This window comes from Strix aluco, chromosome Z (genome assembly GCF_031877795.1).
Source record: "Strix aluco isolate bStrAlu1 chromosome Z, bStrAlu1.hap1, whole genome shotgun sequence".
Lineage (NCBI taxonomy): Eukaryota > Metazoa > Chordata > Aves > Strigiformes > Strigidae > Strix > Strix aluco.
This window is the reverse complement of record NC_133971.1, coordinates 30,047,139-30,326,493: the sequence shown is the minus strand read 5'-3', so window position 1 is coordinate 30,326,493 and position 279,355 is coordinate 30,047,139. Positions and strand designations below refer to the sequence as shown.

At 39.8% G+C, this 279,355-nt stretch overlaps 1 protein-coding gene across 1 annotated transcript; it reads left to right on the top strand.

Moving 5' to 3' along the window:
* Nucleotides 1–98,939: 98,939 nt before the first annotated feature.
* GLIS3 (GLIS family zinc finger 3) lies at nt 98,940–278,991 on the top strand. Its single transcript, XM_074812527.1, has 13 exons — nt 98,940–99,180; nt 102,894–103,113; nt 105,142–105,623; nt 142,597–142,804; nt 148,464–149,592; nt 229,935–230,096; nt 231,559–231,666; nt 250,235–250,376; nt 256,523–256,553; nt 258,614–258,760; nt 267,752–267,933; nt 276,757–276,939; nt 278,137–278,991. Exons 3-13 carry the CDS (start codon nt 105,239–105,241, stop codon nt 278,271–278,273), a joined length of 2,814 nt encoding a protein of 937 aa, XP_074668628.1. The 5' UTR covers nt 98,940–99,180; nt 102,894–103,113; nt 105,142–105,238; the 3' UTR covers nt 278,274–278,991.
* The last annotated feature ends 364 nt before the right edge of the window (nt 278,992–279,355 follow it).

Genomic DNA, 279,355 nt, shown 5'->3' with positions numbered 1-279,355 from the left:
GGTTTTGTGCCAAGAGACATACGAGCCGGCCCGCGCGGTGCCTGACGAGGGGAGGCTGTCCCGCGTCGTGGCTGGTGTATCCCCACCGCCTGCCAGGGACCTCCCTGCTCGGCAAGGGGGTGTGGGAGCCCCGCACCACCAGGCAGAAGAGTTGGTCCCCGATGTTGGTGGCTGCTGGAAAGCCGGCGGTGGTTGCACTGGCGATAATCTCTGGTTAAATATGAAGGGGAAATATTCTGCCCAGGAGTACAGCTGGTGGGAAATTGGGGGTAGAGAGTACAGAAATGACTTGTAGGATTTTCCACCGGGGTTTGATCCTGCTAAGTTTAAATACCAAAATTGTGAAGAAGCAACTCCTTGACAATGGTCTCCTCCCCACCCATAAGCATGATTAAGGTGCATATAATATTGGTACCCAGTTCCCTGTGGGATTATAGCAGGGTTTTCAATATTTGTTTATAAACTTCTTGATAATGATTTTCAAACTTAGAGATCAATTGCTAAATGTAAGCAAAAAATAAAAAGACTGCTATTACCTTGCTGAATGACATGAAGGAAAGTGCAGAATGAAAGTTTAATTTGTCTTATTTAATCACACCTGACCCAATCTGTTTCAAAACATATGCTAGTGAGGTTTGCATGATTTCTGTCTGTGACGACTGCGTAATAAAGGCCTGGGGTAGATCAGCAAAAATTGAAACCTTGTCACATTTCCTCTTCACATGTTCTGGGTGACAGCTTGGGGAAAGAGAAAGCTAGGTATCTTGCTGCGGCAGGGAAGAGCACTGAAATCCACCTGGATGAGAAGCAAGAGCAGATGATCTGTCCCAAGTGTTAAAACCTGGAGCCAGCTGCATACATTTATACAGAGACTAAAAAAGTGGCCTTATTTTTCAAATGTGTTGAACAACTGCAGTAATTTGTCTGCATCTGTCACCATCAGGAAAATTTAATTAAAAAAGTGAAAGGAAGCCTAGTGGAAGAAAGAAAGCAGATGAGTAAGTATCATATTAGTTTAATTAAATCACAAAAGGTTCTAGACCACTTAAAAGGAAAGCTGGCATACTACCATGTTACAAAGCCACTGAAAAAGTGAACCAAAAGTATCTAATGCAAAGAAACAGTAAGAAACACCATCACTATGTCCAGACTTCTGTACAGAAATATGGCAAAGTATGAGTGACATTGAAAAGGTATAGGGAAAAAAAGGCACATGACATTTCAGTGTCGGCAGGATCAGGCTTACCCTGTGCAGAAGACCTCTGGCCTTGGTTCTCACTGCCACAGAGTGTAATTTTTTATTTTTTATTTCCTTCCACATATACTGGGTATCTCAGATGTTGCTTTCAGTAAGTAAAAGGTCTGATCTGTCTCTGGAGGTGAGGAGGTGGTACCTCTCTGGACAGGAGCAACAAAATCAATTTCAAGACAGCTTTACAGTTCAGGGTTTCCTTTAATTTTCTATTCACTTTCCAATGTATCCCTTCTTACAACTTAGTCTGCTTTCCTTTTGAGCTGTTTTTGTGAGCTAGAGGAAATAACTGCAACACAATTGTTCCTGAAAACTAGCTAAAATTAAGTTAGAGTTTCCATGGAGTCTCCATGGTTTGTGTGTTTCTCTTAATGCTTTAAGTATGGGTTTTTTTCACATTAAGGATTTTATAACACCTTTTTGGGAGAGCTAGAATTGTCTGCAGCACTCTTGGCACAAAAAAATGCCCTCCTACTGGTATAAAGCAATGGGATTGTAGATGATATATGCCCTCCTGGAGTTTGCAATATCTTAAAGGAATTGCACAACTTTAGAAAAAACATAATACAATTACACTATATAACTTGTGAAGGCTAGAGACACACCTTATTTCCATGTTCTGCAACAGTGGAACAATATATATTGAATTGAATTGAAGACCTCTATGTACTTTTTGTTTCCTGTCAAAGTACAATGTTTCTGTTCTTGTCTTCTAGTGTTTTGTCCCTAAAAATTTTTAAGAGAAAAAGCATGCCAAAATTCTAGGCTCTTTTCTTATAATTTGTCTTTTTTTTTTTTTTTTTTTTTTTACTTCATCAAATGTAATTCCATGGACATGACCTTGAAAAAAAGAAGTTGATAACTTATGGCATCCATAGAAACTTAAAGAGGCATTTTAAAAAATACCTTAGGCCTTTATTTCACCTTAGGCAGGTGAAATAGAGATGTTTTAAACATCCTGATGAGCAAGCTGGTTTTAATTTGATCTTCCTATTATAGAATGACAGACATTGGCTTTGATCCTGGATGTAGAGTCAAGCTGGCAGTTTCTGTATGGGGAGCTATAAAAAAAAAAACCTGTAATAAAAGTGTCCCAATAAAATGGAAAATAATTAAAGGCAGCCCGAGCCCATGGATCATTCTTGAAATGTTGAAGTTATTTTAAAAATGAACTCAGCTATGGCAAAAGATTGAAAGAACTAATATTGTGGGAGACTAGCTGCCTGTACAGCTCCGAAGCATAGCTGCTGAACAAACAAAAATCTAAATTCTATTTAAACCATTTTTAGCTTTGTGTGATTTCAACACATCCTGGAATATCTATGAAATGAATAGGATGTGTGTGTGAAAAAATGATAATACACTTCATGTGTACAGATGATGGGAATACATTCTTTAGCTACATTGCTCACTGTTACAAGGTTCTCAGAGCAGATGATGAGTAAAATTATATGCATGACAATATGGTTTTATTTTTTGTGTTTAGAATTTTTTTTAATTTTAATGAAACATACAGAGGAATCAGTCTTGAAAATCTGAACATTTACCTGGGGAAAAGTGACATGCATTCACATGTGTGATTTTTTTCTTGAAGGCTAAGCTAATCCGGGTTACTTTGTGGAACACCTAGGATCATACATAAATACATAAGTAACTACTATATTGACAAATTATTAATGCATGGTGACCTGATATATATGTAGGCCTGTGTCTCAACATTCATTTCCAATTTGTAGAACTGTCTTAACAACATTTAAAGTTAATTACTTAGAAACATAGCAAGTAATTTTTACAGGCTAGGAATATTTTCAACTTTTTGAGTTATTTGAATGTTTCAGTGGTGGGAGAGGCAGAGAGGTCCTACAGGAACATATACAGTACAATGTAGTGCACAGTGTAGCAAGCGGAAGCTTGCATCTTTATACTTCTTAAAAAAGTATCCTCAGAAACTGTAGTTAAGGGAGGAAAAGCAATTGAGTTTTACTTATTCAGTCCTTCAACTTTTTCTACCTAGGTCAGCCTATTATTATCTTTTGTATAAGCTTTGGTGACAGTTGGTTTGATCCACAGAAAACCAATGAAGTGCCTTTTCTTCATAGTTTATTGTGACCATAGATAAGAAACTGCATCACAGGGAATTGCTGAAATTGTGCATTTTTCTAAATGCTTTGATAAAAGAACAGTATTTAACAAAGATTTCAAGAAGCAGATGCTAATAATCTACCTAGAATGCAGGTACAACAATTGGAGTTTGATTTTTTTATTTGAGGCCAGTCCACCAGATGGGAAGTTTGCGACTGTTTTTTAATACCATAAAGCCAGAGAGCACATACAGAATTTCAAAACACAGAGTAATCATTTCCCATCTAATATATCTCATCTCAATGAGAAAATAATCCAATAAAAAGGATAGTGTTTCTAAGTACTGTGAATATTTCCAGTTGTCATCTTTTGTCACCGGACCATGCTGCTGCAATGGCTTCTTTTATTATTAAAGTAACTGAAATTCTTTTGTCTCTGGCCTACAGTAAGTTGGAGAGTAAAATCTTCATGGAGTTAACTAAGCATGAGTCATCAAGCACAATGCTTTTGTCTCTGAATTCCAAAATTAGGCTATCAGCAAAGTCACTTTGCTTTGGTTCATTCTAGCTCTCTAGCTAAATATAAAGGCTGAAATTGAGATGGAAATATGAGACGGAAATACAAGATGGAAATATGAGACGGAAATGAATAGTGTGATTCTGGATTGTTGTGGTTTAACCCCAGCCAGCAATTAAGCACCACGCAGCCTCTTGCTCACTTCTCCCCTCTCCCAGTGGGATAGGGAGAAGAGTCAGGAAAAAAAGTAAAACTCATGGGTTGAGATAAGAACAGTTTAATAACTAAAATAGAATAAAATATAATAACAACAACAATAATAAATGATAGTAATAGTAATTTAAAAGAATATAATAAAAAGAGAGAGAAATAAAACCCAAGAAAAGACAAGTGATACACAATGCAATTGCTCACCACCCGCTGACCGATGCCGCAGCAGTGATTCCCCCCCAGCCAACTCCCCCCAGTTTATGTACTGAGCATGACGTCCTATGGTATGGAATATCCCTCTGGCTATTTCGGGTCACCTGTCCTGGCCACGCTGCCTCCCAGCTTCTTGTGCACCTGCTCGCTGGCAGAGCATGGGAAACTGAAAAATCCTTAAATTAGGATTTGCAATTTAGCAACACCTAAAACATCAGTGTGTTACCAACATTATTCTCACACTGAATCCGAGACACAGCACTGTACCAGCTACAGGGAAGAAAATTAACTCCATCCCAGCCGAAACCAGGACATAAATGCAGTTCAGGGAAGAGCCAGATGAGGCTCAATGAAAATCACAAAGTTGTATCTTACATGTGTAAGAACACATCACTATAACTAAGCACCCAAAATTGCAGGATTTTTCCTTGTAGCCTGGAACCTGTGCTTCCTGACATCTGACCTCAAAGTTTAACTGCCATATACACTATGTAATATAGCTGGATAAGCAAAGAAAAAAAAAATATATTCTGGTGCTGAGCCAACCTGTAAAATAAATAAATAAGGTGTCTTTGACAGATGCTCTGCCTGTACCCATGGGCAGAGCTGATTAAGTGTTGGTTTTTGTTTTTTGGGGTGGTACTGGTTTCATGGCAGTAACGTCTTTGTACATGGAGATCATGTTTAATCCAATGTAAGTTAGATTTAAGCTACCGTATCCCTTAGTGGTGTATTTAACTAATCCAACACACTCTTTTAATTTTAAAGACATATATATTTCTATTCCAGTAGCTGGTTCTGAATACACAGAAGAATCCTTGTTATCTACTTATAACTTCCAGTAACATGCCAGTAGCTGCTTTATCTTCTGTTTGCATAAATTTTTCTACTGTCTTACCAAAGACACTCTAAACCTTGTCAAATTAGTCATTATTCTCTGTATTTTCCTCAACTTAGATTTTTCAGAATTGTTAAGTTATTGGTCAAAATACATTCCTTGTAAGTAAAACGGTCTGGATTTAGCCTAAAATCTACAAGGAGAGGAGGGCTTTATTTTTTATTTTTTATTTTTTTTTCTTCTTTCTAATTAAATGAAATCCTGTGCCAGATCAATGGGATTTTTTAACTTTGTTGGAGCCAATGCGATCACAGCTGGGAGGAAGATGGCAGTTGAAGATGGGATTTTTATTTGCTGGTTTATAGCCCTCTAATGCTGAATATCTTTTTTCTACCCAAACCTAGTTTGTTCCATCTCAACTAAACATTAGTGTTTTATTAGCCATTTTTCACTGTGAGATCAGAAGAACTTGCATGGTCCAACTAACATAAGAGAGTAATCATGAAAACATATTAGATTTCCTTGATAATGGTGCACCTGTTATACTTTTAAAACCTTGCATCTGGAACACTATGTTCTAGATCACTTCTATTTTATTTCTAAGTTTTGTTCCTGGTGCCAGTAAGAATGCTGTGGATATTGTCACAGATTTTGATGAAAGCTGGAACAGACTGTGCTTATGTGATAAATAAAGAAATTCCTATTAGTGACAAACACTTTGAATTTTTCCTTTCTTAAGTAGTGTAAACATTTCATACAATGCTTGGATGTTTTCCTGGCTGCAGACCTTTCATATTGTAAGAAGGCAGGCAAGCAGAGTGGGAAGGTGACATAAAAATGTGTTTCACAAACTGAGATTTAAATGGTAGCTATATATTTACAGAGGGTTGAAGGAAAGACATGCTCTGAAAGTCATGAGATACAGCAGCTGTGTAAATTCAGGTGCATATTGTGGCAATGGTTTTAAAAATGGTTCTTCCTTCTTCTTAATTATTCAGCCAATGAGGTGTCCATGAAACATGACTGCAAAGAGTTTTCCTTCCTAATTATACAAAATGTCAAGGGTGAGTATGAACAACGCATGTTTCTCACAGGACCATCCTTTAAGCCTTGTGTGAGAAGGAATTCTGGTAGTAATAAGAAATGAATTCATTTTGCATGATGATTAAAAATGTATGAGTTTCTGCAAAGCATTTAAAATTGCCTGGCAGATAATATCAGCATGACAGGGATGAGGTTTGTGTGGAAGGATGATCTCTTTATGGGTGAACTTGTATTCAGTAACCAATTTTTAAATGTTCAGAGAACTTCATAGAGGTCCTGTCCTCAACTGATGGATAGGTCTAGATGTGAGTAAGTTAGAATCAGATAAAGAAGATAAATACATCTTTGGTCTGGAGTGGAGGCTGACCTTTTAATTTCTGCAATAGCTTGCCACTTAATGTGTGCTGCTTAAGGTAAATGACTAACAGGAATTTGAAGTAGACCCGATACATATTTCCAAGATTTTTGGGCTGTGGATCAGTAATTATTGTTTGTAGATGTGACTTGCTATTGGCTGATGCAAAGAAAGAAAGGTATTTAATATTGCTGTTTTGGACACCAATACCTACAAGGCACCTGCACCTCAGAGCAAGAGTTACTTCATGGTAGCCACTCACATCTGACCTCAGGGGCCATATGAGAAGGGTGGATGCTCCCTGTACTGGCAATCAGCAATTATAATCTTGAAAAAATGAGCAGTAAAAGTATGTTAAACAAATACCATTTTATTAGTAGATTAAAAAATTATTCCATAAATGAAGATGATGATATTGCCTTGCCATGTTGAAGTAACGTTGTTTTATCTCCATAGTGTGCAAAGTGCATATGCATTAGTGTATTGTGACGGTTAACAAAGGGCAAAATACAGGATAATATTCTACTGCTCCTCCAGCAGTTCTGCAGAATGACTCATTCTGTGATATATCATATATGTAGTTACTCTAATATGTATGTAATTATAAAATTATTGATTCTTGAAGACAGTTGCTCTTTACCAATCTTCACAAATGACATAAACGGAATTGGAGGGCTCTGTTCACCCACACGCCATTTGGACACTTATTTTAATGAAGACATAATGAAGCAGAACACTTTCTTGATAGAAGATAATGATAGCAAATGACAAAATTATTTTAAAGCTCAAGCTCTTGGTAACACATTGAAATGGATAAATGGGTGAACACTAATTTGGAGAACATTGAGCAAGCTCAAGGAAATAGGTTAACTTACATACCCAAAGATCTGGAGGGTGAAGTGGAGAAAGGCATTCAGAATTATTGGCTGTGCAACTCTCAAAAATGAGTTACAGGCACATGATCTGACCTTTTGGCTTATTTCAAAAACCTGAAAGTGCTCGGTGCCCTTGACATCCTTTCTAACTGAAGCTAAACAATCATTGCATTGCCAATTTGTCACCAGGAGCTTTATTACAAAACTTGGAGTATTAGCAGGCTGTGTCTAATCCTCAGCTTTTTTAGTTGCCTGCTAAGATTCTAGCCCAAAAGAGTGTGAAGAAAAAGTTGAAAAATATAATATTAACACACTGTAAATACTCTGAAAGCAAGCAGAACTCATCTTTTATAATTTTTTTAAATCTCATGATGTTTAAGCCAGCCTCACCATTTTCTAGGGAATGACTCATGATTTTTTATTACTTTTTTAACACTTTTTTTTTTTTTGGTTGGCAGTCCTGTTCTGTACACATCTGGGGAATTGTAGTTATTCCTGACAGTCTTATTTTGTATACTGTAAAGTCTTTGTGTTAGAGACATCACTTCAGTCTGTATTTGAGTATTGCTTTTTCTAGTAGAGTCCTGCTCCACAACTGGGTCTTAGGGCACATTCAGAACCTATATAATAATAAAAATAATAATAACAATCTCTAAATAATAATCAGGGGAAGGCCATTACCAGTGGCCTCTATGAGCCAAATACTTTACCTATTGTCCTGTTCTATTCAGTATTATCAGCATAAGAAAATGGAGGGGAGGATAGGAAACCCTAATTCCTGAAATGATTTTGTAGATATTATTTGTCTTTGAAAGGGATGATAACATTTTCTGGCAGGCAGTACAGAGGAAAATATGCAACTTGCATTGCTGTTGGGATAGACAAGTACTGAGTAATGGCAGAGGTCAGGAAATCAGAACATGAAGGTGGATTTGGAGAGAAAAATGGAAAGCATCAGGAAAAAAAGATGCTGAATTAATCCAGGAGTTTTGTGATTCTAGCTTGTACTAGCAAAATCATGTTGCAATTCAATGCGCATATTTACTTTTGTCATCTGGGAGAATATATACCTGTAATGGCCCAATTGCCACTGATAGAAAATTAGGAGATTTGGGAAAAATTGTGTAATTAAGTTCTGACAATTAACTTCTGCAGCATACTCAGTACTATGCTTGACGCTGGGGTTACTAGGGATCTTCGAAATTTAGGATAAGCATAGGTGGAGTATAAGATGTTGCGCTGGAACTGTGCCATTGAGTCATACTTGTTTATACTTTTCAGAAAGACTGAGAAGCAAAGTATGTCTAGAAGAATTAATAAAACTGTGCAAAAGTTTAAAGTGTTAGCTGGCAGTTAGGGTCACATAGGAATTAGAAAGAGTCTATCTAATAGGGCCTCATGAATGGAAAACAAAGAGGCTGTTCTTTTATTGCTGGGGCAAATATATAGAGGGGATCTGAAGCAGATTTCTCCTTTGACATTTCCTCATTAAAAATATTTTCATGACCCTCTCTTATCTGATGACTGATATTCACAAGTATTACACTTTCATTCCATACCATGGGGCTCCAGGGTATGACTGTGGTGGGGAAGCACACATTGGCAGAAAGAAGGGAGGTGAACAAGAAACAGCAGCAGAACATCTTTTCTGTCTTAAGACCTCTACTCTCCTCTAAAGACTTCTGAAACATAAGAGGGTCCTTTTCATCCACTCTCCCATAACTATGAAGGATTGCTGATGGAAGATAAACCTGACCCTTACAGCTTTCATTCTGTGTATTATTTCTCTATGCTGTGAAACTTCTGAGAAAGACAGAATTTCTGCAAGAGCTGAGGGACGGAAGCTGCCAAAGGATGTATTGCCTCAGGAGGAAGAGGGTGACCAGAAGTGTTAACATGTCTCCACAAACTTAGATGAAGGGATGTCTGACAAATTACAGCCCTCCCTGAATTGCAATTAAATGAACAACAACAGCTGGAGCTGTAAGGAAATAGCTGACACTTGAAAATTTCCCATGGTTTGTGAACAATATAATTTTGAGACTTGAAGTTTAGCTATTGGGCTTTGGTTCAGCTGCAAGCCAAATTCTCATAGTTGTAGGAAAGCCTTAAAAGGCCAAGCGTCTGTCTGAGTGCATTAGCTGCAGAAAAAGACTTCTAGGAACAAGGAGGAGAAATGAATGCAGTGCAGTGTAGAGGAGCCAGGTGAATGCTCAGTCAGTGTGGTAAGTAAATCTTACACACAGCTGTTAGTATACAAGAGACTATATTTTAGTGCAAATTATGCAAGCAGTTTGTGCAGTGGTATGGTCATGGTTTCAGTATATCATGTGAACGATATTGTTGATAGTAGTTCACAGGACACATGGGACCTACTGTCATTCTAGGTGTCTTCTTTTCTACCTTGTAACTATTTCAGTCCTGTTTATGCCTTCTAGTGCTTCAGTTCTTAGGCCTGTGAAATGAGGATGATGATGCTTCCTTCTCACCAGAGGTCCATCTAACACTGGTAAGGGAACAGTGCTGTACAGGACAGAGGGATTTCTAGTTTATTAGTCACAGTAACCAAAAGAGAAGTTTTGAGGTTTTGCCTTAGGGCTTTAGTCTAACTGGTAATTAGCTCCTAAGAAATCCTTTAGCTAGACATCAGTAAACTATAAGGTAGGAAATAGAAAGAAAAACCTAAGAAATTATGTTTGTATTTTTTTAAGTGTTAAAATATGATTTTTTTAACACCATGTTGTCATGGAGATGCTACTGGGCTTGAAGCACCTGACTTCCAGTCAGACAGAAACTTGTAGTCAACAGCAGCAAGTAGGACTTCAACCTGTGCTTTTAGCAAGCTTTATAATTAAGTTCATACATGGAAGTTTAAGCATATTTTCACAATTCTGACAGAAATGTCTCTTGAGAACAAACAAACCTTTCTGAAAATAGCCTTTAGAGAGGCAAAATGCTTCTGAGAAGCAGCAGTGGAAACCCTTTGTCATCCAAGAGAACATAGAGTCCCTCTGTGCATCAGGACTTAACTGCAGTACAGGAAATTTGCATGCTAAGGTTTTCAGCTGCCTGAAATACAAAAGTACTTCAACAAGTGAGCAGCTTATTTTGTCCTGTGCTAGCAAAAGGACTGTGTGAAAGTGACCCCACACTGCTGCTCAGTGTCAGTGTGGCTAGTTCAGAAGCCCTCAGAAGGTAGCCCCTTCCCATGGCAGCAGCAGAAAGTATTCAAGAAGCTTTTTGCAGATTTTTCTTTATGTGTATATAAATTCGTATATATATATACGTATGTATGTGTGTATGCTGCAGTGAAGATTGAATTCTGCTCCCCTCTCGCTGCCCCAGCCCAGTTTGTGAGGAGACCTCTGTGTCAGCACATCCCCTTACTTTTGTCCTCTTTTCACGTGCTAAAGAACAGAGGAGGATCTGGGACCAAGTGTGTAGCAAAACATTAACTTTCAGGGTAATAGATTCAATTGTAGGTTTGTTTCAGAATTTTTCCAGAGGTGTCTCCAGCTCTCCAGATTCTCTGGATCTGGTGACCATGTAAAGCTATGATCATGGCAGTAGTCTCTCATATTCTCATGAAATCAACCAGCAGGAATGAGTAAAACATGTTCTTTGTCAAAGCAGGAGTCACATCACAGGAATCATGTTGTTGTATAGTCCTCACAAGGTCAGCTGATGTTGGGTAACTCTTTTTCATCTAATGTGTCTGTGGGGTATTCCAGTTGCATCAGTCTAAAGAAATCCTGATTAACCATAAATGCTGTTATTTTTTGATTGAGATCACCCGTTTTCTTGAAAATAAAAGTACATTCTGCATTGCAAATGAAAATTTAATGTCAGGGATAGAGCCTATTGTAGCACTGAATTGCCTAGTCAAATTTTGTGAATATGAAGGTCAACAGTAGGATCTTGGAATAGAGCTTATTACCAGCTCTACTGGGACACCATCCCAAGGACAAGCCAATGAATCATGTGTATAAGTTTGTTTGGAAGAGGCTGTATATTGAAAATAACCATCTAATAGTTTCTTACTTTGTGGTGAATGAATATATGGATCATTTGTGGCTGATAATCCTTTTGACTGTCTTGTTACGTCACCTTTGCAGGAAGGATAAGGAGGAAATTCTGATACGTATGGGGAGATGTTTGTTCAGTAAAATGAATTTCAGTGGTGGGTTGGTCACTTAGTTTTAGTGGCACTAAAGTGATCACAAGTTGCAAGAAACAGCAAAGAATTCAACCTGGACAGAACAAGGCAGAAAACCTCAGAACATGGGATTTCTGAGTGTATGCGCTGAGAGAAAAATTTAATATGCTGGACTAAAAGAATCAGTTAACTTCTGAAAATCTGTATTCCAATATTGTTAGTGAAATTATCCTAACCGAGCAATTTGCAAGAACTCTTCTCTTAATGAAATGTCTACTGAATGGAGTAAACAGTCATAATTTTTTTGTTTTTTTCTCAATTTGAAAAATAAAACATTAAATACCCAGTAGAGGCCATTTTTTGGCAAGAAGGTTTACAATTCATTGCTTAAAGTGTTTTTCCAATTACTATTATATGTCACTTTAGCTGTGAGTGTGATGCTGGAAGTTTGTTATTGAAGTTTTTCTGAATTCTGGAAGAGAAGGACCTGAACATAAAACAGAGGGAGTTGAGCCAAACCAATGCATTCCTATGAATCAAACAACTAGAGGGGCAACTGAGACTTGGGAGTGCACAGTCTGTTTGTATCACCCAAGACACAGAAAGATTAGTCCATGGCAGCTTGATCAATTATACTGAAGCCCTTTTTTCCCCATCTCTGCTACAAGACAGACTGTGTTATTCCTTCAGTACATGTAGAAAGTGAAATAAACATTTTTGTGTGGGAGTAAGTCAACAAAGAAAGATAGGCAAGAGGATCTTCTCTGGTGGGACATGATAAACTCTGTCTGGAGCCAGAGAGAAATTGCAAGTTCCTACAAATGCTTGCCATAACTTATAGCTGTAAATGGGGAAGATAATCTAGGCATGGTGTCATTACAAGTGAAGTCATGTTGGAATACATGGTCCTAATATTCTTGGGGAAATCACACTTGGATCGGGAGGGGAATCATCATGGCATAGACTTAACAGTGCTAGAAGACTTGTTGTGAAGAGATCTTTTCTAGACCTGCTCATTATAACCCTGCAGAAATTCCACTGTAAACTAATTAGAAAAACCACAGTCTTCCATCACTTCCATAAAAGGGCCCCGACAAATGACATGGCATTTACATGTAAAGCACGACTTTTCTCTTCTTTGAAGTTTGATATTTTCTGCTAATGGAATGAGGAAATGCTTTGAAAGGCCCAGTGTAGTGAATCTGAAATCTAAAAATGTGCCACAGTCACTATTTTTCTTGTGAAGCTCTTCTGTGTGATCAAATACAAAATTTTTGTTTGAATATGCCTTCTGGGTAATAGCAATAGTGCTGGCATTATGAAAAGTCCTTAGCTGGGTTGTCTGCATACTACCTTATCAGTAAATGTTTTATGAGTTTTGCAGGTCTGCTGTGGACTGACAAATCGTTTTCTAAGTTGTGGCCATGTACAGCTATCAGTATGGTGCCTGTAAGTTGGCAGCCCTTCTGTTTTTCTATTCTGTGGGTTCAGCTGGCCTTTTGCCACTGCATATGTCAAGATCTCAATGCCTTTTTCACATTTGACCCTTTCATGCATCTAATAAACTGCAGCAAAGCAATGTGGTCCCTAATGAGGTGTCAGTAAAAGCTGATGGGGAATTTGCTGAGGAAGAGAAAACTAAAGAAATACAAAGTTTAAATAAGAAGATCAGAAGACCGAAAAATTTTTCCCTCAGCTCCCTCACTGTGGCGAGCTGGTATTACATTTTCCTTTGTTGTTTTCTAGGTGAGAGGACAGACTCACTTAAATATATGTGCTTTTAATAAAATCAATTACTTGGCATTGTTATAATTTATTATTACAAGATGTATATTAATATATACTCATATATATTTTCTTCTGTTTTATTTCTTCTGTTTTTTTTTTTTTTTTTTTCTAGTGTATTTTCTTAGATATTATTTGTGTGTACTTAGGGACCAATCCTATTAATCTGATTTCCTGTTTTATCACAGATCTAATCTCACTGCGGTCAGTGGAATTACTGGAATTGTACTAGAGAAATTTCTGCGTATGTATATTAGGCCCAATTTTTTTTATATGGTTCAAATTTAAACCTGCACAACAAAATACTGCAATACCAACAAGAAAAGCTCTTAAATAGTTGTTTTTCCTGTGCTAATTAATTTCTTATTATTTACATAACATTATTTTGTTTGTATAACTTATTTTGCTGAAATTGTAGTAGCATAACCATAATAATAACTAATAAAATAATTCCAATGCTTTTATTGCAAGAATAAGATTTGTATTATTGTTTTTCTTAGGAGCTGTCATGTTAAAATAAGATGACTGCTTCCAATTGCTTACATTAATTTATATAATTTAATAGATTACTTATTGCTGACTGGGGCTCTAAAAATTCATTTTCATGGAATTTTAAGTAGTTGGAAAATAGAAAGTCAACTGAAAATAGTTCAAAATTGCTTAGGTTTTGTGTTCTCAGCAGTAGATAGATTGGCTTGTTTTTTGTTGTGTTATGCTTGCCTTTGACTTGCTCATCCTCAACACTTTGAAACCTAGGCCTCAATATCTCCAACTGGATGCTCCACATCACTTCTTGCTTTGAAAATGCTAGTCTGATTGTTGTGTCTTGACTTCTTTCTGAGAGCAGTAAGGATGGTCTTTAATGCTCTATTTTCCTCATTTTATCCCACCATGCATATCTATTGTGCTTTCATTTGTTGCTTTTATTTGCATGTGTGGTAGGTTTTCAGCATGCTTTGCTTTGTGCACTTGGATCTGCAGGCTAAACATGATGGATTTGTCTGTCTCACTCTCTTTTCGTGCTCAGTGAAAGTGTCCTTGTACCATCAAGCACTTGTTTCACCTCGCTGCATCACAACAGAGCTTACACAAGCAATCACAATAATAATGCTGTTCTAACAAATAATTCAGAGGTGTTCTACTTTAAAAAAGTAAGAAAGATATATTCTTCTGAATGTCTTTGAGACAAGGCAGTTCTACTCTTAATATTGCCATGGACCCTTTGAAGTCTCTGACTTCCACAAGCTGAATTGTGCTCTACTGTTGCTATTATTCTGATCTCTTTATGTGCCTGATTGAGAGATATATGTTTCGAAGGCCTAGAATGCCTTCAGTACCTACAGTGTAAAATGCTTTATTCAGGGAAGCTCAAGAAGGATCTCTGCTGTTCCTCTGTATTACAAACCGTGTCTAAATTTCTTTAAGGTGATATTGGGCAGCTTGCATTTGGCAATGTAGGAACTTTACAGAGAAATTGAATTAAGCAAGAGTTTATTTTCACAGAATGATGTTTTCTTGCCTCTTTTTATTCATTTTTGATCCATGTTTTTTTTTTTGGAAAGACAGAGAATCTGTTTGTGAATTATCTGTGGTTTCAGTTACAAAATACTTGAAAATAGTATCTGATTTTGGTAGAAGACCTGGTATCCGCTGTACATGCTCTAGACCTGAAAGAGGACAACAAATGAGAGGGGATACTGTTGTGACCAGTGAGTCAGTCATGCTACTGTTGTTAGATATATGAACTGTCAGCCTTCTTACAAGACCTTGGCAATCAGGCTCACATTAACTGCAAAGTCATTCCTGTATCTGTAATCTGTATATATTTCAGTTGTGCTCATTGCACAGTCTCCTATATACCATTGATAAGAAACATATATCCATATTTTCCATATATGGGAATCTTGCCAGATTTCAGAAATAGATCTCTTTGTAGAAATACACAACACACACTTAAGAAAAATATGAGGCTCTTTATCTCATCCAGGTTTTCCTTCCTACGTTGCTCCACACAGTGACAAAACATCAGGTTCAGTCTGTCATTTTGGTTACTTGGTTATTTTCCAAGTAAGTGTAAGTTATCCTATGCTGCCTTAAACTACATTTTTCCCTGAAGCTCTGTTCAGAGAGTGGTTCTGAAGGTGTGCTTAGAGAGTGATCCATTTGCTCAGAGTAAGGTGGAGGTTGTAAGCAAGTAGGCAGTCATTGCTCTTCAAATTTCCATTGAATTCTAGGCAATTTCCCTGAAAAGAAGGCTGATTTTGTGTGTGCGTGCAAGCAGCATAAGTAAACACAGCCTTGCAAAAGCAGTAAAAAGGATTTTTGTTGTTGTTGGTCAGCCTACTCATCAACTCCCTCCCATGGCTTAGCCTAAAACACTCCACGTCTATATTTTTATATCACTATGCTTCTTTGTTGACATCCAAGTAGACAAGAAAAAAGGTATTACAAGTTCCTGAATATATTTTCACTAACTGGTATATTTCTTAGGAAAAATATCAAAGACTTGCTATTCACTGCTTAGAGAAATCAACAGATCCTCTAAAAACAAGTGTGAAAGAGCTGTAATGAAAGGTAGGTTATTATTAACAGAGTTGTCTTTATTCAGTACGTATTCTATTTTTTCTTGGTCGTTGAATACAGAACCACATTCACAGATGTTAAAGCAACTGAACTATGTTATTTGGTAGAGACGGTGTTATGATCTGGACTGAAAGTCCAGGTTGTAAAGGTTTCATGATCACCTTGGGGTAAATTAAAGTGAAATGACACCAAACAGCTGGTTAAAATGTTTTACCTGTGGTAGAAACAACTTAAACTCGGAAAAGGATAGTAAGCAATGTGACCTCTTATTGATAATCTATAAGAAAAAAAAAAAAAAGAAAGGAAGTAAAATAAAATGAATGGAGAGAAAGAGAGTCAAAGAATCTGAATCACCACCCCAGGTCCCAGTGTTGTCTCATGTCTGGTAATCCTGGGTGATGGATGCACACCCAGCAACATTTTCTCTTGCCTTTTAAGTTCGTCTTATTGGCTGATTTACATACTAGCCGAGGAGAGGTGGGTTTTCCATGAACTCATTAGCATGAGAGATGAGGAAGGGTGGGTTCTGCTCATATGTTGAGGAGGGACGGGTTGCTTGAACCCTGTCATCCACTTGACGAAACCACTTTGGTGGTCATGATTTCTCCCTGCTACCTTTACTTTTCCCCCAGTTACCACTGCTTTTCACTGACTTCATGCTTCTTGGGCAATCATCCAGCCTTTGGCTCCTCCTGGGGCAGATGTTGCCCTCTTCTCAATCATTTAGCTTTTCTTCAAGGATATAGTAGCTAGCAAGGCCTGCATCTTTTATACAAAGTATCAAACTTACACAATAAAGCCAATCATTAGGGGTCCTTCTTAGACGATTTAAATGCAGTATATCTAATTCTAGCTTGAATAGTGTCACTATAGCCTAGACATTAACCTGAACATATTGTTTTACTCAGTCTACATCTCTCACCTTTGAGGCAATACAACTGCAAGGGAGCAGAGCCATGCACCCTTCGATACACTCCGTGCTTCCCTAGGCAGCTACTTCATTCCTTAGACTAGCCACAAAGGCCACAACTTGTCCTTGAGGCTTTCTGCATGGATGAATGTTTGAGGTATTAACTCCTTCTGTTCCTCACTGATGGTGGGAAGGGAAAGAGAAGGAAATTATCATTAAAGAATATTTGACAGTTTTCTTCATGCTTTCTAATAATATAAATGAACTGTAATCTATGTCACTTTCTGACTACATCACATTCTTGTGGAGAAAAGGAACTGTTTGCTTGACAAGGATATTAGCAGTGCTCTAAATTGCTTTGCTTATCTTGGAAACAAGTAATGATTATTCTTTTTTACCTATTACAGAATCACAGAATCATTTTGGTTGGAAAAGAGCTTTAAGATCATTGAGTCCAACTGTTAACATAACACTGCCAAGTCTACCACTGAACCATATCCCTAAGTGCCACATCTGCACATCTTCTAAATACTGCCAGGAATGGTGACTCAACCCCTTCCCTGGGCAGCCTGTTCCAATGTTTGACAACCCTTTTGATGAAGAAATTTTTCCTAATATCCAATCTAAACCTCTCCTGGTGCAACTTGAGGCCATTTTCTCTCTTGTCCTATCTCTTGTTACTTGAGGAAAAGAGACTGACACCCACTTTGCTACAACATCCTTTCAGGTTGTTGTAGAGAGTGATAAGGTCTCCCTGAGCCTCCTTTTCTTTAGACTAAACAACCCCAGTTCCCTCAGCTGCTTCTTATAAGACCTGTACTCCAGACCCTTCACCAGCTTCGTTGCCCTTCTTTGGACATGCTCCAGCACCTCAATGTCTGCCTTGCAGTGAGGGGCCCAAAACTGAACACAGTAATCGAGGTGCGGCCTCACCAGTGGCGAGTATAGTGAGATGATCACTTCCCTAGTCCTGCTGGCCACGCTATTGCTGATACAAGCCAGGATGCCATCAGCCTTCTTGGCCACCTGGGCACACTGCTGACACATATTCAGCCGGCTGTTGACCAGCACCCCCAGGTCCTTTTCCACCAGGCAGCTTTCCAGCCACTCTTGCCCAAGCCTGTAGCTTTGCATGGGGTTGTTGTGACCCAAGTGCAGGACCCGACACTCAGCCTTGTTGAACCTCATACAATTAGCCTTGGCCCATTGATCCAGTCTGTCCAGGTCCCTCTGTAGAGCCTTCCTACCCTCAAGCACATCAACACTTCCACCCAACTTGGTGTCATCTGCAAATTTACTGAGGTGCACTTGATCCCCTCATCCAGATCATTGATAAAGGTGTTAAACAGAACTGGCCCCAGTACTGATCTCTGGGGAACACCACCTGCGACAGACTGCTAGCTGGATCTAACTCTGTTCACCACCAGTCTTTGAGCCCAGCCACCCAGCCAGTTTTTTTATCCAACAAAGAGTGATAGAGAAGTGTAACTTCATAATGGAAAAGAATGAAGGATTTTAAAATAAAGACACATGTAGAACACATTAAAACAGTTATTAAATAATACCAGAACATATTGTTAGGCAGATGCAACAGAAGACACCAAAACATATAAACTCTTGATTAACTGTGAACAAATTACAATCTAATCTTTTTATGAATGCTGTGATCCAGTAAGGAATTGACTTCACAAAGATGTGTCCATTTTTGTTCTATGGAAACAAAGCTGTAATTATAGACAGTGTTTAGCATATAATTAAGATGCAGACAGAAATCCATGAATCCAAGTCCTCTTTAAACATCTTGTTATCGTGGAGTGGATTCACAAACAAGATGCAGTGCAACAAGGTTATCCAGGGATGAATTCAGGCTCTGAGTAGATAAGGCAAGGGAATGATAATTAACTGAAAGACCACTGTGTCACAAAGGATATGGATTTGAAGGGTGGACCTGGGATAAAGGATCTGCTTTTATTGCTATTGAAGTGTGTGTGGGGGCTAATGAAGGAAGTGTGTGTATGTGTGTATGTACACTTATCACTAACAAGAAAAATCATACTTTCTACAGGGCTGAGGTGCTCAACGCCTACTTTGCCTCAGTCTTTAGCAGTGGAACTGGCTGTTCCCTGGACACCCAGCCTCATGAGCTGGGATATGGGGAGGGGAAGCAGATTGAGGTCAGCACAGTTGAAGAGGAGGTGGTCAGAGACCTGCTACACCACTTGGATGCACACAAGTCTGTGGGACCGGATGGGTAACACCCAAGTGTGCTGAAAGAGTTGGCAGATGTGCTCGCCAAGCCGCTTTCCATGATTTCCCTGACATCATGGCTAACTGGGGAGGTCCCATCGGACTGGAGGGTAGCAAATGTGACACCCACCTACAAGAGAGGCAGAAAGGAGGATCCAGGAAACTATAGACCTGTCAGTCTGACCTCGGTGCCAGGGAAGGTCATGGAGCAGGTCATCTCAAGTGCCATTAAAAGTCATATAATGGACAACCAGGGGATCAGGCCTAGTCAGCATGTGTTTATGAAAGGCAGGTCCTGCCTGACAAACCTGATCTCCTTCTATGACAAGATGACCCAACTATTGGACAAGGGAAAAGTTGTTGATATTATCTACATGTATTTTCGAAAAGCATTCGACACAGTTCCCCATAGGATTCTCATAGAAAAACTGGCTGCCCATGGCCTGGATGAGCGAACGGGCTGCTGGGTCAAGCACTGGCTGGATGGATGGTCCCAGAGAGTGGTGGTCAATGGAGATAAATCCAGCTGGCGGCCGGTCACAAGTGGTGTTCCTCAGGGCTTGGTGTTGGGACCATTTCTGTTCAACATCTTTATTGATGATCTTGATAAGGACATAGAGTGTATCATCAGTAAGTTCGCAGATGACACCAAGTTAAGCAGGAGTGTGGCTCTGCATGAAGATAGGGAGGCTCTACAGAGAGACTTGGATAGATTGGATCGGTGGGCCAATGTTAACGGGATGAGCTTCAACAAGGCCAAGTGCCAGGTCCTGCACTTGGGCCGCAACAACCCCATGCATCGCTACAGGCTTGGGGAGGTGTGGCTGGAGAGCTGTCTGGAAGAGAAGGATCTGGGGGTTCTAATTGACAAGCAGCTGAACATGAGCCAGCCAAGGTGGCCAAGAGGGCCAACGGCATCCTGGCTTGTATTAGAAATAGTGTGACCAGCAGAAGTAGGGAGGTGATAGTCCCCCTGTACTCTGCACTGGTGAGGCCACACCTGGAGTATTGTGTCCAGTTTTGGGCACCTCAATACGAGAGAGATATCGAGGTGCTGGAGCAAATGCAGAGGAGGGCAACGAAGCTGGTGAAGGGCCTGGAGAACAGATCCTATGAGGAGAGATTGAGGGAGCTGGGACCGTTCTGTTTCAGGAGGAGAAGGCTGAGGGGAGACCTCACCACTCTCTACAGCTACCTGAAAGGACATTGTAGAGAGGTTGGTGCTGGTCTCTTCTCACAGGTGATTAGTGACAGAACAAGGGGGAACAAGGCTTTAAACTCCAACAGGGGAGGTTCAGACTGGACATGAGGAAAAAATTTTTCACAGAAAGAGTGGTTAGACAGTGGAATAGGCTGCCCAGGGAGGTGGTGGAGTCACCATCCCTGGATGTGTTTAAGGGTTGTTTAGATGAGATGTTGGGGGATATGGTGTAGGGAAGAACTTTGTAGAGTAGGGCTGATGGTTGGACTCGATGATCCCAAGGGTCTTTTCCAACCTGAATGATTCTGTGATTCAATTACTACAGTAAAGCAGTTTATGTATATGTATCTTCAAATGTAGTAAAAATGTACGTACAAAATTGTCAATTACAGCTATGTAATCAAATCCAACAAAAGTTTTATTAAAGTTTCATAATCAACCTTCAAAAGCCAGTAGCTTCCAGGGTTAGTTTTCACTGGACTTTGATTCTTTTCTACACACATTTTTACATACTTTTCAGTTACAATGCCACATCATATTTTCTCACACAGGATCAGAGCACTGATTTTACAGAAATAAACAAACCTGAGAAGGCACAGATAATAATCTGGTGCTATCTCTGCACAGTATTTCCAGTCAAACATTCAAATCTTCATTAAAAGCACTGTCCTGCTCCAAACCAAGAGCCACCTTTTGCTTTTTTTGAATTTGCATTTATGATTCATAAAAAGTAGAAAAAGTGTAATGGAAGCAGTAGTAAGTGTTAGTAAGTGTTAAGAAAGGTTTTAATTTTATCAGCTATATTTATTTCCTGTTCTTTTTGTTGGCCATCTTCTATCTGTTGTGAAAGAGAGTGTTACCTGTCTCTCAGATTGGAAGAGGAACCTGTTAAGACTGCCTGGAGTGGGGAAGGTTACTCTCCTTACTGGAACACCAGTTTAATCATTGCACCTACAGCTTGGTTAAGCTCTTCAGCAGCAGATGTGAGAAGCTCTTGCCTCACCACTGTGTGCCATCAGGATTGGGAAACAGACTAACAGTTGTTTTGTGATCTGCCCTCTCTTCTGATGCCCTTCTACCCACAACATATTAAGTTTCTACCCAGTTTAGTGAGACTTTAAAGTCGCTCATGGACATGTTGCCAGCGTTTTTTAACTTCAGCAATGCAACATATTCTCTAGTCCTGTTCTTAGAAATAACAGAACATTTCTGACATTTTTTTTCACTAAAATTAAGAGAAATTATCAGTCCTTGACAGATAGCTTTATACAGTTTCAGCCTGGGTGATTAAATTTAAATAAAACTAGAAAAGCTTAAAGTCAGGTCATCAGAATGGGAAAAGGCATGCTAATCTAGCAAGTGTACCAGTCCCCAGCATATAGTTTTGGCCACTATTATTTCTCTTAATGTCTTTACAGCATTTTAAAAATGTATTTTATGGAACAAGCTTGTGGCATAAATAAACTTATTAGTTTCATTGTAAAGTGCTTTAAGTGCAAGGAGTAGCAGGTGAGAGCTGTGGTGTTGAAAAGAGCTGATGATTTGAGAGAAAATAATACTGGGCCAAAGCTGCATAGAGAGACTGGAGACAGATGTGTTGAACATTGTCTGAAGGTTAGAGGATACACATCCATTTTTTCATCCAGCACTTTCGGTGGCCTCTGCTCAGTTCTCTACACCAATTACTCTTAATCTAGTAAGAAAACACTGTACCAGAGAGTGGTGTGCATGGCTGACTTTGGCTGATGCTGACATAAATTAATACTGCTTTTGCAACTATAGGAGCATTTATTTGAGGTAAACTTTTCTCATATTTATAGCCACTGATCAAAATTCCACGGATGGGAAAACAGGAGAAAAGGTCAGTACTTGGTAAACTTCAGTCTATTTGTTTCTAAGCCACAGGTAGGTGTGTAGTGTGGCAACAAAGGAGAGTCTACAGTACCCTTTCTGCATCCTTCAGCTGCCTTTGTGTGGATCCCATAAGGTCAAGGCAGAACTGTGGTTCACTTACTTGTAGGAGAATAGTGGATACTGTTTCAAGGATGTTTGGCTGTTACCTGCCATCTGTAATGGCTTAGAGTGGGAGGGCCGATTTATTCTGCAAGGAGGAGATATCACCTTGCAACATGTTGCTTTCTCTGAAGGCTGTAATTTAATTTATTTGACGAGGGAGGTATTAGTGCCCTAGCTGGATTTCCTGATCCCCTTAACCCAGCCAAATTATAATTTATGGACTGGGAAAGGTTTTCAGTCTTTTTTTGTAAATATGATGACTCCAGGAAAATGTTGAAGAGGAAACAGCACAAAGGGAAAACAATGCACAGCCAAGTCAGATTACTGGTGAAAAACAGACCTGAGCACATACTCTTTGTCTGCCACCTCCTGCACTGCATCTTGTGCCTTCTATTACTATATCAGCTGAATGAGGACTACTGAGTGAGGCTTTGCATTTTAAATGTCTCTGTGCTTCAGTAGAAGGAAAAAAGAAGCAAATGGTAGCAGTGCTCAGTTCAGTAGTGACAAATACATTCTCCTGCCTGTTGGTAGCTCAGGTGTTCTGGGAACAAGTTGAATGCATAGACCGAAAGCCAGTATTTTCATCATGGATACCACAAGTCTTGGAAAGGAAGTTTTCTGCTTATGGCTCCTCTCTTCCATGGATATTTTTATCTACATCTTTACTGCTTCTTTAATGTATCATGCAGTAAGTAATTTTATCTGGCTTGCCAGGAAAACCTGTTCAGAAATCCTATGCAGATTCTTCTGATGTTTCCATTAAATAAAATACCATCATGGTGAATATAAGACCAGCAAGAGCTCTTTAAAATCTATTAATTATTTTAAGGTGGTTATCTATAAGAAAATAAACCATTTCACAAATATTTAGCCCTTTATTTAAATGTAAATTATTTCAGAAGTTACAAAATTCAGATCAAAATTAAAAAAAAAAAATCTAGATAGTAATAAACTTACCCTTCCCCAATGCAGAAAAGCATGAAAAAGTGTTTGCCTAATAAGTTTAAGCTCCTGAGATGTGTATGTGTATCAGCAGCAGCAAATACATGCTTAGATCATGATGCAAACATCATCATGCTCTTATTTGTTGTGGGGCCAGACTTAGACCTCTCCAATTATACCCAGTTTGAGGGGAGAAAATATTTGCTGTTAACATAGCTGACCAAATGATTCAGTGCTCAAGGTCTTTTAGTGTTGCTTGAATGTAGGGAAGAGGAAGCAAGGAGGAAAGGTGTTTATTTTCTCCTTGTTCCAGGATCACATTGCTGGCTCTTTGTTTTGAATGTATGAAGGACTGACAAAGTGTGTCGTAACCAGCCTGTAAATTTCTCCACAGATATAAAGGTCCCAGATCCAAAATTTTTGGATCTGGAAAAATATTGTCATATATCTGGCAGTTAACAGACAAGATAGAACTGTGAATTATTCTTTAGACTGCAGGTGATCATAAAGCATGGCATTGATTTTTACATCCAGATTTAGCTCTGTCCCATTGACGCCTATTATTGTTTCAGTTTGTGTTATTGATGTCACAAGACTTTTTTGTAGAAAGGTGTTGCTCATTAAGAAAGACAGAATTATCCCAGCTTCTAAATCTACTTTTCTGAACAGTATCATACCACATAGAATCATTTAACTCCAGCACACTCAGACGCGCAAACAAAATACAATGTGAGGTGCTATTCTGATAGTTCAATCCCATCAAAGATGGCAGATCTTTGAAAACCTGGGTTTTTTAAAATTTTCTGCTTTTTAAGGCACAGAACAACTTAAAACAAGCATGAAAATTTTCAAGTCCCTGTTTCATTTCTTTAAAGATTGCTCTGTTGATTTTGTCTAAAGTCAATGTCTAACAGGCCTCTGTAAGTGAAAAGACCTGATTGTAGAAAAGACCTGATTAAGTAGAAAAGACCTGATTGAAATAGAGCTCTCAAGGTGTTTTCCTTCACAATGCTTTTATTATCATTACAGTTTCTACAAAGTGAGAAAAGCGTTAATTTTGCCCCCCAAAATACCAACCAAGGAATTCTAAATTTTAAAAGAGTAAGAAGATATTTTGTCTCAAGTCAATCTGATGTTAACCTGACTGTCCCTGTTTTGATGCATTGTCTGAAGTGAACTGGAGTTCAGAGTTCTGACACTTCTCATCCCACGTATGTGCCATGCTCTCTGGCTGGCCTGTGTCTCCTGCAGCACAGCTTGGTCTGCCACTTGCTCACAGGCTGAAGCAATGCCTCCCTGGCTTGGTGACTGCTGTGTGCTGCAGGACAGAAGCTGGAGTTCAAGCAGACATAGCTGTCTATGGAGATGAGCTTAAGTACCAGGAGTATCTGGGACGCAACAGATCCACTGTAAAACATAAATGACCTGAAGTTTCTGAATCACACTTGCAGTGTTTTGCTATGTGAAGAACTATCTACTTCAAACTTTCATTTTACTTCTTGACAGAAGCTAATTTTGGTATTTTTAAAGATGCAGAATTTTAACTTGATGCTCAGCTCTGTCCAGAATAAACATTTGTTTCATGGCATCAACCCTGTTACTGAAATACAGTAAAAGTTCAAAGGCACATATTTCCCCACAATCACATAATCCCAGTGTCCTGAGGGCTGTGAGCATACATCTGAAACCAGAATCTCTGGCTCCTATTCACTGAGTAATAGTAAATATTGAGATGACACCTTGTGTTGATCAGGTTGTTTATGTGGCACATTCCAAATTCCCTGTACACTCAAAACCTAAAAGTCCGTTCATTTACTACAGGGTGCTGAAAACAGAATGCAACTTAGAACAGATTGGCCTAGTTATTGTCAGGACACTAGAGCACAAAAAATGAAACTCCAGTGGGAAGAGTTGAGTGGTTTCAATAAGTTCACAGAATAAGATAAATCAGGGATAGAAGGGACCTTAAGAAATCATTTAGTCCATTTCCCTTTTCTAGTTATGGCTGTCATCATTATTGGCATGTCTATCTAAGCTGTAATAAAAGATCTCCAGTGATGCCAAGTGTGCAGTCATATGTAAATATCATAAATATTATATTTAGCTATCAGTTTATTTAATGAAAGCTGTAACAGCATTAGAAGATAAATCTGGTGTGGCCAATTATTCTGCCTTCAGAGCACATTCTGACCTTGAAATCAGCCAAGAGAGGACCTCCTAATGGGACAGAGATCATCTGTGGTTAGAGGGATTTAGCAGAATTCATGCTAATCTCCATGCTGCTTTTGGAGGGGTATGGGAGGAACAGTTACTACTTTCCACTGAAATTTTGTGCTTGATTGCTTCTGTCAAAATTTGCATACACCTCTGGCTTGATTCAGAGTGTTTTGTTATTAGCTGAACACAGAGATTACTTGCACTCTTAGGAGCTGTGCTGTATGTAGCTGATGTAGCTGAGAATCTGGGCTGCTGGTCTTCTGATTTCTTTCGTATGGAGAATGAGTAAATTTTTGTTTCAGCCATTAAATGCAAGAAAATTAAAAATTTCCATCACATAGCAAAATTCCCATTGATGTCTCTGAAGCAAACATGCACATCTTATGTGTATAACTAATGATTTCACAGTTAGATTTTCCTGCTGAACTTTTAGGGTACTGGTTAGCTATGGCTGTGTCTCAAAAGGTACAAATTATTTTTATCTTTTACCCTATATAAAAAGTTGATGCTTGCACATGTTAGTTTCTTCTTTGCTCAGAAGCTGTCCTCTCATCAAGATTTTGTATGTATTTAGAAAAATAGATGGTTCATTCCCAGGTAGTGTGGCAGTCCATCCATATTCATTAGGGCTGATGTTTGCCTTCTTATTCTTGTAAATTCACTATTACAGTGATCACGTCCCTGGTTCCAGTTTAGTGATTAGTCTTGCTGTGTGTCCTTCCATTCCTCAGGTAGAAACGAATCCTCCTCTGTATCCACCTGTCACTGGTTTTGTTAAGACACAGGAATTACCATTCTGGGTCAGAGCTAAGGTCCATTTAGGCTTCTATCCTGTCTCTAGTAATGGACAGTACCAGAAGCATCATGGGACTGGACAAGTGTTATTTTCCTCCCATTTGTGTGAACTCTCTCCTGCCCTGAAGCATGCAGTTGCTTTACCTTCTAGACTCTGCTTTCTACTCTCTTGTTTTTATCTTGTCTTTTCTTTTTTTTAATCCTAATTTGGCTTAGTCCACAATAATAATTCTGACAATAAACTGGTGTTGTGGTTTGACCCCAGAGGTCAACTGAGCACCACACAGCCATTCACTCACCCTTTCCCTCCCTAGTAAAAGGCTCGGGAATTAAGATAAGGACAGGGAGGGGTGGCTCACCCATTACAGTTATGGACTAAAGACAAACTCCTTAGGGGAAGAAAAAAACCACACCACTTTAATTCAAATACTAACAAAATCAACAGTTAACAGACAGAGTGGGACAGTGAGAAGCATTACCACATCTTAAAAACACCTTTCCCCCACCCCTCACTTCTTCCTGGGCTCAGCTTTGCTCCTGTTTTCTCTACCTCCTCTCCCCCAGTGGTATAGGGGGGCAGGGAAAAGGAGTTGTGATCAGTTCCATTGTCTCTACCACTCCTTCCTCCTCTGTGGGAGGATGCCTCACACTATTCCCCTGCTTCAGCATGGAGTCCCTCTCATGGGAGACAGTCCTCCACAAATTTCTCCAACACGAGTCCATCCCACGGGCTGCAGCTCTTTTCGAGCTGCTCTGGCGTGGGTCCCTCCCGTGTGTTGTAGTCCTCCCAGTGCTGAACTACAACAGTGGAGGCTTCCCACAGAGTACTGTCCTTCTTCGGGTGCAGCTCCTGCTCCTGCTTGGAGTCCTCCATGGGCTGCAGGTGGGCATCTGCTCCACTGTGGACCTCCATGGGCTGCAGGTGGAGAGCCTTTTCTCTCACCACAGACAGGGGGGTCTCTGCTCTGGTGAACCTTCCCTGCACCCTCCCTTCTTCCACCGACCTCAGTGTTTGCATAGGTGTGTTCCTCACAACTCCTTCTCACAACTCCAACTCCTCCTCCTCCCAGATTTCCCTTCTTAAATATGTTATCACGTCACTAATTGGCTCATCCTTGGCCAGAGGTGAGTCCAACTCAGAGCCAGGGGATCTTTGAGAAGCTTCTCACAGGGGGCTACTGCTGTAACCCCCTCCTCCACTACCAAAACCCCCACCACATAAACCCAGCACAGCTTGTTTCTCAGTAGCAAAATCTGAGAGTAGGCGAGTTTTGCTATGTTACATGTTGGTCTTTGAAAATAAATACAGTAATTGAAGTTCTGCTAGTAGTGGTCTGCCAGTGATGTTAATAAGAAGATGAAAAGACAGATGGAAGAAGAGATGCTGAGGAAGTCTAAATAAGAATGTAATTTTCTGTCTGGCAGACCTGTTATTTTAAAAATGCACCTTAAAAAGCCTATATATGCCATGTCTGTAGTCACAGGGACTTTCTAGAGGTACCAGAGCAGGACAAGGCTTTATTTTGTCATACTGTGTGGCCCTAATGCAAAGGGAGAAAGAGGGGAAAAGAATGGGAGTTAGAACATCTTTTCTCTGTTTTCTCCTTGTTATGTTGCAGTTCATTCTTTCTACTGACTGCTCAGCAGATGCCATTTAGATGGTGAGCACTTCATTTTGCTCAAAAACAAATGCAAGCTTTTCCTTATTTATTCCATGTCAGTTCTCATGAATGATACCAGGCAGACGGGTTTGAAAGCTGAAGCTCTCTACTTACAACAGAAAAGTCCAACACACACACACATCAACCAATGTGAGCAACCCTGTGCTGCTTGGCATGTTGGGCCAAAAGGGAGCTGAGTTTTCATTGTATTAATTTGCTTTTTTCTGTGCCATAACTGTTAGCAGGATACATATTGTGGCTTTTGAAGCTCAGTGCCCACCATTCAGTAAGAATGGGCTGGAGGCTACTAAGCAGGTATCTGATGACAACTGGACTAGTTTTTGACCAAAATTGAGGTAGAAGAGCTCATCTGTTTAATTTATTTAAAAGAGCTTCTGTGGAGCTTATCACCAGAACATTTTTTGTTAGTCTGTTTTCTGGGGAATGAGGCTTATTTGACCCTGCATTCTTGTCTGTGAATGTGTTCGCATGTGTCTATATGTCTGTTTCCCTCTCTTTTTGGAATGATTTTTGTACCTTGAGGGTCCCAGATACATGCCAGACAGTCTCAGGATACCACATTTCTGCAAGAATCACGATACTGTGTGTCAGTGTGAGACAGACATCATCAGAGCCCTGCTGAGGAAACAATGTAAGACACAGATCTATAAGAAATGAGACTTCATTAGTTACTCAGATCATTGAACTTCTTGGTTTTGGATATGACAATTGAATCTTCTTCTTTCCTTTGATTTACTCTATGAAGAGGAGTGACCTTGGTATGTGACATCACCTTAGTGGTTTACTTTTGCCCTTTAAGAAGGTGAAGTTCTCCACCCTTAAAGAACTTCATATAATCCTGGAGTGGGGTTCATTTTTTTCCTCCAAGCACTGTTTCAAATATGACAGTCTTGCCTTAAGCATTTTCCTTGTCTTCAGCACTGTTTATTCTTTTTGTGAAGTAACAATTATTTTGGCTGAAATGATCAACTCAAACAGTTCAGATATTCAAATCCCTTTTTCAGTATAAACATGTAGAACCCTAATTTGTGGCAATTTGCATCTTTAAAAATTCTTTCAGTGAAGTAAACAGAGTTCTTTGGGTGGCTTGCAAAACTGTTGGTCTGTAGAGTTTTGCTTCATGCTATGTTGACTCTGCCCTACCTTGCAAAGCATTTTGTTTCATATATTTTGCTTTCATGTAAGGAGCATTCATTATAAATCATGTCATTATCATTTAAATAAGATTAAGTCACCAACATTTCTAAGATAGATTTCAGACATGGAAAAAAATCTACTTGCAGTTAAGGTCACTTAGAAATCTTTCTTTCTAACAAGCTTATGGACAGGATTTTTCCTGTTGTGTGTATATGAGTGGGAATGTCAGTGCTTTTTTTAGAGTGTTGTCAGTCAAATGTCATCACCTATATTTTAATTTTTTTTTCCCAAAAAGGTGTGTCTACCTTTTGTGCTTGGAAGCACTGGCTGCTGCTCAGAGGGAATGCGACCACACATCACTGGCCCACACAGCTGCCACTGCTAGAAGAGAAAGATGACAACCACTTTCTACTTATGATATGGAGTAGTATGGCAAAATTGATGCCTGAATTTGTGCCTTGGAGCTAGGCTACACCTTCAGAGTGAGTATTCTGATGGGGTTTGTATGAATGCAGATCCTAATATGTATCATGCCCCTCCCTCACGGCCCAGAGCCACAGCAAACTTTTTTGGTTTTTGTCCTTTTTGTCCAGGCAGTGCTGGCACACCAGGCTCGTCAGTGGCATTGACCCTTAGGGTCCCATTTCAGGAAGATGTCTGCACAACACCCTTCTGCAAAGTGGTGAAATGCAGGGCAGAGAGGCAGGAGACAATATTACAAGATTCATGCAAGCTATTTAGGTACAGATTTTCCCAAGTACAGACTGGATAACTAGGCCCTTATGTATGCAGAACATAATTCATTTGATGCAACATCAGAAGAATTGTGAAGAGAAGGGAAGAAAACCTGTTTTATTCTTAATCAGAGAGATGATGACAGCATAACATCCCAATGCAATGATGGCGGAGGAATGGTTTGCTATTGAGTGTTTGCACTGAGTATATGCAAACTGGTCTGCATGACTCTAGGTGATGAAGTTACAAGGCAAGGTGATAAGACTGTATAAGGGAATGAAACACAAATAATGTGTCATGTAGAAGATGAATACTGTAAGTGAGAAAATATTGGGAAAGAAAGTAATGCCAGATAGTGGGAATCAAGATAGCAATCATTTTCTAGATTTAGTATCCAACAAGGTGAGTAAGCACTGGATTTCAGATTTGTTGTCAGTAGTCTAAACATTATTTTAATTCATTTATGTTTTTTTCTAACAGTGATTACATACATGCTGTGAATTAAAACCAGAATATTAAGAACATGTAAACATTGGCTGTATATGATGAGCTTGTCTCTTTTTCATAGTGGACAGTTCATAATAGAACAGTGTTACGATGTAAGAAAGTCACAAGCCATAATTTTTAAAGTGGTGATTAGATTTTTACTGAATATTTGGTGTAGGAGCTGAAAACATTTTTCACTGATCAGAGCAATTATGCTGCTTAATAGGGGCCTGCTGCCACAGTGACCATTATGCTCTAATGTCACTCCTGGTAGCTGGTCAGCTAATCTGTACTCTCAGCCTCATATTCAAACAGGCTCTTTTTGTATCTGATTTGCACTAAGAGTGGAGGATGTTATGTGTGCCTTTGGGGAAGGACAGATGTCCCAACACATTGTCCTTTAACAAGACAGAATTTGTTTTCACAATACAGGGCTGGCAAAGATCTTTTTTATGTGTTCATCCCTTCTGCTTTACCAGGAACTCCTGCATGCAACTGACAGTCTTGCTGAGGAACTCCTCAAAACAGGTGCTGAGAAACAGCTCATGTTACCCTTTCTGAGCAACCTGTCAGGGCAAAAGCATTCTGAATTTTCAGAAGTTAAGACTTCTCAGCATCCAGGAAGGCAAATTTACTACCTCAATTTATTAATATGGGACATGTTCCCATATTAATCTTATTTGTGTATGTATGCCTGACCACCACATTCAGTGATTGAAGAGTGAAGAGTGGATTGAGAGCAGTCCTGTGGAGAAGGACTTGGGATAGTAGTGGATGGAAAACTGACTATGAGACAGCAACGTGTGCCCGCAGCCCAGAAAGCCAACCATATCCTGTGCTGCATCAAGAGAATTGTGGCCAGCAGGTCGAGGGAGGTGATTGTCCCCCTCTGCTCCACTCTCATGAGACCCACCTGGAGTACTGTGTTCAGCTCTGGGGCCACCAACATAAGGAGGATGTGGACCTGCTCGAGTGAGTTCAGAGGAGGCCATGAAGATGATCAGGTGGCTGTAGCATCTCCCCTATGAGGACAGGCTGAGACAATTGGGGTTGTTCAGCCTGGAGAAGAGAAGGCTCCAGGGAGACTTTATAGCAGACTTCCAGTACTTAAAGGGGGCCTACAAGAAAGATGGAGAGGGACTTTTTACAAGGTCATGTAAGGATAGGACAAGGTATAATGGTTTTAAACTGAAAGAGAGTAGATTTAGATTAGATATAAGGAAGAAATTCTTTCCTGTGAGGGTGGTGAGACCCTGGAACAGGTTGCCCAGAGAATTTGTGGCTGCCCCCTCCCTGGCAGTGTTCAAGGCCAGGTTGGATGGGGCTTTGAGCAACCTGGTCTAGAGGAAGGTGTCCCTGTCCATGGCAGGGGGGTTGGAACTAGATGATCTTTAAGGTCCCTTCCAACCCAAACCATTCTGTGATTCTATGAACTGATAAACCCTGGTTTTTTTCAAGGACTATGGATAGAGGCAGTTTTGGAAGAGAGTGGGTTATCCTATTAGTTGGTGAAGGATTTAGAAAACAAGTCCTGTAAGGAGTGGCTGAAGGAACTGGGGAACTGGGAAAAAAGGAGACTCAGGGAGACCTTACTGCTCTCTACAACTACCTGAAAAGAGGCTGTAGTGAGGTCGGTCTCTTTTCCCCAGGTAAGTGATAGGATGAGAGAGGAAATGGCCTTAAGTTGCACCAGGGAAGGTTTAGATTGGATATTAGGAAAAATTTCTTCACCAAAGGGGTTGTCAAGCACTGGAATAGGCTGCCAAGGGAAGGGGTTGAGTCACCATCACCGGCAGTATTTAAAAGATGTGTAGATGAGGCACTTAGGAACATGGTTTAGTGGTAGACTTGGCAGTGTTAGGTTAACAGTTGGACTCAATGATCTTAAAGGTCTTTTCCAATTCTATGATTCTATAATTTTTTCAATCTGTCTGTCTGCTTCCTCCCTTTCCCCTATCGGTGAAATTGTACCAAAAATTTTAGTGAGCACCAGCCCATTCCGCTGATTCATCCTGTGCTGCTGGATGAGGGAAATAGCATCAGCAAACTGAAATCAGCCCCTTGGCTCTTTTCACAAGAGATACTGTGAGGAGGAATACAGCTCATTAGCAAGTTGACTGGGAAGATTGCTCTTAATACCTTTTGGTCAGCTACTTTTTTCTCTCATCAGTGTCTCACCAGTAACATGGCAGCAGAACTGTCCCACAGTCATGCGGGGCTCAGCAGATGGCCACACCACAGTCATGTAGACAGTGTGCTATTCCTGTGTGAGCAGAGACCATGGCAGCTCAATGTTCTGCATCAATAGGAATACAGAGACAAATTAATGTCTAGTCAGACATGGATGTTATTGTACTTTCGCTGATTGAACCGAATGATGCTGTCCTCAATTACTATCACTTCTTTCCTTTGTCTGTGAGCTTTGTGCGATGCTGCAGTTGAAATAAAACACTTCTTCCCATCAGAGTAAACAAGATCTCCAACATGTCTTTTTGCCAAATAAACATAAAAATCTCTTTTGTGTCACAATTCCTATGAAAACCCCCAAAGCCAGAGCTGCAGACAAGAAAGGCTGATTTATAATGTGCAATATTCAATAAGTGATTGGCTCTTCTTAGCTGGCTGTTTAAGTTATGGTAACATGCTGAATGAGAAGATGATAAATCTATAACTTCAGTCATGGTAGGACTGTGAAACTAACTCAAAGTGCAATGTCACCCTCCTCACAGTGATAAGCATCCAGGTCTCTCTATTCTTGACAGAGGATAGGTTCTCAGTCAGCATTTACTCTATACCCTCTTGGTTTTAGCTACATGTTTTGAGGAAACACCCAAGCCTCCAAACTAGTACTGTGAGTCTCTGGCAGCTAGCCCATCATCCCTTTGTGATAGTTCACTTTGAACCTGTTCTGAAGATTCTCAAGATAGGCATCTGTGGTTTAGGAACTGCTGATCCTGGCTTTGGGCAGGAGGGGGAACTGTGTGACCTTTGGAGCAATCTGTCAGCCCTGTGGCCTGTCACACCTTCAGACTAGATGCACTGCACTTGGAAGGTATAAGGATGTGAGGAATCCTGCCTATCTCTTCCTGGTTTCCTCTGCAGCAGAAAATCAAGCAGTATTATTAACTGAAGGCAAACTCCACTCGTTGTGTATAGCTTTGTCATCACCTCCTACTGTCACAAGATGCATTGGAAAGTAGCCTTCCATTATAGTTTGGCAGTGCAAAGAACAAATTAGATGGTACTGCAATTCTCTGGAGTTGGCTGTGAATTGAGAAGGTTCATATGAAGCCAACATTTGCAATACAAAGTTAGTTTTGGCTAATCCACCCCTCCTGCACTGGTATGCAAACCAGATCTGAAAATAGGAAGAGGCATGATTGCTGAAGTGAACTGGAAGGGCTTTCTCATGCATGACTGTCAATTCTGACAACAGAAAGCAGCATGGGGGATGATTATTCTTCCAAACTTTTGTACTAAAGCTATGCATGGGTCTGGAGCCTTAGCAACTTTTTAACACTAGGATGGTTTGTGTGCTGTCCAACATGAAAGAAGGCAATTAAATGGTGAGTCCACAAAATTCAGCCAAAACTAAAATTTTTCTTCATGGGGAGCCACAAAGCCAATGGTATACTGCAATTTTAAACATTAACTGTTAATATGATACAGTGACAACTCTCAGAATATCTACAAACCTAATGGAAAAATAAGAGAGAGGTGACACTGTCAAGATTTGCTTATTTGTTGAAGTTGTTCATTGTGGATCATTGCACACAGTGCACAGAAAAATGAACAACATATTTGGAATGCTGGGCCACTTCCACACCCGCATTCTTGGAGGAGTGTGTGGGGTTTGAAAGAAGGCTGTGGCCAGCGGGGAAAGGCTAGGTATTTTTGTGCTTTCAATCACAGTGAAGGTGTGGTGCTTTTTTTTACTGCAGACACTCACAGAGAAGGGAATCAGGCCATACAGGTAACTATAATGAGGGCATTTCCTGACTTCTGAGTACTTGAGATTTACATTTCAAAACCCTTTTGATGTAGGGTTTTGGTTTGTTTTCTGTATGGTGTCATTCTGTTCAGTGGCTGAACTGGTCCATAATGTCACATCGGTACTACAAAAAGGCATGTTGGAACCATCTTTAGAAAGGAAACAGAAGAGAATAGCAACACACTGCACTGTGTCACTACTAACACTGCTTTTAGCTACTCATATCAATACCTTTGAAGTTCCATCTTTATCACTGATTGTAATGCAAAACTGTCTGGAACATGAGAGTTAACTCTAATTCTTTATCTTTGTGCTGATTAGCACAAAAGCAGGGCAATAGTAAAGCCTTAAGTCATGCATTCTGCACCCCAGAACTGTTTATCCACAATAGACATGCTTCATGTTTTAACATATAAGATTCCAGATTACAATACTGCCATATTTTCTCATGTATTATTAAAAAATTCCAGAAGATTTAACTCTGCCTGTGACCAGTGTATGATAGGAAAGACAGAATGGGTGAGAAGTCTGGCTCAATGAGAAGTTACTTGTCACCGTGGGAGGCTGCATACAAGCACCCTGGCATCAGCTAAGCACCTGATCGCAAACTTTTAATCACTGTTTTCCAGAAATGGGTGCCAATGCTACCAGACTGAATTTAGTTATTTCCTGGTTTTTGAAGGTTTGACTCAACGAACTAACATACTCTCTTTTTTTTTTTTTTTTTTTTTTTTTTTTTGTAGCTCTGTGTGTAATGTCACTCCAGGACAAAACAGGGTGCCCGAAGGCTGGGAAAAGCCAGTTCTTGTTTAGACAGAGTTGCTTCTTTGAAAAGGTTCCTTATACAACTCGTCTTTATTTAAGAAGAATTTCATAAATGCTTGATTCACATAAGAAAAATGTGCTTTCTCTTATGCTTATAATAAAATGCTGTACTGTCTCTTAATGATATACAAAGACTAGTATGCTATCTCCATTTAATTTCCTTGAGGAATCCCTGTATTATAATCTTCACCCAACCCAAAATAAGTGGGGTGTTATTTCTGAAATGAAAGGAATGGGATGAAAGAGGAGGAAGAGATGGCCTAGAAACTCAGCTGTGGACTGTAAGGGGTGTATGAAATGCCTATTTCTGGTGGGTCTGTCTTCATTGCAGAGCTTACTGTCTCCCAGCGGCATGCTCCCACCTTTCCTGCCCAGCTGATGGAATGCAGAAGGAAAAGCTCTGGTATAAGACACTGAGAGGTACTGCTACTGCTTGGGACCCTCAGAGTCTGTGGAGACTATTTGCTCCTTGCCTAAGGCTCACCCCTACTATTTTGTCTTTTCAGTGTGACTGCAAAGCTACTTGCCTAGTCCCAAAGTTTGTGATAAAGCTGCAACTCAAAATGCACCAAACCTGTGTTGTGATGCCTCTGAAGGTAATGGAGCCCTTCTTACTCACAGCAATGAAGTTTAGGGTGACCCTTATGAATATGAACACCTTCCATGGTGCACACAATAAATAAAAGGATAAAAACAAGTGAAGAGTGATCTTCATAAAGAAATTAATATTTTAAGCTCTCTCCACAGACAGCAGGTTTTGAAGCCAGTATTACTACGCACATAGTAAATTGCAGTGGCTGATTGGGTGTTGCCCAGATGGTAGTGCTGTTCCCTGCCTCAATACACAGCTAAAGCTGGAATGTGAAAACAGCCTCATTAGGAAAAACTGTTCACTGACTAGGAAATGTTTGCTGCAGGGGTAACTGAGATATTTTCCAAGCACTTGCTTGCACACGTAACCAAAAATAAGAGCAGGAAAAGATTGATCCAGTCTTGTTACTGGATCACCAGGCCAGTGGTCTCAGGTCATGGCCCTAGAAGGGACTACCATGCGGTGCAGCCTACATTTCTGTTCACACAGATGTACACAGCACTGCATTGCTGAACAAGGAAGGTGACAAAGTTATTCAATGGTTTTGTTTGTTCATTTTCCTTCCATCTGCTTTTGACAATATGGGTCTCTCTTCCTGTTTCTCCTGTACTGAATAACCTGACATACTCTGAAAGTAGATCACAACAGGAGCACCAGAAACAAAAAATGTTTGTAATGTAAATGTATAAAATGGATTTTTGGCCTTTTTGTATCATGTTGTCCTGGTTTAACCAGGATAGGGTTAAGTTTCCCCAGCAGTGGGGGGGGAAGCTCTAGCCCGGTTATTCAGATACCATGTGGACGATGTCACATCCTGGTGCGTCACATTTTCCTGGCGCAGGAACGGGGTGCACTTGTGGTTTTGGTACATCTGCTCCTCTCACTGCTGTATTTGGTAGCTATTTTGCTCTGTTCATTGCTATCACTATTACTGTTATTGTTATTGTTGTTGTTTGTTGTGTTGCTATTGTATTGTTGTATTAAACCTTTCCTTATTTCAGTCTTGGGGCTTTGTATTTCACTGCCTTTGTGGGGGAGGGGTAGCAGCCGCGTGGTCTCAGACCCCGGCAGGGGCTAAACCACCACACATGTTGTTTCACATCTTTTAATGCTCAGAAATCTAACGTTACATTTGGGATGACAGGATGACTGAACCATTTTGGTTTGCTGCAAATTTGCCGCAAATTTCTGGGTGTGGTATGAACTGAGCCATTTGAGGAAGGGACTTACCTCTGCAAATAACTAGTTTTAAAATCACAGAATCACAGAATCATTCAGGTTGGAAAAGACCCTTGGGATCATCGAGTCCAACCATCAGCCCTACTCTACAAAGTTCTTCCCTACACCATATCCCCCAACATCTCATCTAAACAACCCTTAAACACATCCAGGGATGGTGACTCCACCACCTCCCTGGGCAGCCTATTCCACTGTCTAACCACTCTTTCTGTGAAAAATTTTTTCCTCATGTCCAGTCTGAACCTCCCCTGTTGGAGTTTAAAGCCTTGTTCCCCCTTGTTCTGTCACTAATCACCTGTGAGAAGAGACCAGCACCAACCTCTCTACAATGTCCTTTCAGGTAGCTCTAGAGAGTGATGAGGTCTCCCCTCAGCCTTCTCTTCCTCAAACTGAACAGTCCCAGCTCCCTCAATCTCTCCTCATAGGATCTGTTCTCCAGGTCCTTCACCAGCTTCGTTGCCCTCCTCTGCATTCGCTCCAGCACCTCGATATCTCTCTCGTATTGAGGTGGCCAGAACTGGACACAATACTCCAGGTGTGGCCTCACCAGGGCAGAGTACAGGGGGACTATCACCTCCCTACTTCTGCTGGTCACACTATTTCTAATACAAGCCAGGATGCCGTTGGCTTTCTTGGCCACCTGGGCACACTGCCGGCTCATGTTCAGCTGTTTGTCAATTAGAACCCACAGATCTTTCTCTTCCAGACAGCTCTCCAGCCACACCTCCCCAAGCCTGTAGGGATGCATGGGGTTGTTGCGGCCCAAGTGCAGGACCTGGCCCACCGATCCAACATCCTCATGCAGATCGACATTCCTGCTTAACTTGGTGTCATCTGCAAACTTACTGATGATACACTCTATGTCCTTATCAAGATAATCAGTAAAGATGTTAAACAGAAATGGTCCCAACACCGAGCCCTGAGGAACACCACTTGTGACCGGCTGCCAGCTGGATTTATCTCCATTGACCACCACTCTCTGGGACCGTCCATCCCATGCTGTTGTGATTCGCAGAAACAGACTCTACAACTCAGAGAGAATTATAAAGCAGGCGTGTTTACTCTGGCGCCGGGGTGCAAGGGGATTTCTCCACAAAGCTTGCACACCAACAGCACATTTTACCAAAAACTTATAGAGTGTGGATGTACATATTCATTGGATTACATAATACAATTATACATATGCATATGTAAGGCTGGGTTAGTTCAAAAGGCTGGTGTCAGCAGTTTATGTTATCTTTTCACCTGCGCATTGCCTCCTGATGGTCGTTTTTGGGGGTTTTTGGAGGAAGGCTCATAGTCTTTCTCACCTTGTGCTTTTCCTTGGAGCATGCGCAGATTCTCTTAGCCAATTTCTTGAACAACAAGAGTGGTTCCAGTTGGTTTACCACCTCTATCTTATCTAAAAGCACCAGTATATTAGTTTCTACCACCCATAAATGGCTATCTATCCGCTACAAAGACTAACTTGTTAGAACACATCTGATTTTCAAGGGCATGTCTCTATTTTTGCCAAACATAGTAGTTCTTGGTAAGTTTCCACAGAACAGTCAGGGCAAGCAGGATTACTAAGCAATATTCAGAAATCATTATAAGTTGCTATAAGTAAATAAGTTGCAAAGCAGCTGATCATTTCCTTGTATCAGTTGCCACAGACATTGGCAGGCAGTATGAGCAGAACAATTGCTTTTCTTACATGCAATTCTAAACATGGTGTAACCACCACAAACAGTTACCAAAGCAAACAGGTCTGGTGCAGGCACATTCCACAGCAGAGCAGGGGATCGTGGCATACAGGGGTGCTTCCTGAGCTGAGGAAACCCCAAGGGAGCACAGAGACCGGCCAGGAGCCAGCAGCTCTCATGAGAGACAGGATCTGCACCGTCTACCCCCGCGGTGTCCAATGCCTCCACCCAGAGAGAGCTGCTGATGGGAGAGGCTGCAGCACAGACCTCAGGCTGCAGGAATGGCCCAGATCTTTCTCCTGGGTCAGGGACAGGCAGCAGACCTGACTCCAAAAGGTGTGCCCAGGTGGAGGAGCTCCTGCAGCAGGTAGTTGAGCTGCAGGAGGTGGCGAGAAGGCTGAGTAACATCAGGGAGGCTGAGAAGGAGTTAAGGTAGCTGATTCCAAGTGCAGTCTGCAGTGGACCCACAGCCCACAGCCAAAGAGCCAAAAAACTCCCCCACCAGTACACACGGAAGGAAGCAGGGCGAATAATGCAGAAGAATAGAAGCTTGCAACAGCAAGGACCTGCAGGAGGAAGAGAATTCCCCCAAAGTCTGAGGTGCCCTTGCAGAACCACTTCACCATTCTGCAGACTCAAGAGGAAAGACCTGTCATATCAGGAGAGACACTGGAGCTGAGTAAGGCAGCCTGACCTGCTCCCCATATACCAACCAGCACAACTAGGAAAAGTTGAAGAGTGACAGTGGTAGGCAACACTCTTCTGAGAGGTACAGAGGCACCCACCTGCAGACCTGACACACTCTCTAGAGAGGTGTGCTACTTACTGGGGGCTTGAATCAGCCTCACACAGACAACTATTATCCATTGTTGTTGTTTCACGTGGGCACCACTGATACAGCTAGGAGAAGTCTGAGGAGTATCAAGGAGGATTACAGAGCCCTGGGAGTGGTGGTAAGGGACTCTGGAGTACAGGTAGTTTTTTCATCAGTCCTCTTGATCAAAGGGAAGGGGTCTGAATGGGCCAGTTAAATCTGGCAAATCAACAATTGCTTATGGGACTGGTGCTACAGCCAAGGATTCGGCTACTTAGACCATGGGACTCGCTTTGAGAAACCTCGTCTAATGGGGGCTGATGGGGTCCATCTTCCAGATGTAAGGGAAAGAATGTTGTTTTCGCATAATAACCCTGATGGGAAGGGCAGGAACGATTCACCAAAGCAATCAACAAGAGCAATTCACAACCATTGAAATCCCTGGTCTAGGGCTAGAAGGCAAGTGGTCTTTTTGTCAACTGTGATGACCCAGTATTTGGAACTGGCTTTAGATGGATGCAGATACCGAAAGACTTGGGGAACCTGAATTTCGAACTTTTCCATCTTAGTACGCTTGTGTGATGAGCTCATGCATATTAACTTCTCCGCCCTGGAGAAAGCCAAGGTTCATTTCCATGAACATGCGACGTATGAACACATACATGAAGGGGCGTATCGGTAGGTGGTTCGGGAAGTCTGTACACCCTGTAGTACTCAGCCAATGAGGAATCAGGGGAGGGAACTCGTGGTTGGGAGAAAGGGATATAAGCCATTGCATGATGGCTGTTAGGCACGTCCACTTGATGGGGGCGCCCGGTCTTGCAAGAACGTAATAAAGACTGCTTCACACCGCATCCTGTCTGAGCTGTTGATAATTGGCAACTGATCATTTCTCACACAGATAAGGGAGGACCATCTTTGGTCATATGCTTGCCAAGCTGGGCTTGAGGGCTTTAAAGTTGCTGGGGAAGGGGAACCTCAATCCATCCCACTGCTACCAGCTTGATCCCAGTGCCAGCAATAGATGCCCAGAGCCTGGAGACAGATCACAGATCAGCAGGAAAGCACCTGAAGAGCAGCACAAAGGAGCTCTAGACAGTAAGTCAGTTTAAGAGGGGGCCCAACTTAAATGCCTCTATGCAGATGCATGTACCATGGGGAATAAACAAGAGGAACTAGAGACGTATACATGCCTGTAGGGCTAAGATCTTATTGGCATCATGGGGACATGGTGTGATGGCTCCTATGTCTGGAGTGCTGGAATGGAAGGATACAGGCTCCTTAGGAAGGACAGGCAGGGGAGACAAGGAGGTTTGTAGCCCTCTATGTCGATGACCAGCAGGAGTGTTAGGAGCTCTGCCTGGGATGAGGATGAGGAGCCAACCAAGAGCTTATTGGTTAGGATTAAAAGGAAGGCAGGGACAGGAGATGTTATAATGGGGGTCTGCTACAGGCCACCCAACCAGGAGGACCAAGTGGATGAGGCCCTCTATAGACAGATAGGAGCAGCCTCACATTCACAAGCCCTGGTGATCATGGAGTTCTTCAACCACCCCAATATCTGTTGGATAGACAGCATAGCAGGTCATAAGCAATCCAGGAGTTTCCTAGAATGTGTTGATGATAACTTCCTTCTCCAAGTCATAGAGGATTCAGTGTGGAGAGGTGCTATGCTTGGACCTTGTTTTCACCAACAAAGAGGGGCTGGTGGGGAATGTGAAGCTTAAGGACAGCCTTGGCTTCAGTGGCCATGAAGTAGTGGAGTTCAAGATCCTTAGAGGAGGGTGCACAGCAAGATCTGCCCTTCAGGAGAGCAGACTTTGGCCTCTTCAGGGATCTGCTTGGCAAAGTAGCATGGGATAAAGTCCTGGAGGGAAGAGGGACCCAAGAAAGGTGGTTAATATTCAAGGATCACCTGCCCCAAGCTCAGGAGCGATGCATCCCGACAAAAAGGAAGTCAGGCAAGAACACCAGGAGGCCTGCATGGATGAACAGGGAGCTCCTCAACAAGCTCAAACATAAAAAGGAAGCCTACAGAGGGTGGAAGCAAGGACAGGTAGCCTGGGAGGAGTACAGAGAAACTATCCGAGCAGCCAGAGATCAGGTCAGGAAGGCCAAAGCCCTGATAGAATTAAATCTGGCCAGGGATGTCAAGGGCAACAAGAAAAGCTTCTGTAGGTACGTCGGTGATAAAAGGCAGACTAGGGAACATATGGGCCCTCTCTGGAAGGAAACGGGAGACCTGGTTATTACCTGGGCTATGAGGAAGGCTGAAGTACTCAACGACTTTTTTGCTTCAGTCTTCACTGGCAAGGGTTCCAGCCACACCGTCCAAGATGCAGAAGGCAAAGGCGGGGACTGGGAGAATGAAGAACCGCCCACTGTAAAAGATCAGGTTTGAGCCCATGTAAGGAAGCTGAAGGTGCACAAGTCCATGGGACCTGATGAGATGCATCCACGAGAACTGAAGGAACAGGTGGATGAAGTGGCTAAGCCACTATCCATCATATTTGTGAAGTCGTGGCAGTCCAGTGAAGTTCCCTCTGACTGGAAAAGGGGAAAAACATAACCCCCATTTTTAAAAAGTGAAAAAAAGGAAGATCCAGGAAACTACAAGCCAGTCAGTCTCATCTCTGTGCCTGGCAAGATCATGGAGCAGATCCTCCTGGAAACTGTGCTAAGGCACATGGAAAATAAGGAGGTGATTTGTGACAGCCAACATGGCTTCACTAAGGGCAAATCATGCCTGACAAATTGGGTGGCCTTCTACGACAAGGTGACAGCATTGATGGATAAGGGAAGAGCAACTGATGTCACCTACATGGACTCGTGAAAAACATTTGATAGTGTCCTGCACAAAATCCTTGTCTCTAAGTTGGAGAGACATGGATTTGATGAGTAGAATGCTTGGTGGATAATGATCAGCTGGATGGTTGCACTCAAAGACTTGCAGTCAATGGCTTGATGTCTGAGTGGAATCGAGTGGCGTTCCTTGGGGGTTGGTATTGGAACTGGTGCTGTTTAACATCGTTGTCGGAAACATGCAGAGTGGCGCTGAGTGCACCCGCAGGAAGTTTGCTGACAACACCAAGCTGTGTGGTGTGGGCGACACGCTGGAGGGAAGGGATAGCATCCAAAGGGACCTTGACAGGCTTGAGAGGCGGGCATGTGCAAATCTCGTGAAGTTCAACAAAGTCAACTGCAAGGTTCTGCACATGGGTCAAGGCAATCCCAAGCACGAATATAGGCTGGGCGATGAGTGGATTGAAAACAGCCCTGTGGAGAAGGACTTGAGGTTATTAGTAGATGGAAAACTGACTATGAGCCAGCAATGTGCGCTCACAGCCCAGAAAGCCAACCATATCCTGGGCTGCATCAAGAGAAGTGTGGCCAGCAGGTCGAGGGAGGTGATTCTCCCCCTCTACTCTGCTCTCATCAGACCCCCCCTGCAGTACTGTGTCCAGCTCTGGGGCCCCCAACATAAGAAGGACATGGACCTGCTCAAGCAGGCCCAGAGGAGAGCCACAAAGATGATCAGGTGGCTGTAGCATCTCCCCTGTGAGGACAGGCTGAGACAATTGGGGTTGTTCAGCCTGGAGAAGACTCCAGAGAGACCTTATAACAGACTTCCACTACCTGAAGGGGGCCTACAAGAAAGATGGAGAGGGACTTTTTACAAGGGCATGCGGTAGGACATGGGGTAATGATTTTAAACTGGAAGAGAGTAGATTTAGATTAGGTATTAGGAAGAAATTCTTTCCTGTGAGGGTGGTGAGGCACTGGAACAGGTTGCCCAGAGAAGTTGTGGCTGCCCCCTCCCTGGCAGTGTTCAAGGCCAGGTTGGATGGGGCTTTGAGCAACCTGGTCTAGAGGAAGGTTCCCTGCTCATGGCAGGGGGGTTGGAACTAGATGATCTTTAAGGTTCCTTCCAATCCAAACCAGTCTGTGATTCTATGAACTGACAAAGAAACGTCATGGTTTTTTTCAAGGACTATGGATAGAGGCAGTTTCGGAAGAGAGTGGACTATCCTATTAGTTAGAGAATTTGTGTTCCCTGTCACAGGTATTTATTAGAGACCACAGCTTTGAAGCAGAATTGGATATTGATAGCAGGTGGGGGGGGGATTGCTGCAGGTGATTTTTACCCTCTCATAGAAGGACATATGCACTGTCAATTAAAATAGCCCTATGCAGAAGTCACACAGACTCAAACCCCGTGATTCCTCCCAACTTGGGAAATTGACTGGGAGAGGGGAAGAAGGGACCTTTATACTTGTGCTGCCATGGTGTCATAATAGGAGTTGAAGGAAGAAAGTGTTTTGCACTCACAGAGTACTTTTCACTCACCGTATTTGTGCTTCATGGTAGTCCTGGTGTCATGACTACCCCCATTTCATTTGTGAAGCCTCCAGCAGACAGTGCCATGTTCAAGAATGCTTCCTGCAGCCAGCCACTGGCCCTGGTTTTATGGCCGCTGCAAGCTGGGGGAGACCTTGTCTCTTCTGCCCTCACACATCTTTTCTCCAAAAAACAAAGGAAGGAACTACAACAGCAGGGGTGTCATGGCTGTTGGATGTCCTTTGGCACTGCTGCAAAAAACAGTCTGGCACCATTAGTCTGCCTCCCTACTTGTACTTCTTTCACAACACAGGAGGTTCCCTCTAAACATAAGGAAACACTTTTACTGTGAGAATGACTGAGCCCTTTCACTCTATGATTCTAAGCTTACAGCTGTCCTCTGGCAGACAGTTGAGCAGATGCTTTTCTTCCAAGCATTTCTGACAGAGACTTACACAGAAAATGTTACTTGCACGATGCCATTCCATTTTCCTGTCAACAGAGGATACTGGAATTGGAAGTGTGGGGCAGCAGCACATTAATCTTACGCACCCTAACCTTTGAATTAGCTTGACGACAATGTAATTGTGCACCCGAACTTGCCTTTTGCCACACTACAGTCAAAGGCAAATGAGGAGAGCAATTTGGAAGGACAGCAGAGGTGCCAAAACTTTCTTCACAAACCTGCACCCACGGTGTCAGCTCTGGGGCCGGGTGGGATCTGTGTGTAGCAAGCATTTCAGAAGGTCTGAGAACCCCAGAAGTGGGAGATTGGAAGGACCTCACAGGCACTCCAGTACATCTACCTCATGCTGAAGCTCACACCCTGTGCCTCCACTGATAGTGGGTGAATACTCATGGAGACCATGTAGGCTCTTCATGAAGAGGTTTGTGAAGGATTGTCTTTTTGGAATAGCCACAGCATTTTCTTTTCAAATATTCTATCACTTTATCAGGATCCTGCAGTTTTTCAGGAGTGAAATTCAAAATCACTGGGGGTGAGAAGTTCTCTAGATACCTACCCATATTCTCCCACATGCCATGCCACCCATGACTATCCAGCCTTGGGGCAGATCTCTGGGTGGTATACTTAAAAATTTTTTGTGTAACCTTAAGCAAGACCTGAGACACATTCAGGATACATAGCAATAAAAGCATGCTGGCTTGAACATTCCAAGGATATTAAAAATTCTCAAAAGCTGTTGTAGTAAGCCTGAAGGAGAAAGTATCCCACCCTGCCTTCCCCATAGATTGGGTGTAATTACAAATAAATTCTGAGAGAAGGTGCCTGAGGTACAGGAATGACAACAATGGTGCATACAAATACCAGCTTAACCTCATGACCAGTGATGTAATCATATCATAAGTCAACATTACCCAGTATAGTAAAATGATAGTCTGGATCCCTCTCCCAGGGGTGATAAACATCACCCCAGGTAATACATAGTGCATATAAGAATTTACATAACACCGCCATGTGAACAGATGAACCAACATCGTGACCAGTGACTATTTGAATAATATAAGAAATGCATATAACAAATCTGTTTAACATGCTCTGGTCAGATATTTTGCCATTATCTCAACCGTTCATGCTCCATGTTGGGCTCCAGAAAGGACTGTCATGGTTTAGGCACAGCTGGCAACAAAGCACCACGAGACTGCTCACTCAGTCCTCTCCCAGCTCCATGGTGGGATGAAAATCAGAAGGAAAAGGTAAAACCTTGTGATTTGGGATAAGGATAGTTTAATCAAACAACACAAGGAGAGAACAAAATTGTAACAACAACAATACTAATAAAAGAATATATAAAGCAAGTGTTGCACAATACAATTGCTCATCAGCCGGCACCCCACCTCAGCCCCTTTTTGAGCCTTGATCTCCCCCCATCATGCCCAGCCATCTCCTCCAGCTATATACTGAGCATAACCTCAGCATGGTGTCAAATACTTTAGGTCACCTGTCCTGGCGCCCCCCCACCATCTTCCTGTGAAAATTAACTGTATCCTAGACAAACCCAGGACAGCAGTCCTGAAGGAGAAGCCCCTTCCAGGGGGGTCCATGAGGATGGCAGTCAGAAAGCTCAGCACAACTCAGCCCCTTTCTGAGGGCAACTGCTCTTTTACAGGTAGCCAAGCCCTGTGTAAGACCTCAGGTGTCAGGCACCAGAGCAGTGCCCTGGCCTTCAGCAATACCACTGGCCTGAGGGGAGACACCTCAGAACTTAGCCCCAACCTTGTAAGAGGCAAGAGGAGCAGCACTGAGGATTTCTGCTACTCTACCTGCACAAAAGTATCCAGAAGAGGTGGAGCACACATGAACCCAAACACCCTGCAGACCCATGCAGAGCTGCTGGATGATCTCTGCAGGTCAGTGGCAGCCCCTGAAGGGAGAAGAGAGCAGCTGACTGCAAGAGGTCCTGAGCTCGGAGGACCTGGTGGCTGCAGGTGACTTGTAAGGCTGCCTTGTAATGCAGCACCACGCCCTTGGAGGTGCCCCAGGAAAAGGAGGGGATCCCCGCACCCACTGAAAACGTCTCTGCCCCAGCCACACAAAGAGAAGGTGTGTGGCACTGGGAGACAGCAAGCCCCCATGGGAAGGGCCGCAGACCCTAGCCAAGCCCCCACTGTGTGGACAACAGAAGACGACCTGGCCACTCGTTTTTGTTCCCTAGGGAAGCTCCATGGACTGGGAGAGGGCAGAAATGCTGTCAGAGTCTTGGTCAGGGCTCCAGTGAGGGTCCCAAAAGCAGGTTTGGAGTGATCCCAAGGCAGCTGCTCTGCCACAGTTGTGCTCTGGGGCCCTGTGGTTTCATCCCACCTCCCTATGCTCTGGAGGGCAGAGTCTGCAGCACAGCCTGCTTTCGGGAACACCAAGCATGAGCCCAGAGTGATGAGACCTGCCCGCTAGGACCCGAGGTCTCTCCATACCTGTGCTTTTCAGAGCCCGGACAGACACCTGCATGGTTGCAGACATTGCCTCTCTCATTTGCTGAGCTTCCTGGGAAAGACGCAGAGGAACAGGGGAAACAACCATGTCAGTCCTGGCCAGGAGAAGGGGCTTTACAGCGGAGCAGCTCAACCAGCAGCCCCTGACAAGGGTTGGGTGTATGGGCTGAGCCAGAAAAGCCCACCAACGGGCCCAGGAAGGGCCTTGTGTGGGGTCCTGCTCGTCCCAGCCCTCTTTCCCAAAGTGCAGGATCACCTTCTTCATAGCGTCCACCTCTGCAGCCAGGTGCGCCACCTCATCCCTCAGCTGTGGCATCACTGAGGCTTGTTCCTGCCACGCAGTGAGCGCCTTCCTGCAGATACCGGGAAAGCAGATCTTGTCAGAGAGCTGCCCAGCCCCCCCCCCCAGTCTCCAAGCTCAGGAGAAGCAGTGGCAGATATGCTCTAGTCCCTTTTTCTTTCCCCGGTTTGCAAATGTTTCCCGTCCCCTCCAGGTTTAACAAAAGGCCCGGGCAGGAGGGAGAGGCACGAGCCCTGGGCACTGTGCAAGTGAATGCAAATAGCATGGGCTTATCTGCTGCCACCCTACCAAATGTGCTGCAGGTCAGGAGACAGGAGAGGGCTCTTACCGCAGGGACATCAGCTCAATTGCAGACTGTTTCAGCAGCACCTGAAATGGAAATGCTCTCTGTTTGAGTCCCAGAGCTGCCGGGGATTTCCAGAGTCGATGGCTCTAGGAAGGCACAGAAGAAGCTGCTGGTGATTCTCTGGGTCACTGCCTGGAAATGAAGGACTGGGCGTTTACCCACCCACCGCCAGCAGTGCTCCTCTGTGGGACTTCCTTGCCCACAACAGCAGTCACTGACCTGTGCCTCATCCTTTCTCCCCAGCATTCACATTATCCACCCCTTATTCTACACCATCTACGTCATGCCCAGATCCTACACTTTCCAATTATTTACAACCACTTTTTTTGTGTCCTTGAGATATATATATATATATACACACATATACATATATATGCACATGGATATCATTGTCTTAGTCTATGGGCCCTCCCTCTAATGTGTCCATTGAGTTTATTTAATCCATGACTTTGGGGCTCCACCTGTTGTAACAGTCTTTCAGGGCAGGAGAGATGGTCTGTGATGTTGGATTGGTGCATGCTGCAGCTGTATTTGCTGCGGCCTGTACTCCCAGTCTGTGGGTTGGAGATGTTGATCTTGAGGAAGTTGCTGGGCACAAGTTGCTGAAGCCAGTTCAAGTTCCATCACTGCAGCACTTGGCTTGGTTTCATCAAAGTCCATTCTTCATTGATTTGGGTGATTATTACTGTAATATCACTGCTACAGCACACAGTAACTGTGGTCGTGATGTCGTACAGTGGCAGGGCTATTTTGCAATTAACATCATACAATTTAATTTTCTGACTATTCTCACCCAAAATCAGATCCCTTTGAGGTACACATAGATATTCCATGTCCTCCCACATCACCTACCACGTGCACCCCGGTCCTTTAGCCAAAACAATCCCCTGAATGGTTTGCCTTTGGCCAAAACAGGACTGACCCAGACTGTCTTCCCTAAAGTATTCTTCATGGGCACTATGTGGACTTTATCCCCTTCTACAGGACATGGAAGTTTTGATTGAGCAGGGTCAGCTCAATTAGTAGATCCTCTACTGTTAACTAACTAGGTGGCTTTTGCTAAACGTGTATCCCAACGTTTGAAGGTCTCACCCCACCATTGCTCAGTGTAGTTTTTAGCAGTCCACTGTATTGTTCAGTTTTCCCAGAGGCCATTGTATGATAGGGGATATGATATAAACCACTCAACGTCATGCTCTTTGGCCCAGGCATCTATGAGGTTGTTTTGGAAATGAGTCCTGTTGTCTGACTCAATTCTTTTTGGTCACCATAAAACTTGTCTCTCAAGGCCCAGAATAGTGTTCTGGGTGGTGGCATTGGGCACAGGATATGTGTCCAGCCATCTGGTGGTTACTTCCACCATTGTAAGCACATGGCACTTGCCTTGGCAGGTTTGTGGGAATGTGATATAGTCAATCTGCCAGGCTTCCCTGTACTTATGTTTCAGTCATCGTCCTCCATACCAAAGAGGCTTTAGCTGCTTGGCTTGCTTGATTGCAGCACATGTTTTGCATTCATAGATAACCTGTGCAATAGTGTCCATGGTCAAGTCCACTGTTCAATGCCAAGCCCATTTCTATGTTGCATCTTTTCCTTGATTGCCTGAGGTCTCATGGGCCCACTGAGCTATAAATGAATAACCCTTATATTTCCAGTCCAAATGTACCTGAGGCACATCAATCTCAGCAGCCTGATCCACCTGCTGGTGGTTTTTATGTTCTTCAGTGGCCCTACTCTTAGGTATGTGGACATCTACGTGATGTACTTTTACAACTGGCTTCTCTAATCAGGCAGCAATATCTTGCCACAATGCAGCAGCCCAGATGGGTTTGCTTCTGCACTGCCAGCTGCTCTGCTTCCATTGCTGCAACCACCCTCACAGAGAATTTGCCTCCATCTCTCATGAAGACTATAAAGATGTAGTGAAGCTATGCAGGGAGAACATTAGGAGAGCCAAAGCGCAGCTAGAGCTTGTCCTGGCTACAGCTGTTAAGAATAATAAAAAATGTTTCTATAAATTCATTAACAGTAAAAGGAGGATTAGGGAAAATCTCCCTCCTTTATTGGATGCAGAGGGAAACATGGTAACTAAGGATGAGGAAAAGGCTGAGGTGCTCAACGCCTACTTTGCCTCAGTCTTTAGCAGTGGAACTGGCTGTTCCCTGGACACCCAGCCTCATGAGCTGGGATATGGGGAGGGGAAGCAGATTGAGATCAGCACAGTTGAAGAGGAGGTGGTCAGAGACCTGCTACACCTCTTGGGTGCACACAAGTCTGTGGGACTGGATGGGTTACACCCAAGGGTGCTGAAAGAGTTGGCAGATGTGCTCACCAAGCTGCTTTCCATGATTTCCCTGAAATCATGGCTAACTGGGGAGGTCCCATTGGACTGGAGGGTAGCAAATGTGACACCCACCTACAAGAGAGGCAGAAAGGAGGATCCAGGAAACTATAGACCTGTCAGTCTGACCTCGGTACCAGGGAAGGTCATGGAGCAGGTCATCTCAAGTGCCATTAAAAGTCATATAATGGACAACCAGGGGATCAGGCCTAGTCAGCATGTGTTTATGAAAGGCAGGTCCTGCCTGACAAACCTGATCTCCTTCTATGACAAGATGACCCAACTATTGGACAAGGGAAAAGTTGTTGATATTATCTACATGTATTTTCGAAAAGCATTCGACACAGTTCCCCATAGGATTCTCATAGAAAAACTGGCTGCCCATGGCCTGGATGAGCGAACGGGCTGCTGGGTCAAGCACTGGCTGGATGGATGGTCCCAGAGAGTGGTGGTCAATGGAGATAAATCCAGCTGGCGGCCGGTCACAAGTGGTGTTCCTCAGGGCTCGGTGTTGGGACCATTTCTGTTCAACATCTTTACTGATTATCTTGATAAGGACATAGAGTGTATCATCAGTAAGTTCGCAGATGACACCAAGTTAAGCAGGAGTGTGGCTCTGCATGAAGATAGGGAGGCTCTACAGAGAGACTTGGATAGATTGGATCGGTGGGCCAACGTTAACAGGATGAGCCTCAACAAGGCCAAGTGCTGGGTCCTGCACTTGGGCCGCAACAACCCCCTGCATCGCTACAGGCTTGGGGAGGTGTGGCTGGAGAGCTGCCTGGAAGAGAAGGATCTGGGGGTTCTAATTGACAGACAGCTGAACATGAGTCGGCAGTGTGCCCAGGTGGCCAAGAAAGCCAACGGCATCCTGGCTTGTATTAGAAATAGTGTGACCAGCAGAAGTAGGGAGGTGATAGTCCCCCTGTACTCTGCCCTGGTGAGGCCACACCTGGAGTATTGTGTCCAGTTCTGGCCACCTCAATACGAGAGAGATATCGAGGTGCTGGAGCGAATGCAGAGGAGGGCAACGAAGCTGGTGAAGGACCTGGAGAACAGATCCTATGAGGAGAGATTGAGGGAGCTGGGACTGTTCAGTTTGAGGAAGAGAAGGCTGAGGGGAGACCTCATCACTCTCTAGAGCTACCTGAAAGGACATTGTAGAGAGGTTGGTGCTGGTCTCTTCTCACAGGTGATTAGTGACAGAACAAGGGGGAACAAGGCTTTAAACTCCAACAGGGGAGGTTCAGACTGGACATTAGGAAAAAATTTTTCACAGAAAGAGTGGTTAGACAGTGGAATAGGCTGCCCAGGGAGGTGGTGGAGTCACCATCCCTGGATGTGTTTAAGGGTCGTTTAGATGAGATGTTGGGGGATATGGTGTAGGGAAGAACTTTGTAGAGTAGGGCTGATGGTTGGACTCGATGATCCCAAGGGTCTTTTCCAACCTGAATGATTCTATGATTCTATGATCCATGAGTCAGTATAGAGAGAACACTGGGCATTTCTCTTGTTCATCAATATCTAAAGCTAGCTGGATGCCTTTCACTTCTGCAAACTGGCTCAATTCACCTCATTCAGCAGTTTCTGCGACTTGTTGTATAGGACTCCATACAGCAGCCTCCCGTCTCCAATGCCTTCCCACAATGCGTCAGGACCCCTCAGTGAACAGGGCATGTTGCTTCTCATTTTCTGGTAGCTCATTATACAGTGGGGCCTCTTCAGCACGCGTCACGTCCTCCTCTGGTGATATTCCAAAATCTTTACCTTCTGGTCAATCTGTGATTACTTCCAGAATTCCTGGGTGACTGATGTTTCCTATGAGCCTACTGTGTGATAGGTGTGACCTATTTACTCCCCGTGGCATCAGTTGCATGATGTGCAGAGGGGACACTCCCTTTGAACATCCAGCCCAACACTGACCATCGGGGTGCCAAGAGGAGCTGTGCTTTTGTACCAGCTACTTCTGAAGCAGCTCAAACTCCTTCATATGCTGCCAATATCTCCTTTTCAGTTGGAGTATAGGGGGCCTTGAATCCTCTGTATCCCTGACTCTAAACCCCCAGGGGTCAGCCTCGGGTCTCCCCTGGTGCTCTCTGCCAGAGACTCCAGGTAGGGCCATTCTCCCCAGCTGTGGTGTAGACCACATTTTTTACATCTTGTCCTGCCCAGACCAGCCCAGGGGCTACTGCTTGAACATTGTTCAAAGGCTTGTTGTTGCTCAGGGCCCCATTTGAAAATGTTTTTCTTCTGAGCCACTTGATAGAGAGGGCTTACAATCAGACTTTAATTCTGGATTTTATAGTGGTTTGAGCCCAGAGGGAAACTGAGCACCATGCAGCCGTTCACTCAACCCTTTGACCTCAGGAATGGGAAGGAGAAATTAAAGCAAAAGGCTTGGGAATTGAGATGAGACAGGGAGGGGGTGTTCATCCATTACTGTTATGGTCAAAAGACAGACTCGTTAGGGGAAGAAAAAGAACATCACTTTAACTGAATCACTAACAACACCACCACTGAACAGACAGAGTAGGATGGTGAGAAGTGTTGACATCTTAAAAAAAAAATCTCTTCTCCCACCCCTACCTTCTTGCAGGGCTCAGTTTTTCTCTCAATATCTCTACCTCCTCCCCAGGGCAGCGAATGGTGGGGCTACAGTCAGTCTGCTGCCTCTTCCTCCCTGGGAGCAGGGGGGAACTCTGCGCATTGTTCCCCTGCTCTGGCATGGTGTCCCTCACATGGGAGATAGTCCTCCATGAACTTTCTCCAACGTGAGTCCTTCCCACAGGATGCATTCTTCCTGAAATGCTCCAGCGTCGGTCCTTCCCTGCATGTTGCAGTCCTTCCAGCACGGAACTACAACATTAGGTGCTTCTTCTTCCCATTCAGTCCAGGCCTTCTTCGGGCACAGCCACCTGCTCCGGTGTGGGGTCCTCCACAGGCTTCAGGTGGATCTCTGCTTCATTGTGGACCTCCATGGGGGGGCTGGGGGCAGCCGCCCTGCCCTCACACCATGGGATACAGGGGAGATCACTGCACTGGTGCACCTCCCCCACTTCGTCCTCCTTCCTTCCACTGATGTCGGTGTTTCCATAGGTGTCCTTCTCGTAACTCATCCTAACAAGTCCCAACCTCCCTCTCAGATTTCCCTTCTTAAATACGTTACTGCAAAGGTGCAGCCACCATTGCTAATTGACTCAGCCTTGGTCAGAGGAGGGTCTGACTTGGAGCCATGGGAGCTTTGAGAAGCTTCTCACAGGGGGCCACTGCTGTAGACCCCTCCCCCACTACCAAAAACCCTGCCACACAAACCCAGCATGTGGGATTGCACCAAATCCCTCTTGCTGGCCTCTTGGAAGGCTGTAGTCCTCAGGTTTGTTCTAACATATTTGTGTCCCTCCACCTTTTTGTGTCACCCCACCCCAGACATGTAAGGTTAAAGACATGATGGTTAAAGTGTGGAAGAAGAAAAGAGTTTGGAATAGATGTATAACAGCAATATTTGCTTTCCTGGCATTCTAATTTTGTTTTGCCTACTGAAGGTGCTGGTGGAATAAGAACCCTCTCCTTCAAATCATTTGATGGATCAGTGCTGGGAACAGGATCCTGTTTATATTCATCTGAGATTCATTTACCCTATTTTCCCTATTTTTTTATGAGAGAAAAGATAAATGGAGATATCTGCCACTAAAATGACTGTGATGATGACTCTTCATATCCAACAACTCTGTAGTTGAAAAAAATGTGTACAGTTTTGATCTAAGAGCTGTTATTTAAACTTAATGCATTTATTTCATAGAATTTGCTCCCATTTGAGGGCAATATAAGAGGAAGAAGGGAATTGTAAAGAGATTGACTACTACTCCACAACCTTATATCTTCATTGTGTCTTCCTCATTTTAATAACATAATGCAGATGTAAAACACTGGCAGATTAGAGGGATGATATTTTAAACTCTGCTGACGTAAACTACTTAAAATGCAAGATGTCAAGCAGTATCTCCAAACATAGCATAGATCACTTTAAAAAAAAAAAGCTACAAAAAAAGGAATTCTTTCCTACTCTGAAATAACTTTGAAAATCCTCCTAACTGATCTTAGAATCTTGCACATAGCCAATGCTAAGAAGTGAATTCACTGACAAAGTGCACAATGTTTAGAATATTGGCTACTCAAAGAAGTGTTCCATCAATATTTCATCTTGAAGCCCTATTTTAAAAAGTGATGAAAGGTTAAAAGAAGAAGAAACTGGTTTAGATGTAAGTAACAACCGTAAACTAAATCCTTGTTTAAACCAAGCAAAGAAAATACGTGTGGAAAGCAGAAATATCAGGTGTTACAAATGATGTCACTGGCTTACATGAATCTTATGAAACAGTGAAGTAGTTTGGAGGGTTGCTTAGAACATATTGCGTAATGTTTCACCACTCTTCAACCTGCTTGCTGTAAGCAAATCTGTGTAATTCCTAAACTGTGTTTCTCTCAGAAAAGACTTTAAACAAACCCCCCAAAAGCCCCAAGCCTGAACATGACGGACATAACAGACTAACTCAAGGTAAAAAGAAACAACTTCAACTCAAGATTGAATAACTTCTTCACTCAAATTTGAAGAACCCGATAGAAAAGAAGCTGGTACTGCATATTCTCTTACATCAGAGAAGGAAGTCATGAACTTCACAGCAATCATGTTATGTCATTTTGTCCATGAATTTAGGGGCATATAATAATGTGATATGTCAGTCCAATAACAACATTACATCTTTTGTCTGGATATAACACCAGCAGGCTGGCAGTAGCGTTGTTGATACAGTGACCATGCACATCCCAAACCCCTTTGACTTTCAACTAGTAAATTAATGGTGCTCAGCAAATGAGCTCACAAAAACATCCTTGTTGGCATTCTCCCATCAAAGTAGTAGTGCTGAGCAAGTATACTCACAGTTTTGCTAGTTGAGATCTGACCGGTCATCTAAAAATGCTGAGTCAATGAATTTACAAGGCCCCATGATGTGGCCTTGTTTTAGCTACCTGCAGTGCTAAGAAGTGAACTGCTACGGATATCAAGATATAGAAAAGCAGAACAACAGATTTGATGAGACCATGCACTCTTCTCTTCCATGACACAGATGAGGCAAGTTAGATAAATCCATCAATTTTAAATCCTGTAAATCAGTAGTGGTGACTGGTGAGCTCTTAGAACTATTAAAACCAATATTCAGTGATTCCTGGCACTGACTTGGAAAATTTGAATGTCTTCTTCCTCTGCAAGAAGGAGTAAAATTTCTCATTCTGTCGTTTATACAAGATCAACCTTTGAGTAGTTGGATTTCACAGTCCTCCGCCATGTTTCTTCTTCTTTCCGGAAGATCAGAGATATCACTGCATAACCTACTCTTTCAACAAATAGTGGCTGGAGGCTTTCTTTTAGTCAAAGATGATAAGAAATAGCACTGTATCTGCCAGTCCTTATTACTTCTTTGAGACTTGTTGTACAGTGTGTAGATGGGATTTTATTTTTTCACAAGTATATGTTAATGTTGCATCCAGTTATTGAATTACTTGTTACCTTGGCCTCATATTTCACTTATTTCCTTCCAGTATTCTTTCCTCTGTGCTTTGTCTCACTGCAGATGATAATGCATTAACATTTTAACTTCTGAGGTCAGAAGCTAGGAGAAAGACTGGTCACAGAATGAGACTCATGTACCTCCTTTCTGATAAGTGTATGCTATTGAGAAGATGTTTACCTTATCAAATCTCCATTTGGCAGCTCCACCATATGAATATGAATGTTGGAACAAGTCTCTGAATTTGCACATTTAGCTTCATCCTAAACAAGCAACAGAGAACTTTGAATAGTGCTATTTAAACCATTAGTAAATCCTGTTGGTGGAATAAATTCAGAAATCAGTATAATGCAAATGAAAAGGAAAACACGTCTCTTGGGTCAATGCTATATATTTATCTAACAGTTTTATCTGCAGAAAAGGGAGAATATTTTTTCCTATGTGTATTCATCCAAGAAGTAATGTGTATTCATCCAAGAAGTATACAGTTTGTTTTAAGAAGATGAGTTTGTAAAAAGACTCCCCTTTAGGTAAGAAAAAAAGGCAGAGAAAGAGATTCATGACTGCTTAAGCCAATGCCAAGAATTGATTTAGGTAATATATTATGGAGATTGGATCTGAGAATCCTTCAAGTTTTGCATTCTTCTCTGTGTCTGCCACAGATGACAGCAAAAGCTCTCTTTATGCTGTCGCTTTACATTCTCCAAAATGACATTATTACTACTTGATAATGAAGCTGGAAGCACTGGTGAGAGGCTTGTACTTTGTGGTATCATATGTACAACAACAAGATGAAGCAGATGGAAAAGTAAAGCTAAAACAGTTTGACTGTAACAGAAGACATACTACTCTGTTGTACATCCACTTTACAGTACCTAGATATTTTGTCATTACTGCCTAGTTAAACAGTACAGAGCTGAATACTTATGCTTAGAAGTTACAAGTGGGCTATCATGTTGCCCATACTTTCACTCCACTATTCATCCAAATGCAATTAGTTCCAGTATTGCTAATATTCATAGTATATTATAACCCTTTGTGACAATTGCAGTCAGTAAAACTGATGTCTGAATAGGTCCTTAGTAGATGACAAGGGAGGAGACAGATCTAATGTCAGATCCTATAGAAAGAATGATGTTGCGATAATTAGGACATAAGGGAAGGAAGGGCGAGAGGATTAGACTTCCACCAAGCTGCTATAGGGAAGAAGCAAACAGCCTGACTGCACTCTGTGCAATTTAGCTGTAACTGAGGCATCTGGAAAAGAGATTTTAAAAAATATTCCAAATCAGGTCATCAAAAAGACAGAACAGACAACTGTCAAAGGAAAGAAGAAAAGAGGCACCTCTGCAACTCTTCCTGTACATGACACTTGTATGCCCTGCCTTGCTGGTTTGCAAAGACCGAGACTGCCCATTTGAGAGGCAGTATTTGGTTTCTGATGCCTTGCTATAAAGATGCAGGACTTGAGACCTAGTGGGCCATGCTGAGCACCTCAGCACTACAACAGAATTTCCACTGCCTTGCAACACTGTGCTTTCCAAATAAATTTGAGTGATACTGAATGTGGTATTTACCAGCAAACTTCTCAGGAGAACAGCATGTAGTTTGTTTTGGATGAATACTGTGAATGGTTCAATGGTTACCTTAATGGGATGTCCCAAAATGCACCACTGAAAAATGTTTCACACCTCATCCCTAAAAAGTGCTCTAGGAATACACTTTGCCCTTTCAAAATCAATTCTAGAAAAAAAATTATTTTGCTTCACTTCACAGCATTGCAGGGTAAATTTTCAAAGACACAAAATACAGTTAAGAGAACATTTCTACTGAAAGTTGGAGGCAGATGGGAATATGTTTCCTCTCGGCTTACAAAGACCTCTCATAAGCCTGAATCTGTTGAACTTCCATTTCTAGTGTTATTCTATTTCTTCTAGTGTTACTCAGAGCAACAGTAGCATTGACACAATGTGCTGTGAGCAGGAGACATAAATAAAACCCATCACATTTATAATCATTTTGGCCTAATAAACAGCAAACTGATAGGTGAGATTTTAGAAAAATTATACATTGGTATACCACCAATGACTTGTATGTATTATAAAAATTCTTGCTTTAACAGGCCCAAATTTTACAACAGTGATGATTTTGACAGGATATGTATTTTGTAAATCAGCTTTGCAAATACAGTTCCTGAATAATAAGCCTATGAAGTTTTTTTATAATTTCTTATATTTGACACTGGTGACATCTTGTGGTAAGTTAACTCATGATAATTACACCTGCTGCTTTTGCCGTCCTCGTCCTGCAGAGACATGCATATTCCTGTGTGATGGAGTTCTGTGACTGATAAAAGTCTAGTGTGTAACTTTACACTGGTGAGATAATATATATTTTAACAAAATTAAACTAGAGTAAAATTGGTTTAGGTCACTGGCAAGACAAAGACCCAGCTAAGTGTCTAGGTATGCTTTTTTTGCTACATATATCAAGTTTCAGCTCTTTCTATTGTCTCTGAATCCTCATGGACAATTTCTGACATCTGTATTGGCAAGCACCCTACAGTCTTCAGAATCCTTTTTTTTTTTTTTTTTTCTTTTTTTAAAAAATTCCAGAATAAACAACAAGGAAATGCCTCTATTTAGTGGAAAATAATCAAACTGGAACCTCAGATTTGTCTCTTCCAGAGTGGGGTTTATTCAGCCTCCAGGCTGGATTGTCTAGATACAGTATAAAAGCTGTGTAAGGGAAAAGTACTAGTAATGTGAAAACTGCTAAGATCTTACACTTATTTTCCTAGACAGAAAACTGGTCAGCATTCTAGTATAAACATATTAACACACTAACATAGGCCATGTGATTGCTGGTAGTCTTGTGTAGATCTCTATGTTTTGGTTAGAAGATAACTAAAAGATTATTTTCTTTTGGTTATCAGCTGAACACTGATGACATCAAATCAGCATCACCTTCATTCAGCAAGTCAATAGGAACTGCTTTTAGTTGGAAGGCAGCTGAGTCAGTCAGTAGTCTGGCAGTTTGTGGCATTTCAGATGCTTGTAGGTACCTGAAGTTGTTACTGATGTTCTGCTAGAATTCCTGTTTTTCAGATTCTTAGGAAATGCTACCAAAATAACTTCAAGGGACAGATTAGCTAATGCAGGGGACGACTAACTGAGTTTTGCATCTTTATGTCCTCAGTCGAGGCAAAACTTTTCATCTTCCTGGCTGCTAGTTAATTATTAAGTAGACAACAGTTACTGGGAAAAAATATGTTTTCTCTGCTTATTATGCTGCTAAATTTCCTTTGGCTTGTTGTAGGTCTGTGTAAGCTAAGTGTCAAAACAAATCGCATACTCTAGTCGCAGAAAGGAGGAAAAAAAATCAACTATAGTTGTAAGTAGTGTGTACCAGAAAGTTCTTGATTCATACTTGGAGAGCTAAACACTTGTTACTGAAGAGGACTGGTTAATAAAATTATGGGATGGATGGAGAAGTATTTATGTAACTGCCAGACCAAGGGAACTGCAAATGTCAGTCCTAAGCCTCCTCTCTTGTGTGTCATCTGGCTACAAGAAAATTACTTGGATATTTTTGTCCTCCCTAAATTTACAGTGCGAGTCCCATGTTAAACCAGAACTATCAGCATTAGTTCAGTACAAAGAAATCAGCTGATGGAGCCTGTAAAAAATGGACAGTTTTGTTTGCCCTTTTAAACTAAAATATATTATCCTGATCACTAACAAGGAAGGAGTGTCACTATAAGGTAAGTGAGTAACTAGGCCAGATTGTCACGTGAAATATCTTTGTGGCTGCTTAGCATGGTTGCAGTGGCATAGGTAGCTTTATCTGGCCCTTGCAGGAAATGTGGTTGGGGTTTTTTGTTGTTGTTCTAGCCAATTTTCCCTGGCAGTCTATATGTTTTGTTTAAAGAGAGAGGTATGTGGTAGGGCTAGGAATGGAAACGGACACTAAGGTACAGCTCCCAGGAATGCTGGCCAAGGAAACCTGACTCTGTGAATTGCTTAATACAAAGGCAAACAATGTGTTTTTGAGAAGTGTTAAGAGTCCCACAGGTGCATTATGCTTAGCAATACATGAACTGTAATGCCTGCAACATCAGTGTAGTCTTGGATTTCAGTTAGGTGCTGAAATTTTAATGAGGAGCACTCTGGAGATTCCCTTACCAAGTCACAGCCCAAGCACCCAGGGCAGAACCAATGCAAGTGATCAGTGTTGGTGGGAATAGCAGTCTGTGCTGGTACCAGTAGCATCATAACGTTAAAGAAAGCATCAGTGCATCTAAGGCTGAAATAGTCTAGCCTTGCTAGTAAGAGAACATATAATATACAGAAACAGTATGATGAGAAAGCACCTCACCTTACACTGGGAACACCAGAAGGATTAAAATACACATTTGCACAAAGGCTGTTGCATGACCAGAAGGGAAAAAATGTTAGAAAAGTCAGGGATTCCATCTTAGAGTTTGTATGCAGAATACTAAATATCCGAATTGCCCATGTTTTCAACAATCTGATCTAGGTCTGATAGCAGAAGTAAATTACAAAATAAGCCCTCAGAGATGCTTATCTGAAATACTAGCCCTGTTGAAAACAATGGCAATATCATCTGATAAACGTTGCTCAGTGGTCTAATACTGCTCCCTCATACAGCACTTTAAATTGGTTAAAAAGCTTTACTCTGGTTACTACTGGTACTTCACCACTCTAGAGACATTTTCAGCAGGAGTGTTAAGCAATTTATCAACATGTGAGGCCTAAGTTTGAAAAAGAAATGGAAGTTATTTGTCATTTCTGTTATCAACATATATAACTGATTGACCCTATGAATCACACAGAATCACAGAATGACTGAGGTTGGATGGGTCCTCCTGAGGTCATCTGCTTGAAACTCCTGCTCATGCAGGGCCATCTAGAGCTAGTTGCCCCAGACTATCTGGATGGCTTTTGCATATCATCAATGTGGGAGACTCCACAACCTCTCTGGGCAACCTGTGCCAGGCCTTGGTCATCCTCATGGTGAGAAAGTGTTTCCTGATGTTCAGAGGGCACCTCCTGTGTTTCTGTCTGCACCCATTGCCTCTGGTCCTGTCCCTGAGCACCTCTGAGAAGACCCTGGCTTTTTGTTGCACCTTCCCTTTGGGTGTTTATATACATTGATGAGGTCCTCCTCCCTAGGCTGAGCTGTCCCAGCTCTCTCAGACTTTCCTCATAGGAGGAGTGCTCCAGTCCCTTCAGTGTTTTACTGGCCCTCGGCTGGGCTCTCTCCAGTATGGCCATGTCTCTCTTGTACTGGGGAGCTCAGAACTGAACACAGCACTCCAGGTGTGGCCTCACCAGTGCTGAGGAGAGGGCAAGGATCACCTCCCTCAACCTGTGGCAGCACTCCTTCTGTTGCAGTGCAGGGTACCATTCGCTGCCTTTGCCGCAAGGGCACATGGCTGGCTTGTGTTCAACTTGGTGTGGAACATAAACACCAGCATGTACTGATGCATGAGGGTTGTTCCCCTCTCAGGTGCAGGACTTTGTCCTTCACTCCTTGATGAACTTCACGAGGCTTCTGTCAGCCCATTCTTCCCGCCTGTTGAGGTCCCTCTGGAGGGCAGCACAACATCTGGTGCATCAGTTCTGTGTCATCAGCAAACCTGCTGAGGGCACACTCTGCCCCATCATCCACATCATTAATGAAGATGCTAAACAGGACTGGACCCACTACTGACTCCTTGGGTACACCTGTCACGTCCCGCTCAGATGAGGGAGACAAGTGACTCAGATTCGCAAATCCCCAATGGAGCGGACAAGTCTCTAAGTCCAAGCATTTATTAACTAACCACAATGTACTAATTGAACACATGATAATTGGCTAAGTATATAGCAAGTTGTGGCAAGCAATATAATATGCCTTGCATTTCTTAATGGGAAAGGGAAAAGAGGGAGATAGAAGAAATGGGGAAATACAGATCACCGGTCTGCGTTTCTGTGCTGATCCCGCCAGCGAGGGTTCTAGGAGGCAGCCGTCTTTTTCGCTGGCATCTATCTTCTTCACTTCACTGCACCCTCCAGGTCCCCCCCTCTCTTCCCCCTCTCCTTGATTTATATACACTTGTCTTGAGTCCATCCCCTAGGTCAACCCACATGCATATGTATCCCATGTACGGGGAGGGGTAGGGTGTTTCATGGGATGATGTAATTAGCACGATCATGTTAGCCCTCATTAGCATATTGAGGGGTGTTAACTTTAATATGCATTTCGTGGATAATGAAGTGAAGGTCATTCACCGGACAGATGGCCCTTGAAATTTGTCCCAGTGCACCAGAGCAGAGCCGTCCTGTCTCCAGAGGGCTCCCTCCTCCAGCTGCATCTTGTGTTATTCGGGCAGCCTTATCAGCTTCGACCTCCACAGAATGCACCCTGTGACTCATAGTTTTGTCTTGGAGTGTTTGAGGCATTTCTTCGATCAGCCTCAACTTTTGCTTTCTCAGGCTGTTTTTCTTAGTTTCTTGCAGGCCTGTTTCCTCGTCTCTCACAACACCACTAGTTACTGGCCTCCAACTAGATTTTTGTCCACTAGTAACCACCCTCTGATACCAGCTATTCAGTCAGTTTTCAGTCCACCCATCCACACTATAAAACAACTGTTTCGCTATGAGGATCTTACGGCGGACAGTGTTAAATGCCTTTTCTAAAGTCGAGGTAGACAATATCCACTACTCCCCCCTCACTTCCCAGGCCAGTCATTACACTGTAGAACTTTATCAAGCTGGTCAAGCATGAATTCCCTTTTGTGAAGCCATACTCCTGATGACATTCTTGTCATTCATGTGCCTGGAAAAGATTTCCAGGATTAGTTGCTCCTTCACTTTTCCAGGGATCAAGGTTAGGCTGACCAGCCTTTAGTTCCCTGGGTCTTTCTTTTTGCCGTTCTTGAAGATAGGTGTAACATTTGCTTTTCTCCAGTCCCAGTCCCTACGATCTATCAAAGATTATGGAGAATGACCTGGTGAAGGTCATATGAGGAGCGGCTGAGGGAACTGAGGTTGTTTAGTTTGGAGAAGAGGAGGCTGAGGGGAGAACTCATCGCCCTCTACAACTCCCTGAAAGGAGGTTGCAGAGAGCTGGGGATGAGTCTCTTTAACCAAGTAACAAGCGATAAGACAAGAGGTAATGGCCTCAAGTTGTGCCAGGGAAGGTTTAGGCTAGATATTAGGAAGCATTTCTTTCCAGAAGGGGTTGTTAGGCATTGGAATGGGCTGCCCAGGGCAGTAGTGGAGTCCCCATCCCTGGAGGTGTTTAAGAGTAGGGTCGACATAGCAATTAGGGATATGATGTAGTTGGAAACTGTCAGTGCTAGGTTAACGGTTGGACCAGATGATCTTCAAGGTCCTTTCCGACCTAGATGATTCTGTGATTCTGTGATTCTGTGACCTCACAATGACATGTGCCAGCTACCTCAGCACTCATGGGTGCATCCCATCAGGGCTCATGTACTTATGTATGTCCAGGTTGCTCCACATTTTTCCCTTGGTCTCTGGGATTCCTAAAGGATGGTCTTGCTATCAAAGACTGAAGAAAAGAAAGCATTCAGTACCTCAGCCTATTCCATGCCCTGTGTAACCAGGTCCCTTATCTGATTCAGCAATGAGCGCACATTTTCCTTAGTCTTCCTTTTGTCACATATATACTTATAGAAGCCCTTCTTGTTCTCTTTCACATCCCCAACCAGATTCAACTTCATTGGGTTTTAACTTTCCTAACTTCTTCCCTGCATGCTCAGAGAACGTCTCTATATTCTTCCTAGGCTATCTGTCCTTGCTTCCACTCTATGTATGCTTCCTTTTTGTGTTTGAGTTTGGTCAGCAGCTCCTTCTTCATCCACGGAGGCCTCCTGGTATTTTTGCCTCACTTCCTATTCATTGGGATGGACACCCCTGAGCTTGGAGGAGGTGATACTCAAATATTAACCAGCTTTCTTGGACACCTCCTCCCTCTGGGACCTTATCCCATGGGACTCTTCCGAGAAGATATTTGAAGAGGCCAAAGTCTGCTCTCCTGAAATCTAGGTTGTGAGCTTGTTTTTCACTCTCGTCCCTCCCCTCAGGATCCTGAACTCCACCACCTCATGGTCACTGCAGCCAAAGTGCCTGTGATCCTCAAATCCTCAACAAGCTGTCAGTAGGTATGAGGTTCAGCAGAGCACCTCTACTTGTTGGCTTCTCTGTCACTTGGAGGAGGAATTTGTCATCAATGCACTCAAGGAACCTCCAGGATTGCTTATGTACTGCTGTGTTGTCCCTCCAGAAGATATTGGGGTGGTGGAAGTCTCCCATGAGAACCAGGGCCCACTCTTATCTGTTTGTAGAGGGCTTCGTCACTTGTACTTACTAGTCAGGTGCGTAGCAGACACCCACTATAACATCACCTTTACCTTTACTCTCTTTAATCCTTACCCATAAGCTCTCAGTTGGCTTCTCATCTATTCCCAGGCAGAGCTCCTTGGACTCCAGTTGATGTCTCATGTAAAGGGCAACTCCCCCTCCTCCTCGTTCCTTCCCATCCTTCCTAAAGAGCCTATATCCCTTCATTGCAATACTCCAGTCATGGGAGCTATCTCACCATGTCTCCGCGATCCCAACAAGATCATAGCCCTGCAACTGCACACAGATGTCTAACTCATTGTGTTTATTCCCTACACTGCATGCATTATCATGCCTTTGGAGAGGCACTTGTCAGATCCAGGCGGCAACACCGGACTAGCTTCTGCCAGTGGTGACACCTTACCGGACCCAAGCAGGATCAGATACACAAACACAAAATATGCAAAGATGATCAAAAGTCTTTTATTACCTCAGTGTCTCAGCAGGGGTTCCCCAACAATTACCTGAGCGAGTTAAACAGCAAGCGGACAGGTCAAAGGTACCACGGAGCGATGGCCCATGGCAAGGAACAATAGGTGTGAGCTTATGAAGCTTTTATGTAAAAATGTCCATGCACAATGAATCTAAGTGATGTGATGACAAATGGATAGCCTTGCAGGTGGACACGAACAGGAAAAGTATTTGTTCAACGGAACAAATGCTGGCTATGCAGAAGGGGGACATGTTGGCTCATCCTCGTGCTAACCATATCCAGGTGTTCACATGGGTTGCTGGATGTTCTGGTAGGTCAATTGCTGATGTCGGAGATCTAAGGATGACAAGCAAGCAAAACAGATGCCGTGGGGACAACCTGTTAGTGGTACCATAAAAAGGAATAGTACCTCCTTCCATCAGGAAGCACTAATGCAGTTGCTCCTGCCCCATCCACTAACATTGTTCTTGGCTGTTGTTTCAGTTGTGATGTTAGTATTCAACACTGGCCAGGAAGTGCACTGAAGGGGCTTGCAAAATGGTCAGGGTACCAGCAGTTCACACAACACAACAATGCCTCGAGCAAATGGAGTCTCTGATGCAAATTGGACAGGAGCTAATGTAAAAACCTGAAATGATAGATCTTGAGAGGCAGTTATTAGTAATGGAAGTATCTGAATAGGTTGTATAGGGGTAAAAAACCATTCATGTTGATTTGGACACTCAAGTCTCAAGTGCAAGTTTACTGTTTTGTGGTCTTGAATTTCTAACACTGTTGGAAGAAAAAATTCCACTTCTCCTGTATCTAATAGCTCAGGAGCTATCCCCCCTTCTAATACAGAAAGTCGGGTTGAGGCTATTACAGAAGTCTTAAACTGAATTCTCTCTTATGGCATGATCGGACCAACACGGCGATTGTTTAAAAAGGAAGACAGATTGAGTCAAGACATTATTCCAACCTTTTCATGTTTGAGTAGGAGTTAATTTGCGTATCTCTTTCAGTAAAATCATTCATTTATTCAATTAATTCATTTGCTTGGGGATGGTAAGGAATGTGTAGGGTCAATTAGATTCCAAGATCTTTGGCCCATTCCTGAACAGAGTGCCCTGCAAAGTGACTACCCTGGTCACTCTGGATTTCTTTTGGTATTCCGTAGGTATATATCATCTTCTTTAATGTTTGGATAATAGAGGACTGGTTTGCATGAATGGTAGGCCGTGCATAACAGAATTCCTGTATAAGTGTCCACAGTGGTTAGTATGTATTGTTGTGCTTGAGAGGAGGGTAACGGTCCAATATAATCTACTTGCTAGGTGTCAAAATGTTGTTCCCCTCTCCTAATGTGACCTTGTGTGCCTGGGAAGGGCACTTTGGTAATTTTCATGCAGATAGAACAACTTGCTCTAGCTGTCCTACCAGTGTAAAACTAGTGCAAAATGACCTCTTGATACATCCCACTCTTGGGAAGTAACAGGGCCTCTGTGACCTGATTTTTTGTGGGCTGTTTGAGCTTGCTTTAACTCAGTAGGGGTGGCCACTTGGTCCACAGCATTATTATATTGTGAATCAAGTGTATCTTGCTTCTAGTGTGCATCAACATGTCTTCAGAGCAACTATCTGTTGTTGGACACAGATGGCTTCCCACAGTGGTCCTCCCCATAATTCCCTATCACGAATTTTCTGTTTTGCTTTGGCCCATGTAGGTAGCCATGCCCATGAACCTTTATAAATCACCCACCTGTCTGTATACAGATACTGTGTGTCTCCCTCCTTTAGAGCAATCTCAGCTGCCTTCAGCTCTGTCCATTAACTGGAGTAGCCTGTACCTGATGCAAAATCAGTTGTTTCTGTAGTAGGATTATTTGCCACTGTGTGCCAAACCCACTCTTCTCTCTCTCCTGTCTGAGAATATACAGCACTTCCATCAGAAAACCACACCTGTGCTCGCTCATCAACTGGCAAGTTTTCAAATGAAGGGGCTTCCTGTACAGGAGAAATATTGATGGGGGGAGTGGGCAATGGCATGTCCTCAGGTTCAGATAAGGCAGGCATGTGTGTAAGTTGTGTTTCACCTAACAGGGATACTCAGTTTCTTTTTCCCTCCTTTTAAATGAGCTTGGAGGTAATGTTTCCACTGCCACTGGGTGACAGATTGTGATATATCTGCATGGGCCTGGACTGTATTATTATTTACCCATGTTTGTATTGGGATACGTGTATGTACCGTGACTGGATCATGCCCAGTAATTTGTTCTGCGTCCTGAAGAGCTCATACCACTTCCAAAATCTGTTTCTCCAATGGAGTATAATGACTCGCTGCTGCCTGCAGGGATTGTGACCAAAACCCTATAGGTTCCCACTGAGCTTGTTCACACTGTTGCCACAATCCCCACGATATGGTGTCTCTAAACTCGTAGCCTCCAATTCAAAAGGTTGTCCTTCACAAGGAGCAAAAAGCTCAGAATGTTGAATTACAGCTTCTTCACATAGGTCAAAGGCTTGTTGGTGTTCCTTGGTCCAAGACCACTGACTACTACTTATCTTAGTCAGCTGTTGTAAAGGCCACATCAGATATGCTAAATGAGGTATAAAGGTTCTCCAAAAACCCAACAGTACATGGAATGCTTGTAACTGTTTGACAGTGGTAGGTACTGTATATTGTTGAATTGTGCTACTCAACTCTTCAGGGATAGCTTTTGTTTGCCCTTCTCCAAACTATCTCCAAAAATGGAACACTAGTGTCAGGTCCCTGAATTTTCTTTAGAGAGCATTTACTAAAATTTCTAGTTGTTTAGTCACATCCACCTTTGAGGGGCCCATAATTAAAATATCATCAATGTAATGATGTATAGTTCAGTTTTTTATTGGAGCAGGCAAGTCAGCTGCTACCAGCTGATGACAAATAGTGGGACTCTGTTTGTAGCCTTGTGGTAAAACTTGGAATGTATATTGCTTACCATTCCAAGTGAAAGCAAATGGGTCTTATGAAGCTGCAGAAATAGCTATTGAAAAGAAGGCATTTGCTAAGTCAATCGCTGCTTTCTATTCTTGCAATCCCCACTCCCTCCAGCAATGTTATCATGTCAAGTACTACTGCCATGAGAAATGGGGCTTCTTCATTCAATTCCCTGTAACCTACTGTCATTCCCCACGAACAATCTGTTTTTTTCACAGGCCATATGGGACTGTTAAAGGCAGACAAAGCAGGGTGGTTTATTTAGGCTTCCAAAAGGGCATCTATCATTTCTTGGATTTCAATCTCTCCTCCTGGTATTCTATATTATTTTACTTGTATGACAACCACAGGTACAGGTACTTCAACAGAGTCCCACTTTGGGTATCCTCTAACCAGTGTAATTGATTGTGCTTGTGGCAAGGAGAGGTTCCATCCAAATGAAAACAATCCTTGCATTGTTTGTATGTCTTGACCCAGCAATACATCAATTCCTAAAATGTGTTCATGGACTGGTACTAATAACACAGGGGTAGAGAATGGAGGATTTTTTCCAATAGCTAGGGTGACTATAGTCCTTGTTGCTGGAGTGATAGACCCACCCAGACTACAGATATGGGTAGTAGCTTTGTATGGATTCACCGCCCTGTGTAAGACAGTCAACTCAGTCCCAGTATCCACCAAAGCTAAAACTGATATCTGTCTGCCCAAGAGCCACCAAATACATATGGGCATTGGTCCCCCAGGTGGTAGGTTGCAACAGACGCTTGGACTTTGGGGGACCTGCTTTCCTTTCATTGCCTTTTTCCAGGTAACTTTCACAGAGTACTAGGAGCAGGGAGAGCTGAGGGTTTAACATGACTTTTTTGAATAGCAGGTAGTCTCTGCCATGTCTGAAAAAGCTCTGAGGTTGTTAAGCCATTTATCTCATCTTTTGACACTCCTGCCTGCAATACATCTGCTCACATTTGTCTCCTGATGGATTTGCCAGCAATTTTCAATGTTCCACCTGACTTTGTCTTTATCCTTCTGCACCACTCTAACCTGTTTCTCTGATCCCCTGCTCACTGTTATTAGGTCCCTCATTTGGTTTACCAAAACACCCACAGTTCCACATCAGGCATCACAGTTTCCAACAGAAGTGTCTTTAATCCATCTGGGGTCCCTTTAAGCAATTGTGTTTTCATCTGTCGAGTTATCACCACCCTATCAGGACCAGCACCATCTGTTAATCCAATAGCTACTTCCCATTGCCGTAATGTGCTTATCCCTTCTTCTGTGGTTCGCCAATTTCCTACCACAGCTGCTAGCTCACTGGGTGTAGGATATGCACCTACAACAGCAGCACATAGCCATGGATATGGACAGGATTATCAGCACCACCACACGGAGATGCTGTTCTAGCTAAATTATATTGCATTTGAGCATTGGTGGACAAAAGATTCATTAAATTTAGCTCATCCCTCAATAAGGACAACAACCCTTCCTCATTATCCCAAGCTCTAACCACCCAAGCTAACACTCACCAGGTTGCTGTTGGAACATGGTTAGAAACTCACATATTTCTTTCAGGATATGTGTCCTATGCTGCACAATCACATTACCACCTACTTGCTCTTCTTCCCACATTTGTACCAACGGTATAGCTTGCACAAGAGATAGTCCTGGTTCCATTTCATATTCAGTCTCACAGTCTGAATCAGAAGAGGTACTCCAAATATTACCATCCCACTCTTCAGGATTCCAAGAGGGACACGACACAACCACCCAAACTTGTGCAACAGTTGCCAGAGGCTTACCATACTGCCCCCAACGTTTATTTGCTGTTCTCAACACTAGTTGCTCAATTTTATGGGTTAAATCCTGACTCTTCTCTTCTTGGGTGGTAATACCCTCTTGTGTTATAGTTTTTACAGCCCATAAATCCCCATTTTCATGTTCTAGCTCTTACAGCTGTTGCCGTAAAGCTAATACATCATCATCTAATGACTTTATTCCAGTTTAGCAGAGCCCAACCTAACCTCCCTGTCAACTTCCATGATATTTCTGAAGTGTCACAAAAAGGCAGGCTCTGTAAAGGCTGCTGATTCACAGCCCCCAGGATTACTTCTTCCCCTCCTTGCTAACTCTGTCCAACCTTCCAGACTGGCCAATTTAGCAAGCAACGCAGCTACTGACGCCCACCTCTCCATCTGGGGCCATACTGACATACTGCGAGAACAAACAGCTCCATCTGAGCTCTTGTTTTCCGCTTTCACCTTTTTCAACCACAGCATTGCTGTTTGTGTATCCTGTTTGAGTATCTGACTATGCGACTTGTCAGATCCAGGCGGCAACACCGGACTAGCTTCTGCCAGTGGTGACACCTTACTGGACCCAAGCAGGATCGGATACACAAACACAATACATGCAAAGATGATCAAAAGTCTTTTATTACCTCAGTGTCTCAGCAGGGGTTCCCCAACAATTATCTGAGCGAGTTAAACAGCAAGCGGACAGGTCAAAGGTACCACAGAGCGATGGCCCATGGCAAGGAACAATAGGCGTGAGCTTGTGAAGCTTTTATGTAAAAATGTCCATGCACAATGAATCTTAAGTGATGTGATGACAAATGGATAGCCTTGCAGGTGGACACGTACAGGGCAAGTGCATGACGGAGAAACCCGGCCAAGGACAACATAAGCAACAATATGCTACAATGTGAAATAGAAATCTCTGCTGCCTTCACAAAGCATGAAGGTATTTATTATAAAGAATCTGGGAAATAGCTGTACTGACCTCCATCACCTATCTCCTCACCATTCTTTTGAACGTAACCATACAGCATATCAGCATGTTCAATTCCTAGAAAGGGCCTTGGGGATTTCTCCATAGTTGTGCCTTGTAGGCACTTCCTTGCTTATATGCAAATCCTGGAAGTGACCCCACTTATGCTTCATTTTGTTGACTTTAAAACCCTCCTTATGAGGTCAGCCATCTTATTGGCAAAAATAGATTTTCCCCACTTAGTGATGTGGATCCATCTATCTCAAGGAGAGGCTGATCTGCAAACAGGGTCCCATGGTCATAGAACCACAAACCTTGTTGTCAACACCAGTTCCACAGTCAATTATTCACATGTACCATTCCTTCCTCCTCACATCTTTTCCTTTCACCTGCAGGACTGAGAATACTATCTGGGCCCTCAGGCCCTTGACTACTACCCCCAGAGCTCTGTGGTCACTTTTGATACTGTCCCAGTTTCCCCTAGCAGTATCGTTTGTGTCCCCATGGAAAATCAGCAGCAGGTAGTAGTCAGAGAGTCAAACAAGCTTCATCTGTACCTATACAATATCTTGGATCCAGGCTCCTGGCAGGCAGCAAACCTTTATAGTTGATAGGTCAGGTCAACAGATGGGTGCCTCTGCCCCTTGCAGCAAGGAGTCACCCATTAAAATTAATCACTGTTTCTTCCTGGTGGTACTGCATGGCTTAGGGTCAGGTGGACCAGATCCTTTGCTTGATGGCACATGAGGCTCCTCTTCAACTTTGAGGGCAGTGAAACTATTTTGTAGCTGCAAGTCCTTAAGTGAGGTAGGAGCCTTCCTCTCTATGCCAGAAGTCACCAGCTTTCATCCTTTACATTCTCCAGAGGTTGAACTTACCTTAATATTAGGAGCACACACTGCCAGTTTCTCTACTGCAGTTGGGGGTGGTGGCTTTTCAAGCTGTTGAGTCTCACAGAAGACCCTGTCTATCTCCCTTTCCTCTTCCCTGATACTGCAAAGCCTGCTCACTTCCTCCCCTAACCTCTCCTCTTGGCAGCACAGATCCTCCAAGACAGCATACCTCCTACAGAAAGAGAACTCCCTACAGCCTTGGAGGGCTGAATCCATCATCCAGAACTCAGTCTGTGTCAAAGCCTCTACTCTAGCAGGGACAACTACTCCAACACCTGCAGGGGAAAGTGCTCTGTTGCATGTCAGTACCATGTCTGAGGCTGCTACAGTGGTACATACCCAGTTGAGAACCCCTTCTTTACAAACTGCTGTACCTGTTGATTGTACTCTGGGACCTGTGGTCTAGGCCTGGCTCTTATACAGGCCTCTCCTCAGCACCAGCTAAAAGTATGCTTAGCCCTGCCTAGTTAACAGGCCGTTGCAACAAAGTCTTCAGGCACAGTGGGTCAAGAGTAGCTGATCAGCTCATTAGAAGTTTCTAGAGGTTCCTTGGGACCACACCCTTGTGACCACACCCTTGTGGTTCCCCTTTACCTCCTTGTCTGACAGTAGCTCTCTAATGCTGTAGAGCTGAAGCTCTGCAAAGATGTAACACTGAGAACAATAAGTAGTATATGTTCCCCCACATACAGATTTAAGCATTTCTCTTATACTGACTGCTTATACCAATAGATACCACAGCAGTGTCTCACTATATGCCATTCAAGGGGAAGAAATGCCAGTAACTCAGTCACCTGCACTGTAAGACAAAATGTCTTGCTAACATTCTTTTTTTTGTCTTGCTTTTAGTCTTGCTAAATATTTTTTTACTGAGAATAAAGTAGGTCAGTGTCAATGACACTTCTGGAATGTGCAGACACAGCTGAACGTTGGTGCTTTTGTGAAGAAAAAAGGGGTTTGAAGATAGGACAGTAATAAATAAGACAGTTGGGGCATATTCTTGAAGATAACAGGAACAAGGACTGGACAAATTAAAACAAAACAGCTCAAGATACAGCACAGATACACCACCTCCTAAACAGACCTTTGTGAACATGCATGAGCACTGAGGTCAACCAGCAGACAGAGTGAGGAAGACTACCAATGACCACCAGGGACCCCTCAAGACCACCACCCAGCAAGAAAGCACATGCATAATTAGGATGCAGATATTGTAATCAGTTCCAGGAAATCTAATGCATATGTAACTCATTTCTTGGAAAAGTTATGAATATGTATAATCTCACTGTATATTAGCTGCTGCTAATCAGGCTTGCACTCACTTTTGTGAAGCTATTCACGTGTGCCCAGCGCAGCATTTGCCTGCTTTCTAAAACTCCAAAACAAGTCTTAGAGAGTTCCTCTGCTGGCCTTTCCAGTAACAGCACCACATATGAAGGATTTTTGGATTTAGCTCAAGACATTTCCAGTGTCAGAGCAGCTGAAAACTAACAGATTAATTTCCAAACCTGTTTAGTCAGTGAGGTGTGCTAACAACCTCAGCTTCTTGCTGCAGTGGTTAGCCACTCTAGAAAACTCTGCCTAATAGGCAATTGAACAAAGCCAGGTACTAGGCATTTCCTTTTGGACTAAGTAAGAGAGCTAGGAGCTAGCAATGAGTTGGGAATACCTGGGTTCCTATTACTTTTTATATAACTAAGGGAGTGTTTCTGAGTGTTTTAGTGAGAAATCTCTAGCTATATGGCAGATTCTGGTGTCCTCTTGTGTTAATCTCCTCCTCCTTTAGACAAGAAACTCTTACCTCCCTTCCCAACTGTTCAGAACTTGATTTATAGTAGGTTTTGTCTTCCTTTCTTCCTTTCTTCTTGTTGGGAGTTTTTTTTTTGTTTAGTTTCTTTCTTTTTTTTCTTTTTTTTTTTTTTTTTTTTAATCTATGAAGGGAAGAGGGGAAGAGCAACAAATTAAAATGAAACAACAGAATTGTGACTGAAGCATACTGAATGTCAGGGTAGCTTCTGCAGTACAAATGTGTCTTCAGGCTGGACATCTTCCCCATCCTACTCTATTGAAGGGACTGTTTTACCTGCCAGAAGTGTCTTTCCCATCTCAGATGTCTCAAAATTCTGCCATTGCATGCTGTCAATATTTGTCCATGAAGGGATCCTCATTCATGCCACATCTAAGATGTAACTCGTTTTCTGTTTAAAGAAAATTTAACATCACCTCTAACCTGTTCACACAAAGACAGCCTAGTCTTAAAGCCATTAAATCAGTGCAGAGCTTCTATACAAAACTGAAGAACAAAACCCTAAAACAAGTAATAGAAAATTTTATATTAAACGTTTAACAGCTTACAAAGATTTTTATACAGATCTGCTGTGAAAATGTGCATTAGGTGTAAGATTGTCTCTGGGAACAATGATGCTCAAGAAAATTTATCAGCATTTAGTGAAGGCTTTACTGCTGAAGAGAAACACCTGTGAAATTGCTGTTTTGAAACATCTGCAGGTACACCATATAAATGTGATCAGGGAATGACTACAGGGTAGACTTCAGATACTTGGCCAGGTAAGGCTTCTGGTCTTCTCCAGTGATGTAGGCAACCACTCAGAAGGGACAATGTGAACCAAATGTGAAAAATTGCTGCAGGATCAGCTGAGTGATTCTATGAGTGGTTATTCCACAGTGGAAACTTTGAGTAAGGCATTGCCCAGTATCATATACCATGGTCACCATAAGCTGTATGTGAAGCACTCCTACTTGTAGGCTATTTGAATACCAAAGAAAGAGAAACTAGAGTCTTCATATTTTTGTGTATCAGCTGCAGTATGGTAATATATTAGTGAATATGTTTTTCTAATGCAGAAAATTATGCTCAGAGATCCAAATTCTTTTCCCAAAAAGTATGAGTTATCTTCATTTTATTGATGAGAGAACATTTTGTTTTCACCAAAAAAAGGGGGAACTTTGAGATAAATGGCTTTTAAAAATCAGCAGTGTGCAAACAAACTAAAGGAGTATTTGTGAAAGTGATTGGATTTCTGAATTCCATCTCTTGCACTATTATGTTAATTAGGATAACAGATATTAAGTTTATGACCCTGGACAAATAAGCATTTCTCTGTTCACACTTCTTTTTTTTTTCAAATGTACTTCCAGCCTAGTGAGAATGCTTTATGCTGAAATTCATGTTCACATTTGAAGCCCCTAAAGTCTTCCATGAAACCCTAGTTTGACAGTCCAATGAAACCCTGGTGAATGTCTCAAACATCTGATAAAGAACTTTGGTAATGGAAACAGTTTCTGTGGAAATGCCAGGAGTATGCAGGTAACAGCAGGAAGACACAGTGAGAGAAGAGGGTCCCAGGGAGGTAGAGTCACACTTCTCTGGGACTGAACGTCCCTATCTTGAGCGACTCTGTAAAGAGCCAATAGAGAAGCCATTTTCATGACACATGCACTGAAAGGTCAGACAACGGTCACACCTGCAGGGAGTGGGGACTAACTCCCCAATGACCCCCAAGCCTCCTGACCCATTTCTAGAAGAATCTGAAGGTATAAACTATGTATGCACCAAAACAAATAGAATTTGAGAAGCACAGACTGCGCATGATGCCTAATTAGCCTAATGAGTCTAAGTGCCCACCTGAAGGAGGGGCAAGGAACTATAAAAGGGCACGAGCCAAAGCCCTGGGTGGTGCCCCTCTGGAACTGGATCCCTAGGCTGGCTGGACCAATGCTGGAACCAGGACTGGTGAAATCTTTCTTTTTTTGTCTTTTTCGCTCACTCTCTTTTTCTCTTCCTCTCCTTTATTCTCCCATTCCTTATTCCTGTATCCCTGTATATAGGTCAAGGCTTGTTGGGGCATGTTATAAGATCTGCCTCTAGTCAGTGTAAGGTTTGCTGTGTGTCAGTGTATGTTATGAAGTTTACCACTTGTTGCAGAGGTTGCAAGGCTTACTGATGAAGTTTCATATCAATATGTGTTGTGAGCAAACAAAAATTGAGTTTTGTGAATTGAAGAATCCTTCGTATTGTTTCACCTTATTCCTGACCTGGGAATTGGCAAAATGAGTCGTCATCCTAAGCTACTGGGATGTGACATCTAGTCGTGCCAACACTATCTACCATACAGAGCACATTGTTGCCTCTATTGTGGCACATTGTCTTGCCTCTATTTCACTAGTTCTTGTGGCATCCCTGCCAATGTCTTCTAGAGCTTGGCTGTTCCTGAGTCACTTTTTTCATACACAACCTGGAACACCCTTCTCCACCAGTCAGCCCTTTTATATGGAGCCCTAACTAAGTTCTGAGGAAGTATGGGGAGGCGTGGGCCTATATTTTATCCAGTAAAAAGCCGTATTATTCAACTGGCCTGTGTGTCTCAGTGTAGGTGAGCAACAGCTGTGTGAAGAGCTTATTGCCTGTTCAACAGTGGTGCAGCTGGGTGCAGCACCTTCTGATTCCAGTGGGAGAGTGGATAGGGATGTGCTCTGGCAGGGACCAGTTAGTGTCCTATACAGGAGCTGGAAAGGAACAAAATGACATTAAGCAACTCTCTTCATACAATACAAGCCATGCAAGCTGGCTGTGTCCAGTGGGTGTCATTGTGGGTTTCTGTGTTGTTGACTGATTAGGAGATCAGAGTTGTCTGATGACATAAGTCTTTGGGCTGCATCCGTAATGCCCAATGGGGACTCTGGACAGAAAGGAAAATATAGGAGGCTGTGAAATCCAGATTGTTGGGTGGACAGTGCTGGTGTTGCTGTGGTTGTCTGTGGAGGGGGTGATGTCCCTCAAACAGAATCCGGTACCTGGTGTCTGATAAGCCAATCTAACACACAGAGCCAAGATATTTGTTTATTCCATGCTTGTGCAAAGAAAGGCACTAGGTGGTAATTCCACAAAGCTAGCACACCACACAAAAGAACTTTGATGTATTTATACACTTCAAACTCCATGAATACACATTTACTGTAATCACCGTTGATTAGTTTCTTCTAGTGTCTTATCACTTTGTCCCTTATTGCTTAACAACACGCCTCAACTCAATTTAAAGTTACACAACTTTAAATTCTTCACAAACTTGAAGGGTGAGGAGGGCATGTCTTCTTGGTCTTAAATTGAGTCGGTGGTCGTGGTCTCCCTCTGCTGCCTTTACCTTTCCCCCAGTTACTGCTGGCTGACTTCATGCTTCTCAGGCCTTTGGTGCCTTCTGGAGCAGGATGTTCCCCTCTTATCAGCCTTTTAGCTCCTCTTCAAGGGTATAGTTGTTACCAAGGCCTCCATAGTTTATACAAAGTATTAGGCTTACACAATAGAGCCAGTGATTAGTGGTCCTCCTTTGAAGATCAGTGCAGTACATTTGATCCTAAATTAAAGTGGCACTATAGCTTTGGCATTAACCAGAAGATATGGTTTTATTTAGTCTACAGTGAGACAGGGTTTAATTCAAGAAAAGATACATCATCTTCTCTAACAAGATTCAGGCTAGTTTCCCGTGTGGTGCAGGGAGCCTTTCTTCCTGGTATGCTCCCTGTTCCTGGTTTGGCAAGATGATCACCCAATTTGCTGTGAGAATAGCAATGAATTTTGTGAAGCATGATGAGATAAGTGCTGGTGCAAGAAAACAGCATTTTCTGTTCCTGTTAATCTTCCAGGTGACTGCTTAAGTGCTGCTCATTGGTAGCTCTCAAGATAAAGACTGCAGTATTGACCTTAAGATTGCTGAGAGAGGCTGTAAATACAGCCAGGCTCAGCCATGCTCTTCATCTGTAAATAGAGATCATCCTTTCACTGTCTGTATTGCCATTAATTGATGTGGTCTCAACATAAAAAGCACTTAGCTACACCTGTTAACTGTGGGGATTTTCAGCACTGAAATGACTTATCTTTCAAGGTAAATATTGTTTGAAATAAAGGCAAGATTGATATAGATGTTTCAGTTCAATACACATTTGTGAATTCAGTATATCTTGATGGTATCTTCACGGAAATTGAGTGCCTGCTCATGGTAATTACAATTGGAAAAAGTATACAACATTTTTTCCCTTAGTCATTTATAGCCTTGGAATTCTGAATGCTGCCTGAAGTTTTTACATTTCACAACCATGAGGCACAAGGTACTCACTAGCGCAGCATTTCTGCTCTGAGAATCTGGATTTATGAACTGCATAGGTTTTTCTAAACAGCAGCAAATTAAAAAAAATTCCCTGTTGAATTTCTTGGCATGACCTTGTGTAGAAGCCATTTCAAAGAAACACAAGTGGCTGAAGCTGTTCAGCACCTCTGGAGATCACCCTGTCCAGCCCCCATGGTCAACTACAGCAAGTTACTCACAGCCTTTTAGAGGCAGACAGACTTTATGACCTCTCTGTTCCAGAGTGCTTGACCACACCCATGGTGAAAAACATTTTACTTATTTCTAGTCTGACCTATCTATGCTCCACCTTGTGTGTCTTGCTTTTCATCTATTGATGTGCACTTTTGAAAAGTTTGGCTCTGACTTCTCTGTATCCTCCCCTGAGGAAGCTGAAGGTCAAAGAAAGTGTACTCTACAAATGAACACGACTGGCAAACTCGTAACAACGGATGAGGAGAAGGTTGAGGTACTCGACAACTTTTTTGCCTCAGTCTTCACTGGCAATCTCTCTTTGCACATTTCTTGAGTGGATGGACTGCAAGGCAGGGTTTGGGGGAGTAAAGTCCCTTCCACTGTAACAGAAGATCAGGTTCAAGACCACCTGAGGAACCTTTACATATGGTGTCTTTGTTTGAACTCAGCCAGTAGCCAATCACCACGTGGCCAGCCGTTTACTGCCCTGCCCCTACCCCCCCGGTGAAATAGGGGAGGAACAAAAAAAAGAAATTCATAGGTTAAATAAAAAAAAATTAGTAATAGTAACAAAACAACAGTAACAATAGTAAGTCCAAACGGGTAAAATGCAGCAGTCGACTGCACCAGAAATCCTGCTGCACCAACCCAGAAACTGAAACTGAAACAGGCTGTGAGAGAGCACATGTCCGCCTATGTACTGAGCACAATGTCACGTGATATGGAATATTCCAATGACTGATCCGGGCTGTCCCTCTAGCTGTGCTCCCTCTCAGCCCAAGGAAAGTTAACTCTGTCCTGACTGAAACCAGAACAGTCTTCACCCCTTATTCCATACCATTGACGTCGTGCTCAGGTTCCAAATACATTCTAAGGAATCACCACACCTTTTCCTGGGTCTCACAGATACCATTCACTCAGTCTATGGGACATCCTTCCAAAATTTCTACTGAGTTCATTTAGTCCATAACTTTGGGTTCCATCTGTCATGACAGTCTTTAAGGCTGGAGGAATGAGGTGGAGTTGGCTCAGTCGATGGAGCAGAAGGCTGTGGATGTGGCAGGAGGATGTTGTGAGGCACCAATTGCAATAACAGGGTTATTTGACAGTTTGATTCATTGGCTATTTTTCACCTAGAATCAAATCTCCTTGAAGAACACATCAGGCTTCTCCGTCCTTCTGCATTACCCAAGTGCACCCAGGTCCTTGGGCAAAAGTGATCCCACGCATGGGTTTACCTTTACCCAATGCAGGAGTAACCCAGACTATCTTCCCCAGCATATTTTTAATGCACACTACAGGGGCTTTATCCCCATCCACGGTATGTAGGAGGTTTGACTGAGCAGGGCCAGCTTGCTTGGCAGATCCTCTGGTATTGATTAACCAGGTGGCTTTTGCTAAATGCACGTCCCAGTGTTTGAAAGTTCCACCACCCATTGCTCTCAATGTAGTTTTTAGCAACCCATTGTATTGTTCAATTTTCCCAGAGGCTGGTGCATGGTAGGGAATGTGATATATCTACTCAATACCATGTTCTTGGTGTCTACGAGGTTGTTTCGGAAGTGTGTCCCATTATCTGACTCAATCCTTTCTGACGTGCCATGCCGCCATAAGACTTTCTTCTCAAGGCCTAAACTGGTGTTCCGGGCAGTGGCATGGGGCACAGCATAAGTTTCCAACCAACCCGTGGCTGCTTTCACCATTGTAAGCACATAGTGTTTGCCATGCCGAGTTTGTGGGAGCGTGATATAATCAATCTGCCAGGCCTCCCCATATTCATATTTTAACCATCATCCTCCATAACAAATGGGTTGTAACCATTTGGCTTGCTTGATTGTAGCACATGTCTCACATTCATGGATTACCTGTGCAATAGCATCCATGGTTAAGTCCACCCCTCAGTCACGAGCCCATCTATATGTTGCATCTCTTCCCTGATGGCCTGAGGAGTCATGGGCCCAGTGAGCCATAAACTGTTCACCCTTATGTTGCTAGTCCAGATCTACTTGAGACACCTTGATCTTGGCAGCCTAATTCGCCTGTTGGTTGTTTCGATGTTCTTCAGTGGCCCAGCTCTTGGGTACATGAGCATCTGCATGGTGTACTTTTACAGCCAGATTCTCTACCTGAGCAGCAATATCTTGCCATAATTCAACAGTGCAGACAGGTTTGACTCTGCACTGCCAGTTGCTCTGTTTCCACTGCTGTAACCACCCCCACAGGCCATTGGCCACCATCCATGAGTCAGTGTAGAGACAGAGCACTGGCCACCTTTCTCGCTCAGCGATATCCAAGGCCAGCTGGATGGCTTTCACCTCTGCGAACTGACTCGATCCACCTTTTCCTTCAGCAGCTTCAGAGACCCATCGTGTGGGGCTCCATACAGCTGTTTTCCACCTTCCACCTGCACCAGGACCCGTTGGTAAACAGGACATATCGCTTCTCATTATCCAGTAGTTTATTATACGGTGGGGCCTCTTCAGCACACATTACTTCTTCCTCTGGTGCCATTCCAAAAGTCTTTGCCTTCTGGCCAATTTGTAATCACTTCCAGTATTCCTGGATGGCTGGGGGTCCCTATTTGAGCCCGTTGTGTGATTAATGCAGCCCATTTACTCCCTGTGGCATCAGTTGCATGGTGTGTAGAGGGGACATTCCCTTTGAACACCCAGCCCAGCACTGGCAGTTGGGGTGACAGGAGGAGCTGTGCTTCAGTCCCAATCACCTCTGAAGCAGCTCAGACCCCTTCATATGCTGCCAATATCTCCTTTTTGGTTGGAGTATAGCGGGCCTCTGATCCTCTGTATCTCCAACTCAAAAACCAGGGTTTGACCCCGAGTCTCCCCTGGTGCTCTCTGCCAGAGACTCCAGGTAGGGCCATTCTTCCTGGCTGCAGCGTAAAGCACATTTTTAACATCTTGCCCTGTCCAAGCTGGCCTGAGGGCTACTGTATGAATTATTTCCTGTTTAATTTGTTCAAAAGCTTGTCATTGCTCCGGACCCCATATAAAATCATTCTTTTTCTGAGTCGCTTGATAGAGAGGGTTGACAATCTGACTGTAACTTGGAATGTGCGATATCCAGAAACCCACAACACCCAAGAAAGCTTGTGTTTCCTTTCTGTTAGTCGGTGGGGACATAGCTGTTATTTTATTAATCACCTCCATTGGAATCTGACAATGTCCATCTTGCCATTTTACTCCTAAAAACTGGATCTCTTGTGCAGGTCCCTTGACTTTACTGCGCTTTATGGCAAAACCAGCTCTCAGAAGGGTTTGGATTATTTCCCCCCCTTTCTCAAAAACTTCTTCTGCTGTATTACCCCATACAATGATGTCATCAATGTACTGTGTTTCAGTGCTTCACCCTATTCCAGTGCAGTCTGGATCAGTCCATGGCAAATGGTGGGGCTGTTTCCACCCCTGGGGCAGTCGATTCCAGGTGTATTGGACACCCCTCCAGGTAAAAGCAAACTGTGGTCTGCATTCTGCTGCCAGAGGGATGGAGAAATATGCATTGGCAATATCAATCGTGGCATACCACTTGGCTGCCTTCAACTCTAGCCCATACTGAAGTTCTAGCATGGCTTGCACGGCAGCACTCAGCAGTGGCATGACTTCATTCAGGCCACGATAATCTACTGTCAATCTCCACTCTCCATGAGACTTTTGCACTGGCCATATGGGGCTGTTAAAGGGGGAGCGCGTCTTGCTGATGACTCCTTGGCTCTCTGGCTGACGAATCAGTTTATGGGTAGGGATTGCAGAGTCTCGATTGGTGCGATATTGCCGTCGGTGCACGGCTGTAGTGGCAGTTGGCACCCGTTGTTCTTCGACCCTCAGCAATCCCACAACAGAAGGATCCTCTGATAGACCAGGTAACACAGACAGCTGTTTAATTCCTTCTGTTTCCATGGCAGCTATACCAAAAGCCCACTGGTACCCTTTTGGGTCCTTGAAATACCCTCTCCTCAGATAATCTATGCCAAGACTGCATGGAGTTCTGGGCCAGTCACAGTGGGGTGTTTTTCCCACTCTTTCCCACTTAGGCTCACCTCAGCCTCCAATACAGTCAACTGTTGAGACCCCCCTGTCACTCCCGAAATACAAACGGGTTCTGCCCCCTTAAAATTTGATGGTATTAGGGTGCATTGAGCACCAGTGTCCGCTAGAGCCTTATACTGCTGGGGGTCAGACGTGCCAGGCCACTGAATCCACATGGGCCAATAAACTCGATTGTCCCTGTCCTCCGCCTGGCTGGAGGCAGGACCCCTCTAATGTTGGTCATAATACCCTCTAACGACAAATGGGTTAGTGTGGTGTGCAGGGGTTTCAGTCTCATCTTGATCACTCATTTCTTGTGAATACTAATCAGAAGTTCTTCTCATAGGACTGTGAGCAAATTCGACCTTTCTGCTCTCTTTGGGCACTTGATTACTGGAAACTGGAGCAGCATTTCTCCTAAAAGAACCCCATTTTGTAGTTGTTCTTCCTTCCAACTTGCATACCCACTCTTCTAGGAGGTAGGTAGGTTTTCCATCCCATTTCTTCATGCCTTCTCCATAGTCACGCAGGCAATGCCACAGCTTCCCCCGTGGTGTATACCTGTTCTTTCGAGTAGAGAAACGACTGCTCCTAATAGCCGAAATTCTAGTCCATGCAGGTGGGGAATAGGACATGTCCTTTTTAAATTGCTGGAATTCTTGAGATAATTTCTCCACAGCTGTGATGAGGAAGAAAGAGTTTCTTCATATTGTCATAGTCGGCGAGACAATTCATCCATTGTTGGTCCCTCTTTGTCTCTCCAGTCCATTACTGCTAATGCATTGGCATATGATGATGGTGTGCTCCGTACAAACTTCCTCCACATGGGCCGGGTGCACTGGACCTCATCTGGATCTGTGGGTAGCTGTGCATTATCTGGGTCATAGTAAACCGTCTCCCACATGGCTATCTCCCTCAACTATTGAATACCTCTCTCTGTAGGGGTCCACTTACTTGGATGACATGCAAAATCTTCCTTGAAAGGATACCTCTCCCTCACACTTGACAGGAGTTGCTTCCAGAGACTGAGATTTTGTGTCTTCTTTCCAATGGCTTTTTTGATGCCCCCTTTCCTAGACAGGGATCCTAGATGCCTGTCCTCCCTACCCTCTAATTCCACGCTACTGGTAGTGGTCAACAGCTCAATGTCCAGATGGAGATCAGTGACAAGTGTCCCTCAGAGGTATGTATTGGGCCAGTACTGTTTAATATCTTCATCAGTGACAGAGAAGGTGGGATCGAGTGCACCCTCATCAAGTTTGCAGATGACACCAACCTGATTGGTACATTTGACACACCTGAGGGACAGGATGCCATCCAGAGGGATCTGGACAAGCTTGACAAGTGGGCCCATGTGAACCTCATGAGGTTCAACAAGACCAAGTGCAAGGTGCTGCACCAGGGTTGGGGCAACCGCCGGTATCAGTACAGACTGGGGGATGAAGGGATTGAGCGCAGTCCAGCAGAGAAGGATTTAGGGGTAGTGGTGGATGAAAATCATAGAATAATAGAATACAAGGTTGGAAGGGACCTCAAAGATCATTTGGTCCAACCTTGGCAAAAGCATAGTCTAGACAAGATGGCCCAGCACTCTCTTCAGCTGTATCTTGACAGTGTCCAGTATTGGGAAATCCACCACTTCCCTGGGGAGATTATTCCAATGGCTGATTGTTCTCAATGTGAAAGATTTTCCTCCTGTGTCCAATCTGAATGTCTTCAGGAGTAACTAGTACTCACTACTCCTCATCTTTTCCATGTGACTCCTTGTAAAAATGAAGTCTTCATCTTCTTCATAGCCACCCTTTAAATACTGGAACATGGTGATAAGGTCTCCCCTAAGCCTGCTCTTGTCAAGGCTGAACAAACACAATTCTCTCAGCCTTTCCTCATATGGCAGGCTTCCCAGACCCTTGATCATCTTTGTGGCCCTCCTCTGGACCCTTTCTAGCCTGTCCACATCATTTTTGTATAGTGGGGACCAAAACTGAACACAGTATTCCAGGTGTGGCCTGACAAGCGCTGAGTGGAGTAGGATAATGACTTCTTTATCTCTGTTGGTGATGCTCAGCACCCTGCTGGCTTCCTCTGCTGCAGCAGCGCACTGTTCACTCATATTGAGCTTGTCTGCCAGGACCCCCAGGTCACTTTCCACAGAGCCACTCCCCACCCAGGTATATCCCAGCCTGTGCTGGGATTATGTTTTCCCAGGTGCAATACCTTACACTTGTTCTTGTTGAACTTATTAAGGTTCTTGTTAATCCATTGTTGTGGTTTGAACTCAGCCAGTAGCCAATCGCCATGTGGCCAGTTATTTACTTTCCCTGCCCCCTCCCCAGTGAAATAGGGGAGGGAGAAAAGAAGAAATTCATAGGTTGAATAAAAGAGAGATTTATTCATAGTAACAAAAATAACAGTAACAATAGTAAATTTAAGACAGGTAAAAATGCAGCCATGGTTTACCGAAAGCATCAACAGGTATGCAGCCCGTGCCCACCCCTCAGCAGTGATCTGACCACACCAGAAAATCCCGCTACACCAACCCCGGAAACTGAAATGGGGCGTGAGAGAGCACACGTCCGCCTATATACTGAGCATGATGTCACATGATATGGAATACTCCAGTGATTGATCTGGACCCAGCTGTCTAGCTGTGCTCCCTTTCAGCCCAAGGAAATTTAACTCTATCCTGGCCAAAACCAGGACACCCCTCGTTGCAGCCTATCCAGGTCTTCCTACGGGGTTGCTCTCTCTTATGAAGTGTCCACTTCCCCACTTAGTTTTGTATCATCAGCAAACTTCATCAGGGTACTATTGATCCCACCATCCAAACCACTTATTACGATATTAAACAGCACTGGCCCAAATATTGATCCTTAGGGGACCCCACTTGTGACAGGTTGCCAGTTTAAAAATGAGCTATTTACCACCACCCTCTGGGTGCAGTCTGTCAGCCAGTTCCCCACCCACTGCACAGACCACTTGTCTAGACTGTAATGCATCAGTTTCTCTAAGAGGAGGCTGTGGGGAACCATATCAAAAGCCTTGGAGAAATACAGGTAGACAATGTCCACCACTCACCCCTGTAAGGGATGAGCCCCAAGTGACTGTACTGTGAGCCCGGGCAACACCCCCATAGGTGGCACCTCAGTAAGTCACAAGGAGCGGCCTGGTGTCACTTCTTTTGATTGACTGCTGTCTCAACCACTCCTGAAAGTGAGGTGAGAAAAGATTCCAGAAGTCCAGGAACTGGAGCCATAAATAGGGTCACGTATGAGTCTGGGGGGGACTCTCCACACCAAACACTCCCACTGGCAGGTCCAAGCTAGATCCAGGACTGGTGACCCCTCTCTCTCTCTCTCTCCTCCCCCTGCCCCTTCTAAGTAACCTTAAAGATACTAAGTAATGGTTAAAATTGTTAAGTAACGCAAGGCCGACCTTAATTTCCCATAAAGCTGCATAGCTTAGATAGATAGAGTTGAAAAAGTGTCAACATTTACAAAATATTTATTTCTGTTAAAGTTGATACTTATGTATGGACCTTGAGTGTTATCTCATTTTAGTCCACACCAAAGGGAATTTGCAAATCTGAGTTACCTACCCCCTCCTCACAGGTGGGACATGTCAACCCCACATCAACCGATCAGTTTACTTTGTCATGGAAGGTGATCAGGTTTGTCAAGCACGATTTGCCCTTGATGAATCCATGCTGGCTTTTCCTAACCACATGCTTTGTTTGACTTGCGATACACCCCAGGAGGATTTGTTCCATAACTTTCCCAGTGATTGAAGTAAAACCGATGGGCCTATAATTTCCTGAATCCTCCTTTAAGTCCTTCTTGTAGATGTGGGTTACATTAGCCTTCTTCCAGTCTTCTGAAACATCCCCCGATCTCCATTACTTCTCAAAGATTATGAAAAGCGAAGTCACAATGACATCAGGCAGCTCTCTTAACACCCTTGGGTGGATAACATCAGAGCCCATTGATTTGTAGGGGTCAAGGTACTGTAATAGTTCACATACCAACTCTTTCTTCACTGACTGGTGGGTCTGTGTTTGCATTGACTTGGATATTTGTTCTGAAGGCTTGGGGACCGACATTGATGGTGAAGGCAGAGGTGAAGGAAGTGTTGAGAACCTCTGCCATTTCAGCATGTTGGTGACTAATTCACCTCTTCTGTTTAACAGTGGGCCAATATTTTCCTTCTGTTTCTGCTTGTTGTTTGCATACCCGAAGAACCCTTTTTTGACATTTGTGGCCAATTTAAATTTGAGCTGAGCTTTTGCTTTTCTAACTGCATCTCTGCATGCCCTGGCAATGCCTTCGTAGTTCTCAATGGGTATTCACCCACTTTTCCATCTCTGGTATGCTTCTTTTTTGGTTTTGAGCAGACTCAGAATATCACAGTTAAGCCAGAGGGGTCTCTTGCTCTGTCTACTTCCCTTATCTTTAAAGGGGATGAATTGTTTTTGTGCTTCCAGGAGAGCATTCCTGAAAAACTCCCAACACTCGCTAACTCCTTTATCCTCCATGGATAGGGAAGCTTCCCATGGAGACCCCCCCAGCTGACTTCTGAGCAAGCTGAATTTTGCTCTTCTAAAATCTGTTGTTCTGTTAAAAATGCTCAAGAGGCCAGAGATCAAAATATTCTTTATCCTGCACAAACTGTCTCTGTCTTGCAGCACAGTTACTAAAGAAATAATCCCAACAGGCAGACTGAATTGAATGTTGTGTGGATGGTGGTTGGTGGTGATAGCTGAGCAGAGCTGTGTTACCAGGGGATCTCTGCATGCTGTAAACCTTGAAATATAGGACAACAGGTGGTTCCACATAAATTATTCTTCAGAAATTTTAGTGTAGTCACAACTGCTACTTACATGTCTAAAGGCTCCAGGAACCAATGGGGAGGTCTCTACCACACTGCCATAGCAGAGTTGTCAGGCACTCAGGGTATCATGCACTGAGGGTCAGCAGTTTTTTATCCTGGTATGGGTAGGTGGGAGATCTGCATCGTGATTAGGCTGGAGAAGCTGCGGCTGTGTCCAACATTATTATGACTTTCCAAAAGTGAGTGTGATGCATGAATGGACCCTGTCTCAGGTCTGTCCTACAGAGGTCACTGCAAACCCACTTCTGAGACAACTGCCATGCTGTTTTGGGATACCATCACACTAACATTGAAAACAGGTTGAAGGCTCTTTGCCTATAAACAGTATTTATATCTCATGCCTGTTTGCACAGTGACAAATAAAAATGTCATGTATTCTTCATAGGCAGATTCTATATAATTGCGAGAGCAAAACATTAGCGAATGTTGTGTTTTGACTTCTCTGAGTCAGGGGAAAAAAAAAAAATTAAGGCTCCAGATCATTCTGCCTTTTTTGATGGACCCTGAACTTTAAGTTAGAATAAAACTCTCACAATCTTGAATTTCTGATTTTTCCCTACCTTAAGCTGATCTGCAGTTTCAAAGATGTCCATGACATTGTTTCTATGATTTTTGGCGAAACATTTCAATTGTTTGGTAATACTTAAGAGGGGTGAAATAAAGTGTTTCAAATTAGAAAAAACGCTAACAGTACCTTTGAAAAACTGGTTTCAACATTTGGATTGAACCTAAGATTGCCTTTTAGAAAAAATTTTTGTCAAATATTAGCACTCACTTAACAGCAATGTGATTATATTTAATAATGAGTTTATTTTTCAGATGAGTGTTAAAGTGTTTATCTGCAGTGTTGAAGTACAAGGAGTGAAGGGAGATATGGTGCTTCTTTTCCCATGACACTGTTTTAGGAACAGTGTTTCTAAACTAGTGAAATAAGTTTTAGGAAAAAAGCCTGTTCGTGCCTCTGTCTACCTCCTACATCAGTCTTTTCAATATTTATGCTAAAGGAGCATGTAAAGGCTCAAAGACAGATTAGGGCCCCATGGTTGTTGATTTGCTTTAGAGTATAGAAAAAACCCAAATGTATAGTGAAATGCAGAATCTTGAAAACAGATACTTGAATACAGCCACTTTATAATAACAAAAGGTGACTCCAGGGTCTGTCGTGCTTGAATATCAGCCAAAAATAAATCCACTGATTTTACGCCTGTTATTTGAGCTATCAGCATCTTCTGCTGTCCCTACAGTAAAGGGTGTATAGTAAGAAGCAGATTAATCTCAGTGAAGCTATATATTGAGCTGAATAATCATAGGAATCTAAGAAATCACCTAATGATCTTATTATGACATGTAACAGAAATTATCTTAGACACTGTGATTACAGTATGGCAACTGAAGACAGAGGTGGCTGGGGTTTTTTCCCATGTGGTTTATATTACTAATTCACTAGTTTAATCTGTAATTTTAAAAAGATTCACCATTGAATTTTAATAGTTAGACAACTTCCAATATACTTCATCCAAAGTACAGAGAAAGGAGAGTAAAATTTCATTCTATTAAACCCTGAGGTGGTGTGGTCTTTGAAGGTACAGGTTTTCAGTAGCTCCAGTAAGATCTCAGTAAAAAAAAGCGATACCAAGCTCTCAGTTAATAAGAACGAGTGCCTCATTCTCATGTTTGGGTGCCCTTTTCTTACTTCTTACCTTCCCAATAATATCAGGACTTGTAGGACAGCCCTGACTAGGCAAATATATGCCATGAAGTGAGGAACCTAAACCAGCACAAATATACCTGACAAAGGACAGAGGCTGGTTGAAGAGGCGTACAGCAGTTTTCCCTCTCTCAGCCACTATAACATCAAGTTGAGTGTGCTAGGTTTGTGTGGTGGGGTTTTTTGGTTGTGGGGGAGGGGGCTACAGCGGTGGCTCCTGTGAGACCTTCTTGAAATCTCCCCTGGCTCCAAGTCAGACCCATCTCTGGCCAAGGCCAGAACAATTAGCGATGGTGGCTGCACCTCTGTGATAACATATTTAAGAAGGGGAATCAGAGAGGGGGTTGGGACTGATGAGGATTTACGAGAAGGACACTGTGCAAACACTGACATCAGTGAAAGGAAGGAGGCGAGGTGTGCCAGAGCAGAGAGGTCCCCCACAGCCCATGGTGAGATGGCAGACTGTCCCCCTGCCACCCATGGAGGTCACCAGTGGAGCAGATGCCGACCTGTGGCCTGTAGAGGACCCCACACAGGAGCAAACGGCTGCACTTAAAGAAGTCTGGGACTCTGAGGGGAGAAGAAGCCCCCACTGTTGTAGTTCAGTGCTGGGAGGACTGCAACATGTGGGGGTGATCCACACCGGAGCAGCATGGGAACAGCTGTAGTCTGTGGGAAGTACTCATGATGGAGAAAGTTCATGAAGGACTGTCTCTCGTGAGAGGAGAATCACATGGAGCAGGGGAAGAAATACAGAGGAGTGCTTTCCCCTCACAGGAGGAAAGAGCAGCGGACTGACCATAACCCCCCCATTCCCTGCCCCCTACACTGCGTCGGAGAAGGAGGTAGAGATATTGGGAACAAAACTGAGCCCAGGAAGAAGGGAGAGGTGGGGGGAGATTTTTTTTTAAGATGTGGTAAAGCTTCTCACTGTCCCACTCTTTCTGTTAAGTGTTGGTTTTGTCAGAGTTTGAATTAAAGTGATCTTTTTTTTCCCCTAATGCGTCTGTCTTTTGCCCGTGACCATAATGGGTGAGTCATCCCTCTCTGTCTTTATCTTGATTCCAGAGACTTTTGCTTTAATTTCTCCTTCCCAGCACTGAGTGAACAGCTGCGTGGTGCTCAGTTGTCCTCTGGGCTCAAACCACAACATCGAGAAGCACTATGAATCTATGAATGTATGTATGGCACAGCAATGAAAGTTAATGAGCATCTACTTGAGAGGTCACGTTTTGATTTGTACTAGTATGCAAATGCATACGCTCTGAAAAATCATTAGCTTGAGGAAAGCCCTTCAGTTCACCTACGCTTTCTAGCTAGATGACATTTATTTTTGTATTTTCCTTCTTTTCTAGCATCTCTACCTTTTGAGGCACAGAAAATCATGGCTGCAATCCAGCTAAACATTTAAAACTTGCTGAATTTTAAATATTTTAAAATTTTTCTATTGAAATCCAAACTAATTCAATTACTTCTTTGGGTCTCAGAAACATTTTCCTGTAGTAGTAACATTCAGTGTTGTGAAAATTCCGGGAAAAAAAAGAGCATATGACTAATGCAGTGCAACAAAAATGTTCGTAAGTATTGCCAGTGTTAGTGACATGCAATACTGTTTTATTATAATGGGTGTAGGCTTGCATCAGACATTCAAATGATTACTTTTGACTGGATTCTTGAGTTTGTATATGTGTGTACAAATATTCTCTCTAGATATACGGTACCTCTTCTTGAAAAAACATAGCTTGTGCTAAAGCCCTTGGATGCTAATAGGAAAAAAGGTGGTGACACAATGTTTTTTATGGATTATTAGTATTTAATTTTCCTGTTCCTCTGGGGTCAAGTTTTTCTACAACAATTTATGTATCCCTAGGCTATGCAACATTATGTGTTCTCAGAGTCATCAGAAATAAAAGAACCGTTTTAGCACATACTACACTTCGCATATAACCCAGAAACAACAGGCAGTCTGAATTCAGCTGCACAAGAAATAATTTACATGAGTCTCTGAAATTCAGGACTCTGTCTTCATTACAGGTGTAACTGGGAACCTAGAAAATGAAAGGTAGGTGATCTCATTAAGTGTCACAGCACTTCTCTGGAGAGCTTGGAAGATTTTTCTCCTAAAGCTAAAGTTTGCTGGATTTGTTTCTCTAATCCTTATGTTGTAGAATTTTTCTGACAATGTCATTTTTCCAAGTCTGCTCCATCTTAAATCTATGAATGCCAGAGGTTTTTGTGGAAATGCAAATCCCTTCAGTTACAGAGCACATAATATTATCAACTTCTGCTTTGAATGATGAGATTTTAAAAGGGAGATTTAAGTGTCCTTACAGAATAAATTAAGTACATAAAAAGCAGCATTTCAGGAGAATATGTTTTTAGCAATGTGTAGAAAATGGATAGAAATGTACATAAATCACTTATGTTTACAGATTTGCACTGTCAGGCTCACAGAAGTTAGTGAAGTGTATAGGCATATCACAGAGTAGAATTTTGTGTAGTATAAGAAGTAATAAGTAAAAATGCAGCAGGAAGCATTCAAAAGCTGAAGTGACTAAGATAAACTTTCAAGTTCATTGCATGAGCATTTGGTTTCATGCTGTAGCTTAGAAGTCTTGGGAAGTACTTTCCAGCATGGCCTATCAGGATTATAGCCTGAACATAGGTGTAGAAATCTGAAAACAGAAACTAAAATAGAGGGATCTAATCTGCAACATTTGCTGTAAGGCAAATGTGCTGAAACACAGTCAAGCTATAAGCCTTTGGGACTGAAAAATACACAGAATTTTGAGATAATGGGTTTCTAAAAGATTCTTGTACTTTTGAAACTATTATGAAAGAAGACATTTGTGTAATTTCAATGCTGTTACAGAAAATATGTTTCTGCAGTTCTGCAGTGGAGAATACTACAGTGTTAAATTAAGAACACACCAGATTTACTGATGTCACACAAAGTAAGCCATAGCTTACTAAAACATTTAGGTGCATTTGTGGGTTTTTGATCACTTCTGAGACTCTTCATATCCCTAGCAAGAGTGGAGCATGTGATCTGTTTTTACTCTTTTCTGTTTAGGGTCCTTTTAGCAAGAAAAAAGTAGTATAATAGGGTATTAGCAACAGCCACATTTTGTTTGTGCAATGTACACTATTGCAGCTTAGAATAAAAAACTCAAATGGAATTAAGTAAAGATTGTAGTACTAGATCACCATGGCTGGTTTTATATCAATTTTACAAATGGGTAAAAAGAGGGAAGTTGTTAATGTCGCTTTACAAAGAATCAAGGCAAGACTCAGGATCTGAGTTTCTAATCCACTATAGCCCTGTACTTACACTCTTAGAGCTAATTAAATGTGAAGATATGTTTATACAGTTATATGAACAGGGCTGGGAATATGCGTGTGTACTGTTGTGAGAATGAAGTCAGGAAAGTCAGTATTTTGACACTTGGCTAGCATGTAGACATCTTTCTTATTTCTAACATATGTCTAAACACAAAGTTCTGAGAATACTGTGTGACCAGGCCTATATCTGGACCTTGATTTAACTTCAGTAAAGACTATACGAGTCTTTATCTGACCCCAAGTAAGGAAGTACTCTTTTAGGAAGTATATTCAACTGTGCAGAAGCAGAAGACATGAGAGAAACAAATTCTAACAGTGAAATACATGATCCTAGGAAAAAGACTGCCAATCTATCAGAATGAATTACATGTAAAATTGGACAAAAAAAGGGTAGCATCAACTTATTCCCACTTTTATTTTTTTGAATTGCACATCTTTCCATGATGTGCACATAGGAAGCAACACAAATAAGGGAGCTGGGGTGATTTTCTTGAAGACATGGTAGAAAATGCAAAGTCAAGACACGTTTTACTTGGGTTTTAGCATTGACTGAACAAGCCTGAGAAAGAATATTTATTTATAGTGAGGATAACCTCTCCCTGCCCCTAAACCACCAAAAATTTTAATTTTAAAGCTTCTAAATGTTTCACCTACCAGATTGGATGATATAGCATCACTAATTGTGACCTACATGTGGCACACATCTTCCTCTCCTACTGTATTTAAACACAGGAAAGGTGACCGGTCATCTCAAATCAGTTTGCTGAAGTGACAGCTCACTCTTGTCCTCCTTTTAATGGCTCAGAACAAAACCCATGCTACATGGGCACAGTCAGACTGGACACATCTTAGACAGTGTAAAAGGAGCATAAGAACTTTCTGCTGCTGTCAGCAGGCAGACTTCTGGGGCTACTTCCAGCAGTCAGTGTGCCTCTTCCCAAAGATGACATAGAATTTAGAAAAGGGTTTGGGGAGGCCCATCCATGAAGCTATTGCTGTTGCATGTATAGTGTTGTCACGAGAAGCCCATTACTTGGAAAGAGGCAACAGATCTCTCCATGAGTAACCACGCATGTAGGTGTTGCAGATTTGGGGTGAATCATTCAACAGCTGATTTGTTAAGGACCTACTTTTTCATGTGCTTTCCATCAGTATTTTCTGAACTACATTAGTTCCTTGGGTGGAAATCCTACGGTACTATAGTGATGAAAGCTAATTACATACATGTAGGTATCTATTACAGGGTATGAAGTATAATTCGACATTAAAAATCAGTGTTGAAGTAACTGGGTACAGAAACAAGCATAGGATAAAAATTGCAATGGTATGTGCATACCACAGAAGTGATTAATAAAATGCTTACTCTCCCAAACAAGAAAAGTGAGTTTCAACATTGCACTTATCAGCTGTTCAATCTTAAATTGCTAGGGCCTACAAAAGAAATCATTATTAATATCAGAAGATCTTACTGTAGGACAAACAGTAGTTCCACTTTATCGCAGCATTTTCTTCTAAGGTTTCTCGGTGGACTGTGGGAAGTTTCCTTCTTTGTTTCTTACTTCACCCTCAATTAGTGTCCTAACTATAATGCTATTTCTAGCAGTGTCGGTCATCAGTAGATACTAGGGAATGGAATGAATGCCAGCTCTTGATACTGAAATCTCTTATACTCTCTGAATGGAAATTAAGCATGTTTGGTTTACTATAATATGGTCACATCAAACTCAATTTTACTTCAAATTCTGTTCAGGCATGAAGACTGAGGTTCCCAGACAAATGTGGTTTCTCTGTTGTCTTCACCTATTTGTTGATATATGTGATGTTCGCACCTTGTGACCTGAACCCCAGTGTATGAAATACCTAGTGAAAAGTGTCAGTTAACTATTGATATCTATGTTAGCTAAACTGCATTGCTGCTATTAAGTCTTCTCCCTTATTAAATTTTTATGAGAGTTGGAAAATTTATTCATAGAGTCATAGAAGGGACTTTAAAGATCATCTAGTTCCAACTCCCCTGCCATGGGCAGGGACACCTTCCACTAGACCAGGCTGCTCAAAGCCCCGTCCAACCTGGCCTTGAATATTACCAGGGAGGGGGCAGCCACAGCTTCTCTGGGCAACCTGTGCCAGTGCCTCACCACCCTCACAGGGAATAATTTCTTCCTAATATCTAATCTAAATTTACTCTCTTTCATTTTAAAACCATTAGCCCTCATCCTATCACTACACTCACTGATAAAGAGTCCCTGCCCATCTTTCCCATAGGCCCCCTTTAAGTACTGGAAGGCTGCTATAAGGTGTCCCCAGAGCCTTCTCTTCTCCAGGCTGAACAACCCCAACTCTCTCAGTCTGCCCTCATAAGGGAGGGACTCCAGCCCCCTGATCATCTTTGTGACCCTCCTCTGGACCTGCTCAAGTAGGTCCATGTCCTTATTCTGTTGGGGGCCTCAGAGCTGAACACAGTACTGCAGGTGTTAATCTACTCATCAGTCTCAGTTCCAGCTTGTACAGCGGCACCATAGGAACCTAGAACTCCCCTGCAATTAATTTTCACCTAATGATTTTAGTTTCTGACTTTAAACAGTTATATGGTATCAGCACATGCTGTTATACAAAGTGACTGCATTATTCTGAAACAGTTCTGTACATATGTTAGTACTGTATATAACTGGTCTACATCTTAGTCAAGTGAATTCTGTTTACCAGCACCAGTTTTGTCTGTATAAGAATACTGGAGAATCAAACTGTGTTTCTTTGAGGAGGTAATATTTATTCCACAGACAGCTTTCTCTCCACCTGCCAGCCAAAATTTAAAAATGTGAATGGAATCATCTTTATACCTCTCTTCACATCTCAGTGCAGGGTGAGTTGCTGGAGCTGCAAGGAAATTAAACAATTTGTTGTAAGGATCCCTAGATACTGTTAGGAGCTTTGGAAATCTTAGCAGTATGCTCTTCATAGTGTTAGTGTATTGCAAAGGGAAGGAGCAATATGTTGCCTTGTCTCCTGTGTAGCAAGTAAAACCCACTACAAAAGTGTTATTTATGAAATCTGGATATAAAAATGGGAAAGAGAATTACAAAGCTCTGTGGCCCTGCTGTGCCACGATGTTGTCAGACAGCCCTCCTTGGTCTCATATGAGAAGCAGGTAAATGCAGCCTGTGACTTGTGATTGGAAAGATGAAGAAAAAGGTCTTGACCCCAGAACTCATGCCAACAATACCTGATTTGTTCCTCCAGATCTCCTGTCTCCAGATCCCACCTGTTCTGTTTCACCTTCATACTAAACAGGAGGAGGAATCAGCTCTGAGATGTTGGACCATGGATGATGGGAAACAGAACACCCTTGCAGAGGTCCTTCTCCCCATAGAGGCAGTCTAGGCTGAGATGGGGGAGGTGCAAGACTTGATTTTGCAGCTAAACTAGGGAAACCCAATTCTATGATATTTGAATATATTAGTGTCAGTACAAGATGCCCGTTGTACATTATATTATTCAAGATGCAATTCAGTGATTATTTTTTTTGTTACACCACCTTAACTACCAAAAATATGTTCTCAGTTACACGGTAACTATGAAAATAGAATAGATATGAAATGGAAGACCTGAGGAAAAATTAAAAGAATTAGACTGAAATGGTTAGTTAGCAACATTTTTTTTTTTTCAGCTGCCACAAAAGCATTTTGAAAAAGTGTCTGCATATCTGTGTCTGAGGAGTGAATTTTCATACTTAGGTTCATTGTAGTCAGTATGTCTGAGGCATCAAGAGGCAAACCCATCTATTTCTGTTAGTTTTGTCTAACCAAGTATCATTGTTTTCTAGCTACTCTCTTGGATTCTCTTTATTTTCAAAAGTGATCTTGAACTCCAGTTAAACTGTCAGCCACTGTTTCCAAGGTATTGGAGTCCAAAACATTTTTTCAGTCTTCATACAGAAACAAAATTTATTTGTCTTATCATCTTTCTACCTAGTTTTCTCTCCTAAAAACTCAGCACTGCTGCTGGTAGTATACAGAAGAGTGAGATAAGGGAAACTGAAACCAGCTGTATCCTCAGGTTGTCACAATCCTTGTTCCCTATTCCCACTGTTACAATGGCTTTCCTCCAGACTCTGAAGGAAATAATTTGACTTTCCATTAATTATGCTTCACTGCCCAGAGAGTCATTCCCTTACTTAAAAAGCCCTCCAAAAGTACCAGTAAACAAAATAAATAATCTCATTTCATGCAGTTTCTCTTTCTCTACTGAATGAGATATTTTCAGACATCTTTAGCCACTCACCATCTCCTTTCAGGGCTCACCCAGAAAGATGGTCTTTCTCTAGGACAAAGAGGACAAGGATTTATATGAGCAGGTGTCTTTTCCAGTATGCTTAGTAGTAACACTCTTTTGGACAACAAACCCAATGGCATAATGCAACCAGAATCTGGCTAGAAAGAGACAGGAGTGGAACTGTTGGAGACTGTTACTCAGTCTATGAGGGGTGGGGGGACGGAGAAAAAGAAGAAAGAGAGTACATTTTTTTCTCAAAACAATGTTTAGAAAAATGCTTGTATTTGACAGTTTGTAAACTGAAGGCTTAATTTAAAGGCTTGCTGTACCCTCATATAGCACGTAACTACATTTCCTCCAGAGGTAGTGGAAAGATTTTACTGAATTAAGAAAATTTAACTGGGACTGAAGTGACAAAACCCAATTTTTATCCTCAGGCCTTGGCTGGGTGACAGAATAAGTTCACAGGTGTTGTTGTGGATTCTGACACCGTGAACTTTAATGTATCCTTTTCTGAATCCAATACTTCCATTAGATACATGCGTTTAGCTAGAGGGCAGAAAATTTGCAATAGAGAAAAACAAGTTTAGTGTAATAAAGAGTAGCAGGTTTTTTAAGGACTAAGGCATACCCTTTTCATCATCAAGAGTGATACTTTATGTGTGGAATGAGTATGGAATCATACTGATGGGTATGAACACACAATGATGTATGGCAGGTATGAACATTCAATGTTACCCACTAAGAAAACTTTGGATGTACTCACTTTTAATATACTTATGAGTACTTATTTTGTATAAACTTCACTTGCTTTTTAAGCAGATCAAAAATTAAGGATGATCTTTAGATGTGGGTTGCAGTTTCTAAAGTTAAATTTGGTAATATGAGATCTTCACTGTCCTCTTTGCTCCCTGTTCAAGATACTTCTCAGCAGGCTTCAACCACAACAGCAAAAACTCTTATCCTGTGTGTAAAGGCTGCCTTTACCTTGTGTTTTAGACCATGCATTTTTCAAGGTGGTGCATTGCTAGGATTCATCACTTTTTTTGGTAGAAGAACTGAGGCAATTTGCTTACCATAGATAAAAATGATGCAACAAAGAAACCGGATTTTTTTTTTTAATGGCTGTCAGATTTGGTTTCTGGCAACATTATCAGTGCTTATTTAAACCAATTTATTTAGAGAAAATTCATTGTTTATTTAGTTGCTTTGGTAGATATGAATTACAATGAGTATTTTGACAATTTCCTTTATTAATGAGCCTCTTTTGTTGGCTAAACCTGTATTACTCATTTGCAATGTGACTCTACTGCTATCATTACAGTAGCTACCATGTCAGTCCAAGGATAATCCTTGAAATTTTTAGTGATGAATTCCAATTAAAATATGATTGCATAGAAAATTCTGACATATGGTACCAATAAAGAGACAGTAAACAAAATGAGTATGTTAACTCATTGGTTCCCAAGTAAATTCTGTGCTTTCCCATGGTAAAGACCCCTTCTTCCATTGTCAGTTTGCCTAATATGCTTTTTAAAGTGAGGCACAGCTTACAAATACTTTTATTTTAAATACAGTATATATAGTAATTTTATTTAGGAGTGACTCACTGCCTAAGCATCCATATACTTAGAAACAAAAAGACTAGAAGGCAATGTAACCTTACAAAAAAGCCTGAAGCCTCAACACCTCCACTATGTTCTCGGTGTGTAAAGAACACACAATGTTGTCTTCTTATCAACTTCACAGTCACATTAATTTGATGTAATATGAGTGAATGGCAAAGGAGCTTTAGCTCAGAAGAGCTTATTCAGCTGAGGACATCATGGTTGGCCCTGAGGAGCCCAGTGATCTGGGCACACCTTGACATGTCCCCCCTCCTCAACCCTCCACCTAACAGCTCTAACAGCGCAGCAGGGATACAGGCTCCCCTTCTCCTTGGAAGATGAAATCAGGACAGCCAGGGTGTCACTCTTATTCTTGGAGAACTGGGTTTAACATCTTTTCTAAGTGCTGCACTGACATTGCTTTGCATGAAGGGCCTGAGCCTGCTGCACTGTTCCAGTGCCCACGCATGCAGGTGGGCTCCCCTGCTCGGACACTTCTCTGCTGACAGGGTGCCCTGCCACAAGGTCTGCATGTTCATGCCCATTAGAGTAATAGAGCAACTTGCTGAGCTCTGAGCCTGGATTTTCAGCTGCTTATCTTCACCTCATTTACACTCTCCATTCCCCAGTTACAGCAGAGCGGAATAAAACTGACCCAAAGTGAAACAACCAACATGTTTCAATTACTGGGCCATGCCCTCCATGTGTAGGAGCCTTCTCCTGAGCAATGGATACTCTTGTGTGGCACACAGCTCTGGGCTTTAACTGTTTCTGCAAGAGGCTGATTGTCAGCCTGCAGGCTAAAATATCCGTGGGCCTTTCTGGGTGAGGGGATGGAGGCAGCAAATCTGGCTGAATATTTTTCTTCCAACTCTTTATTCCATTTCTAGTCCTCTGGTGTTTGCAAGCAGGATCCCCACCTTGCAATAGAGAAGAGCTCCTGCCTTCATACCACATTTCTAAGATGTGCACAGGAAAGTGCCATCAGGCATCAAGCCCCTTCATCCTCTTCCCCACCCCTAAGGTACTGTCCCCCTTGTCTACCTGCTCCTCTGCCCAACCATGGCTTCCCGTACACCCCACAGCCAGGTCCCATGCACGCCCCCTTACAGCCTCCGCACCATCCCCCATGCTGTCCCTACAAAGCCCTCTGCAGCCCCCGGGGTTGCCCTCCAGCCAGTCTGCAGCCCCTGGAGAGCTCCCAAGCATCCCCCCTCCAGCCCTTGTGCGGCTCCGCAGCTCCCCCCTCACAGCCTGCCGCCGCTACGAGGTCCCCCATGCAACCACCCCCAGACTCTGGGCAACCGCCTGTCCTCCCGTCCCCTACACTGCCATCGCCTTCAGCGCCTATGCGGACCCCCCAGCTTCCCCCCAGGCATCTTCCAGGCCCTGCACAACCACCCCACCAAGGCCTCCTCCACCGCCTGCGCACCCCCCAGTCCCCCCAGCCCCTACAAAGCCTTCTCCCCACGCAAGCCCCTCCAGACCCACGGGGCAAGGCAGCCCGACGGGGCACGCTGGCGGCGGGGCCGGGGTAACCCGGCCGTGGCAAGGGTTAACGGCGGGCCTGCGGGCACATGACGGGCCGTGGGGCACGGGCCGGCGCGGCGCGGTGCGGGGGGACCGGCAGGGCCCTGCGCGGAGCTGCGCGCTGTCGGCGGCGGGGGGCGCGGGAGGTGAAGTGACGCGGTGCGCGTGCGGCGGCTCCGCGCCCCGGCCCGGCTGCCAGGGCGGGGCGTGTCTGGGCCCTTCCACCGCCCCGCTCCCGTGAGCTGCCCCGTGCCCCCCGCCCGCGGCCCCGGCGGGGAGAGGGTGAGTCGGCGGCTGCCGGCCTCCGTGCCAGAGCCGGGAGGCGGAGGGCGGGGGGGGAAGGAAAAAAGCAAAATAAACCCTCTTGTGGTGAAGTTACTTCGCAGTTACTCACCTCGCCGACAAGCCTGCCGCGGAGATGAGGACGCAGCGCTGTCTGGGAGGACGGGGCAGACACCCGCCCGGCAGATTTGTCATCCCGCTGATGAATAAGCGGAGATAGGTACCCGCTGGAGGAGGCTGCGGAGTGGAGAGCCTGCCCGCCGGCCGCCCCTCCGGCGGGAGCACGGCGGCACAGCGCGGAGCAGCGCAGCGGGCAGCGCGGGCGGTGTGAGCAGCGCGGCGGGCAGCGCCGACAATGTGGGCAGCGCGGAGGACATCGCGGGCGGCATCGCGGGCGATGTGAGCAGTGCGGGCAGCGCGGCGGGCAGCGTGGCGGGCGGTGTGGGCAGGGCGGCGGGCAGCGCGGGCGAGGAGCCCGGGGTCGCCCGCGACTGCGGGCAGAGCGATGCGCGGCTCGCGGGGCTGCCCCGCGGAGACCCACGGCCCCGATGCCGAGTAGTGTCTTGCCCGGCGCTTGCTGTCGTCCAGGCAGTGTCCCTGCGGGCAAAACCCCAGACGTGTCGCCCCCACTGGGGTGACAGCTCTGCCACATCTGTGGTCCCGTGAGTTGCTAGTAACTCCAGCCTCTTAAACTTAATAGACTTGAAATTCATGGCTTTTAGCTGTGTCCGCCTCTCCCGAGACCCTGGTTAGTTTCTGGCCCTGGTTGAAGCTGCTGATGCTTTAGCTGCGAGGTCTGTGGGATGAGCCGTGGCTGTGTTAAGGGTGGCGGCAGGTATCTCCCGGGCCGTCTGCCCGGCAGCCTAGAGTGGTTGCCCGCACTGCCCCGCAAGGGGGGGCCTGTGGCCCTGTGCCTCTGGCTCTGTATCGCCGCTGGCTCACATGGGAACACTGTTGGTGGTTTCCCATGTCCTGCTTGCACTGAAGCTCTCACCGTTGCTGACGCGGCAACGTTAGCAATCGTGGCTACACTCCTGGAAAGTCCAAAGTCATTACAGGCAAAGCTAGCAGGGCAACGGTGTGAGTGAAACGTGCACAAGTCAGGGTGTGCAGGAGCCTTTAGTTACTGGGTAAGGATGCTGTGGCTGTTGACAGCATGTCAGAAAGCATGCCTCTGACTCTGGTACGCAGGCTGTATTGGGTTTTTCGAGGAGCTTGTCTGGAATTTGTAGCTAGCCCTAATGAGAATAACGTTGCTCCTGGAAAGCTCGTGCTGTTCTGCTACAGCAACCCCTTGCAGTAGCACAGCTCTAACATGGTCCTAATAGAGAAAAAGCTGAGATCTTAATTACCATAATAAAAATCTGAGAAGGATTTTCTGGCAGAATGGTAAAAATGCTTGGTCCCAACTACACTATAATATACATCATCCTGTTCACTGATAACAGCTGGCCTTTTGATGGCAGTTCAGCATTATCGTGATTGTGCTCTGCTCTGTGTTTGTACAGTTCCTTGCACAAAGGCATTCCTTTCTGTGACTAATCTTCCTAGGAATTATAGTGATGCAAGTAATAAGTAATTAGTATATTTCATTACGTTAGCTCTGAGAAACTAAATGTTTGGAGGCTGGTTGTCTCACAGTGCTGAAGAGGACCTCCTCTAGCTTTCATTTGCCCTGCTCATTGATGTTGTATCAGGAAGGCATTCTGCTGATGTTTGAGAACTAGAAACTCTCAGATTGTGTGACCCTTTTCGAGTTTTCCTTGGCTGACCACCTGGGCCCAAGAAAAATGTGATATTATCAGAGTACTGCAGTTTGGAATGAAGCCCTCTGTGGTAGTGCAAGAATGCAATTGTCAAGAAATGGATACAAATGACCAAAACAGTGGATGCTAATGTGAGGTATTTATTATTCTCAGTAGTGCATGACTTCTGAGATGCTGGCTGGCATGGAGGGTGGAGAAGAGATTCTCTATAAATTGAGTGGAAAGCTTATTTTGTAGTTTCAGTTTTGAAGCCGCATTGTCTTCCTTTATTGCAGCTGTGATTCTTAATGTACGTATTGTTCCAAGCCTAATTTCAAGCTCTCAGCAATTTTTTTTTCCTAGTTAAAGCTCTGTGTGGTTTTCCTTTCCAAGAGGAATTTATTACCATGCCTTGGTTTGTGAGCTAGAGCTGGATAACTGTATGAAGGCTGTAATACCATGACTTCCTATGTGTGTGTGCACTTTTTAGAAAATGAGTTGTTAGGTTGGTGGCTTACACCTAAATTAGGTTGCGTCCTTGTCGCAAGCAGTTGTGAGACACAAAAACTTCAGGAGCCTCCCAAGGCCCCATTTCTGTAGATGTTGAGTGGTCAGTGTGGCTGAGGTGAGGCTTCCCTGTAATTTTTGGTGGCTGTTCTTTCCCCCGCTCCATCCCAGTCCTCGAGTCCACCTAGACTGACTCATCAGGGCTGTGATGTCAGGGGAGGCAGTGACTTCTGAGTATTTCACCATGGTGCCACTGACAGGCAATGCTCCAAATACCATGACCTTGCAAGGAAATAAGGGCTGGCAGGGGAGAGCAGAGTTCGAAGGGGAGGTAGGCCCTTTGGGTGGCCTTGAGGTAGCTCAGCCGTGATAGGAAGTAAAAGCTTTCCTGGATTTGTGCCAGGGAGATCGTGGAGGGGAACGTGGAGAGAGAGTTGCTTGGCTGTCCCTGGTCGTGGTGGGGCTGATGGAAGACACAGTCTTGGAGCACACTGTCCTAAGGGAGGGTGTTACGGTTCATGTTTGCTTTCTGTGGTGTATGGTAGCTCTTGTAGAGGTGAAGTGTCTCCACTGGAAGAACAGAGAGGAGGGACTGTTCAGTGCCTTGTCTTTCACTCTTAAGAGGATGGTGCTTGCTACCCTATGCGCAAAGTGCCAGTGTCAGATAACTACTTTTGTGAAAGTGTTTTCTGAGCTGGATTTATTACAATTCCTTAAACTGATCTCTGCATTGGAGTAATTCAGCTTTTATTGAAATTGAAATATATCTTACCTCTTATTTCAGTGGGTGAAGCCGTAAGCCAACTCTGATTACTTTTGAAGACTGCACTGTAAAAGCAGACTATATGGCATACTGTGCTGCAGGCACAGATTTATGAATTCTTCTTTTGTTTTGCTTTCTGAAGGATTAGTGTTCAGATTTTCCAGGGCTTCAGCCTGAATTTAAGTTTTACTACATGGCTTTCTGAAAGTGAATTTATGAATCATTGTTATGGATCTTGAGTAATTATGTTGTCATGCTGTTATTGATAAATGCAGAGTCATAGAACTTTGAGTAATGTCAGCTTAAAAAAGAGAGACTTTAGAAGCAGTGGATATAATTGTATGTCCTTTAACATCCATGGGAGCATGAAAAGGTCAGTACAATATCTCATTGATGGACAGAAATATTTCATTAAAAGGTGGCAAGTGCTTGTGTGCCTTTGGTGGAAGAAAAAAAAATATGTCAGCACAGTCATTCAGTTTCAGGATAGTATTGTTTTCTGTGGGGTTTTTTTGCATTTTAACTTATTACATTAACCTTCAACCCTATTCAGGATTTCTAAGCTTTTTTCTAAATAAGCTATTGTATTTGGTGCTGTATTCCTACATTTTCCAAGATCACTTTGGTTAGAAATTTATCATGTCTTTTTACTGTTATGGGTAGCTATAATTGGGAGCTATTTATGGATCTGATGCAAAAGTCAGTTAGACTTTTAGAATATAATTCATGTCCAGTTGGCATTTAGTTAGTTATATATGCTTTAATACAACTGTAGGTAATACCTTGTTTTGGTTTGAATCAGTTTGGCCACTGTAACTTTTATATGAGAAAGTCCTGACATTGTGATGGAAGTTGATAGTAAACAAATCTCATTAATGAAAACCCACTCATGAACAAGTAAATAATATTGAAAATACCACAAAATAATAATTAAAAAACATGGGAAAAGTTACGCTCTCCAAGGTGCTTTAACATTTTAAAGAAATGAAGCACGGATTTGTATGTTAAGGTAATGTTAACACATATTCGCAATAGAATCAAGAAGGAGGCTAGAGGAAGAAAATGTAGATAAGTTACTTAACTTGTTTCTGCTTTCATAAAAAAGGTTGTTTTGTTTGTACTTTCAGGTCATTTGTTTCAAAATACAGCTTACTAGCATGAGGAAAGAAACTATGGGCCTTTCTTCAAGTGTAATAAATCCAGCAGCAGCCAATGATAAAATTGTGACAACGATAACATAGAACACTGTTACTCATTGTAAGATATAATATTACCAGAGAAGAATAACAAAGGAGACCAGCCTACTAATGCCACAAATTGTATATTGACCTGGATTTTATTGAGCTGGTAGGTATGTGTAAGCTATGTAGAAATAGTCTTCTGTTGATTAAACTAAAGGTGCTTTTCTTGAGTAAAGCTAATTAATTTGTCATGTATAATCTTTTCTTGATTATGTTAGTACTTATGTAGTTAAAATTGCAGACAAGAATTTACAGTGAAGAATGAATTTTATTTGTAACCAGTTTATATTGACATAGCCTTGCCAGCAAAACAACTGCCTTTTTTTTAATATATCCTTTTCTAAGGATCTAATCACCTGTGTTAGAGTAACGTACATTCTGCTTTTAAAGCAAACTCGGAGAATTTAAGAACATTCAGCTCTCCCTGTCCTTGGCTGAATTGCAGAGAGTGATTTATGTTTCAGCTAGGCATGAAAATAAATAATATTGCTTTTAATTAGTGTGCTTTACAATTTTGATTCCTATAATATAAAAATGTAACAATGAAAAATAGTATGTATAATGAATCTTCTATGACCATTTAAGTGTGGTTAGGACATATCTCTTATTAATGTCAGTAGGGATTTTGCTCTTGCTTTTGAAGATGATGTGCTTAGGCCTTTCATTATTAGTGAGTTTTGACTGGAGAGTGTGTGTGAATATCTATGCATATATGGCTGTACAGACACTTAGATGGCTTTTACTCTCATGTGGAAGTGTGCTATGAATGCAGTTTTGCGAAATAAACAGGGGTGTTTTCTTTGGGGATTTTTTGACAGTTCACAGATGGAGAAAATTGAGACATTGCAGAAGTGAAGGGTTAAGTATGAAGGTTTTACATAAAGTTCAATCATGAATATACTGGTTATAATCTTATCGGCTTCAGTGTTGAAAATCTCGTGTGCTGAAGGTGAAAGTCACTGTTCGGTATTTTGCTGCAGCAAGATAATAATACTTAATTAAAACCTTAATGTATACATGAATGAAAACTATAACTGAAGCCGTACTTCAGTTTTACTTCTGTCAACTTAATTTGTTTGTCTGAACAAGTTAATTAGGCACCGAGTCTATGACTGAACAGACTACTTAGACATGTGCTTAATGTTAAACATATGAACCTAGCAATGAAAGTTGGGCATGTGCTGTTCAGCTGAGTTAGGGCTGAAATTACCCCATCTGTGTGATATCTTAAACCCCATGATTTACACTGACAAGTGCAGCTTTTGCCTACAAATCTTTTTTATGTCAGGAAATGTTTAGATCTGTTGATTCTGCCTAATGGTAGGTTGTGGCTGAGATGATCTCTCAAACCCCTTACCAATCTTGTCTCGTAAGATTTAAATAACAGGAAAACATAAGTGATGAAAAGTCAGAGTTCAAAAATCGTTGGTATAATTTGAATTATATCCTTGAAAATTTGCTGCTGTATGATTACTTTAAATTATGGCATATCTATAGGCTTACAATAAGCATCCACTTTTGTAAGTGATTGCAGTTATGTTTATGAATACTTCTGTGCTGTGCTTTCTTGCAATACTTCTCTATTGTGAAGTGCCACAGAGTTTGAAGGACCACAGAGGCATTTCTATGGTTTTGCAGTTCCCTCTTCATTTTGTTGTATGCACATCATTTAGAGTGTGAACTTTTATATCTTTCCTGTTTTTTCTATATCTGCATAGTTCTGGCCTACTGTGTGTGCTTTTCAGCACCGTTTTAATTAATAGACTAAGGAGATGGCAGAAAAAGGGGTGATAGCTGTGTTCATCTTAATGACAACTCTCTATCAGAGAGTCTTTTCACTCCTGGCTGCCTTCTTGCACTTGGTCAGCATTCACTTAATTTCATGGCTGGTTTAGCTAATGTGAAGGCAACTGACCTTATCGCAAACTTCAGCTTTTGATGAGGCAGGTTTTCTCCATGTTAGAGCTCTAAGTCATTGCTTGCCTTTGTTCTTTCTCCCTGACAGACCATACAGTGCTCGTACTTTGTGTCTTGTAACCGGTAATGTTACAAAGTTAACAGTCATGTGCAGTCCTCTTTCATGTATTATTTACTACAACATTAATTATTTTTATTTATGTATTTTTTTAAACAGGTATAATACACAATGGATTACTTACTGACTTTGGATTGATATCAGTCATAGCTGTGGGTGTGTAAAAACACACTTTGATTACATTAACTTCTTAAAAATGAATGGGAGGTCATGCAGTATGAGCCATCAGACAACAGGTATTCTTCATGGACGTAGGATGATCAGTAGGCAGCAGATCCCACCTGTCAGAGTTCATGCAGGAGTGCCCTGCCCATCTTCAACTAGCAGCACCCCAAGCCCAGCTATTGGAAACTTGTCTGCCAGCCTACACTTAAAGATGCCCCTTGGAGGAGGGGTAGCTCCTCAGAGCAACATCATTGACAGTACTATTCACCTTCCTGCTCTAAGTCCCAGGAAACAAGTGGTTACAAATGGGAAGCCTTTATTACAAGTCCCACAGCCCCCAGGACTGCCAGCCCCACAGTCTTTAAAAGCAAAACAGCAAGAATTTGGAAATACTTTCTCCCCATGCACAGGTGAAGGTAAGACTCCTTCTTCTATTGCTATTAGTAATAGAATTTCTTCTCCAGTATCACATACTCCAATGGTATTGGTTTTAATAGATGGAATCTGGTTTGTTTTTCACCGCTCTTTTACTACAAAAGAAGAGATACTGAAACAGAGTGTTTTGCTGTTTTCCACAAAAGTAATTGGTTGGTTGATTATTCCCAGGGGCTTTGTATTGCACAGCAGTTGCTCAGAATCCCTGAGTTGTCCCAAGATTCTTCATAAGCAGTGTTGTTTAACTTTTCTTTGCTAACCTAACCTCTTGACCCAACAAATCCAGATAGTCATTTTATGTTCTGTGGCACCAGAATTTTGTGACTGCTATCAGAAATATTCCTTCTTGGATGCATGAACACAGCTTTCCAGTGGTGACTAACAGCTGCTTATTGATGAAAGCAGCAGTGTAGTCATGATTTTTAGAGTGCTTAGGCTGGACAAGCTGTAAAGCACTTTGGAGCGTGTCTCGACTATAGATTTGCAATCCATTTTTCAGAAGCACTGTTTATCCTGTAGAAAATAGTGATGCATAGCCCTCACAGTATTTGGAGGCTGGTTCTCTGTAAATGCTTGTGCATCAGAGATTTACCTATCTATGAGAAAGTACCTGACCGTCTGTTCTTGGGTCTTTGAAGTCAAAACAGAAATTTTAAGTTTTCAGTACTTCTTGACTCTGGTCATACTGGAGATGTGGATCATCTTTTGGAGGAATTTTGTAGAATTTTTTCAAAACTGAATATATAGAGACATAAGAATTTAACATATAGAAAAGAATTAAATGTTTTGAAATACCAAGAAAAGCTTGGGTTGATAGCTGAGTGAAAGTGCAGAGAAGGAGACAGAGATTTCGCCTTTTATTTCAAGTGTGTTGGTTCTCTTCATTTTCTGTTTTTCTTCACTACTTCCCTTTGAAAACTTGGGAAGTCCATCCCTCTTCAGCAAGGTTTACAGGCTTGAAACTAGTATCATTTCAGAACAAGTTGAAAGTTAACTGCATGCTTGAGTGCTCTGCTTAGTCAGACCAGTGGTGATGCATATGCATATTCATTGGGTGACCTCTGAGATCACCCGTCTGGTGCTTGCTTTGGTGGTGGTGGTGGGTGTAAATCACAGCCTATAGCTTTAAGCTCTGCTACAGTGAAGAGAGATGGACTCCTCACATGATGAGCTTTGGAGGAGCTTTTCTATCTCTCTTTCACTACAGGTAGAGCCTGATTCCTGCTGTCTTCAAAATTACATGCCTAAAACCAGGAAATCCATGCTGGGATCTCTAAAATAGCCCTGCATAACAGCTAACCCACCTGCAGTATGTGTTGCCGAGCAACATCACAGGGTGAAGAGAGTGTCACCTAGTTTAATGTCCTTGGTTTGGGGATTTTGATCTGCTGTGCCTGACCGCTCTGTTCCTAGCTGCTGTCATTTGCCTCTTTCCTTCTTGGCCTGCTTAGCTCTCACATATGTAAAGTAGTCTTCTGTTTTGTGGGATAATGAGTAGAGAATTCAGCTGAAGCGCTGGCATTAGGGAAGCTTGTGTGTAAACAGTACTAGTTAGACAAGATACTGTGTCCTTCAGATTCTGTGTTTCTATGGATTGGGTAATTCCTCATGCTTTGAAGTTCTTGATATTAGCAGGATCTTAACTGAAGATTATGAGTGCTGGGAATGTACCCGCTATGGGAAGAGCTAAGTCTCCTTCACTTGGTCATGTCCAGGTAAATTTCTAACTTTGAACATTGCTATGCTGTTTAATGCATAGCATGTATGTAAGTAAGACTGTAAACCCTACAAAACTATTCATGTAGTTTATGCTTGTGCAGTTCTTTCATATTTTGTCCTTTTCTAGTGGCAGGTACATGAAGGGAAATGTCTTTTGGTAGGTACTTACTTTAGTTAAACCTTAATCTCAAGAAGACAGCAGTTTTCCTTTTACAGTTGTCTCCGTATCAGTTAGAGAGGTTTGCACTACTCAAAATTGTTTTTTGTGGTTTATTGTTTTTTTTACTTTAAAACACAACAAAATGACTTGGTGATGGTTCTGGAATACTCTCCCTGCATTCTTTCAGTAATGGATAAAACAGTGTAAAAAAATCCCAGGAGCTTCAGTTTGGGATGGAGGAAAGAACAGAGTATTTTGGGGCAACCCAAGCATGTGCCTTGTTTTTTTACAGAGGGTTGTGGTTTTTTTGACAGGAGGTGGTGCTGAATGCACAAAAAGAGAACAGAAATAATCTACAGTAACCACAACATGTAGAGAGTCTTTACTTTGCGTGAAGACTCTCTTGTATAAGATTACAAAGCTTTGAAAGGAGATGATTTTTGGAAAGGATTCCACCTAAATCACATGAGAGAAACTGTTACGCTTTTGTGCATGATGAGAAGCTGAAGCACATTGTGCTATGTTACTTTATGGAGAAAAAAGCAAGTCTGAACATACATTGGTGTACATCTATGACTTCAGTTACTTTACCTCCTGTGAGGTACTGATGGTATTATATGCTTTCTAGTACTATGTTGTGCATATGAAAAAGAAAATAGCATAATGGTGGATTTTTTTCCATACATAAAAATGTGCTAGAACACACTTTATTTTTGTTTTGCTAGGAGTGTACACTTTTGTGTACCCATATTAGATATTTTCACATAGAAATTAGGTGCAAAATGCAGGCATAACAGTACACATATTTGGTATTGGAAATCTACAGTCTCTCATTTTGTTTGATACTTGTATTTGACCACTTTTTGTGAATAATTGGTTTCATACCTTTTAGATTTACTTAGTATCTGCTGACATGAAAGTGAGCTAGAGAAACATCAGGCAGGAATGAGCAGAAGGAGGTAAAGGGTGAACAGTAAATGAAGATGCAAGACCCTAACCCAGCCAGCACTGGTCTTCAACATCTCTCATCAATGCAAATCCTTTGACAGAAGTCTTGTAATGAAGAATAATGTAATTTTTAAAATCCAGTTTTCTATGTAGTGTTTTATTAAGAGGGTTGGTTTGGTTTTTATGAAGTGTGTAAATTTGAAATAGTTGAAATTAAAACTGTGATTTAAATGTAGTGAAGTCTAGAAGTCATGTATTCGAGGATTTATTACCAGCATATCTGCACTTGATACACATCTGAATAGTATTTTGTTTTCTAGAAAATGTAGCAGCTGTTCTTATTGCTTGTCTTATTCAGTCCTCTGTACAGACAATGGACTTGTGAGCATGAGCTGGACTATGTTCAGGCATATCCTGAATGTTCTCCTATCTCATGTAAAATCCCAAATCTTTCTGAAAACAACACATTTTCTGAAAGGACCAGTATGTTCAACACCTGTATTGTTTTCTTTTACTCAGTGAATGAAACCACGTTTTTGAAGTACATCAGGAGGTATTAAACATATCTCTGCTTTTGTAGGTAGTTGCAGAAGGTGGCTGTGGGAGTAGTTCTGGAGGACACCTTGTATTTTTCCCTCAACATTATAAGTAAGCACCACTGGGGGGAGGGTCCTGCTGAGGGAGTTGGATCCTTGGTCTGAAGCTCTGTGATCATGCTTAACATGCTTATGGCAGTTCATTCAAAGTTTAGGAGTGGATTTTCCTGTCCTGTAAGAACATATTGTAGTCTTAAAGCAGCTTGGATTTGGCTGATGGAGAATTTCTGGTGTGACCAACATTCCATGCTGTGGTGCTGTTGGTGGAGGTGGTACAGCTGCTGCACCTCCAGCCACTGTGCTCATAAGTGGAAATGTCCAACATGGACATGGGGAGGGGAGAGGAAGCCTGTCAGCCTGGAATTTGGTCTTCCTTATTGTGATAGTAGTTTGAGCTGGTATGTCTGGCAAGACTTTCTAGAAATTGTGAGCAGCTCTCAGTCATGAGAGCTGTAGCCATCTCCTTGTGTCTCCCATTATCCCTGGCAGCAGTTGACACTGTGCATGTGGGGAGTTCAAGCCTTGGAAACCAGTCTGGCCTTTTGTTCCACCCTGACTGCTCTGCTAGAGCTGATGTAGTCAACATGTGGGTATGTGACTAAGGCTGTGTTGTAGCTGTGAAGAGTTGACATGAAAATACTTGAGATGGGACTTAAAGAAGCAAATGTGGACATTTGTTAGTAAGAAATGCAGAAGCTTGTGTGGATAGGCATGGACCCCTTTTGTTCTCCTTTCCAGGGCCATTGAAAAGACAGCTGTCATCTTCCATTTCTGTAGTTCCTGCAGTGTTAAGTTTGTTCCTTGACATGAAAAATCGTTATATAGTTTATTTCCTGTTTTCTTGCAGATGTGACTGTAAATATTTTCTAGTAAAATGAGCCAGCTAATGTTCATGTGTAAGATGAGCATATTTGCTCTTGGAGATCATTAAAGCCCTTTCTATCTCTTTCTGTCCTGGAAATACTTTACAGGCTTTGAATCTTGGGACTGGGATTTTTATTTGTTCTTTTTCCTCAGTGGCTCTGGAAGAAGCAGCAGCTCCAATGCTGCTGAGCTGTGTGAGAACTGTGAACCTGGTCAGGAGGTCCGTTTGTCTCCAGTTGCTAAGAGAGCCTTGTTTCACTTTTGAACAATAACCGCACAGGTCCGTGAGGAGTGTTATATGCAGAAGTGTTAATCAGTAAGCAGCTTGAGCCATACTTGAAATCTCTTTAACATACTTATTTTGCTTTCTAGTACTGTTGTTTTTATGTGTCAGTTGGCGCAGTCTGAAAAAAGATGTTCATCAGTATTCTGTGCAGTTCCTTATGCAGAAAGCTTGACTTGAGACATTTTCTTTTTCAGTTGTTTTCTATAATCAGTTGTCAGCAGTTTTAAAGCCTGGTTATTGATGATGTTTAGGTACAGCAAAGTGATTAACTGATAATGATAGTTTTATCCAGCATGACACATTTTCCAGCTTTGCTTCAGTGACCCTGATACGCTTGAAAAACGACACAGGATCCATCAAGGCAAGGAGATCATTACTTGCAACTCTGGCAGTTGTTAGGGAAATCCATTCTGAAGATGGGTCTTGGTAGATTCTTTTGTCTGGTCTAGGACTTTCCAAAGGGGCACAGCTGAGAACATGAGACTCCCCGAGTTTAATTTTGCAATTAGTTTTAGGCAAAAATGAACAGCAATCCTCGTCAGATTTGAGAACGTTCACTGGGGTTCTTGGTATGAGTCTCACAGAAGGTACAAGAAGTTTACTTAATTTTTATGTAAAAGGTAGTGCACAGATTCCTGTTGCAAGACATTCCTTTGGAGTGCTTATTTCAGGTTAATTTCTTTTTTTCCCTATCTGTCATGTTTCTGGCATTGTTCAACTCCTGAACATAAATGATGTTCAGGCAACTCTTGAACACAAATGATGGAAGGCAGTGATTTACATTGCCTCTGTACTTTTAGAGTCTTTATCTTAAGCATTCAGAATTTTGTTTAAGAAGAAAATGTTTAAGAAAATAAAAATAGCTGGTGATACCAAAACACATGTTACACTGTGTGTTATAAAGACCCCAGGCAACTTACAAAAATTCGCTGAAGAGTGTTAGGCTTAATGCCAAAAAGGATCTACTTTATACACAGGAACTGTAAAATCCCTCAAGAGTATTTGGCATATTGCCAACACTTACCCGTTTTGTGCTAAGAGTGTAATTTAACTTCTCTCATACCCAGCCTTATAACTTTATCCTCTGCTTTATGGGTCTGGATAGTGAGCTTTAAAATTATTTGCAGCTATCCAAAATACAGTATAGCAAAGGGCTAGATTTAAGTAAAGCTCATGTTTTATAATTTTCTTAGGCCAATATTATTCTTTCAGACTGGGGCAGACCAGTTGAAGGTGATGGAGTGTATTTGTCAACAGCTTTATGACACCTGTTTTCACCATGATGACAGCTTGCTGTTGTCAATAGCATCCAGAGAGTATCTGCAGCTGGAAGACTGCAAAGAAAGCATAGGCAAGCTGGATAGAGGAGGCTGCACCAAGCTCATGAGCCCATGGGCAACCTCTGGTGGAGATCTCAGTATGCCTTTGAATGTCCTCCCCAGCAAAATTCCCAAAGGATAAAATCAAGGCAGATGCACCTTCCTGAAAGGGTGACTCTTCCAGGAATGTAGCATTTCCTTATTTTCTCCGTTGTCACTGATTAAAGGATGCTTAGCATCTGCATTTATATCATCCTAATAATGGTTAATGGATCTTGTATCCTCCTTCAGGTTTGCAGAGAGAAAAATTTGATGCCTCAGGTCAAGCCATCATAAACAAGCAAACCAAAACAGGCCGAACGATTATATTTTCACTTTGAGAATCTTCAACTTAGTGCATGATTTTTTGGTTATGTTTTATCACCAGGAGGTGGCACTAACAAAATCTGTTTTCATACAGAGAGATGTGTGTTTCAGCCATCTTTTTATAGGGGAAATTTGGAATAAAAATCCAGTTGAAATATGAAAGTTCTGGAAGTTTTGTACCTGAAAATTCTTGAAAACTGCATTGAGGCCACCTCTCCCACTGTGTGAAGTAAGATTTGAGTATTTTGGTCTGAATATGGGTAAGTCACTTAAATTTGCAGTGCCTCTATTGTTTTCATTGGCAAATTTTGGATAAATTATTTTTACATTTATACAGTGCTTTGAGATCTCCACCTGAAGTGGAATTTACTTATGTCAAACACAAAATCAATTTCAGGGCTGCATGTGCACCTACAGAGAACAGGTTGTTCTCTTTATGTGCAGGATCAGGGCCCAAAAAGCAGCCTGGTACACAGTTAAGCATAGATGTGTGCCAATACTGATTTTTGCAGATGGATTTGACTTTTTTTGCATATTACCATTGTGTTCTTCTTGAACTACATTGCCTTTCCTAGCAGTACTATAACATGATCTTCACCATGGTAATGTGTTCCTTCATTTGGACCCCACTGCTGCAGACTTGTTTAATTATGGTGAACAAGAAGCATACCAACTACTTGCTTTGTTTTAGCTGCTCTCTCCTACCCCTCACCCACGGGAAACAATGAGAAGAGAAGCTGCTCTTATGATAACTATTCTGCACATAAAGTGCCAAAATGGTCTTTTATTTACTTTCAGGGTTCTCACACAGTTGTAAATACCTGGAATAGTCCTGTGAGGAGCAGGGAGTTTGACTCAATGATCCTTATGGGTCCCTTCCCACTTGATATATGCTGTGATTCTGTGATTCTATAATTCCTCTGTGAATAAACGCTGGAATTGTGTTCACCAATGAGATTTTTTTTCTTTTCTATTTTACTTACAGCTAGTCTTTCTGAAGTTGAATTTGATTATTAGTTCTGTCTCAGTGTTCAAGGAAGCTAGGGGAATTAGTATGACTTTTTTAAAGGACCATGCTTACATGCTTGAACTTTGGCTTAGTTTGGACAATAAAGTATCTTAAAATGTATCATCTGACCTGTTTCTAACCGGGTTTTAAATAGCCTGCATGTATTGCTTTGCCTGGGTAAATTTATCCTTCCAGGGTAAATTTAATCTCAGGCCAGTGAGGTGTTTGCAGCGTACCTTATACTTGAATTATGGAGCATATCCTTCACTGCTAGTTGTAAGAGTGTAGATCATCTTTTCAGCAAACTTGAGATAGTAGTTCAATATGGGTTGGGTGCAGCAGATGAGGCACTGGGCAGGGAGTGCAGAGATGCAGATGTAAAAATATGGCTCAACTGATGCTGTGTCAAAACTTGGTATTTGCATCTGCACGGCAGAATTTTGTTTTGGTCTCTGCTGTGGTACTTGCTCCTGGAGCTTCTTGAACTATTGTGTCTCATTTTGGCTCTATGTCCCCCTGTTCTCACTCTCCCCATTCATCTCTCTTCTCTGTTCATGGTGAAGAGTTTCTTCTCTGAGCTTTCCTTCTGTGGATTCATGGTGAAGAGTTCATTTATTTTATGTTTGCCCAATGACAGACAAAACCACTACTGCAGCCTCTGGGCATTACTGCAACACAAGTCACAATGACAGTCATGAAAATATAATACATAGTAATGGGTGTGATGTAAGTGTCTATAGTGAATAAGTAAATGGGGAGGTTATTCTCTCTTGAACAAACAAAAAAAAAATTAAACGTGGTATTAACGGTAAGGTACCAGAACAAATATACTGCCATGAAATGCTACTGTAGTCTTTTAAAATGAATTAATAAGAACTGCAACAGTGAAGTGTGGTTTTTATCTTTTCTCTCCCATGGTAAACTTGTTGGGTAAACAGAATTATGGCAAAACAGTCATTATTGACTGCTGTGACTTTACCAGTGAAACTTGTTCAATGGTAAAGTGGTCCTACTTCTGTATTTCAGCAAAGAAACATCTTCAGTTTTGGTGGCTCTAGGTGGGATTTTGATCTCCTAATTTATCTTTGATAGTTGACCTTGCAAAACCGATAAACACTTTCTGTTCATTGTCTTAAAATAAAAACCTAGATTCTTCATAAAGGGGGGAAATTTTTGAGATTGGTTGAACAGCTAGGGAAGTTTGTTGTCTGCATTTAACCATCACATTTATGGGGCTAAGTCAAATATTGCCATTTTATACCTATGTTTGTGAAATTCTGCAGGCAGCAAGCATGCCCTTCAGCTGTTCTGTGGCCGGTGGTTCTAGAAAGATTTAGGAGGCAAGACTAGAAGTGTTTGGGTGTCACAGGGCTACATTTGCTGCTGAAGCTGGTTAACTGTTGAATTGTTTCTAGAAGTTGATCCATAGTCCCTCCAGAATGGAAAGAGCTATAAAAAATGTGTCTCACAATATGAAAGGAAGGAGGGCCTGAGGCAGGAGCAGGGTGTGAGCATTTTCCTTCTCTGAGCCCTTTCCCTCACTCTTGTGATACAGGGTACAGCTGGTATGTAGGCCCTTAAGAAAAAAACCCCACATGTCCAGGCAATATTCTCCAGTTGCAGCTCTAAACAGATGAAACGGAACTCTTCCTTGTGATAAAATTCTCAGTTCATCAGAGTTTTATGTGGTCAGTTCTACAGATACTATGCAGTTGATAAAGTCAGAGGTTTAAGTGGTTTTCTCTGGGCTCTATAGAGAAATATATCCCTATTTAGTCTAACCATTTGACACATGAATAGACTGAAACAGAGTATGGTTCACTTTTGCTACTGCTGTCTTTTTGCAAAAAAAACCCCCAACATTTAAAAAGCCATTGTGAGAAGATGATCAGAAAGAGGAATTCCTTTCTGGAGCAGTTACCCTATTCTGTTGTGGAAGTTGTTCCATTCAACTCCCATCGTGTATTTTATTTTCTACTCAGGCAGAACCAATATTTGGACAGTTAGGATATTAGCAAATATTTTAGTAATTGAGTGTCTTAGATTTTTTTTTCTGTTGTGGATTCATATCATTCAGATTTCAATGAATGAGTGAATGAAGGAATGAATGGGAGCAGTGCAGTATGTTTCTTCTGACAGGTTATTTTAAACTGCATAAATTGGCACTTGGTGCAGTCGATTATCCTACTTACTCTGTAACAGGGCTGTACATTTGTATACATTACATTTCTAGAGACTGACCTTCAGGAGAAATTAAGTTAGTTAACTAAACAGTTACTGAGATGCGTCTGAAATAATGAAAAATATTTGCCTCCTTGATTGGACACTCTTGCACTGAGTTCACTGATCTAGTCCTGTGTTTTTGAACTTACTGTCTTCCTACATCTGTACCCAGAAATATCCCTAAACTGTTGTGGTGAAAGTTTTTGAATTTGGGAGCTAGATTTCACATGAAAACTATTCTTGTGTAAATCTATAGCTGTTTGCTTGCAAACTACATTCAGATGATGTGTGTACCAGCATACGATTGATTAAAATTTCATATATGGTGTAACTTCAGCACAGCAGCTGTGCATTTTTACATGCAGGTATTGTCTCACAATACAAACACACAGTTTGTATACTTGAGCATTTTTTTATTCTCTTTTTGGAAGCACGTGCCTAGAGTTCTGTGAAAATTCACCTTAAAATTGGACATCTTCTTTGGGCCTCTATATGGGCAACTGAAAGTAGAAGAGGACTGGTGTGTGTGAGAAACACACCCTCAGTCTGTAACTGTAGTTCTAGCAATCTTGACAGTAGCAAATGTTTGTCATGAGAAAGTATACAATCATGTGTAGTAATAATACTGATGATGACTCACTGCATCTGTCTGGTATAGACATGCCAACTTTTATCTTCCTATATAAGAGGTTTCAAATGATAATGAGAAGAGAGTCTGTCTACAGTGTATTATTATGCTTTAATGAGCAGAGTCCACAATGTATTCAGGTTTGCCAATTTAACCATGAGTCTGACATTTTGTCTGAGGACAGCACCAAGCTGAGAGGTCAAAAGAATCACAGAATCACAGAAGAGACATGCCTTCCCCAGCTTTAGTTATTATAACAAAGTGGTTGCTGCCTAACATTTCCCTTGTAAAAGCTCTGGAAAGAATTTTGGCATGACAGGTTGCCCTGCAGGTGTTCACATGGCAGACAGATAGTGTCCAAGGGGACATCTCCAGGGCATGAGTCTCCTGTTGGTGCTTGGAGTGGGTGAAGTTCATCCAGTGAGAAGAACTGGTGTCCTGGCAGACCAGATAGCTATGTGCAATGATGAGGAAACTTACATTTTTCTCACTACACTTTCCCCTTGCAAATGTGTCCAAAAACATCGTTCCTTGAAATGACAGCAAATCTTGCTCCAGCCAAATTCCTGTTGAAATCAGTGGTGTACTCAGAACTTCGTATTTGGGCTGTAATAATGAATTACTTTGCACATTGATGTAACTCTTGTCTGCATGGTCAGAATGATTTTGCAGAGCTTCCCACTTCTTTGAGGTTAGATCAATGGGGTAAAATGTTATTTTCATTCACGAGGCATTCCTTTGTGTTCAGGAAAGACTGCTTTGACTGACTTTGCCTTAGTACTGTTTATTTTTCAATGAAATAAAGCCATAATAAATAAAGATTTTTACTGGAGATTAATATGAAGAAGAACAGCTATTTAAACAATGGTGAGTGGATGCAGTACTTTGTAACTACATTTCCATTTTCACTTCCTTGCACTGTCTGCCTCTGTTGGAAAAAAAAAAGAGAAGGCCTTGGACGTGCTTGACCATTGGTCTGTTTCTCATCTGCAGGGAAGTAAGCTCCATCAGACTAAAATCTCCCACTAAGGAAGCTTTATTTGGATCTCCAACAGAGCAGTGGGATAATGCTCTTTTCCTGCAATCTCATGGAACTGATATTGTTTCATCTGCAGGAAAATCCAGACTCTTCTGCTTTTACAAAAAAATTTTAGATAATTCCTACCTTGTATTTGGTAAAAATCCTTTACAGGATCAAGATTTGAAGAATTAATTACTAAAATATTTGATAGTTGATTAAAACTAGTAGATTAAAAAAACCCAGTAGATTAAAATTTGCTGTATGGCTAAAAAAGCAGCAACAAGTTTTAAGAGCTTCCAAATTGGAAATGGCAGATACCAAGTGGAAATAGCAAGCTTTAAAGTTACTTTTCTCCCAAAATGTTCTTTGCTTTTCTTATCGGTCAAAGATACTAAAAAATGTAAGTGATTAAATTTGGCAGATGTGATTTCTGAGTCTGTGGTTTTTAAGTGTTACAGTTGAATAGTCTCAGGAAGCTTTCAGGAATGTCATCTCCTTGTAATGTCTGATTTGGTTCCCCAGTTGTTAGCAGAGATAACATCTGTTAACGCCTGTGATAGAGAATGATGGTTGGCCATTATACAATAGATATGCCACAACTTAATGTAAATTTTCTAAATTGTAAAAAATAGAAGAACTAGGGCTAACTTCTTAAAAAGAGAAAAGTGAAAGTAAAAAGAGGAGAAATCAAAATGTTTATTCAGAAATCCCATGGAATCTTAGGTGGAGTCCTTGCTAGCAACCAGTGCAGGAGTTTGGGTGCAGTAGCAAGCCCTGCCTGGTCCTCTCCAGTCCTTTGCAAAGTCTTTGCATCTCTCTCTCCTGAAATGTGGCTGACTGTCCACCCACTGCCACCTCTTCAGCTCCATCCTGGTACTGTGCTGTACCCCTGCAGTGTCTCCTGCCCACTATCCCTCCACTAGTCCAGCAGCTCTTGAAAGGAGGAGGGTCTCTCTTCCACAGGGGTGACTATGGCCCTGCCCTTTCTATCTGCAAGTGCACGCGACCAGGAGTCGCACACCACTCGCGTCAGGCTGCTAGAGCTTCATCGCATTTTCGGGAGCTGTGGGATTGAAGACGTGCAAATTGCTCTAGGAGCTTCAAGGCAGAAGAAATGTTACCATGTTATTTTCAAAAAGGGTTCCATTCCAACAGAGAGTGAAATTTTAGGCTGGATTATGTTTTACTAACATTATAATGTATTCATGTTTTGTTGGTTATGAACACCAAGAGTGATAATCTCATATGAACAGCAGTGAAATTGTACAGGTTCCTCTGTTTAGGTGGTATTCGGTATTGACTGGACTGAAAATGGAGATACAGTGATAAAAAGGTTCTTTTTCTGCTTTGTTCTCAAATCTTGGGATTTTGATGAAAAATGTTTCTCTTTATTTCACTTGAATAGCCCTTTTCATTATTTTGCCTCTTTTCCTTCTAGTTATTTGAATGAGGAGTCTAAGGCTAAACAGAGTGCCTTTAACTAGTGTTATATCCCGCCTTTTACATGAAAAAATTAGCTTTATAGTTTAGGAATACAGTTTGTCTCAGTCTGCCTGTTTCTGAGACTTGAATGAGATGTGGCCATTGAAAGGGCTTTAAGGTCACGAGGAATTTTACCATGAATGGTTTGGAAACATCCTAAATAAGAAACATCCTAAAAAATAATCTCTATATACAGTTTAATAATTTTTATTTAGAAAGGTAAAAAGAAAATAGATACTAAAAAGGCACTTGAGAAAACCCAGAATAAATTTTAATATTTGCCTGAATTTATAATTCAAGCTTTATTCAAACACCAGTATAGTATGACAGGCAGTTGTCATCATTGCTCACATTATCAACAGCAAGTTTACTTTGGCAGTTAAATACAGTTCTTAATTGCATAACATACACTTCAACATCCTTGTTCTGTCCTACTGAGATGTTTTCAATGGCTCATGTCAGAGAGTAAGTCAATAGTTCAGCAGTAGCATATTTGATCTAGATTGTACTTACATTATATACTACTATTTGAACATGTTAATAAATCTGCAGTTAGCTTTCAAGTTCCAGCTAACCAAACTGTAATTGATCTGTCAATGAGCATTCCCAAATAAATGTTCTTTCTAAAAGACTACTGACCCAGCATTGGTGTCAATTAATTAGTGAAACGTATCTTCTAACACAGCCCACACTGTTTCTTGTGAATGTTTTGATGCTTTTGGCAGTAAGAGAGGACTGCTTGGATACTTATTTGCTTAAGCATGTAGCTAGAAAATGAGTTGGCTTTCAAACAAGAAGAAATGTTTAAAAACTCTTTTGTAATGTAAGAGAAAAGCTGTTCATTTTGGGACGTCAAGGACTGCTGGAAGACACCTTTTGTTACCCTGTATCCTTCCTGGCCAACTCTAGAGCAGCAGGATGGTTAATGCTGCTGCCTGACTCTTCTTTGCCCATAAAGGTGCAGGGTTGGTGTTTTTTTCCCACTTAATCTGTACTCAGATTATTGCTACCTTTGTTGGACCACCTAAAGTGGCTTTCTATTTTTACTTCTTGCTGTGTTGGCAGCTTTCCCATCTTGCATATACTCTATCAACTATTTTCTTCTTTGGTGTGAAATAGTTACATGTCTTATTTTCATGTGAAAAGCCATTTATTTTTGAATGCATCATACGTGTTCATAAAAGAACAGGGAAATTTCTGCCCTGAGCCATGAGTACTTATCTCTGAAGTTACTGGGCTTCACATGATGGAAATATTGTTTCTGGCATCTTGATTAGTTGCAGTGGGAGTGATTGTATTTAACTGCACTTGTTTTGGTGTGAAGGTGGGAGAAGGAGCAGAGTCGTCATAATGAAAGCTTTTCGGATCATTGAATGCATTTTAGAAATGCGTGGAGAGGGAAAAGGAATGAGTAAATTAATTTTACATAGATTTGTATGTTCACATCCATTCATTGATTTGTGATCACACAAACTCTGGGCAGTATTCAAAACCCAATTTTTGATCAGTCTGTGTATTACTGTTAACTTGGATGGGATGGGAAGCATTCTTTTAATAAAATGGCTTTGTGTAGTTAATAGTCAAATTGTTAACTCTGCCTAGAATCTTGGCCAACGACCAATACCATCTATTTTTTATGTTTTCTTCTATGGCTGTTTTCAATTTTTTACAAAAGAAAAATAATTTTCTTGGTAAATATGGAAGCTGCTGAAGGCTTTGAAACCTTTATTGACTTCATGATAAGTCCTGTGCAGAAATGTAAGTAGGGTTGATATCTCACTGGGATGTTTAATTTACTGGGCGTTTGAAAGGTAGAACAACTTTGAGTCAGCCCCAGGAAATACTTGAAAAATGAATGAGAAAGACCATGTGCCTAGTTAGCTGATGAAAAACTTTTCACCCATGCCTGTTCCCCATAGACCCTTGACTGATGGTTACCAAAGGCCACTGCTCCCCACCAGTTGGGATGGTGGGTAAGTCCTGGTGTGCTCAGCATCACAATTCTGTCTCCTTTCCCTCTATGTCTAGTCTGGCAGCAAGCCTTTCTAGAAAACAGTATGCTTGTGCAGGGTGTACCTTGGAGCTTCATCGTATACCTCAGATAACCCTGTCTTCTCCTCTTTTGTATCTCCTTGGCACTCCTCATACTTTCCTGCAGCTCAGCCCCTACCAGTTATGTCAAACAGCAGTGACAGAAAAGGAAAACTTGCTCATGTAAAGAGCAAGTACAGTAAGTTGTAATTTTGTGAGGTGGAGAAACTGAAACTTGGGGTTTGCAAGAATTCTCTCTTTCACTTGTGGGGAAAAAAAAACAGATTTCCAACTCCAGTGATGAGTCTAATATCAAAAATAAGTATAAATAGATCTTGATTTTGAATTTTGCCTTTGGCAGGCATAACTATTATCTGATATGGAAAACGTCGTGACAGATTCTGAATCCCTTTTGCCTACTAAATACTACACTGTGTAAAGTTAAGGGCTAATGGGAGTAAAGGATCATAGTCTAGACCACAGAAGATGAAAATGTCAGCATATGTAGGACAACCAGGATTTAAACTTGAAAGTGTAATTCAAATACAGGTATAATTCTGTTATGAACATAGATCTTGATTCAAGTTTAGCAAGCACTTGTGTTCATTATAAGTACACATTCAGATTGGCTTCATTTCTTGTGCAGGTTTGTAAACCTATTTTCATAGATTTGAGTCTTAATATCCTGTAGATTGCAGGACCTATTTTGACATGTGGATTTTCTCATCATTGTGCACTGACATTTATAAGGTGAAAAATTAAATTTGTGGCTTGTTTTTGAAAGGCAAATGACTGAAGTATTCTCAGCCTTCAAACCTAAAACACAATGCACAATTCTTCTTCCCAGGAGAAGGAAAAGGACATTCATTTGTGTGCGTTCTGTAGAAGACAGTTGCAATCACTGATAAGTGTGGTTCTAGAAAAGTGGACTGAGAGAAAACGTGGACCATCTTGGGCTGGTAACTCTGCATAAGGCCTTGTGAGTGGGAAGATCAGCCCCACTGCTGAGAGAATTCTGAAACTACAAGCTGGGAAGCTCTTTTGACATGTCTGTGTCTGCTGTTTGTCAGAAAAGCAGGAGTTTGTATGTTCTTATTAACAGAAAATATTGCATGAATGTTTCCTCACTTCCACATGAGTTTCTTCTTTAATCTGGAGATTTTTTAAATTAGCATCTATTGAGGATGGTCATAGGGTCTGTGCAGCTGAAAAGACATTTCTTTTAGATGGTAACAACTTTTCCCTGTCAAAGGGTGAAGTTGAAACTCAGAATGAGAGGTTGCTGAAGTGGTTTATTTTTTAGCCTTTGTGGACAAGTCATAAAAGTTTCATTACAAAATGCTGGACTTTTATAGACTCTAATGGAAAACTATACTGGATATTTCTGCAGAAGTGTTGGTAGTGTAGGAAAAAACTTCGTAGAAGTTTGGACTGATTTATTTATTTAATTCCAATTAAACTCCAGAATATGGTATTCTTCATAGGAGAGATTTTGTTGAAATTAATATGTCAAAAATAGTGTTGAAAGAAAGTTAATTGAGTTTGGATTACAAAGCGCCAAAGATACGTCACTTACTAAGAGATAATAGAAGCTTTGAAAGATAAGAGAAAAAGAGTATATAGGATTTTTTTTGTGTGTCTATGTGTCTCCACTCTGAACTTTTCAAAAGCCCTGGGTTATTTTAGAACAGGAAGAACAAACTGCTAAAGAAATAATGACGTGTAGAAGATTGGCAAAGCATCTGATTTTCCAGCTGCAAACATTTTTTAAGTACTGTTTTGAATTATTGAAAGAAAAAGTAGAGCATCAGTATTTTCAGTTGTTCATACCTAATACCTGTTTGCAAAGGATGCAATCTGAAGTTCAGATGACTTCATTAAAATAAGTGAATCACTGCTTCTAATGCAGTATTATAAGATTTAGGGTTTGATTCTTAGCAACTATTTTAATCCATTTTTCTGGTGAAGAATTGTTTACAGTATTTGTGCTTATTATCTATTTACATAGTAAAATATGCACACATCCTAATTTTATATGCTCATGACTAATGCAACACAAATTCAAACTACAAGATGCAAACCTACTTTATTCCTATGTACGAGTGAATCAGATAGTGTAGCTGTATAACTTGTGACCAGAAAAATAGTGGCCACTGATTACTGCTGTGTGTTTGTAATAATGCTCTTATCACCAAAGCGAAAAAATGCATCAGCTGCTTTTTTGCATTGCAGTAGGACATTATGCCAGAATTTCCCCTTATGTTGAAAAAAATACAAACCAAAAAAGCCCACATAAAATGTCATACCTGTATTGTTTGTATTCATGTCTGTTAGCTTTTGTGGAAAACGACCATTTCTTTCCCTGATCGCTGGTTCTGCTGCTTTCTCACTAGCAATTCCTCTTCTAAGTACACTGAGTTGTTGCTTACTGTATCTGCCAAAATCTGCTGCTGTTACTGTACAAAAAAAAGTACAACTGCAGATTACAGAAGCGTCTCAATGTCTGCAGAGTGCCTGTGGCCATACCTCTCAATTACCTGTCATATGCCTTCAGTATGTCTCTTTTTGTCTGAAATGTGCCTGGTCTATGAATATTAATAAACATTTTCCAGTTGCTGCTGAGTCCTATTCAAAATTTTATAACATGATTCTTTGCATTAGGCCTGTAGTTGTATGTGGAGGATGAATTCCTGTCAAGGATGAGTAATAACACCTCTAAATTAGTGTCTGTGGCAGGCGTAATAACTCAGTAAAGACACAGGTTAGTACCTGTTTTTTCCCACACTGGTAGTACATGTCAGAAGCACCTTTGGGGAAGTGTTCCTTTATCGGATGTGATGAAATCAAATGAGGTGGAGGGCAATGATAAGTGTAACCCATTTTTCATCTCTCAGTGATTGTTTTCTTGCTTTTCAGTGTATGTTCTCTCATCCTCATTGTGCTCTGGTTATTTCCCCATTACTGCTACCTTTTATTTTTAGACTTTTCAAAGCACTGTTCAAATCACCCCCCTCAGTCTCCAGTTTCTTTATAAAGTGATAAGAGGCTACTATGACAGCAGTCACGATAAGCAACAGTGTTCTAGTGTTAAAAATACATACTTTATATACAGCTACAGAAAGACATAGATACTGAGCAGATAAAACATTAATTGAAGCCGTCTTCTTGCACAAGAAGGTAATATTTTTTTTTTCTCAGATTTCTTTTATTACCTTGCCTTTTACTTCTGGTAAGACACATACTGATTGAAATTTGTTTGGGTGTTGGAGCTGAAAGTGTGTGAAGGGATCCCTGTGGGAGGAAGAGGGAGAACAAAGTGTACATGCCCCATGTTTACTTAACCACAGTATAATTCTGCCAGCTGGACAAAGGGAGTATGCCACTAATTGCCCTGGTGTAAGCCAAGGGGAACACCAAGGACCAAATCTGTGTAAATGACATTCAGGTTACTTGAGAAGTTTTGCAAAGCTGTACTTCCTGAGAGAGAGATCTGGGAAGCATTGTGCCTCAAAGTTCACAGGTTTCACTGGGAAGATGCAGTTTTGCTTTACTTTCTTTTCTATAGTTTATTTTCTTTACTTTTAACTTCACTATTGTCTGCCTTTGTCTAGACCAAACACTGTAGTGTCAGTCTTGTTGGACTGTTTGTTGTCCTGTTGTTGGACACTGAGAAGAGCATAGCTGTGTTAGTCTGGTACTGCTTGTTGCATCTTATCTTTGCTCCTTTCAAATACAAATCGTGGTTATCTTATGGCCTCATACATGAAAGGGGAAGACAGACCACTGAAAACAAAATTTCCAGACCACACTTACTGCACTCTGATCCTCTGTAGCCTTCAGAAAAAAAAGGATGACAATTTCTATATGGAAGCCAAGAATAAAGGAAAGACAATGAAACAAGCTAGAATCTCTGCACTACAAGAAAAAAACACTAAAAACTTGCACTTGATTTATTCGTTTTAAACAACATAAAGCACAACATACCCCACAGGAAAAAGTCAAAGTGCTACCACATGTTGTACAATTCTTACTCTTACAGCGTGCAGGGTGTAAAAGCACCTAGAAGTATTTGAATTTTGCTTGTTTCTTGTGTTTTCACAAAACAGGAAAATGAAGTCAGATGACTTGACTACATGATGACGAGCTTGAATTCACTATAGCCACTTGAACATTTCATTGATGGGCTTTTTCAAAACCTTCAGTGATGGTCTCATTTTGACTGATCCTGAGGTCTGAGTGTAGTGGAAGTGAATTAAAAAACTTGTTGACACTTTTTGAAAATCTCATTTTACATTTACAGAAGTAGAGGTGGGGACTGAGTGCAGGTGCAAGACAAGTTCATACTCAAGGGCTGCTGAGAGCACCTGTAGGTAGGGAGCTGGACTGAGCAAGTTTGGTGCTGTTATGGACAACACATGTCTCCAATGGGCACATTTAGTTGGGTTCTTGCAGTGCAGAGTGCAGCTGTGACATGCTGCTCTTGGTTTTCTTACATTGCCAGCTGATAAACATGAGCAACTCTTAAAAAAAATTGCATACATTAAAGCACTGTGCAAACATTAACTAATTATGTAACTAGCTTGTGTAATTGTATATAGAAACAGAATGGTCTGTTTTGCTATTGTTGGCACCGTGCAAAACTGTAAAGGTACTGCACAGCCTTTTTGGTTTTTAAATATATAATGATCAGTTGATTGTGAGCTACCATGGAAAGAAGGTTTTGTGAGTACCAACTTCCAAGTCTTTGGGTAAAGAAATTAGACATATAATCATCAAAACAAGGTTTGCAGCTGTAGTAGTTTTTTTAGCAGGTTTCAGATTTTTCCAGTGTCTGCAGATGTTTTGACATATATGCTTTCTCAGTCAGATAATATTCTGAAGAACAGTGCTGACATTTGCCTGCAAGAGCTAGAACCAAGGAAAAAGCTCTTTTTTGTTGAACTTGAGTTAAGGAGCCTATTTTGTCCACCAGTGGCTTCTCCACAGTGGGCGTCTGCAGATGTGCAGTGTGCTCCAGAGCTATGTGTCCCTGGTAAGTCTAGACCCCCTCTGTTCACACAAGTGGCTCACCATGCCAGGACCCCTTCAGGTTCCCCTTAAGTTTTGCCTCCTGATGGCAGGTAGGGGAAGAGCACAAGTAAGCTGGCAAATACCAAGTGGCAGCTCCAAATGTATGGAGCAGTGCGCCTGGTGTTGAGGGTGGAGGGCAAGCAGGGTCTTCTCAGTACCCTCACCAGTCCCTCTTAGCTTGAGTGTGAAAAGAAAATGTACTTGATTATACTTACAGACAGCTCTGTGGTTGAAAAATATTGATAAATGTCAAGTCATTAATACCATTTGAGGCATGCAGGACCTTCTATCACTCCTTCTATGTGTAATGAGTAACTCAGCAGAATCATCAAAGAAAAGGTGTGTGTGAAACTGTGTATGTATCTTTAGGAAAAAGATTAATTTCTGACCTAATGTTTTACTGTGGTGAACAACATGTTGAGTAAGATCTTTAACTCTTCTTTCTCCCAGTTCATGTTTATAAAAATTGACTTTTATTGAGAGGTGTTGACTTATAAATAGAATTGGGAGGGTGTGAGAATACAAGAAGAATATATTTCCATTCTTGACTAATCAAAATACTCTCTTAAGTGCTATAGCAATTAGCCTAATTTTGTATAGTCATACATCAAACATTAGGACATGGATTCAGCAGAAACAAAAAAAAATCACTGTTTATCTTTCATTCTGCATTTCTTCTTATACTCAGTTTTGGGGATTCTCGTTCAAGAAAGATTCTGAATTCCTCAGTCTCTGGGAAGACTTAAGAAACTTTGTAGTATGTTAAACCAGAAAGAACCAATCCACGTTGATTGGATAAAAAAAAAAAGAGTTCTGCAAAACAAGAACAAATAGTCATGAGCAGATTCTTTCCACATGATTGCTCTTGTCATGAATTCCTTCACCATATACTAACATACAAGTTCATTAATGATCAAACTGAATTATTTGAATAGTTCTTTACCCACAGATCACTACAATGAGTCTTTTAAATTAGATGCTGGAATCTTTTGCAAGGGGTTTGTTAAAACCAGACTTGAACATAATGATAGTAATCTCTTTTTTTTCCTTTGAGATGACCTAGCATGTTACAGCTAGATTAAGATTTCTTTCTTTTAAAAAATTCATGGAGAAAGAAATAATTTTGTAGGAGTTGCAAACAAGACACCAGGGTCTGAGTTGCAGTCCTAACAAACATGATCTAAATAAAGCGTCTTTCATTGTTTCTTTAAAATAGAAAACTTGGGTGTGGCTATTGAAATTTATATGATTTAGTTGTTTAGTTTAATAAAATGTGTAAGGTTACTGTGATCACAGTTATGACCCAGTCCCAGAAATCCTTAAGAATTTAAACACCTTTACTGGTGTGAGATACCCTCTTCCAGGGGATTTACTTCACTCCACGTGGTCAAGCTGTTGAGTTCTTCATCCATGTGTCCAATCACATTGTATCTTTTCAAACTAATATCAGAAAGATTGCATAGTGGGTCCAGTGAAGCACCCTACTTTAGCCCATTGATAACTTCAGAGATATTTACGTTTTTTTCCTGCCCCTCAGCTACAGCCTTTTGAAAAACATGGTGGCAATGTACTTAAAAATGTTGTAATGATCATAACAAGATTAGAATAGAACAAACATGAAGATCAAAATGTAGACATGAAGACTTCAGACTTTATAGGTGCCTCTTTATGAGTTGTGTAAGAACTAGGAAAATTAAAGACACGTAGGTAAGTGTACTTTTGCCCCTGTGTATATACACATTAGGTGGTAAAACATGCTTATCTGTGGTAAAATACAATATGGTTTAGTTTTGCATGCATTCTTAGTAGTACCCAGGTATAATATCCAAAGAGAAACAAAGGCATTGTTAGTATAGCATATATTTGTTATGTGAAGCTGTGATTGTGTTGCACTTCTTCTTGCGGAATGAGATTAAAACAACAACCCAAGAACTTGTTTTCAAAGATAATTTGATGAAAAGTTTACTCTCATTAACATAAGGCAAAAATTAGAGTTAAAACTGACTAGTACCTATTCTGGACTAGAAATCAGAGGGACCATGAGTAGGTAACTGATTAGGCTTAGGAGCAAAAATTCACAATCTAATGTATGTGGGTAGGGTTTAAGATATATTTTTTTGGCATTGCAGAAAATGCTGCTGATTTCCAGATTTCAGCACCTGACTTATAACAAGAAGAACTGTAGAAGGGCCTACAACCTTGTCTTAGCTGACAAATTTGGAGTTTCTCCAATAATTGTTAGACTCGTTGAAGCTGTCTCAGGATATATGCTTTTGGCCTTTTCACCTAGGAAGCTAAGTAGGATTTGTCTTGCATGTTAGGCAGAAGGAACAGGGCAGTCTTAGTTGTTAAGTTTCTTTTCTGATTCTAAGGACAGTCAGGAAGAGCTACCAAAAGGAAAGATACCTAGTTGGTGTATGCACTTAGTGCTTTCTTGCATTTATATCAAAGTAAAGCCGGACCTAAAGAGAGGATCTTTGAGCAATTGTTGGAAGTTTTATGTGAAATTTTCTTGCTGGCTTACATTTCCCTGTGAACATCCATATTCCTATGAGATATTTATTATTCTGAACTGCTCGCCTCACATCCTAGCTTTTACCCCTCTTTGTAAATTGTATGAGATAAGCTGTCACCTTACAGCCTGTGCTTGTATCTGTGGTGTAGAACTGAAGTCCTCCTGGGGCAACTGAGAGGAGAGGCTGTCGTTGGGGTCCTCCTCTTAGTCCTGGAAGAGGAGCTCTTTATGTCACAGCTTTTCATCCCACCACTGCATTTGTCCCACTGCTCTGATTCTGCAAAGGGGAACTACTGTCCTTCTGCCTGTCTGTTTCAGAGCATCTTGGGCAAGTAACTTCTCCTATACATCCAAATCATATCTGCCTGAGAAGAGCAGGGTAAGGAATTGTGGTGGTTTAGTCAATATAATTTCTGGAAAGGATGTGCATGAGGAAATAGGATCACCTCTGTGGTGCCTGCAAGACTGAGCTCAGTTTGCAATTTTGGCTGAGCCTCTAGGATTCCTCTTTGCTTCAGTTTCTCAGGCAGAAACATCCTTTTGAAAAAATGCCTGCTGATTAAAAAAGCAACAGCCTTTGTGTAATGATGATTTAAAAGCAGAAATTGGGTTTCAAAGAATTATTCAGAGTGAATAGAGTGGAAGTATTCATATTCAAAGTTCTTGCTGTTTGAAACCAGTAAGACATCCCTGGTTATGAAACTAGTGGCTTTCTTTCCTGAAAACGCAAGCCTTGTGAAATCCTACAACTACATTATTTGAACAAAAAACCTGAACATTTAATACATATCCAATGTTTAATTTTCCTTTTTCTCACATATTTTAAAAGAAAATCACAATGGGAAAGCATTCCTCTTTACAAAATGGACTCTTAATAGTGTTTTTAGATCTTCAAGGTCTTTTACAACCTAGACAATTCTGTGATTCTGTGATTCTGTAAATTCGAACTCTGGATTGATGCCTGAAGTCCAGGCATTCACTGGGAAGCGCTTCCCCTCCCTACCCCACTGAGCTGGTTACCCACACATTTGCCTCTCCCAGAGCAGTCTCCTGACATTTTATTGGGTTTCTTCCCTATCTAGTATACTGGACTGGATGAAGTTAACTTTCTTCATAGCATCCCATATGATGCTGTGCTTTGCATTTGGGACTAGACAGTGTTGATAACACACCAATGATAACACACAAATGATAACACACTAGTGTTTTGGTTCTTGATGAACAGTGCTTGCACAGTGTCAAGGCTTTCTCTCCACCACCCCACCACCCCACAAAGAGCAGGCCAGTAGTCTGAGGGTGAGCAAGAGGTTGGGAGGAGGCACAGCCCAGACAGCTGACACAAACTGACCAAAGGGATGTTCCATACTGTATGATGTCATCATGCTCAGCAATAAAAGCTGAGGGAAAGGGGGAGGATGCAGGGACATTTGCTTTTTCTGAGCAACTGCTACACATCTGAGGCCCTGCTGCCCAAGAAGTGGCTGGACACCTGCCTGCTGATGGGAAGTAGTGAATAGATTCCTTATTTTGCTTTGCCTCTGCGTGCAGCTTTTGTTTTTCTTATTAAATTGTACTTATCTTGACCTAGGAGCTTTTCCGTCTTACTTTCTTCCCCTGGGCTATTGAGGTGGGGGTGGGGGGAGTGACAGACTGGCTGGGTGGGCATCTGTCAGCCAGCCAAGGTCAACCTACCACATCTAGGCATTGAAAACTTCCAAACTCAGGCTGCAAATCCACTCTCTTTCCTCATTCAGCCTGCCTGTGCAGACTTGATTCTTGAATGTTGCATGAAGAAGAGGAGCTAGTCATATAAAAAGAAAAATGCTATAACCATTATTTTGATTATTGCATTTTCTTCAATTATAAGCACTCTTCTCTGTTGGTCTGGTGTAGTCTTCTGGAGTCTTTTGGAAGTGGAATGGACTTTGTTTTGCATCTTTAGCATGCAGTGCACATCTGAAGTACTTTAAAAGGAAACATGTTTTTTTAACATAAAGTTTTACAAACTGTAGAATAGAGTGTGGATTTCACTAACAGAGAAATACAACGGCAGCTGACTGTAAGAGGTGCTGATTTATATCCTATTCACATTAACTTCAGGGAATTGCAATCCCTGAGTTGCAGGGAATCATATTCCTGCAATTTAATGAAAATCACACCAGAATACTAAAGAAACACACAATAAATTGTATGAAGAGGAATACGTGATCACCTGCATATGACAGAAGTTTGAAAAAGCAGCTCATCACCTGCATATGACAGAAGTTTGAAAAAGCAGCTCATAAGGCCAGGTTCTGTTTGTAAAAATTACTATGAACTTTGGAATTCAACTTCACTGAAAGTCAATAGGATGAAGTCCTCAAAAATCACAGAATCAAACTTGAACATTTTGCTCTTACATATATAGCACATTTTCTCTGTGAAACTAATGTAAATATGGGTATCACTTGATTTTTTTAGCGGTATGGGGGAGAGATACACAGCTGGGATGACCAGCTTCTTAAAAAGATTTCAGTCTCCATCAGGACATTTGTGTGGGTTTCCACCCTTTAACAAAGGTGCTTCAGCTTGGCAGAGCATGTATACATTTGCCTTTTTTATGCCTTTGTCCATGAACATTTCTTTCCACCCTTCAGACAGCCCTTCAGACACGCACACACACCATTGCGTTGGAATGCCAGTGTGGTTTCCTGTGTCTTCACATCAGACTTTACTCAGTAGCCAACTTCGGATGCCAAACCCTGCCAACACAGCAGCCTCCTCTTCACAAAGTAATAGCTGTGGTTAAGATGTCATTCTCTGTAAATCAATTTTGTCAAGGACAACAGCTAAGGGCAGGAGCTGGAGTTGTCTTTACGGGCCCTAAGCCGTTCAAGTGGCCTTAATCCTCCCTCTTATTACCCTGGCTTTGTGGAAGGTAGATGGACTCACTTTAACAAGATGGAATGAGCTTTTTTTTGGTCTTTTCTCCTTGGTCACAACAACAAAAGGCCTGGGAAATTCTGATTAATTAGCACGCCTTGGACTAATGAAAGAATAAAATTGAAAGAAAAAAATGTCTAAAGCTTTGAGAGGATTGGAAGCATGTAGCGACAATACAGATTTTAAATACTTGTGGCTGTTTGTATAGTTTTCCCAGGGTTTGCCTCTCATTGACTTGGAGAGATCAGAGTGGAAAGACATGTGGAGGGTTTTGTTTGGACCACGATGTAGTAACATTTCAGCTTTTAATGAACTAAATAGGCTATAACATGAAGGATGCTGATAGTGGCCTCCTCTAAAAGTCAGTTTAAATAATAACCACTGTCATTTTATTATTGCAATGCACCTTACTGACCATATATTTCATAGAACAAGATTGCATATGAAGATAGTGTAGAAATTTCTAGAGAAATTGTGGACTTTTAAGGAGCAATTTCTGGAGTCTGGAAAATGTTCTTCTAAACTGCTCTGAGGTAATCTTATATCCTGAATTGAGAAAATGCATACTCTGCATAAGTAAGTAAACCTTTGTAGTAGAAAAAATGTTCTTTTAACCACAGAAGTTTATTTTTATGAGTTGCACTTGGCTTTTGGCCTCTATATGTTTGCAACTATTAGTTTCATTGATCTTTATGCTTCTTAAGGATATGACTTTCTGACTTTCCGAACTTACGGACTTTTGACAAAACAGTCACCACTACTGAATTGAAGGTATGTTTGAGATGATTGTTGTGAAGGTGGAACAACCAGAGATCAGTGCAGGAACTTTTTTAATGATGAAAATAATATCTGTCAAAAACATTTTCTTTTTCTTGACAAAGTACTTTTGTTTCAGACAAAAAAAACCTTTCCATTCCACACATTCCATTGTGTGTGGAATGAGATTTGCATAATGCTTTGAGATACTTCTACTGCAGCAATTCAGACTTCGATAGTGTCTGATAGACATGCTTGAAATGTATATATCATTTAACAAGATTATCACTTGAAAAGACAATTGTATTTTTACTGAATAGTTTTCTGAAGTGATAAAATATACTGATGTTTAATGAAGCATGAAACTTTTAAATGAACCATGAAAGCAATAGTTAAACTAATTAACTGAGTATAAAGCCTCTTAGAATACATACGTTATGTGGGCTTATGCTTGTTATTTCTGTCTGGTTAAATTGACAACTAGGATAATGTTCTCATATTATCTTTTAGGAGAAACATTAAACAGTATCTTGTTTTTAGTGCAAGGAAAAAGAGAAAATTGTTTGTACTGCTCAGAAACTCAGGGACAAAGAAGTTTTAAAAATTACCCTTTAGTATCCTTGAACAGTGAACTTTATCTGGGAAACAAAAACATACTGAATGTGATTGCAAGTTACTTAAATTCCTGCTTGCATACCACAAGAGCCAGTTTCTGCAGTTCTTTCTATGTTAACATTTGCCACCTGTTCTTAATTAGTATCACCAACAGGTTAGCATTTATTCTTCTTTTCTCTTGCTTACGCATTTCGGTCTCTTAAAGGAGGAAAGATGCTCTTCTGAGAAGCAGTAGTCAAATACCTTGGGTTACCTGTAAAGATTTAGAAACAGAGCCTCACATGGGACTACAGTTTAACATTGAACAAAGCCTTTATTGCGTGCTTTTTTGCTGAACAGGTGTCTCCTGCTGGATCATGACATGCAATGCAGTCTGGCACTGGTGTGTTATGGTGCAAAGACTGAGACCTGGCCCATGCTGGAGGTAGAAAGCAACCTCCTTGCTCTTCTGTCCTCTGCTCAGGACTCCTGCACAGCTGGCAGCAGTATTTAGTTGGGGGAAGTTGTCATAGATCATTGGAGTTAAGGCAGCCTAAACCTGCTGAGAGTCTGTCCCCTTACTCTTGGTGCTCTGCTGGATCGAGCTAGCATCCCTGTGTCTAAGTGGGTAAAGGAGACAAAAGATCCCTTTACCTGGGGCCTGGAGGAAGGAAGGGGTCTGCTTCTTTCTTCCCAGCATTACTCACTGCCCATACAACCAGGCTGACAGAGTAAAAAGTGTGCACAAGGAAGACTGCCTCCATGTTAAGTAGTAGGCCAATGAACACAGTTGAGAAATGAGAAATTACTGTGTGAACAGGCAGTACATTGTGGTGCTGCCTTGTTTCAGTACATGGAACAATAAAGTATTTTTAGTAATGGATCTGTATGTGCCCATGAGTACAGATAGCCAAGCTGCTGTGTGGTATTTTTTAAAACACTAAGGATATTGTGATAACAGAAATTATCTGATCTGAGCATTTTTTAATTAAAATTGAGGAAAAAAAACTTCAAGAATTACTGGAAAAAATTCTAAGTATGTATTAACAAGAAGAAAAGCACAAATGTGCAGTGAAGGTTGAACAGTGCTAGAAGTTGTTGTGGGAGATGAAGTGTTGCAGAGTCCAGAGAATTATTTTTCTAAAGTGTGTTCTTATTGCCCCTCCATAGTTAGCTGTTCTGCATTGCAATCAGGTGGCATTAGCAAATAAACAGTCCAACAACACTGCTGGAATCAATCTGCTTATTTAGCAGTTGAGTGCAACACTGTTTAATGGGCAAAGTGTTTCCCTATGGACTTCATTTGAGTCCTACCATTCATAATGTATGAGGAAGTTTTAACAGTTTGGGTTGTTGTTTTTTTTTTGTTGGCCCCTCAAGTAATGCCACTTGCAAGTGAGTTGAAATAACAGTCTGTACTCTCACACATATACAGATGTATGTTTTGTGTTTGTTTGGGTCAGATTCAAACAGTATTCTCAATGGCACTGGAAATGTAAGGTATTATCTCTAATTCCAATACGATTCCCTTCTGCTCTTTCAAATATCTGAATATTTCTGTTTTGATTATAATAATAATTTTCTCTCTGTCTGTGTTGTGATGGTATTTTAAGGAGCTGGCCAATACTGAAATTTAAAACAGTAAACTTTTTTTTTCCCACCTGATATTTTTCACCATTAGATTAATATACCAGTAGAGTAATATATTACATTACTAGTGGAGTATCTCTTGATTCATACGAGTTATTTGAGAAGAATACAAGGCTTGCACAATGTATTATTTTTTTCAGAAATACAAACTAAATGGTCAGGCTAAGTTTTGTAGGTAGAAACTTAGGAGACGCTGGTATGAGTAACTAATGCTATAGAGAAGTGGTAGCATAAGTCAAAGATGTAAAGCTGTGAGTTTCTGCAATAGAAGAGCATATACTGTATATTATCCTAACAAGGACAAAAGCAGAAGTCATCTTATGTCACTGATGACATAAAAGGAGTTACCCATTGCAGCTAAAACATTTATATTTTAGTTTAGTTAAATATTTACTGGTCTGTGCAGTAGTTAACTGATAACTTCTTACTTTTTATGCAAAATAAGAAAATAAAGTAGCTTTCAGAATAGCATTTTAATAAGTGGGAGACCTTCCTGATATAAATAAAACTGATTCGGAATTAATATGAGATATTATAAATGTCTGCAGAGCTAACTGAAAATCTTTGTTTCACAGTGTGCATTTTCTCCTGGAAGTTTCCTGAACCTGACTGTTTCATAATATATTCTTAGTTTAGTCATTATGAGACCACTGTTTTCATTTGTTTAAAATTAGTGGTTGAAGTGTTCCATAGAAGTAGGTGATCTCATTGCTGTCTGCTTTAAACCAGCTGAGTTAATCACCTGTGAGGTATTGTTTTCACCGGTCAGTTCTGGATAATTTTTTACCTTGGTTCCACTTGAAGGGAGACATTGTTTTTCATTGTGCTTTGTCAGTCTCTTTTGTCTCACAGTAGAGTTGCTGAAAGTACATGCTTGATTACTTCACACAATGAATGGCAAATAGCATTGGAAATTAGGGCAAGCCAATTTACCAAGTGCACTCTGATAGTGAAGAAACTGCCCTTCCAAGATTCAAAGCATGGAGAGCTTTTAAAGTACATGCATAATATTTTCTCATAATACAATGTGGTCATATGTTTAGTGTTTTCTTGATTATTCTTCTTGATTGTAAAGATAAGTCTCTGCAAACAGTTAAGAACATGGGAATTGCCAATATTAGTCAGATTAATGGTCTGTCTAACTTGCTGTTCAGAATGGACACTGCCAGAGGCTTTGTAGGAAATTTCTTACTAACAAGGCATTGCTAACTGTAAGTGTTAAGAAAATTATGAGCTAAGATCATAACCATGAGAGTAAAACCAGTGAGGTTTTAGGATCTTAATTTCAGAATTTTCTCTGACTATAAAACCTTGATTTTTTAAAATTTTATTTTTAAGAAAATAAAGGTCAAGAATCACTGTTTCACTTCCATGTAGTGTCTATATGGTGAGGTGTAGTTGAGAAACTACTATATTTCATAAGACTTACAATAAAAATAACAATTTGGCAACTTTTTGAGCCATAGTTTAGTAATTTACTTGTACCCTGAAAAATTCCAGATTGCATGCCATAAAAAAATGCTAATGTAATTTTGACTGAATTTTTGTGTAGTTTACCTAAAAGCCTCAAGGATCCCCAAAAAAGACTTTGGCTCAGAGGATGATGCCATTGTGAAGAAGCCCAGATTCTCAAATAGACAAAGATTTTGTCTGGTCCTGTGCTAATAGAGGCAAGTGGCAATCTATCCCTAAATCTGCCTTTTTTCTTTTTTTTTTTTTTTTTCCTCTCTGAAGCTCCAGTTTAACACACTTAAAGAGGGTTTCAGGCAGTCTGATATCCACTGCCCTGTGGCTGGTGCCATAGTGCCTCTTAGCTGGCTGTAGAAACAATAGAAAAGTGGCCATTTTGTTTAGGGACAAAGGGACAAGTGCTAGCTCTCTAGTAGTTATTAATAATACAACTGAAATTGGTGGAGGTAGAGAGGAAGCCTGAAAGGTTTGGCAGCCCTAAGGCAAGAGGGATTGGGATATTTTCCATCTGGAAACAAGTTTTCTAAGCAAACCTTTGAGTTTGTTCAGTCAGCAGCTACTGCGAAGCCCTTTCAACTAGGGTGTCAACAACCCTGCAGACCCTGTGTGTCACCAAGCAAGGATGTACATGGTAGCTAGGGACTGCAACATCCAGAAGATTCACCATATTGTGGAAAAAGACCACATTTGTTTGAAAAGGCCTCGGTGGCTTATGTCTAATCTACCTGAAGAATATATTGACACAGTTTAACTTACTGCTTTGGTCCCTGTCCTCTTTAATATTTATTGTCTTACAATATACTTTTTTGGTTGTGCCCTTTTCTTCTGTTTTGGTGAATACAGAATCCACACCAACAAGACTGGAAGCCAATTGCAAGGGAAACAAAACGAACCGTTTCCAAAGCTCTTAATTACTGTATGTCAACACACAGAAAATCCCCTAAGGAAGTTACCTTTTGCTCTTTTGTTGCAATTCTTTTGTTTCTAGCTGTTACTCTACCAGTAACAGCAGGACAGATTTTCAGATAATTTTAATAGCTTTACTTCATACTGATTAATTCAGTTATTGCAGAATTTATTTATCTAAAAGATGATTGAATTTGATCTGGTGTTATGTATTTGGTATGTTGTGCATTTCAGAACACCAAATAATTAAAACTGGTTTTGCTGTTAAATGTTTTCGTTGTATTGTCATTTATACATGGGAAGCATAGTTTACAAATTCAAAGGTTTGATGAAGCAGTTTAATTTTATAACCTGGATTACTTGGCAGAATTAACAAGTTACTACTTTTTTACTTGGAGAAGTAGACAAAGAAATTGTTTGGTTTTCAATCAATATTTGATAAAAGAAAATGTGTTTAAATGGAAATAATTTCATATTGAACTCTGTCTCCAAAAAGTACAAGTGATATAAATTAAGAAAATCTCATCTGAAATTCCATGTACCTAAATTAAACTAGTTGAATTCTTCCAAATTCTTTGAATGTCCTTCAGAAGATTGCAGTGAAATATTTTTGCATGTCAAGGATGAGTGAAGCTTAGCTATTAACTAACTGTAAAAAATAAACAGGGAAAATAGGCAGGTTAACAAATGAGGAAGTGAATGGATTAAAATATTTCCATTAAATATTTTTACTGTTTATGCTTGTTAACTATTACTGTTAGTTACCAATAAGGAACAGTTTTGATTTATGTGTAATATGTTTATTTAGAATAAATGACAAGCTAATCAACCTTAGCTCTTCTTGTGAGCCATCTCAGGACTACTGTGTCTCCCCAACTATTGTTGCCTTTATTGGACTATCTCCTGATTTATATCTTAGTATATGAGAAAAGAAATTGCTTCTCTTGCTCATTTAAAATATTAGGTCCATGTATTTTTCTTAGACTCTACAGCCTCATTCAAAACCCACTGATGTCCTCCAAAGAGGTCCCCATTTATCTCAGCTGATGTAAATTCAAGACATTAAGGAATTCCTGGTTGTCCTTTCACTGTCCTGAAATTTTCAGGCTTTGGGTCAATGATAGAGCAAACCTGGACTGAGGGCTCCTCTTGCCCTGTAGGCATATGATACCAAATGCTGATATGGGGCATAGTCATTCTGCCTGTTCACATTTATTCAGTGCTTTTGAACATATTTTCTGACAGCTTGCCTTTCAGCAGCAGGCTCATGCCAGGTTAGATGTCCATGGTCCACCCATTTAACTTTACTCTAGATCAGATGTGGTCTGTACTCCTGCAGCAGGCTCAAAGTCAGCATAAACTTCCTATCTTGTGCTCTGACTGGGCTCTACAGATCAAATTAATACTGCTCAGTGACCTGCAGGGCACAGACAAGGTGTTAATGGTGGTCTTTCGACACATTTACACCTGAATGAAACAGTGGATAAAATGTTATGACTGCTTTTCATAGCACTGGTCTTTTACTTTGCAGTCTCTTTCAATGGTGGCAGCTGATGATGGTAATCTCTGATAATCTCTCTTCCTGCCTCGGCCTTTTAAGTAGAAGAATTGTCATCTTTCCCCATAAGAGCAAATGTCTGTCAATGATAAACCAAAACCATTTCCTTCCACTTCTGCATCAGAGAAATGCCCAGGCAAATGTTTATCAGGACCAGAGCCTTGCATTACTTTTGTCTGTCATCCCAGTAATACAATCTTTCCAAAGTACTCCTTTTCTCATATTTTCCTTTCAGTGACCAGTGACCAAACCATCTTTGGCCTTCATCCTTATCCTTACACAACAAATTCTCTTAACTGTTCTCAGCATCACTGAGGTGCTGTTTATGCACAGATAATAAGAGCAGATCCTATAACTGAAAGGGAAACCAGGATGTATTGAGGATGCAACATTCTGTATTTAACAATACTGGTTTGACACTAGTCCCTTTTCTGGTTTTGCTTTTGTAATTTATTTTTTTTTCTGACATGCAAGTTCCAAGCAGCTCAGGTTTAATTATGTATAAATAGCAATTTCACTGTAGTTGCAGATTGTTATTTGAACTGACATATGGCCTGTCCCTAAATGAAAATCTTACATGTGCACAGCCCTTGATTTCCTGCATATGATAAAGTAGATGTTATTGTTACCATTGAAATTTGTTGAAAGTGGCTTATTACTGAAGGGCAGTATGGTTGTCATCCAGGGAAGAGTCAGTATATATTTGGGACATTTTTGTGGTAGAGCTCCTTTTCTCAATGCTAAATAATAGATTTACATCTAATTAAGTAGTCAATATATATAGACTCTGCAAGCATTACGACTGTGTTTCAGTGTCAAAACCAGATGGATTTCTTTTGTTATTATAACATGCTTCCCTGTCTTTTATATCCTTTGGTGCAGAAAGCCTTTGGTTCTACATACTAAAGACACTTTTCTAAAAAATAGCTGACTGAACATATGTAATATACACACACATATAGACATATTGGGTAGTATTCTGTTTTTTACATGATATGAATGTGTCATGTAAATTTTTAACTTCACCCCACTGAGCCTTTTGCTAAGAGGAGTGGCATTCATACTATTACCAGGGGCAACTTACGCTTTTTTGCCTAATTTTTGCTGGCTGGTTCCATTTTAGCACTCTGTAACATTATAAAAACAACTGCTGAGTAGCACACTGATTCAGCTTTAGTGAGTTCAAAATACAAACTGCTTCACAGGAAAGAAAATAAAATGCCTTCTCTTATTCTTTTGATTTAATTGGACATCTTTAGTGAGAGCAGACAGTAATCCTACAAAGCTTAAAAGCTTTTTTTCTGGTACCCACAATAGAGTTGAGTGCAGTACAAGGAATTCTCCTGACATGTTTGTCCTTGGAAATTTCCAGTCCTTCTAGCTAAATTTCAGGATGGATTATTAAATGTTTTCTTCTTTCCTTACCCTTGAGTTTTCAGCCAGATGTTATATTCTTCACTTATGTTTTGAAGTAGTAGCAATGAGTAAGCTGTTTTTCTTAAAGGGCTACTCTTCCCAAGGAGTACATTTTGGTGGTGGATCATGCCATCAACTTCTAACATCTGTGCATGAATTTACAAAGCACTTAGGATCCCAGTGATCTGGGAATCATGTATCTGCTCCTCACATATATGTGAGATATTATTAATTAGACAAAGGGAAGACGAATAATTTGAAAAGAAGGCACAGACCTCTGAAACAGGGATAAACATATGTATTTGTTCTCCTTTTTTGTTTGTTTTTAAAGAAAAGAAAAGCTGTAATTTGAAATTTCTAGGGTGAAGTGAAAATTTTTAAGCTAATCCTATTTGATGTGGAGGAGATTGAAGGATTTGGATTTTCTTCCTATGACTGTGATGGGTGGAAATCAGGAGGTCTAAAGCCCAGCTGGAAATTAATCTGGCTTCAGCAATCAAGGACAACAAGAAGTGTTTCCATAAGTATGTCAACAGCAAAAGAAAGACCAGGGAGAGCCTCCGTCCCCTGCTAGACGCAGGAGGAAACACAGCAGCAAGTGATGAGGAAAAGGCTGAGGTGCTTAATGCCTTCTTTGCCTCAGTCTTTAATAACAAGACTAGTTGTACTGAGGGAATCCAGCCTCCTCAACCAGAAGACAGAGACTGGGAGAACGATCCCCCCACAATCCAGGAGGAGATAGTCAGTGACCTGCTGCATCACATAGACATACACCAGTCTAGGGGACCGGATGGGATACACCCGAGGGTGCTGAAGGAGCTGGCTGGGGTGCTGGGCAAGCCGCTTTCCATCATTTACCAGCAGTCCTGGCTGACCGGGGAGGTCCCGACAGATTGGAAATTGGCCAGTGTGACGCCCATCTATAAGAAGGGTCGGAAGGACGATCCAGGAAATTACAGGCCTGTCAGCTTGGTGTCGGTGCCTGGGAAGCTGATGGAGCAGCTCATCCTGAGTGCCATCACACAACACATGCGGGACAACCAGATGATCAGGCCCAGTCAGCATGGGTTTATGAAAGGGAGGTCCTGCTTGACAAACCTGGTCTCCTTCTATGACAGGGTAACCTGCTTATTGGGTGAGGGAAAGGCTGTGGATGTTGTTTACCTTGACTTGAGTAAGGCCTTTGACACCGTTTCCCCCAGCATTCTCCTGGTGAAATGGGCTGCTCGTGGCTTGGATGGGCACATACTTTGCTGGGTAAAAAACTGTCTGGATGGCCGGGCCCAAAGAGTTGTGGTGAACAGAGTTAAATCTGGTTGGTGGCCAGTCACGAGTGGTGTCCCCCAGGGCTCGGTTTTGGGGCCACTCCTGTTTAACATCTTTATTGATGATCTGGACGAGGGGATCGAGTGCACCCTCAGTAAATTTGCAGATGACACCAAGTTGGGTGGGAGTGTTGATCTGCTCGAGGGTAGGGAGGCTCTGCAGAGAGATCTGGACAGGCTGGAGCGATGGGCTAAGGCCAACTGGGTGAGCTTCAGTAAGGCCAAATGCCGGGTGCTGCACTTGGGCCACAACAACCCCCAGCAGCGCTACAGGCTTGGGGAGGAGTGTCTGGAGAGCTGCCAGTCAGAGAGGGACCTGGGGGTGTTGATTGACAGCCGGCTGAACAGGAGCCAGCAGTGTGCCCAGGTGGCCAAGAAGGCCAATGGCATCCTGGCTTGTATCAGCAATAGCGTGGCCAGCAGGAACAGTGAAGGGATCTTACCCCTGTACTGGGCACTGGTGAGGCCGCACCTCGATTCTTGTGTTCAGTTTTGGGCCCCTCACTACAAAAAGGACATTGAATTACTCGAGCGTGTCCAGAGAAGGGCAACGAAGCTGGTGAAGGGTCTGGAGCACATGTCGTACGAGGAGCGGCTGAGGGAACTGGGGTTGTTTAGTCTGGAGAAGAGGAGGCTGAGGGGAGACCTCATCACCCTCTACAACTCCCTGAAAGGAGGTTGCAGAGAACTGGGGATGAGTCTCTTTAACAAGTAACAAGCGACAGGACAAGAGGGAATGGCCTCAAGTTGCGCCAGGGAAGGTTTAGACTGGATATTAGGAAGTATTTCTTTCCAGAAGGGGTTGTTGGGCGTTGGAATGGGCTGCCCAGGGCAGTGGTGGAGTCCCCATCCCTGGAGGTGTTTAAGAGTCGGGTTGACATAGTGCTGAGGGATATGGTGTAGTTGGGAACTGTTAATGTTGTGTTGATGGTTGGACTGGATGATCTTCAAGGTCTTGTCTAACCTAGATGGTTCTGTGATGGCCATAAATGCCTTAATGTACTTCTTTGTGAAGTTCAAAACCAATGTGAACATCCTTGAGAAAAACTAATATGTGAGTTGTACAACCAAGTGAAAAGCAGATACAATTTAGAAAATTATTTAAATTGAAGTACTTTTCACAATTTGTCCTGAGGTTTCTATCCTGCTTTGGGGTATAGTCTGAGCAGAGGGAGGCATCTAGAAATGTGAATCATCTAAATGTTAATTTCCAACTGTTGATGAGAATTTGCTAAATAACCCACAACTTCCGTATTATGACCTACATTATAACTTTTTCATCTTGATGTGTTTTAATGCAGAGGATCTTGTAAACTACCGTCTGTGATCTAAATCAGAACACAAAGTACACAGAGCATTTTGCAGATATGTCCTACTTGCCAGCTACCTCTGTAATCATCTCCTGCTACTGTGTAATAATACCCATCAGTTTGAGTCATGGCAGCAGTGATTAAGAGCAGATTGTGTCTTTTTAAAGAAAGTCCAGAATGCTTCTTTGCTTGATCCAGCTCAGATTCCTCTCCCCAGACCTCTGAGGAATTCCAGCTGTAACTCTCCTGCCAGGGAAGCTCTGCAGCCTGTACGCTTCGCCACAACAGACCTATTGCAGGGGTTGCAATTTGCATGCGCGCCTGCAGTCCCCTTGCTTTTTGGGTGGCTCGTGGTAGGAATGATGGAAGGGCTTGCAATGGCTTGGAGCTATGGTGTTTGGTAGGATTCAAGTCACAGTGGTGTTCCTGCAGCCTCGTTGGTTCTCTTTTCCCTCCTTCTTTAGAGAAGGGTGCACTTATGGCTTGACTGTCCCTCAGCTGAGGGCTGGTCTTTTACCTGGACTCTTGCAGTGTTTTTTTTTCTGATGTTTATCCATGATGCTACATAAAGATTCAGTTTATGTACTTCAGCACATGTTTTAAACATGCATAATTTATTAATTCTCCTTTAGAATATTGCTCTTTGTGTTTGAAGTAGTTTGCAAAATCCTTGTATTGGTCTCCTGTTTTGGCCTCATCTGAAGATATTCAGTTCCAGTCACTTTTCCTACTTTGCAAAGTGATGTGATTTCTGTGGCCTCACCATGGGTTCACAGGGTATGAATACTAACCTGCCTTGTTTATTTTTAGGAGGTTTTGGTTATGGACCCCAGTGCAAGTCCATTGGAAAAGGTGGCTGCAACAATGTGATAGTCACCAGCGGTCCCATGACAGTTCAACAGCTGGGACCTGTTTCGCCTCCTGCTAATCAGGTTTCAACAGCATGCAACAAGACCAGCCCTAGCTTACAGAGGTCTGTGGATGCTTCCAGCCTGAGTGCCTCTCCATCAGATACAAGGTCCTGAGTTACTTTTTGATATTCAGTACTTTAAAAAAAGGGTATTTTAATTCTCCTGTAATTTAAATGCAACCTTTCTGGTGATTAAAGTGGCCAAAATGATGCTCTGTGATGCTACAGAAAATTTAGTTCAATGCAATTTAATTTACATCAGCTATAATCATACTGTTTGGATCATTCAAATCATGGGTGAAATTTGGCCACACATTTTCTATGTTTGATAGGGCTTTTTTGTTAGATAAATATTTATATAGTCACTTAACTATATTTTTATAGGAAGGACAGGAAATGTTATGGAGGATGAAAGCAGAAGTAGTTCACATGTAACATCTTCAGGGGCAGTGACCTGTTTTAAGTTTACCACAGTCCTAAAAGTGTTATCAAGTAACACTAATGTCAGACAAAATAATGTTAAATGCCCTGTTAATGTTCCTCTCTCCTCATCAAATACCTTTGCTTTCAAATTATTTAATAGTTTACATAATTAAATTAATCAGATCAATTGTTCCCAGTCTGCAGTGAGCCAGCAGTTAACTTTATCTGTGTTAGACTTGTGTCCCTGAAAACTTGTCCATTTTCCTAGGTCTGGTGGGGTAGTTTAATAAAAACTATGGCCTCTCCTTGTAAATGTTGCCTTTTTATATTACTAAACCATGGATAAATATTTGTTAATTATTTTTTAAATGCTTAAATAACTTTTGAGATTATGGCTATGAGTATTGTCAACAAATATGAATGAAGGGAAAATAGTTATTTGACAACCTCCATACAAGTACATTAAGCATGTCCCTGGATATTAGTTAAACATACAGTGAAAAAACATTCTGGTGTGTTATTTCAGGAGCTACATTCCCACTTTTGTAGATGTGACTTGTGCAACAGTTGCCTGCTGGGTTGAAATGTAACTGTTCTTATTTACAAAAGGCTACAAGAGACTTTATTCTCAAAACAGTTTACATTTTACTGTATCACTTTACTACAAGCCGAGGAACATTCTTGAAATAATTAAAATTGGTGTTATGTAACTGGAAGAAAACTTTGCTTTACTTTACCATAAGATAGTTTGTGACATTTCTGTTACTTTAGTTGTGAAGGCTGACTCCCTGGGGACAATTTACAAAATTAATTATGCTTCCTATTTAAACATGTCAGGGAAAACCATTCAGTGCTAAGAAGGGGACAGATGACAAATCCAGAGGCATGCCTTTGAGACAGAACAAAACTGATGTTATAAAAATATAATTAAGTAATTATTACTTATTTAAAAAGCTGTAGGTGTGCCTGTATGGCACACCCCAAATACACATCTACACTGTTATTTTTATCTGAGTGTGTGGTTGGGTGTACTATGTCAGTACAAAGTTATACATTTTTGTTTGTATTTTAAAGAAACATTTACTAAGGGTGAACTGAAGTTGAAACTCTGGCAGAATCGAGGCTGTAGTGTCTGTAGAGTCTCTTTTAATGATTTATCAATGAAGATGTTATAAAATCAGTTTGTCATACAAAGAATGTCTATTTCAGCAATTTTGCCCTCAAATTCACTATTTTATCAGGCAAAACAAGTTTAAAGTCAGATTTTAATTCACAGATTGTTGAAACGGTTGGGTTTTTTTTGTTGTTGTTTGGTTGCTTTGTTTGGTTTTTTTAACTGCATTTGCCTAAACTGGTTGCCTAAATTGACTCCACAATCCTTCATGGGTTGATTGCCTTCTCTGGGTTGTATCTCTTGGGCATCATGAGCTGTGCTCTGGCAGGTCAATCCAAACCAGATTATTTGCTGAATTGACCCAAACCAGAATGACTTGTCTTGATTTTTCCTGATTGAAAAAAGAAAAAAGTTGGCAAAATTGGAGTTTTGCTACAGATAATACCAGATTTTGGTATATCTCCCATGAGGAATAAAACCTTTCCCATCTTTTTTGAGAATTTCAAAAAAACTTTTTCAGAGTATTCAGTTACGCTGCTTGAAACCAGATGTAATACTGCCATTTACTTTGATGCAAGTCAGAAGAGGACCTAGAAAAGAGCAAAGGGTTCTTGGCTGGTAAAACAGAAGATCATGCAAAAAAAGAAGAAAACATAGTTTTCACTCTTCTGTGTTTACGTTTAAGATTCTGGGTTATACTTGATGCTGTGGCCTCCGTACAGACAGGGAGAATAGAAAGTAATTGCAGGAATCTCTTGTAAATGTTCATAAAAGATCTGGTCAAGACTCAAGATGGTTTAGATTACAGTAAGCAGATGTGCCAATTAATACCATCTGAGAATCTGGAGTGGTGGTATAGCTGGCCCTTCATTTTCATATTAGTTATATTTATTTTCCCTCAGAAAACTACTTAGTCACAGTGTGAGCTGGGTTTTAAAGACATTTTCTTTGTTTTGGGAACTGGAATCTTTGTTACTTTTCAATTTAGAGGCTTAAGTGAGAACCAAGCTTCTTCAGATTATCTGGCTCTTACTTACTGTATACTTGAAATTCTGGCCCAACTTTTCATTTTTGTCCTATTATGAGACTTTGAAAATGCATTTTTTCTTCAGCTTCTTTCATGGGTATGTCCCTTTGTGTTAGGCATTAGTAGCTTTTTGAATGATAGTGGCCCTACTATGCATCTGATTAAAACTCTTGATGTTACAAAACCAGACCTGTTGTATTGATGCATGATTTTTTTCCCTACTTAGAAAATAAAAATTTAAATAATTCAACTGGCAGAAAAATCCCCTATTTATGTTTTCCAGATTTAAATATATATAACCTAGGATGGAAAAATCAAACCTTACTTAACTTTTCTTGCTCTGTTGAAGACTGTGGATCAGTATTCGGGGTCACAGCATACTAACTTGATTTAACTGCCCTATAATGAACTGTGCCTTAACAAAGCCGTAATAGACTCGACAGCCTAAATACATTTTTTTCACAAATAATGATCCCTTTAGATCTATGTCTTACACAGGATTGACCTGATATAGCAATCCCATTTTTCTCATTTCTCTCAATGTAAAGTGTAGTCAGCATGTTAATTGTGTTTTAATCCATGCTCTGTTTTGAAAGTATTATTTAAACCCCAATGGAATAACATAACCCCCATAACAGTACCCTATATTGACATTCAGTCTGAACAGGATATTTCTTATTCTGATACAGCAAATCAAACATCTGTTACAAAACAAGTATCTTGAGCAAAGAAACACTACCCATCTATCCCATAGGTCACTACAGCAAGGCTGGCTGATATTTAAAGCTACATTTTCACTGTTTGTGAGCTACGTCAGCATGTAGACACAGCACCTGCAAACTGCTTGCTCTCTCAGCCTCTGCCAAGCTTCCTCTCTAGACAAAAAGGGGCTGAGGGGGCAGCCACAGTGCGCTGAGCACGAATTCCCTGCCTCCAGCTCTCTGGCAATGACCAGACTGTGTTCTTGCAGCATGATCCAGCTCTTAAACTAAAGCCACTGCAAACTGACTTTTCTTTTTTCATGTTGGTTAACTCTGAAGTGCTGGAAAATGCTGTAATATTAAGTAGTATGAAAAAACCCATCACTCAGGGAGTGCTTGTGTGGTGGGCAGAATAAGATAACAAAGACACCAACTTTTCGGCTTTAACATCTGTAGCTAGAACTGAATGTGGAAAGCTGTATACATTTCTCTTGCCTGAATGACTTTACCTGGTGTTTTCATATATTCTTTCAACCTTGCTGATGTAATTGAAAGATAATCCACAGATATCAGAGGTGAAAAGTTGATTTACCAAGCAAAATCATGGAATTTGGTAAATATTGCCATATTCACTGGGAATATCTCCACAGCCATTGTTTAGGATCTGTTCTTGCTCTCTTGGATTGACTGATGTTGTTTTAAATGGAATTCAGATCCCCAGTTTTAGCCTACCACCAATTCTTAAATTAAGTATTTTCATGTATCTCCACTGAAGCTGCAGTCACTGCAGTAGGGCTGTGGTGCAGACATACAATGCAACTATGAGCCTTAACAGACCTGTTCTATGGATATGTGTTTCCTGAAGCAGTGTCTATAAGAAAATGTTGCAGAACTCAGAAGAAACTGCAGTATTGCTTACCCTGATTAGACATCAAAACTTGTTCCCCTATTAAAAAGAAAGAAGCAAGTAATATAGGTAGAAGTGCCACATGTAACTATGTATCAAGAAAGAGATGAGATTAATTTTATGGTGCATACTTTCTCTTTTAGAAATCTGAAGTTTGTAGCAGTACAAGAGCATGCAGTGAAATAATTATAAATAACTGACTATAGGAACTTACCTTTCTAAATAAGAATACGCTATTTCTTTCCTGTGTGACAGTCCCTTTGGATTATTGCATGCAAATATTTCATATACTGTTTACTGAGAGGTATAAGAAATATTTTTCAATGCCTGATAATTAAGGGTCCTATTAGCACTTACTAGCTGTCTTTTTGTAAGTTAATTTGACCTCCTGAACTCTTTGTATGATAGGAAGAACCATTGTGCATCTTGTTTTTTTATGTGAGAAGCTGAGAAGCAGTGATTGATTTGTCCACCTTAAAAATACATTTTAGATTTAGAAGAGAAACCAAATTTCCTATGTACTTAATCCACCACTGGAATTCTATGCTTCTTCAAAAGTGTGTTGTGAAAATAATAAACCCAGAAATTAACCCCCAAAACATAAGATGCAGTGGCTTCTGTGTCTGTGAGATCTCCAGGTTTATCTAGGTTTATCTACATACATGGTTCTTCCTACTATTAGAACCCCTTAAAAATAGAAATTAATATACTGATAACACCACTGGCTGGCAGGAAATCCAAGTCTGCCAAGGTGTGAACTGGAAACATAAAGACACAAATTCACTTGGTCCCTACCCAACATTTGCAGCCATGAATCAGGGACCCTGATGTTCTTGTATTTCCTTTTTACACCTTTCTGTAGATAACAATATTGTTAAGAGCTTGAGTTCTTTTTTTAAGCTACCAGTAGGACATTTGCAACACAAACAAGTTTCATAATAATTCTGTGAAAAACTAATGATAACAGCCAGATTAATGTTTCGTGAAAAATTTTGATTGCTGACTAGGAGGCAGATACATCATCAAATCAAAACTAAATAAACCCCTTCAACCAGTTCTTCTACATTATTCATTTATTTTGTTTGTTTTGTAAAGTTAGATATTATCTGTATTTATAAACATGAGCTATTTCTGTAGAGAATACTATTTGTTTGCATTACAATTGGCAAAGTCATTCAGGTTAAATATTTATTCCTTATTAATCAGTTTTCTTCCCATTCTTCGCCAGTAAAATTAGTCAAGTCAATATGAGTTTCATACAAGGCAGGTGCATAATGGGGCTTCAGAACCCATATTTACACCACAGTTGATGAAAAAATTAACATTGATTTCTGCAGTGATGTATCAAGAACCTTTACTGCAACTTTTCTTCAAAATCTTGAAGTTTTAAAGTTGGTTTCCTAAGCGACCTTGTTACATATGTATTGCCTTTGTATGCCTGCTGGTACATTAACTGAGACTGCTAAAGTTGAGTACCTAAAATTAGGGACAACGTTTCTCACATGTAGCCTTTCTTTAATTTTATGTGTGTGTAAAGATAGAAGAACCACTGCTGTATTGTTTAACTTACTTACTTTATCATGCCTTTATTTCAGGTCGCTCCTGTCACGTGAGTCTCAGGCCTCTATGACATTAAGTTTGTCAGAAAGTCAGTCCACTTCAAGTGTTAAGCAAGAGTGGTTGCATGGGTACAGGACACTTCCTTCCGCTCCTCCTGACCAAGGTTTACAAAATGGCAGTGAGCTGGGGGATTTACTAAATTTTTTGCCTGGAACATCTGTGTCCAGTAACTGCATCTCTGACTCGTTACCGTCCTACTTATATGGCGCAGAAAATAAGCATTCCCCTTACTCTAGTCCCAGCCATTCCTCAGCTCGGTCTCAACCAGCCCACTCCAAAAAGAGAGCACTCTCTCTATCTCCTCTGTCTGACAGCATTGGGATTGAATTCAATACAATCATCCATACATCCCCAAGCTCTCTGGTGGCCTACATCAACAGCTCCAGGACATCACCAGCAAACGTGTCCCCACACCCTGAGGTCTATGGACATTTTTTGGGAGTTAGAGGAAGCTTTATACCCCAAAATTTCTCTATTCCAACTGCCCAGAAAGGCCTTGTCATGGCTAATGGCAATGTTACCTTCCCAGGGTACATTGAGAACGGGGCTGGTGAGTGCCAGCAGATGCAGCAGCTGGAGCAAGCCAGCTTGCAGATGGCAGCCACAAGTAATGTGGTGATCCAGCAGAATGTGCCACCTGTGGACAACCAGGTGGTGGATGTCCTGAAAAATGAACGGCTGGATGACTTATCAGGCCGTACGGTCAATATGCCTCCTCCACCACCCCTGCTGCCGCCACCTCCTCCACAAGAGCCACCCCCACCATACCATGCTCACCAGCAGTGGCATCCACACAGCCTCCCCAGTCACGTTCACCCGCTGCCTGTGCCTCCTTCTGACCCAGGCTCCCTGCTTGATGAAAATGGTGAGCTAGACCATTTCAATGGCAAGCATGGCTGTCGCTGGGTTGACTGCGGTGCACTGTGTAACAGGCAAGAGGAACTTGTGCGGCACATAGAGAAGATCCATATAGACCAGAGGAAGGGAGAGGACTTCACTTGCTTCTGGGCAGGGTGCCCACGAAGGTACAAGCCATTTAACGCCCGATATAAACTGCTGATTCACATGAGAGTCCACTCGGGAGAGAAGCCAAACAAATGCACAGTAAGTCTGAATTCTGTCTCTCTTACCATTAAAAGGCTCTCCATTATTCATGAAAATATCGAAATTCATGAAAATGCATCATTTTACTCCTTTTTGACTTGAGGAATTTTCAGGATCTTGCATAATGTTACCATGAGAAACCGAGAAGAGTTGGGTATTTTCTAAGGCAGTTGTTTGTTTCATTACTATCAGAAAACAGACCCACAGCCCTGTTTCCATGAATATATTAGGAATAAAACACATAACAATTTACCTGTTCACAGATTCTAGCAGTGAGCATTCAACCCCCAAAGTCATATTTTTCTTGCTGTTTTTCTTAGGGTCGCTCCAAGTCAGTATCACACATACATAATCACATAAGGTAACAATCTAGCTAGTAAACCCTAGAATCAGTTTATGTTTAGACTCCGTGAATCATCTATTATCTCTGTAATTCAGATTCTTGATTGGCCTTACATATAGTCTGTATTTTGTATGATGATTAGCTTACCCTTACTAAGTGTCAGCAGAAAGCAGCCTCATAAGTGCTGTTCTCATCATAACCTAACAAAATATGAATATATAATTTCTAGGAATAACTGCTGATTATTATTCACTTGGAAAAAACCATATTTGTTTATATGTTGTGAAATATAAAGTGTGTGCCTAGTTGAATAATTTTCTTACCATGATGTAGATGTTTGCTTGTACTGTAGATAGAGGAAATTTTTTTCTTTTACTTCTGTTACTTCAAAGGGCCAATCTCCTTCAAGGAGAGTAGATATCTTCCCAAATTTCTCTCTTGAATTTAAAGGATGTGGTAGAGATTGTGTCATGACGCTAAGAAGACTCTTTATCCTTCCCTTTTGTCACACCAGAGCCTGAACTCAGTCTCTCTGCTTTCTAAATATAATTTTTTTAGATTCCATAATATTATCTTTTCTGCTCTCCAGATAAATTGGATTGGAGTTTACCATTAATTTCAGTTCCTCCTCAGGGATTTCTCATCAGCTTTGTAGCGGAAGAGAGAAGGAGAAAAAAAAAATTATTAGGAGTCAAGAAAGTAATTTTTCAAGGGAAAAGCACGTGGGAAAAAAGAGATGGAGACAGACATCAGCAGATGAGTGAGGACAGACAACAGTATGAAGAAAGAGGGCAGGAATGGTGAAGGAGCACTGAAAAAAAGAGTAATGCAAGTACCCAGGGTCTTTCTAGTAGGAGAATTGTGATGAGGGATCCAGTAAGACTGGGGGAAAAAATTGTGTTAGTAGCTCTCTATATTCCCTACCCTGACTGTTCAGAAAGGATGTTTACAGAGACCTTCTCATGATTATGAGGCCTCCTCGAGGAGTTCTTAGCTTTGAAGAAATCATTATTCACTGATAATAAATATGTTAATGCTGAAGTAGATAAGGTACTTCATATGATAACGTTTTTGAGATTACTAAACCTAAAGTGTGTGTCAAGCCATGCTGTGTCACAAAAAAATGAGCTGTCTGTATTAGCTTCTCAAAGAGTGATTCTTTCATGAACATTAGAAAATGTGATTAATTTTACTGAACTTCAGCAAGTATTGCTGGCTAGTGCCAAAAAGTTTGCGTATCAGAAGCAGCAGGCACATGCTTATCTTGCTTTCATGTTTAGAAGTGTTATGAAATGTAGAAATATTCAGGGTGACATGATAACCCTCATAATGTGTATGTAAATCTGGAACATAGGCCCTCTTTCTTGGGACAAACATGCAGAAATGGCATTCTTTAGCAGAGTTTGAGTGAAACAGCTTGCCGCTTTTTTGCTTTACCATTTCACAAATGATATGCATTTGGAAAAATGTATTTGGCTTTCTAATGCCGAGGGGCCATGGTCTGGAAGTTTCTCAGTGTATTTAGGAAACTGTACTTCATTCAGACTTCATAACTTTCTCACCAAGCAGTGAAATTTACAGTCATATGAATACAATTTAAGGTTTTAAACCTTAAATATTTTAAGTGAGGTATTAGGGAGGACACATTGGGCAAGATGATCGTGAAGTCTGAACAAAAAATTATGCAAAAGAAATCAGAAATCAGAAACTTTTTACCAAACCTGTATGAATTTATGCGTTTAAGTGATAAATCAAAACAATCCATTCATAATTTGTATTTGTCCAGCTGGTGTCTTTCTATAATTTATTTTCTCGTTCTGCGTTTGGGATGTCTTTCTCTAAATTCACTCTAAAGTGAAAGTCTACATCCACTGCAGTTTGTAGACTAATAAGAGTCAGTCTAGTAGAGCAAGCAGGGAAGGAAAAATGCCAAATACACATCTATTAATTACATGAACCAACCAGATTTACTACAGAGAACATAGGAGAAGTAATAGGTCTTTGGGAGGAACTATCTTAATATAACATATCAAGACATCCTATAATCAAAGGCAGCAAGTTACACTAGTCACCTTAGTGACATCACACACTAGTCATTGTGTGCACGTTGTATGTGTTGATGGTTCCTACCGTTTTGCAAGAAACAATCTTCTCATTAAGCATATATTGCAATGGTCCTAGTCAGTATATTTATCATGAAGTATTTGTTTCTGTGCAGCTGACTGTTGAAAGTGTATTATACTGTGTTGTATATCCCAATGGATTGTTGTGATAGTTCAGCAAGCTTTGCAAGGTTTTAGTAATACAAGGTCAGGGTTACTTCTAAGTTGTTTTATTGTAATGCTAATAGAGGTAATGCGGAATCAGATGCACAACTAGTTATAAGATGAACTTCATAAAATTCTTTTATTATTCTCTGTTACCCCTCTGTGATGATGAAATCAATTTGAGAGGAGACTTGAAGAACAGCTAGGACTGCAGTACTTGATGCGCTTATAGTTAATATCAGAGCCAAGCAGAATATTCCTTTTGCCAGCAGAATATTTGTTTTGCCACATCTGAACTAGTTTCTGCTTATCTATGTAACAAATATTTGAAGTGATAAACTATAGCAACAAGCAATACTCTAGTCATTAGTTCCTTCTTGTTCTGGATGAACAGTCTTCTTAGATTCTGGAAGATAAAAGTGTTGTAGGGTGAGTATTAATCAGATAGCAGCACATAAAAACATGTGACAATCATGATAATCATATCCAAAATAAAAGTCAAGCATTCCAAAGGTCAGAAACTCAGAACGTATTTGTCCCTCCGTACAAAGGTAACTAGGGTGGAGTGGAAAATTATTGCATACTGGTCTTCACAGATTTGTTTCGTATTGTTGTTTTTCTGTGAATCAGGCTCTTTTTTTCCATCTTTAACTAAATTTTCTGCTGAAGCTGCAAAGCTTTTGGCAATTTGATCCAATATACATTCTCTGTGTACTGAAAAATCATGGTGTATTTTTCATTCCTGCCCATTTTTAGAAGATTGGTTCTTGTTCTAAAAAAAATGCACTTTAATTTTAAAAAGCATGAATTTCATGGAGTCCTGCATTTTATTTATTATAGGAAGCCAAAGTAGGTGACTATGCTTGGCCTTGCTTTCTTACATGGAAATTTGTGAAGTTGAAGAGTACCTGCATGCAGGAGACCTCACCTGAAGTTGACTTGTTTGGAATAGGAATTCATTAAATATCTGTTAAAATGTATTGGGCTCCAATACTGTTCATTAAATCATCTTTCAGGTTGTATTCCAATTTACTGCATCTGGAATGTATCTTCTTTTCAGTGACCTGATTTAAAGACTAAAAAAAATTATTCATGACATGGTAATATATATGTAGTGTCTATTCCTAAACTTCTTTATATGTGGGTATGGCACATTCAGATGTGTTGATTTATTAATCTATGCATTAGCTTGTACTTTGTAGGAAGAAGTTAAAGAAGTAGCTGAATGAAAAATTGATGTTGAAATGCAAGCAGTTAGTATACCAGTGGTTGAGATAAAATCTGAAACATTTGCCAGCAGTTACCACACAATGGTATCTGAGGTTCCCTCAGATTTCCTCTGGATTAGAAAAAAAGAGAATTCCCAGCAGCTGTGGAAACTTCACAGTAGCAATTGGCAAATGCTGACCTTTTGCTCTCTTTGGCTGTACCTGTGAGCTTATTTTCTACTCAGTGTTCCTTCTTTTATAGTGAGTATTTTTGTGCTTTTCAAGTTCAGCTGCAATAAGAGGTACTTAATTAGCCTTATTGTCATGCTATGCAAACAATAAGCTTAGTATATTTAATCTGGTGTATAGCAACAGCATGTTGTTAGAGATAAATTTCAGGCTCTCTCTTTGCAGTTTCATTCAGGTACACTAGGAATGCTTCTCCTTTTGAAACTGATTTCAAACTTTTTGCTTTCTGTAAGCTCTGAGCTATGCTTCAGCACAATGCGATTATTTTTTTAAAGTATGGGATAGTAATACATATACATTTTTATCACAGCTGCTTGATGTGATTCAAACCAGTAAAACTTCTAGTATTTCTGTCAGATTTGAAGCAACATCCATTCAACATCTGCTAAGTAGCTGAAATCATCCCACAGCACATCAGTCTACTAAGCTTTTAAAACAGAAGGTCTGGTTAAAAAAAGAACGTAAAGCTTAAAACACTTATATAATGCCTTTTTGAAACATAGGTAAACATCTTTGGGTGAGCATGAGTATTTAGATAGATGTGTGTGTGTGTTATTTGAAGAACATGCTAGGAAGATGGTGTTCAAGATGAAATTTTGATTAAAAGCAGAAATGCATTCTATATAAAAGATTGGGAATATTTTTCTGTCTTCAGGCTTTAGTGGTGTGCCTTCATATGGTGTGTTATATATGTCATGTAGTATATATTTTATGTACAGAACATGTCACTATTTCTCGATGATGAGGAAAGGCCATATCAAATCCTATATTGCACTGAAGTATTGACAAAATAGAAACTATAAAAATTTTTGAATTTGTTTTTGCTTACATGCTTGCTGAAGAATTTTTCACTATGCTAAAGCAGCAATCGAGCACCTAGTCTTAAACAATGTTAAAAGAACAGTAATTTAATTGTAGAGTAACCAAGTTTGTAGTTCCCCGTTGCCTATTTTTTCACTGAAACAGAAATGCCATGGGAAAGGCAGAGATATATGAGATGATGTATATCATGGGGTATAGACTCAGAAAAGCTGAGTTTTAATTTGCAACCATAAAGCTAAGACTTCCTAACTCTCACAAGTTTGTGTAATCTTAGTAACCTACTGGTTTTGGTTAAGATGTTTTAGCTGTTTAAAGGAAACACAAAATATGAATTGTGGGTGTGCCTCCACAAACAGCTCAAATTCATGTGATCACATCAGATGGCATCTAGCCCAAGCTAATAAATCTTACCTCTCAGCAATGGTCCTAATGCTCTTTTAATATTATTCTTTCAGTGTGACATACATAATGTGTCTATAGTTCAAAATGTAATGATATGTGCTTTTCCTGTGACTGCTTAAGATGCACATTTTCCACTAGAGTTCAGTGAGCACCTAAAGGCTTATGATGTGTAAAGTACTGACCTTTAATATCAAAGCATCTCTTTATGCATGCAAAAATGCAAAGAAAACTCCCTTCTACCTGCAGATGTAGAACTGATGACAGTGAAAAATGATAGCCAGAGAACCATATCTTATGTTACAGAATAAAATTTATGAAACCTCTAATTTTTTTCTTGTTCTTCTAATTAATAACTCCTGTTAAGTATTTGAACCAGCTTTTCTTGCCTTTTGACTTAGATTTTGGAAAATTTAAGACAGGTTTTTAATGAACTTTTTCAAACAGACATCTTTTTAGTTTCACTCTAATCCAGAACATGACTATGAAGTATCCAAAAATAACAATGAACATTCCTAATTTCATAAACACTTGCATTTGTGTGGAAATGTTTCTAATTTATTACCTCTTTGTGCTTGTGGAAAGGCACAAAGCTTATATTTTATTTATTTTCATTTCTCTGTAGCATAATTTTAATTCAACATTATTGAGATTTTTTGTCATTGCTATACCAAACTATAAATAAATGGTAAACTAAAAAAATGAAGCACTCTTAAAAATTTCATCTACTTGAACTGTGGAATCCCAGATCAAACTTTGTATCCATCAAAATTTCAATTGCAGAAAATTTAGAGGTTGGGTTCAGCAGTTTTGTTGGTTGGAGTTTTTTGTTGGTTTTTTGTTTTTTTTTTTTTTTTTTTTAATACTAGGGTTTTAAACCAGAAAACCATTTGAATGCAAAGCTGGGGGGCTAATGCTGAGGTTGTGGTTTTGGAGCATGTCTGTGTGAAGTATTTGGAAATGGAATTGTTCTCCAGGCCATAAAATATTTTTAGATACCTTCTGTTTTCTGCCAGTTTTACTTTGCACTTTCAGCATCCCTGTTTGGTTGATGGCTGGACCAGTATCAGGAACAGAGTGAGTCAATTATGAAGCTTTCCATTTACTGATAGAAAAGCCTAACAATATCTGATGGGAAAATGCAAGTTATGACACAGTCACAACAGAAACAGACAGAAACCATTCCCAGAAAATATGATTTTGTTTTAAAGAAAAGAAGAAAGCCGTAGAGGGAACTAGTTAATAGATTATACTGTACATTGCAATGTTACTTCTTCAGAAAGGAAATACAGTTTTAAGCAAAGGTAAACACACTGTCAGCTTTTATTCAGGTGACTGACACTGATTTCCTAAGGATTAGAGGTTCAGTTACTGCTTCTGGAGCTCTGTGGAGAACTTCACAGACATCTGAGTCTGATGGTTTACCTGTGAACATAGCTTTAAAAACAAATGTTGAGTATTAAGCATCATAGAACAGTCACTGGATTATTTGTACAGAATCATTAAGAAATGGAAAAAAGCCACATACGTTTTTGTGCACATATGATTACACTAGTTAAATATGTTGCAAACGAAATGCAAATATATTCTGAAGCACTTGGACATGCTAAAGTATTTGACATTTTCTTCAGCACTCAGATTTAGTTTAAGATATTTTTACTGTCTTAATGTTTTTTACTGTCTTAATGTTTAAAGGAGTCAAGAGAAGGGACTGATCATAGGAATTTTTAAAGGGTAAGATGCACAGCAGTAGTCTCATAGACTAGTGAGATTCTTCCAGGCAGAATCCACACTGCTGAGTGATTCCATTGATTTCAATGACATGTCTTGAACGCAGGTTTATATGCATATTTACATAGAATCACAGAATCATTTAGGTTGGAAAAGACCCTTGAGATCACTGAGTCCAGTTGTAAACCTAGCACTGTCAAGTCCATCACTAAGCCATGTCCCTAAGCACCACATCTACAGGGCTTTTAAATACCTCCAGTGCTTGATAACGTATCCAGTGAAGAAATTTTTCCTAATATCTAATCTAAACCTCCCCTGGTGCAACTTGAGGCTGTTTACTCTCATCCTATCACTTCTTACTTGGGAGAAGAGACTGACACTCACCTCACTGCAACCTCCTTTCAGGTAGTCCCAGAGACCGATGACGTCTCCCCTCAGCCTCAGACACAGTAGTCCAAACACCAAGGAAGACAAGAATCAGCTTGATTCATTCTGATCCCTGAAGCAATTCTATTTTACTGCCACTGTAGTCTCAATTAGCTGAAGTGGAATTTAGCAGATGCTAAAAGCTTGTGTACTTTTGCAGACAGATACTTGCAGGGTAGGTTTCCAAAGGACTTGGACACCATAAAGATTAAGCGTTGTTCAGGACAGGATTATAGTGGACTCTCCCTATCAATGATTGAATAGGCTTCCTGGACAAGGATATTACCAATACAGCTAGTGCAGTGGAGTCCTCTCTTACAGAAATGTAATTGCTGTTGATCTTGACAGCCTTAACAGGGCTTGAATAACTGCTGAACAAACCTTTCTGAATAAGGCTGCATGGAAACAGAGAGGTCTTTTTAGAGGTAGTAACTGTGAAGGTGCAGTCTGTGTCTGTGTAGAGTGCTGAACTAACTGTGAAAAGGAAATTCAGAAAGAGGAGCTAGTGAGAATGCTGTGACTTTTGTCTAGAACTGCAGTGGGACTCAGCTCTGTTCAATGCATCTGGGTTTGCTAAACGTTGGAACAGTCACATGTTGATTGTTTTCTGATACCACCTTTATGTACTCAGAATGCTTGTTTTTCCTGTCTATTAAAGACTGGTGTGATTTAGGTTTGATACTTTCTTATCATTTTTAAGGATATATAGCAACTTTATTCCATGGGTACTAAGATCTTGAGAATAACATGCATCATTACAAAGCTCAAGATCACAAGTGAATCATTTTAGAGAGATGTCACTGCATAAAAAATTATTTTTTAAGATCTGTTTGCATGAAATGTTGAAAGTTAATGTTCTTCATCTGTCCACAAGGCAGTGTGCTTGATACAAAGAGTTGTTATAAGTAGTTTCGCTCCCTCCCTCTTCTCCCTCTTTGAATGCTTTCTATTGGTCATCAGCTGGCACAAGCTCAAGGCAAAGATGACAACGTGGATTTATGGGTACTCTTGGTACATTTCTATAAATGCATTCAAACAAGATTAAATTGCTTTTGCTCTTTACTGTATTCTTTACTGTTTAACATTTGCAGAATTGCCTCCAAGGTTAATCAGATGTAAACATCAAGCAATGTCACTATTCTTCTTCAAGGTCTGTCGTACTGCTGATGGATGTATTTTCCTAATAACGTTCAGATTTCTGTTTTAAGAAATTACAGCTATGCAAACAAGCTTATCTGGGCTGACAATAAAAAATCCTTGCTTCTAATTAGGAGTCATCACATAATAAAAAAAGACAAGGCTTCTTTTATTCCACAAAAAGCCTGCTTTACCTGCTTGCAAAAATGCATGGATTTCTTTCCAGTGGCTTTACATTATTGGTATGACAAAGTTTCAGTCCTGTGATCATACAGTTTCCAAGTGATTCAGACACAGTTGTTGAACCTTGTTTAAGGTTATTTGATGGTAATCTGTTACAGAAGTTGGTAGATGGCATGAACATGAGATCTGCTTTGTTAGTTTAAAGGAGTGGGCTATACATAATCTGAATTAAGGAGTATTTATGTTGAGACTGCTGAGATTATTGAGAGTCCTTTTTGAAAAACAAGTCACTGTTGAGAAACAAGGCTGCTTAGTTCTGACTGACTCACAAGGACTCTTGGCTTTTGAATGCCTGGACAAATGTGGTCTGAATCCATTGTATAAATTAACAATGTGAGCTGCTAAGTTGTGACACTGATTTTATGTCTGCACCAGTGAAGCCATTATCACATAACTTGTCAAGGAAAGAGACATACAGATTGAGCAAATACTTAGAAATAATTATAATTGACAGTTCTGCAGGCAGAGTGATTGAAAATATACAACATATCACCAGTTAAACTCAGACTATTAAACTCTCAGTTAAATGATCTCTGTGAAACCTGGGTTGGGAACATGACACTTCAGTGAATCAATGGAGAATTTGGTTCCAAATTAAAAGCAAGCCATCTGCAAGATTGTTGATCTGCTTTAATTGTGATAAGGTTCTCAAAAGTCTGTCATGAGTTTTTGTGAGAGCTGACATTTCCTCTGAAGGCAGAGGTCTGGTACTTCTGCTTCTGGTTGTCGAGAGTTGCTGAAGGACCCCTAAATGCAACACTAATCTCAAATCCTGAGTCTGAATCATTGCACATCTTGAAAAATGGTGATGGCGTCTTTGGAAACTCATCTTCTCACCTCATCCTTTAGCCACCCACAGTGAAAAGCTTTGGAATTAGTTTTTTTCATTTCTTTTACGCTTATCAGTGCAAGAAGCATAGTGGTCATATGTTGCAGATAGTCTTTGCAAGGCTTAGAAGACAGCAAAAATGAACTCATCATAGCAGGTTCTGTTTAACGTTAGTTCTTATACCTCTTTAATCATACTAGTATCTGGGTACTTTACTTTTTTCCATTATGTAAGAAGAGATAGGTCACTGAATCCATCACCATGGGCTTTTGTAGATGAACTGAAGCTAAAATGTTAGTATCCTTCTAGTTTATGCTGTGTTTTGCTGGTGTGACAGACCCTCCATTACCATCAAGCAAAAATTGTATCTGGTCAGCAAGAAAATGGTATGCCTAGCCACTCTCTGAACCTAGGGAGACAGAGCAGACTAAAGTGAGCTGAATAATGGGTATTCTTGTTTGCTTATAGGAAGGAGGACTGTGTTCATCCAGCCCCTGGAGATTTCCATGATTGAAGTTCTGATACAGTTTTAGCTCCAAGATGTTAGGAGTTTTTGAAGAGAAACAAAAGGTAGGAATGAACTGTTTAGGTAAGAATTGAATAACTATGAAAAGTTGTTGCAGTAAAAATGCAGCAACAAAACCCACCAGTTTTGGCTATTCTTGTTTTATGTAATTTGCATTTTTTCTTCAAATTTTCAACGTTTATAGACAGGATTAAGTGAATTTTGTATTAGTTGTGAAGATTTCTCTTCACAGTCCTTGTGAAGTCCACAACACTAATCGTCGATACATGGTATTTGGATCTGTTCTGGCATGTATCCACCAAGCTCAGAGTTTAGGCAGAGTCAGTTCACTTCTGTCATGTAAGACCATATTAGTACACTCTTAGTAATACTGAGAGACTCCCTCAGTGGACTAGTGACATGAGCCATACAAACAACAATGTCACCTTTATTAAGTTCTGAAGAAAATCACAGACTCCATTATTCTGTTTTACCTCTAGAGTGACACCATGGAAGATACAAGAAATGCTTTGTCGGTATTTTAGAATCTGACTCATTACTATGGGTTTGGTGTATATACCATGTGGTGCTAAGTGTTCCATGAGTTTTCATTTTTATTGAAAAGCATATTTTTTTTAAAAAAAACCCCTACTTTTAAAAATCTCTTTACACGGTAAGACTAAGCTGAATTAAATAGCTTGAACTCCTCACATTTTTGAATGGTACTTGGGATTCTTTGCATTAACTCATTCAATATTTTGGCTTGCTTGATCAGTAGACTTTCCAGAAACTGCACGTTTTTCCTTCTGAAGTTAAAAGTTCAGACAAAATGCAATTTCTCATTATGAACTGTGGACCTAATTTATTAACAGATAGGCTCTTCTTTTTAAGCTGATTAAAATATTTACAATGAAACATATTTTGACATGAGTCCTAGAAAAATAATTTTCCATTCTATAAATTCACACTAATTTAGTTTTTTCAAGGTCATGATCTGATGAAACATTGTGCCATTGCCATGACACCCTCCTCATCAAACAGTCACCACTTCAAACACAAAAGCAGATGAAGAAAATAATTTACACGTTACTTAAAGTTGCACAGGAAGTTGTGAATTATTTGATGTGTGTACAAAAGTCACATATGTTTGGGAAAGCTAAAACAGTAAATGAAACACATCTGTCCCTGGTAAGGAGCTTACATTAGTTTGTAGTTATTTATTTGTTTATTTATGTATTTATTTTCTTGGAGTATTTTCATCTATATTAGCCTTCAGGATAAAATAAAATGCTCTGTTCTGAGGTTCTGTCTCCTGGTTCTGGTCATACTAGAGCTGCTAGCAATGTTTGGTCATTTAAGCTTCTTTGAGTTGTTGATATGAAGAGCTGATGATCAACTTCTCAAGTTAGGAAAAAATACTGCAGTTTTCTTCATTTGCTGATATAACTATATGCAAGACTTTGTAGTGTCAGGTGGTGAGCTAATCTACGGATATGGGCATTCAAATTCAAATGATTGTATTACCACAGCTTTGCATGTTACTGGCCACCTGCAAAGCCATGGTAAATCATAATTTCTGAACATTTAGTAGGCTACAGCTCCTGAGGTCAGACATGCATTTTATTTTGCATTTGCAATAGACTGGTTGTATACATACAGTATACTACAACTCACCTAATAGGTAGTAACTTGCGAAGTGTTAGTATCTTGATGGTTTGCAAGTGTACCTGTTGACTGCATGTGAGAAGGAACTGTCAGAATCATAAAACATCCTGGGTGGTTTTCAATAAGCTTGATTTTTAAAATGTTTGGCAATTTTTCTAGATTAACCCCATTTTTTTGTAAAGAAAATCCTGAAGCATATTGTAATTGGTAGAAAAAAAACCCCTGTATTTTCTCCTAGTTAATCATGACCTTGTAAAATGCACTTGAATCTACTAAATTTATACATTGGTCCCATGGTTCAAAAACTGAACCTTGCTATGAATCAACTGTTGATCTTGGGTAACAGCTTTGTGGCCGAGGTGAGAAATAAGATGGAAGGGTAGGGAAGCAGCAAAGAGCTTGATCACTGTCCTTGCAACAAAGATACCCAGGATGTTTCTGCTGCATTTTCTGTAGGACATTGAGCACTTCACAGTGAAATACCTGACCATCCTTGAACATGGCCTCCTGGGGAAAATGTCATTAGCACTTGGAACAACTTATTGGTGGTATTCAGGTGGTCAGGTGGATATTATCATGCTATTTTTTCATTATTCAAGAAAAGTTAAGGAGATGCATCTTGACAAGCATGCAGGTGTATAGTGCATGGCCCATACACCTATCTCACAGGGGATTCATCCCAGGAAATGTGAGGTTTGGCCTTGTTGGCTTTCAATACAAGTGCATGTGTTAGAATCTGGAGCTAGTTATGAATCACATTCTTATGTATGTAAAGAAGCTCTTTAAAACCTGTTTTGCTTCATAAGGTGTGTGTAAACAGACATTTTGATTTTTTGAGAACTGCAATTTCAGACAGCTCAATTTTTGTTTGTTATAAATATCTCTTCATAAAATATCTCTTGTGTAAAACACACTGGCTCCATTTGCTGCCTGTTAGAATAGCAAACAAAAATCTTGATTTTGACTACTTGTCAAGTATATGGTCTTCATGGTTTGTGGTAATAAAAATATGTTAGCTTTAGTGTGGATGCTCTTTGGTTTAAGTGGTGATGTTTCAGAATACCCACATGTTGGGGAGGATCACAAGTTTTTCTGTCATCTATTTGAGAAATTATACCATCTGGCATGTGGATGGCAGAACATTAATTAGTTTGCTAGAGGTGTATTGAAAAGTAACACAGGTTTAGGCCACTACAAATAGCTAAGTTGCAAGACACTAATTCTTTCACAGAAATAACAGATTTCTTTTGAAAAACTTGGATTATTCAGAAATATTTGAACAGAATTCAAGTCCCAAGTATCACCATACCCTCTAAGAATAACTAAAGCTGACTGTGTTAGAGCTGTAAACAAGACTCTCATCTTGCTAAACTTTCATTAAAATTCCAACTGGCAAGTAGATTTGTATGTTGTAAATAAGGCCAAAATAACAGAACAGCATATGGTGTCCTGTCATTTGACTTTTTCTAATAAAAATGGCTGTTATTGCTTAACAATGTCATTATTTTTTATACTAATCTCAGAGTATCTGCTTAACAACTCTTTGTTTTATTAAGATACTAAACATATTTTCATTTTTTGATATAAAACCTGACATAAACGATACAAAAGCATTGTTAAACTTGGAAGCTTTTTCAGCGTTGCTGTAGAAACCCATCAAATGGTAACCTTCTTTTAAAATACATTTTTCAGTTAGTTGTAAGTAGAAGAAAATACCTCTGTGTTTCAAGGGTGATAACCTTTCAAATAGAGAACAAAACTGACTTCTCACTTTGGGCAGGAGACCATCGATGAGAATGACAGCAGCATGGATAAGTGGCTTTTCCTCACCTGCCAGTGTACAATAGTAACTACAAAACTCAGCTGACTCTGGAGTACTATTGATTGATGACTTTTTCAAAAGGCATGCCTGCATTGTGTTTTGTCTGTTGAAAGAAATGCTGTAAAGGCCTTAGTTTGCAGTCAATTAATCTAGAGTAATTTGTTTGCCTGATTCTGTTGCCAGATGTACTGTCCAGGTACAAGCCACTTTTTGTGGTGGATAAAGAGGCTTAGCTGATAAAGCGGTTTATTATGTTTCTCTGCTGTAAAGTACATTGATCTTGCTCACGGAAAATGTTAGTACTTTCTGCTTTGTTTGAACCGTACCTCTATTTTTCCAGTAATTGTTGTCTGTGACTTAGATCTCATTAGGACTATGCCAAGGTCACTGAATGGCATGTCAGCTTAATTACAGTGGCTTTCAAGCTGAACAGTTCTGACTCACAAATAGGAATTCACAGTTAGGTAAATGAACAATCTGAAGTCTCTGAGCTGCATACCATGCAATGCTTAGCTCTTTGCAGTAAGATGCTGAATGAAGACAGGGTTCCTTGGCTCCAGTGAACTGGAGCTGAAGTTCAAAAGCCCTTGACTTGAAACAGGACTAAGCCACCTGAAGGGCTGGCCATAAGTTGCAGTTTTTAGCTAATTTTAAGCAGTTTAGAAATGAAGGCCTCTGTTATCCCAGTTGAAAAGTTGTATAACAGTCGTGGGAAGTGTGAGGCGTCTGCTACCTTAAAGGAAAGGCATCTGTTAACAACAGAGTGACTGTCCATTGCAAACAGTGAAGTATTAAATAGTTCTAAGCACTCCATAGGAAAGAAAAAAAAAAAAGATAATGTCCAGCCATCTCGTTAAAAGTCCAGTTTTTAAGGAAAGGCATAAGCAGCCTGCACTCTTCTGCCCCAGCAGTCCATGTGTTGAAAACAATCTTATTATAATTATGTCAGGGCATGTGTCGTTGCAAGTGGTTTTGCTCCAGAATCTTAGATCTTTCTGCAGCTGAATGATGTGACCCACCTAAGAATTCTGTTTGCAGTGAGTGACAGCTCCCATTTTTAGTGGTTTCTGTTTCTTTTTAAACTCTGTGTTTTACCAGACTGACATTCATGTGTCTTATAGATCAGACTGCCATGTGCTTCTATAATATCATTGGCTTTATTTTGCACTTCAAAGATCTTTTGCAGTGGTGCTTATCTACACAAACATCAGGTGGATCTAATAAAAAACGTCAGAATACAGAGGAAAGCAGAATACAGCAAGAAACAGAACCTTTTTCCATGCATTCCTGAGTAGACGCATCAACAGCATTTATAATTTATGCTTACAGTCTTAGTGTTTATTCAGATTTGAGCAGAATTAACACAAGTGTTTTTGAGTACAGGGGAGACAAGAGAAAAGCTCATTTTTCCAGTCAAAAAAACCCCCACCAAACCACGTAACTTCCATATTGTCCCTAAAGTTAAAATAACTGAAGTGTCTGGGAAGTCTCCACTGGTAATAGACATAGTCATTTCTAGTCATCAGACCAAAGCAACAGTCAAGGGTAGAGTTGGGTATCATGATCAGGTTAAATTATGACCAGATCAAAGAAGCCAAGAAATGCTCCATTTCAAAAACCTTGTCAAGAGTGTCTGGCATCCAGTGGCTGAAACCAGCAATTTGAAGAGCCTGCGCTGCAAATTTGGGTTTGGGCTAAATTGGAAACCTAAGCAGACCATGGGCAAATGGTTTAAAAGCAATAACTAGAACAGAGCAGTAAGGACCAGTGATCCCTATGCAATACAGAATAAAGACTGGTGCAGGGCAAGCAGGGATTAGGACTGAGCAGTGAATGAGGATCTGCTGCATCTTAGGGGCGTGTATCCTATGAGCTCTGTCCTTGTTGTTCCAGGCTACTCTGTCAGCTTCACAGGCTTGCTCTTCATCTCCTGGAATATTGATTTATGGAGGCATAGCTGTGGCCAGCTGTATTGTGGTTATTTTATTTAGGTTGGACTGTTCCTAATTAAAAAAGAACATGGCCATGTGGCATTGTGTAATTGATTGCCTGGCTGGGGCAGATAAAGCGCTAACAGAGAAAAGAACTTCTTGAGAGGCTCTGAAGTTTTCGGACTAAGTGTAGCTTTCACCTTGGCCTCAGTTTCTCAGGATGTCTGAGAATCATGCTTTGCTGCAGTGGTTTGCAATCTCTTAAGTGCCTAGTCTAGGGAGAGAGAAGGAACTCTACAGGATGTGTGCCTTACCTGTTTCTCAGGACTGTTTGCATAGGCTTCTGTATTCTCAGTGTTATGTATACAGTAATATGTTGTAGGTACAAGACCGACTATAACAAAAATACTGGAACATTTTAATGGAAGGAGAAGCAGAAGGTGGGTAGGTTCAGGGTTTTTTAATATTTCATCTGTTTAATTCATTCTCAGCAATTAAACTCATAGGCTGACTATGGAATGGAAAAGAAAGATCACAAAATAGAAGTATTGTGTTTTTTAATTTAAAATGCTTGCGGCTGTTGACTCAGATTTTTAAAATACAAAATTTCTTCCAGCTAGTTTCTGAGCTTCTCTTGTGAAACCAGCAACAAAATGAACCACTTACATGCAAGTCATTACAGTCTCTTTTATCAAGATGCTATGGCTTGATTTCATTTTCAGTGGAATTAGATTGATAGATGAAAAGCCTCACAATTACTTGATATAAATTAAGTAGCTAAACTCCTAGTTAGCACATCAGATATGAATGGTTATTACAGAGTCTATTTTGCTATGGTTGACTTGCCAATTCAGAACAACAGTGCTTACACGTAGGCTGATGATGGTCAACCCTAATCAGCTTGTACAGTTCATTGTGACCTGATGCTTCCTGGGACACTGATCAAAGTCCTGTGAATCGTTCTAATGCAAAGAGTTATTCATTATACTCATCAGCACATTCTTTGAGAGGATTGTCAGAAGATTCAGGATTTCTATAATAAATCTGAAGCACATAGAATAACCCTCAGTCAGAGGTGGTAACCTGATATTTCTGCATGATGGTTTTCAGAAGACTAGTGGCTAGTGTTCCACAGAGTTATGGAACATCTTTATTACTGTATATAGCAGTCTGGATTTTAAAAAATTATTTTCAGCAATTGGTACCTCAAGAGTAACTTTCTAAGGAGTTCACTGTGCAAAGGTGTTTAAGTGGCAAGAGAAGTAGCTGACTGTACTTGCAGGATATTAATTGATTTTTTCCTCTTCAGTGTTTCTGATTCAGGGTTATGAAATATTAAAACAGGAATGAACATTGCTTAAGACAGAAATCTGAGTTTTCTGAAATATTTTCATTACATGTTTAACTCTATAATTTCCCATCTGCATAAACAGAATAATTTAGGACTCATTATTCAAGTCAGAATAATTTTCAGAATCTCTTCCTAATTTTTAAAGTACATGAATTGTCTGTACACTGAATGGCAGCACCAAATGTCACTTTAAGGGGAACATTTGCTGTACACCTCACATCGCTGCAAAAGCTGGGTAAAATTAAATGAGTTTCTAGCACATACCTTCTTCTCTGTCACTGTTAGAATTTTATATTCAGAGTGAAAAGAATACAGTCTCTCCTAGGAGATGGGGAAAGGAAAGTCTGCAGGTACTTAATTTGAGGTTTTATTATTCTTAAGGGCAAAAGCAGTGACATTACAGCTGCACTGACATGCATAGTAGTTCAACCCTGCTGTCACAGCTGCTCCTTGACAACAGACCATGCATCTGAAGACATCGGTCTTCCCTGTGGAAGGACGCAGGAAAGAGGTCTGTGGTCCTCAGTAAACTCAGAGAAGTCTTGCAAGTGCTGTAAATGGCATAAGATTTGTACCCAGGAGTCATAGTCTGTGTCTTCGCTACTGCTTAATTCTCTGGGAGGGACTTTGTCCCCCAGGCTGTAGCAAGAGTCTTCTGTCTGCAATGACTTCTTAAGACTGTGTACCTCACAATCAAACCAACAGTAACAATAAAGAAGGTATGCTTTCTTTAAGACTAAAAACTTGCTCACATGCTTGAAACAACTTGAAGACTATGTTAATAGTGCCATCTGGTGACATTTCATGTAACCCTATGCTATTTCTGAGACTGATATATTTTAACATTATTTTTTTACCTACTTACGTGAAAGTGTTTTCTGCCATGTTAATAACATAAGTAATGGACTAGATCCTCAGGTATCTTTTGCTCTTTAGTCTCCTGAAGTGCTTTTGAGGCTATTTTCTCAACTTGAAGGCAGTTCTTTAGACACGATGACAGGATGAAAGGTCTGCAGTGTTGCCTTGGCTGGGGATTCCCCCCTGTAGGACGGATCTTGGACATTATCAAATTGACAGCTGTTATTTTTTTAAAAAAAAGCTTCTTGAAACTGTTGGCTATAGTATTCTTCGCTTCTACTGATACCTCATTAAATATACCTATATCAGTTATGTGAGGAGGAGGCCAAGGTACACTTTAATGGGATACATCAGTAGAGATGCATATGTAATCACAAGACCATACATAGCACTAGAAGATCTGCAATGCAAATGAAGCTGCAACATCAAATTAGAAGCACATAAACTGAGAACCAGGGTACTTTCGGCACATTTTTGCTGATCTGGCTAGTGTGTGTACCTACCTGCTTCTAAAGGTCTCACTTAAAGTGGCAGCAGCGTTAAAATTAATGTCTGCAATTGTACCTGAAAGTAGAAAGAAACCAGAAATGCCTGAAATCAGCAAAACAGAAGATGACTGTAGAATTACATTCCTTCATGCCTAACATGTATTTCTTTTGTTTTTAAAGGGGAACAGACTGAGTTACATTTCCAGAATGCTTAGTGTGTAGTATACTTCAGTGGTCTAAGAAAAAGTACTTTAACATCTGAAAGCATAAAAGTGTGGAAAGGGGTGGAAATTAATGTTTATTATGTTTATATGTCCCCAATATTTAAAATTCTGACTCTACTTAAGTACATAAGGAAGAGTATAAATCTTTACCATGTCATGAACTCATTCCTGTTAACATTCAGTTAAACCTGGAAACAGTCCTCAAACAATAATTTTTAGTGAGATAAAGAGTTCAGCTGATGTGCAGCTGATGTGCTGAATAAGTTCTGAGTAAGTGCTGTCTGTATGCTACAGTTGTGATTCACAGGTGTGAAGCAATACAGCAGACTCTCAAATGAATGAGTAAATACTTCAGGACCACAGGATGAAAGGGACATATCACTTTTTAGTGAGAGGGACTTTATTTAAGCGATAGTGTTACTGGGACAGGGGAAAAATAAAAACAGTCTGTTACATAATCTGGGCCAACCATTTACTGGGAACTTTTATATTTTATATAGTTAAACTTTGAACCAATAACTTAAAGATAATTGACATAAACCTTACAGAAAGACATTTAATCTTGAAAACCTCAGGAAGAAGGAATCAGTAGTTATGCTGGTAACTCATTTGCATGGTTAATTAAACCATGCAAATATGCCCTTTTTCTAATTTTTATTTGTATAGTTTCAGCTTTTGGACATTAAATTAATGCTTTTCTACTAAATCAATCAAATGAATTACTAAATTAAGTGTACTTTAAATAGCAAGTAAATACTTCCAAGAATTTAAGACCAAACTGTAAGCATTTTATTGTTTTACTAGTCCTGTATGATGTAGCTGAAGAAAAATGTTTTTCAGTCTTGCTCAAATAGAGATATAAAATAAATTTTCCTGAAGAAATTAAACTTGCAAGCAGTTTAAAAGCTTCAATCAAATAAAATACGTGGGCTACATTCTGTTACTAAAAAGAATGTTTCAATCATTTGGGAGGGATAGCAGTTTTCTGTAATCTGTCACTGCAGATACTAATGTCTGATTCTGTTTACTTACAGTAGTATTCTTCTGAAAATATTGTCACATCTGTCTAAATATCTTGTTTCTAAGCATGGTTTAATGATGTTTTATCACTACTGAAAAGTGAAGGTGCAATCTGACAAGTTTAAAATCCTTTGACCTCTGAAACAATGTTTAAGATAGATTTTAAATATTCAAGAAGAAGCTAAAAGTTCCCAAATGATACTTGTAAACTGTGTCAAAGATACCACAGACTGTGTTACTAAGGGCTATTGGGAGCTTTTTTCCTTTAGTTGTATAATTGACTGTTTAGCTTTTTGACAGCATGGAACCAAACTCTGAATGCTCCCAATAAACCCATTGACTTCTATTACACAGGTTTGAGTGATGTATGGCTCTGATGTGACATTCTTAGTTTGAATGGTTAAATTTACACTAAAACTACCATACTATTTAAATCAGTTGACGTAAATGGTGATGAAGCAGCATATCCAAGGTGAGAATTTGGCTGCATGTTTACCATGCAAACAAATTAAAATCGTGTGCTGTTACATCAGGTATTTTTTGAATTGTTTTCTTGTTTGCCTTGTAATAGATTATATTCAGATGCTTTAATCACATGGTTTCTGTTTAGGATGAATGATAACAGTGTAGTGAGGTATACAAATCTTCAGCTGATGTATACTCTGTTGCCACTTGGTAGAACTTTATATAGACATAGCAGCCTTCCTTATTTACTGACATACTGGACAGAAGGTTTGCATATCAAGACCTTTTTTGTAGGTGTGACCACTGGTATATCTCTAACTGAACCATGTATTATTCTTCTGTGCAATTTAACTGCTTGTGTTCTTAGAAAGTCCAGACATACTGAGTAAATATAATTCACTGAAGGACGCGTTACTCATTTGTTCTGCTTGTTCACAGTAAATGGAAAATCTTGCATTGTTTTTGTATTTGCTGGAAAAAGAGTTTTCCCATAAGAGTGTTATATGGGGTCTGTAACTTAGTGAGACTTGTCACTAATTTAGGAATGAATGATTACAAAATCCTGACTTGAGAGGCTAAATACATTGCTTCTCATGGTTAAAACTCTAATATGATGTTCCTTGTTCTTGTAGAACAAGGTGCTGTACCATGATATGAGATGGGCTTTATCTCAAGGAGGACAAAGATTCCTATTCTGCTTCCCCTTAGCATACTGTAAGTGGTGTTAGTTCAGTTTCTGTAGAGGTCTTGCCAGGGTAGCCTGCTGGATCAGCACAGGCCTTAATTGTACATACTTAGCTTTATGGTTTCTTGATAATGATCTGTGTATCAGTCCTCTTCTGTTTCTAAGGATGTATGTTGTATCCATTGAGCACCTTCCCTGAATTGTGGTGTAGTGTTCTAGTTGTATTCTCCTCCACTGCCATTTCACTTGCCAACTGATCTATGTACAGCTTCCATGATATTTGCATCTGTAAGCACCACAGATATATTTGGCCCAGTAATGTGACTGATATTTATGCATTTCAAACTCCTTCTGTACAACTGATATCATGAAGCAGAGTGTAGGTGCATAGTTCTGTTCCTTTTTATGTCCTCCTGGATTGTAAGAGCAGAACTCAAAGCCACCTTCTTTGTGTACCATCTGCAAGGCCAGCAACATTTTTCAGTGCCTACCTGCAATGATAGCAAAAGTAGCATCAACAAATTCTGCTTTGGGAAAGTGAGATCAGACACTTTCACATCTTTGCTATGGCACATGCATAAGTCAATATTAGGTAGCAAATAAACAACAAAAAATATGCCATGAGGAATTCTATCTTTTTAAAAGTAGGATTTATGCTTTCACTTCTAAACTGAATGAATTTAGAAATCAAAGGGGAAAATAATTTATTTATATGACCATTTAGATTAATTTCCCCTTTGATTTCCAACATCAACACTGACATTGGATGTCTTTTAAAACATATTTTCTATTTAAATCATAAGTTAATGGGCTATAAAGTTTACTTAGAAAGTGAGCATGAATAATTTCCTGTACTCAAGAAATTACTGATTGTGTATTGTGTTATTCAGGATGCCAATTTAGAGGCAGGTGATGATCCCATCATGCTTTAAAAACTAGGAACTGCTCAACTGGTATTCAAGAGGTGCTGTAAACTTTTTAACCATTAGTCCTTTGCTTATGTCTATTCACACATGCATGAAAGAAGTTGGCTGGGTCAGAAAATTAACATTCAGGATACTAATATCTGAAAGTTTTTCTTCTTGCTTAATATGAAAACATCCATATAAAATATGTAAACCTCAGTCATATTTTGATACTCCAAAATCACTGAACACTGAAGTGTTTTGTAATTGCACATCTTCAGTTTGTTTCCTCATATGTGATAGAAAGTACTGGCAGCACAAGGAAAGGAGAGTTTTAACATCACTGCATATTGAAGTATTCATTAAGAATAAATAAGACCACTGCCTGACAACATATCAACAAACTGGGAAGCAAAATTATGAATGAATGGACAGTCAATTTTGCAGAACAGGTCAAGCTCCCAAATCAGTTATTTAGCCATCACTTCCATAAAGATGAGATTTCAGCTTGGACCACCACTTGGCATTTCTACCCAGTGCAATGAGGAGCAGTAAACTGCCACACACCCAGCCATTTTTGCCACATCAGTTCAGAAATAAGATCATATTAATAAACCCTGGTTCTCAAGTTCGAGGGCCTGTGCTGCTTTGCGCTTGCAACACTGTCCCAGTGTTGCTGTTGAACTTGCTGTGCTGTCTTTGGGGCCTGCGCTGATCTCTGCACTAGCCGTGCCATCCACTTTGGATTGCTGCAGAAAAGCATGCTCCATGTGGCTGCGGACTTATTGCTATAGATTACTCTCATCCTCAGACATAGACGCAGATTCCCAGAGAAGGCCAAACAGTTACTCAGGTTGTGTGTAGCACCATGTAACAGCCACAGCTACCTGAACTCCCAGGCATGCTCCCAAAATATAGAGACTAGTAAAAAGACTTGCAAAGAGCGGGCCTGCTTTTAAGCGTATTCCAATCTTGTGTTTTCTTCCCAGTCAGCAAATACCATACTTACTATATCCCATCAATACTCAACACTTCTTTACCTTCTCTGTTCACCTGAGTTAAATTGTGCAATACGATAAGTAGCTATTTCTACTTGATATACAAAGTGATGTGATTTTTTAATTTGACTTCTGAAAAAGTATATATTCATCTTGTTTTGCCAATATAATCAGCTGTCAATGACTGTTTGGAAAAGGATAAGGAAGCAGCTGGGTTTCTTTCCCCCACGTCTTTCTGTGCTCCACTGTATCACGTGTGTGTGTGCGTGTGTTTTTGTGCAGTTGTGTATGTACATGCTGCTGGCCCCCCAGTTCTTAATTTCCAAACCAGTTCCTGCTGTGTCCCAAGAAGCTGAAGACACAATAACATGCCCGTTATTCAGACATGCTTCTTCTGGAAGGTGTTTAACCAGGTCTGTGTATTGGAAATACTACCACTGTTCATTTCTTCCACATCAGTTATAAATGTTTTGCTTTTGATAGATTTGTCCATCAAATTTGATGTTGTTACTGCTATTGTTACAGATAAACTGGGAGATGTTTTAGCTTTTTCCCATTTAGAGAACTTTCCAGACTCTCCTCAACTGAAATTACTATTTTGTTTGTGTAACAATACCTTCCTCCTAAGAGAGTTACCTCATTGAATGGGAAAGTAATGTTAATAGAACTAATCAATATATGTCAGAGACCTGCTGATATTGCACACAGTTGAACAAATATTAAAAAAACAAACAAACAACTTAAACATTATTTACACTGTCATTCCGAAAAAGGCAAACAAGTTTCCAAGCCAGTTTGTCCCTGACCTCTGTAAGGTGTGTGCTTTTGTACGGAAAGAGCATGAATATCCTGCTCTTTTTGTGTGCCCTGTTTAAAGGGCCAGCACAGCTGTAATCCCAGAACAATAGGCCTAGTCAATGCAGAAAGAACATTTAAAAAGATGGAGCAACAGTTGTATTCTCTTTCTGTGTAAAAACATGGTGAGACAACAGGATACTCTGAAAGACAGTTCTCACTCCAGTTTTCCAAGCCACATCTGTCTGTTCCTATCCAGAGCTGATTTCTGCATGCATAACACTTCCCAGATCCTTCTGGCTGATAGACATTAGCTAATCCAGATACTCTAGGAGAGCAGGATTCAACTGGAAATTAGGTGGTTTTTATTTAGGTTTGAGGATACTTTAAATTCATTTGTGCAGTTTCGGCACTATAAATGAATATTTGAAAGTATATCCGGTCTTTATTCTCTCAGAATATCTGGCTCTGCTAGAGCAAGGAAGCGATGATGGCTCATGCTTAAAAATTACTTTTAGTTTAGAAAAGTTTTAGAGTAGTTTACCAGTAAACCATATAGGAATGGTTTGCTATATACCATATAAATCTCATCTTAATTATGCACAACCATAGAATGATTTGGGTTGGAAGGGACCTTAAAGATCCTCTAGTTCCAACCCCCCTGCCATGAGCAGGGAACCTTCCACCAGACCAGGTTGCTCAAAGCGCCGTCCAGCCTGGTCTTGAATGATTCCAGGGAGGGGGCAGCCACAACTTCTCTGGGCAACCTGTTCCAGTGTCTCAGCACCCTCAACAGGAAAGAATTTCTTCCTTATATCTAATCTAAATCTACTCTCTTTCAGTTTAAAGCCATTACACCTTGTCCTGTCACTACATGACCTTGTAAAAAGTCTCTCTCCAGCTTTCCCATAGGCCCCCTTTAAGTACTGGAAGTCTGCTATAAGGTCTCCCTGGAGCCTTCTCTTCTCTAGGCTGAACAGCCCCAACTCTCTCAGCCTTTCCTCATAGGGGAGGTGCTCCAGACCCCTGATCATCTTCAGAGCCCTCCTCTGGACTCTCTCTAACAGATCCATGTCCTTCTTATGTTGGGGACCCCAGAGATGGACACAGTATTCCAGGTGGGTCTCACCAGAGTGGAGTAGCAGGGGAGAATCACCTCCCTCGACCTGCTGGTCACACTTCTTCTCAAACAGCCCAGGATACAGTTGGCTTTCTGGGCTGCGAGCGCACATTGCTGGCTTTTAGTCAGTTTTCCATCCACTACTACCCCCGAGTCCTTCTCCGCAGGGCTGGTCTCAATCCACTCATCGCCCAGCCTCTATTTGTTCTTCGAGTTGCTTCAACCCATGTGCAGGACCTTGCAGTTGGCCTTGTTGAACTTCATGAGGTTTGCAGGGGCTCACTTCTCAAGCCTGTGAACATCCCTCTGGATGGCACATCCCTTCCCTCCAGCATGTTGAGTGGAAGAGGGGGCAGGTCTCTCATGAAGACTATAAAGATGTAGTGAAGCTATGCAAGGAGAATATTAGGAGAGCCAAAGCACAGTTAGAGCTCAACCTGGCTACAGCTGTTAAAGATAATAAAAAATGTTTCTATAAATTCATTAACAACAAAAGGACGATTAGGGAAAATCTCCCTCCTTTATTGGATGCAGAGGGAAACATGGTAACTAAGGATGAGGAAAAAGCTGAGGTGCTCAATGCCTACTTTGCCTCAGTCTTTAGCAGTGGAACTGGCTGTTCCCTGGACACCCAGCCTCATGAGCTGGGATATGGGGAGAGGAAGCAGAATGAGGTCATCACAATTAAAGAGGAAGTGATCAGAGACCTGATACACTGCTTGGATGTACACAAGTCCGTGGGACCGGATGGGTTACACCCAAGGGTGCTGAAAGAGTTGGCAGATGTGCTCACCAAGCTGCTTTCCATGATTTCCCTGAAATCATGGCTAACTGGGGAGGTCCCATTGGACTGGAGGGTAGCAACTGTAACACCCATCTACAAGAGAGGCAGAAAGGAGGATCCAGGAAACTATAGACCTGTCAGTCTGACCTCAGTGCCAGAGAAGGTCATGAAGCAGGTCATCTTGAGTGCATTACAAGTCATATAATGGACAACCAGGGGATCAGGCCTAGTCAGCATGTGTTTATGAAAGGCAGATCCTGCCTGACAAACCTGATCTCCTTCTATGACAAGATGACCCAACTATTGGACGAGGGAAAAGCTGTGAATATTGTCTACCTGGATTTTTGAAAAGCATTCGAGACAGTTCCCCATAGAATTCTCATAGAAAAACTGGCTGCCCATGGCCTGGATGAGCGAACGGGCTGCTGGGTCAAGCACTGGCTGGCTGGCTGGTCCCAGAGAGTGGTGGTCAATGGAGATAAATCCAGCTGGCGGCCGGTCACAAGTGGTGTTCCTCAGGGCTCGGTGTTGGGACCATTTCTGTTCAACATCTTTACTGATGATCTTGGTAAGGACATAGAGTGTATCATCAGTAAGTTCGCAGATGACACCAAGTTAAGCGGGAGTGTGGCTCTGCATGAAGATAGGGAGGCTCTACAGAGAGACTTGGATAGATTGGATCGGTGGGCCAACATTAACGGGATGAGCTTCAACAAGGCCAAGTGCCAGGTCCTGCACTTGGGCCACAACAACCCCATGCATCGCTACAGGCTTGGGGAGGTGTGGCTGGAGAGCTGTCTGGAAGAGAAGGATCTGGGGGTTCTAATTGACAAGCAGCTGAACATGAGCCGGCAGTGTGCCCAGGTGGCCAAGAAAGCCAACGGCATCCTGGCTTGTATTAGAAATAGTGTGACCAGCAGAAGTAGGGAGGTGATAGTCCCCCTGTACTCTGCCCTGGTGAGGCCACACCTGGAGTATTGTGTCCAGTTTTGGGCACCTCAATATGAGAGAGATATCGAGGTGCTGGAGCGAGTGCAGAGGAGGGCAACGAAGCTGATGAAGGACCTGGAGAATAAATCCTATGAGGAGTGATTGAAGGAGCTGGGACTGTTCAGTTTGAGGAAGAGAAGGCTGAGGGGAGACCTCATCACTCTCTACAGCTACCTGAAAGGACATTGTAGAGAGGTTGGTGCTGGTCTCTTCTCACAGGTAATTAGTGATAGAACAAGGGGGAATGGCTTTAAACTGCAACAGGGGAGGTTCAGACTGGACATTAGGAAAAAAATTTTCACAGAAAGAATGGTCAGACAGTGGAATAGGCTGCCCAGGGAGGTGGTGGAGTCACCATCCCTGGATGTGTTTAAGGGGCGTTTGGATGTGATTTGGGGGATATGGTGTAGGGGAGAACTTTGTAGAGTAGGGCTGATGGTTGGACTCGATGATCCCAAGGGTCTTTTCCAACCTGAATGATTCTGTGATTCTGTGACTGCACCACACAGCTTGGTGTTGTCGGCAAACTTGGGTGCAACACCAAGAGAGGGTGCACTCAATCCCACTGTCCATGTCGCCAACAAAGATGTTAAACAGCGCTGGTCCCAATACCGACCCCTGAGGAATGCCACTCATCGCTGCTTTCCACTCAGACATCGAGCCATTAACTGCAACTCTTTGAGTTTGACCATCCAGCCAATTTCTTATCCACTGAGTAGTCCATCCATCAAATCAATGTCTCTCCAATTTGGAGACAAGGATGTTGTGTGGGACAGTGTCAGATGGTTTGTACGAGTCCAGATAGATGATGTCAGTTGCTCTTCCCATATCCACCAATGCTGTAACCCTGTTGTAGAAGGCCACCCAATTTGTCAGGCACGATTTGCCCTTAGTGAAGCCACGTAGTTGTCACCAATCACCTCCTTATTTTCCATGCGCCTTAGCATAGTTTCCAGGTGATCTGCTCCATGATCTTGGTGGGAACAGAGGTGAGACTGAGTGGCCTGTAGTTCCCCAGGTCTTCCTTTTTTCCTTTTTTAAAAATGGACATTATGTTTCTATGTTTTTATCATAAATAAAAACTATTTCTGGGTTGGTTAATTTTCAGACTTCCCTGACAGCACATTAGGGACTAATTATAAACATACTTTTACTTCTGTTGTGGGACTCAGTGTTTGGCCAAGTTGATGGTGTTGCATAAATCACTGATATTCTGTTTATGCTGTAGACTTTGATTATAACCTACAATGTTATTTTTCACAGGGAACATTTTCATTAAAAAAACACACAGAAAACTTTCAGCTTAATTATGTACACACCTGCAGATGTGCACTTAAGCTATTGGTAGTATAGAAATGCAGCTGTTGATGTGAGTTAGTAGAGCAAGCAGGTCCATCCCTGACTCAGTTCCTCCATGATCTTTGCTAGGACTTTGTCTACTGCATCTATCCAAACTTACTTTTGTTAAAGGTTGTGCTGCATAAAAATAGGAGCCTTTATCTTGACCTTTCTCATTTTGTAAAGTAGGGATTAAATTGACTCTTTATAGTATGTGAGGTAATTCTTTCCTAAGGATGCATCCCAATCTCATACTAATGAGCAAATAATTTGACATTTAAGACTTACTTCCTCTGTGCAGTCTATTAGAAACCAATTCTTGAAGATAATTACTTTCTATGAACTCTTAAGTCTTACTATGTGTTTGAGAAGGTAGAACAAAAGTATGTTCATTGCTTGAGAGTGTTGGAGAGACATTAAAAAGTATGAGAAGACAGGCATTAAAACTTATTCCATATTTAACCATGGAACAGGAATTTAAAATAAAGGGCAAGGCAGCTTGTGTAATTGATCTCTTTAACATTCAATATTGCAAGGAGAGTAGATACTTGCTGGATGCTTACAGATGCCCTACCTCCCCCACCCAGACAAAAAAAAAAAACAAACCAAGAAGTAGGTAATACACAAGGGAGAAAATAATGTAAGTATGGAGAGGGTTCAGAGTGGAGTCAGACCTTGAAAGAAACACTGCAACCAGTCAATTCAATTTCCCAGAAGATCTTCCTTACCTAGAAAGATCAAGATCTTTCCCATCCTTGGAAAGTGTTCAAGGTCAGTTTGGATGGGGCTTTTCAACAACCTAATCTAGTGGAAGATGTCCCTGCTCATGGCAGGGGGAGATGGAATAGATGATCTTTAAAGGTCCTTCCAACCCAAACCATTCTATGATTCTGTGAAAGGACACGATCATTTCCATTGATGTGACTTATTAGCTGAAGCATTGTGAAGTTTTTATCAAAAAACCTAATTGTTCTTTTTAGCAGTCTGGTGAATTGTGTCCTTATTACTCCTTTTTAACTTTAGATATAATTAAACATACCAACATAGACATATGCATCCTAGATATTTTTTTCTATTCAGATATTACATTTCTCTGCTGTATTTCACTTATATATCTTAGAGGGTGTCTTCTTTTTTTATTAGTACCAGGGAGACAAAATATAACTTTTGCATATGGAGAAAGGCAGTAGAGGACTGAAGGAATTTCCATGGCACTATTGGCTTTTTGTGGGCCTTCTGCAGTTAGTCAGAAAGATAAAAACAAAAATAATTATGTGCTCCCTCCTGTGAAAATAGATAAGTATTTTTCAATGATTCAGATTCAGGGAAGCAGCCCTATTCAGGAATGATGCTGAGGCATGTGAGTATGTGACGCACATGCTCAAGTGTTTGTTGTGTCAGTGTCAATAAGCTGTGAAGGAGAATTCAAGCTATTTTTACACTGGCAGCTCTATGGAATTAAAGAAATTGTTCAGGTTCAAGAAGAGCAGGCCATTCTAACCTCATGTCATCATCTCTATTTAGCAGTTTGAGTTGTTTTCTTTATTTAGTTTTCCCTTCTACTTTGGGGTAGGATGAAATTAGCCCTATTCTGCTGAAAACCAGAAGTACAGCTGTCTCCTTGCAGCTCTGTGTGTCCATAATGCACAGTATAATTGTGGTCATCTTCTAAAATACGAATTTACTAAGTTTTGGTGCAGACATCAGTATTCCTGGTAAATAATTAGCCATTCAACCACACCTTCTCTCACCTTTCAGGTACTGTATTGCTGCTCCTGCTTGCTGCTGGCCATAAATACTCAGACTAGTTTGAAAACTACTGTAGGAGCTGCTGACTCACATCTCCCTATCTTCAGCTAAGCCTGTGTGTGCACAAGTACAAACACATTGTGGTGTCTGTCTTTGTTACATTGATTTCTTCAGTCATTCCAGTGCCTGTTGTGCTAGCATCTATGGAAATAAAGAATTATTCTAGCAGAGTTATTATCATTATGCTGTCTTGAAATTGTTTTTACCTAGTGCTCACTTGAGAAAAATTTTCTCTCAGTCTTCAGGACATAAGAGTGTGTGGTGGTTTAGCCCCTGCCGGGGTCTGAGACCACGCGGCCGCTACCCCTCCCCCACAAAGGGAGTGAAATACAAAGCCCCAAGACTGAAATAAGGAAAGGTTTAATACAATAATGCAATAGCAACACAACAAACAACAACAATAACAATAACAGTAATAGTGATAGCAATGAACAGAGCAAAATAACTACCAAATACAGCAGTAGGAAGCACGATGTACAAAACCACGAGTGCACCGAGCTCCCATCAGCATGGTATCTGAATAACCCGGCTAGAGCTCCCCCCCACTGCTGGGGAAACTTAACCCTATCCTGGTTAAACCAGGACAGAGTGCTTTAGGAGAGATGCTGTTCCTGGACTCTGGTTCTCCGTTCAGGGGAGTAGGCCTGTACTCTATGAAAAACATGCACAAAACCTTTATAGTATCAAAGAGGCTTCCAGGCTGCACTCTTACAAAGTCAAATATCATGGTGTTGCAGCTGCCAGTCCAAAGTGGGAGGGAGGGAGGATACTTCAGTGAGGAATGGGAACTTTAAGCAAAAGCTTAGATGAAAATCCTGTTGTCATTACCAAAAGTCATCATAATCCTGGAGTGCCTTTGTCTGAAAAAATGAGAAATATACATGGTGGGATCGGAAAGGGAAATCACCTAGGTTACAAATGGTGGATTCAATCATACCTCCTAGGCAATGACCACAAGTTAGACTGGGCTGGATTAGACAGCAGGTATTCCCTGTTTTCCAGAAAGACAGTATGTGTGTCCTCAGCACCTGCATGGGTGATGAAGTCGATACTGATAGGAATGTTTTTGGTGAGACACATTTTTTAAGAAGTTCCTGAGTAGCAAAAAATATCAACCCAGTCTGTGGGGTTTTCTTTTGGTATATAAATAACAGCTAGAGTAGAGGATTCAAAATGCAGTTAAAGCCAAACAAATATGTTAAAAATCCTTATCAAATTTGTTATGCAGCTATATGGGGTACAACAAATTAATCCACTAAATAAAGAGGACTTGAATAGTAGAAAATAAACAGGTTCTGCTGATTGATTAACTATTTTTAGTATAAACTTCAGAGGTATTCACAAAGGGCATTCTAAAAATATAAAAAATATTAATGATTCTGAAAACTGTTTCAGTGGCATGAATACAATAAACTTTTGGATACCAAAATTTCTGGCTGAAAAGCTTTTGAGAATAAATTAATCACTATACAATAGCACGAGGATTTATGAGTCTAACATGCTAATGCCAGTCGCATAGCAAGAAACAGAAGCTTGACATTGAGTTTGATGGAATGTCCCATCTGCATCAGCCTGTCTGCCCCAACTCTCCAGCATTTTGATTTCCTTGGATTAACCAGATGATCAGGCCCAGTCAGCATGGGTTTATGAAAGGCAGGTCCTGCTTGACAAACCTGATCTCCTTCTATGACAGGGCGACTTGCTTATTGGGTGAGGGAAAGGCTGTGGATATTGTCTACCTTGACTTTAGTAAGGCCTTTGACACCGTTTCCCACAGCATTCTCCTGGTGAAATGGGCTGCTTGTGGCTTGGATGGGCACACACTTTGCTGGGTAAAAAACTGTCTGGCTGGCCGGGCCCAAAGAGTTGTGGTGAACGGAGATAAATCCAGTTGGCGGCCGGTCACGAGTGGTGTCCCCCAGGGCTCAGTTTTGGGGCCACTCCTGTTTAACATCTTTACTGATGATCTAGACAAGGGGATCGAGTGCACCCTCAGTAAGTTTGCAGATGACACCAAGTTGGGTGGGAGTGTTGATCTGCTCGAGGGTAGGGAGGCTCTGCAGAGAGACCTGGACAGGCTGGAGCGATGGGCTAAGGCCAACTGTAGGAGTTTCAACAAGGCCAAATGTCGGGTGCTGCACTTGGGCCACAACAACCCCCAGCAGTGCTACAGACTTGGGGAGGAGTGTCTGGAGAGCTGCCAGTCAGAGAGGGACCTGGGGGTGTTGATTGACAGCCGGCTGAACAGGAGCCAGCAGTGTGCCCAGGTGGCCAAGAAGGCCAATGGCATCCTGGCTTGTATCAGCAATAGCGTGGCCAGCAGGGACAGGGAAGTGATCTTGCCCCTGTACTCGGCACTGGTGAGGCCGCACCTCGATTCCTGTGTTCAGTTTTGGGCCCCTCACTACAAAAAGGACATTGAATTACTCGAGTGTGTCCAGAGAAGGGCAACGAAGCTGGTGAAGAGTCTGGAGCACAGGTCGTACGAGGAGCGGCTGAGGGAACTGGGGTTGTTTAGTCTGGAGAAGAGGAGGCTGAGGGGAGACCTCATCGCCCTCTACAACTCCCTGAAAGGAGGTTGCAGAGAGCTGGGGATGAGTCTCTTTAACCAAGTAACAAGCGACAGGACAAGAGGGAATGGCCTCAAGTTGCACCAGGGAAGGTTTAGACTGGATATTAGGAAGCATTTCTTTCCAGAAGGGGTTGTTGGGCGTTGGAATGGGCTGCCCAGGGCAGTGGTGGAGTCCCCATCCCTGGAGGTGTTTAAGAGTCAGGTTGACATAGCGCTGAGGGATATGGTGTAGTTGGGAACTGTTAATGTTAGGTTAATGGTTGGACTGGATGATCTTCAATGTCTTTTCCAACCTAGACAATTCTGTGATTCTGTGATTTCAGTCAAAGAAGGGTCTGGGGCACACTCTAGTTCCTGACCTAGGTTTCTGTCCTGATTGAGAGACCAGGATGCTGCAGTGTGCTGGTGTGCACTTGGGCACAGCCTGTTCTGGTGTTTTACTCTTCTGTCGGCCCTGTAGGAAGGAGAAGTAATGCCTAATGGCTTGGGCTGCCTTGGCTTTTCAGACCTAACTAGAGTCTCTTTTAAGAAGATTTTTTTTATCATAGGCTTTTTCTTTTGCCTCATGGAAATGGGGATAATTTGAGATTACTCAAGCTGGACACCAGAAATCAACAGTGACTTTGGGCAATATTGCATGATTTTCTCCACAGAAATGCCTTTATTCTAATAGTAGTAGGGAGAGCAATCACTGTGTTAATGTGGCATCTAGCATATTGTGTAGCCGCCTAAACTTCTGGTTTGTATGCCAGTATCTTATAGTGAAGAATATCTCAACTGATGTTAATTCCGTTTTCCTAATTCCCACCTTATATTTTGCTAACTGAGGCTAGATATGGCCTCCTGTGGAGCTCATTGCTCCCGCTCCTCAGCAGCAAAAAGACCCAAATGCAGGTCAGACTAGTGTGTCCTGCACAGCTGTAGATAATATATACCAGCAACATTCATCTCTTTAATATGTTTTTTTATTGAGAATTTTATAACTCTTTACTATTTCTAGAAGAAACTTGCTCCTTTTGCTTACATGAAAATAGAAGCAGGAGAGCTGAAAAAGAGGAATGAACATGATATAAATCAGTGACAAGGTTTTCTGAAGGTAACTGAACTTTCCTGACTTAAAGCCCTCTAGGAAACCAGTGTAGTCTTTTGGTTGATCAGATGGAGGTTTTACCATCAAGGCTGATAAAATGAGTATGCCAGAAGGCCAAGCACCAGAAGACAGTAAGATAAGCATGGCAAAAATAGTGATCAGATCTGATACCAAATCTTGTGAAAAATACAGTCTTTTAGAGTCATGGTTTCTGATTTTCCATAATTGGATTTCTGTTTACTGTAAGGATTTTTTTTAGCATAAAATAAATTATGATTTTGTTCCTTGAGTGAGGAAGAATATCCTGGTACTTCATAACATAACACCCAATATTTGTCAGGAAATATTTCTTGAGTTATTTCTGCCATTAAAATAAACTTTTGTTGTTGAAGCTAAATGCCATATCTGGTGCTCAAGCCCAAGACTAAGGATATAAAAAAATAGTTGTTCAGCATAACAGTAAAAACAAGACCTCACAGAGTACCAAAATATAGATTTCTGTGTGCAAAAGGGGGCTTGCTTTCTGATCAGAATATGGCATTCATTTCGTAAAAAACTCAAAGGATGCCCTTTTTAAAAACTTTTTTTAGAAGACTATTCAATATAATGCTATTACATTGATGGATGTATCCAAACACTTGTTCTAATAGGATCTCATCACTTTTACATTCCATCATTATTTCCTTTGTAAATAGATGCTTTGTGTAAGACATGAGTAAATGGCTGAGCATCACACTTTTCATCAGATGTTATCTCTTCCAGTTTTTTCCAGTTTTCTTAAACTGTTTTCTTAACTGTTTATTCAGTTGTAAACCTCCACTGACTCATGTAATTAGAGGTTTCCATGGGTGCCAACAGAAGTAATCTTTATTGCTTGGTAACAAGCTGTGTAACTCCTGTTTGAACTTCAAGAGAAACAATCACTGAAGGAATAATATTTATGGAATGCCAAAACTGGAAGATGACTCCATGTTAATCACCTCAAAAGAAAATACTCTCTCTCATAGTTACACTGTGAGAGATCTCTTTATCTACATGATTTATTAAGTCTCACTTTCAGATTTGGAAACCCTACAACACTTCTCAAGGCTCTTCTTGAGTCCCACAGTCTTATAGATACTGTGATGCTCCAGCTGCCCTTGTTTTCAGCCAGGGATCTGAGCACCAGTAATTACAGGCTTCCACTTCCTCAGGCTCCATAAAACATGATTAGAGTCACTGGGAGGCAGACTGGATTTAGCAGGAAACCAGTTAGGTGTCGGGCTCAGTTGTGTGGTAACCAGTCTGAGTGAGTGCTGTGCCTGCCCAGGCTCCTGTTAAAGTTGTGTCTTTCCACTTAAAGTGAAGTGGAACTTGTTCAGTTCTCAGGTGCACACAGAAATATAACAGCCTGTCAGCAGTAACTGAAACAATAAAGTTTGTAAAATCAGCTACCTGTATGGGTAAGGATGTAAAAGCCTGAAAGCCTAATTTCTCTTTCATTTTCTCAGTCAGGGATATCTGTGCTATATTTATTTTCTCATCAGGGTCACTCTGGTGTTATAAAAGCAAAGTTTGTCTATATACCTTTGTTCTTGCCTAAAGTATATTTGAGGCAATGAACAATAAAGAAAACAGGAGTTTTTTAAATTCTCACCAAATCAAGATTACCAAAATTATACTACATTTTGAAGGGTAAAAGGAGGGTTCAGAAGGTACTAAACAGTAGTGGACTGTAGCATTTGTTTCTCAGTGTGATTTGAAATTAATACATAGGTTCTTCTACCATATTAGACTTTTCCTATTAGTTTATTTAAGTTTTAAACAGTGTTTCAAATTTGAATATATTTGTAATGTGTCAGGCAAACTTCAGATAAACTTACAAGAATACCTCTCAAAATATGTTCTGAATGGCAACATTATGTACAAATAGAAACAGTACTGATATTCTTCCTAAGCTACAGAAATATGTGCACTTTGGCCTTTCTCTAAAGCAAGTAAAAAGTATGGTGAGTGATTTTTGAAAGCCCATTTGGATCACTGCTAGTAGATTAATCTTTCCTAGAAACAGCCCCAGTAGGTTAGTATGCTTTAAAACCCATTTATCATTTTTATTTGCCTGGGTAGCTTGAAATCTATAGCTGTTAGCAACCAGAACTCTTGTATTACGTGGATGCTGAAGAAAGCCACCATGAGGATGTGGACTGTGTCATACAGCTCTTTGCATTTGTTCTTGCCTTCCTGTAATGTCTGCACGCCAGTTGTGGAATTCGTCTCTCCTCAGCAAGTTCTCTAGGCTCTCCAAATTCGGTGGAGGGGGACACACAGGCAGACACAGACATTTCCAAAAAGGCAATTCATCTGATCCTAAAACAGTCATTGGTTGGGACATCTTAAGCTTTCTGCAATGCTTCCGCTAACTTTTCCCAGCAAATAGGTGGGTAGAGGAGATGCTGGCTGCCATAAACTGGTAGCTTTCTGAGGTCACCTGTTGCTATAATTTTGTGTGAACATGATACAAAAATAAATATCCAAGGATGCTGCTCCTACACTGCCCACAGTACTATTCAGACTCTTGTGACTACTTAATCTTTCTACTGATGCTTCAGTGGTTTAGTAGAGAAACTGATAACTAAGGAGAAAAGACTCCTTAACGTGTGCTTTTTTATTCTAGACCCTTTTTCTTCTGACAAAGTTCTTACCTAAGCTGGGATAAAATTACTCAGGCACAGACTTTCTCTGCATCTGTTGTTGTTCCTTGTTTACTGCTGGTGTGGTGCAGCCATTATTAATTTGCTGCTTCTGCCAACTTGTAAAACTTGTTTCATACTAATGAGAACAAAAGATTTAAAGTGCTGGAAGGCTCAGACATTTATGCTTTTCTGAGGGCTGCCATCACTTGCAACAAGGGGTCATTTGGGGAATGCTGCAGCATAATGTAAGTCTTCACAGTTCGTCACAAAGCTCAGTTCTTTAATTCCAAATCACTCTGTAGAGGGATTCACAAAGGGAACATGCAACCCGTACTGACCAGTTGGTTTTGTAGTTCCTAGTGATAATTGAATAGGGGTTTGCCTCATTAAAAGGCATGAGCTCCTGCAGAACCGGGTAAACATCCAGCTCCTCAAAGTATGAGCTCAATGGTCCCATGTCCTTTCTAGTGCAGAAAAGGGATCAATAAATGCAATGAGTCACAAAACACTTATTTTGGCTTGTTTTACAAGAATGTTTCTGGCTTAATAAAAAATAATCTATAAATAATTACTAAGTTAAGATGTGAAATAGGAAGTGAGTTTGTATAAAATATTCATTTGAAAAGGGAAATTAACCTACAGTAGTGAAGGTAAAAGTTAGAAGGTTAAGATAAAAAATTTTAAATAAAGAAAATTAAGTTTTTTACACCTGAGACAGATCTTTTATAATCAAATAAATGCTGAAACCAAATGGGTTTTTTAGAACATTAATCATTTAGGAAAAGAAAAAAAAATTGTTAATAGTTTCCAATTATCAAATCAGTATTTTTTATAAGTAATTTTCCCCTCTTGAAAGATTTCTGATAGGTTGGTTGTAAATTGCCATTTTTCATGTTATCTTGTTTAATGCATGTGCCTTTTTCAAGTGTTTGTAGGTGTTTAGGAGGGGTTATGGGCTCCCAAAGATTTAGTTCAGGTTTTTTCAGGGACATATCTGATAAGTTAACTGTAACACAGTTTTTAATCACTGTACTCAGTTCAGAAGTAAAAGGTTTTCTCTACATGAAAACATCAAAACCTTTGTTAAAAACTATGTGTAATCTATTTTGTGCAATTACTGCTTCCCTTCTAAGTTAAGGGAGATGATTATTATTTCGAACAACTTCTGTAGTCTCCCATTTTCATGCACTTTTTTGTGTCCACCTGCATTTCTGATAGCTGAAATGAAAGGACAAGTTGAGATGAAAGGACAGGTTTGGAAGAGAATTTGTTGTAGAAGGAGGAATTTTTACTTCAGGTAGAAATAGCTGAGAGTTCTCTTGCTTGTAATTGGAGAAACAATGCAGTTATGCTGTTCTTGCTATCACTTCGTATAATTTCGTATTTTGCCATTTCTCTATGTAAACTATCCAACATATGAAAGTTTGGGGGTTTTTGTATGCCTCTTGCCCTTTCTTTCTTTTTGTGGAAAATGTTTGCAGTTTTATTTATACATCACTTCTTCAGTTCTAATGCAGTGATAATTAATAGCTCATTCACAAGATTGGGTTATCTTCTGTTTGTCCCCATGTTATTAAATAACTGGAGAGTTAATTCCTAATTAATTGTCAACTTTAAGCACTGGACTGGAGGAAAAGGCAGGAAGGAAGCCGCTTCTCTTTATGGGTTGGAAATGCTGCGTCACCCTTCAGCGCACCTATGAAGCGTTCACTCAGTGGCACAGAGCATTATTTAGAGGGCAAGTCTTTGTTACAGAGGGAGGGTCAGACACAAGTGGCTCAGACCCAGAAGAAGAAACCCTGTCTCCCAGCTGGCATCAGAGTCCTGAATACACTTGGTAAACTACCCATGGGTACCTGCATTTCTGGTTTACGATGTGTGCAGGTATTTGGTGTGGACAGAGCTGAGTCACTCAGCCCTATTTTCAGTCTTGGCTCCCAGTCAAGTCCAGAAAATAGATGTTCCTCTGTCTGTTCCTTGAGGGCTCAACCAAGCTGGCATTTCTGGGGAATACCAATCATATCTGTCTATGACTCTAACAGAAAATGTGATGGTGGCTGCTCCCTTCTTTTCCTTGTGCATTGGACGCAACAGAAGAAGTTCAAAATTTAGCAGTGAAACTGTTTAAGTCTTTATGTCTCTGGTTGGATTTAGTACTAAGTGACTGGCTCAGTGTTTTATTTTTAGTAGTATTTTATTTGAAAGGCTAGGATTGATGAGATTTTGACTTTTGACCTGTGCTATCAATATCTGATCATGTTGTATCTGACTAACTGTTCAGATTCAGCTAATGACTAGTTCTGCTAAGGAAAAAAATGCTACAGAAGATCTGAGATCTGATAATTTTTAATGGGTTAAATGCAGTAGTGTATCTTATTTAATCTTTATGGTCATATTATTGCAAGTAAAATGTATGAAAAATAGTAATAATTCAAAAATAGCATGATTCTTTATTGCCTAGGCTAATGTATTTGTCTCAGGCACACATAGTCTTAGTAAGAGAGTATATGACTGAAACACTCAAAGAAACACTATTTGAATGGCACAGTATTTCCTGAAGAGAGAGAAAAAGCTCTGGTCCTTATCCCATAAGGGCAAGCTCATGTATGCTATTTCTTCAACAATAGAAGTGTTGCTTGTTGAGAACTGTAGCTGCAGATGATATATCAGAAAATTTCGTGAGTTACATTGTCCACCACTGAGACCTCAATCAATCCTCCCAGTGTTTAAGTGTTTCTGTGTGGTGGTAGTATTATGTGACCATCTGCCATCTGGTGATGGGGTTGTAACGGCTTTGAACAATGGTGTAGTCATCAAAAACATCAAGAAACATGATAAATAAATGAGAGGCAGTATTGTTCAATGTTTCACTTAGTAAGGAAAGAGTGTTTTAGCACAGCCTTGTGTGGGAGTTTTCAAGTACACACAGAACCACATAACTCTCAGGAAGGACAGTCCGTGCTTAAATTGGGGGCTGCAGTATAATGCCGCAAGCCCACACTGTAATCTTATGCCTGGATTTTGCTGTCTCTGCGGAATACATTATGCACTGATTTCTTTAGGAGGTCTTAATTTGGTCACAGAAAAAAAAAGCAGCAACAAGAGATCTTTATTTCATGTATTTTGTATCAAAAGGTAAAATGACAAGCTAATTAGAAGATTGTTGCCCTGAGTCTCAGGGTGAACAGTTACTCATGGATCTGATACCAGAGTACGTGCTGTGTGAGGATTTAACCTAGGAACTGCAGCACAGAAGCACAGATGCATGCTTCTATTTTAGTCTGACTAGGCTAGTGTGAGAGGAGGGAGGCTCAACTGGAGTAACAGGTAACAAGGCGATAGCAGTGGAGAAGGAGGAGGAAGGGAGTCCTTCCTCGCAGACACAAGGAAGAAGGTGCTAGAGGGATCAGCTCCTGCAGCCTCCTGCTGTGCACAGGGATGCCATAGGATGGGCTGAGGTCAGTGCATATAAACACAGAAGGGAGCACAGATGCTGGTGCATCCCTGGCTAGGCAAAACTCTTCACACCTGTGCCCTTTAGGTTAAACAGGAGATTATCCTTGTTCCCTGAAGAATTGAGTATGATCCCAGAACATTTCTTCCAACTGCATCTTGGGTTTTCCCATAAGGAAGGAAGGGGTGACTGAAAGCAAGCCCTAGACAGCACAGAATTGAGCTGAGGCCTGTATGCCGCTGTTTATGGGGTGGGGTTTTACTTTTGTATTTTAGTTAGCTCTACAAACACATATTGTTTGACTTAATTGATTTAGTATCCTATATATGCTGAACTGTAAGTCTTAGCAACAAGTACAAATCGGTAATACACTACATACATGCATGGAGTTGAACATTACATATTTAATAACAGAGATGTTCATTAAAATCAAGATAAATTGGTTAAGACTAGTTAAAAAGTCTGGCTTAGAGGATGCTATTGAAATTTAAATCTAAACCAAAACTTGGCTTCTCCTGCACATGTATAAATTGTGAGTACAGTGCATTAATTTTATCTCTTTTACCCTGTCTAGGATTATGGAAAATCACTCTTTGTTAGAACTATAGGTTCTAGAGGTTGAGTATTTCCTTATGTGTATCAGGAGTCTAACAAGTCTTCCTGTGTCATGAGCCTCATAAATATATCTCTGGCCCACAAAGTAAATAGAGTAGTGAAATTTGCAGGTTCAGACTTGTTTGACAGAATCAAATAGAGGTCTGGTGTAACAGTGACGTGCAGCAGTGTATTCTTTTTTTATGTGGAATCTTTTTCCTCATTGGCATAGCACTTTCTTAAGATTTTTCTAAGAGATTTTGGTGGTGTTTGTTTCATGTAGCATGAAGCAGCATCATGCAAATTTAGTGCATACTTACTTTTTCAGTCCATGCTTGTGATTTGTATAGCAACTATTATTTAATCGATTTTGTAATCCAGTAAATCATCATAATGCTGCCAAGCTAGGGGAGCCTGGCATTTGCTTTTCTTTAGAAAAGTTTGCACAGGTGGAAAAAATGTTGTGAGTCTGGACACAGCAGTCACACAACCTCTCCAGAGCACTCCTTCTGGAATTTGAGCGTAGAGGTCTGGCTTGGGGTGTGGTTCTTATGTCCACATCTTTGCCAAATATAGTCAGTGGTTAAGCTAGTGTTTTGGTCCACACCTATGTCGGGGTAAGTGCCTGTAGTTAAGTCAGGGATGGGGGCTGTCTGTCTGCTGTTTGATCTCTCCTGTTGACTTTCCAGGCCAGAACTGGCTTCTTAGTCATGTTCTCTGCCAGACATAACCTACAGCAGCACAGTACCTATGATTAGCTTACTTGCAATTTGTGACTGAGATGACAGAGCTTACACAGTTTAGCCAATATTATGTATGGCCCGGAAATGTAGCTTAGAAGCCAAAAGTACATATTCTTTACACAAACAATTCAGTACAAAACCTGTTATGGTCTATATCAGACCACAGTGGTTTTGCTGAACAGCTGCATCTGGAGGTTAGGTGGAACGTTTAAAATTCAGTGAATTGAAATGTTTTTAAGGTTTTAAACATTTCTTCTGGTATTTCCATTTACATATATAATAAGGTAATAGTAAATAGTTTCAAACTGAAAATGGAAAAATGCTGTGTGAGGATATGGAAACAGTGTATATACAACTGGAAAGAAGGCTCTTCCACATAAGCATTTAGTCAGACCTGTTTATTCTTGTGAAAAGTTTCTGGTTTGGCCATTTGACATTGTCTGACTGTTTTTTTCTGTAATGTCCTGACCAGCCTGATTGAAGCCTGAGATACAGCAGCAATGTTCAAAGCTTGCAGCCCAGGCTGAGGGCCAGCATGCAAGGCTGAAACACAGAGAACATCCTTGCTGAAATACTTTCTTTTCTACTCTCCCATCAGCGGTCGTTTTAAACCAAAATGTAACTGAGTATGGTGAGTCTGTATTTTAGAGTCTGCTGCCTGAAGAGGTCACTCATCCACCCACCCACATATTAGAAATTTGCCTAACCTAGACTTAAAGGCTATATTCAGGTTCCTACCGGGAATCATGGTTCAGAGAGGCGGCTGAGAGAGGCAGCCGTACCACTGCCTCCCCACTGCAGCTGGGGCAAGCTGTGCTGCTTCCTCAAGGGCTCCTGGGGCTTTTCATCATTTCAGAGGACCCAGGTATGCCTTTGTCCTTCACAGTCTCATTCGAGATTTCATTTACAAAAAAAGACAAAACCACCGAAACAACAGAAATAGAAGTTGGGTATTTTGAACGTCTGATTCAATTCAGGGAAACCAGCTCTCCTTTGCGTTGCTGGCAGGGTTGCTGAAGAGGGATGGCCAGCCTGTAATCACAGGCTAAGACAGTGTCCCAGGGACCACAGAGCCCGGGGCCCCTCCCACAGCGCCGTCACCACATCTCCATGCCCGGGTGGTAGCGCTGGGGATGGCTGGTGTCTCCTCGGGGCACAACTAGCCTTCCCAGATGCTGCAGAGGGTCAGTCGCTGTGGCGTATGGCATATGGCACCTGCTTAGAAATCCTGACTTTGTTCTGTACCTCTGTTGCATTTGTGTATTATGTTAAAACCTGTGGGTGCTCAGGGCAAAATTTTGCAGGGTTGCATGTGAGGTAACAGACGCATTATTCTTTGCTGGGCTAACCTTACAGCTCATGTGGTAATGTAAGAAACATGTATATATATCTCTCTCAAAGTTTCTTAGAATTATCAGGACAAATCCATAGGTGAGTCTACATTACAGCACAGATTTCAGGCATGTAACTAGAAAGTTGCAAACTTTTTTTTAAGCGATATGAGAAACTGCAGTTTGCATAACACAGTCAGAACACTGAAGATTGCAAAAGCACAGTTAAGCAGCCTGCAGATGTGTAGTACTGCTTGTGGGATTTCAGTCCTTTTTTTGAACTGCTCTTTCCATGCTCAGATTTTATAGACAATTGTTAGGGTAAGTATAGACAATTGTTAGGGTAAGCAGTCTGTTATGGTAAGCATTATGCTGTATCTGATGCCTTTGCTAGGCATTATTGCCCATTCAAGACTTGTTGTTTTGTTTTGTTTTGGTTTGGTTTTTTTCCTTGGGTATTCATTTTAATTGTGTTCAGTATCTCTTCCCCTAGTAAAGAATTACAGAATTACAGCTCAATGACTGCTTTGGTCATTCTTAAACGTTATTTTTCTAGCCCTGTCAGTTTTCTAAACTGACTTTATTAGCATTTGCTATAAGCTCTTTTTTTGTATGCCTTTAGTCATGGACTAGTCTTCTAAAATCATCATGAAGATCTGCAGTTCTCTGCAATTGTTATTCCTTAATCCATGGTCTACTATGATCCTGATTTCCACTGACATTTTTCTTTAACCTTTGAGAAATCTTATATCTAAGCTTGGGCTCTCTTCTTAAATTAACTTTGGAGCAAATAATTATTTAATTCTATAGAAATCTACAGCATAACTTCTTGGTCATTGAATTACCCTTGTAATATATTTGAGGTTCTACTGTTTAATATATGGGCCTCTTCATCTTTGAGTACGTAAAAATAACAGTTTATTTGAACCTCACAGGCAGATACAGGTTTACAGCTCTTATATAGGAGATGAGTTGTCTCCTGACCTGCGTCTGCCCATGGTTTGCAGAACACCCTGTTTGGATCTGTTGAATATATGGACCCTTACTTTACTAAATCATGATGTCCTGATTTCAGCTGTAACCTGTTTGCCATAAATGATAGGTGCTGCTCAGCAATACTCAGCTGCAGGTTCAGTGTCTCCTTACTTCTCATGGTGTGATTCACAATACATTGTAACACATGAAAAGTGCCTGGATCAAGCCTCTAATACCACAGTTTTAGCCACACATACAGTAGTCAGGAGCAAGAGATTATTTCATATGAGGACTGCAGTGTAAATGAATGCGGGTTTAAAACTATACATTGTAACATTCACTTATGCTGAAACATGACTAGGAACATCCATTCCAGTCTCACATACCATTGTAAGGTCCTTTCAGAGGCAACAGACATGTACATACTTACCATAGAAATTTTAGTTGGCCAATCAAATGACATTTTGCTGTCCACAGAAAGTTTTCTTTGACTAAGTGTCCTCAGTACATAGTGTTTGGTATTCACAGTGTAAAGCATCAGTTTTTCATTTTTAAAATTATTTATTAAAAAAAAATGCTGGAAATGTATGGGATCCAAAACTAGGCTAGTAATTTGACACTGGACAGGTATGCTTTGACACCAAGTAAAAGCAGGTTTAGAGAACTTGACTCATGTACTTGTACATGTCTGTATTTACTCAGGCATTTGATGTTGAGGTAGGAAAAAATGCTGTTGGCATGAATAATGTGGTAGCAGACTAGACAGACAAGGGGGCAGTAGAGGTTATCACTACAGACATGTAAATACAGTTGAGCTGAGACTTCAGGAAAATACAGTGGGTAGCTCTATGGATGATGCCAAGTCAGACTGCATGATTCAAGTGATTCCTCCCTCCACAAATTCCTTTATCTGTGAGTCAGTGTGTGCAAATAAGGACTGCAGTCAGACAACTGAAGAAATAATTTGGATTCTTTCAGCTGAGCAAAGACATGTCCATGACATCATCCTTGTTCTTAAATATCTGCTCTATTATTAAAGGTGCAGCTTCATTGTAAAGAGCAATTGTTTGTTGTGTTGTTTGGGTTTTTTTTCCTAAGCCAAGTACCGCTTATGAGAGGACACTTAGGAGTTCATAGATACTGTGACTGTTCTTTACAAAAGCTTTTGATGCTTGCATGGGATACATATTACAAGCACTGGAGAAATGTAACCATAGAACTGTCAAAGGGTGAATGCCAAACAGACTGAGTAATCCTTCCAGAGGTACCCTGTCAGCAGACCCCAATGATTTGTGTCAGAGAGGGGGATATACCTTCAGTGGGGTTTCACAGTGATCTGTCATGTCTAGTCAGTAGTTTGCTTAGCAGTCTGACATGTTTATTCAATTTGCAGATAAAGCTGGAAAACTGTGTGTATCTTGATGGATTAGGATAAGAATAAAAAGCTATCTTGATTTTTTTTTTTCCAGCTGGTATTCAGTAAGAATAAATATAGGGGATTGTAAGTAGGCAGGAATAATGAACCTTGTAGGGGCCTGTTAATATTTGGCCATGTAACAGATTTTCAGGGAAAAAAAAATACAATAATGGTCCTCAAGCTGAATATCATTAAATAATACTGTTCTGCTGCAAATGAGACTTTTAGGACATGGGGACTTGTAGGTAGAAATACTTCATGTAAGACGTGGGATATTCATCTGTAGCTTGTTCTTGGTCTAGTGGTGATTTGTCCACTTTAACATTGCAATTCAAGTAGACAAGGAGCAGTTGAAAAGTGTCACCACTGGAGTCCAGGAAGAACAGTGTGAATGATCAGAGATCTTGAAAACACAACCTAGACATTGTGCAAGGGCTGTGTTAGCTTTAGCTAAGGACTGGAGACTGAAGAAGAGTGGAAAGTAGGTGCAAATTCTTTGAGTGCATAAAATGTTATTGAGAAGGATCAAGCCGTTCTTCTTGTTCTGTTCCTCATGGATATAGAGACTTCTTTTCAGGAAGGGAGATTGTTAGGAAAACCTAGCATCAGTAAGAACAATATTGCAGTAAATTTCTGGACTAGATTGCCAGCAGAAGCTATGTGATAATACATCTGGAGGCCTTTGAGAAAAATAGCTAAATGCCAGTCATCAATACTTCCAGTGGAAGATGCAAATTGATGTTCTCTGGCAGGAATGTGAACTGAATGCTCTCTGTAGGCACCTTCCATATTTCTTCTGCCACCTGTTCTGTCATACCCTGGAAAGGGTACACTCCTTGAAGTAGCTTTTCCAGGCCAATCTTGGCTGAGAAAATCTAATGTGCCACTCATTATGATGATAGAGAACTTGAACATGGCATGAAAGAAAATGCTTGTGAAATGCTGTACACATTTCTGAAAACACGCCTCGCAGTGGAGAGAATGAAGTACAGCATGTGACTTCACAGTGAGAAAGGATACTGAAAGAACACAGCTGGAAAGAATATGAAAATGTTGCAAGATCACATCCTGCAGTTACCTGTATGAGTAAATATCTGGCATTACTCAGCAAGCAGAATTTAGGTGACGAAGTAAAAACCTCATTTAGGTAAGATGAACCTATGGAAGCCAACCTTGAATGAATCATTAATGTGATGTGAGGACAAAGATGTGGTGAAATATTTTACCAATGAGCATTGTAGCTTCCAAGAAATACAGAGATTTTAAACCATAATTGGATAGTTCCATAAAAGAAATCCATGTTTCAGTTCATAATTGTCTGAGCTGGATACACAAGATAAAGATCTATAGACTGCAGGTAACCAAAATGGTTTTAAGATGTATGCAGCCTAAGTATACGAGAACGGATAGATCAAATTGATAGATACAAAATAAAATTTCTGATAAATATCCAAAGTGAAGTTTCATGAATCTGAGAGTAGACTGAGCTTCTGATCCTCACTCTCTCTCAACTTACCTTTTTTTTTTTCTTTCTTTCTCCTCTTCAGTAGAAGAAAAGCTTCTCTATGGCGGTTTCTGTCCATCCAGAGAAGGACCAGGGAGGGCAGGGTCTGTCCTGAAGCACATCTAATGTTCCCGTAGCTTGTGTGAAAACTGGTGACTGGATACATTAAGAGCCCAAATTATTACTACTGTCAAGGGAAAGGCAGTTATAAGGCATTCATTCAGACTGGTGAAGACACCCTTTCCAGTCAGTGCCCTTTATTCCAACCTTGCTGTGCCACAGGTTGCCAGTTGTCCCACCAGTAACGAGGGGCAGCTTGTGGGAGGAAGCTCGAGATGTAGGAAGGGCTGAACAGGTGAGGCAGGGTAGATAGGAGGAGAAGGCATGGTGATCACAGGCATATGAAGTAATAACCAAAGTGCTGAGAGGAGATGGGGGGAGGGGGGGAAATCTGTGTGGAACATCAATGCGAATGAGGATACTTATTTAAAAAAGCACTCTACTGGTCTGCCTGTATGGGCAATAAATCTTTTGTGCTGTGCTTTTCACCTATATCCCATACTCCTGTGCTCAAACTGGACGCTTGTCTTTAGCACTATAGCTATTCTAATGTTTCCTGCTTAAATTACTACAAGGCCATGAAGAATTTCCCATGAAATAATTTTCCTTGGATTTGTAAGTGTTGATGTTTGAACTCAGCCAGCAGCCAGTCACGACGTGGTCAGCCGTTGACCTCCCCCCCTCCCTGGTGAAATGGGGGAGGGACAAAAAGAAGAAAATTCATAGGTTGAATAAAAAGAAACAATTTACTAAATATAAAAAGAGAACAACAGTAACAATAGTGAGTCCAAAAAAAACCCAGGTAAAATGCAGCAGTGGCTTACCGAGCGCAGCGACTGCCCCCCACAGCAGTGACCCGAGCGCACCAGAAAACCGAAAATGGCGCGTGCCTATTGCTTAGGACCAACTGACCCATGTTCAACTGCTGTTCACATGGAGCCCTGGTCCACCTTTCAAAACTGAGCTTGCCTATATACACTGAGCATGACATCGCATGATATGGAATACTCCAATGATCAATCGGGATCCAACCCTTTAGCTGTGCTCCCTCTCAGCCCAAGGAAAGTTAACTCTATCCTGGCCGAAACCAGGACAATAAGCTAAATACAAGCTATAGAATTTAAAATGGAATGATGATAAAGTTGTATAAAATTATAATTCTAGGCTGACATTTGACAGCAGATATTCAGTACTAAGCTAAACTATAGAAATTTGTTGCGTTATTCACTTTAGATTACAAATAATGCTCCCATTTGAAATAACTTCTACTTGTAAGCATAGAGTATTTATAAGTCTTGCAGTTGCAAACCAATTTAATGTTTTAACCAAAGAGACTACACCTCACAATATCATTTAGAAATATTAGTTTTTCTCTTTTTTATGATTAATAACATGCAGTTGGTATTTTTTAATTTTATAGACATTAAAAATGTGAAACACAAGGGCAACCTCAGCTAACCTCAGGAGTTAGAATGAAAAGCCATGCATTTCAGCTGATGGCACTGAAGCAGTTTTGTGTTTGGACTAAAGTATTCTTAGTTACTCTTTGGATAGCGACTGGAGAGATTTTTGGGATGCTAACAGTGTTGTGAATCCAAACCCAATGCCTACAGTACTTCCAACTTATGTGTATAATGTACCATCAGCAAAGTCTCTCCAGAAAAGAAATTCCTCAGCTGCTTGGAGCTTTTATATGATTTATGTTTTTATTATTTCCTGAATCAGTTTTGTACCATGAGTAGAAGGAGAGGCCCACAGAGACAAAAGAAAAGATTCTTTTTTCTGTAAAGGGACACTGAAAAAGAAGAATGCAATAAACCTATTAGTATTAAAGAACATGTCAGCTTGCAAAGGCTTAAACATTTCACTGCAAGAACAAATGGCAAATTGAGATTGTCCTGGAAGTGGGCTATAATTCATATGCTAGCCTTTTCTTCTTTTTATCCATCAGATATTACAGTTGTATTAAAATTCAGAGTAGTCTTACTGCATGCTGTTAGAGGCAGAACAAATCATGGAAAGAGTGCATTTTGGAATGTCATGTTCTTTTCTGTCTCTGCATTAGCAAGTAAATACAATAGTTCTGCAACAAAACAAAGGAATTAAAAGTGTGCTATTCTGTAAAGTAGTAATAAACTCACAGAAGACAATTTAGAGTAACTTCAAAAAAAACCCCTCAGCAAACAGTTGTATTGCAGTTGAAATAAAGATTCAGGTTTTTACTTGAGCCCAGATTCACTGATTTAGAACAGCAGGGTACTGGAATAAAACTCCTGAAATGTTTAAAAGCTGATCCTTGGTGGATACCAAATGGAAAGCTGTTCTCACACATGGTATTTTGAGAATGACTAAATGTAGAGTCTGTTCTTGTAATCATTCCAGGGCTGATTCTGCTAAATCACAATGTCCAAATGTAGGATGTTTGTACCAAAATTAGACCTGTATCACTGACTTTTTCCACCCATGAAGACAGTACATCCATTCATGTGTACTGTTTGCACCCTAAGTTGCGTTTATATTGACCCTCTTTTTCCACGAGTGTTTCCTAAATATGACAAAAATAAAAACACAGCATTTTTCTTTCACTCTGTCTCAGTTATACTCTGAATTCTGATAAAATGAAGAAGCATCCATGATGTATGAATCATGTATCCTATCATACTAATGACACAGGAAATACACTGCAAGTCTGTGAAGCTTTTTTTACTGGGCATGACTGCAGGAGCTAGATGTATTTAGCCTCTCAAGTAGTCTATATATTCTGAACAAAGAGTAAAAATTCAACCCTTTTTCTCAAAGAACTCAGTACTGACATGTGATACAGACATATAACAATAACACTTATCTTTATATCAAGTTTATCCAAAATATCCTAAAAAACTATTTTGGAGAATTTACAGTGAAAACATTACTGTGAGTTGATAAGGTCTGCATGATAAATTACTTTTGCTAGCAGTTGTAGACTTTGGACAGCACAGTGTTAATAAACCTGTTGCTTTCACGTGCAGCACATTAGAAGAAAAATTGCAACTTAGCAAGTTGGTTTAAGATTACAAGAATCACAATAAGGAACATGAGTGAGTATTTCATGACAGAAATACTGTTAAGAGCACTAATTTTGTCTGTTCAGAAACATGGGAGCTCTTTTAAAACAGTAATTGCAAGGGTGATACAGAATCTGCGTTACAAAATACTCACAAGCAGAACATGTAAAAAGATTTGTCCTATAACTCCACAGGTATTTATTTAGAGAAGCTGCTCAAAGTTATACTTCCATTCCAAGGAAGAAATCAGAGGGATGTTGTTTAACTGTATTGAAAAGAAGAAGAAACAATTTTAAGGATTACGATCTCATTTGTTCAGCTACAAAATGCCTTGCATCTAGACTTTAGTCAGAAGTGTTAAAATTGGAGCCCTGAAAAGGCCAATTTGTATGTTCTGACTGAAAAGATTCTTGTTTGTGAATGTTAAAGTTGTGGTTATTCCCTACTCATACATATGTCCCTGCTAATGGCATACAGAGTATCTTAAGTATTATGCTTTTGTAGTATAATAACATACATGGGTCTTTGGCAATTGATTCTTTTGAAGACTATGTATCAGTTTATTAGAAACTCAAGAATAATTTATCCTTAACTTTAGTAGGTTTTGGCTGGTTGGTTGAGTTTTTAAGCTTCATAAGTACATCCAGGAATCTGACCAAGAAATTGTGAGTGGGATGGTTTTCTTGTCTTGATTATCCTATCTCCTTAAATTCCTGTTTTCCTGCTATTTTAAAGATTTACAGAGGTGTTCTCAAACAGTACTGTTGAACACAAAGTCACTTGTAAAACCTGTAGACAGCATGTCTGGTTGGGCGTATCTGTGATGATACTTTATAAAAGGCCTTGGATGTGAAACAACTCCCAGGGTTTGGAACTTAGAAATCTGATATTAGAGAGCTGCAGGGCCTCCAGGTAAATCTTTTCTAGGTCTTCCACCTCAGTGTCGACCACTGGGAATAAACCGTGGTTCAGACAGGTTTGTCTTTGCCTCAGTTTTGTCATTTAAACCCTGCAGTGGGCATATATCACCACTTTGGGGACACAAAGATGGGTAACAGCTTTTCTCCAAATCCGGTTTAGAAAACAATTTAAACAAATATAGTTCAGGAAAAAGTGGCATTCAAATGCTCAACCTGATAGAAGAATCTGCTGGAACAGCTAAAAGAGAATCTCTCCACAGAGAATTTTCCCTGGGTTTTCTCAGCCCTGCATAAATCAAAAGTTTTCTCCAGTCTTTTCTTCTTTACCTCCATTGTTGCTCCTTTGCATTCTTCGCCTCCTCCTTTCACTTTTCTTTCTCTTTAGCTTATCCCCTCACTGAAGCTTTTTCATTAAATGAAAATCATGACATTGACATCTTTGCAACAGTGGTATTTTTCAGTCCGTATGCCATACACTTTATTGATTATTTTCTTTATTGCAAGTACTTGCAGGGACAATTAGCTATGCTGTTTGTACAGCATGTAGTATAATGCCAACCCATCTTTTACTGGGTCAATAGGCAGTATATGCAGAAACGTGATGGACTTGCTTCAGCTGAACAGTGCAGAACTTGTCTGTTGGCTGAGCTAGGAGGCTGGCAAGAGTCCACAGAGTAATCACATAGTACTCATTGAAATTCATTGTCACCACTGTGGTATTTAATTAGCTGATTTGTGGAAGCCGTTTACAGGGAACCGAGAATAACATTCTGAAAAAAAGCAAGCAAGAAACAGGAGAACAACAGAACCAGACAGTCTGTACCAATTCAGACAGAAGATAGGGTCAGTAGTACTTTTCCATGACCCCATTTTCAATAGAATTGATTACAGAACAGGAATTAAGAAATATTCTTGAACTGACACACCACACACACCCCCCTCAGTCTTTTACAAGACTAGTCTATTTTCTGATACCAAGTACAAATCATGTTATGCTCATGGGTCCAAATAGCACAGATGTTCTACCCTGTTAAAACAGTTGACCCTCATTTTTCACTGATGGCTGAGGCGAGAGTTAAACTGCTGTTGAATAAGATGTCCCTGTTCACTTCCCTATGCTTAAGTGCATAATATATGCTAGAAGTCAAAAATGTATTGTACTGGAAGCATTTTGTTATAAACTTTAAGCGTTTAGTCTGCAAGAGCACATGAGGGCTGTGATTATGTTCTATAGCTGATACCTTGAAGAAACTCTGCATAGTGATGTTCTTGAGGAACAGGCTAGACTGACTTAGTTCCATGCATTTGAAGATCGCAGAGATTTATCTCGCAGACTCTATGAAGCTCTTAGAAGATCCTTGAAAATGAGGGAGGGTCTCTTACCATTCACTGTTACTCCCCAGAGAAGTCTGTGACATCTTATGTGTTCCCTAAATATTTCTTTTTCATTTGAATGGGAAGGTGTTTCAGCACATTTGTATGTTTTATAAATTTGAGACATTTAGTTATGTGAGCTCATATTCACTAAATCTTGCTCTTATTTGTATTTAAGTTATTTTGCTTGTTGTGACCTTAACTCTGAATTTTCAAGGTTTCTAGTCTATGTTTTGTGAATACCACTGTTTATCATTTTGAGTATTCATATCATATATCATTTACATTGACTAATAATAATTATCTAAGAATTTGTATCTTCAGCTCTGTGATTTAGTATGTGTAATTATTGTTCAGATATTGTGCAAAGTACAAATTCTACATTGTGAGAGTAATTTTAATAATTTCAAAAATAGCAACTGTGAGTATGAATTTACCAAGATTTCTATGTCCTTAGGTTTTAATGGGTTTGAATGAAACAAACAAGTAGGCCATAATTTCTGTGAAAGGAAGGGAAATTTCTCTGAGCAGTGAAACAGTGAAATAACTGAATATAGTACTCACAGCAAAGAGCAGGGATATTAGCACCTCCATTCTGTTTGTGTTAGACCCTGCACAAGCTGAACTGTTTACAGAAGCATCCTTGCTGCCAGTGTATAGACAGCAGCATCATAATGTGGAGCCTACAGATGCAGGTTAGTCAGAGGCATCCTGACATTTGTGCACCGTTTTTCCTTCCAAAGGTGCGGAGATGGTGAGCTGTTTAAGCTCCTGATTCCCATAGCTGCAAAAAAGGAGGCTTAAAACCTACAGAAAGCTGTGGGCTTGTTTGTTCCCTAGGGTTGCTAAGCTTCCACAGATGCTGTAAACTTTCTTGAGGTGTGTGCTTGATGTATAAATTTTTCAACAATGCCAAGCTTGTAATCACTTGTGGAAAATACAAAGCATCCAGATCACACAGCTTTTTATTCATTAAAAATATTGTTAATGTGGCTGCAAGCACCTTGTCTAGCCTGAGAGGAGGTTTCCTGTCTCATGGTGGGCTTTTTCTTCAACAGGTAGGAAAATGGTGATGGTATCAGTCTCCTTCCATTCTGGTTTATGCATGGTCTTCCTCTTTATCAGCTGATGAGTTGTTGTCCCCCCTCATTCTTGGGCTGCTTTTTGTCCTTTAAAGGTTCAGAATGTTCACCTCAATTCTTTTGTCGTGAGAAAGGGGATGTTGCAGTAATTAAAAAACCCAAGAAATAAATATAAAATCAAAAGTTTTAAAACTTTTTATAATAAGTAAGTAAAGAAGTAAAAGAAGTACTTATTTTATAAGAAGTAAACTAAAATAATTTAAAATAGGTTTTAGTAGCAGAAATACACTTTTATGTTCATATTCAAGTTTAAGAATAACATTTGTTATGTTTTAGCAAAATATGAAACACATGTTCATACTTTTCTTCCAACCAGCCAAGAGAATTTTTAAAATCAAGACTAAAATTATGGGGTTTGATCCAGTGGGTGATGTGGCCCTGGAACTAAGTATATCTTGTGTTCTTGGACAGCTTTTGTTCTGGCTTTATTTGCAGAACAAGTTTCTTTAGTGTTTGCTTTACCTTTCCCAAAAGTACACCAATTTTGCAATTATGAAATGTAGTAGAAATCCACCTCTGCTTGTAAGAAAATGGCAACCAATTTTAACAGACCAAGTGAAATTCTACCACAGGCTATGCCAGCATGGAAAAAAATTGAGAGAGAAAATGTTGCCTCCAAAGTAGTTTAGAAAGGTGAATAAATTCTGTGATGATATGAGCTGTATTGATATATGTTACAGTCTGTCTTTCACTGGACTTCCAAGAGGAAACTGGAGAGGAGACTTTTTTCTGTGCTGATTTTGCACTTAGCACTGCTTCATTACGTCTGAAAAGATAACAGAATATTGTAATATCTATCCTACTCTCTGACTGGATATACCTGTCACTCTAAGTATTGACTATAAATTATTTTTCCCATTTCTTATTTCTAAATTATTTTCTTCACACAGGGTATTTTGCAGCAGGTAACAGAAATGCTGTTTGTTGTTCCTCCCAGCAGTGCCACATAAATGTAATTAGTAATTTCTCAGTTCACTTTAAAAGAAAAGTGTGCTTTTGTAGAGAGACTGTCCAGACAAATCAAGCTGAAAACAGGCAGATTTAACAAAACTCAGCCATCGGTTAATGACCTGAGTATCCACAACCACAGACCTTGGAAGAAGCTTTTTTCAGAAACGAACTCTTAAAGTGTATCTATGGGGAATCAGTAAGGTAGTGGTGAACAAGAAAAACTAAGATTATTTAGAGAGACAAGACTACATGTCTTCCATCATCAGCACTCACTTGTTGAGATATAGGCCAGCTATATCTTCAAAGTGCTGTATTTTTTTTCATATAGATTCTTCCTTAAGGTAGTGATTTTATTAGCTGAAATATACCTGATCAACAGGGCATAACCCTTTCCTGTTAGTGGGAGCACTGCTTCAAGTAAATACTCCATTGCCTTCTCATTAGAGAGGGAAAATAGTGATTTGCAATCCAGCTCTATGGTCTAAATAACCATAATTAGAAAATTCTGCTGGGTCTTAATCTTCTCATTTCTTACACAATGTAAATGAGGAAAGCAAAATATTTGTAAGTTATTATAACCCTGTTTTTGAAAAGTTAATGTTGCTTGGTTTAGTCTTGATTTTCCAGCTGTCTTTTGACATTGAAAAGATTGGAAAAATACACTTTATTTTGCAAGAGACTGCAATCAATTTACCCTAGGGAAGGTGAAATTGTTTCAGTAAATTAGATTCTTTTGCTATTATGTTTTTGGATTTTTTTATGTCAGACATACTAAAATCCTGTAAACTGAGATTCCAAGAACTCATTCACCTCTATATATGAACGAAATTATGACTTGTTCTTTTAAGTCTTATAACAATCTTGCTTTAAATTCTCTGTGAACTTTCTGACCTCCTCACAGCTGAAAAAAAATGGTTTTCTAACAACAATGTGAATAATGATGATTGACTTTTTGAGAGTAGCATAAGCCAAATTTGTCTGCTGGTAGTAAGAGAAACATGGTTTTTCACTAACTGTTTCAGCTGCATCAACAGTAGCTATTAAATAGGTTTCGCTAGAATAGCATTCCTTTAAAATTCACTGTGTCTCAAAGGCAGCTCTCATTAATGGTGAAAGGTGAATCAAAGACAACCTAGCCATTTCTGTTGAGTATAACAGCAACATTGTTATTTACATAAGGAGAAAGACTGAATTCTAAATAATAAAGATTAACAAAAAAAAAAACCCCTAGTATTATTTTAGACTACATAAGCGCTAGTAATCAGTTTTTCCAAATCTGTTCTTGACTTGTAGTCAAACTCATAAAATTTTATGCTTTCAAACAAACTGCAGAGACGATTATGACATACATTTTCAAAAGAAATACAATTCTAATTAGAGACAATCACAAATATATTATGAGGCTTTCAGTTGCATTAAATTATGTAATCTTTACAGCAAGCATAGTCTCATTACTAATAAATATTTGAAGGCTGAACATTGAAAATGTCAACCATTTTCTTTCTAGTTTTGTAATAGAAATAAAAACTACTTCTGAAATTACAAAGTTCCTGAAAAGTCAGCAATACTTGCATCTTTTCTCTCTTCCCTGATGTTTTGTTATCAGAACACTTGTAGTTGTGCATCGTGTTCATTTCCAAACAGTAACCTGTCTGAAGAAAGTTTTATAACTGGCTTCTATGTACCTAAATATATTAACCCACCAAAGCTTTAACAGATACAGTCAGGGAGCTTAAGACCTCCCATTTGGTTGTGTTGACCTCAGAATTTTGCATGTTATGTCTGACTTCAGCATTGCAACCTGGTGTTTGTAAATTCAACAGACATGAATGATTGCAGTTGTGGACAGGTCTTAATTACAGAGCTGAGGTAATTTTTTTCTTCTTTCCTGCAAGTAGTGTTAAATGACAATAAAAAAAAATTGTTTATTAAGGAAGCATGCTTAGCTATTCTGTAATCACACATTCATGGAAATATAATTGACACTTACATTGCCACAGTATTTGCTACTGATGGTGACCTTAGGTTACATCAACTTACAAATACCTTCATGGAGAACACATATACCAAGCTGATCAGAATAATGATTATCAAGTTCAATTTGCTTGATGGAGAAGAATAACTTGGTGATAGCAGAAAAATGAAATTATAAATTTTCCTTATAAACTTAGAGTATACACCACTTAATAAGGAAATAAAGTGATAAAAGTGGAGGATTTAGAAAGGCATACATTTTATCAAATCACATTATTCAGTCTATCATCCAAGTCTTAGGCTATAGATGATAAAAAAATCAAAATGATGCCTCAGTTGTCATTTTCTTGAATAACAGTATGTTTACATTGCACTATCAATTTGGTACACAGGCATGATATTTAACTCAGTTGTGATAATCAGTGAATGATTAATGACACCCTTTAAAAACATTACAGAACACTTAATTTTACAAAATCGAGTAAGAAAACAAAATTATGTTGTTCTGATACAGGTCCTGCATATTTTCAATGAAAAACCATGTTTTTATCTTCCCCCACAGGTGGATAAAATAGATGCCAGGAAGCCCTAACTCTGATTCAAATTGCAGTAGCACACTTGTTTCTGGTTTTGCCCTTCTTTCAAGGAATCTTCTTTGGGATCTTGTTTACTTGTTTATTTCTGCTCTGAGCTTTAGTGCCAGAGCAATGGTTGTGTTTAACCTCTTTCTGAAAGTCAAAATTACAAAAGTTTTCACGTTATCTTAACAGCATTCTCCTTGCATTTAAAGTAGAAGAGAAAACCAAAATTAAAGTTGACTTGCTCACTCCTAAAGAAAGTGAGAGGGAAGGGCTAATTATCAAACAGAAAACCTATGGTAAAAGCATAGAACTTCAATAGGCAGTGGCAGTCTGATAAATCTTGATCATGTTAATCACTATCAAAACAATTTTAAAATTAAAGCGGAAATTAACACTATTAAAGTGGAAGATAATAGTGAGATGTGGATACTGTAAGACACAATTGGAAAACCAATAAAAATAATATTAGTAAATTAATTTTTGTTTACACAGGGTAAAAGTGTATTAGTCTACTACATGCACTGTTATCTTCAGGAAGGAAGGAGTGCTGGAGCAGCGGACATCAGCGGGTACTGTGGTTATTGGGCTGAATGGGGAGACTCGTGTTGAATCTTACAGGCAGTGGTGCTTCTTCATGATGGCCTGGATATCAAACCTGTCACTTCTTCAGCTGCTGTGTGGAGAAATTACATTGTGAAACTCATGTGTCCTGTAAGCAGAAATATTCAAAGAACTCCTAAATTGGAGTACATCACTCTTGTTTATGCTCAACTTTAAATGCTGAAGACCTGTTTTTGAAAACTCTGGGATGCTTGTCTGATAGGAAACAGGTCATAAGTATCTTTGAAATATTGTCTGGGAGATTTTTCAAGTTGTGTAGTCAAAATGGTAAGCAAAGTCTGATAATTATGCTATGCCATAGCTGATTTTGCTACTTGCAGAATTGGTGATAAAGCTCTTGTTCTTAAGTGCTCAAAATTCACAAGCTGGCAGGCACCGACTATGTTGTTTGAACACGTTATTTGTGTAACTCAATACAGAATTGTTTCCTGTGATCGCAAAGTACAACCAAGTCAATAATGAGTCAAAAGTTTAACTTAGCGTTGACACAAAACATTGTTAAGTCATGCAAATTTACATACAGGTGAACTATCACTGTCTGCACAGCAGAAACAACACACAAACCTAGAACCATCACTGCCTGTGTCTAGCTAGGATGATTAGAGGAGAGGATCCTTGCAGAATTTCACTGCATAGCTGATGCCAGCTTCCAGCCTTGAGTGAGGTGAATTTTCTCTGCTAACTTTTTTTTTTTTTTTTTTTTTTTTTTAAATTAAATTCTACTTTGTATTTGGAAGAGTGGAAGCTTAGTAACTTGCACTGGAATCTGAGGATGAATTTTACAGTTTCCCTGGAAGTGACATTTGCAGATTTCTCATCTTCCCTTATTTTTGCTCCTTTTCTTTTTTATCATCTGTGGAAAGATACCTGTCAATTTCAGATGCCTGTGGATGAAGCTGTAAATTCACACCCACCAAAAAGTTGGTGAATAGCTTTTCTAACCATGTCATTTGCTTGAGACAGCTCCACTGGGATTGTTATCAGCTGACAAATTACTGAAAAATATGTGACTACAAAATAATGAGGAAAGAATTTGTATTCCTTAAGAATACAATACAAGTACTAACTAAAAAAAATACCACTGAAAAAAATCCAGGCTGCTCAGACATAGCCAGAAATATTACGTTTTGTGGACAGAGGAATGGCAGAAAGCAAAGCTTTCCCCAGTAGTTGCTTTTTGTTGGCACTTACTCTCCCCATGTTTTGCTGACTTTAGAGGTCGTCTAACAGCATAGGTTTTCCCTAATCATGTGTGTATGGGTTAAGCCATCTTGCTTAAATATCGATGATATAAACTAATCTGCCTGATTTTGCCTGTGGATGAGGGAACACTGTAACATCATCACATCCATCATCAGTGTTGGTGGAGCAATTAGCAAACCATTAAGCAGCGCTGAGCAGTTAAAGTTAGAGTCATCTTTGGCTGGCAGCAGTACACATCAGCAGCCTTATCTCACTGAATTCATCCCTATATGTCAGTCAACTGAGAACATTTGAATACTAAAATCACTAGGTTAAATTAACTGGCAAAGTTTGAAGGTGCAAACAGTGTCTCTTTAATGACAATTTTTTCACCAAGATCTTTAACTGCTTTTCAGTGCAGGTCACTACTAAATGATTTGATAATTCCAAAAAATACAGATTTGGATATAGGTTTTCTTATATAGCTAGAACTAAGAATAGAACAGCTTGTAAGCACATCTATTTTATTATATTCATAGAACAGTACATTCCTATAGCACATTAGAACCTCAAAAATATTTTGTAATATTACATTATTAGGTACTATTTCTTATGTATTTTTCAGATTTGATTCTTGCTGTTCCCACACTTGTGAAGATATTTATATTTAATTAAAATTAATGCAAAATGCCACTTCTTTTATAATTACCTTTTTATCTTATTCACATTAATTTTCTCACTGTTGAAATTTTCTGCATAAAAGGGAGCAGCAGTGACTCACAACTCTTAACTCATGTCTGCATACTGATCCTAAGCTTTTTTGTTGCCCTTTTCTCTAAATAATTTTTATATGATTCTGACTGGGTACACAAGCTGTGTTTTATTACTTAAAATTATTCATGGTCTTGTACAGACAGCATGAATATTTAGGAATATCCAGATAAGAGTTTGTTTTCCCTGGGTACTCATGCATGTCACTTTGAAATTAGCTTTTTATAAATCTTTGTGCTGAAGTATGTTAACTACCGAAATGTTCAGGCTGAATAGAGACGTGATTTAAACTTGACTTGAAATAATACTTTAAAACCAAACTCCCAGTCTTTCTGTGTAGCTATACTGCTCTGTCTTTCACAACTCTGCAGTTTTAGTCAGCTTGTGTCTGTTCTGACGTTTATAATGCATGGATTTCGTATAGTAGCCAGTTCCACATACCAAGTAAGGGGATGGATTTGTAGGAATCTATGTTTAAAACTGAAAAATGTTCTTTATTGCCATATGAAGAGTGTTTCTACATTTCAGAATGTTAATTAGGCAATGGCAACTTGACCTTGACACTGATCTTGCTAAGTCTAATTTTGGGACGAATGACTGGTCTGAAAAACTACTACCAAGCCACAATATTTTCATTGCTGTTATCCTTCTCTCTGCCCTCAGGAGTCATGGGTCCCAGATTTCTGGTTAAAATTGAAATAGTAATCTGAACAACTCTGATTCCTTCCTTTTGGATCCTGGAACAATTTTGTATTGTAGGCACATTAGGGGAGTTATGAGAAGATGACTGAGGATTATTGGCATGTAGGTGGCTTGTTGTGCATCTTTTGCATGGTGCATCCTTTCCTGTTCTTTCTCTCTGACACTTATTGCCAATCCCTGGCATCTATTGATGGTAAATTATGCTTAGTATGGTAAGAATCTGCATTTAGTGGGTATAGTTCTTTATTTTACAGAGTATAAATACTAAACTAATTATTTTATTTTTCTATTAATTTCCATAGGAATCCTTAAAAAAAAAAATCTGCTTTGCGGTTTAAGCAGATGCTTTCCTGACTTGGAACCTTTGCAGAATATTTCATACTCTGGCATTAATTTTGCATTGAACTTTGTCTGCTTTAGGCTGCTAGTGGACAATCATAAAAAGTTCAGAATTAAGCTTCACTGATGTAAACTAGGAATACTGGCTTTGGTATTTACTGGACCCATGCAAACACATTGACTCTGTAAAATTTTGATGTACATTAGATGATAGCAACAGTTTATCTGTCTGCCTGTGGATGCTAACCATTAAGTAAAACAAAAGGAAAAAAAAGAATCTTTTCCCTTTCTCTGCATATACCAACTCTTATTATCAGTGCTGTTCCATGAAATAAAAAGCACTGAGAAATAATGCAATTTGTTAAATGAGGAGTGTCTCCCTCTAGAAGTGATTAGAAGTTAGGGAATATGAAGAGTGTCATACCCATTTCTTCCTCTACTGTTACTTTCCCTCTTCCCTATTCTGATTGGTTCACCCATGCCTGATTTTAACAACAAAAGATGCTAGTCAAAGAATGTGCATATTTTTAAAAGCTTTTGTTTGTGATGCTTGGCAAGTTGCAATATTTGGCAGTTCCCCAGTTATTCATACCATAATGACCATTGCCATTATTTATTTTTCTGCCAATGAGCCTTTTGCAAGACCCTATCCCAAATATAAATTAAAAACAAGCTCAAAGTAATTATGCAGCTTTTTAAGCGTATTTTTTTAGTTGTGGCTACTCTCTGTGTCCAGGAGGAAGAGATAGAGAAGGCTAGGAACAGCTTAAAATTCACATCCAATCTTGGCTTCAAATACAGGGCTTTGTTAATGCTGAATTTGCTTTCTTGCTGAAAGGAGGGAAAAAACCCTTCTTGTCACCAGAGATTAAATACTGAATGAAATCATTAGGACTCAACAAACTCCTAGGATTCTGTGCAGCACTACTCTCCATTTCTTTCCTCTTTGTCTCTTTTCCTTTTCCTTCTTTACTTTTCTTTTGTTAAATAGGAACAGTGGTGTTCAAAGTCATTACAGTGCTGATGAACCTTAAGTCACTCAGCCTTGTTTAAATAAGTGTAATTCACATAGACAAAAAAACCCAACACCAGGCATTGTCTCTTAAGACTGGATCCTGTTTGCTGTGGTATATTGCATCTGCCTATTTTCATTAAAGATTTATCTTTCCAAACGCTTAGAAAAATACTGCTTTACAGAAAGTATGGATAAAAGATGATGGCATTTGAAAGCTTCTAGAGGGAAAACTGAATACTGCTGTCACTGTATTTGCAGAACTATTCTTGTACTGCAGGGTAGCATACAAGTGAAGGTCCTGACACTGAAAATATTTATTCATAGGATGAGCTTATGGCAGTACAAGTCATCTTAATTGAACCAAGTAGGACCTCTCAGAGTATTGGAGATAAAGGCCCTTCCAGAGTTGGTGCCTTGAATGGTTAGGAATATTCTGAGAGAAAGGGTTCCTCTGAAATCTTTCCCTTCTTTTTGCAATTTTTTTCTGTCAAATACCCTATAGCAACTGAGGAAATGGTGCTAATTCCAAGTAGCCCCATTAAACTGCATATTATTGCAATAGTGAAGGAAAGATTCAAATCAGGTTATGAATTATTTGTCACCAAAATAATTTAGTGATACAGATAATTAGAAGAGATTAGCTCCATTATAAAACTCTTACATCCTGAACTTTCAGTGAAGCAAATTCTAGGTGTATGCAGATGTTTCTGGGACAAATTTTACCCCACTGTAGTAAGTATGGACTGATACTAAGTACTTTGTGGCTAGTATTACATCAGATGAAGAACCTGCTGCTGGCCTGATTCAGTTGTCACTCGGATGGTCAAGAATACACAAAGGATTATGCAGTAATGATCTGCTGTATTGGACTCAAAGTGCTCCACTGTCAGCTGCTGTGTCTGAGCAACTTTCCAAAAACATAATCTGAGTCAGCTGGTAACTTCTTTCATAGAATTTTGTTTCAGAATAAGTGACTTTAATAATCTCTTTTTAATTAAAAATAAAACAGCCCAAAACTTTCTTATCATCATTGCAGGTCACATACCGCCTTCAAGTGTTCTTTCACTTCAGCTGATTGAGGCTTTTTTCACTTATTCTACAGAATGATTAGTAGTGTCATTTGGTGACCCCACGCCATTTAGGTGGTACTGTTTCCACCTCTCATGGGGTCAGAAGGTCAGACTGTGGCATACGGTCAGGATGCTTGGTGGGCTCTGATCAGTCATTTACTTTCTTGTAATGCAAAGGCCTGTGTAGTTGGACACTTGTGCTGCTGTCAGAGGGAATGAGGGTCAGCAGTTGTGGTGACAAATTAGTTTTGACAAGCTTAATGACCCCAGTGAAGAAAAGTCTGCAGCCTTGATAGCAACTGCAGAATAATTGGTTAGCTCAGCTAAACAAGGAACGTGTTAAAGTCCCAAATCCTCTCTGGCAGGCCAATTACACCATTCAGCAAAAGAGGTGGAAGGTTGCCATCAGCTTCTATAGTGATACAAAAGCATCAGTGGGCTGTATTTCAAGCAATTCAGTTTTGTTTGGTGGTACATCAGGACATTGAAGGAAACAATTGAGCTTTTCAAGTAGTGTTCATACTACAAATTGAAGCAGAAATCAAAGCGAAATCTTCCTAAGAGCCCTTTAGACCTTTATTGACAATAGTGGCTTGCAGTGGTTCAGGTAAGTGTGTATATATATGTATGTTGAATTAGCTAAATGCAAAAGACTTACTCAGGTTTTCCCCAGGTTTTCAGACTGTAGGACAAAGCAATCAAAGACAAGTAATAAAGTAATGTAAGTAACAGAGTAACAGCTGGCATGCATTTAATGGAGAGTGTTTAATGTTTGTTCTATACATAGTTTTTGTAAAGGAAATTTAATCACTATAGGGGTGTAGCCTTCACATCAGGATCCCATAATGTATGGTGGGTTTGGAATTACAGTCTATGCTGTTAATAAGCATCTAAAGGTCACTGCTAGCAGGGCTAACAAAGGTGATTAGATGTGGGGCCTTCTTATGAGCACACAGTATCGGAGGAAAAAAAAAAATCTGTAGCACCGTCTTCTTACCAGCAATATCATGATTACCATCTTCCTTCTTCATTGCTATGCTCTGATTCCCCCTCTGACTAACTATGAAAATAAAAATAAATAAACGAAACCATCACATTTTCTGCAGCTGATCAGTTTTCTAGAGGAAATAAAAGTTGCCTGTGCAGTACACCCAGAATTTCCACTGAGCCCTCCTTGAGTCATCTCTGAGGTCTGAAACTCGGGTGATCTTCAAAGATGAACCATGCCAGTTTGAATGCCTTATTGGTACATAAGATGCAAAAAGAAGAACAGAATGCAAATGTCACAGATGGTTTTCACAGTGCTGTTGGTGTGACTGGAGTCAGTAAGTGCTGAGTCCATCAGGATCGGGCCTGAGATTGACCATTCATTTCAGTTTCTTGATTCTTCCAGGTCTCTGAAACCGTGCCAGTTTACCCCTCACTCATCATTCCGTCCTTCCCACACACTGTAACAGAGAAGTTGTTATTTGAAGATAATCAGGGCTCTGTATGAAGCTATCAATAAAAAACACCTATCAGATTTACCAATCTGCCTTAAAATAGAATACAGATACCAAATTTGCTCACCCTCTATTTAGACATCTGTCCAGCCAGATGTTGACCTTTTCAATAGCAGTATAAACATAAAGTTATTTTGAAACAGAAACTCCAGATAGGTAAAGTGCAACAGAACGCCATTCTCCTGTGTTTTCAACTAGTTTTGTGGCACTTGATTAGGAGGTGGGCATAAATCCAGGCTCAGAGTTAGTCTTCCATTTCCATTATCTCATGTAAGCTTCATTTGATGTTCATTTTCAATTAGTCTTTGTGTTGTGCAGTTATCTGTATTTTTATAATCTGTTTTTGTCTTAATGGTACAGATCATTAAAATAGAAAATAAAAGTTTTTATTGTCAGTTAAAAAAACCAAGCATGATGGTTTTGGCCAACAGTGCAAAAATAGCTCTAATATCTGTTGTAGCTTCTCTAAGACATCCTTTCACAGTGGGAAAAGATTCATTTGAAGGACTATTGAATGCTGTAATGATTCACAGTGAATGAGGTAAATGTTAAGTTGCCAAGGGGAAATACGTACTAAGAAGAATGCAATGTCCACCAATAAGAGGAGAAGAAAATCCTTAACTTCATGCACTGGTGGTATCTTTTAAGGATAGTTATTTACCGAGTCATCCTTTTATTTTTTTGTTGGTGAAATTCAAAGCTTCTTATCCTTGCCCTCAGAAAATTGCACAGCTCATCCCCTACTTGTGCCTCTGAACCTGCAGATATTTTAGGTTTTGTTCTTTTTGGTTGTATCCATGAGCAGTAAAAATTAGGTATAGTCATTAATCTATTATTATCTAAAATGTCCTCTGGGTATTCCACAACCAGTTGTGGTGCCAGACATATCATATAAATGAATAGAAGTCATGTAACTCACTCACTGAACAACAGTTCACTTGAGGAATAGACATAAATACTTATATTTAGTAATGTGCCATGCTTCCTAATCTCCTTTTCCTTCCTTTCCCTATTTTATTCATCTCATTCTTCTGCCTGGCCATGGATACTCTGCACTGGTTTGTCTCATTCTAGGCCTGGATTTATTCCCAAAGTGTTCTGCTTCTGTAAAGTCTGTAAACCCTTCAAGGCTTCCCTTGAAAATGACATCTGTTACAGGATAGGATCAAAATTATTAGATTCAACAAGACTCGTGATTATTCCATTAACACCCTACATTTATTACTGCATTCCTCTATTTACTCTTTCTTGCCCTGTCTCTGTATGATCACTTAAGGTTTATCATAACTTAAGCCTCAGTTGCATGGTGAGAACCGCTCCTATGTAAGATGTATGAGACTCATCTACTTACACATTCAAGGGAAAGAAATGCATTGCTAGACACATTGGATCTGTGCTACAGAGCAGAGAAACTGGTTTATGCCTATATTACTAAGTAATTCTCTTTCTGCATCACTGTCATGCCACTTTTTTCTCAGAAGCCCCAGGGAAAGAAAAGGGTTCAGCACACCTCTAAGCTATGTCTGACATGAAATAAGTATGTGCTTGCTTTATTAAGCTATGTAGATGTCTTCAGTATTTTAAAAGATGGTTGTGGAATGTCAGTGTTGTATAAATGATTTAACTTTATTAGACAGATGGAGAAAAGAAATTAATCAACATCATAGTATCTTTATTAGCATGTTCCTCAACTTCTCCTCAAAGAAGAGCAGCTTTTTTGGCTCACCCTGAGGGAATTCTTTTGCATTAATCCCTCATGGTTCCTTCATCACAGGTCTTTTGTCACAAGGATTTTGTTTGCATAAGGTAGCATCTCAGAAGATGGGACTAAAAGCCCCTATATGTGTGACTTAAATAAGCACAGCTTTTCAAGGGGATCCACATAGGTTTTGCATTACCTTATCTTCTGGTTTTGGGAACTTGAAACTTTTTGCACAGTCTGTGTGGCAGGAGGTATAACAACCCTGTAGTGAGTCAGAAGAGATTGGCAGTGGCCATTGCCCTTAGTCAGAGGCTGTTGACTGCTGAGCTCTTTAGAAGAAAAGTACTGTGTCCCAATGACAGTTTTACAACCAACTTAGGTGTGGTCCAGCTCCATGACTTGCCTGGTCCTTCAGATTGTTCAGCCTTTCCTCTGAACCCCTAGTCCTTTTCCTGGTACCCAGACACATATGTTGATTTAGCTGTGGTCCTGCCTGCTTCCAAACCAAGGTCTAGCCCTAATATTTGTACTTCCAGATTCTGCATCGCATTGTTATCTCAGGCATTAGACTTTACTCACTGGTGGCAGCCTGAGTGCAGTGACTTATGTTTGTCCTGACTGCATCGATGGCCTAACCCAGGCTCACAGTGTTACTCTGACCAGGGTTTGCCTAAAATATAGCCCAGACCACCTCACAATGTGATTTCTGTTAACACCAAATATTTTCTTCTCTCTGCTGTGAGGAACGTCTGCAAGAGGCTAGGCTTTCTTGTGCACATAAATTGAGTGCAGGTGATGCAGTATAAACTCAGTTTGTTGGAACTGTGAGTTGAGCTTTGGCGACACTGAATGGGATGTCAGAAAGCTGTATACCCTAACCATTATCTGAACATCACACTGCTTCCTTACTATGTCTTTTCTGATGTTAAGAGAGAGGAGGACTGGGAGGAACAGCAGCCTTCTTTTCTTTCTTTTGTGTGTGTGTGTACACACTGGTTCTTTGCACATGGGTACATTGCACGAAAAAGAGGAAAATAACTTCTAGAGTTTTTTCTTGCTGCTGTTTTTACTGGCATGGGATCACAGCAAAAATCTTTCACAATTTGACATGGCACATACAAGCAAGGTGATTTTCTGTCCTAAAAAGAAGTGCCTATTTCTCCTTTTAGGATTCTCTTTTGACTTTTGCTTTTTTCATCAATTTATCTTCATTTTAATTTTAAATTCAAAGCATAATCATTAGATTTCAGTTAATTATATTGTGAACAAATAGTAAATGGTAACCAACACTTTATCTTTTCCAACCTCTGGCCTCTTCCATTGGTTTTCTCATCCCTCACTAACTCATACCCATCAGTCAGATCTGCTGGTCATTTTGAAAATTATTTGCCTTCTGAGGCCGCACCACACTGAAGAACTGCATTGCTAGCACCTAAACTCTTGTCATCATCTTCTTACAGTCACGGCTTGCTTGTTTCATATCCATATGACCTTCTGTCTTGTCCTTTTGAACCTGAAGATCTTGCTCACCAGGTGGGTTTCTGTAAGCTTTCCCAGCTCTCTTTTTAACTCACAGACTTAAAACATGTGGGAGTGTTGTCTGAGTTGTCATGAATTTTGAGATTTAGATGCAGATAGTCAAAAGCATATTTTCAGCTGAACAAAACAATTGAAGCAAAAAAGCTTCTCTCTGCCTTTATTCTTATTACACTTCCCAGCAGGGCAGAAGATTAAAGAATACATAGTCTAGATTCGAAAAGAATTTGTAATTTATGGGGTTTTTTTTCCATAAGATACAGGGCTTAATCCTTTCTTTAGAGCTTTTTTTTTTTTTTTTTTTTTAACTAAACAAACAGGATCTAATTGAAGAAAGCTGAGGATACTAAGGAGCCAAGAATAGAAAACATTTACTGATCTGGGAAGTCTGTTTTGAATATTACTGGAAATTTGCATATGGTTTACTTGTGGGGTAACAAAGAAACATCCTTTGCCCTTTTGCTATTGTGATGGACTCCCACTGATTATAATGCAAGCACTTTTGTCTTGTTTTTGAAAACTGTTCTTTTCTGCAATCCATCTCTCTTAAACGGTGAGATGAATATTCTCCTGTGCTCTCCCATGAAAGGAGAGCTGTGTAAGAGCTCTGCTCAGAACAGAGGAAAGCTAGGATTTTAAATGCTGAGCTGTATTATTGATTTCCCCTTTAAGAGAGGACAAATTGGGAAGAAGAGGTAAGGCTACATTGCTAAACAGCTCAAAATGCATTTCACTCTAAACATAGGGTTGCTTAGTTTAATTTGCTTATTACAGATAAGAGTGCAGAGGCAAGGTCCTTGTATGATTTTTAGACTAAATCAGCAGAATCCTACTGTTAATGCCCTAAAAGGTGCTGCAGAGCTGTTCAGCCAGCAATATTATGAGTTGGGGCACTAATTTTTATGGATTGTGGCCTAAGGATTAAGAAACTAATTCTACATTCCTTGCATATCCAAAATCCTGAGCAACTTCAGTGGAAGTGGTGCATATTCAAGGAGTGCAGAATTGGGACCTCATTATTATGACAGAACAGTTATAGTGCTGGCTGGCAGTAATACAGCCATGTTAAGGTTAAGATTTCGCATTTGCTCTATTATAATTTCCTTACATTTTTGCTGAATAGTAACTTTTAGTAAATTTTCTGTTCCATATTTTTTCAGTAGCCATACAGATACTAATCTGAACCCTTTTTAATAAAGCATCAATTAATCTGATTTAAAACTAGTGTATTTATTTCTAATTTTTTCTTTGGAGGAAAACTATTTGGCAAGGGATGTTCCACTTTGGTGTCTGTAAGAATTATTGCTGTTTCTGAGCTAGTATTTTTGATGAATATTTTATTTATTGGGAAATGCAGCTAAGGGCTAGCAAAAGCAATAAACAGATTCATGTCAAAATCATCAAATTCCCTGAGCTGAATTAGGAAGAAAGCAATGGGAAAAGTCTAAGCATAATTTTCACACTTTCAATATAAAACTTCAGTTTTTATTTTGCAATAGCATATTTCTTCTGAAAATTGTGAAATTTTAATTAAGTAGTTTTTAAAAGTTCTGAAATTCAGAAAATGAACTTTATAATATGATCTTTTTTAAATTTCTAGTTACATAGTTTTGGGGCTGGATTTTAAATACTACAGAGTGTGTTCTGGATGCCTCAGACCATTCAAGTGAATGTGATAAAAGCCACCTGAAGTGCTAGAAAATGTTGAATATTTACTGATGAATGTGGCCATGAGTGTAACTTCTGTGTGCTTTACATGCCTCCAAATAGTTAGAAATATCACAAGGTAGAACACACTTGTTTGCTTTTCATCTAAAATTGTCAGGATTAAAATTTCCTATGAAAAAACACTGAGATGAGATTTTCATAGTAAAGAGTGAGTATTACAAAATGGAGGTAGAAAAAACTAGTATGTGTCATGTCTATTCCCCAAACAGATAGAAATTTGAAGTTAGTAGTACAGTTAGAGGATAGCCAAGTATCCAAGTATAGTGGATAGCCATAGCTATAAACATGCACAGGTTATGTTTCAAAAAAAATCTACTAAAAAGCAGTGCAAGAAATAAACTTTGGAATAATTTATTTAAAAGGAGATTTATCTTGTGAACACAACCTGTATAACATTTTGGTCACCACTGCACATCTATTATAAAATATTATTACTGACAGAGGTAAGGCTGCTCAACTTAATTATATATATTCATTCCCACTGTATGACCATATCCATTCTACTGTCCGACTGGCCTCCGGTCCTTTGTGTAGGACATAAGTAATGTTTTCCCCCTTTTCTGACATAGACATTGGAGGGATTAATTGGTATAATAACATTCAAAATGTTATTTAAAAGGAAAATGCTAAGTACGTTGAAAAAAGAAACTATACATTTCATTTAATTAGACATCTCAAGTTCCTATGCTGGAATTGGTTACATGCCATTCTCAATTTAAAAAGAGTACTTTTGACAATACAGGTGTAATTTCTTCTGGTTTATAATTCAGCAATCAACCTTTTGGGGAAAAGAAATTATGTGTGTGAACAGATCATTTTAAAGGAAAGCTCTTTTCTCCAGCACCCTCCTTTTAACTGTGCAAAAGTACTGTCTTCTATGAAATGAAATGTTACAACTGCATAGTGATACTTTTTCCTTAAAACAGCATTGTGGCTCTGACATTGCCACTAAACTCCTTTTTCTATTTCATAGTGAAACACCTGAATTGCTCAATGAATAAAAGGAATTATATCCTCTAACAAAAGCAGAGGACTTGCATCCAATTAAAAGGATGTATGTTTTCAAGTTTCCCTCATCTTTCTGAAGAAACTAGATGAAGAAGGTTGGGAAGCCTGTTCTTTGGACTTAAAGCTATGATGATATATTTCCTTTAAATATAGAAGGAAATACATTCTTTTTGTCAAAATACAGAATTTAAAATGAAAAAAAATATCTATTTTTAGCCTTACGTTTTTCATAGACTTGTGGCATGATTCTAATTTTCTTATTGTTTCTTTGCCAGTTAAGTGAGATTGATTGGTTCACAGACATGCTTTTATAAATTGTTAATAATATAGAGAAAAAAATAAAAGAACTATTACCCAGCGGACTGGACCATCAATACACCATGGCTTGAACCACTCATGAATTCAACAAGACCTTCAAGAAACATTACCTCCCTGATGCAAAAATGTCAAATAAATTCTGTCATATGAAATTTGCAAAAAATTCTGTCCCCTGATGAGGTGGTTGTTGCATAATGGCAAATCTAAGACTTTTTAATTCTTGAAATCTTGAAATGCATCCATATGAGACAACTTACTTGGAAAAAGTTACTCTTCACACCATCACAAATTGGAACAGCAAGACAGTTTAATCAACAGTTTTATTGTTATTTTAACAATAAAAGATTCTGTTTATATGTGTAAATTAAAATTTTATTTATGCAAGAAGTTACATATGACTGAGCCAATTTGGTAGGAAAAAATAAGTGCAACAGGTATAGGGCAACAGGGCAGTATAGTATTAAAATCGAGCGTTGCATTTTTTCGGGATATTGTTTGGTGCATTTTTCCAGCAAACCTTTAACTTCTAAATGCAAGTCAAGGTTTGGGCAAGCATATTTCTGTCTCCTAATGATGCCTCTTCCTGTATGCATTGTGCTTTTCTGTCTCAGGCACTTTTAAGTTGAACAGCACTTTACATAAACAATCAACCAATTGAATTATGCCTTATGTTTTTGCTTTAATAAAGCCTCTTTAACCAGGCCCTTTAATTAACGTCAGTGTCAGTTTCTCAAAATTGAAGCCATTCAAACTTTTATTCCGGGATAACTTAAGTACATAATTTCTTTGGACACAAAATTAGTGTTTATGGACGTGTTCTACTGTATTCTAGCATATTTTCTCTAGGCAAATGCTGCACTCATGAAAGAGCAAATGGATCTCTCACTGCCTGTTTTGCTCTTGGCAGTGATCTATATGGCTTTTTCAATTAAAAGAAAAATCTGTGACAAAGATGAATTTTGGCTCTGTAAATAATAAATGGATTTTACTAAGAGAGCCTATGCCAGATAGCAGCTAGTCTTGTGTACATATGCTGGGGGTAGAAAGAACCTCATACCCAGGTCTGTAAAAAGCTGTGCTAAAAGTTTTACAGTGTCAGTTGTGAGCTATGTACCATAAGTGTGAGAGTTTACCAGTACTCTAGTCATTGTATATGTGAAAAATGACAATCAAGTGATATATTTTCAAATAAGTGTAAAAAGAAATACTTTGATAGTATTTGTAGAACAGCTTGTGTTTTTGAATTTTTCAGTTCCAGTTTGCATGTTTATAGATGGGATAGGATAGGATAGGATAGGATAGGATAGGATAGGATAGGATAGGATAGGATAGGATAGGATAGGATAGGATAGGATAGGATAGGGTAGGGTAGGGTAGGGTAGGGTAGGATGGAATATTCCTATTTCTATGTATAGATATTTCTGTTCTGTCTCTATTTAGAGACAACAGAATTAATAATGAATAATCTGAATTTAGACAGAGTTTGGTGAAGAAGAACCCTCTAGACTCATGTTTCTTTCCCATTAGGGCTCTGGTTTCAGAGATTCCCTGATCTTTTATTCCTTTTTACTTCTAGTGTAATAGAAATAAAAATGCAGTCCTTTGTGAAATTCACAAAGAGCAAAATTCTCTAAAACAACAGACTCTTCCCAGTGAGAATGTGATTTACACTCCCTCATCTACATGATTGAAAGCCTATGGTCTCAATTTATAGCATATCTCTGGCATGAGATCCTGTACAGGTATGAATGACAGAAATGAGGTGTGGCTACACATTTTACTGGAGGGCAAAGCAGTGTTCCTGGATATATATTTTTTTTAAATACCCGCAAGGAAATAACTGGTTTTTTACTTGATGAAAAGTTATTTAGTTCCGGTGAGTTTACTAAAAGGAAGAAGTATTCCAACCTAGATTACTTCTCCAGAGTTTAAAAGTAATAGTAGGTGCTTTAACAGTGAACAATTTTAGAACCATGTTGACTTTTAGTAGAGAAAGCTGCACAAATACAGATGGTGACCTCAGTTACAAGAATATCAAAGACAACCTTTTAGAAAAGCCAAGGAGGTACAGAAAGAAAGGGGAAAAACCAGAAAAAATCAGGAGCACTGTCTTCCAAAAGGAAGCAATGAAAGAATTCCCAATTTGAACATTCTTCCTCTAATGGTTTCTGTACCATATGGTTTTTGAGTCAGTAGCAGCTGATGTGTTCAGTAATAGTTTCTTTTGAAGGGACTTGTCATAATATTTACCTTCTCTACAGCAACAGAAATAGCTTCCAAGTCTGAAATGGCCAAGCTACTAAAACTAATGAAATCAAGAGGCATTTCCATGGTGAATGAATCTCTTGACATCATTATTTCAGGGGATAGATAACATTCAATGTACAGTGCTTCGTTTCAGCTGAAGTATTTGTGTCTTTATCTAGAAAGTAAGAGTATACAGTGTGGTGCAGATCTCTAGAAAGCGAGAAGTATGAAGATCTCCAGAGTATTGCAGTGAAAAGGAGAAATGAGCAGGCTACATTTATTAAGAACACATAAATAAAAAAAGCCCTCTGTAAAGAGAGCTCTCACAATAAGAGTATTGTGGATGGGGACAGTTCCTTACCTGTTTTCCACTTCCATCTTTATTCCAATTTGATATCAAGAGACTAGCCTCTCTTTTGTGCTTTTCTGAAAAAGTAGCCCAATTTGATTTCCCATATGTTAACCAATGTGTAACTTTTTGCTCTGCATTAATATCTTCTTTTTTTCCATTGAGTTCATTGCATTTTTCAGTTATAGCGGCAGTATGTAGTTCTTCTTATTTAAAATATACCCAAAAAAATGGATGTATTGGAAAACTGAAATCAGATTAGGATTAATCTTGTTCTATACACACACACACACACAGAGCATTATGTGCTCCTTAGTCAAATGCTCTTAAAATATGATCCTTATAGCCATAAGCACTGACTGGTCCCATGAGTTTTACATCTGACTCATAATATGAACTTTCTTGTACATCTATTGAGTATAATAAACCTTTTAGCTTAAAGTAGGAAGTATAAAGAAGATAAATAACAACTTACTTTAGGCTTTGTCATGGTCTGTAATTATGTTTTGTTTGCATTTATAATTATGCAATGCTGAATTCTAAAATTTAAATGGAATCTACCAGAAATACCTGAAGTGAGGACATTGCAGTGGAAGGAACCTTCTTTTCTTAGGAGGAAAAAAAGAGAGTAATTACCTGTTGACTTCAATAAGCTTTGGACCGAATTGTCATTGAGTGGTTGGGCAAATAAGCATCTATTATAATTGCATTCAAAATATATAAACATAGTCTGTCATTATTTACTGGAGCAAAGAATTCCAAGACATTTATCATTTCATAAGATAAACTATAAAAACAGAAAATAAATCCCAGCCTTTGCATAGCTTTGAGGAAAAGATAGCCTTTTATAAGCGCTGTGCATCCACAAGAGCATTCAGTCACCATGTCAAAAATAAATTCTGTTCAGATAGAAATGGTTGCACTATAATGAAGTGCTGCTCTGAATGCTACATTTTTATCCATTTAAACACTTTAAGGGTTAAAAGCACAGCACTTACTTTACATGAAATGAACCTGGGCTTTTAAATCTCAGCTGTGGCATGCAGCCTCCTTGTTGGTGAGCACCTGATGTCAGCAGTTTGAATGATGTCTGACACTAATTATGTGTTGTTCACAAGATTGCCAAGCAGGAGAGTCTGGGGGACTAAAAAGCTATTTAAAAGCTATTCATATGAGGTCTTAATCTCAATTTTTTGAAAGCCCTTATGTCTCCTTCAGAGCAGCAGCCTGCTAATGCTGTTGAGGAAGGGAAGTGCTTTTTAAAAGACAACTAATGCTTCAAATGCATTGTTCTTGTTTGAAAGCCATGTAAAGAACAGCTTTAACATCTGTTCATGTGATAAATGCAAAGCTGGGGAAAGATACTTAGTCCTTGTCATACCACCTGCCATAGTGCTGACACAGAAGGACCTACCTGGTCAGCATATCAGAGCATTCAATATTAATTGACAGATAGACATAAAACATTGTTAAATAATTAATTTGCCCTTTATATGCTAATAATCTTATTAAAATGCTATATGACTACTGAACATTTCACAGATTTGGTTTGGGGCCTTATGTATATGCTATTCTGGATTTATTTTTTCCCTATAGTTTTTAGGGATACCATTCCTTCCATTTGTGTGTATGCATTCACATATGAGAGCATTCCCTAATATTCAGAAGTGTCTTATATTTTCATTCAGATAACTTTCTTCAAAGTCAAAGGATTTAAAACTTTTATTTTTCATGCTTATGGTCAGTTTATGACTATTACTAGAGTAAACAAGTCAAGCAGCTTGTCAAAGCAATCTGAGACAGTAACTTACTGTTGTGAATGGAATCAGGTCAATGTCCAGAGGCAGAGGCAACTTTTTATGCTGTCTTAAAGAAGGCAGACTCATACCAGTTTGGATTTTTCAGCACATGTTATATCAAGTTATATCTCATGGTTTCCAAAGACTCAGAAGGCTACATAAAACATCTTGGAGTCCTTCTTCACCTTTGTAGAGTCCCACTTGTTTCATTTTCTTCTCCTGTATCCATCAGCTCTTCAAGGGAGCATGTGTTATCAAGCTGTTACTTCTACAGTCTGGGATGGAAGAAGGAAAAAGTAGAAAACTAGTACCATGTTTCTGTATTGATATTTTACTGAAAAAAAAATTGTAAATGATAAGCACAGAATATTTTAAAATAGTCCAATATTATTCATTAATAATTTATTAATGTAATTCAAATGTGGAATCATAGGCAGATAATGCTGTTTCCAAAGGAGGTGTTGCACTGAATTTTGTCCCAGTGCTGATGAGGGTCAGTGTGGAATGGAATACAAAATACTGCTAGTGAAATGCCTGCAGTTCTCTTTTTGAAAAATTATAGACTAGAATTGGGCTTCTCCAAAGCTTTTCATGAAGCACATGACATTTTTTAACCTGATATGGAGGGAGATCTCTACAACTACCTGAAAGGAGGTTGTAATGAGGTGGGTGTCGGTCTCCCAAGTAACAAGTGATAGGATGGGAGGAAACAGCCTCAAGTTGCACCAGGGGAGGTTTAGATTGGATATTAGGAAAAAATTCTTCACTGAAAGAGTTGTCAAGCGTTGGAACAGGCTGCCCAGGGAAGGAGTTGAGTCACCATCTCTGGAGGTATTTAAAAGATGTGTAGATGTGGCACTTAGGGACATAGTTTAGTGGTGGACTTGGCAGTGTTAGGTTAATGATTGGAATTGATGATCTTAAAGATTTTTTACAACTTAAATGATTCTATGATTTTAAGTTTTTTGTATTAAATTCTATTAATAGGGCATATATTAGATAAAGGGTGCTTCACTTGTTCTCAAAAAAGTGGTCTAAGTAGGTAAACTTTGTACATTTAACAGGGACTAGTAGAGCCACAAATACTGAAGATATCACACTGTTACAGTCAATCTGATTGATTTTGCTGAATTATTGTGTCTGTAAAACAGACAAATGCAAAGCAATACAAGCGGGAGTGTAGACATAGAACTTATATTTACAAGATGAGAAATTCTGCCTACCAAGACATGAGTTTGAGTGGGGATTTAGTATTACCAACTGTGATGAAAAACCTCTGTAAAATGCTATGACTTAAACAAGACTAACACGATCCTTGAATGAGTGAAAAAGTGGGTATGATTCAGAAAAGTCATGTTACCTGAATGCCTAGCACTGGTAAGACTACTACTGAAATACTGATCCTATATTTCATATCCCAGGTAAATGAGGTAGTCAGAAAGGGACCACAGAAATTATCAATGGAAAACCAAACTGTATTGTGTGACGAGTTTTTAGAGTATGCATCTATGTGTTCATGTGCAATCAGTCATGGATTAATGTGGGTTAGCCATGGGTTAGCAGGCAAGAGCTGGGTCTGATCTGTACTGTACATCTGTGAAATTGCTGTTTTTCCTACCTGTGTGTATGTAGTGGGGAGGGCCCAGTCCCACACTGTTATGATGCCATGTGTCCTTGGACCAGAATTAGCATCCATTGTGTTTAGTGAAGAAGAGGCATGAATACTTTTCCATGGAAAACATGTTTGCTAAGGGAAAGCTTCTTACCTTGTTGACCTTGTAAAATCAGGGAGGAGTTTCTCCCCTCTGATGTGTATCTTAGTTTCTGGGTGCACTTTTTTATCTCTTTTTGCATCATCAAAAGTTCACCATGGCTGAACAGGCTACTAAGCCAAACAAATTGATATTCTGCAACTGTATAGGAAAATATTTAAAGGATCTGGTTAGTATGTCCTGGGTCCATACAAAGGTTTGGGTTGATTTCCTCCAAGTCAGTTTGGCAGAGAATTGGACAGTTCTCCACCTTGCCATCAAGCATTGGTCACAGCTAACTTTCTGAGATCATTTGGATGTATCTCGTCTGATCATTTCCCTATATCACATCCTTTTGAGGGCTTCTCAGTCTCTTCTGCTTTTTGCCTGAGGCATGTATTCTGTTTTATTGAAGAATGAAATGTATTCTGTCACTGAAGTATCTAGGTTTGTTATTGAGACTTTGTGTGGACACTAGCTAGCTCTTGATACACAGGAAGCCATCTGTTGCAATTTAATGATTGTAGGAAAGTTATGTTTAGCAAAGTCAAATTTAAGAAGGAAAAACACCCAACTCCCCATAACCCTAGAGAGAGATCAGATTGGGAACATGTAGTGAAATGTATTAATTATAATATCCCGTAAATATTTCCCCACTAGGGGAAATGCTTATCCTTCACACTTGAAAAATAAATGATCCTCCCCCAAATGTAGTGATGCTGAAAAATATTTGAGGATTACTGTGTATAACTGATTCAAACAAAAAAAATACATTAAAAGCCTAAATGTGAGACTATCAGAATAGGAGAGTAACATTATGTTGTATATTGGAGAAAACATTACTGTAAAAACACTGCTCATGTCAATATTTCTAAGTGTATTTAATTTTATTTGTTTTGGTTTTAGAATCAATTTCAAAGTAGGTCTGAGAAAGCATTGTTCATAGTGAGAAAGCAAATAATATATATATAAATTATTTGTGAGAACGTTAAGTGACTTGATAAGAGAAAATACCTAGAATCAGAAGTTATCTTTTACATTACTTATCACATTAATATAGCAGAAAAAGACAAAAGAAAATACACTGTTTGGATGCTGAAGCAAAACAAATTCAGATAGGGAAAAGTGAAGATTTTGAATACCAGGTAATATTAGGGGATAGCTGGATTAAGAAGGAGCTGGGCTCTCTGTCATTGACCTTTAAAATCAAGACCAGATTCTTTTCTGTGAATGTATCAGATCTCAGACAGATGTTGTTTGCCAGAGCAAGGTCTGGAGTCTTTGTCAAACTGGTGATCAACTGACTGGTTCCTTTTACAGTGAAAACTGACTAATTTCTTAAATACTTGGTCACTGAACATCTGCTAGTAACATTAAAGTAGTCACACAGGTATTGTCATGCTGTTCCTACCTGTGTAAGGAAGGGTCTAAATGTACTTCGTAATGAAGGTTGCTGTCTAATTCCCGACAGGGCTCAGAAGTGCATGATGCATCCATCAGGGCTTTACATGCTGCACAGATTATTTTATACAAATCTATGTAATTATATTGTAATTTTACAGGGTGGTTGCCTGGTACACTGAACACCATCTCTGTGTATACAAAGATGAACAGCACACTCATGAGAACACAAGTGTTTTAAAGTCATAGCACTGCTTCTGCTTTTTATTTACATGCTTCACCTTTCACTGTAAATATAGTTTCTTGCTTTTGACAATTATCCTTATAAAAAGATAAAGTAAACATGGATATGGACACTTCAATTAATATGTTTTTAAAAGAACTCTCAAGTTTAGGAAGCACAGAGAGGAAATTCTCTTTACGAGCTACTTAATAGTTTCAATTTATATGCAACAGTAAAAATAAAAGCTCAGTAACTATGATTTCTGGATTGCAGTTTAGGAAAACATTACACAATTAATTCCATGTGATTTCCAAAAAAAAAATAGTTTAATCAGAAGTATGTTTTGGAGTGTTAAACAGCTTCAGAATGCCAAATGCATGCAATGTACTTAAATGACTAGTTCTAATAGAGGTGTTACATCCTCCTCTTCTACCACAGCTAATAACTTAGAAGCTACAAAGAGTTCCATTTCAAAATACAACTACTATCTACCTGACTTTTTTCCCCCATGGCTAATCATGTCTTCTCTGAATACTTTCGCTGAAATCTGGTTATGAGGAAATACTGTATGTTCTGTGCTGTTGGAAAGAATATCTTTTAATTCTTTCATCTTAAGCATTAGAGATTTCCAAGGCTTCAAAAGTCTGGTTTTTAGAGTAAACATTAATTAACTATTGTGTAAAGATGATCTTTCTAATAATACAGCCTTGTGGTTATCTGTGCTTTGCTAGAATGACCTTTTCTGCAATACACAACTATATGACATACAGTAATTTAGGGCTGTGGAGGGGAAAGAGAACCAGACTATATTCTCTGCTTCCAAGTTATGATCAGCAAGGCAGGAGTCTTCAGAAATCACAATTTTTAAATTTGTAAGATAACATTCGCCAGTTCTGCTCCATTAAACATTTTTTCCCAGTTAAATTCAACGCTAATTTTACAATCATATAAACAATTGTTTACACATGTTTAATTTTGTTTGCATGCTTGAAGATTCAAAGTTTAATAACTTGTGAGACAAAAAGAAGAGGGCCTTCTTTTAGAACTTTTTCACTGGGCTGAGTTTTACCCTATGAAATAGGGTAAATTGCTTGAGATACTGCAATTTATTTCATACTTATGTATAGCTTAGTTACTGTCATTAGAATGGATGGTTGTTCTTGTATGGATTTACAAAAAATAATAAGTTGTCTACATAAGGTGGGCTAATCAGTAGGTTTCTTTGTTATTTTAACATAGCTGCTCTGGAATTATTTTGCTTTTCATAAGGCTGTTTATTTTATCAGTCTTTTAGCTCTTATGTTTTTTTATGCTTTCTCCACTCTTTACTTTTTCCTTAAAAAAGAGTGGTATTTTTATCCAGGCAGTTATTAGGGATATCTGTCTATTTTTTTTTAATTTATCCTGAAATATTTTGTAAAAATAGTTCCCTAAAAGTAAAAATATTTTTACACTTGCAACAATGTTTGGCTTGCATACTAAACCTTCGTAAACATAAAGTCAACAGTATTTGTACAAGCACAAATTAATGTTTAGTGATCAAAATCGGATAATCTGAAAGGCACTGTAGGTTTGCTTTGGGTAAAGGGATGGGATATAAATAAAAAGCTTTGTGGGTTGCGAAATTTTCTGCACATTGATGTGTGTGAAAGATAGAATTGCAGTTATGACATAGTGGGGGGTGGTTCATCCCCTTTCTCAAGTTTCAATTTCTTAAGCTTATTTTTAATATTACTATTTTGTAGGTAATGTGTATTTTCTCCTATATACTGTGTTTTCCTGGGCAACATTCAGAGTATATTTCCTTCTGTTGCTAAAACTAAACAAAAGCTGTTAGGGAGTGATGCACAGAAATTCAGCCTCCCCAGTTTGTTCGGAGAGGCTGAAACTTTTTTTTCCTGTATTTTCTCCCTGCACTTTATTCTTTGAAGTTGTAACTCTCTCTTGCATTACTTCAAAAAAATGAAGTGCTTAAAATAAAGCAATGAAAATTTTTTATCCCGTTTCTTCTCTTTTTCGAGGATCTTACAGATTTGCAAGAAAACTATGCTATTTGCGAGCAGAATTATGTTAGTGTTTTCCTAGCCGTGCTTTTGTAAACATAAATGCACTGAATAATATATTATAAAATTGATTTGTGTTATTCTAACATCAGTGAAAAACAGCTCATTTCTTTTCAAGTGAGTAAAATGAATCGGAAGAGAAATAGTGGAAAATTTTGTGTTAGCATTAGAAATGTTTGACATCTCTGTTAATTCATGATTATTTTTCCAAGTATACAAGAAATGCAAACTAGCATCTTATGCAGCAGATAATTTAAATGTTGCACAGTGGAATATGCAGCAGCTGAAACTAATGAGATTAATGGATATTGACTGATAGAATTAAAAAAGCCTATACTTCTAACTAATATTCATACATATTCAAGTCTAACTGAAATCAAATGTACATAAAAATTCTAGTGTCAAATAGAACTGATGGGGTTTAGTTTCCTTTAGGAAAAAGTATACTATGGGAACATGATAGGTGAAGAGCTGGTTTTCTGCTCATAAAAACACAGGTTTCTCTGCAGATGCAGTACTTGATTAGGTGTAGAAATACTGTGCCACACGATTATTGGTTACGCGTGGGGATTAAATCCTATTTTGATGGGTTCCCATTGTTTTTAATACCTCATACATTTACTCACGGCACAAAGGTAACGAAATACTTCAAAAATCTTTACTTTTTACATCACTGTCAGCAAGACAGAGCAGACTGACATTTCCCTGCATGATTTTTTTTTGTTGCTCTGTAAGTTGGGTTGCTACAGAGAGATGCCTGTGTTTGGCTCAGTTGCTAATAGCCAAACAAGCCCAGAGCTGAGATAAGGGTAGCTAGTGCAGGACTTGGGGAACCCCACGGTGACCATTTGCTTTCTGTGTGCTGTTGGGTGAACTAGCTGGGGCTGTGTTTCCCAGATAGACTGATGGTGCTGTGCTCTGAGCTGACTGGTCTCTTTGGGTCTCAGTGTCCCATCTGTAAAATGGGAGCAGGACATAATTTCCTAATTCAACCATGTGCAGGGAGGATAAATACATTCTTATGGTCTAAATGGTTCAAACCCTACAGCAACACCCACACTAAGAAGCCAGGCTTTCTTCAGCTTTGGAGAGGCATCCAGCCATAGTGGGTGGGAGATATCTACAAGCCCTTTCACCCTCCTGCTTGAAGTTTGCTGTTGCAGTGTGCTGCATGTGCTTTCCTTTCAAATACTTTTTTTTTCTTTTCTAGTTCGAGGGTTGCAAGAAAGCCTTTTCCAGACTAGAAAATCTCAAGATTCACTTAAGGAGCCATACCGGTGAAAAGCCGTACCTTTGTCAGCACCCTGGCTGCCAGAAAGCTTTCAGCAACTCCAGCGACCGTGCCAAGCACCAGAGGACACATTTGGACACTGTAAGGAAGCAGAAGTCCCATTGCAGTCCCCTGTACATTAGACCGTGTGCTCCTTTCCTCCAGCTTGGTGGCAGCAGGTAGCCCATAACCTTAGAGATAGGAGGGAGAAGTGTCTGATGAGGCTGTTTAAGCTGTTTCTGAAATACCCAGTGATGCAAGCATGAATGAAGATGGGCCAGACTAGTTGATAAAAAGTCCACAGCTCAATGGGCTTTGCTGCAGGGAGAGGCAGTAAATTTCTCCCACTTAGTTGAACTCTAGGGAACATGACATCACTATGCAAAGACACAGAAGATGTCTGTGATAATAACTGCTATTCTCTGACAGAAACTCAGTTAAATGTAAGGCTCGAACATGTACCAGAAAGCCAAGAGAGGAAGAATAATGTATATCAAAAAATTTTCATGCCAACAAATTATTGCTTGTGAATTTGAGTCACAGCTGAGATTTGTTTAAGAAACTTTTGTTTCATAACAAAAGATTGTATTTTGTCAGAGACAAGCAGTTTCCAAAGGGCAGAAGTCCAGAAAGAAAACAAGGACAATGCCATTTGAATTAAATGGCTGTCACAAAACTTAAGTTGCCCATTTCAAATAGTCCATAGTATGGCTGGTAACTTAATCATTTGGACAAGGTGTTTTTGGAAACACTTTGTGAAACTTAAATGGCTAAATTGCAAAATAGCTAATTCCAGAAAATGGTTGGACCTAATGCTTATTTAATACTTTGTATTGTGGACCTACAAGTCTTAGGAAAAACAGACAGGTTAGAACAGGCAGAAAGAGAGATTTGAAGAGCTTTGTATTTATTTGGTGAGTTAGATTTATTGGGCTTTCTTTTAAGAAAACTAGAAAGGTATTACAGGACTGGTATCTTTCTAAAATGACAGGCACTATTACAAAATGTGAGCTAAAGGAGTTTGTCTTGTACTTCATATTAAAATGGATATTTTTGTGTGTAATATTTTTGAAACTTCAGTATTCAATGATTGCTTTGGTTTTTGCTTGCTCTCTTTGTAATGTAGTCAACTAACAGTTTTTCTTGTTCTCTTTTTCTGAAGCAGATTCTTCTATAATCCTAAACAGTCTATCTGGGCCTTTACTGCAGTTTCTTTACCTGATTCACTAAAGAATATATTTTCTGATTAAGTCAAAGATTGCTCTGAGGGTGGAAGAATTGTGAGTATAACTAGCAATATTCATTGTACTGATTACAAAAAAAAAAAAAGGTAACAGTGAAAGGTGCCATAATGAAAGCTTTCCTTTGATTTGTCTTCCTTATAAGCCTTACTTTCATCTTTTCCCTTTCTAATAAATTACCGATCATTCTGCTTGTAATAATGTACAACATTTGTGTTCTGTAGTAATGTGGTTTGCAGCATCCCAAGGCTCAGAAGAGATTCTCTTGAGTTAAAATAATCTGTGATATAACAGCTGCTTTATTCTTTTTCTTTCTGATTTAGAAACCTTATGCATGTCAGATTCCAGGATGTACTAAACGATATACAGATCCAAGTTCCCTGAGAAAGCATGTGAAAGGCCATTCTTCCAAAGACCAAGTCAGGAAAAAGGTAAATTTTCTACTGTGTTAATTGGTGTAAAGCTTCTGTGGAGAAGTCAGTGTTCTAATATTAGATGTTTCAATGTGTCTTCAAGTACCTGTGCTGATTTCAGACTGTTGATTAGAAAAACAATTAGTGGAAAATAATAGATATGGTTCTTATAGATGATAATTTAATCTTTGACTTAATGAGGCTGCCTGGCTTTAATGCTTTTTATTTTCTGATGTGATGATTAATCACTAAGCATACATAACGAGGCAAATAATAATTTTTGAAAACATAAATTTTTGTTTTTGAAGTTCTGCCACTTGGTAAATACATAGTAATACAAAATCCAGTTTACACAGCCAGTCTCAGATGGAAAGATGGATTTTGAGGGCAGATGGACAGTATGTGAGATTAAGCTCTAAATTATATTTCCATATGGCTGATGCTTCCAGATACCAAGACATTTCACAATGCTGGTTCCCTGTGGAAGTCAAGTCCATGAGTCAACACTTGTTTATATATATAAGCATATCTTTGAAGAGCTGAGTTGTGACCTAAGGGAATATTTTTTTTTTTTCCTAACCATTGTTCATCCTATTTCCTATTAATCACTAGCACTATGTCATTAGCTTGTTCAGATTACTAAGGATAAAAATCTAAGCTTTTATTTTAAAGGAAGGTGGTCCTGATAAAAGGGGAACATGCATGAACTAGTATAGGGCTAGATAAACCTTTGAGATGTCAGTCCCATGTAAAATAGGAAGTAATAGTTTAGAAGTTTTAAAATAAAATGCACAGCCATTCATAGAAGGTAGCAAAAAAATTGCTTCGTACAGCATTGGAAGCACTAAGTGGCAGTCTTTAAAGCTACAGTATACAAATTTGAAGAGTAACTTTTTATTCAATTGTTTGTTGAAGCAGGACATGGCAGCAGACACCTGCGTGGCAGCCTCTGAGGAACTGCCCTGTAGTATTCTTGAGGAAATTCCTTTAAACTTATGAGTGCCCACTCCTGTATCAGAGATGAAGCAACTAAGCATTCATTTTCACCTTAATAAGCAGTACCTTGACTCCCTTGCTCCTGTGCATGCTGCCCACAGGCAGGGCTGCCAAAGGAGGTCTGTAAGCCCTGTCCTGCCTGTCCCAGGAGAGCTACTCAGCCACTGAGACACTGTCTTTTACAAGCATGTAAAGTAAATCCCAGTCAAGATGTTGCATTCTGAGAAATTTGTGTGTGATGCCTCAACTAGAACTGGCATAATGGACCTGAATACAGGTATTAAACTGCACTGTAACATTACTGTCATTGAAAGTGAAATAATATGTTATCTCCTTTCTCTCATTTTGTCAGATTGAAATACTATGTGGGATTTTCCTTCCTGCATTTCGTTCACTGTTTGATTTTGCTCATTTTCCATTCCTTCTTTGTGCCAAACAGTTTAAACCTGGCCTCTTTTACTACTCACTTGACTCTGTATGGGCCCATTCTAGACTTAAAATTGCTTATATTTACATCCCTGTTTAATAAGAGTTTATTTGTGCTCATTGGTCACCTGAGATATGTTGATATTTGGAAGGGGAAATAAGCCAAACCTCCACAAAAAGAAAAGAAAAATTGTGGCATCTATCAAGCCGGATACTTAAAGCATGGATGAAGTTTGAAATGTATAATGTTTACAGGTTACAGCATAGTTACTGACTTTTGAGAACTTGTAATTGCTAACCAACATCATGCTTTGGTATTTGAAATATTTTCTCTGAGTAATAATAATAAAAAGTAAGAAATAATAAACCTTTTAATGCAGAATTAAGGTTATTTATGGCTTTAATTAAAAGTGTAAATTGGCTTAATGTCAAAAAAGGCTTTGCAAAAATGTGAATTCATCAAAAATAACCATAAAAATTCCAAGGTGGTAAGGGCACAGTGGAGTAATACTTCCAGCCCTAGGAATCTATTCTGTTGAAAAGAATGAAACCCTTTGCTGTCACACCCTGTTAGTCATGGATTCATTTATTATATCTTGCCTGACTGCTTTTAATCCTCCTTTTAATCTCCCCCTACACACCAAGTGACATTATTGTGGTGTCTTAAGTTGCTGTTTCTCCAAGACTGTACCTGGAAATGTGTCTTTGATGTTGCATAGACTTAAAATAGCAGGATGAAGTATATTCATAACAGTGGAATCAGCTACTTGCTGTGCTAAACATTACTTTGAGTCTTCAGCCCAGATTTTCTAGATCTGTCTTCAAAGCTTTGACCCCCTTCCTTGGCCCTCTAAAATGGGGCCAGATTATGCAGTGTGATATAGATAAATTTCCATCTCTGAGTTATTTTAAGCAACCTTTGTTGATATATGTTTATGGCTTACCATGTAAGGCAAAAATGCCTTCTCTACAAATCTTGTAAGGCAGACACTGTTCCCCTTCTCCTCCCAAACCCCAGCCTCTGGCCATCCATCAAATACATTTAACTGGGAATGTCTCCAGGTAATGTGATGAAATACTATAGACCAAGAAGATCCCGGCACAAATACATTTAATGCAAGCAATTTAGTGGATAGTAAAATAAACTTTCATTTACTTCTCAAGTGAAAGCAGAAGAGTAGAATGCCATGCCTGCTTTAATCATCTTTGTGTAACTTCTAAAATTCTTCATAAACATGAGGGCAAATGTACACAAATACCATGTAAACACCTGGGAACAGATGCTGAAAATGTCTAGCAAAGCATTTTAGTTATAATCTATACATCATAATATTCAGACTATGCTTTTAAAATATTTTGCTGGAATAAAAAGCAGTGCTTGCTATCTTATTTTAAAAAGTAAAAGTTGCTGACTGTGCCTGAATTTCATCTTCCCTTGGGGAGGATTGACGGAGCTCCTTCTAAGCAGGGAAGTATGTGATAGAAAACTAGACAGCACCCAAAATGAGAGCATAAAGTGGTGCTGAGAGGAATGCTAATGCACAACATGCCCCTGGACTACAGTTCCTTTTAAACCTGTCCTCTTCTTAGTCATATCCTACTTTCAACTTTGAAAGGACAACAAACTTAAAAAATTTCATAAATTTAGCAGTTACCATGTGGTGCTTATTACCACAACATATAATGGAAGCTAAGAGCTGTGTGGGATTCAAAGGGAACTGCATATTTCTGTGGGTAATGAGACAGCATTAAAAAATAAACATGAGATTTACAAGGGATATTGGTGTTTCAAGATCATGCTTCAGGATAGAAGTCAGCATCAAGCTAAACAGATTAAGGAAAAGTGTGGTTATTCTGTACTGCTTATTTGCAGTTTCTCACTCTTTCTTCTGAAATGCCGGCTACTAGTGGACACAGTGTATATAATTCCAGGCAGTCTGGATGGATCTTGGGCCTGATCTCGAAGAAGCAACTGCTTCTAAATTTATGTACCCTCCCTGCTTTTTTCCTTCTCTCATTCCATTTTTGTAACTCTTTTCTTTTTCAATTTCCTTTCTTATTCTATCTTCCACCTTTGTAACTTTGTGTCTTCAAAATATGCAACCCAAACAACATCTGTAGGCAGCTGAGATGCATATGCCATGGTAAGACAAGTCCTAGGACTTTCTTCTACCCCAGATACTCATATATTCTCTCATCTTTTGCCCTGTTTCTTTCGTTCATGCATTCATAAGCTGAGTTCAACTAAATTGTCAATTTAGAAAGCATATTGTACATACAGGCAAATGCCACTTAAACATTTGACATGCTGTGTGTTTGCTAATCTTTATCTGGCTTGGACCTCATGAACCTCATTTAGGTTCTCATGAACCATTTACCTTTTCTTTTCACCTCATGTCAATAATTACCTAACAACTGTTCAGCTTTTTCAGTCTCCCATGCATTTTCAAGGCAGACAAGGACCAGAAAGAGAAATGAGTGGGTTTTTTTCCTTCTGAGAAACTCTAAAAAGGAGAGAAACCAGTTTTTACCTGTCACTTCCTGAACTAGGAGCTTTTATATGAAGAGGGGCTATAACAGCCTAAACTGATTGTTTCCCAGAATCAGTGGTGAACATGCAGGATTTTTGAAAGGAAAGGGTAAGGAAGAAAAATTCAGGGGTTGAAATTGCTATTTCATTTCTTCTTCCAAACACACAGTCAGAAAAATATAGTTACTTAGCTTGCTTTGTGGAAGTGCAGAGAATCAGAAGAAAAGGTTAGGAAAACAGAAGGATGAGTGAGACAGGTATTTACTTCTAACCTTCATATTATTTATTCTTCTTACATAACACTAACACTAATTTCTGACTTCCTAATATCTGAAGACCATTTATGCATTGATACTTTTTGTTCTGAGCATAGACTGGCTCTAAAAATTGCCAGCCTGTAGTACTAGGTGCAGCTGTTAATGGTAGAAATATTGTCTATGTGAAGTCAGGATGAATCATCATGACTGTTAGATCCTATAGTTCTAACTTATAGAACGGCTTTAATAAGGAAGGCTACAGTTGAGAGCTTTGGTATCTTCAATAGGACTGCATAATTTTGTTCCTGGAGTCATCCTGTGGAGTCTCTGACTAGTCAAAAAATAGGGCACTATTTGACAAAAGTGAGCTTATTTTCAGTTCATTATTCTTTGTGTTTTCACTAAACAGCAAATTTCTTTCATATGTGAACTGATACTGTATTTGAAAATAGGAATTCATAGCTCTTTTAGTTTGTAAGTCTTTTTATTTAAGTTAGTGAAAATGAAATTATGCAATATATCATTAACAAAATCCAGATCCTGCACTATTATATATCTAGTGATTTGAAACCAGTATAGAAGGTGAATACTACCATTAAGCTGTTCATTAAGATCTGTTTGTTGTCCGAGCTAGCACTCAGACTGTCTTGTGTAAGTATAAGAAGATTATCTTCTTCATACAAGTATACCATGAAAAATTTGCTATTTCTGGAGGAGTCTTGCTGAAGAAGTCTGTGTCTGTAAATCTAAAGAAAATATTTAATTCACTTTTAAGTTTCACAGTACAGGTCCCACTGTGAATGGAATGCACCTCCACTGGCTTTGTATAGATCTTGTCATGAACATCTGCAGTGTTTTTTAAAGGTTTTCTCTTTTTAAAAAGTGCATCTGCAAACAGATAAGAGATAATTTTAAAAAAAGGACAAAAGATTGCTTTGATTTCATACAGCTGTTTGGCAAGGACAAGATCAGTTTGGTAACATCTACCTTATAATCTGAACAATGCAGCGGCTCTGCTTTTAGATACAGTTTTAATTTTATCTGTAATTATACCAGTGAACAACTGTTGTCATGTATAATAGTTCTTTAAGCCAGTGTGTTCTGCCAAAAAAAAAAAAAAAAAGATTTAAAAGATTGTTTCCATTTAATTAAAGTGTAATAGATAAGGATGCAACTGGTTAGCTCCATCTTTGTGGAAAAAAGAAGAAGATAACTTGAGCAGTTCAGATAAACAGGACCAGCAAAAGGGAATGTAAAAGTCCTAGTCTGGGCCTTGAACTGAAGGACAATTTATACCAAATCATATCATCTTTCAGCTGATTATTCTTGGATTCTTTGGCAGCTTTAACAGTGCCCAGACCATGTCTTTCATCTTGCTGTGTAAATTAGTTATGGATCAGATACGTTATACAGACAGGCCTGGAGATATTGCATGCTTACCCGACAATTGCCTCTGAAAGCTGTGTGTCTCTTGGAAACCTGCGTCATCTTAGCTCATTCAAATGGGTCTTGAGGAAACCATACATGGATTCAGCTGACCACAGAGCTTAACACCTCAGCAGATGCATAACATAGTGATACTCCTAGGTCTCTACTGGATTTTTCAATACTGTGCAGACAAGCATAGATCAGCTAAAGCATGTAATGCTTAGTCTTAACTATATTTTGCTCCTTATTTATTTATTTTATTTGTACATAGTCCTAGTCTAACACTGCAGATGTGCTTGTGTCTATTTTTCTGGCTTTTTCCATGACAGAGTTTTTGTACTGTCTCTGCCAGAAGGCAAATATCACAGAGGCATAGCTTTGGGAAAGGTGGTCCAAAGGACATTTCTGAAAGTTATATACACTTGGTGGAGGTTTTTTTGAATTGTAGTTTATATGGTACACCTACCAAATCACTAAGGAATGAAGTGGCTGGTGAGACCTCAGGACATAAGGGATGTGTACACAGACTTCCAGATTGTTTAATTTCTGCCTAATAATCTTCCTTTTTGACACAGATTAGTCAATTGTAAAATGATGGCTGAACAGTGGCTGTTGGGGAGTTGTTAAAACATTCTCCCCGTGAAGAGGGACTCTTCCAAGATTTGTTCCTGTGATATCTGGTTGGAAGGAGATGTTTTCAGGTGTTATTGTGCTGAGGAGGAATAAAGAACTGGCAATCAGAGTCTCTCTAATGCTGCTGCTATTTGTGCATTATTTCTTGTAGGTTGCACTTACTGTTTTTCAAAAAACAATCAGCTAGCAATGGCTGGAAGTTTTCAGAGTACTTTTCCTGATTGCAATAAAGAAAAAAGGTGCCACACTGCACTGCTGAGATGAAGCAGGCTGTATGACACCTCAGCCATATCCATTCCTCCTTCAGACTGAGTAGAAGCTAATAGAGCAGAGCAGTCTACACTAGGTGTGGAACATGTTGGAAATAATGAAATAAGTATATGGATTACCTAACCAAACCAATTCCTGGAACTGCCTTGCAGAGCAACCTCTGCTGACCTTGACCAGGATTCCCATCTGAAGTGAGGGGGCTTTACAGAAGCCACGTTGCACAACTAGTAATGATCCTGCAGATACTGCTTTTCTGCCACTGTGCAACCCTCATACGAGCAAAAGGGGATTTAAAATCTCCAGCTTCAGATGCAGATCTCAGTAACTGAATTCTTCTGAAGCCTCATGATTTTATATCCCTTTTCTAACAGTTCACCTGTTCTTAGAGTCCTGTTATGTATAATATATATATAAATCTGTCCATCTTACAATGAAAACATTAAGAGAAAAGGAAAAAAACCCAAGTGCTTCAAGACGTGACATTCCCCTATTGAACAGTATTTCTCTGGAAATAAGATATATGAGTGTTTTGATTACAGGTTAACATGGAGTTTTCTATACAGTTTTGAGAGTTTGTCTACCTTTGTATTTTGAGGCTTATGTCAGCAAATACATTATTCCTTCAGCAAAATAATACAGAGCTTTTAGGGCTGCGCACTTCTTGATCATTCTTTGTTTACATTGTTCTACAGCAGAAGCAGTCTTTTTTATTGTGACCACACATTGATTTTACTGCACAATTGATGAAGCTACCAGTTTGTTTAAAGATTTTGAAATAAACAAAATTTTACACCAGGATTTAGTTTTAGTGGAGAATATGAATAGAAAACTATGTCTGGTGATTTTCTTTAGCTAGTATCTTTGGTTTGTTTCATTTCACAACACTTATTTCCAGTTTTTCTTTTCATTTCCTTTCATTTCTCAGTATGTGAACTAGGCTTTTTTTGTGAATCAAGAAACACAATGCTTAATGTGTTTCTTACAGGAAATAAATTCACTTCTTTTTTAGTCTTACTCAGAATGTTTAATTGATGAGGAAAGAGGGAGCCAAGGAGGGTTAGGGCATTACATCATTGGTATTTCAGCAGGTTATTCGGGCACTAAGCTAGTTACCAATGACATTGTCCATTATGTGACTATATTAATCTAGAGAAACTGCTCTGTTTGTGAACACCTGCCTCATGGGGAGCAAACAGCCAGATCCTACAGTATGAGCCCAGTTTGCTTCTGCGTCTTTCAGGTTTCACTTGCCCTTATTCAAACTCTTAGTTCAGATTTGACTGTTAAAACTGCAAAAGGGGGTGAATAGATTGGAAGGGAAGCAAATCTATTTTCTTTCTTTGAGAGTAGTTGAACATAAGGATATTTTCCCTCATTTGTTCTCAATGGAGTCCATTTAAGAGATGTCACTAATGCAAAAAGAAGTGCATTCAGGGGCTAAGGGTCAGTGAGCAGTGCCCATGGCAACTAAGAAACTATTCTGCAGAAAAAATACAGTAAAGAGTAAGTGTTTTAATCCCCAACCTTAATCCCTTTACTTCCTGTTTTCAAAATGAAATATAAATCAGGCACCATGGCGTGCAGCAATTTTTCCTGAAAGGAATGTTGGCAAAAAGGGATTAGGAATAGGCAGCAGTGTTTAAGGAATTTAATCATACAATTTGTTGGAAAACTTTTGAGACTACGAATGACCAGTTCTTTTGAGTGTGGTCAGTGAGAAACAGGAAAACAGACCCTGAAAGCATTGGAGGACTGGCTGTGGCTGACTGCCCCCCCATCTGCTGCAGCAGCAGCGATGTGCACTGTGGTGGGATGCATGAGGTGTGCCTCGCAAGGAAGCTCTGTCATGGGGGGATATGTTTCGCCAGCGGTTCATATAGAGCTCTGCTCTCCAGGGAGGAAGAAACATCAAAAGCCCCACTATGGTTTTCATGGTGCTCAAGCTGTGGCAGTTGTTATAACCAGGAGATGGTTGGTTCACTCTGATGTTAACATTTGCTACTTCACATCATGATTCCTCCTTGCACTTGGTTTCTGCACTGAACTTGTTCTCCTGTGTGCTTCAGCAGTGTGGTGTGTTGAAAAGTGCACCAGAAGGAATACATGCTGCCACCATTGTTACGTTTAGACACATGCCAAAATATATCCAAATTGTCTCAAAACTCTGTAAACAACTGTCAGTGCATGCCCATAGCATTTTGTATTCTTCAGGTTCACTTTTAGTAGCAAATATCCTTCTCTCCATTTGTGTGTCTTCACTTCCCTGCCACAGCATATGCATGAAAGTGAGCTTGAGAGAGCAGGAACTCTTCTTTCTTTAGGGGCCTGGCTGACAGAGTCCCCTGGGAGGCAGTCCTGAAGGGCAAAGGAGTCCAGGAAGGCCAGACATTCCTCAAGAATGTAATCTTAGAGGTGCAGGAGGGGGCTATCCCCATGTTCTGAAAGACAAGCCAGCAGGAAAGAAGACTGGCATGGCTAAGCAGAAAGCTTTGGCTGGAGCTCAGAAAAAAAAAAAAAAAAAAAAAAGAATTTATTTGGAAGAAGGGGCAGGCAGCTCAGGATGACTACAAGGATGTCATGAGATTATGCAGGGAGAAAATCAGTAGGGCCAAACCCAAATAGAACTTAATTTGGCTGCTGCAGTAAAAGGCAATAAAAAGTTTCTATAAATACTTAGCAACAAAAGGAGGGTTAAGGACAATCTCCATCCTTTATTGGATGTGGGAGAAAACATAGTGACAAAGGATGAGGAAAAGGCTGATGTACTTAATGCCTTCTTTGCTTCAGTCTTTAACAGTGAGACCAGTTGTTTTCAGGGTACCCAGGCCCTGAGCTGGAAGTCAGAGACAAGGAGCAGAATGAAGACCCCATAATCCAAGGGAAAATGGTTAGGAACCTGCTACATCACTTATACACACACAAGTCTATGGGGCTGGATGAGATCCACCCAAGGGTACAGAGGGAGCTAGCAGAATTGCTCACCAAGCCACTTTCCATCATTTATCAGCAGTGCTGGCTAAGCAGGGAGGTCCCAGTTGACTGGAAGTTAGCAAATGTGATGCCCATCTACAAGAATGACCAGAAGAAGGATCCAGAGAACTACAGGTCTGTCAGTCTGACCTTGGTGTCAGGGAAGCTGATGGAGCAGATCATCTTGATGCCATCACACAGCACATACAGGACAACCAGGGGATCAGGCCCAGTCAGCATGGGTTTATGAAAAGCAGCTCCTTCTTTACTAACCTGATCTCCTCCTATGACAAAGAGACCCAATTAGTGGATGACAGAAAGGCTGTGGATGTTTACCTGAACTTTAGAAAAGCCTTTGACACTATTTTCCACAGCATTCTTCTGGAGAAACTGGCTGCTTATGGCCTGGATGGGTGTACTCTTTGCTATGTGAAAAACTGGCTGCATGGCCAGGCCCAAAGAGGTGCGATGAATGGAGTTAAATCCAACTGCACTCAGTCACTAGTGGTGTTCCCCAGGGCTCAGTACTGGGGCCAGTTCTGTTTAATGTCTTTATCAATGATCTGGATGAGGGGATTGAGTGCACCCTCAGTAAATTTGAAGATGACACCAAGTTGGGCAGGAGTGTTGATCTGCTTAAGGGTAGGAAGGGTCTACAGAGGGACCTGGACAGACTGGATCAATGGACCAAGGCCAGTTGTGTGAGGTTCAACAAGTCTGAGTGCCGGGTCCTGCACTTGGGTCACAACAACCCCACGCAACGCTACACGCTTCGGGAAGAGTGGCTGGAAAGCTGCCTGGTGGAAAAGGACCTGGGGGTGTTGGTCAACTGCCAGCTAAACAAGAGCTGGCAGTGTGCCCAGGTGGCCAAGAAGGCAAAGAGCATCCTGGTTGGTATCAAAAAGAGTGTGGCCAGCAGGACTAGGGAAGTGATTGTCCCACTGTACTTGGCACTGGTGAGGCTGCACCTTGAATACTGTCTTCATTTTTGGGCCCCTCACTGCAAAGCAGACATTGAGGTGCTGGAGTGTGTCCAGAGAAAAGCAACGAAGCTGGTGAAGGGTCTGGAGCACAAGTTCTATGAGGAGCGGCTGAGGGAACTGGGTTTGTTTAGCCTGGAGAAAAGGTGGCTGAGGGGAGACCTCATCGTCCTCTACAACTACCTGAAAGGAGGTTGTAGCAAGGTGGGTGGCAGTCTCTTCTCCCAAGTAACAAGTGATAGGATGGGAGGAAATGGCCTCAGGTTGCTCCAGGGGAGGTTTAGACAGAATATTAGGAAAAATTTCTTCACCAAAAGGGTTGTCAAGCATTGGAACAGGCTGCCTGGGAAAGAGGTTGTCACCATCGCTGGAGGTATTTAAAAAACGTATAGATGTGGCACTTAGGGACATGGTTTAGTGGTGGGCTTGACAGTACTAAGTTTACAATTGGACTTGATGATCTTAAAGGTCTTTTCCAACCTAAATGATTCTATGATTCTATAATTGTCATTACCCAGTTGTACTTAAGTCTGGGCTTTAAATGTGCTATCCTGTCCATGATGCTACTTAAACATCATTAGTATCTGAGCAAGCAAGACTGAAGCTGTGTAAAAGATGTTGAAGTTAATACCCCTGACATCAACCCAAGCACCCTTCAAGTCTTTAAGACTGTCCCTGTTCCAGGCTGGGGCTTTCTCTGCATCCATCATTGGCATGCAGATTTCACACTGCTGGGGACGGATATTGGCAACTGACCTGCATTGGCAAGTACTGATTTTGTGGTCCTCAGTACTACTCCTGAAGCAATGATATACTGGCTTCACTGGCAGTCCCTGTATAACGAGGACATTCATCTGCCTGTTTGTTTCCTCCCCATGCTGCAGAGCTCTGACCCATGTGCTGATACAGTTGTTTGTGAGACTGCACTGTAAGCTGTATTAGGGCTTTCATAACTAAAAACCCAACCTGAAACAGAAATATAATAAATGGGAGGATGTAGGAACTCTGAAAGTTAGCAGTGCCAGTGCAGCCAGCACATCACAACACATCATTATCTAGCCAGGAAACACACTGAATTGGAAACTCACAGACACTGGATGAAACTGTATGGGGATGTCCTAAGGAATCTTTGCTAGAGTAAAAATGGTATGCCTGAAGGCTTGATTTGGATCTCTTACTAGTAAAGCTGCCAAAGTTTTTTCAGTTGTAGTCTTAGGCTCCAATCAAGGTATTAATTCTGAACAGATGAGTTTTTCCTTGTAGGAACTGGTACATGCATGAACTTAAATTCCAGTGGAGATTAACGCAAAATCAAATATTTAAAGTGAAGGCCAGTGTTATATAAAGGATACTGCAGTTTGGAAAAAGAATGTGAAATCTAAAAATCGTTGTTTCTGTATAGTAACAATTGTTGATGTTATCTACAGATTGTCATAGCAATTTTTGGTAACCTGTGACAGGGAAAAAGTATGTCTGTAGTAAATGAAGGACCAGGTGGATGAGTACTTGTTTATTTTCCACATTTTTCCACTCAGGAAGTGAAAATTTGCCAAACAGATGTATTTTCATAAAGGGAAAGTAAATCATTCTGCAGTACAAGTGGTTTCTTTGTCAGGCTGCATTTACCTGGAAAAGCTGATGTTTAGCAATTTCATATTCTAGCTATATCTCCAAATCAGTCTGGCACAAAAGAGTGATTTTTTTCCTGCTTTTTGAATGGCACAGCTCAGCTCTTAGATTGCTGTTCACACAAAAAACAGCTACAAGCCTCTTAGAACTGCAAGAAAAAGAGGATGAAATAGGAAGGGTCATAGGTATAATGTAGGTAGCATTTTTTTATAAGATAGTTGCATGTTTTCAGATTTGATAGAATCTGATATGGGACAGTGAGAGAGGTAATGTGTGTGTGTGTGCATGCACACACATGCATCCGTATGGTGCTTTCCAGCTCAATGACTAGAGTGAGAAAGAAACGAAAGCAAAATTTATGAAAATGTGGGCTTCTCCAAGACAGTGGATGTCACAAGGAGCATTCATAGGAGTCTTCTATGTTAAAACAGATTACTTCCAAATATGTAGAGCAAAATAATAATCAGTTTTCAACAGAACTATGACTGCAGAAGCTTTTTGTTCATTTCAGGAAATGGCCACTTACAATACATCTTACTCAAACCGTACCTCCATTTTTTAAAGTAAGATCTTCTGTTTGATTTTTTATTCAAAGTTTCCATTCAGATCTGTCCCAGCTGCAATTTTTTCCTCTTCAAATGGTATTCTTGGTGTTCTATATAATTTTAATGAGGCAATAACCTGAACTATTCCTCATATTAGATAATACAAATCAAAAGAAAATTCTCTGTTCTATGTATAATAAAGGTAGAATTGATTTCACTGTCATTAGTCTTAATGTAAGTGTTTTCCTCATGTAGTATAGCTTCAAAATCAGAATTTCTTCTTGACATGAAATTTGCCAGTTAACTGATTGTGTGTGTTCTAGGTCCTTTTGATTTTTAATTCAAGAGGCTGAAAAACATTTTGGGTATGTTTTTCTGATTTACACTAGGTCACAAAGATGGAACCCATTTTTGTATTTGAACTCAAAAGTTTGTGATAAAACACTGAGAGGAGCAAAAGTAACTATTTCTTGTGTAGAACCTAACATCCCTACTGTGCAGATAGGCTAGCTAGTTTAACTTGATTTTTATTGTGTTTTCCTGGCTGAACATTTAATTGAAACAGAATGTAAGAGCAGATGAAAATAGCATGCACACATATCTGAAAGCTGTGGTAGATAATTAGCAGAATAATGAATGCTAAGGCTCTCTAGAAATCCTTCCCAGATGACTCACTGGAAACAAAGGTTATTGAGGAATCCCTTCTGTCCGCATTGCTTCTTTATCCCAAGATGTCTGTAGCCTCCAGAGGCAAGAATTAGAACACTTAGCAAGCATAAACTTTTAGCAAGGGTAAACTTTTATTGTCTGTTGTCAAAAAGGTCTAGTACTGTGCAGGAAAGCACTGGAGCTTGATGCTGATCTGCGTGAGTAAAGGGATGATCTAGCAAGCAAACCTATAATATGAGTAAACACTCACATAGCATGGCTTCATATTGAACTTGTAATTTTCTAGTGGTCATATCTGTGTACTGTCAATGTCATAATGCTAACAAGACATAGTTTAACTGTACAAGCAAATATTAATTTCTGTCTACTCCTTAAGAAAAACTAGTACAATATGTAGCTCTATGTAGACAGGTCATGCTTCCCTCTCCCTGTGCCAACTTAATTTACGGACAGTAAAAATGATTCAAAGACTACTGTCTTACTCTCTTCTTGACAAATGGCACTTAGTAAACTTAATACACAGACTATGTGAATAACAGAAAGTCCTCCTTAGCTTTATAATGAAAACAAAACCACATTTATAAGGCTGCTACAGTTAGTGTAAAACAATTCCTCTCAATATAAATATAGCAGTATTTAGGGTTTTTTTGCAGGTTTTATACATGGCAGACACAGATCTAACCTGCATCAAAATAAATGGACTATAACCAATGTCTCCCTTACATATAGAAATACCCTGCTAGGTGTACAGCATACATACAGTCCATTAAGCCTGCTTTCATGAAAGCAAGATTTAAAATGCTGTAATTTGATGACATAACTGGCATGTTTGAATGACTGGATGAATCTGGACTGTGCTGAAGAATTACTAGAGTTAATCTGAGTACATGCAGACAGGTGTTGAAGATACTGAGATCCTATTTTATGTGGTTTGGAAACAAACTGATATTGTTTGAGAAATCCGAAACTACTTCTCCTCTGACTAAGTGCATTCATAAACACACATTTCTTATGTTTTCCTTGATGGTGCATGATTTCTGTTGAACAGGAATAATGCTGAAGAAACTAGCCAGGTTGTACAAAAACATGCAGATCTCAGATAAAGCACACATTAGTCATGTAGAGAACTATAAAACAAATGATCTTTTCTTTTAAGGAGACATTTTCTCTGGAATTATGTCATGCATCAAATCAACAACAAGTCTCTGCTCTTGTACTCCAATATAATAAAACTGAAAATTGAAGAATGTAGCATCTTAGTCCCTTCTAATTACTTCTGCTTGTATCATTTAATCATGGGTAATTATTTAATCATATCTAAAATGTACAGGAGCAGAATTTCCATCCATTGTTCTGAAAGCTGATAAACATTAGTTGGTTGTTACAGAAGTAAAACAATTGTAAATCATGACTGACAGTGATTTGTTTTGTGTATTAGAAAAAAAATGCCTCATTTTGATAATGGGAATGTCTCAGATTTCCAAATACAAAACTCCACATATCTACCATAGAACTGAGCTATTAAAATTGAAAATCTATTATTTAAAACAAATATTTCATACAGGGAAGTTATAAGTGAGCTGAGCAGTTGATTGTTAATTTGCACCTTGGTCAGGCATAAATTTGGGCTACATTACAGCACACAGAAAATGTCTGTGCTCAGCATAGCAAAATTGTTAGTTACTGATTTCATCATTCAGCAAGGTAACTTTCTAACCTTCTAGTTCTCAAAAACAGATTGGCAAGTTTTCAGTTCCAGTGTGATTGCACTGGTGCTCAGCTGAGTGATCATAGTGGAAGCAAGGTGATCATGGGGGAAGCAAGGTATTGCAGCCAGGATGCTGGGAGGTTTGTACTGGGATGTGATTTATACAGAAGTCAAAGAGATTCAGCTGTCTTGTACAGCTAGTTGATAAGTCTACAGTCTAGGTTGGAAAAGAAATGTGTTTTCTTTAGAGCAAAGCAAGAAACAAACTGCAGCAGTTAGATCTGGTTAATTATTATTTCTCCTTTATAGCTTTTTTAACAAGATAAAATTTCATGGATGCAGTGAATTGTTATTTTATTTGCTTGTTTCATCTGTCTTTTCATTGTCTGTTCTGTGTTTCTTCACATACTAAAGAAAAATCATAACTCTGTTCTTGACAAAATGTAAAATATTGGTTTCAGTTGAAACTTTTTATTAAAAGTTTTCTGTAAAATATGCAAAAATATTTCACTGAGATAGAGTGGTTTTTTACCCTGAATGTCTTTACAGGAAAAACAATGCCTTGATCAGCCATATTTGAATGAGAGTCTGTTTTTTGCAGTCTGTTTTCTTCCAAAAAGGCCACAGCTAATGCCAGCCCTGTTAATGGTACAGAGGAAAGATCTGGAAAAGCATTGCATAGAGGATGAGCTTTAGATGACAGAGGGAGGAGGGCGCAGCAACCAAAGCTTGGTTACTGTCTCTCTCAAGAGAAAACAGTAATGGTGGGGAAAGGAATTTTTCAGTTGTGTCTAGTTTGGGAAGCAACTGTGATTTAATGGGTAGTTCTGCTAAGGAAAGCTTACCCATTGCTGGTCCTGCTCTGCTAAGCAATAGAGTAGGTAAGAGGTCCTCTACCTCTTGCTCCCTACCTTTTCCAATGGTGCAACAGTAATTACTCTTAAAGAGCAACTTGCATACATACCCTGCAGTAAAGGAGAGTAAAGTTATTCCCAGCACCTATTATCTGGGGAGGTTTTATAGAAGGCCTGAGGTCGTACTTTTAGTGGTAATTTGAATTAGCAGTGTGTGTCTGCAGTTGCACAAATCAGTGTAATACCCACCTCTTGTTCAGAATATTTCATTATATGTATGTTAAATACATATATTGTTACTCTAAAATTACATATTTTAATATACAAACATGTATGCAAGTGCATATGTAAGTTTATAAAATCTGTGTTTCTAGCCCTTGTGGTTGTAAATATGAATCAATAATAACCAATGCATGGATTAAGAGCTATCTTTAGAAATCAGATCACAGCTGTCTCCCAGTGTTTGTTTCACTGGTTTTGGTTTTCTGTTGTTGATCCTGGGTTTTGTTTGTTTTTATAAACATGGACTATTGAGCAAGCCAGAAAATTCATGTCAGCACAGGTTGTCATGATAGATTTGTTCTCAGTATCAAAGGATTTTCAAATGCAAAACAAACCTCCTGGACATTGCAAAATAGAAAAGTGGGTAAAATAGGCTGTTGCTGCTATTTAATACTTGTAACTAATGTGTAAATACTTAGCTCTCATTGCCTTTTTCTGCTCACTGTTTCATCATATGAGTGCTATTTGATCATAGAAAATTAATTAGTTTCTTACAAAAAAATTGCACAAACAACTTTACACAGGCAACCTCTGTAAATTTGTATTCTGTGTGATAGAATCCTGATTTTTTTTATAGAATTCAGATTTTTTTATCTTTATTTTCATATTAGATTCCATAGAAATTTAAGTTGCATAATGCTCATTGTGTAACTGATAAGAATTTGAATCTGGATATATCTGTCATTTCATTTCACATGCACTTAATTTCATGAAAAAGCAATATTATTAGTGATATCAGTAAAAACAGAATAATTAGTGAATAATAACAGAAACATGCTACACCAGAAGAAACATTTGTACTTATATCAGATTGTAAATACAGATAATAAATGAAAAGCATTTGTCAGGGTATTTCTCCCTTTCTTTATCCCTTTCTCCCTTTTCTCCCTCTTTATGTTCCCTCCCTTCCTGTACAATCCTAGAATAATAAGTTCTAGAAATAAAAAAAAAAAAAAGCTCACAAAGGTAGTCTACCTTCAGGCTTAATAATAACTGACTAAATTTTTAAGAGAACAAATAATCTATAGCATGCACAGTCTGTGCATAAGTATCATAGGCTGCATATTGTCTCTTATTACAGCCACCCTACTTCAGGCACTTATGATGTGTAAGATCAACTCTCCACTCTGTTGCAACAGTTTTATATTAATGCATATCATCAGAAGTCATCTGAATGATTATCAGCATATTGTGGCACACTAATGGGTCTTTCTAGTTGCATTCAGAATCATTCCCTCTTACCCTTTTTTCTTCATTTCTGACTATAGGATGCACAGAAATTTCCCTTGTTGTTCCCCTTCCTCCCCTTAGGAGTTTGTTAGAGGTGCTAGGTTATGGTCTAGTTACTGTTACCTGCTCACCTTCCATGGCACCAAACAGAGGGGAGAAGCCTCAACCACATCTGTGAGATTTGCTTCTTGGGACTCTGATGCATGAGTGCACGCAAACCCTACTACACTAGGTCAGGTCTGTCCATCGTGCTGCATGAACTATCTCTTCATCATAATGGGTGACAGGACGGGATATTTTTTGCATCACAGTCACTGCAGTGGCCCACGTGCGTGTAAGCACAGACCTTCCTTTTTCATGCTTTTAAATGAACACACCAGACTGTGAGCCAAGATGGCTGTAAGGAACAGACACTTTTTTGTTATATATAACAGTAACATCAGGCAGGGGTTTGGGACAGGCATCAGTTCCAGCAGCCTGCAGCAGCATCCATCTACCAGAAAACTCAGGGTGCATTACAGCTAGGACAGCCTTGTGTCAGGGTGCTGCAGTAGGCTTTCTCCCATTTCCTTATTTTAGTTTGGGGATTTTTTTTATTGTGTTGTCACTTTAGCGATGTGGTCTTGAGAAAATTTGGTCCATATAAAGTTGTACCACTTCCATCCTGACCATCCTGAATGATACCATTCCTGACTGCTTGCTCCTAGTCCCTTGTTCCCACTGCTTTGAGCACTTTTGCTTTTCTGATCCTTCAGTGAGCCAGTTAAGGCCCCTAAACCAGCAGGAAAATGTCTGCTGATATAAGAGATATCGGACTTTTGGTAAATCTCCATTATCCATGAATCAGGACAGTCTGCTCTCTTTTGCAGTGTATGACAAGAGAACGTACATAAGTCTATCTGTCCAAGGTCCTATCTGTACAAGTAGCCCTTGTTCTGAGTACAGTCTTGTTAAGCATCTGGGAGAGTTTCCTTCTTCAGATTTGAAAAATGTGTGCTGTAATGAAAGGATATTAACCAGGATTTAAAAGAGAAGAATTCTGCTTGTGCTCCATTTCTTTCTCTAACCCCTCAACATTTCTTCATTATAACTTTATAGTGTCTAAGGATTTTTGTGATTTATTTCCTTTTTTTTGTCCATGTTATAATAATTTCTCCTTTTTTATCTCTTCTGTTTCAGTTGCGATCAAGCTCGGAGATTGGCCAGGACATCCTGAATAACTGCCTTGTATTCCAGCCCCTCCAGGCAGCCCCGTCACCACATGATGCTGCAGATAATACCGTGGGACACTCCCCAGGGGCTGCTCATGATATTTACCCAGGTATAGAAAAAGACAGATAAACAGCCTGCTCACTTAAGATTATGGATGATTTTGCAGTGTAGGGTGTACTCTGAAATCCATATGTATCTGATGAGAAGGGTAGAATCTGCAAAGTAATATGAAAAGATAGGTTTTGAACAGATTTTTACACGTATTTTATCCATGAAAAGACCTACTGCAATGAAGAGCAGTTTTTATGTTCTGTAGGCATTTGATTTCTGCTAGCAATTCACTTCTACTATTCCTTGTAGACATTGTGAATTCACTGAGCTTCATTTAAAATCAAAGGAGTATTTTTCCTCTTCCTTATGCATGGATCACATATCAGTTTTCCAATAGATCTACATTAATGAACTTAAATGCTGCTTTATGAGCTCTCATACTATGACTATAAATATGCCAATAAACACATTTATGCTATGAATGTGATAATCCTGTTTTATTGTTTCAGTTAAGTATCTGAGATTTTCATATTAAAGTACTTAACTCCATCATACCTGGCTAAATGTACAATTGTTGTTCACATTTCAGCTAACTTTGAAACATTTGATAAGTTATTAGTGATAATATACCCCAAAGCTCAAGACAACAATGGGCAGGACATTAACATTTTTTAATGCAGTATTTTAGTAGTTGTAAAGACATCTGTTTTTAACTTTCAGGCAGAATGCATTACATCTTCTAGCAGTTCAACTTTTAATTGAGAACCAGATGTAGGAAGTGAAGGAGTTGGCTGAATGTTATGTGCAGTGCTGAAAATGACATTATATGAAGTGTCCACTTCAATAAGTAGTTTTACTTTACTGAGAGGCTTGTAAACCTATGAATTCTATGATATGTTTTTGTCAGGGCTGTTGTGAGCTACATACTAGTTGGTGATGATGTAGTTTTACATGACAAAAATGAGGAAACATAAAGCTGTGATGGATTGTATCCTAATTTATAAAATAGTTGGTATTACTTGTATGCTGTTAACTTTTAAATGCCTTAGTCTGAGTATAGACTGAGGATGGAATCTGTTATTTGAAAGCTAATGGATATTTTGGATTTTAAAGATCTGATTTTGGCCAAGAAACCTCTAGCGACACAATGTTGTTTACAGTTGTTTACTTTATATTTGAGAGGGAGTTGGATAGTGAAGAATGTTGAGATTAAAAAAAATATTTACTGGCATTACCCAGTGTAACGCACAAAAAACTGAGAGAGAATAAAAGACTCAGCTTTTCCTTTTCCCTTCAAGTCCTTAGATAGGATGGAAGCTAGGTGGGGACAGTGTGTCAGATGAGCTGAGACCAGGTTTTCAGAAATTGAGGACATTCTCACAGGAGATTGCCACTGGAATATGTTGAGCACTCAGTTCTTTTACTATCTAGCTTCCAGACTATGATTAGGCATCAGACTCCCACTGATCGGTCAATCCAAACCTAGGCTGACAGCAGCTTGAACAAACTGCTGACCTAAGACTGTTAAAGTACAGAACCTGCAAACGCAGATATATTTAAATGAAATACAACAATAATATTTTTAAGTATCTGTTACTTATCAATGTTTTTTTCTTATCTTGTGGCCTTTGTGACTTTATAAAAGAAATCTGAACTATTATCTTAGTAATATAGTGAGGTAACATGACAGATCCTTTGCTTAAAACTAACACAAAATTACATTTACAGGCCTAAAGTTAAGTAAGCATACATACTCTTCTAGGGCTAAGCATAGTGATGTTTTGTAAAACAGAAGTTCAAAGTCTGTTTCTATGGAAGTGTGAAATTTCTCATAGCATCTAGGTTTTAATTTTTATATATACATAGGCTTTTAGGTTTATTCAGTTCGCAGAATGAAGATGTGAGCAATTCATTCATGATAACAATATATGAATGATGTTTTTTCTACTATGAAATCACATCAACTTACTTTGTATAGTGCAATGTAGAATCCCTGAGGCTGAAAGAATCATAAATAATGCAACACAAAAAAAATTTTTTTTACTGTGCTGTTTGGTTAAAACTTGACCATTTCATGTTTAAGAATAAACTAGAATGTGTCATTCATTTATAAATAGGTACTGAATATCACACTCTGCTCTGCTCCAGAGCAAGCAAACGATATTACTAAAGATTGTCAAGTGTATGATTTTTTTTGCAAGTTGGAAATTAAAAATTTCATCAGGAAAGTTACAGAAGGTGTTGCAATTCTAAGTGTATTTTAAATAATGTCTTATGCGGTACTGTGAAACTTTGACCTAACTACTTTTATGCCTATGACTTCAGATGTGCTTTACTTAAGTAACACTTCCTTGTGTGGGTTGTTGGGCTTTTTTCCAATGAAATAGTAGAACTAGGTGCTCTACACACATAAAAAGAAAGAATTCATTCCCAAAGGAGTGTATATCTAAGATAATGTTAGGGCAGTAGGTAGATATTAGAGGGAGATAAAGGATAGGGGACTCATACAGGAAGAATGAAAGAATGTTATTAAAGCATTTGTCCCAGTGAGTGAGTTCCCTAACCATTAGGCACCATGGGCAGTGTGGGAGATGTCTGAAGAAAAAGCCTTGGGAAGTAGTTACAGCTCATTGCTGGAAGAAAAAAAGAATGAGAAGCAAGAAGTGAGATATGAATGACCATTGCACTGAAAAATTGAATTGTGTTTGATGGACGCAAAATGGAATGGATGCAAAAGAGGAGGTTATGTAGGGTAGCCAACAATTAAGATGATCTCTGTTGTCACCTTTCTGAATGAATTTAAATATGGCATACATATCCAGAACTCCTACTAAAATGTGATGCATTACCAGGTAGGACCGTACACACATTACAGGGGGCTGAAAAGTGTTAATATTATTATCACCAGTTTTATTTCTGGGTTTATAATTTCCATTTTGAGACAGCTTAATGGTTCTCCAAAAACTGATGTAATGGTTGGGTTCACACTGATGAAGAAAAGAACATTTACTGATAGATTGGTACAAACATTGTAAACAGCAAGGCAACTACACCATTTATTCATAATGAGACAGAACTTCAGAAACTGCAATCCACTGAAAGGGAAGAATCTGTCTTGAAAGGCTGGGATGTAATGTAAAGATGCCATGGCAGGAACAACTTTAAATCTCAATTCAGACCTCACTGTATTGCTTCAGAGCTTGATTATTTCTTAATCTCAGAAACTACAGGACATTCCAGGATGTCTATCTTTCTCAACTCATAATCAGTCCAGCTGCCCATCATTGCAAGTACCCAGCAACAAGACCAGAAAATGTTTATCATGTCCAGCCCAGAGAAGAGATCAAAGAATGTTCAAAAATTAGAACCACACACCTTTTCTTATTTATATTATAGGCTGCTTTTAAAATATCTTAGGTAGCAATTGGGATACTTTTAGCAAGCACCATTTTATCATTTTTATCAGAGACCTATAATTACCTATAAACTAACCCTGATGTTTTTATTCTGACTTAGCTGGTAATTCTTCAATAACTTTCTTAATTTTCTTCTCCTATATTCTGAGCTGTGGAGTAAAGGAAAAGATTCTTAGTAAATGGTGTGGTATCTTAGGACAATTTTTACATGTGGAAGATCTTTACCACAAAAGATTTTATGTTCTAAACCTTTATGTTTCTAAATATTTGAGGTAAGATGTCTCAAAAGACAGAGATTGATTGAACAGGTGCTCAAATAACGTCTGGATTACTGTACAAAGTGCTTTCCTAGACTTGTTTTCTTCTTCTATCCAAATATCTTGAGTGTGTGGACTTTGCAAACTCTCCAGCTTTCTAGGTGCCTCCAGTACTTGGATGCCTCCAGTATCTCTGATCTGCCTGCAGAACATCTGAAGAAAGATACAGAGACCATCAGTGCAGATGGTGCATGTGACAGATCCACTTTGGAGACAGGCATATTATCTTCATAATGTGATTTTGACTTCTTCTCTACTTCTTAATGTGTGATGACTTCTCAAGTTCCATGCACACTGGAGTCTTCAGATTTACAGATGAGCTGGGCAGGATTAAGGCAACACAGGCAGCATGTTTTACATTTTCTGGACTTATCACTTACAGTTCAACACAGCACATGCCCACATATTCCTGGCCACGAAATCCTGTAAGGAAGTATGGGCTCCCTAGGGGAGGTGAGAGGGGAGAATATATGAAGGTGATGCTCCCAAGTGCAAAAAACATTTCAGATTTTTTCTTCGTGCAGTATTAAATCACTTGTTCCCAAGGAACCCATAAATATTCCTTATAGAAATAGAAGGTTAAATACAATAATTGAAAAACCCCCACTCTTGCAAATATATGTATGTAATTTTAATTGACTGAGCTACAAAATGAAACCTTCACACAGTGTTATTCTATATGGAAAGAATTCTCAGCCTTATCCAATTTCATGCTGGCAGTGGTAAGAGAAGAGGTATTTTGGGGGCAGAGACAGATTGACAGAGTGCTGATTTGACAGTAATAAATCCAAGATAGTAAATTATACCATCGCTGGTAATTTGCAAAGTGGAGGGTGATTATTCTGCATTTTAAAAATGTTCGAAGAAACTACAGGTTTATGGCTAGAATTTTTTTTTTTTAGGCTTTGGATTCTATAAGTTTTTAAATGCTACTTTCCTGTCTTTTTTTAAAAAAGGAACCTTCTTCAGAATCAGATTTTTCTCTTCCAACCACATAATTTGTTCCTATGTGTTATAAGAATACATGTGAATTTAGCTTCTCATAGAGAAGCCTTTGCAGAGGTATTTTCTTGGAAAATTATGTGTTGATAAATTATATCTGAATTTTAAAAATTACTTTGTGTTAGTTTATCTTGTATTGTTAGAGAGAAAAGTCTCATTATAGGAAGCCTTTTTGTTAAGTAATATACTTAATTCTGCATCTTTCTGTGTGGACCTACATGGTGGTGGTATATTGGAGTCAGTGAGCATGCTGGTTGCTGTGAACATTTGTTCAGTTTCATACCATTCAAGTCAGGTGTTTAATGGGATCAGACACTGAAAAGACATTCCTTTCTGTAGATATTTCCTGACAGCACTTTGAGCAAGCAACTCACATTTAACAGCCAAACCACTAGAAAAGCTTGCCACACACACAGCTCCCAAGAAAAAGTGGTCAAGTTATCTAGCAGTTTCTTAAATAGTGTCCACAGTTTTATGTCAGTCTCTTAAGACTAGGTCTACTAGGGAAATGACCTGTCACTGATAAAATTTGTTGACTGTCATAACTCTGTAGACTGCCAGTGGCTGACAATGTTTCTCTTCAACTGGTATTTGCAAGATTCAGGTAGTAGCTTGGACCAATGTCATGTCTATACTAGGAAGTTTTAGAAGTACCATTTCTAATAAGAAGCAGCTGCCAGTACTGTGATTTCACTTCGCTGGGTGCCCACGGAGGTGCTTTTGTCAGCACGGTACCTCTATGCACTAACAAAAGATGTGTTGCGCTGCCTGCAGTTGTTATATGGTTTCCCACGGTATCATCTGTGGTGCTGCTCTTAGAGGCTTCTTAACAAGGCACTGTGTGAGCCCAGGTACGCTATTCTGTCATGCTGTGATCATTTAACATACCCTGAGTACAGTAATATGTTTTTGAAGCTAATATGTATGCTTTTTCTTCCTTAAATATCCTACCTGCCCCTCTAGTCCCTGCCATAGTTAGCTCTTACTTTATGCTGTGTACTGTCTCTTCATCAGAAACAGAAAAAAAAGTACAGAAATTGTTGGAAAACCTAGCAAAAAGGTACTACAGTAGCAAATACTGCTACAGTGGTGAATATTGCATTGAGCTTTAGGCAGTTTAGAGAAAATACAAATGGTTGTGCATGCCTGGCTGCAGATAACCTTTTCCCAGGGACAGAGTCATCAGATCTGGGGGAACCTGTCCTACCACTGCAGCCTGGTCCAGCTAGAAAAGTGCAAGCACAACTTAGAAAATATGCTTGCCTGAAATCTTTATAATGATTGGGGCAGAGAACAGCTATGACAAGGAAGAACAACTCTCACTACCTTATGCTGGGAACCCAGTCATAGTCCAGCCTTTTTACTCCTGATCAACCACAGCTTTGAAGAAATTTGTTTTAAACTCTAAGATCACAGTACTGGGAAACGAAGTCATTGTATTTTCTTACACATTTTAATGTTTTTCTCAGGAAAAAATGCAAGTTACCCTATTTTTGCAAGGTTAAATAGTCTCTGTTTTTATTTAGATAATCAGTGTTTTCCTTTGCAACATACTGATTTGTTAAATATTCCCTCTGCTTATTCTGCCAGAATGTGCATTTGGTTGTTTTTCAGTATTTTCTTCTGCACTGCATGTAAGCATAAAGTAATAAATTCAAAAGGTCATTCCTTTGATTTCCCTTCTGCACTTCTCTCGATGCTACTCTGAGAGACAGGTGTGAGAGAGTGATTTTTGGGGTGCATTAGCAAAGTAAAAAAACAACAAATGCTGCCTTCCCCTGTCTTAGGGGGGGTGTTCTTCCTCAGTGCTTTCTTAGTGAATTACTCTGCTTGTTTAAGGGATGTCTCATCTCCCTGTGGGATCTGCATCCTCTGTACCTCTCTTAAGATTTGGGATGCCTTCTACTATCAGATGTCTGTTGTCACTTGGGTTGTGATTAGGAGGTTCAGGTCCATATAAGAATTAGCAAACAGTAGAGGCTAGTGTCAAGGGCTAAAGATGTTTTGTTGGTTCACCTGGCCATGTGGTAAGGCAGACTTCACTCCTCCAGTTTTGTCCACCAGTGTGGCTCATGCCAGCTTTCCCTAAACTTTGACATTACCTCTGCAGCATCTATATTAGATGTTTTAATCACAAAGTGGTTTCCTATCTGTCATCTTGCACTATCCATTATGTCCACCAGCTGAAAGATGTCCAGGACTGCTCTTTAATGAGGCTACAGCATAATTAAACTCCTGAGCCTTTTCATAACTGTGTGTTAGCCTGGTGAATATCTACTGTGTCACAAAGGCTGGCTTGTGAGAATTAATAGAGGCCTTCCAGAAACAGGCTGAGGAATTGGGAGATGAGGTGAACTTTACAACCCTTTAATGTTGGGAAGCAACATTCAAAATTGTGACTTATAAAATCATTTTCTTGAAGGCAGATCTATGGTGGGGTTACTTCTAAAGTGGTGTTTGTTCTGCTAGGACTGCAGCATCCATGCAGGCATTTTAGCTTAGAAAGGTCTTTTACCAGTGATGATGCCCTTTGAGGAACTGGTTTAAAGTCTAGCATTTTATCAATAAATTTGAATCATTAGCTCCAACATATTCACTAACATAATGTAAGTGTTATAGGTAGAACTTCATTCTGTAAACTAGGCCTAAACAATACCTTTTTATAAAGGGACTGGAAGATAGGACAACCAAACAGTGAGAGATCATTTTCATGTTCTGGAGACCCTATCTAATTTATTCTCAGGGTTCATAAAATATTTAAGAGCATATATCTGGCTGCCATTCAGCATCGACATAACCTACCTGACACAGATGTCAGTAAAAATAATTGAGTAACTGGATTTTCAGAGAGATTTGGTAGTCAGTGTCTTACCTTCCTACTGCCTGATTCGAAGAACTTGTGAAAATGAGGTTACAAGAGTTGGAGTCAACTAATTAGGACATTCGGAGGGAGTCCTGTATTGCTTTTTTGTTAGCCATCCAGAACCTTTCCTTATTTGGAATGTATACAAGAGCAACCTCATAGAAAATTATGAAACTGTTAACGCTAGTTTAAAATTTTTGTATGCATTACTGGGGAGTCTGGGGGCAGTAATAGCAATATTTGAGTTTGGGTTGACCTCTTCAGGAAATTTGGGATTTTTACAGCTGAAGGGAAAATGTAGAAAGTATTTCAGTATTTACAAAACTGTGCTTTTTGTTCACTGGCTCTAAAAATACATATCTTAGGAAGTATTTGCCACTTCTTCTATAACAGGAAGCTATAGAAAATTTGCAGCCATATTCAGACAAATTTCCCAAGACAAGGAACACAGCTATGTCATGTCTGGGTTTCTGAAAGTATCATTTGGGAGCAGCAAAGATTATTTAGTTATTTTTTATGTGGGTTTTTTTCTTCCCTTTTTCTTCCCTTCAGACAGAAAACAATACTTGAGAAAAAACTTGCTAAGAATTGACACTACAGCTTTAAGGGAGGTGTTACTGGTTAGTATTTGGTCAGTTATCAATGCTATTGCCTGCCTGATGAGGGTTATTTCTCTCCTTTTGCTTTCAGCAGCCAGCACACAGACAAGACGAAGTGGAAGAGCAACTGGGGCAATGTCCTTGTCCCACCCCAGCAGCCACTCCTCCCCAGGACATAATGTACAGGGTAGTCCTCTCCATCCTCCCCCCAAGTTACCTCTTCACTCAGCCATGGACTCAGAGAGGTAAGACCAGCCCCTGCTTTTCCCATGCTGAGCCTGGGGCAGGACTGCCTTCAGAGCTAGGGTGGAAACTGAATTGTCGGTGTGCAGAAAGTCACTGGTGGCAGCCTCCCAGGTAACAATTGCTCTGGGTGTGGCTTTACTAGGAAAGGAGAGGTGAAAGAGATGTTCTTATCCCAGCCTGGGCAGTGAGGATTTCCATACAGCTCCATTTCAGGGACTTCCTCCAACCCCCTCTTGATCTCCACCAATGGCCCGAGCAAGGAAAGTCATATTGGCTGGGGCACTACATTTCAGAGGAGCCCAGCCATTCCTTACAGAATGGGGGCCCTGAGATTCATGTTTCTGTTTCGTTGTGGTAGGAGAGTACTATTCTGTCAATATTATCTCAATAGTAAGTATTTCTGCAGGAACTTGGCTTTTTTTTTTTTTTTTCTTGGTATTTTATTAGAACCAGTAGACAATGAAAGAATACTTAATTCACTAGTTTAAGAACTTGATTTATAGTCAGGATTTATTTTATGCTGACTAGGTACAAACCCCTTGACCTTTGCTGTTTCCATGATTTTAGATATTTCAGTGATGTGAAAGCAGCAGATTGCTTGGAAGTCATGTCATTTTCATGTTTAGACATTCCCTAAATTATTTTCAGCAATCTTTCCAACTATATAGTGTATGGTATTATAGATTTCCACTTAGTTCATTGAACCAGAAGTCAACCAGATTGCAAGACTGGTAGCAAATAGCCTAAGCAAATAGATTTTCAGTGGAAAAATCAGGAAGATACACTGTCACACAAAATACTGAATTCTTACTGTATCTATATGGATACTTAAACATTATTTTGTTAATCATCTCCCTATTTTTCAGTGCTCTGATAAATTGCTGTATTTCATTAATGTATTTCAAAGTTTTTAATTTCCTTGAGTGACAGCAATGCCAGTAATTTGGAGAGCACAAAGTGTCCAATTAAAAACCTGAAAAGAAATTCACTAGATTTCAATTACTGATAAATGAGCATAATTTCTTTGGAGGAAAGCAGTAGTCACTCTGCCACTCAGAAAGATGGAAGAACATGATGGCTCAGGAAACTGACAACAGGTGAAAGTGGTGTTTGATTTCAGGCTGCACGTGTGAATTCAGCCAGTTCCGGAGCCACTGGAAGGTGTTGAACTTTTTGTACACCAGTCTGAGATGAAATTCACCATTTCATGATCATTGGAGCTCATCTAGCGGTTTAGTCCTTCCTTTCCATTCCTGGCCACACAGTCCTGAGCTTCTTCCCTTGCCCTGGCTCTGGCCCTCTGTGCACACTCTGGGGCTGCCCATGCTCTCTTGCCTGACCCAGAGGCTTTTCCTTCCCAGTACAGTTTTCTCTCCAGTGTATGAACTGTCTAACATCCGTATCCAATAATTGCCACAGCACAAGATGACAGACAGGGACAGATCAATAGTTATTACAGGTAAAAATTTCATTATGAAAAACAATGATCTTCTCATTAGCCCATTTCTGAGGCAGTTACTAGTGTAGGACCATAGCAGATGCATTTAGAGTATGACTTAACTCATTAAGTTCTTGAATGTGTTACAGACCTCAGGATACTACAGTACTTTACAGAATAACAATAATAAAAAGCTAGTGTGATACCCTCCTTTCTCATATGTTAACTGTATACACTCTCTCTCAAAAGGCTTTAAGTGCCAATTCCCATATGTGGAGCTACTTTGGATTAAAGAAAAAGGTGCCAGTATCTTCATTGACAAATGCCACTGACAAATGGCAATTTAAATTCAGAAAAGGAAGGAAGTATTGCAGCAGTGTTGGTTTGATTACAGAACATATAATACAAATTAAGGGAAGTGTTTAAAAGAAAAACTAATGCAGAATCTGCCTCTTGAATCTAATAGAGTCCATTCACCTTCTGTGTAGGCTGTCATTTACACCACTTCATGGGTGTGATGATAGCTGTGAAAATGTGAACTGAGCAAACCAACACTTTAGTATACAAAGTGCCAGAGATAGTGTTTTTGAAAGGTGTGAATCACCCTGTTTATCCCAGTCTTGTCAGTGAGAGGACTGCAGGATTTAGAAGTGCAAGGAGGGGACTTGTTCCCTCCATGCTGTGCAGTTCCTGATGGACTCTGTATGCCTGGGGTCATTCCAGAGTTAGAACTGCCTGACCAGCACTCACCTCTGCCTTTGTTGGACTGAAGCTTATCCAAGCTGGCCTGGCTGCTTTGGCAACTGGCCAGTAATGTGCCCCTTCCATTTTGGACAGCAGACTCAGGTTTGTGAGTAACAGAAGCAGAAGGAAGCTTTACATCTCCAGGTATCACAGAGTAGAGAAATAATTGGAGGGCTTCTTCTGCGTCTTTCTCCACCTAGATGATGGGAGGGAGAGTGGACTTTATTAAGCCTTGTTAATGTGAGAAACAGAACCAAACATGAGACACATCTTACACTGCTTTCATTCTGTGTACAAAACTCAATGTACACAGAGTGCAAGACGCATAGAGAGTTTGGATACAAGAAGCAACTTCATTTATCAAAGGAAAGAACATGCATAATAAAAATGCAGATATAAATTTTGTTTGTTCCAGCTCTTTGATACTTTCAGTGCTCCACTAATATGAAATTGTGCAAATCTTCAATGAAGGTAGCCGAAATCATATGTGTAAAAGGAATATATGCTTGGCTTCCTTTTCAGTCATTTTTTGTAATAAAAGAAGACATGGCCATTCAAGGAAGCTGAAAAAACAACCTAATTAAAACACAGATAAAAAATTTTGGTTTTCTATGACATAGTTAACATGTGCAGTTCAGTGCCCCAAAACTGATTGTGCCAAATGCTTGAAAAATTTTTGTTATTTATTGAATTACCCAACATATACATTTTCGTTTTTAAGGCTTGCTTTGGTGCAAGAAGTAGCTTGTTAACTGATGTGAGACCAGAACAGAATTTTTCATTTGGACTTATGTTCCAGATGATTTTTCACCTTCTTTGAACAAGAACTAGTGGTATCTTCCCTGAAGCATGATGCATATCCTGGCTTGACAGAAATTTCTAGAGACTCTGTAAAGCTGGAAAGAAGGACTGAGGGCTGAACTGTTCAGTTTAGCATTACTCTAAAGCGGTAATAAGTTCTACAACAGTGCTCCTTTTTGCTTATTTGACTGTGGTTATATTCCTTTTATGCTTTTGCTGTAAAATAATAAGTAGCTTGAAGCCAGACTTCCAGAACCCAAAGCCTCTAAGTAGCTCTAACCAAAAACTAGAGACATCCAGTCTTCACTTTTTACAAAGCCCTTTGTATGTGGCATACAAGGGGCTGCCTCGAAGAAAGTCTTTAGTTAAAGACCTTAACAGTGTGGTTTTGAAATCCGTACAGTAATTTCTTTCCAGGCATGTGACACTTCAGAGGATTGTCTGCTTTTTTGTTTTCAATTATCACTTTTTTTGTTAGTGAGCAAATGACACATATGACAGATGCTAAATAGTGGAGGTAGCAGTAAGTCTAACCCTGAACCTGAGCCATAGAATCATTTAGGTTGGAAAGAACCTTTAAGATCATGGAGTCCAACTGTTAACCTGGCATTGCCAAGTCCACCACTAAACCATGTCCCTAAGTACCACACCTGCACATCTTTTAAATATCCCAAGGATGGTGACTCAACCCCTTCCCTGGGCAGCCTGTTCAACACTTGACAACCCTTTCGGTGAAGAAGTTTTTCTTAATATCCAATCTAAACCTCCTCTGATGCAACTTGAGGCCTTTCCCTCTTCTATCACTTGTTACTTGGGAGAAGAGACAAACACCCACTCACTACAGCCTTGTTTCAGAGCTGACCTAGTAAAGCTTGGAATTTTTCTCCAGCCTGTTTCCACACTTCTTTTTTTCCAAAGGCACTCTTTTCCTTTTCTTTACATTTGCAAGCAACTCACTTCTCTAATACAACACAGCCACAAAAAATGCTGAGAGACATTTTAGAGTTATATGTCTCTGTCTCCAGGGAATCTGTATATTGAGGTAGCCACTCACAGCTTCCTTCCTTGAATTCTAATTTAAATTCCACTTAAGTTCTCCTTTCTTATTCTTCTTACCAAAGAGCATGTGGCGCTGGTCAGAGGAGCTGTTCTTTCTTCCTGCCATCCCTTCTTAGGGCTAGGTGGACCACTGGTTTGATCTGAAATAGCCATTTCTGTGTTCCTAAAGCTTCAGCATGAAAAGGGTTTTTAGACACTCATTAATGACTGGAAAGAATAGGATATAAAATTGAAGTCTACTGGCACATGTAATCTACTCCCCTGAGACACAATGAGGATAGAAACCTGCTGTGGGATCATTGCTGTGTGGGATGTGTGGCAGAGCTTGATGAGTGCAAATTTGGTGTCTGAACAAAACTATGGACAAAAGTTTTGGTTTGTGTTGCCCAAAATATTTCTGTTATGGGAGAAGATTCCCTTCCTTTAAAAACAATCATTTGCAACAGAAAAATCATTGGAGAGAAACATGTTGTATCATAGGTAGGTAAAAAACTTAGGGTTTTGTTCTTTTATTCAAATTATTGTGTTCATGACTTTTGGGGGAAGCATTTGATTTTTCAAAATTGTGCTTGGCAAAAGCTATGTTTTCCTTACAAGTGTTTTTAAACCATGATTATTTGATTGTCATTGATAGCTAGCTGGACTAACTTACAGTGCAATATGTTGTGTTATAGAATACTGTATTACAGCAGATTATTTCCCCCACTGACAGTGAACTGAGGAGTTGCAACGTCACTAGCAGGCAGCATAAAGTGTGGAGCCAAATCAAAATGTGAGATCACAGCAGAATGACAGGGATGTCTAAAGCAGAGAATGGAGGCATCACCTTAGATTTTCTGGATTTGCCTAGAAACACAAAGGCAATCCAGATGGAGTGAGCATAGATTGTTCCTCACTTAACGTTGTCAGAAGTGCAGAACTGCATAGGACACTGTTGGAGACAGCAACCTGCTACAGGGAGCTTATGGCTTTGTCCTCTGTCCAGGCAACACTTCAACTGTAATCAGATGAAAGCCTGATCTCCTGGCTGTGTCAACTGCATAACATCTGGCTGTGTTCCCAAACTGTTGCAGCCCAACAAAAAGGATTAGAGTTCGGCCAGTTAACAGAGCATCAACGCAATAAATTGTGTTTGCAATTTGTTCAAAGAAAGTGACCTCTGAAGAAAAAAAAAAAAAAGATCAAAGTTTTCAGCTTTAATGTTCCATTTCCATTTTGGAAGCATATTGAAAGCAACCATAAGGATTGATGTTGTCTAAATGATGGCACATACTTTACTTTTCAGTGCAAAGTTGAGAAAAAGCAGAGAAAGAAGACATAGCTACATCCAACATAGTTAGGTAGTTCCTATCTCAGCTAATTCCTGATAGTAACATTTTGTGTCACAGTGTAGCATGGATTAATGGTAGGTAAACTATAAGTTCTTTTTCTCACTTATATGCAGATGCAGTTTCCTTTCTTCTCAATATATTTTACCAAATATTTAGTTGCAAAGAAAATATTTTCTTTGCTGTTCCCAAGCAAAGAAAATATTCCCTTCACTAGCTATTACTACTACTATAGTACAATATGCTGTTATCATTATTTTTATCATGCTCCCAGTCTCCTGCAGAATTTATTTGAAACTGTAGAATAATTGGAATTAACCTTTTTCCCAGGAAACGACTAGTTCGGGAAAGTGACACAGAGAATTTGATGTAATATGAAATAATGATCTTTTGCTAGATTTAGCAAAAATCAACTTTTTTTCTACAACTCTGAAACAGTACAAACAGGAAAAGCAGAAATATACTAACCACCCTAGGGATATGAAATTGACAGAGCTGTTGCCCTGCAGCCAAATGGTTATTTGATATTTGGGTTCTTAACATGTTTTTTCTGTTATAAAGGAAAATTGATTGTGTCAGACATTTTTGGTGTAATCTGGTTTATTTAACAGAAGGCAGTAAAAAGTCTTAAATCCTGTTTCCTAGAATAGATTAGCAGCTCTCAAAGATTTGACAAAATTGATTCTCTTTAAGTACAAAAAAGGGTCAAAGTAAGTTTACCTTCAGACTTTTTTTTTTTTTCTTTTTAAAGTAAGTTTGTTCTTACACCTTTTTCTGGTCATTCAAGGTAATCTTTATACTCACATTTGAATTGTGCTTTCTGATAACCTATGAATATGGCCACACAGGAAAGAGAATCTGAGAGAAAGAGAAAAACCAGAAACATGAGGGGGAAATTCATGGTACCATTTGTGCTAAAAACAATAGTTCAAAAATTATATCATTTCAGATATAATTCTTCCTTTCCTTTTCCACACATTGCTTAGACTGTGCATGTAGTTTACATTTGGGCCAGCTCCAGTCAACAAATGCTAGAGTAAAATCTTTTTTCCATGTAGCAGTGACCAATACTGGTCATTAACAAAACCCCTATATATGTGCCATTTTGACTAATCTCATCAAAACAGGTAGGCTTTGGTGACCTTGTCATGTATCTTGCTTGCTACCAAATCTAGTCATTCCCCAGCAGGACACTTTTTCCTAGCTACTGTTGGAAAGGGAGAGGCTACTTGATGACTCCAGAAATGTTCCTGCTCTGATTTTACATCCAGCAGGCATAGGGAAGTGCACCTTTCTGCAAATCAGTCTGGTTCCTGATTGCATTGGCTCCAGGTCTGGACCACAGTGCTTGATGGCATTTTCTGAGTGGTTACAATCTGGTCCTGACTGTTTCAGGAATAAAATTAAATTTGCAGCTCCCCCAGTAACACACTATGATTTGTTCAGGGGCAAATCTGGATGGAGACAAGTCCAAGTTTCTCTTTAGGCAGAAGGGAAGTAAAAGTAGATAACTATAGTCACCCATATGAGTAGGTCAGGAATTCATGAAGTGATTCATAAATCATTATAAAGACCACTGAATTCTACTTAAAAGGTGTCCCATCTGGCTGTACAAAGTAGTATGTTATTATTGGGAGTGCTTTGGGGATGTTAAATCAAATGTGAAGTCTGTAAAACTGTGCTTTTCACTTTGAATTTTGAAAAGGATTTTTTCCCTGTTATTGGCTGCTGGTTAAAACCCATTTTTTAGAGATTAATTTTCACAAATGAATTTTGAAAACACAGAGGATGATATCCAATGATTTTTTAAATAATAGTAGTAATAAAAGATTGTCTGTGAATTGGTCTTAATCTCTGGCAGCAAATAACAGTCTTTCTGTGTGAGCGCTATATAAAAGACTAATTCCAGTCCTTACACAGGAGACATATAGTCAGGTAGTAGTAGCACCTTTTAAAAACCTCTGATATTTTTTATCACAATATAGCTACTGATTTCTCAGTATCTAATATGCCTAAAAATGTGTTTCTCAAAGAAGACTGAATAGGCATTAAATCATCTAGAGTTCATCTTGACACTTGCTGTACTCCAAATGTAAATTATGGATCTACCAGAAATGTAGTAAATAGGTTTCAAATGAAGTCAAAATGACACAGCTAATGTGTGGCAGATACTGATTCTGAGCTGCAGCATAAAAGATCTCAGGTGTCTTGGATTTAAATGCAGTTATAACCTGTACAATGACCCTGTCCAGAGTTGTTCTGTAGTGCTACTACTGCCGTTGTACCTTCTGTTGTACTCAGGGTGAGATTATAGCTTCCTTACACTTCTGCAGGAAAAATATTCTTTATTGCTAGGTTAAAAAAAAGTCTTCTAGTGTATTGAGGTCTAGTCTCAGGAGAACAAGGACCAGATCTATGCTTTAGGATCCTGGCAGACTGTGTTAACTGCAAGCACTAATTTGTCCTAGCAGCAGCTACCAAGCACCATGGAGAAGGGTAGGTGAGGGCTCCTGCTCAGCACAGACTTGCAGCTTGCTTCTAGGAGTGGAGAGTGAGGCCAATCTGTAGCAGGAAGACTGCACCAGTTTTCCTCATTCTCTTGCAGAAATATCCTGGCTCTTTTTTTGCTGGCCTTCCAGGCTCTCCTCTCACGGATGAGAAAGTCGTCCTGAGCCATTCCTGAGCACAGGCTGAACCTTCATTTACTAATCAGATCCCATTGGCCTAGTGGGTAGTTTGGTCATCAGAGGCAGATGAGCTCTTATAACCTCAGCTTTTTATCTGCAAAAGTGACTGAAGCACCTATTTGTAATGTACTTTGAGCTATGCAATTTTAAGGAAATGTAGAAAAAAGTTAAACTTGCAAAGTTCATAAAACCATTATGTAAAATCCTCAAAGTAGTGTGTATCCTTGTAGTGCCAGTAGTCACAGAGCTCTGCAAAACATCACTGAAGTGATGAACCTCTGTGGCAGATGCACCACCAGGTTTGGTGTGAATGGTTCTCCTCCTCTGCCAGGCTTGTGAGTTTATACTTTGAGTCCAGACCAACATTTTGATGTGGTCAGACTGCCCAGCTGGAAGTGATTTAACACTTATATACATTATATTGACTTCAGATTGTTTATTTTCAAATAGCTCTATGTAACATACAAAAATTTCTAGAACTTGAAATCTGAACCTGGACCTGAACCTAGTGTCTAACTCCTCAGTGTCCAATGATCAGCACTGACCACTCACTTCCAGTGAGGAAGGACAGCTATTTATTGACAGATACAGTTGATACAAAGCCTTACAATGAGACAGCTGGCAGTGCCTCGGAAATCAGGTTCCCCACGAGGTATCTCCGCCCATTAAGACTTAAACCCACCCACAGACATTAAAAGGAATTTTCCATGATAAGGGTGCAATTCAGCCTTTTAATTTCCCCATTGTCAAATCTAATGATATGTCACCATTTGAAAATATGTCTTCTCTGCATCTGGGCTGTACACTGACCGTTCTTTTGGAAGACTGTATCTATGCAAACTGCTAAACATTATAGTGAACTGAGTAAAGTAGAAACAATCTTTAGCTCTTATCTGTTGGGGATTTTACAGTTTTGTGTTTCTGAACTCCTAGGTTTGTTGGTTCAGCTCCTTCTCCTCACCACATCAGCCCCCAGAGAATTTTAGTTCCACGTCACATGATGAAGAGACAGACTCCACAACCTCCCCATCTTCAGCAGCCTACAGGAATGTCTCTAAAGACATACCAGCCAGCAGCAAACCCTTCTTTTCAACCAAATAGCCTCCACATCCAAGGTAAGAAAGAATAATCTTCATCACTGATGCTATTTTTTTGTCACTGCTGCTTGGCTTAAAATTTAGTACTTCAAAGGTTGGTGCTGGTATTTTTAAAGTACCTTTCCTTTTGAAAGACTCTGGAAAGTAGCCTTCAGGACCCTGCCTTCAGACTTCCTTAAAATTCTTAGTTTAGCTAATTATTAGTCATCTTACTATGGAGTTACGGGTTTCGCTTCAGACTGATTTTCAGAGCTGTTGTTAAATACAACTGCAAATCATTCTGTGATGGCCTTTTAATTTTCTAATGTTACACTTCTAATCCCTCCTGGTTTTACACATAAAGTGATACCAGGTTTTCAAGAGGTGGAATATTTTTCTCCCTTGCACTTGAGGAGTGATCAAGACCTCTTTTATTAGCATGCATGTCTCTTACAGCTATGTTCCCAATTGCACTGTGTAAACAGCTTCTACAAGACTTCTCTCTCCTTCTTTGTTCAATCAAGTATAAACTTCTTTAGCCAAGAATAAAACTAACAACAGCTGAAAACAATGTCAGGTTGTCTTGGATTTTTTTGCTAGCTGGTATGGAGTCTGAATGGTAATTACCTTAACATTTCAGAAGAGTGTTGACAGCAGTAATGCTATTTCCTCCCAACTGTTTAAATATATGGTTTGCCATATTTACGTACACAAGGTATATAGCACATTGGACTTTTATAGGCCTTGGGATTCTGTTTTTTGATAAGACTTCCTGAGAATTATCACAATAGATATCATAGGAAACATCTTGAGGAAACCAAGGCTTCTTTTATTTTCTTCCACTGATGGAAGCATTCCGTCTAGGCAAAGGGATGAGACAGGAACCTGGGGCATTTCCCAAAGTTCTTGAGTGTGAAGGGGAGAAAGGAAGGTGCCAGTCCTGTTTTGTTCTTCTTATCGTACTAGACCACAGATGAGCAGGATCTGAGCTAGGAGCTTTTCTTACAGGAACTGGTAATCCTGTACAGCACTGATTAGTACTAGAAGAGCGTGAAATTTACCAATGGATGTATACAGTTATTGCTGACTTTCTCTATTCTCTGATTAAAGTTCACTAATAATCGAGGGCTAACAGAGTACAGGATGAAATTTATTAATATAGTGTTCATTGTTATATGACATACACGAAGACATGCTACAACACGTCCAATAAATTCCTAGCATATGGGGCATGAAGGGATCAGGTTAGCCTACCTATTTCCACAGTGCAATACATTTTAATCATTTCCCTTTTTTGCTGAATATTTTGCAAGAACTCATCTTCCAGAAAGGCGTTCAGTCATTAAGGTCTGTGTTCCTGCCAGGACCAAAATTGCCTATGAGTGCATAGATGGCTTTACAACCCTCTTCCTCTTATGGTCATGGGAGCTTCAGTAATTGTAGAAGCCAGGATCACATCAAGTTGCTCTGAAGTTGAGCAGTTTCCAAAGAATCCTGCCTCTCAGAGGCTCACAGATCACCTTGGATTAGTTGCTGCTTCTCACAGGGCTTGCACTGGCTGGTGCAGCTAGCTCCATATCTGCTTGGGCATCTTTAGGGTAGGCCAGAGAGATGCTAATGTGTTTCCATCTCCGCCTCCTACAGTCTGAAGAGGATTTAAATGGACAAAAGACATAAGTCATTAAAACCATCATAAGAAGGTAGCCCAGTAGAGACCCTCATCTGGGCAAGTGTGACATATGGACTGAAGCCCCATTCCACGTTCAAATTTAAGATAGACCTTAATACTGGTTTTGAGTGAATAAAAAAATGGATAACCTCAAGGACTTGGGCCTTAAATCCATACCTAACTTAGTCCTACATTAGCATTACTGTGCTTGCCTCCCTGTCCTAGGAAAACCTATGCTGAAAATAAACATTGCTGACAGGAATTATATACACACAGATAGCAACTCAAAGTGACAATGATAAAGATCTCTACACTTAAAACTGGTAGGAACTCTGGGGTTTTTTTAGTATTGAAAGATACAATACATTGCAATACAATAGCCACATTTGGGTATTAAATGTTCTTTCAAAGATTAAGTAACCTATTGTCACTAGAAGAGGTATTTTGTCAGAATGTACTCCATCCAACTTAAGCACATCTGTCTCACTCCTACGTGCTACACTGAAAGCTTTGTCCTCTGTGCCTGCAAGGCTTGCCTAAACTCTCCCTCTGAAAAGCAAATGTTGCAAGAGTTCATGGTCGTGTTTTCCCAGCAGCAATACAAAGATTGCCATCTTCCTTGGTCACATCATTATAATGTAGAAAAACACCATGGAGTTGTCTCACCAGCCTGGACTACTTGGTGTCTGTGGGAATCTCTGTCTCCTTAGTTTCTGTCTCCTGCAGTTCTTAACCTGCCTCTTCATGATTCATGATTTAAAGTGCTGTAACTATAGTCGCTTCAACTCAGTCCGCTACCAAACAATGGTGACATTTCTGTCTCAGTGCGGTCTTAAACTTGTCAACTCCATTTAAATTGGCTGTACTGAGGAAGAAAGAGTTTCATTGCCCAAAAGCTTTTTGAAGAAAACAAGTTCTAAATAGACTCCCTTACTGAAAGCCTGAGCATCTTAAAAGCTCATGGAGATATCGGAGCACTATGCTTTAGAAAGAAATTATGTAGGAGATACAAGACTGACAAGCCTTTTACATCTAATAGCTACTTGTATTGTGAAACTGCTTTTTCTTGGAAAAGCATTGTCTACAGTTCAGGTTTCATTATTTGTTCTGAGTGATTTTCAGCATCAGATACACAGTAATGTCAGAGAGGGCTTTTTATTGCCTTGGTTAATATTATATAATAGACAAAATATTCCCTTTCCTTCCTCTTGTGAAATTCACAATTTCCTTTGCTGCGTGGGATGTTTGGAAGCGATGATGTTAGATGACTCACTGAGCTGCAGAATTGAAGTTCTTCTTTTCCTTTCATTAGACTGTAGTATCTTTTACTGGATTACCATAAATCTGAATTACTGTAAATCTGAAATTATTCTGGACTGAAAACTGGAGTGACAACTTCACAGCTTGACACCATTGTACTATGTGTTTCTAGACAGAATAGAAGACAGTACAGGTCCGGAAAATCTGCAACAATTAGCCCAGGACATGTATTGTACTGCTGAGTCTTTTCGGTGAAGAACTATAGGGATCTCAGCAGAGGTACCTGAAGACACAGGCATCTGCAGCACACAGGCAGCTGCAAGAACAAGTTAGTGGTCTGAAATGTGTGAGGTAGGAAAAAAAAGAACAGCTATAGAAACTCCTCCTTCACAGTGAGCAAGCTTCTTGTGCTTATAGTATAGAGTGAGGTAAAGTTCCTTTGGGCATAGGTATAGCTGACGATATTGGATGCTTCTGATACTGTGAACATTTTTGCACTAGAAATCTGACTGTCCTTTAAAATTGTGCCTGTAACTCAAGTCATATGTGTTTGTGAGTTAAGCTGATGACCAATGCCATCTGAGTAATGGAAGAAATAAAAAAATCATGCAAAATATTCAGTAAGAAAAAAAGTTGCCATTTCTTTAAAAAAATTGTTAGCTGATATGAGTTAACTATACTAGTGTATCTATACAGGCAGCTCTACTAGTAGTAGTTATCTTTTAATTACAAATAATCCAATTTAAATAAATAGAAACATTTCTAGTTTTTCACAATTGCAAGTCAGTCTGACAGTACAATATGTGACTCATATCTGTCTTACTCTTCCTTTTCCTTTTGTTCTTCACACTCAGATGGTACCAAATGATTACTTGATGTTCATGTAACTCACCTGGTGGACACTGTAGAAATACACTGCAGAGGAACAGTATTTTGAAGTAATTCAGGCCAAAGATAGATGGAACTTTTACATACCATAGCAGTAAAGACCACTCATCCATGATGTATATTTTTTAGTGGCAGTTATAATGATTTTCTTGAGAAAATGCTGTCTCTTTTTGGTGCCAGGCAGAGAGCTGACTGAGGAGGACATAAATTTCCATCAGAAGCTTTCTACCTTACGGAAATTATAACTGTGGCAGTCATACATTACATATCTGTAAGGAAATCTTTGTCCACATCAGTTCAATGGGATCAGGACTCTGTCACAAACTTACATGGACCACAGTTTCAGCTGTGAATTTGAGATGGGCTGTGCACCTGGGATTTTCAGATGCTCAGCATCTCTCAGGATGAGGTAAAGAATATGTGAAAAAGTATGTGATAAAGAGCAAGAGCTTCCCTCTTTTAGAAGAGATTCTTGCAGCATACAGCTATCTTATCATATTTAAAAATATTTCACTTTCCTCAGGAAATAATGCTATCATCCCAGAAAAACAACTGTTTATCTGGTATCTTGACATCATGGATCTTGGCTATAGTGTACTGATGCAAAGAAATACTATTGACATAACCTTGTGCATGTGTGTATTTTAAATAGTTTCATAAGAGAGCAACTGATACAGTCCAGAGTTGCAGTCCTGAGAAAAAAATGTTAAGTTGCTGGAACTTCATTAGCCAACCTGTTTTCCTTTTTTTATTTTTCCAGTGCTGCATGAAAACACAGAAAACTGATGCTACAGTTCTCTGACAATCTTGAATGAGGGGGCAGCTATAGTCAGGGTCTAGGGCTTGAATTGCATATGATTTCATGTTATCCTACGTTCAGCAGTAATGAAGATTATCTTGGGCATGGCACCATGAAAATAAAGGGAAGAGCTCCTGATGCCAAGTTAGAAGATTTTGCTCTATCATGTTTGGGCTCCAGTTCAAAGACCATTACACCGTGACCTGATGCACTGCAGACATGGACAGACATTTGGAATAGTGCTAAATAACTGAGGGGAAGAGAATGATTGTATGCTCTGTTCTGCTCTTTCCTGTTTATGGCTCTCTATTTTATAAGATTAGTATTTATGACACTGAATCATGAAAAGAACATATATCTAGCGAAGTTGAATTATTTTTCTGTGCTCTCTTCCCATATTAAAAAATTATTTGGGGACTTATCAGTTAATGAAAATGCCTTGTGCACTTCCCTGGTTCTTTCTGCAATATAGTGGTTAATGTACCAATGGCTCAAAGCTTGTAAGACTTTGCTAGACAATATTCTTTTGCTTAAGTAGAGAATGAGCAAACACAGAGGATGTGACTCACAATAGCTCAATCCCAAGGTAACTAGTTTTTCTGCCAGACTTCTGCTAGCAATAGTCACAGTTACAGCCAGATTGTTCTGTATCAGGAACAGGGTGCTGGGAGAAAGGCACAAATAGAGAATGAGCACAGAGCAATGTGAAAGCACATTTCAGTGTGTGTCTTGAAGGGTCTTGCCAGCTGGCTTAGACCACTATAGATTGGCACAGTTGTTTCTGATAACTAGTCTGACTCAACAGTAAACTTGCACAGTGTGTCCTATTGCTGGTTGAGAGAAAAGTTGATTTTAAAACCATTTTTAAAGGAGGCAAAAATTGTCAATAGCTATGTAGCTTCTAAGACAAGTTTTGGATAGCTATTGTTTTTTCTTTAATTTTATTTTATTTTACTGCAGTTCATTCTTAAATGTCAGGACAGAACATTTAAGGATTGATAGGTTGTAAATTCCTAACATGCTTTGCAGTCTGACTCAGTATTTTTGCAGTTAAACTTTAAAAGAAAAAAAAGATTGAAATCGTCATCTTACAGCTAGTGCTGCAAAGTGTCTTCAGCCCCTGCAAAAGACAGTTAAATCAATGAGTGTTCAGCCTCAGAGTGAGCACAGTCTGCAAATTGTGCCTGCTGTGAAAGAGGAATTGTGCTTCTACTTTTTATTTTTCTTTCTTTTTTTTTTTCTTTTTTCTTCTTCTATATGAAGTCAAAATACTCTTTTTTCATGCAGGTTTTCAGACACAACACTGACAATTGTTTCAGTGTTCTTTCATGTAACTATTTGCCTGATCTAAATTCTTATTACGTATGTTTACATCAGGCATTTATCTCATTGTGTGTAGACAGAAGTGTCTTGCAAGACTACTAAATAAAATGCAAAGACTATATTTCACTCACCATTGTTGCCCAGACCTCCCCATAAGGTCTTTTCTGAGTTCCTGGGTGCAGGTTCAGGCTGTTTTTTCCTGTCCCTAGTCTTGGCCTATTCTGATGCTTTTAAATATTGAGTTTTCTGTTTCAATTCAAACACATATTATGCATGCCAACATATCTGGTTCCTCGTGGAGGGGCCAAAGAAATCAGTCTCATAAAACTTCTAAATCATGCATCCTTTCTCCCACTTGTCAGAAAATCAATTATATCACACAGAGTGATACAACATGTTTTCCACTGCATCATTCTCCTTTCTCCATCCTATTATTTATGAAATGTCATACGTACATAAACACTCAGTGCAGTTTTAGCGAACAGTAGTCCCGTGTGCACACTTCCATAGGAAAGTGAATGGGCATACACCTAGCTCCTAGCCTCAATCCAGGAAAAGTTTGCCAAGTGCCTTATGTTCATAACATGTTTCAAAGCATAGAGTATCCCTGTAAAGGGATTTGAGGTTGGAAGATTTGTTTGGGTTGGCATGTGGAACTGCACCAATATAAAATTTTTATTTTTAAAATACTTTTTATTCATAAATCAAAACTAGATGCCACGTGCAAGGCATTTCTAATTACTAGAAATTAATGACTAGACCAGTAGTTGTGTTCAGGTGTCATGTAATAACCAAGATATTTAGACATGACCCTCTCAAATATTGGTAAATTGTGATTCCATGTTTCATGCTTCCCATAAAAGGATCTTCTCTGCTTATAATCTCCTATCCTCTGGGACATGTCCTTGATCCTTTCTGAACTGTTAAATGGTACCCAAAGGCCTTTTGTCATATGCTGCTCACCCAAGCATCCCAATACTTTTAGGGAGGGAGATGAGCTTTTAATCCTGTCAACTAATTTGCTTACTACTCATAGTTTTTTACTTCTCGTGGGCATCAGTAGATCCCAGGCATGAAAGCTGAATGTCTGGTATAAATATGCTTTCCTAACTACACCGTATGGATGTACTGAGGTTAATTCCTGAACACATGGAAGGATGAACTTGAGCTGGCTGTCCTTGTAACTATCCAGATTAGGATTCTTTATTCCCTCCAAGTACTAAATGCTCTTTGAAGTCAAATCTGTGAACATTTATAATCCCTGAAAGTAACAAGGTTTCCTCCTTTTTCATAATATCCAAAAGACAATAAGCAGATGCCTAAGGAGAGGGGAGTAATTCAAATTCTTGAATTGTAAGCCAGTATCTGTAGTACGGAGTTTATATATGGAAGATACATTAAGATGTTTTTCAATCCCTCCTTTCCCCTTTTTTTCATTTTTTTCTGATGTTGATGTTTTAAGAGTTTGGGGAAAGTTTTGTTGTTGTTTCTTTTTATTGATCTTTCTACACTAATAGGAAATTCAGGTGGAAGGACTTTGTCATATGGATGTTGGTTAACTAGTCTGGCCAGAGGAGATAGCCCTGTATGTCAGGTTTTTTCTATTGACAGTAATGTCTCTGGAATAGACTTGAGATGCAGGATATTCCTTAAGATGCTTTCTGAGGTAGAGAATAATTTTTCTGACAATGACTTTTTATTATGACTTATTACAACACCTTTTTTAACAAGAGAATAGCACACCAGCCCTTAGGCAATAAGCTGTTTGCTAATGATAGCTTTAGAGACTGTATGATTCCTGGGCCTATTTTTAGACAGTCAAGGCCTACAATTTCTATGTAACACCTTGAAAGTAATGCACTGTCTTTTTCCTTTTTACTTTATGCATGGAAGGAGAGTGGTGAGAACAAGGAGCCACAGCACTGGCAGAGAGGAGCTTGATTCACAGTTTTTCTTAAAATAATTTATAACATTTTAATTTCTTACATATACTCTAAGAACATATTATAGAAAACGGAAATAAATACATACCACAGTCTTTTACCTATAAAACCCATCCTTCAGACTTTGACCAAAATCTCCAAAGCTTAGATTCCATTTTTTAAGGAGGAGAAAAGACCTTGCTTCCATGATAAAAATCTTTAGGCCTGCCTATTGCAGAACACCTGTCTGTGACTCTCAGATTGCATACATGTTCTTGTTTTACCAAGAAGTGTGGTTTTGGTTATATAAATACATATTTTGGCATGTACTTTAATGTGAATTTACTCAGTGCTTATATGCCTCTCCCAAATATCACCTAATGAACAAAAACCAAAGAACAAAAACCCTGGTGGGGATCTTTTATATCGTGTGACACAATGGTCTCAGTTCTCTCCCATGTGGACTCATTGCTACTGATGAGTGGGTTAGACTCTCACCCTGTACTTATAAACAGCAGGCCCCATGGATCATCAGGTAGCAGCCCTTCTGAGTCTCATATGCATGTCATCACTACCAGTCAGCTGTCTTGGCATCAGTGACAGACCCTCAGATTTTGTTCAGACCTCACTTAGGTAATCTTCCTTTATTCTGAATTAATCTTAGATTTTTCAAGCAGCAACCCAGTGTGAAATCTGGAGAGTACCAGTTCAGACAGCGGGACTGCAGAGTAAAAGGAGAAATTTCTGGAAAAACTTCAGCTTCTAGCCAGTCAGTGCCTCTCACAAGTCATGCTGGAATCAGGATGTCCATGAAGTGTACTGTGTTCAGAATTAGTAGCAAATGGAGGAAGTCTTAGGGAGCTTCATATCAAAGCTTCTTTACTGATGGAAAATAATTGACATCCTGGTGCTACTACCACTGAGGTTTTTATTGCTCTCACGGCTATCCCTTGTATCTCTGTCCAGGTCTTTTACTGACCACTTTCTTCTCCTTCTTGTAGGTTTTTACGGGCAGCTTCAGTCTTTCTGCCCTCCACATTATGCTGACACTCAGAAGAACATACAACAGGGTGTTTCTTGCAATATGGTTCCTCCTTTTGAAGACTGCTTAGTTCCCACATCAGTGGGCCAGGCAGGGCTTGGCATTTTCCGTCGAAGTTTTTCAGCTCATTCTGGTGTTACAGGTAAATGACATCTGGGGGACTTTGTGGACGGTTGTGTACAGCGTGTGGACCTTGACAGACCTGCTTGAGCTGTGTATGTGACCGGAACCTGTCAAGACAGACTTGACTCTTCACAAAGAGGAGATGGTTTTCAGACCTTTGTGGAATGGTTGGCACTGGGACCCTGTCACCGTGGGTCACAGTAACATCTGACCTGTGTGCCGACTGCACACTGTTGAGGGCTTCTCAAGGTTCTAACCTCTGGGGGTCAGACAGTCCCTAGCTCACGAATTTGCTTTGAAATACAGTCCATTTAGCCCTGTGTGATGTTTGCACAGCCACTCGACTCTGTTGTAAGTATTGTAGCAGGCACCTGAGATGATTCAAACCACTGATTTTGCTTTATGCGTGTTTAATTTGACTCAGTCTTGAATTTCATTTATTCACATTTTCATGACAAGAACTGCTTGGGTGCGCAATTTTCTGTGCGCACTTGACTTAGTTTCTGCCTAGTTGAAAAGTATATAAGGGGCTTGCATGCTGCTCTGGAAGGATGACAGTGACCTCTATGCAGAGGATCAGCACAAGACGGTGGGCCTAATCTTAGGCCTAAGCACAATTGATGCCCAAGTCTTTTATTGTCCTTCCACACACGATTTCACTTAACATTTATTGTGCTTTGAAATCTCTTTTATGTCTTGGTCCTTCTTTAGCGCATTAAAAAGCCAGTGCACCTGTAACTTCAAAGAGGCATCTCACAGTATGTAAAGATGTAATCCAAAAGGTGTGAGTTTTGCTGCAAACAGTTACTCTTGTGCCTACTACTATCACTTGTAGAATTTAGTAATTTCTGTGTCAGGGTGTGCTTTACAGCAAATGAGTTCTACAATATTTTATTGTGTCTTATCATATGTTGGGTATAATGAAATTCAATAAGCAAGCATGAAGTTTATTTTTAAAATTATCACAATTTTAGCACCCAATAAATGGGCAACTGTTAGTTGTGATGAAATCTGCTGTGCTTCAGACTTGATTCTGACAGAACTGAAATTCCTCCCTTAGTAAGCAGTAAGTTATGTAATTATTAATTTCATACATATGTTGGCTTGTTTGTTTTGTTTGTCTGTTTGGTTTAAAGCCATTTCCAGTTCTCTGAATAAGTATTAGGATTCTCCATGATACAGTTATCCTAGTTATTTATTTTTGTCTTTTTTCCAGTTTACGACTTTCCAGCAGGGTCCACCAGTATCTTTGGTGATTCAGCTCGCAGCATGCCAGAGGATAGCAGTTTCCTACAAGTAAATCCAGTGGATCATTGTTCTAGCCAGCTTTCTTCTGTCTACACTGAAGGCTAAAGTAATATAAATCTTGTTACAAGAACTTGATTCCATTTCATCTTGCCCTTCTGATATTCCTCTACAAAATTTTTCGCTCCATGAAACTGCCATGTATGTATGGGGATATGGGTTGATATACATACATAATGGAGAGGAAAAAAGCAATCACTGAGCATTCATCATGTAATCAAGCAGTCAACTGAGAAGGAGAATGTTTGGAGAAAGCAGGCTTTGCCAAAACCTCAGCAATTGTTTCTTTTCTTTTCATCTGTGGCACAGCAACTCTACTTTTTTTGTTCTTTCTTCTTTTTAATTTCTCAAAGGGAATTCACAGACTGAATAAGAAAACTGCTTGTTGGCTGTAATCCTTTCAAGATGAATGGATGGATTTTTTGAAGAACACAGCTTTAGAAAATTCCTTTTTTTTAACAGGAAAAAAAAATGAAAAGAAGTAAAACCAGAGCATTCTACAAACATTTCAAAGGCACACAGCTTTTTGCACAACATGTTCGAATGTGATGCTGCCAAAGTTAAACACACACCAGCATCGAAAGGGAGAGAAATTAGGCATATATCTTGGCATTACCCATTGGAGGCATTGGTGTGGCTTCTTTCTAGGGCCAAAGATCATTCGTACTGGATTTCTTACAGGCCTCAGTTTAGATGTCTTTTCCTTCCCTCCATATTTTAAGCCATACAATATGGCTATTGCTATTTTTCCAATATTCCTTCTGACCCAGTGCTTTATGCAATGAATAAGAAGGGTTAAATGCACTACATGAGAAGGTACATGGACTTTGTTGATATTTAGCACAGCTGCTAAATCAGAAATATGTTTTAACTTTCTGTTCATTTTTAATTATATTGTAGAGCTTTATTGCTGTATGTGCTATAGTACTCTGTGGGAAGGTTTGAAATACCCTGTAGAGAAGATTCTTCCTTAAATTCCACGGATTTTTTAAAAAAGCAATCTGTATTGATTGGATTAAATTTTTGTTGCCCTAAACTTTTTCACTTCCATAACACATTTTCAGGAAGAAGAGCTACTCTTAAGTTTGCTGTGGTCCCTCTAGTTATTTAGAGATGTAAAACTGAACTGG

Bases quoted from the DNA above. Each gene is read 5' to 3' on its own strand.
- GLIS3 (XM_074812527.1), top strand. From the start codon at position 105,239: ATGAATGGGAGGTCATGCAGTATGAGCCATCAGACAACAGGTATTCTT. The intron at 258,761-267,751 runs GTAAGACCAGCC...CTGAACTCCTAG, and splicing joins TCAGCCATGGACTCAGAGAG to GTTTGTTGGTTCAGCTCCTT. The intron at 276,940-278,136 runs GTAAATGACATC...TCTTTTTTCCAG, and splicing joins AGCTCATTCTGGTGTTACAG to TTTACGACTTTCCAGCAGGG.